Consider the following 288,358-nt stretch of genomic DNA (forward strand, 5'->3'; position numbering starts at 1 on the left):
TAATCAGCTCTAATGCGTCTTTTGGAGCAAAAATTAATAGAAGACTAGGTCTATAATACAATACAATACAATATAATATAATACAGCATAATACAATACAATACAATAGAATACAATACAATAGAATATCAGGTCTTATTTTCAGGGATACATGGTAATGCCAAGTAGAGCAGAAACTCTACCCCACCAAACTCTGCCTTAATTCCTGACCTACAGAATTATGAGGAAATTGAATTGTTATTGAAAGCACTAATTTGGGGGAGGGGGGAGGGTAATTTATTATGCAGCAATAGGTAAGCAAAACACTTGGGAACCAATTATTTTCTCTTGTATGACCTGTGGTCTTTCCCCTCTCTGATTTTCCTAACTGGACTGCTCATTCTGCTCTTGTACGCTTACTGAGAAATTTTTCCCTGAACCTCCAAGACAAAACTCTGGAAGAAGATAGAAGGAGATAGACTAATTGTCTTAGTGAATTATCTCACCCTATTGGGCAGCACCTTTTGTGCCAGTCTTATAGGTTATTGTCAATTTTAGTGGGTGGGCATTATTTTGCCAAGTTCCCAATTCTGGTCAAATTAATGTCTGATTCTGCGCAAAGAACCTGGTGCTCCTTTCCTGAGCGGGGCAGTTCCTAGGGATATGGAGTATGGTCGGCACTTAATCTGATTGTTCTGAAATTTTCATAATTAAATCCTCAGTCCTTTGAATTAACCAATTAACCTCATGTTAAAATGCAGACACCCTCTGCACACATGAAATTATTCATTAATTGTTTAAACTTTAACATATATGAGAGGTTTCCAATATGATCTAGCTTAATCTGAGCTTTAATGTTGGAAAAGAAAGAGAAGGAGTAAGATCTATGAATACTTGATAGAGTAGAGGCACTAAAAAGAAGTCAATGAGGACTTAAAGAAAAGATTAAAGATTTGTGAAAGATATTTCCTATTTTTGCCTAGACTTTGGCTTAATGGTAGAGTGTTGATAAAAGATAGTGTGGGGATAGAGTCCCAGGAACAGTTTCCAGGCTCTCGGCCTCACGTGGAAAGGTCCTGGCTCAGTTATTACATGGTCATCAGCTGTAATCGGATGGCCATCCGTTGTAGCTGGGTGGCCATCACCTGTTACCAGTTAGCCATTAGCCACTAATATAACTGCCATGGCTACTCTAGCAAGGTGGGTTGTTTGGCAGAGAAGCAGACAGCGGACTAGCAAGTGGGGTTAGCAAGCATGGATAACCGATTGCAGATCGTGTGGATCCTATTTCCTGTGTCTCGCCTGGCTGCCAGAGAGACTGGGGTGCAGGAAGAACCCCTGTCGGTGTACTGGCAGATGTTTACTTTTGTGTCTCGACCAGCCACCATCGAGAATATAGTTGTATGACTCCCCTGTCTATGGCTCCATGGGTGTTCCTTTTTGGCCTCACCATATCCTGCGTTCTTATGTGGGGAGCAGGACTGAGACCCTGCATGACAGATAGGATTTTTCTAGATATGTGGGATCACTTGAAAGATAGAGCAAAGGCACAATGTGTTGATTAAAACCATGTGACAGTAAAGCAGGAGGAAGACGCAACAAGAAGATACTTGAGGAATATAAACAAGAGGTTGGCACCAAGAAAAAGAGGAAGAGAGCAGAAATTTTGGGAAGCATAGAAAACATAAGGCTCTACAGAGGTTGTTTACTAGATATGTTTCTCTGGTAATCTCTAACACTTAAAAACTAGTATTTGCATAGTAGCATATGTAGATAGCTGTTATTCACTACTAGAATTTGATGGTCTGTATGCTTCCAGAGGCTTTCAGAGTTTTTGAAATGATACTCCCTTTATAATTTTTTGAGGAATTCCAATTTGAAATGTACATCATCTCAAATATCAGAGCTGTTTATATACTATGCAGATGATTCAGCATGTTGGGTGCAGAAAAGAAAGAGAAAATTACCCAAGTGATTACCCAAAAGTTAAAGTAGCCTCTTGCATCAATGAATTTCAAAATCTAGATAAAGCATACGCATTTCTCATGCAAGAGAAAATTTCATTTGTTCCCTCAAGTTTATATAAGATAAAAGATTTTAAAGAACAATCTTTCTAGTATTAATCAGACTAAACATCTTTATTTTAATCAAAGACTCAACAATCAGGAAACAAAGGACTTTAATTTTCAATGCTCTCTCTACAATATCTTTTATCCACTTTACTGTAAGTAGCAGTGTATCATAGCACTCAAAACTATAAAAACAAATTCAATGAAATAACTTTCAATATAAGTCTCACACTTATTAAGACAAGAACACAAGAATCTGATTTCTGTATGGTAAATCACCAGGAAAAAGTATGGGGACACCTGGAAAGACTCCACATACCAGAATGTGACCAAGTGTACGTTTTGGTGAGGGTGCTACAAAAAAGAAAAGGTCTCTAGTCATTTGAAAATGTCCCTCCTTCACTTAAACCCTTCAACAGGAGACTCCCATTAGGACAAATTCTAAATTCCTTCCCTTGATATCAGGTCTGCTTACTTTTCTGACTTCATCTCTATGTACTTTTCCCACCACAAGCTAGTTCTGCTGGTCTCTTTCTGTTTTTTGAAAAAGTAAATCTCTGCCTTGCCTTAGGCTTTTGGTTCTTGCTATTTTCTCAGGCTATATAGTGCTTCCCCTCAGCCCCACCTCCCCAGATCTTATGGCTGGTTCTTTTTCATCACTCAGGCCTTAGTTCCAGTGGAAACTCCCCAGAGAGGCGTTTTCTTTTCTAACCATCTGTGGTAGACAGAATTCTAAGATGGCCCCTCGAGATTCCTGGCCCTGGTGTATGTGTATTCCTTTTCCCCCGTTATTTAACCAAACACTAATCGAGCTCTTGCTTGTAAAAGAATTTTGAAGATGGAATCAAAGTCCCAAATCTGTTGACCTTAAAATAGAGATATTAACAGTGTAGATCTGACCTAATCATATGAGCCTTTTAAAAATAGATAATTTTCTCTGGCTATTAGGACAAATCAGAGATTCAAAGCATGAGAAAGATTTCTCATGCCATTGCTGACTTGAGACTTGAAGATGGAGGAAGGCAAAGAATGTGGGCAAACTATGGGAGGTGAGAGTAGCCCCGGCCAAGGAAACCGGGACCTCAGTCCTACAGCTGCAAGGAACTGACTTATGCCAATAACCGCAATGTGTTTGGAAGCATGAACAAAAAAGAGTCATGAACAAATAGTAGAAATGACAAGCGCAAGGGGCTACAGGCAGGCCTGACAAGCTCCGTGACTGAAAGCAACCACATAGGATGGTCTTATCATAAATTCCTAACTGGGCAAGTCATGGTGGATGGTCACGTTCCAGGCCTATAGCTTCCTTAGCAAAGGTCAGGATTTATCTTAAGTGAGTCCTGCCCACTGCTCTTATGCCTCTAGGATAACATACCTTTGAAATGTCAGAGTAATTTTCTTTTCTACACTGCTCGAAGGCACAACCTCAGGCACAAGAGCATGAGACCACAAAACTGATTGTTATCTTGTTGCCTGCATACCATCTCTATTTACTGTTAATGTTAAATGTTAACTATCCTGTACCCACCAGTATAAAACACGTATGGGCCTTTCTGTTCTGTTTTTTATTCAGTTCTAGATATTTCCCCACTTTGCTTTCTCCCACCTCCCTAACCTACCCCCAATAGATTTCACATAATCTTCCTTCTCCTTTGATTCTAAATGTATAAAACGAACTGCAAAACTACCATTCTCTGGAGAATTTTCTCAATCATTCAGATCTTACTCCTGGGCATTTCCTCAGTTTTTAGACTCAAATAAGCTCATAAAAGTTTTCTAGATTAGGATATTCCTTAATTCACAGAAGTATATTTTCCTGAAGAGCTTTCAGATGAGAATGAATCCCAGCCAAAACTTTGATTTCAGCTTTTGAGACCCTGAGCCAGGGAACCCAGTCCCACTGTGTCAGACTTCTGACCACCAGAGCGGAAAGATAATTAATTGGTGATGTTTATAGTAATTTGTTACACAGCAATAGAAAATTAATTCATCATCCTAATATAAAAGCATAATCTAAAAATGTCAGTCACTGCTTATACATTAGCCTGTTTTTCTCCCTTTATCATATATGAAATTCTATAAAATTCATGTATATTTTTTGCTCACTATCTAAGTGTTTCTCTCCTAATATTAGACTATAAGCTCAATAGGTGAATATAAATGGTGCTCAGACTTAATACTTGCTTAATAAACAGATAAATGTCTAAAATTAAAGGTTTTTCAACGAGATTTTGTTATCAAATCATTTTTATCAAAAAATTTGAATCAAATATTTTATCAAATATTTTTTATCAAAACACTATCCTGAAAAAACATTTTAATTTTGCCTTCCACTTATCAGGATTGTGGTAATTGTTCCTTAAAGACTTACAGATACTTCCATCATATACATTTCAATATATAATTAGGGTTTAGCAACATGAAACATACATAGAAATTAAATCTTACAATTCTAAAGGACTGAGATGATTATTTGGTCCATCCCCAAAGATGTCTTGAAAAAATGCTAGTCTTCATTGATGTGGAATGTCCTAACAAATATGCTAACAAATACGGTGTTTCCCTGAAAATAAAACCTAGCTGGACCATCAGCTCTAATGCATCTTTTGGAGCAAAAATTAATATAAGACCGGGTCTTATTTTAATATAAGACCCGGTCTTATATATTATAATATAATACAGGACATAATAATATAATATAATATAATATAATATAATATAATATAATATAATATATTATAATACAATACAATATAACATAATACCTGGTCTTATATAAGACTGGGTCTTAATTTTTGCTTCAATAGACATATTAGAGCTGATGGTCCAGCTAGATCTTATTTTCAGGGAAACACAGTAATTCCACAGACCTACAATAGAAATCACCAAGAAAAATGTCCTCATACTAAGAATGAAGCTTTTACGTTAATTTTTTTTATTAACAGCCTAAGTCAGATATCTTTGTTGATCCCTCCAGGTCCATTCCCCTTCCATCCTACTTTCTGCTAGAGGAAGTTGGTCTGTAACTCACTGCATCCTATATCCTCTAAGTTCTAGTGGGTTTATCTCAGTGCTCTCCAAGATAAATGATGTAATATAGGATAGAATAGGTTAAAATATTGTATCAATATATTTTTAAATTTTAATAATTTTCTAAACATTTTAAATTTTCTAGTAGCACATTTTATTTTCATTTTTTATTTATTAAATTTATTGGGTTGACATTGGTTAGTAAAATTATGTAGGTTTCAAGTGTATATTTCTATGATACATCATCTATATACTGCATTGTGTGTTCACCACCCAGAATCAGTTCTCCTTCCATCACCATATATTTGACCCCCCTTTCCCTCTTGTACTAGCCTGCCTCCCCTCTCCCCTCTGGTAACCACTAAACTATTGTCTGTGTCTTTGAGTTTTTGTTTCTTTGTTGCTTTCAGTTTCATATCCTACATATGAATGAAGTCATATTGTTCTTAACTTTTTCTGTCTGACTTATTTTGCTTAGCATGAAAATTTCAAGAACCATCCAAGTTGTTGCAAATGGCAGTGTTTCATACTTTCTAATGGCTGAGTAATAGTCCGTTGTATATATGTACCACCTCTTCTTTATCCAATTATCTATCGAAGGACACTTTGGTTGTTTCCATGTCTTGGCCGTAAATAATGCTGCATTGAACATAAGGGTACATATATCTTTATGGATAAAGGTTTTCAGATTTTTGAAGTAGATACCCAGGAGAGAGATTGCTGGGTCATATGTAATTCTATTCATAACTTGTTGAGGAGCCTCCATACATTTTTCCATAGTGGCTGTACCAATTTACATTCTCACCAGCAGTATATGAGTGTTCCTTTTTCTCCACAGTCTCTCCAGTACTTGTATTTTTCTTGTTGATGATAGCCATTTTAACAGGTGTGAGGTGATATTTCATTGTGGGTTTGATTTGCATTTCCCTAATAACTAGTGAAATTGAGCATTTTTTTCATATGTCTGTTGACCATTTGTATGTCTTCTTGGGAGAAGTGTCTGTTCAGGTCCTCTGCCCATTTTTTTAAATTAGATTGTTTTTTGTTGTTGTTGTTGTTGTTGAGTTGTATGAGTTCTTTATATATTTTGGATATTAACCCCTTATCAGAGGCATTGTTTACAAATATCTTCTCCCATTCAGTTGGTTGCTTCTTTGTTTTGTCAATGGTTTCTTTTGCTGTGCAGAAGCTTTTTAGTTTGATATAGCCCCACTCATTTATTTTTGCTTTTAATTCCCTTGCCTTTGAGTTCAAATTCATAAAATCCTCTCTGAACCCAAGGTCCATAAATTTAGTATATATGCTTTCTTATATGTAATTTATTGTTTCAGGTTTTATGTTTAGTTCTTTGATCTATTTTGAGTTAATTTTGGTATATGGTGACAGATGGCAGTCTAGTTTCATTCTTTTGCATGTGGCTTTCCAATTTTCCCAGCACCATTTATTGAAGAGGCTTTCTTGTCTCCATTGAATGTTTTTGGTTGCTTTGTTGAAAATTATCCGCCCATGTACATGTGGGGTTATTTCTGGGTTTTTTAGTCTATTTCATTGGTCTGTGTGTCTGTTTTTCTGCAAATATTATACTGTTTTGATTATTGTTGCTCTGTAATATCAGCTGAAGTCAGGCTTATACCGTATATACTTTTATACAAGTATAATACCGCCAACCTTGTTTGCTTGTTTTTGGTGTTGTTGTTGTTTTTTTTATTGTTTTGGCTATTTGGGATCTTTTTGATTCCACACAAATCTGATGATATTTTTGTTCCATTTCTTGAAAAAAATGCCATTGGGATTTTGATGGGTGTTTCATTAAAACTGTATATTGCTTTGGGTATAGTAACATATTTTAAAACTTAAAAAGAAACAGGTGAAATTAGTATTGATAATATATATTATTTACTTACAACCAATTACATGTATGGATGAATATATATTTAATAATATGTAAATATTTAATAATATGTGCCTTGAATATATATTAATATGATATTTTACATTTTTAATACTAAGTTTTCAAATTTTGGTGTGTGTTTTACACTTACAACTACATTCCAAGTGCTCAGTGGCCATCTGTGACTAGGCTACCATATGAAGCAGTGCAGCTTAGTCCATGGGAAGACCTAGCATTGGAGCACACAGAGGACGAAGAGTAAATTCGAGTTATTTATTCCTTGACTCCTTCTCTGTGGGGCCACTTCAGACTTCCCTTGTCCTTCAGACATAGCTTCTCTCAAGGTGCCCTACTCTCCACATTGCTCCCTTCTGGGTTCTGGTTACCATTCCTTCATCTTGCCCCTTCAAAATTAAGGATGATAATAGTCTTCTTTTTTGTGATTTCCATAAACCTTCTTCAAATATCTATAATATCTCTTTATTAAACTCTTCTCAAATTATCCTTATTTGAGTATGCCCTCTGTTTTCTGCAGGGACCCTTGCTGACTCATAGGGATTCTTCTCAAAGGTTTAAGGGCCATGTTTCTGGAAGTATTATTTCAGGAATAATCGATTCTGAATATGTACCTCTCAAATGATAGGATGGTATGCCTAAAAAGTACACTAACATGCAGAAAACTTAATTCAAATTTGATAAGGTAAATATTGCTTAGTGTAATTATAAAGGTGACTAACAGGGTTATACCTTCTGAATTCAATAACTATTGCTCAATAAAAAATTAGCATGATAGAAAAGTTGCTATGTTTTTAAAAGTTGAAACAATCTAAAAACTTTAAACATCAGTATTTCCCCATGTTCCAGGACTTCTATACACAGTATCCTAGCAAGAATAAAAATTTTGGAAGACCTGACAGGTCTGACATTTTATGGATCAAAATATCTTCTTTCAGAAGCATGTGGGAAAAAATTATAAATATTCACTTATGTAATATAGATATTAACTTTATTAGCTTTATATTGTTGATTTATAAGATTTATGTTGATTGAAAAGGACTCATAATAAGTTCCAAGAAGCAAATTATACATAAATAGTCTTCTAAGTGGTAAAGTTTTATTATATATTTATTATTATTATTATTATTATTATTATATATTTGGAGAAAAAAATCTTTGGCAGAAATTTTTAATAAGAAAACCTACTCTGTGCCCCTTTATGGAAGAAAAGAAGTTTACCAATTGTGTAGTGTAATCTCTCATGTTAGTTGTCTGTGGACAGTTTCTGAATACTCTTTTGGACCTATGGAAATAGATGTCTCTTTTATCACACACTATGATCATAATTTCAAATTTTTATGAAACAGAAAATTCAATTATGTAGTCTTCTCTAGAGAAATCTGGACATTTCAATAAAATATTTGCTATTGTAGATGTTCTCCTGGCCAAAGAAGTTGTTCTTGGGACAGATGGAACAGTCTATACTGAAAAGAAAAGTACTGGGGCTTCATAAATTGACCTTAGTCTAACATGAGGAGAACATTTTCTCCTCTCTCTATAGAATAAAGTGCTTATATATTTTCAGGGAACAATATAGTAGTAACCACACTATTGCAAATTGTGTTTGAAAGAAATTCCAGGAGGCATAGTGAAAACAGAAACACAAAATCAGTTTTCAAAGCTAAACTTTCATCTCACTGATGCCCGCCGATACCCTTCATGTTCAAAACATAAAGGGTATGTGTCCCTAGCACCATGACACTATTGATGCAGCCAATTTTCTTATGGCTAAACTTACACCTAGACATTGGTTAAAATAGAAGGGGAGTGGGGAGGTTACCTTCGCTGATGCATGAGTGGATTCATCTGAAGAAACTCAGATTTTAAGGACAATGACTTGTAAAACCACAAGCGGGTTACCCCAAACCTCGGCCACTTAGAATTGGCCACAGAAGCCTGGTTTTAAATAACAAACTCTGTCAAACAGTCAATTTGGTTTCATGCTTACCATCTTCTGCTTCTGCTCAAAGGGGAGAGATTAGTTTAGAATGTTAAGAGATGAATTTGATGAATAAATAGTCTCAGGAAGAGTATTTTCTTTTCTGGGAATGGGTCCATTGAATTACCCAAGATATTCTCAAAATTGTTAATGCAAATATCTCTTAGTCAATCATTAAGCAAAATTTCACCTGCACAATTCAGTGATCTAGATTTTTAGGTTACTCTTCCTCAGTAAAATGTGTTGAGAGTTATTGAGGGAAAAGAAATATTGTTATAAAGAAGGAAATTTCAGAAGACTCAGAAGCATTATAGATTGAAAAATAAGAAACAAATCAAAATATATAAATAGGTTAGCATCTTGATACAGGAAGACTACAATGGGAAGCCAAAGCAGGCATTATAACAGCAAAATGTTTTAAAATTTTGTAATGATAATGAGATTTCACAACTAGAAGGTAGCAAGATGGTGGTAGTATTGAATGGGGGGAATGCTACTTACTTTGAAACTTAAAAAAATTATCAATAGCATTTATTTTAAAATCATACAGACAGCCACTGAAAAATCTGGCTCATTTATTTCAAAGTTATCTTTCCTAAAAGTCTTCAATAAGAAAAATATTATTGGCATTATGTTACACAATTATTCCTCATGGTGGTGTGACACTTTGAATATTTTTGTGTAAATACCTAATTTTCAATCTTTGCTTTGCAATAGAATGTAGGTAATAGTATTTTAGCCAAATTCAGATGCAAACGGGTTGTCAAGAAATTTGATATTGTTGATTGATAGTTATTTTTGAAAATGTATATTTATATGAAAAAGGACTTCAGGTTCAAGAAATCTGTTTTTACAAATTCTTGGGTCTCTTGGGGACCCGAGTTTATAGTCAGTAATAATGTTAATATCAGAGAGTACAGTGCATTCTTTCCTTTGCAATGAAAACGCCAAGGGAGAGCTTTTTCTATAAGCAAACTGCTTAACTATTTGGAAAACCCACTGAAAAAATTAATGTGTGAAAGGTTTCACCTCTTCATTTTTGAGTTGCATGGATGTGAAGCCCAGCTTGTTTCCTCCTTTGAGTGCAAGCATCATTTAAAGCCACTTGTCTGGAAGAGAAATACACTTCCCTGTGGTAGCTTGGCCTCACTGTGTCAGCTGCTTCCCTCCACAAAATGAACTTAGATATCTTGAAGAAAAATTTGGGTTAGGTAACAATTTTCCTCATTTTGTATTTTTCTTGCCTTCTGAGGAAGTGGAATAAGTACGCAGCTTAAAAATAGGCCCTCTTTTCTTCACAGCTGATACATATTAGAGTTAGAAGACACATATTTCAATGACAGTGAAGCAAAGTGTTTAAAAGTATACAGTTTGGGGATTCCCTCCTCACCCCAGTTTGGCTCTTGTTTTCCTCCAAGGTATTAGCAGATAAAAGTTTTTCTTAAATCTTTTTTAGACTTGAGGATTTGAAGGGAGAGGAGACCAAGTTTATTACTTCCTTTCCTTTTTCATATCTGTTTTCTTACCTCGCTCTGCTTCAGAATGTTATGAAAACAACCAAGAAACAAGAACAAAGCTTATCATTCTATCCTTACATTTGTGTTTGCTTAAAGTATAGAGCTTCTAGTTCTTCCATACAGAACTGAATATTGCAGCAAAAATTCTATCACTTGCTTTATATCTTTCTGATATAAATTTTAGATTCTCAGTCACTTCCTATAATTCAATCATTATTTATAATTTTAGCATATTTCAAGACCAGTTTTAGAACACACACAATTAAATGCTTCAAGTTCTGTGTATATCTTAGATAGAATTAAATTTGTCTTTTTAAATAAGATGTTCAGGGAATTCTTATGTATTCTAAAGTCTGATAACAATTGCCATAGAGGTTGTTCCCACCATATTATGAGAGTAAAGGAAAAGTTGGATTTTTTTATTTTTGTTTTTGGTCACCTAATCTGCTACACACACACACCTGATTATTTGGAAATAATAATCCATTCTATGTGATGCATATGTAGTTAGGTTACAGGATAAACTAATACAATAAAGAGCCACAAAAATACAATGCTTTAGATAAAAACAGAGTTTATTTTTCATGTGTTGTCCTGGATAAGTAGGTGATTCCAATCCAGGAGGTCATTTAGGGATCCAAGTTACCTCTACCTTGTTGCTCTGCTTCCTCTAAAGCAGGGGTGTCCAAACTGCGGCCCGTGGGCCAACTGCGGCCCATGAACCATCGTTAATTGGCCCGCAGCAAATTCCAAAAATATATTTAGTTTACTTAAATAAACCAGGTGAGGCAATATGTTCTTCACCTCTAGTGAGTGGCACTGCTGTTTGTGTATTTTACCACATATGGCCTTTGGTAAAAAACGTTGAAAAAAGTTTGGACACCCCTGCTCTAAAGTGTTGGCCTCATCTGTATGGCCCATGGTCAACACTGGCTTATAGCATCATGTCTAGAATCCAGCCCACAGTAGGGGAAAAAGATGAAGTAGAGGACAATAAAATTTCTTTAAAAATGTGATCTACAAGTTGTATACTTTACTTTTACCTACTGGCTAAAATTAAAAGAATTTCAACAAACAGAAAACCAGCTTAGTTTATATGATATGCCAGAAGACAGCCAGAACACTTCTAATCCCAGTAGAAAATTCCTAACCTTTCTTCTTAATGTATGCCTATGTGACAGAATCAATGCTCATAAATTATTTTTAATCTTTCTATCAATAATTATTACAATTGTGGTCCTATTATCTTCCATCTTTTCATGAAAAATGCTTAACATATTCTCATCTTGGAAAAGAAAAAAGGAATTTTTACCAAATGTCTTCTCAAATTTTAATTCACAGCTAGAGAGTGAGCCAGAAATTTAGCCATTTCTTCTGTGAAATGCTAACTGGCTCAGCAAATGTATAAAAGTATACATGGATAGAATTTGCAAAGTGAAATTCAATACTAGACACTAAAGAAGAGTAAATAAAATGATGTGTATACAATAGTCATCCACGTTGTCCCCAATGATGACCCCCTAATCACAGTTACGTTTGGTCTCACTACAAACATTGGGTACAAATATAGGTACAACCAGTCACCTGACTCATTTTTCTTCTTTATTGCTTTTTGGGAATGAAATGGGAAAGACTTTTTGGGAATGAAATAAGAAAGACTTCTCGACTTGAGTCGAGAAGAGATAATCAAAACTCACTCTTCAAAATTCTCAAATCTGATCACATCCTTCCCCTGATTGAATGCATTCCATGACTTCCCATTACTCTTGGGTTCAAGACTCTCAGTTGGGAAGGCAATAAACCCAACATAAACCAGATTTCACCCCAGCCCCCACCAAAAATGTGGAAAATTTTTCATTTCACAGAATGAAAAATTTCAAGGATAGATTATCTTTAGGTTCAGCTAGATGAAGTGGCTCCAGTGATGTGGACAGGACTGGGGCTCATTCTCCACATCTGTCTGCTCTCATTTTGTCTATTTCACCTCCATTGTCAAGTAGGTTCTTCCTTTATGATAGGTGCTAGGAACTCTGGGCTTATATTCCACATTTGCAGCAAGCCCAACAGACAGAAAATGCCTCTTCCTCAGTCCTGAAACTGTCTCATTGCTTTTGAGTTGACTGGCCTTGACGTGAACATGTGATTCAGATGTCCAGAATCCATCACTAAAGTCAGAGGTGTGCAGTGTTCTGATTGCCCAGGTCTGTGTGGATGTTGACCTTCTCAAGCTGAGAGTGAAGTCAGATTCACCTAGTCACATGTAATGAAAGTGGGGAAGAGTGTAGTAGGAGAAAAAAAGGAAAAGTTGGATTTTTCCTTTGGAAAATCAGGGAGTAGACCTAAGAGAAATGGATTCTGGATAGGCCAGATCACACATATTTATTACAATTCACCTCTTGGCTGTACAATGTTCACATAGCTTTTTCTTATACTTAAAAATTTAACATTCCCCAAGCCTACATTAAGCAATAATATCATATGGAATAAAAAAACATATGTACCAGCATCACTCAAGTTTTATCCAATTACCGCATCCAACCTGAGTCCAGACTCTCTTGTTAATGTACATTCCTCATGGTTCATAAATCTACTGAAAAATGAAACATTTAACTATTTCCAACAAACATAACATACCTTTATGAGGAGGAAACAAAATAATTACCATAAAAACTACCTGAAAAAGGGGAAATGGGAGGCAGGATGGCATACAATATACTGTCTGAATATATGCTACCCTGTTGGACAGGAGCAGAGGGGTGGGTGTCTTGTCTTGGCTTTGGAGTGAATTTCTTGGGGAGCCCTTTTGTCTGCTCTTGAATCTAGCTCCTGGGGTGATTTCCCTTGTAGTTTGTCCTGCAAGGCCACAGCAGAGAAAGCCCCTGGGGCCTATGTGCTTTCTGTTTCTCATACTGGTTCTGTTAAAGTGGGTTTTACGGTTCTGAGGATTGCCTTGGGGGTTGGGCAATCACAACCCTGAGGTTATGGGCGTCAGTTTCTCTGGAAACCATACTTCCTTAAAAACTTACTAAACTGTACAGTCTGTTTTCAGTAAATTCAGTGAGTTATTATAATAACAGCAAAACGCAGTTAGTGGTTTTTGATACCTAAATCCTTGAATCTGGATGCCAAAGGGGTTGTTTCTGTCTTCTAACAATTGACTTTGATGTTCTGTCAGTGGATGGGTGGGGTTCCTGGTTTCAATCTTATTCTCCAATTTCATTCTACCCTCCCCACATTTGCTAGCACTGGATTTAGTTTGGAGCAGAAGGCTTGACTTTTCAAACTCCAAAGTTAAAACACTTCTGACTCTCAGCTGTCCGAGATTTCAGGATAAGGGCTAAAGGGCTGCTGTGAGTATTTCCCCTGATTCCAGAGGAATCCGGTTTAACTGTAGCTTGTCTCTTTCATAAAGGAACTTACTAAACCCCACAAGAAGGAACCAATGCATTCCTGATTTTTTTCCAAACACGTCCTCTAATCTCCAGTCTTAGTAGGCCCATGTTTTGAGCCCAAGATACCACAGACAGCAAGTTAATCAACTGTTGTGTTAATTTCTCAGCTAAAGAAAGAGAGGTCCTCATTTCCTCTTCCCTACCAGGATTCAGCTATTTCCACACTTTAGAGTCTGTTACTTACCACACTTCAGTTCTTGTGCCATAAAAAAAAAAAAAAAAAAAAAAAAAAAAAAAAAAAATCAGGACCCTTCCAGATCTAAGTGACTAAAGTATATTTAAACAGGCTTGCTTGGTAAGAGGAATTTACTGGTTCACAAAACTGAAAAGTTATGGAGATCTGTTCAATGACGTCAGTTGGACTCCCCTCTTCCTCTCTCAGCCCCAGTTCTCTCTGTATTGGCTACACTGGAGGAGAGACACTTCCTTTGAAAGTGTAGATGAAAAAAGGGGTTTTATGGAAAGTAACCTCACAGGGTGATCAAACCATAAATTTCCAGCTGGACAGGTCATGGCGGGTAGTCACATCCCAGACCTATAACTTCTTCCATGAAAGGTTTGAAGCCAGCCCTGTCCATTTTTCCTGTGCATACATCTTAACACACCTTGGAGATGCCGGAAGGAATACCCCTGGGAGAGGATATTAGCCTTCAGAGAGCATATACTCTTGGTAATTATCCTGAAATCCAATCCCCACCTTGCTGTCTCCAATCTTCCTTAAGTTGCCTCTTTCATTTCAAATACATAAAAGAAGCTGCAAAACTATGATTCTCCAGAGCATTGGAGATCTTGCTCCCCAGCATGTGATGTCAGGCTTAAATATACTCTTGTAAGAATTCTCTGCAAGTTTGGACATTTCTTATGTTGACAAAAAATCAAGCTTTTTCCTCTGATTGCCACAGCTTTAGGTTTATATCCCCTAGTGCTAGCAATCACGGTAGAAAGAGAATAATTGTCCTCAACACTCCCAGCAAAAGGCCCAGAGTTAGCCTTATTGGTTCTGATTTGCCTGGCTTTTGTTGTGTTTCCAGCTTAATAATTCGTGTGGAAAGAAGCAGAGGTTATTCTTGATTGGCCAAGGTTTGTTTAACATGTGCTGGCTCCTTAGCACAAAAGGTGGTCTAGCTTTCCCTGAGCCTCATGGTTTGAAGGTTGGTTCCCCAAGGATAAATCATAGTGTCATTACCTGACAAAAAAGAGAATGGTCTGAGCAGGTGAAATCAATAGATAATAGATAATAGAGTCACAAAAGTGACTCACGACTTCATGCGACCTACATGAACTCTACGTTCTGGCCCCTGTCCGCCTTTGCAGCCTCATCTGATGGCATTCTCCAGCCACACTGGCCTTATGCCACTTCCATTTCTGTTCCTGGATCTGCCATCTGCTGCAATGCCCTCAGCCTGGAACAAGACTCCTCCTCATGCCCTGTTCAATTGGTTCATTTCTACTCTTATTTCAAAGCTCACTTATCACTTCTTTAAGAAAGGCTTAAGTTGACTTCTACACTGAGTTTTAGCTTTCCTTTATCTTCCCCCTCCCCAGCTCCCAAACTTCTTCATAGTGTTTGTCACACTTGCAATTCAGTATTTAATTGTGTAATTACTTTTAGCTCTATGGGGACAACATTTCTCTGTCTAAAAGTAGTAGTCATTGAGTGAAGAAACAAAGTGCATGAAAAAGTGGGCAAACTGAAGGATTGTGTGGAACTGGAGATCATTGTTTTTCTCCCGTTAACCTCTATATTCCTGGATCTGCTTTTCTTCCGACTCTCCTTGATGCACCAATATCAATTTTTCCTAATGTTGTGTTCACTATTGTCTTAAAGAGAAGATATAGTTGCATAGCAACAAATGACATAGCAAAACTGATTTTTCATTACATGTTCTGGACGATATAGTTGCTCAGTGCAGAGTGCACAGTCTCTGAAATAGACAAGCCTGAGTTTTAGTGTTAGTTCAGCCATGTACTAGCTCTTTGATTGTAGAAATTTACTTATTCTCTCTGAGCCTTTACTTGTCTGTAAGTTGCAAGTAAGATCTACCTTATAGGGTTCTTGTAAGAATATAAAAATAATACATTCTTTATGCCCAGCACTCAGTAGGCAATCGATATTGGTATATATTCTTATGATTATTCTTGGATTACAGAACTGTCACTGTAGTAAGAAGCATGGGCTAGAAACCACAGCCATCACTGTACATCACCCAGATGGAGAATCTCTTGCCACCACCTAAAACCTTTATGTATGTATTACCTATAGCTCTCAACAATACACCCCTGTATTTTAAAGGAAGCTCTGACTTCTAGAGTTTTATGTCACATTATCGTCATCATCTCAGCCTTGTCCAAATCATCAGAATGTTATTCATAATACATTTCGCAGACTCCATTCCTCTGTCCCTCCAAAACAATGATAAAACTTGTGAAGATAGTTCAGAGGGCCCTCTAGAGAGGGAGAGGTGGAGGGAGGGCACAAAGAAATGACCTCCTTTAGCCTTTGTCACTCACTACTATACCCTACATAAACCATAAAAAAATGAAAAGAAAACATGCTCAAGTCTCTCCCACCTTAAAACAATTTTTTCTTCAACCCCACATCCCCCTGTCACTACTTTGCTATCTCCTTTCTCCTCTCTTTTGCTAAACTTCTTTAAATAGTCATCTGCACTCCCTATCTCCACATCCTCACTTCCTGTTTATCCTTAACCCTGGGCAATCTGGCTTCTGTCACCACTATTCTACTGAATCTCCCTTTGCCAAGGATTGCAATGAATGTACCACTGTTATATCCACAGGACGATTCTCCTTACTTGTCTCAGGTGACAGCTCAGTAGTATGTGGAACTACTAAGCAAGCCAGACCTCCTTGGTGACACTTGTCCTCAGTTGGCTCCCACACCACCACCCACCTCCAGTTTCCTCCTTTCAGGGCTACTTTTCTTTCTCTCACGCCTCAAGGGCGCTCCTTCTCTGTTTCTCTCCTGGAGCTCCACTTTCCTTCTCACTCAGAGCCTACAGTTATCTTCCTCAACTGCCATCTTTATGCAGATAACTCACAAATTTATAACTCCAGTCTGAATCTCTTTGCTAGGTTTCAGGCTCTGATGTCCAACTGCTGGCTGCACACCTCCACATGGATGGCCTTCCGGTGCCTCAGACTTCACCTTTTCCTCACTGATTCTGTTTTTCTCCCATAACTCCCAAACGCCTATTTCCAGGTCTTCCTCTCTTCCTGTTATTTCCATCTGTAGTGAAAATCACCACCAACCATCTCATTGGCCAGGTCAGAAACCTGGGTGGCATCTTTGAGTCCTGTCTAGCCCTGCATCAGAGCAGTTACTATGCTCCATTTCTTCAACTCTGTGAAACTATAGACCACTCCATTGTTCTCCTTCCTGGTGCCTAATCTCTAATGCAGACACTCTAATTTTTCCTACCTAAGTGACTTCCATCTCCTTACTGATGTCTTAGCCTATGCTATTATGTTCTCTTAATCCATTCTCATCACTACAACTATAGAGCTACTTTCAAAGTCCAAATCTGATCATTTTCTTCTCTTTTAAAACCCATTATTGATTTTGCATTGCACTTTGACCATGATCCAAATCGCTTGCCATGATTTACATGAATCCTCACGACCTGGACCCCAATCATGCTGCAGCCTGAGTATTCACACTCTCCCTCTGATGTTCTCCACAAGTCATTTGGAGTGTGTTTTATTTCTTCAAGCATGTCATCTGCTGTTGTGCCCCTGTTCTTCACGTACTGTTTTATCTCCACCAAGTACTCTTTTCTGACTTTCCACTTGGCCTGAATAATTCCTATTCATCCTTAAGATTGCAGCTTAAATGGTTGCTTTCATGAGAAGTTTTCTCTGAACCTGCAACTAGGAGTTCAGCATCCTTCCTATTGCACCCAGAATACTTTTCTTCACACATTTGACATGGATTTATCATTGCCCATTTACATGTTTTCCCCCATTTGACTCTAAGCTCTGTAAGGGCAGGGGACACATCTTGTTCACTATTACATCCCTGAATAAGAGAATTAAAAAGTATATTAATGTGAGAATAATGCAGTGAGCCATCACAACAAAGTGTAGTCGTAACATAGAATAAGGCAGAGAGAGCAGAGCATGGGAAATGCCACCACTAATGTGAAAACAGAATGAACAGACATGTCATTATTATAACACTCTTTTGAGGGATGTTCTATGACCGTATTTCCATCCACTTCTGATCCTTCTGAGTTTTGAGGCTTTCCCAAGCAGTCCCCATAATGTCACCATTTGACTTGGTTTAGTTATGGTCATGCATTGATTATACCGCCTCTCAAGAATGTGAAAACTAAAACACAAATGACACATATGATAAACTATGATAAATTAGAAATTCAGACTTGAAGAACCATTTATGCAATGGAAAAGGAGACTAACCATCCTTCATTTCTAAAGTTCTGTGAAAACATTTTTGAGAAGGTATCCTGACTGTGTGAGTTTTCATTTATCTCAAATCCTTTGGTAAGCTTCTCCCCAACCTCTGAATTCATAGCACAACATTTTAATGAGCAAAGATCTCAAAAGATCCCAATAAAAGAGTGGGCCTATAATTATTTCTCATGTCACCAAAACTATGCTTTTGAATTTTATGTGTTGCTACCAAAATCCACACCCTCCATATAGGCTGCCACACATGAAGTCTCTAAAAATGTAAAAGTAAAAATGTATGATATCAAGTAAAATAAATAGTCACCAAGAATTAACAATTCTACAATAAATTTATCTATGTAAGCTTTTCTTCTAAAGACATAGGATATATGGTAAAGTGTTATTGCTTGGCAAGAAGCCCTGTTAGAGAGCACTGTCATTTGCAAAAATTGTATAAAACTTGTCTTTTCATGAAATAGTTTAGGGCAAAAATTTTACTCATTCCAGATTGTGTGCATAAAGTTTCATTCTGAGTTTTGGTTTCATTAGAAAATCTGTGAGTTTGAAACTCTGACTGAACATAAATCTATCAAAACCCACCCTGTCCAGCCCTACTCACTAAAACAAAAATTGTTTCAATTAACTACAGATATTTAAATATATATTTGCTCTTTATGAAAATGTGAGTCTATGTCTTCTTGTCTAACAATTTTTCTTCTTTAAATTCTCTCTCTCTCTCTCTCTCTCTCTCTCTCTCTCTCTCTCTCTCTCTCTCTCTCTCTCACACACACACACACACACACACACACACACACACACACACACTCCTACCCAAACATCTTTTTTTTTTTTTTATGGCATGAGAAGGGAGAAATCAAGGAAGAGCTCCAATATTTTATCTTTCAAGACTTTGAGTAACTTGTTATTCTTCCCCTGAGAAATGTTTTTAGGGAATAGATTAACTTTCACCTCACATTTGGAATGAAAGAATTTCTACCATAGTGGATGGCCTACTTAAAATAATGAATAATCGAAACACACTTTTTCTAAATGTTTCTGTTACTGTAGCAGTTTCCTCTGTGTGAGCACAGGCAAAAAATGAAAAGGTGATCAGACTAAGATACAATGTCACAAGTTGATCGGAGCTTCTTTTCTGCCCTCAGGAAGGAATTAAAGTTGGTTTATTTGTTTCCCTTTGGTTTGTAAAAAGAACATTAAAGAAGGCTTAAGTCTGAGAATGTATCACCTGCTGTGTGACCCTGGGCAAGTTACTTAATCTCTCTGACATGTCCCCTCATGTGTTAAACACATGTTCTCTGGTGCTAAACAACTAAAATAAGTTGTGTCATAACTGTCTTACCTATTTTCAAGAGGACTGTTTATGCTAAATGAGATAATGCATATGAAAGTTTTTATTTTGTTGCTTTTTATTTTTGTAGGTTTTCAGTAGCAGAGTTTACACTACAATCCGAGACTGTGCCCTTTATTTATATCAGACTGAGTTTAACACTTCCAATAAGTATGTTTTAATTAGTTTCTCTTTTTAATTTTTTAAATATATCTCTTTTATGAGTTCATACTACTTTTACCTTTAACAGCAGCCCTCACCCATCAAAATTATTATTTTTACCCTTTCCTGAGTTTTAAATGTAGAGACTCTTCTTTCTTGTTCATGAGAAGGCAGTGACTATTGATGTTTTATGATTTAAAGAGATTCAGGAAAGCTTCCTTCATTAAAATAAGTATCATCACTTGGGTCACACCCACCTGACAATCCCCACCCCACCCCCAAGAAGCTAAACACACCCTTCTCCAATATGTTTCACTTCCTTCTTTCTCCCCACCTAGTCTTACTAGGGTCGGTGATCAAAGATTTCAGAGAAATAAAAATTAGGAGCCCCCCCCATGAAATGCTCCTTTAGGATTTGTTTTTGATGTTCTGATTTAATGTGTGTGTGTGTGTGTGTGTGTGTGTGTGTTTCTTTTCAACTTCTCCAACTTTTCTTTCAGGAACCCCTATTTTGTGGTCACTGCTTGGATATAATTTATTCTCTTGAGGATAAAAGTCATTGTCAAATGCAGAAAAATTGTTTGGCAATCAACCCATGTTCAATTTAGAGACCTGCCTAATTACTGACCAATCAAGGAGGTTTTCTGCCAAACAATATTAATATTGTGCTCTAAGATATAAAATGAGAAAACAAATTAAACAGAGATTGGTAGAGCAAGTTTTGCAGGAAGCTACTTGGCCTCTCACGCTCCCACAGGCTCTGAGTTGGCGCTGAGTCAGATCTCATTAGCTTTTCTCACACATCTCTAGAAAGTATGAAAACACAACAGAATATATGAAGAAAACTGGATGTCAAGTAATGGCTAGCCTGTTTCCTTTCTTATTGTTCTTTCTTTTCCCTACAGACTATTGATAAGAAAGGGATTAACTTAACTCTTGGGGGTCTAAGATTTGTGTATTCCCTATAGCTCTTCCTTTCAGGAAGAATTACACTAATAGTTAATATGATGCTCTATCATATACTCCTAAACGATCACATGGCCATTAGACTGGAAAAAGAAATAAGAATCAATTTGTCTAATTGTCTAAAGAATGGTTTAAAAATTTTAGAAAAATATGACACAACTCATAGTTGCCTCAAGAACAAAAATTCCGAAATGTTCTTCACAAATGGAACTCAGGCAGCTTTCAATATTTCTTTTTCCCCACCTCATCAGGGTATCAGCCCTATCATTTTATTTTACCCTTAATCTCTCCCTTTCACTACTGATAATCTGGGTCATTCTTGGACTGCTAATTATTTACCTCCTTCTCAGGGATATACATATACATATACAAATATATATACATATACACATATATATGTATACACATATATATGTGTATATATACGTATATATGTATATGTACGTATGTATATATATGTGTATATATACACATATACGTATATATGTATGTGTGTGTGTGTGTGTGTGTGTGTTTTGTTTGTTTTTTTCCTTACTTGTCAGAAGAGAAGGACTTAGAAGGACTTAATCAACCTGAAACACAGACAGGGAGTCACACACAGCTTTGCTAGATCTTTGGAAAGGTGTGAAGGCTCCCCCAGCCTAGAGAGATACATTTGCTCCACAAATGACAACACTGTGTGCCTATTAGGTGTATGTAAAACTTAATTGTTTTCATTGTATTTTAACCCATTAAGCTATACTTGTGATTTTTAAGCAGATTCGTACATCTGGTTGTGAATCTGTTGAAAAATACTGTTACTCCAGCCCCATCCCAGACCTCATTAATCAGTCTCCAAGAGGCTGGTGGGAGTAGAGGAGTGGAACTTAGTTATGCATATTTTCCAAAAGCTCCTCAGATGATTCCGATTTGTTTTCCCAGAGGAAAGATTTCATGCTACCCCCTTCTGAGGACTTGTTCCCCAAAGATTCACATGTCCTATTAATGCTTTCAGTAGGTGGCGATCTTTCCACCTGCCAGCTTCCCTGTTTGGCAGGAATGAACCCCTAAGTCATTCAAGGAAGTCGGGAGCAGATCAAGGGTGCTGCAATTCCCTTTCACCACACCCATTTGAAAACAGATAGCAGAGCTTATCTTTCTAAACCATTTGTTAGTGGGGTAAGACATATGTTAAAGTAGTTGGGGCAGGGGAGTGGTGGGGGTGTGGTATCACATTTATTACACAAATGTAATCATTGTTCCAAAGAGTTCAAGCATGACAACTTTTTAGCATAAAATTGGAAACTGAAGAGAAGGGGAGAAAGCAAATGGTGAGAAAAACCAAGTAGATATTTAGACAAAAGAGGTTTTTGGGTTTTGTTTGTTTGTTTTTATGTTATATGAAGAAGAGGTGAAAAATACTGATTTTATTGCTAAAACAAAACAAAACACCTAATTGTATGAAAACCTACCATGGTGTACACATAGATAGCTATACCTACTAAACGGGGAGATAGTACAGTGTACTTGCAAGGAGGTGAGCTTTAGAATCAAATAAACCTTGATTTAGACTTGGGTTCCAGCTTTTTAATCCCAACTTGGTTCCTCAATCCTTAATTCTCAATAAGATATTACTTACCTTATTTGGTTGTAATAAGCATTAAATTCAAAGAAGAAAGGGGGTAGAGTTATCACCCCAGTGTTTGGGATAGCCAGTATTTAACAGATAGTATTACCAATGGAGTACTAAGATATGTACTAACATATGTAGATGGTGAGTTGTTGTTTTTGTTTGTTTGTTTGGTAACAAAGAATATGCAGAATTATTCTGAGTTTTGAAGGGAAAATTCCTATATCAGTCAGTACTAATAATCATGAGAAAAATTTAGAGGAAGGTGAGCAGAAAAATATATGGGGATAATTTGGGTAAAATGAAAAAGGCCTGACCTTGAATTCACAAAACTTGCATTTGAGAGGTGCTCCTCTATTCACAGACTATATAATCCTGAGAAAGTCACTTAACCTCACTTTTCAAATGTATGAGATGGGAATTATTAAATGCTAATTTGAATATGGCATATGATTTTGACTATTAAACATAATAGTGTACACTTTATCATAAAAAATCCAATAGTGTACAAAAATGTTTTAAAAACCATAAAATCCTATATATAAGATGGTGCTAAGGTAATTGCTAATAGCTAAAATTTATTCTTCACTGATGCTCATCATTAAAGTTGAAACATTATGCTCTCAAAAGAAAATGACATAGTGAGTTACCAAATTTGAATAAGAAGAGCAGTTATAGTATTGTGAAGTTAGAATTTATAAGAAGAAACGATATTGATATTAGCAACATATTTACAATACTCCTGGAGGCATTTCTGTGATGTTTGTCCCACTAATGATCCTAATATTCTTTTTTATAATGGCTTTGGCAATATTTTAACAGGATTAAACTTGAATTTCACCTGATATTTCATTTTGCCCCCCCCCCCCATTAAATCAGTACACACTTTGGATTGCTCTTGATTTAAGTAAGATAGGATTAGAACATTTGTATCTATTTCTTTAAATTTTCCAAATCACAGAAAGAGAAATTAACAATATGAAGAAAGTTCAGAGAAAAAGTAAGCAGAAATCATAATAATAAAAGAGACTCTATCAAGACTGTTGTAATATTATGACCCCTGGCTTTAGACAATAATGATTTTATTGATAATAATTTATATCAATAAGTTAAAATGTGTCTAAATGTTTAATCTATTACTGATTTTTAAAATTAGCATTCTGTAATCCCTATGTTAAATATGTACCTTCGAATGATGTGCAGTAATGTCACCAGACCAAAGGAAACAAAAAAGCCCCTTCACAGCAATGACTGCTATGTTGTTTGAAGGTCAGTGTCTTTTAGGCATGCAGAGAATCTTCATCAGGTCATACTTCAGAAATATGTTTTCAGAGATGGGATGATTTAATGCTTTTATTAAACCACTATAATTACTTCAAAGCAGTATGTATCACAACTATTTCTCTTTGTTAAAGAGATCAATCCTTAAAACTTCCTGTGCTGCAGGTGGGGAGGAAATTAAGAATTACCTATTATTTTTTTGTTGTTGTTAGTACAAGAAATTTGCATTGTAAAGCAAGCTGCTGTTGTCAGCTCTTTAATGGACAGAGCAGACAGGAAGCTGTCTCCACTCTAAGAGGCTTAGAGACTGAGCAACTGAGTTAGACAGCAGGTGCCCAGGCCAATCAACTCAATTTTCTAACACAGAATAGCATGTCATGGAACTTGTTCTATTAGTCTTTTTTTCCCTGTTAAAGAAGCAAGGATTTCTTGTGTGGAAGCAGTGCTATTGGTAGTTTGGGGGGCGGGGGAGAAGGTAAGGAATTTGATAACAATTGACAGTTGTTAAGACAGTAAATTATCTTTTAAAAATAGATTATCCACACCTATAGGAAGAATCTCAAGAATGCACACAATTAATAAAAGCTGGCTCTGAATTACATATACAAATGTGCACTAATGTCCAGTAAACAACCGATTGTGTACACTATATCTTTTCCTTCCCAGAAATAGCAACTAAGAGTTTTTTTATAATCAACAAAATATCACTAAAATATTTTACATTTGGAAATCTTCAGAATTTTACTTTCTTTTGCTGTTGAAAAGTCATAAAAGCCAAGAGGAGTAATGTATTTTCTTTTAAATTAACAAATGTCATGGTGGTTAAGGGTGTGGTGGGGGTGCAGAGAAAGAAGTTGGCAAGGAAAGGTTTAGGGCCTGTTGCAAAACCAACTGCAAGCCAAGAATGATTCCAGATAGACAAGAACCACCTGTTACAACACAGAGAGAGAGACTTTAAAAATGAAATGAGAAGGAGGTAACCTTAAAGACCATTTTTCCAATTACCTTATAAGTAACCAAGGGAATGTACAGATGTTTATATGAGACATGTGACTACAATATTTGCCACATTATTTGAAGACGTTATATATTTTTAGTCAATCAAGAAAAACTCTTAGAAGTAGATGTTTTATGGTTGGTAATAGTGATAACTACCTGGGCACTTACCTAGTGTCTTATTTAATCCTCACAACAACCCTGTTGTTTTAGAGGGTGTTTAGTAGATGAGAAAACTTAACGGAGTTAAGTACCATGATCAAAGTCACACATTTAGTAAAGGACAGAGTCAAGATTAACTTAGGTCTGTTGGATTCCAAACCGCACGCTTTCAATAATTCTGCTGTACTGTGCACTACATAAATGTATGTCATAGTCCTTGGAAAACTTTACTTTTTGGACTTGAAAAGCAAATCCAAGGAATCTCCCAAACAGTTTAAAGTTCATTAGCAATTGCCAAGACTTTGATGACACACTAGTGTACAATTAGAAAAGATGGGAATTCATTTTCACCGAGTGAAATGCTTAGGGGAAAGTGAGCGGATTTTGCTTAGCCTACTCAAACTCAGAAACCTGAGTTAACTTTGTCTCAAAATGGAATAAACAATGTTTCGTTAGAACAAACTTTAAACATTCTTCTTAGTAACAATGTGACACATAGAGTTCCTTTTAACTTTTTCCTAAGAGAAAATATTCCAATTTCATAAAATTAGCGGAAGATTTTACTTCTAAAGAAATTACAGACACAGAAAAGAGGGATACACAACATAGCCTCTTTTGACTTAAGAGTAGTGTGATCACAGTGTAGTGGTCCCATAAAAGATGTGCTCAAAACATCTATTTCAAGTTTGAATGTCCGTAACATGAGAACTTGTTAAAGATAGAAGGCAAATCCCCAAAACGATCAGATATAATGATTCATATGGGCTTTGTTCTTTACCTTCAAATTAAAAAGAAAATAGAAAAAAGGAGCTGTAAAAGGAGGGGTAAAACTAATCGGCGATAGAAAACAAAACAAAACCCCCCTGTCAATGGACAGGCGTAGTTATGGAGTCCCACAAGTCAGGGAAAATCGGGTGTCCGTCATAGGGAATTTTGTTCCTTTGGGGTCGATTTCTTCGTTAATCTTATGGGTGGATTTTGTTTTTTCCATAGTAGAGACTCATATGGGAGAAAACTTAAGAATTTGAAGGTGCAGGCGTGTTTCTTACAACCGAATCTAGCGAGAAGTCGAGTCACTGATGAGAAATTCATCTTGGATTTGTGGGAATCCCTCTCCTTCCCAGCCCACGTGCCCAAAGTAAACAGAAGGTGGGCCGGGGAGGGGGGGAAGCGGGGCCTGGGTCAGTTTCCTAATCTGTCGAGTCTCTAACACTACAGACCCCTAACGCACTTAGGGCATGCCCTCAGCGAACTGGGGAGTGCTTTGGCTCCGCAAGACTAAAGTGACAGTGGGGAGAGGATGCCCAAACCGGGGCGGGGCAGGGGGACCGGACACCTACCCGGGGATGGGAGTGCGGGCCTTTGCAGCAGGAGGTAGGTGCGCGAGGGGCGTGCTCGGGGATGCCTGCAAGGAAGCGGGAACAAGGGCTAGTGTGAGGCGGAGGTGGGTGCGCGCGGGGGCGAGGGGTGCGCAGTTCCCTAGCAGCGGGTGGTGGAGTGCTGTACCAACACAAAGTTTAAAAGGTTAACCTGGGGTCTCGCATCCCGGTGCCAGGCACCCACGCCACCCCGGCCGCGCGCCTGAACCCGGGGTGGAGACCTGTCGGCAAGTCCCGGGGTGGTCCGGGTCGGGCCGCGGCGTCCGGGGGCTGGACCTTCCCCCGCGCCCGCCCCTGCCCCGCGCTCGGCCGGGCGCGCCGCTCCCCCCGCTCCTCCCGCTCCGCGGCGCCAGGGAAGCCCGGCTTGGACCGCGCGCCCCCGTGTCCGGCCCCGGGTGCCTCGGCCTTGGTGCGGGACGCCCCGGAGGGGGGCTGACTCCCGGGAGCCGGGGCGGAGGGGCCCCGGGCGGTGGCGGAGGCCGGGCGGAGGAGGAGGACAGCGGGGTGCGGGAGAAGGAGAGGCGGCAGGGGAGCAGAGCTCGGGCAGCCGCCGCCGCCCCACGAGCCAGCGCTGCGCGCCCAGGCCCGGCTCGCATGCGAGTCACGTCCGCCCCCTCGGCGCGGCCGCCCCGAGACGCCGGCCCCGCCGAGTGATGAGAACAGACGTCAAACTGCCTTATGAATATTGATGCGGAGGCTAGGCTGCTTTCGTAGAGAAGCAGAAGAAAGCAAGATGGCTGCCCTTTAGGATTTGTTAGAAAGGAGACCTGACTGCCACTGCTGGATCGCTGCGAGGCTGCGGGACGGGAACGAGGTCAGAGCGCGTCTCCTTTGCCGCGAAACTCCCTTTCCTCTCCCCCTCGCTTTCTCCCGGGCTCCCAGGGAGAGGGGAGCACACCCTGCAGTGTCACCCCGATACCGAGAGGGAAGAGGGAAGCTTCACAAATTACTGGAGCCTCTTCAACATGGCTGACAAATATAGTTTTAATTCTCCCCCCCAGCCCTCCTTACGCCTATAGTTCTGTGCTCTTTTCTTTCTCCTGCGATGATGGCTCGTGTCCTCCTGACCCGGAAAACTTACCTTTGTGACTCCGACCAGCCGGTTTCTCGGCCTTTTATCCTCTGGAAAGTGATTTTTCTTTGCTGCCCTTTCTAGGATAGTTCAGCTTTGGGGGGGCACTCCATTTCCCTCTAATCCCCCCACTCCCCTTCCTTCGTGTAAGTCAAAGGAGTCTCTGGTCTATCCTAACCCACCCTGGGAAGAACAGTGACGGGAGGTTTTTTGACCCTTTTCTGTGCTGTCGGTCTGGGTCTGGGTCTGGGTCTGCGTCCGCCCCTTCTACCCCCGTGTCCCCTTTTCGGGGGGCGTACTGAGCGAATGTCACGGGGAGTGGAACTGGAGTACACCGAGTGAGGTTTTGTTTTTCCCTTAAGTCCGCGCGTTTTGTTAGTGGTGCCGAGTGGGAGAGGAAAGAATAGTTGCTCTGGTCACCCAAACAAGACCAGAACCCACTTTCTGAAGATACATCAGCTCTGCGATGGGCCATGCCTTGCAGCCTGGGGAATGTTGTATAAGTGAATTTGTGGGCCAATCTGTGTCCTGGCTTTGTGCTTCTCCCGAATCCGCTCCTTTGGGCTCCCCGTAAGTGACAGGCAGACACAAAGGCAGGCGCAGGCCTGGGGAGGGGGTGGGCAGGAGGGGGAGCGGGGAGAGTTGCGAGACTGCAAGGTCAGGGGCGCCGAAAGAAATGAAACCCAATCCCAGCAAAGAAGCAGAGAAGTAGAGAGCAAATTTCTAACAGTCCCGTCCAAATTTCTCTTTCTCTCTTGGCTGCTTGGGTCTTTTATCTCTGCCTTTCTCTGTGTCTCTTTTCTCCCCCCACCACCCCACACAAATCTGATGAATCTTTTCACTGGGGCTGCTTGGCTAGTGTTATTAAGCTAACAGAGTTTATATGGAGAGTTTTCTACCTATGGTAAAATAAAGTGTGGCCTGGATAGACTCCTGGGAAGGTAGAATATGAAATACAGTGGCTATTGCTTTCATGACACACTTTTAGTTGCGTGGAGTGATTTCCCTCCTTCTTCATCTAGTGCTTAGGAACTGAAAGAAGGGCTGTTTTCCAGTTGTTTGCTTAAAATTTAGTTAACTGTTTTTATAAATTTTTATATTTGCCTGTCTGCGAAGTAGGATACATCTATGCATTTCAAATCTCAAATCACATATTTTAATTTTCCCTCTCTAATCAGAGATAATAATGGCAAGTCCAAATCCAAAAATATTCATCAAGAAATGATCCAGTGTAAGAGGAACCTTGTATCTTAGGGGAAGTTGCGATGTAGAGAGAAAAGATACTGGTTTTGTTTGGTTTAAGGCGGTGGGTATTGTTGCCTGGCTAATAAAATCATATTTGCATTTTAATGGAAAGTTGAAATACTGGATAGAAGTTATATTCTTTTACATGTTTGCAGGTGTGTTTTGCAATAGATTTGATGTAGAACATAAATTTCAACACAATAAATATTGCTCTTTTTAATGTTATTAAGTAAAGAAGAGTTAGTGAAGGATTGGAAAGTCAAGCTTAAGTTGTGTCATGTATATGATTAAAAGATGGACAGAAGGAAAAACACAATAATGAACAGTACCCCCATAAATCAGATTTCTGAAACCATTTGTCCTCAATAGTTCACTGTGTAACTTTCTATTTTGATCTCTGGAGAAACAGTTTACTTTAATCATTGATACTGGAGGTTATTTCACATGATTACAAGGGAGAAGTATTACTCATCTCTGTGGAATAGAAACAGCTCATCTGGTTAGTTATTTGTCATAAAATATTAAAGGAAAAAACACTTAGGAATTCAGCATAAATGCTTGGTATTCTCTGAGAAAACTATGGTTAATTATTTTAGCAATTCAGAATTAAAAATAAACAATTCCTATTGTGAACAGACTAGTATTTACCTACTTTTGGGGGGACGTTTTGAAATATTGTGGCATATGCTGTCTTCAAGTTATTCAACTAATAATAGATATAATATTTTCCACTTACATTGTTAATTAAAAATATATACATTGGTTAATAATTTTGGTTGTGACCATGAATTCTTATTCTTTACTATCATCAAGTTTAGACTCTTTTGTTACTTTATGAATCCTATTTGCATGGTGAAAATAGCTGCTAATTAATGTTGTATGAGGGCTTCAATGATTATAAGATGTGCAAATTATTCACCAATCTGAATAAAAGTACCACTTTTCCATTTATTAGCAAAGAAAACGTATTTGAATCAGTATGGAACAAAGAGTTGATAATAAAAGACAAACTTAGTTCTTCATTTACCATATTTGTCAGTTACTATCTGGATGCTCCAAAAATTTCATAGATAGAATTGTCTTGGTTAATTGAATGTTAGGGGAGTGACAGTGGACAACCACAAGATAGACAGTTTTTCTTGAACTACAATGTTGTTTCACTTATTATTGAACTAATGGTTAATGAGAAATAACTTGAAATGAGGAAAGTCCCCCCCACCTTTTTTTTAAGTTCACACATTTACCAATCTCTCTCTCTGTGTCTCCGTCTCTGTCTCTCTCGTTCCTTAATGCTTTAGCTAGATCTGGCATTGTGCTGGTCCATGCTAGGAGCCAGAGGGATTGATATGATTTTGATGCAATGGCCCATGGATCTAGACATTGGCGGGTCAATATCACTTCCAGAACTAGTGAAACATACCTGCTGAGGAGCTGTTGTGACAGACCTCCAAAGTCCTATTTGGGTACTGGACTTACATTAGGTAATAAAAACTGCAGTTCATGTTTTGGTTTCACTTGCTGAAGTTAGAATTTCTCTATCAATCCCTCCAAAGCCCCACCCATACACAATGTTGTAAGCCAAATGTCACTATTGAAATGTATTTCCTTACTTGCTGACCTCATTCAAAAGCCCTTCTTATGATTCACAGACACACCTAGGCAGAAACTTTATTTTCCATCCTGCCCCAAATCCATGTTGGTAAATTCTTAGAAGTTCTTATGAAATTACCTTGAAATAAATGTTTTCGAAAGCTATGGCTTTTTGACATTTTAGAATGTCTGATACTGAGAAATGTTAGCTCCGCTTTCTTATACTTGTTTCTACTACAAGTTCAGTTGTTGTTGTCATTGCTTAATAGAATGTCTTGCCTAGCCATCTCATATTACTAGAGGAAGTCTTCTTTGTTTTATAAACAATATATAGACTGTTTTACTAAAATTGTTTCTTATCATGAGGACAGGTTAAAACTTTGGACCAACTATCAGTGTTGGTTCATCAAAGTAACCTTTTTTCTCTCAACTATGATGCCACCATTCTTAAAAGTAGTAATAGCACCAAAGCCAGTAGCAGGAAACTCGCACAAGCCAACTTTACAATTGGAGCCTTAACTGTGGGAGACTCAGGTTGCCTAGTAGAGCTGGTGGTTATCTTGGAAACTGTGCTGAAGAACACAACCACAAGTGATTTTGCCAAATATACAGTATTTGCTTGGTCTAGATTTCCAGTTTCTATTTTGACTCACTGCCAAAGCTCAGTGAATTATTTCTGTGACATTATTATACTGTGACATTATTTAAGGAGGTTATCTAGTACATCTGTTGGTTTGGTGTGTACTAGGAAAGAAGAGTTCTAGAAGGGATAGGGTAAAAGTGAGTGCTTGAATCATTGTGACAGTAAGACAAAAAGAATTGCATCTGTCTACTTCTTTCCAGCATTATTCTGAATCTGCATTGTGCATTGCAGAAAATCACTGACTTAATAGAATAGATATATAATCTTTTCTCAATAAAATAGGTTTTGGTTGCCCTTTCTTAAATAGTAAAGCCTGTTAACTTTGATTTATGCTTTCTTCACTTGTCATGAAATGCAGTTACGTGTGCCAGGCTTCAAGAGGTAGAAATACATATTAGGTGGGTTTTCAATATTTTGTATAAAAATAAATTCAGCAATAATGTCAACCTATCTGCTGTCTTAAAACTCAATATTTTATACTTACTAAGGGTTGTTACTCAAATTGACTTGAAATCAAGCTCCAAGTATTTTGATAATTAAATTAAGAGATACATAAATTGGGATGAAGTGTTCTGGAAGGCCACTTTAGGACATAAAATGAACTGGTTTGTTTCACTGAAAATACCGTGTTTCTTTTAAATTAGACTTATATCTATTGATAGAGTATTAAATTGATTTCTGTGTATTTTTATTCCCTAGTAGAACCTAGTGGTGTCCTACTTAGTCAAGATTTAATGAGTGGGAGGAGAATGGGGGGTGATGTAAAGGAGATCAAAGGATACAAACTTCCAGTTGTAAGATGAATGAGTTCTGGTATGTAATGTGTAGCACAGTGACTATAGTTAACGATACTGTATTGTATATTTGAAACTTGCTAAGAGAGTAGATATTGAAAGTTCTCACTACTTACACAGATTGTAACTATGTGAGATAATGGATGTATTCATTAACTTTATCATAGTAATTATTTCCCAATATTACACATATCAAATCATTATATCGTGTACCTTAAACTTCCATGATGTTATATGTTAATTACATCTCAATGAAAGCTGGAGAAAAGATTTAATGAATGACATAGAACTAGTAAAAACGAATGCCATTTAATTAGAAAATGTGTAATCCATCCTCCCTTATAAGAGAAAAAATAATGTAAGAGTTTTCGGTGATGAAATTGCAGCAGTAGTAATGATGGTGCTTTTTCCTTAAATGTAACTTCTGCAGGCTACGGCATTTGTCTCACAAAAGTAATCAATTGTGAGCATACAGTTTAATGACTTATAGTAAATTAATACTGGGATCACATATTTTAATTAAAAATGTTATTGATGTATTTGTAGGTTTATATGCAGTTACATGAAATAATACAAAGTGGACATGTACATTCTGCCTAATTTCCCCCACCGGTAACATTGTGCAAAACTGTAGCATAATATCACAACCAGGATACTAACATTGACATAGTCTGCCTATCTTATTCAGATTTCCCCAGTTTAACTTGCCAATGGGTGGATGTATATATTAGTCTTATACCATTTCATCACATTATCATATGATCAGATATTTTTAAACCTTTTCTCCTGAAAACAGAGAAGTTTAACAGTTCTACTTAATCGTGTGATTGTGCTACCACGCCTTATTAAAATGTTCATCAGAATATATTTTTGTTTACTTAAATGTTTTTTTTTTCTTTTTTGTACAAAATGGCCTTTGTGTTCAAAATACTTTAAGTTGTCTTAATGTTTTATGATTAGGTACGTTATGTCATTTAATTCTCATCATAACTCTAGAGATAGAGTTATTATCCCCCTCTCAGGTGAGGAAACGGAAGCACGGTGAGGTTAAATAACTTGCCCAAGGTCGTACTGCCAGAGAGTGGCTTCACTAAGATTTGGATTTAGGCGTTAGGCGGCCTGTCTCTAGAGCACAGTCTTTTAGCCACTGTGCTAGCCTGCCTTACTACAATTAATAACAAAAGTATAGCTGTAACATAGGCTACATAGGGAAAATCATAAAAGGAGACTTCAAATGCATGCAATTGTTTGTGCAAGACTTGTATTCAAATATTCATAACAGCATTATTAATAATTGTCAAAAATTGGCATGACCTAAATGTCCATCAACTCATAAATGGATAAACTGTGGTATACTCATACAATGGAATATTATTCAGCAATAAAACAGAATGAAGTACTGATATATGCTACAATCTAGATGAACCTTGTTAGAAGTTAAGTAAGAAAAGGCCGTATATGATATGATTCCACTTAGATGAAATGTCCAGAGTAGGCAAATTTAAAGACATCAAAGGCAGAATAGTTATTACTAGGGGTTTGGGGTAAGGGAAAGGAGGACTGACCGCTAATTGATATGGAGTTTCTTTTAGGGGTGATGAAAATGTTCTGTAATTAGATAGCAATGGTTACACAACTCTAAAATAACTCAGAATTATACACTTTAAAACAGTGTATTTCATTGTATGTGAATCATATTTCAATAAAGTTGTAAAAAGTACATACCATTAACAAGATATTTGGCTTTCAGAAAATTATCTCACATCTCCTACAAAGAAATGTAGGTAATGTTTGAATTGAATTATAGGAGGCTAAGCATATGTCCCTAGAAAAATGGCACCAGTGAGTTTTATGTAGTTGCCTTTCTCATAGATGAGAAGAAGGATACTCAATTACACAAAAGTACAGCATTGTGTTTAGTGGTGGATGAGAGCCTTTAGGAGTTCTATGAGATGTTCTATGATGTTCTAGATGTTCTATGAGTTCTATGAGATGACGGGTGATAGGTTAGCTGACTTGGTGAACAGGTCTTAATGTATAATTGCAAGAAACTTTCTCTAATATATTCAATTACTTAGCCATTTTCTGATTTAATTCAGGAGATGTAACCCAAGTGTTAAAAGGAATGTCTATAAAAATTGCCATTCTTGGTTAAACTGCTGTGAAATGTGTAGTTTAATCTAGAAGTAAATATAATATAGTTTAATAAGGCCAACTCCTAGATGATTTTTTTTTTGCATTAAAATTTCTTGTCTATGTGAAAACAAAATGGTACTGGAGGATATATAGAGTAGGCTGTCTTCCAAATTTTAATTTTTAACTTTATATTTCCACTTTATATATCATCTATCAGTTTTTAAATTAAAATGACAAAACATCTCATTGGATTAAGCCTGTGTACACAATATCTGTGTACTGATATTGTAGTACATTATAGATGTAAAATAAGGTTGAGAAAGAAATGGTGCGGCAGTTTTTGTGATGCCAAGTCAAAGTGAGAAAAAGTAAGGGTCAGAATGTTGATGGCTCTCCATGTTTTGCTATGCATGGCCACAATCTTTACAAATACCAATAGAATTTTTAGAGATTTATTAATTGTAAAATGAGACCAGATTTTTAAGACTAGTACCGATGAAATTAGGACTAGTTTTGGACACACAGGGTGAATTACTTGGAGTTGGTTTATTTGAATTTCTAACTATGTAATTCTAGATACCAGACATTCTTCTTGTTGAGCAATGCTTATCGCATCCTCCTTCTTCTGATGAGAATGTTGGATTGCTGCTGATTGGATCCCATAGCTTGGGGCCATGACTGATAACTGGGGTGGGAGAGATTCAATGATCTGGAAGTATTCAGCTTTAATAGCATATATAAGTGTCCTTGCACTCAATATGAAAACGTCTTGGCTTCATCTAATTGCTGTGATTATTACTTTTTCAAAAAAGAGCTGTAGAAATGAACCAGAATACTTTTTAAGAGTATGATTATAGCACTGACTTGTAGGTTTGTTGTTTATTTTGTGACAAGCCCAAGTTAGACACTCATGTTAGAATCTTTAACTCATCAAGAAGTTGACAATGAGTGTTATGGAAGTAATAAGATAGAAAATAGGTCTGGTTCTCCTTATGGGAGAAATTAGTAACTTACTTGTATTTACCCATTTTTGTTTCTCTGAGCACTTTGTAAACCTCCTTAGCTGACAATGGATTTTTATACTAGTATGTGTATCTTCATACTACTCAAAATGTCTACTGGGTTTAAGTGTAGTACCCCATCTTTGCTTTTTTAATGCACTTCCAAACACTGTAATCGTGTTCAAACAAATTAGAAATATAGAAAATGGGATATTTTGATTTGTTGTTTATATTTTTAGCTTTGCTTTTTATAAATAATGCAGAAGATATACTGTATTCAAAAGAAAAACATAGGGCTGTGAATTTTTGCTGATGGATGTCTTTCATCAGAGGGCAGACTTGGCTATGGTCAGACATAGACAAAACAGACCTCCCATTAAGGTATGCCATACATGGTGTTGATAGTTGTTCATTTGCTGCTTTTCGTAGTTTGAGATTTGTCACAGCTGGTTCTGTGGATGCTGCAAAGTAATGATAATTTTAATTGCTATTGTCATGTCTCATTAGCTATTGCTAAAACCTGCCTTATTAAGTCACTTATTTTCTTGATAGAGTATTAAATCTGGTTTCTATGTCCAGATTAGACTTTAATGGAAACTATTCACCCAACTCTCAAGATGGGTTTTTATTATAATCTCCTCAAATTGGTATATATATTTTTGTCTTGCACAATGGGGTTAAATAATGATAGTGAAACCCAAAGCATATAACGTGGTCTATCTCTGAGTTATTCCTCCTATTTTCCTTCCCTGTCTGCATTAAGAAATAAGGGCACCCATTAAAATTACCTTAATTATTAGTTGTGCTGCTTCTAAGTAAAGCACCAGAACCTGAAAATAATACAACGATATCACACCCAGATTCCATCCCTAACATACTGTCTTGTTCCTATTAATTTATTTTTTAATCTGTTTGTTCTTCAGTACTTTTTCCATTTTTGTTTGAAGTCTCTTACTTTGAAGTTATAGAATTTTTATATTTGCCATTGGCTATAAAATTCTCTCAGCTCTTTCATAACCTTTCATGATTTTTGCATTAAAAGGATTACTTTTAGACACCCTGTAATTAGTTTGGAAGATGATTAGCTTTTTGTTTGTTTTACTTCATACTTCAGAACAGAACAAGAAATCATTTCTGCAAATAAAGTATCTGATTGTTCATAGAATTAGAGAGTATCTTAAGTGAATTCACTTATTAAAACATTAATTTGTGATATATAGATGATGTATTACAGAATTGTACACCTGAATCCTATGTAACTTTACTAACAATTGTCACCCCAATAAACTTTAATTTAAAAAACAAAGCAAAATATTAATTTACTTACATTCATATTTTAATGTACCAAACATAACAGATGAAAGGAAACATAGGTGGCTACTTTTCAAACATGAGGGAAGGACAGATCTTTCAAACCAAAAATACTCACTACATAAATTATTTTCGTAAAAAGAAAAGCAGGTACATTTTTGCAGGAAAGCACATTTTAAACTTTGTACTGTAGACTTAATCTGTATTCTAATCCAGCCACCTAAATGGTTATTTTTTTTCTCCTATGAAGGTATAATATTTATAATTGACATTAAGAGGAAGTTGTATTTAATTTTGGAACGTCAACCACATTGTTGCTTGGAGAAAAACCTTGTTTTCTACTAGCAGAAAACAAAGCTAGTAGCCATTTTGCTAATGACTTACCTTTTTAGTGGCTATGATTTGATTATGTGTTTCTACTGAAAATCATAACTGGAAAAGACATTTGGTGATTAACTTTGGGAACTAAATTGTCAGTATTTTGAAATTTAACCTGTTTACTCTTCAATGTGATTCTTATTTTAAGTAGGAAATTTTATGGACATTTTTATGGAGAAATGTTGAATATACAATTTAAAAAGAGTTCTATCAAGTGTATGAAATATGTAGGACGTGGCATTGTAAAATGAGTTAAAAGCCATGCTTGAGATTTTGTTGAAGTCAGAGTATTTTTAAAAACAAGCTTAATTTATTCCTAACAGTTTTGCTTTAATTTTTTTGCATTGTTATAATTTGTCATGCTTTAAATAACCCCGAAGTTTATGGGGAACTTTTCACATTTGGGGGGGGGAGCAAACAAAAAACTTAGTTGTTGACATTGTTATTTTTCTCTGTTATTGGTAAAAATTCAGTCTCCTTAAGGAATGGTTTGTTCACAAACCCATTGCAAACTACACAATGAATGTAGATAAGGGTGAAATTTAAAATAAGACAGGTAACATACTAAATTGTGCTGCTTTTCACTTGCAGTCATTGGATCCTTTTTGCTGAAAGCATCCTGTAATTGTATTTGTCTGTAGATTGTCACTTTGCAAACTATTTGCCTACTTAGTGTATCTCTAGTGGTGTGCAATCTTACCTGTCATAGTATTTCAGTTCACACTAAAGTAAATGAGCAAATAAAAATAAGGAGTCTTGGGGTGCGCTGAGGTAGAAAGTGCATTCAGAATGCATTGTTGAGATTACAACACATCCTACATTTAATTAAGTAGGCCAGTTAATTTTGATCCTCAGGTCAGGAGCTACTTGAAGAAGAAAAGAAATGCAATGGAGATTGGTCATTTCATCCAGTTCTTCTTTCCTCTATTTTTTTTGGGGGGTGGGTGGGAGGAGATAGGAGAGGGGAAGAAAAGAAAAAGGGAAAAAAAGAAAGAAAAGAAAAATAAATCACCTTTAGAGATAATTTCTTGACATGCATATGCTCCTTTTTAGAGCTAAAGAAATGAGAAGTTTCTCTTTGGAGCTTGTTGATGCTTTCTCACTTTCTGATTAAACGCTGGTCACATCGACATTTGACACGTGGGTGCGGTGAGCATGGCAGCACTACTTACAAACCCCATCCTAGGATTCCAGAGACTCTTATGTAACAGCTGAGAGACTACAGGGCTTTGTGTGTCTGTGGGCGGAGGTATCAAACAGTTTAATTCATAGTCTGGGAGCCCTTGTCTGGCTCTGATAGGGTCATGAACCAAAGATCAAGGTGTCTGGGTCAGGATTGACCTGCCCAATAGGCAGTTTTTCTACCAAAGCCTCAAAGGCTGTACCTTAATACCAGGTTAATTTTTTTTCTCCCCTCCTGCAGCAAACATAACCAGTGATGCCAATTGTGTGTGTGATTTTGTAAATGTGGGCAGATTGTGCCTTGGTTCTGGTTGTAATTTACAGTGCCACTGGGACTGAAGTGCACATCCTGCTGCAGTCTCACAAATGCCTTTTTAAAAAAGTGTATTTTCATATTTGTAAGCATCTTCAGAGGCAAGAAAAGTCATAATCTGACTTGCTGACTAGACACTCTGACCACAAAACATTCAAGACAATGATTATTTGATCATTCTCCGCCTCCAATCCTATACTTATCCCTTCCTCTCCCTCTCTCCTCCCCTTTCAATTCCGTTACCACACCTCTCTCAGTCCTCCTCCATTTTTAATTCTACATCAAGACTTGGGGTTAAAAAATTTTTTTTTTAGGTTTCTGTATTTAGGGAATTAATTGTTCTTTTTTTCCTAGGTTGATTTTAAGAGTTTTTCGTTTATATTTATCAATAAAAAGAAAGTCTTGAGTTTTTAAAAAAATAAGAGTTTAAATGTTGAATCCTGTGTATCTGTTATGTTTCCTGGTGCTTTTCATTGTAAATTGTAAGATGACTGTTTGGAATATTTAAAATATGAGTAAATTTTGAATTATTTTTGTATTGCATGTAAGGATCATTTTAGATGCACACCTTAATTGATTATCCAAACATAGAAACCTTTTTGCCTAAAAAAAAAAAAAAAGAATTGAAATTAGATCATCAAAAAATGAACTTGTAGTTAATTAAAAAGTTGGCTTATTTGAACTCTTCTGTCATAGAACATAATTATACTACCTTTCTAAAAAGAGGAAAGATCAGAATCTTTGAAATGTGGCACTATAAAGGAAAGAAATTTGTTTAACTTTTAAAAATAAAAGTTCTTTCCCAAGATATAAACCAAGCCACAAATCTTATTTTAAGTAACACTTGGTATAAGAGAAGTTTGGATCTGGAATAATTTAGAGATTATCTGTCCAAATGTATTATTTGTATTTGAGACTTAAAAATCAATTTTCTGTTTAATAGCTGAATCTGTTCTCCGTTGAAAGAAATTACCAAAAGACTGACTCATGTAACCAAGACAATGAAATCTAAGGATGGATATTTTTCATCTCTGTTGCTGAGTAAAACTTCCCTCTGGATTTGAAAAGATATAACTTATTTAATGTTTATCAGTTATAAGAAACTATACATTTCTAATACATTGAATTAAGATATGGTACAAATAGGTATAGGCTTAAAAAGATTCTTTTCATTTCCTTGTTTGCTTGCTTTTCATTGTTTTGGTCTGAAGATTATGTATTTATCTTAATCACCGAGGCCCAAATAGTCAAAGTTTGCATGAAATTACATATGAGTATACTTCCCTACTAAGAGCAGTGGCATGTCTGAACACTCTTAGGCTTTCATGAGAATCATCTTATCCTATAATTGGAACATTAATATTTTCTCCTCTTCTTATACCTTTGTTGGACAGTAATTATATATGATTATAAGCTGAAACGATTTAGAATTTGATAAAGGCTATAAGTTAATGCATTTCTGCTAAGAAAGGGATTTAAATATAATTTTCATTTGACTATAGTTTCCTTTGAAGTGGCAGGCATACAATAAAAATTGATTTATTCAATGGATGAGCTATCTTCATAAGGACAAGACTTAGTTCTCTGTATTGTCTCTGTATTGTAAAATACCAAAATGGTAGATAGAATGTGAAATATGCATACCAAGAAGCAACATGGTATTGTTTACCCTTTTCAATTACTAAGTTTATCCCTTTTCAGTTACAACTGAGTGTGTGTGTGTGAACAAGTGTGCATGCACACATGTGTATATTCTCACATATGTTTTGGACTTTTGATACATGAGTTAAATACTCTGGTAGAAATGGTTAATTAAACAAACCATAGTAAAAGTCTCATAGTAAAAGTATGAGTATGAAATGAAAAGATTCTGATGCCATGCGTTTTCCCAAATATCACAGTCTTGCACAAAATCCTTAGGGTCTTTTGTATAAACTGCTTTTATATGTTCCTTTTAGATGTGAGCTGTGGAATCAAATAGGGGCTCACACATAAAAACAAACAGTTGGCTTTAAGATGTTAAGTTGGCCCCAGGGAGTTCCCTCTTGCCTGGGAGTTCCAGGTCATCCCCTTGCCTTCCCTTGTGGTCAAGCACACCTGGTTTTAACGTTTACATACACTGTTCTGAATTCTGAACACCAGTGATGTAACAATGGGGGGGAGAAGGAGTGGTCTGTATTTCATAAACTGTTTGATGACCTGGATCATGAATACTGATACAGAATAAGGAAGCACTGATTGTAGTAAAATTTGACTGGGGGTGGGGTGGGGAGGACATGATAGATGCTTAAAAAAGGGTTTCCCCGAAATCCCCACATTGTTTATTTTAAACTATTTCCACCTGAAAGGAGCTTTCTACTTTGAACTTAACATAGTAGTAGTAGTAGCTTTTACCTGGGACCGGTGAGTAAGTGCTTTACTATCCAAGGACTGGAGGTGATGAAGCTCTTAGAACGCCGCTGTCTTTCATAATCCAGCTGACTCAGACTCTTTTAGAAATTGTGGCAACGTAACCGTCTCTAATAATGTTACTGTATACCTGCATGGAAACAGACAGTTGGAGTTAGAGCGGCCATTTTCTCTTGTTTCAAAAGTTTCTCACCCATTATTTCTGTTTTGTTTTTGAAAGTACGTCATTCCTACTGCACATAGAAATGCTTTCCAAAATCATTGAATATGTTTGTATGGAGCTACTTTGCAGGATTACCATTGTAATCTGTTTAAGAGTCTATATCTGCAACAATATGGGGGAAGAACCCCTCTTATCTGGCAGAATCATGATAAAGAGAGAGAAAAGGTAACTGATAATTTTGGAAAATATGTAATAATAAAATGGTGAGATTTTACTATATACAAGGAACTATGTTTTACATGGAAAAGTCCCTAAAATAGTAAGGAGAAAACCTGTAAAAAAATGAGACTATGAAGAGTTTTCAATGAATAAATGCTCTATCAAAAATTAAGACCATTTTAAAGATGTTTCAAACTCTTGCCTATTTGTAACAAATTATCAAAAAACTTTTATCCAAAAAAAAAAAATTATCCACCTTCCTTTGAACTTTTAAGGTTTGCTGTTTTAGTTAATTTTAGGACTGTGGTTTAATTGTGTGCACGTATGTTTGTGTTTGAGATTAGCTGTATAAACTAGAGATTTCCTAACTAATAAGATATTGCCACCTGGAGTCCCACCACCTGTACCTCAACATTTCAATAAATCATTAATCAGATTTGCAAAAATGTAGTTTATTTTCAAACATAGAATCAGATTGTTATTGGTTTTCTAGACTATGTTGCTTTTACATATGCGAAAATTGAGGCACAGGAAGGGAAAGACAGTTGCCTTGAATTTCATATTAGGATATTTATCATTCTAATAATAGCCAATATTGAATAAATTCTTGCATTGTGTTAAGCACCATGCTAGGCACTTTCCACAAATTATCTTATTTAATTCTCCACATCACCTTTTTTTTTCTTCCCATTTTATTGAGGAAGAAACTAGGACTTAGGGTTAAATAACTTCCCTGTACATTTTGAATTATCTTAGACATCTCCCCTATTTGCAAATTTATCACTAAACACTGTAGAATATTTTACTGTGTTCATTTGCCTTGCCCCTTTCCATTTCTGCTTCCTTTACCCTATCCTTATTTTTTTTATTTTTAGTAATAGTTATTTAATGATGGCAATATTTGTTTATAACTTAATAAATGCTCCATCCTGAGTAGACTTTTTTTTAAATTAAAATTTATTGGGGTGACAATTGTTAGTAAAGTTACACAGGTTTCAGGTGTACAATTCTGTAATACATTATCTACATCTCACATTTTGTCTTTACCACCCAGAGTCAGTTCTTCTTCCCACCCTATTCTTTTTTCACTTCCCTCCCTTGTGACTGTAATTTCTTGGTCTCCTTGGTGTTCTCACCTCTATGACCTTTTCCCCCCCATCCTCTTCCAATTATTTCTGCTTTTTTCACCATTTTTTTCCTCCAAAAGAATCTACATTGCCTCCTTATTTCTAAAGGATCAAAATCAACTCCTGAGCAGCTGATGCCCTCAAACAGTCTGGTCTGTGGGGTTAGGAAGATCTAGTTTTGCATCCTGACTTGATTTGTTACGAGCGGTGTATATTCTTACTCAATATGGTAGCTTTAACCTCTCTGAATCTGCTTCCCCATCTGTAAAATTGCAACAGCTAGTAAAACTTACCTCATATATTGCTGAGATGGTCAGATGAATTAACATAAATAAAACATCCAGCATATTACTTGGCAAAATTGCAGTGATTAAGTAAATACTGTTCATTCCTCTAGCATATGTTGAGCTTCCTATCTGTTAGGAAAGAAAAGATCCACCCTTGCCTTTGTGGAGTATATAGACTCAGAGGAAAGAATCAATACTGTGATTTAAAAAAAAAAAATCATAATGAAATGGAAATTGTAGAACTCACAAACTGGTCTTGTGAGGAATTTCCCAGTATGCTTCCAGCCATTTGCTCAAAGATGTGATAGGTGCCTCAGTTGCCTGAATGGCTCGAAGTACTAGAGTTGGCATAGCTTTCTCAACACTGGGGCCTGACAGAGACTTACACACGTCTAACAGCATAGTCTCTGAAGAATGCCCCTAGGGGGAAGAGAGGAAAGATTGTTTCCATCCCTTTTACCATTTTAATTAAGATACAAACTATGAGTCCATGGTTTTATCTGTTCATAGTCATCTTTTACTGTCTTTATTAGTGGGTACACTGAAAGGATACAAGCTTGTCATAGAAATACAAAATGATAGCATGCATGATTTAAAAACTAAGGATTATAGATGTTACACTTTCTTACTATGTTTCATATCCCATTTTTAGGAACAGGAACAGATACTTTGGCATACCTTGCTTAAAGATAGATGATAGTCTTGTTGTCATCCCAGGAGCTTCCCATGAGAATGAAAATTCCTTACATGGTGGTGTCATGGGATTTAGGGCCCATGTTACAGATGTTTTGGAGTGTCTTCCAATTAGTTAACAGTTTAAAATATATCAGCTATTTATGTGTCAGCAACTGTCTTCTTTCATCAAGATTGGAATTTCATTGAGAGCAGGATCACATGGTGTGTGTGTATGGAATCTGCTACAGTGATTAGCATGCAACCAAGTCCAGAGCAGACCCTCAACACACATGCGTACATAACTGAGACACTGGTTGTCATGGATAGGTTGGACATATTCTTGAGTACCATCCTAAGTCTGAACTATCATTTTTGGGAAATAAGGACCACAAAAAGAGAATGTGTAATTGATTGGTTGGTTTCTACAGGTGACTTTTCAAAAATGACAAGGACGTGGTAACAACAAAACCAAACAAATTTAAATAATACAATCAGAAGTATGTCTTCTTTTTCTCTTACATTAATACATTTAAATTTCAAAATTACCAATGTCAGACTATAGCTTTCTGACTTTCTACCATGTTAGATGTGAAAGTTGTTATTCTTCATTTCTATCTACTTTTTCTCCCCTGCCTTATGCCAACTTCTGAATTCTATACCATTATTTTATATTGCTCAGTTTATAATATTTACATTCTGTTCTGCATTTGTAGTTATTTCTCCTGTGCTTTGTTTGTTGCTCAATGCTAATCAATAAAAAAATAGCATTTACAATGTTGTGAGTATAATAAATAGAGCACATTATATCTAGTAGTGTGGTTGAACATGTAAGAGAAGGAAATAAAATGATCCCATGGTACCAAAACTTTGTTTGTTCCAAGGATAATATTTGAAGCTTCAGGGTAAAATGGATTCCATTTTTTAAAATTTCTTTAATTCCTGAAAATTGTGCCATATTTTAGTTTCTTTCATTTTGGACTTAACTTTTCCTGTGAGCTTTTAATTTTTGTTAAAAATTCTAATCTCCTTTGTTCTTTTTGATAGAAGAAACACATTTTTATCATATTGCAATGATTTTTCCAAATTTTTAATTATACTACTTGGTGAATGAAATATGCTTTTTTCCAAAAGTCCTTATTCTCTGTGCTCTCTAATTCTTCTAGGCTAAATTAGAGTTTCTTTTTATTATTCTCCTGGTTCAGCTCACTGTTACTTTAGTCTCGTGTTTTCCTTGGTATTTGATTTTCTTTTTTCTTTTTACTAGCATACCTCCCCAAGTCCCCCCCCCCCACCCCACACCCTGAAATGGTGTGTAGGAGAAAAACTGAGTGCTTGCATGTCCAAAATGCCTTAAATCATTCCTCAGAGTTACGTGATCAATAATTGTGTATATGATCCTGGGTTCAAAATAATTATCTCTCTGAACTCAGGAGACATTGGTAAATTGCTATGTTTCATCTCATTTTGCTTATGAGGTATGTGACACAAATTTGGTTCAATTTTTTGGATAACTTTTTTGTATTTAAATGCTTATGGGGTCTTTATCTTTTTCGCTCTGAAATTCCATCAGAAAATTAAAAGCTCACAGGAAAATCTAAATGCAAAGGTGTCTAGGCATAGCTCTTTTAACATGCATCCTTTTCAGCATTAAATTATCTGGTACAATCTGGAAACAAGTGCCTTTATTCCACTTTAAGAACTTTTCTTCTATTATACCTTTGATTATTTCTTCCCCTGTATTTTTTTCTTTTCTATCTTTGTGGAATTCATGTTAATTATACGTTAGACTTCCTCAATTTATTCTTCTTGTTTATTTAAATTCCCTCTCTCATTTGCTGTCTGTTGTCCCTCTATTTTATTTTCCCACTCGATGTTTTTTTTTATGTTAACAATTGAATTTAAAGTTCCAAAAAGTCTTATATCCCCTGATTGATTCTTTTTAATGGCAGCCTGTTTGGCAGCTCAAATTCTATGGAACAGGTTGAATTTTGTAGAAAAATTAGAGAAGCAGAGAGAAGCAAAGAGAGTTAAATTTTATCTCAACTGTCTCTAAGAAACAATACAACCAACCTTGAAAAATGTGTGCGCATGCACAATATATATGTACATAGATAATATATGTGTAGTTTCACTGGTACTTTATTCATACTTCTTTTAAAAATATCATTTAGCTAAAGTCCATTACCGGCTAATCTTCAAACCTTCGTGTATACTGTTTGCTAAGTCCTCACTATCCCCCATGATACATCAGTGTATAGTCCCTGGGCATAGTCAGTGACTGTGCTATTACCTTGTTTGTCTGAAAATAAGACCCAGACGGACAATCAACTCTAATGTGTCTTTTGGAGCAAAAATTAATATAGGACTCAGTCTTATATAAGACCGAGTCTTATGTTATAGTAAAATAAGATCAGGTCTTATATTAATTTTTGCTCCAAAAGGCGTATTAGAACTGATTGTCTGGCTGGGTCTTATTTTTGGAGAAACATGGTAGTCCCTGTTGGTTCTAACAGTACAAGTTCATCCTATGCAGATGTAAGGTTGACTATCTAATTTCTGGACCTTTGATGATACTTTGTGCATCTTCATATTGTTTACCTATTTTGCTCCTCAGTAACAGGTACTAGAAAGTAAGTCTAGGAGGTGAAACTTAAATTTCATTTTGCGCTCCTCAGCTATCTTTCAAAATAAATGCAGAATCCACAAGGACACAATCTTTTCTGAGAGCTTCAACTCTCTAACTTCAGGGAATGAAAGGAAGCCTAGAAACATCACATACACATAGAAAAAAAATGTCCAGTCCTTCAACAAAGTTTGTTCACTAACTTGGAAATATGTCCTGAATCTGATCATTTCCCACCATTCCAGCATTTCCACACCCTTTGAAGCCACCATCATGTGTCACTTCAATATTGCAATATGCCCCTAATACTGGGTCGCCCTGCTTCTGACTTTGCTGTCTCTCCCCTCATGGTCTTTTACCCAAACCCAGAAATTCAAGTCATCATTTAAAAATTAAGTCAGATCACGCCTTTTCTCTGCTTAAAACCATTGATGGATTCCCATTTAACCCAGAGTGAAAGCCAAATCCTTTCCATGGCATACAAGGCCTCAGGTGTCCTGGTTAATGTTTACATTTCTGATTCCATTTCTTGCCACTCTTCTCCCTCACTCAAATCTCCATGACTTTTCTGCTGTCTTGGCAACAAGATGAGAATCCCCTTTCCTCCATGTTTTCTCACTTGCTGTTTGCTCTTTCTGGAACATTCTTCAGATATCCACATGCTTTGCTTTCTTTCCTTCTGATCTCTCCTTGAGTGTTCCGGTTTCAGAGACACATGCCCTAACCATTTTATCTAATAGAACTGCCATTCTTTACCTTCTCTTGTTTTCTTTCAAAAGGTATATTGTCACCTGACAGAGTATTTGTTTTTTAATGCAAAAAAAAAAAAATTTATTGTCTGTTCCCCCAGTAAATGTGAGATCTTTGAGAACGGGGGCATTGTTGGGGTTGCTGACATACAGCCCCTTCTCAGCACAAAAACAATGGTATATAATTTTATTTTTACTGCTTTCTCTTTAAGGTTATCAGTGTTGTTTTCTCTCCTTATTTCTGCCTATCCAAAATTAAAGATAAATAAAATAGCCATTTGAGCACACATAGGTATAATTAGTCAGTCATATCCATATGGCACAGCTGCGACAGTATCCCCAGTATCCCAGCGTTTCTGGGGCCAACGAAACATTTGTAGCTAAAATATTATACATATTGGCAACTATACTCTTTTCTGATATTATTATAATTGGATAGTATTTCAGTTACATTGTGTGTTTAAAAGACTTTTGTCTTTTAAGGCTACTTCAAAATATAAACATGACTGGCAAAACTACTTTAAGTTTAAACAGTGGTTTATAAATAGACTTTTGGACTATAGCTTCTGGAAGATGAGCATTGCTTGTGTTCTGCTTTCTTTCAGTTGTGTGCCTACTGATTTCCTTCTAGGCTAGGAGAAAGAAATAGCACCATTTCCAATATCTTAGTAGCTATTATCATGATGAGATAATATCATTCCACTAGTTCCGTAGTTCTGAGTCCGAGTGTTCTTGGCACTTATTTTATAGTGAAAAATACTTATAGGCAGATAATTCTTCATATGTAACTTTTCCATTGGTTTTGAAATAACTTCTTTATTCATTTTAAGAGTGGCTAAAATGAAGCCATAGTATTTTGAATGCATTTTTCTTTTGGCTGCTATTATTTTTATTAAAAGCTCAAAATCCAGCAGAATTTGGATTTGATTTGCAAGCTCCATGATTGCAGCTCTATTTCTATTTTGTTCAAAGTGTTATCCCCAGTGTGTAGCTCAGTCCTGAAACATTTTAAGCCCACAATTGATATTTGTTGATTGTAGACCAGAACTTTTAGAGAATTATCATTCTAAAGATTTAGTAGCATAAAAGACCCATAATGATAATACTCTATTTGGTGCTAGTGAAATGAAGAGAAAATTGATGAGTTTTTTTTCTTTACTTCCTCCCCAAATATAGAGAATTTTCTGAAATCAGAGAATTGATTTATGATTTTTAATATCTTTTATTGATATATACAACAAACCATACAACAAGGTTTAAAAAGCCAGTAGTCCCTCATTGATCTTCTGTTCTTTACAAAGATTGGCAGAAAGATGATAATTTTTTTAAAAAATAAGAGATCAAAAATTTTTTCAAGTAAACTGTATAACTTAGTGAGGCATCTTCTGAAATCCTTAAATTCTGTAATGGTTCTACTAACGTGCGACTCTTGAACTAGAACTGCTTCTTGATAAAAGATGCTTGTTTTTAGTTTTTGCTGCCAGTGTTAGTTCTATCTTCCATTTACAGTGGAAAGTACAGTGTCGTACCTGGGATGTTGAAAAAGGTAAAGCAACATTCATACCTGGGAATACACCTACAGAAATAGACTAGACTCTTCCTTCCAGATTGTGTTGTTCATTTTCATATGCTTATCTTTACCTGTTGTGGAGTCTGTTTTCTAATCTTCCAAGGCTTATCTCCTTCATATGTCCATCGCATGCAATTCTCAGACAAGCCAAACCTGATTAGTAGATATTTGGTATTGCAAAAAAGAATTGTTGACTTAAAATGAAATCTTTGACTTTCCATGTGATGTTGGGCTAGGCACTTACTACACATTTCCTCGTCTATAAAATGAAGGACAAGATAACGTTTTTTTGACATTTCACTGAACTTCAAATCCAGCATAATGATATATATATATATATATATATATATATATATATATATATATATATATATATATATTATACACGACTACTTACAGCATAGAACAAATGTTAAATGAATATTTGTTTCATTGCATATTGTAAGCGACTTTGTTATTTCCTTTTAAGGAAAAAATACTATTACATTCAAATGCCTGTATAAACATTTCAGAACTATGAAGGTTAAATTCAGGATTTCTTATAGTTTGTCTTCATACTTTCTGCAATATTTCTTATAGTGTGAGTATATTAGTGGCTTTAAGAGGTGAAAGTTATTAACTCTTTTCCCACATTAACAATAGAATCTTTTAGTGAGGGAAAAAGTATTCATCAGAACTATTCTAATAGATGATATATTTTTGATAATAAAATTGATAGGGGCAATTAAGTTGTTTTTTTTTTCTGAGTTGCCTATGCTACTATATTTTTAATGTAATTATGATGCTTTTCTGACATAGCAGGAGCAAAGTTACTTTGGTCTTATTTCCATAAGCCATACTTTATTTATTCTTTGAAAGATGCAATCTGCCAAAACTCACACAAGAATAATTAGATAATCTGAATAGACCTATATCTATTAAATAAATTGACTCAATTAATAACCTTCCAAAGCAGAAAGCAACAGGTCCGTATGGGTTCACTGGTGAATTTTACTAAACATTTAAGGAAGAAATTATACCAGTTCTCTACAGTCTCAGAGACTAGAAGCAGAGGGAATACTTCTTAAGTTATTATGTGAGGCCATTACCCTAATGCCAAAATTAGACAAAGACCTTACAAGAAAACTGTACATCAATGTCTCTCATGAACATAGATGCAAAAATCCTCAACAAAATAGTCACAAGTCAAATCCCACAATGTATAAAAATAATTACATACTATGGCCAAATGGGATTTATGCCAGGTATTCAAGGCTGGTTCAACATTCAAAAATCAATTAATGTAATTGATCACCTTAACAGGCTACAGAAGGAAAAAACACATCATTTTCTCAATAGATACAGAAAAAGCATTCAAAAAATCCAACAACGTGCATGATAAAAAAAACTCAGCACACTAGGAATAGAGGGGAACTTCCTCAATTTGATAAAGAATGTCTATAAAAAACCTACAGCTAGATCACAGTTAATGGTAAGAAACTCAACACTTTCCCACTAAAATTAGGACAAAGGCAAGAATGTTCCCTTTCACTATTGCTTTTCAACATAGTACTGGAAGTCAAAGTAAGAGATTGGGAAGGAATAAATAAAGCTGTCTTTCTTCCTAGATGATATGATCTTCTATCGAGAAAATCTGAAATAATCAACAAAAACACTCCAGCAACTACTAAGCAATTACAACTAGTTGCAGGGTACAAGTTAATATATAAAAGTCATTCACTCTCCTATGTACAAACAATGTCAACTGGAATTTGAAATTCAAAACTCATTACCATTTACATTAGTATCCCCCCAAATTAGATACTTATGTATATATCTAACAAAATATGTTCAAGGTCTGTATGAGGAATACCATAATATTCTGATGCAAGATATCAAAGAACCAGGTGGAGTGATAGTCCATGTTCATGGATTGGAAGGCTCATTCAAATGAAAAACTTCTCTGCTAAAGTAAATGTCAAAAGAATGAGAACACAAGCTACAAACTGGGAGAAAATATTTGCAAAAGACAGATATGATAAAGGACTATTACTGAAAATATACAAAGAACTCTTCAAACTTTTAAAACAATAGAAAAATGAACAAAATGATTTAAAACATGGGCAAAAGACCTAAACAGACATTTTACCAAAGACATTTCACCAAAGAAAATAGATAACTACTAGGCATATGAAAAGACGTTCAACATCATATGTCATTTGGGAATTGCAAATTAAAACAACAGTGAGATTGCATGGCACACTTATTAGAATGGTCAAAATTCAAAACACGGACGACCCCAGGTGATGGTGAGGATGGGGAGCAACAAAAACTTCCTTCATTGCTGGTGGGAATGCAAAATGATACAGCCACTTTGGAAGATAGTTTGGTGGTTTCTTACAAAATTAAACTTACTTTAACCATGCAATCTAGCAATTGCACTCTTGGTATCTGAAGGAGCTGAAGAGTTATGTCCACACAAAAACCTGCACATGGATGTTTATAGCAGCTTTCTTTACAATTGCCAAAACTTGGTAGCAACTTAGATGCCCTTCAGTAGGTGAATGGATAAATAAAGTGGTCCATCCAGACAATGGAATATTATTCAGCACTAAAAAGAAATAAGCTACCAAGCCATGACAACACACAGAGGAACATTAAATGCATATTGCTAAGTGAAATAAGCCATTCTGTAAAAGCTACATACTGCTTGATTCCAATGGTATGGACATTCTGGAAAAGGAGCGGCTATGGCGACAGTACAATGATTAGTGGTTTCCAGAGATTAAAGGGTAGGAAGCGGTGAATAGGCAGAGTACAGAGGATTTTTGAGGCAGTGAAACTGTTGTGTAATATATAACAATGGTGGATACATGTCATTTTACATCTGTCAAAACTCATAGAATGTACAGCACCAAGAGTGACCCCTGATGTAAACTGTGGACTTTGGGTGACAGTGATGTGTCGGTGTAGATCCATCAGCTGTAACAAATGTACTACTCTGGTGGGAGATGCTGACAGTGGGGAAAGTGTGCATCTGTGTGGACAGGAGTATATGACAGCTCTCTGTACTTTGCTAAATTTTAGAATGAACCTAAATCTGTTCTCAGAAATAGTTTATTAAAAAATGTAAAACAACCTGAAAAACCGTTAAATTTGTAGAAAGAAAATACACTAGGCAATACAAGTATGTCTTCTCTTTCTTAAGGACAGTTATGGTGTTTCAATTTAAGTCTTCTTTTCACACTTGGCTTTCCAACATGAGGTTAAGGAAAATAACCCAATCTCCTTAAATGACCCACAACTTTATTTGCAATGAACAATTAGTGCCAGTGCTCATAGAAAGGCAGTTGGAGGAGGGGCTAGGAGATTTCCTGAAGGGAGTCAGTCAGTGGGTACAATCCAGTTGGGATTCCTTCAGTACCCGTAGTACATCAAAGACTGTAAGCCAAATTCATATACGCCTACAGACTCCATGCCTTTTCTCAGAGTGTTGAACGTGAAAAAGTCTTGTTTGGTTTTCTATGTGGATTTCCCCATCATCATGCCTCCAAAAAATGAAGTGTATATATCCTCTTCATTTAGGAAATGGCTGCTTATGACCGAAATTTATTTTTAGTTAGCTGTTATACTTACACGGTTTGTATCACCTCTGTCCTGCTTTCTGATACAGCATGACCTCATGCATGGCTCTGGAGATGCCTGTGTACACTAACCTGGCATAAACCTAGAGTGTTAAGTCTTTTTAGTGGTACTTGAAGGGAAGTGTGACATCCCACTGTAAGACTATCTACGGTGAGATTCTGTACAGGTCCTAGCGGGACCTGATTAAGTTTATCCCACTTTTAGGTTCTTTAATTTTACTCATCTTTCTCAAAAGCAAAGAGCTTGTTCTAGCATGCAGAGTATCTGGCTTTTAATGGAGCTGAAATAACATGCATATTACTAATGGTTATTCATTTGTTTCCCTTCACTTCTTTTACTGGCTCATTCTTGGAGGTTAGAACAGGTATGCCTTTCTGGTCAGCTGGCAATTGATCTTTCTTAGAAACGATATTTTCACATCCCCAAATATAAAGAGTTAGATGCTCCAGTTTTTCTTTAGTTTCTCATCCACTCAGAGACAGTGAAGAATCAAAATGTTTCATATTGATTTCCAAGACCTATGAACCCACATTAACTTGGCACCAAGGGCTTTTTTCCCTAGAGGTCCTCTCTAAAGGCAGAGTCATTGGTTCCTTTTTCTTTTTTTTTTTCCATACTCCACTTTGCTCAATGATGATTTAAAAATGATGATTTTATTCTTTCACTATCTAAAAATACTGCCTCAAATTCCAGAACTTCATTCATTAATGCATAGAGGAAAATACAAATTCTCACATGCCTGCTCTTTTCTGCTCTCATACACACATATAAAGTATATGCATACATGTTCTACAATTATTGAGCTCTTTTGTTTTAAAATGTCTAGTGTGTTTGTTTTACTAGGGAGCTAAATTCTGTTTATTTCAGAGTCTATTTTCTGCAGTCTGTAATATCACCCTCAAAAAAGCTTTCTGAAATATAAAAACCTCTATTATTTACCATTATCACAATGTACATTGCATATTCTAATTGATATTACCCATCTATCATTCTTTAAAACTCAAATTCTTATATTTATTCCTCCATGTTAAAGTTACTTTCCCTAAGTACCTCCTGTCGTAGTTTAATATTCATTCCTTGTTTGCCTCTATAAAAATAAGTTTAAAAATAAAGTCTCTGGTTCTATAAATTATGATGATGATGATGCTCATTTATAGTTCAACCTAGAATATTTTAAAGACCTGACAAAAGTTTTTATTATTCATCCCCCATCTCTAAAATGTGATCTATATGCTCTGTGGTCAAGTCTTAATGATTTCATTTTTTTGTACTGTGTGTGTATGTGTCTCTGTCTGTGTGGTTGTGGTTTGTAAACTCTCAATTTAGTTATAATTAATATGTTTTTAGAGGATTTATTTTTCCTGGAATTTCTTAATGATTTATACTCTGTTATGTGATGAAAAATGTGTGTCAAAGCAGTATAGCACAAATAGTGCTTTTGTCCTCGCATGTACTCTTCTGTTTTAGAAGAACTAGTAGTAGACAACCAACTCTTATTTTGGTTGCTACAGCACAGAGGTTGCTAGGTAACTTGAATCCCTTTCAACAAGGGGAGAATCAACAACAACAAATTCCTGTTCTCTTTAGATTTGTATATTTCACATAGAAGATCTAGTGAATGAAAAATGATTTAAAACATCAAAAAAAAAATGTACAGTTCTATATAGACCATCTCCTACATCTCTAACTTGGCATCAAATATTTTAAAAATTATTCTGCTCTTTCTTCATCATTATGATATGCTTGTTCATAAGAAATCAAATTGTAACTGGCAGCAGTTTTATACAGCATCTCCAGGAAACTTAATATATGATAACCCAGTGTAATAAGAAAATTATAATTTTATGAAAAATATATCAAAATTTTATTAAAATAGCTATTTAGATTTCTCATTCATTTATATGACTCTCTAGTCTTAAGTGTGATTGAATTTGCAGCTTTTTATACTAAATGTCTTCTTTATTTAGGAGGAAATATATGTAAGTTCTGAAATGCTGGCCATTACTTGAAGATTTAACTGCATATTTTTATTTTTAATTTAAAATTGTCATAAAGTATCCTCTATAATTTTCATGTTTAGTTTTGAAAAGTAAAAAAAAATCTTTTGTCTTTAATTTTTTTCTCCATCAAATTTTCCTCATAATGTTGCTTTCTACCTACTGCCAAAGTTAATAATTACGTTTTCTCCAGTAACAAGTGGTAGATTTGCAAAGACTTTTGACAATTGCTTACTGCCCTTTTTTATCCCTTATTTAAGAATCATACAAACAACCAGAACTAAAGTTCAGCAGGTGTATGTGAGTGTGGCTCTGCTGATGGTTACTGAAATATTTCCAAGGTAGCTGGAGAATTCTGCTGTCCTCAGCCACTGTGGTTCTCTCCTCATGACTCCCTGGACCTCTCCACAATCCTGTGACATAATCATTCACATGGCCTGTAGGTGGCCTCTAAGACCCTCCTCTAATAGTATGACAGCTGTTAATATTTCGATTAGCATTCATGTGTATGGCAAGACATTCATTATTTATTTGCCTTAAACTTGATGTTTACTAAACTGTTTTTAAGAATACCTTACTATAGGATCATCTTAATGACTCTTCCAATTTTGCAAAATGCATAATTTGTTTTTAACAATCCAGGTAATCATAATTCTATAGTTTTCCTGTATGTCCTGAGATCTTTTCAGTGTAATATTCCATTTTAAGGAGCAAGATAAAATTAGAATCTTTGGGAAATATGTGGAGTTTTCCTCTATTTATTGGAAATAAGATTTGATGAAACTTCCTTGTTGAAATTTTTAGAAGGCAAAATGTAGACAGTATTATAAGTGAAGTAATATTGCTTTGAAAAATAGTAAGAAATCAAATATTGGCAGTTTTATATATGGCATAAAATTTCATTTTACACCATTTGCCATCTCATCAGACGTTAGAATTTTTCTCATTGATCCTTTGGCATTTGTATTGATGTTATTAATGCAATGGCTTTACACCTTCACGCATGTAGTAGCACATACGACTTAACAGCATTCTTGCATGAAGATATTCTTTGGGCTGCTGAATAATTTATATGTAATTAATTGATTCAAAATGTATTCTTTTACTTCCCATCTGTCATAAAGAAATGGGAAGGTGGGGTTAATATACACGTAATAATTTTCCTAAAGGGTAGGGAAAATGAACTCATTTTTTAAATATCTAGGTTAATGTGACATAGATCAAGCAGTTTTTTAAAAAGCACTTACAGTCTACTAAGTTATCCATCCTAAATCTATTGCTATTATAAATGGATGTAACTGATGATTGAATCTGAATGAATGATGGTAGTATCCTCATTGCTCTGCAAAACCCTTTGCATCACTAATAGTATGAAATTACCAAATCTAAAAAAATAGTATATACATTATGAACATTTCTTTGGAATCAATAATGAACGTTGTGACTATCAGTTACAGTTACATATTACAATTTAAGGATTATTCATTATAAAGTTTTAATATTATATAAATGTATTTAAATTGGAATAATTCTACCAATATAATTTTGCTCATGTTTTTACATTTTATTTATTTGTGCAGTACCTCTTTTTCGTATATGTATTCATATATATATATATATGAACATATATATATATATGAAAAGATTCATATATATATATATATATGAATGATAGTATCTAAGTCACAGAAGCATAAATCCTTAAACATGGTTTGGAACAGAGATAATACAATTCAACATTTTGTAGACTTCTCTAGTCTTCAGTTTTCCTTATGTGATAGAGTCAAGATCATGAAGTTATGGAGTATTAGTGTCAGAATTAGAACCTGAGATGGATTTGTAATTTGGTCCTCTCTCCTACCTGCCTACTGCCTATAGGTTTGCTTATAGGTTTGTGAGAGTTCTGGTAGAGAAGTTTCTTCTGAGATTTAGCTCAAAATCTAGCTCCCAGTAGAATTATTGTCCTGCTGTGAACCGTATAAATACAATTGCCAGTACCTAAAGCTCCTTGTGGAGAAAAAGGAAATGACAGATGAACCATTAAAATCAGTGCACACACTTTTCTTTGTCTCTTTCTTCTCCTTTATCCCTTTCCTCTCCATTATTACATGGAATTTTTAGAGAAGATCCCCCAAATGCTTGGATGTTAGGTATAGCAATTCTAGAGAATTGTAGAGAATTATGTTTCCTGTTTTAGTGGATGAAAAATAAACTGTGTCCTCTACTAGCTTTTCAGAGTGAAGATATTGGGCACAACTCCATAGGTTTATAATAGCCCCGGCTCTGATCAAAGAAACCAAGTATTAGCAAGTGTAAGAGTGTCATAGAAATATTTGTATTTCAGGTGCAAGAATTTATATATCCTTTTTTCTGCTGGATTTACTCAACATTTTTTCTTCCAGTGTGGGTTTTCTGTCTTGATTTAAAAAAAAAAATACCTATTTCCACATAACATTTTGTTTTTTGTTTCTGGAATGTATATAAGATGATCTGATAACCTACAAATAATGTCATGAATCCATATGTGGACCTTTTCATTTCTGTGTCTTAGTTCTTAAATAATTTCTTTTTGCAATGGAAGTACTGTGCCAAGCAGTTTATAACTGCTGCCTAACATTTCAGCTTTGTTTGGCAATTTTAGTTCTATAAAGACTGTTGATTAGAAGAAACAATCTTGTTTAGTGTGTATTTGTTTTTATCTTAGTGGAATTTGTTCTGTAAACGCTTAGTTAATTTTTCCTTGGAGTCACCCCTTTATGTTAGGAAGTGCAGGGAGTAAATACATATGAGGACTTCCTTTAGTTTTCTTCGTAGAACTTTATCTACTGTAGTGATTTTTAAAAAAAGCATTAATGGAACAGCAACTGCTGCCAAGTAGCTGACATTCTGAAATAGTACTTCCCTTTGGGAACCATACAGTTGGGATCATTTACTTGCAGAAAGAGGGTGTGTGTGTGTGTGTGTGTGTGTGTGTGTGTGAGAGAGAGAGAGAGAGAGAGAGAGAGAGAGAGAGAGAGAGAGAGAGAGAGAGAGACAGAATCACTCACACAGACAGAGAGGAGGAGGGGGAGGAAAGAGACGGGGGAGGAAAACTTTTGTGGGCTTATCCTGCTGAGGTCAGTCACCTGCTGTTCCGTGAACTTCACTCTGACCCCATTTGAACTTGGAGGATGATCATGCTTGAGTGGGGAAGCAGCCGAGACAGCATTACAACAGAAGGAAACACCTATTGCTTGGAAGCTTTGAAGAGACAGGGGAGAGGAAGGACTAGATCCAGCAGGATAACAGTCCCCTGTTTGTAATGGAAGTATTTAATGACTTGGGATCATTGATGGATCCATGTGTGGCAAGGACAATGTATTTAAGGCCACAAAGATTTCCATCCATGATGCATGCGTAGCTCGTATTGATACATACATGTTTATAGATGGAGTGACTGATTTGTAGAGAAAAGTTGTGTTTATTTTTTGAGAGAAAATGTTTGCTTCTAGGGTTTGAAATATAGAATAACTTTCCTTTCACCAAAACAAAGTGTTTTCTTCATTGAATCTTCTACAAGCCAGTGGAGGCTGTGAGTCCTGGTGGATAAGAACACAGGTTCTGGAAGCCTGCCACCTACCAAGTGTGTGCAGAGACGTGACCAACAGTATTTTGAAGATTACATGACTAAGACACATTCAATAAATCTCACCTATGTTTATTTTTATTATTTTAAAATCTACATGCTGAAAAATACTGCAGAAAGTAGATATTATCATATTAAAACAGTGAATGGTTGATGAAGACAAAATATGCCAGAATAGGTTCCAATTTAGGGAAACAAAGAAAAACCTATCTTGGAACCACATTATCCTCAGAAAGACTGAAATTTTGATGGTGAAGTTTGTTTTATTCAATTAAAAATGTAGATATGTGTGTGGGAGTAAGAATGTTTAAATGTGCTCATAGGCTTTCATTCAAAGATCGATCCTTCCCACCCTCTTCCCTCCCTCTCTGGCTCTTATCCTGTCTTCAGTAATTACCCTTCATGTTTATTCTGTTTTACCTCCTAAGTGATTTTTTTCCCTTATAATCTAAGTATATCAGGTCAGAGGGAAAACTCAATGTGTAAGTTGACTGATAGCAGTTTTCATCTTCTTTGAGACTATTTCCCATAGTATCCTAAATAGAATCATTAAGTGTCTCTTTCCAAACAGCAGGTACCCGAGCATGTGAGTCATCACTGTATCAATTCCTGAATGTTATCACACTGGACACTTTCCAAAACTGAACAAAGCCAGGCTTGTTGACCACTGAGGAACTGTGTTCTAACAAGAGACCTGTGGTCTCTTACAGGTGTACGTTCTATTTGCTGAGATGGCCTCTTTGTATAAGGGGGTTGTTTGAGACATAGAAAACAGGAATTCCACATTTCTCCTTGATCATTTGCCAGCTTGGTTCCCAGCCAACCAGATAACTGCTTGTAGTGACACGCATTCCTCTAGGACTCCCGATCCTGTGCCAGCCCTTAGAGGGCAGTCTCACTAAGCTGCTCACACCATCCTGAGCCAAGGGTACTGCTGTCCGGAGTGTCTCAATGTGTGGATAAGAACCTAACACCAACTCAAGGGACTGAATAGCTGAAGTTCCAGTAAAGCGCTGAGTGTAAAGAATGTTCGTTTTACTATTTAAGCTGTTTTACTATTCTAAACAGAAAACAAGAAGGCAAGTCTATGGTTCTGTTGCTGCACCTTCCTCAATGTTTATGGTCCATAAATTGGTAAATCCAGCCTGAGGAATCTAAGCATATACAGACAATGACCTTCTTCTAGTTTTACCAAAGCTTCTTTGACCCTTTCTAAAAACAGGAGATATTTCAGTGTCTCCAAACCCGACCTCCTGAACTTCACCTGCCTGATAATTATTTATTTGGAATGTATAGCTTTCTCAAATATATCACATCCATAATTTATTTTGTCATTTCAGATTCCTTTCTAGAATTACCTATATCTCTGATTAATACCATCATTCTTCCAAGCTACCAAACTCAAAGCTTTATTACTAAATTGAGTCTTTTTTTCTCCCTACATCTAGAATGTTACTAAAATCCACTCATTTCTCAATCAGTAATGTTTCCCTGCTTGATTATTTTATTTTATTTCCTCTGCCACCCTTTCATTCTGACTCATCACTTTACAGCAACTACTACAATAAGCCAATACCTTGCATGTGAGAAGTCCTAACACCTAAATCTTCACACCCACTAGGATGGCTATAATAAAAAAGACAGACAATATTAAGTGTTGGTGAGGATGTGGAAAAATTAGTGCACTCATACATTACTCATGGGAATGTAAAATAGTACAGCTATTTTGCAAAATAGTTTGGCAATTTCTCAAAAGGAGAAACGGAATTACCATATGACCCAGCAATTCTAAGAATTCCAGTCCCAAGAGAATTGAAAACGTATGCTCACACCAAAACTTGTAAGTAATGAACACCATGTTCAAAGCATCATTAGTGAGAAGAGCGTAAAGGTGAAAGCCACTGAAGTGTCCATCAGCAAATGAATGGATAAATAAAATGTCGTATACTCTCTTAATGGAATACTATTCAACCTTAAAAAGGAAGGAAATTATGATACATGCTATAACAGGTATGAGTATTGAAGACATGCTGAATAAAATAGCCAATCACAAAAGGGCAAATATTGGATGATTCTGCCCATATGAGGTACATAGAATAGTCAAATTCATAGAAAAAGTAGAATTGTGTTCACCAGGTGTAGGGGAAAATGGCAACTTATTGTTTAACGGGTACAGAATTTCAATTTGAGAAGATGAAAAATTTCTGGAGATAGATGGTGGTGATGGTTGCACAACAATGTGAATGTACTTAATGCCATAGCACTGTATACTTAAAATATGGTTAGAATGGTAAACTTTATGTCGTATATATTTTACCACAATAAAAAATATTTATAAATGATTGTTCATGGCTGCATGATTTGTAATAGCCAAAAAGTAGAAGTAACTCAAATATTCATCATAAAGTGTGATAGAGCTATATAGTGGAATGTTACTCAGCCATATAAATGAAGAACTAGTACACGTTAAAATGTAAATGAACCTTGAAAACATTACATTAAGTAAAAGAAACCAGACACAAAAAGACACATTTTACATGATTGATTTATTTGAAATACCCAGAATAGGCAATACCATAGTGACAGAAAGTCAATTAGCTGGAAGGGGTGATGAATGAGAACTGTCTCCTGATGGGTACTGGATTTATCTGGGGGAGTGATGAAGTTGTTCTGGATTTAGACAGTGGTAATAATGGCACACCTTTTTGAATATACTGAAAACGACTGAATTGTATATTTCAAATGGATGAATTTCATGGTATGTGAATCATATATCAATTGTTTTAAAACCTAAATCTTTACACGTGACTTATATGATGTCATGTTTCTAAAGAAACAGCATGCTGCAGTCTCAACTTACTATTTCTAGCCATATAACTTTGAGAAAATTAAGTGACCTCTCTTTTTACTCTGTAAAATAGGGGAAAAAATAACTACATTACCAGCTGTTTGTGTTAAATGAGGTAACACATGTAGTGCATTCAGCACAGTGTCTGGCATTTACTAAGACCACAGTAAATTTACTAAGACCCCTTGGGATGCCAGCCTTCAACGGCGTCTAATACTATTCCAGATACTATTGCCAGGTATTCAGGAAAATGGCCCAATTCCGTTAGCCATTTGACCAATAGTCTTTATGTTTTGGCTCAAATCTGCCTCTCCAAATTCTTCCAGTGTTTCTTTATAGAAATGCTTTAGTCAGAATGGGCTTTTTAGTCTCCCTTAGTTTGCTGTATATATTCTTGCAGCTCTGCCTGCCTGAAAACAATGCTCTCTTCCTGTTACTGTCTCTCTCTCTGAATTTCACCCTGCTCCTAGAACTCAGCAGACTTTACTCATGCATTAAACTTTCTTCTTTATTTCATGGATGGTTGTCTCTCCTTTTTGTAGCACCCAAGATTTTCACTACATCTTGGACCAAATGAAGCCTTTCTTTGGTTATATTTTTAAAGTATGTCTCTTATGAGGTGATCTTTTTAAAGTACCTGTCCAATCTCTTTAGCTAAATTAAAGCCTCTGAGAACAAGGACCACATGTCAGTTATAATGCTTTACCTTTTGCATAGCGCTTAGCATATTCCCTTGATATGGTACATCTAGCATTCTGAGTAAGTGTTTGTTATTTATGAATTAAATTAGTGCTACATCTCAGCAAGTACAAGAGTTTAAATTAATGATTCTTAATCCTGGCTGCACCTTAGAATCACCTGAGGAATAAAGCTTCATGTTAGCTCAACAAATCAGATTCTCTGAGCAGAGGCCTCAGCTTCACACACAGGTGATACTATTACAACAAAGGCTGAGAGCCATTAGCATCACCAGATGAAGGAATATAAGCCAGTGGGTCCCAAACCTGAATGATTCTCACAATCCAGATGTGAAGAGTACCGATGCAGGCAGAGACGCTCTGGGCATTGCAAAGGGCTCTACAAATACTAGACAATGCATTTGTGAGTTTCACTGCTTTGAGAAAGATCCTTGAACCCTAATTTTTTTTTCAATAGTCAACAGTGTAGTGGAAATATGTAGTGGAAATATTATGAGCATCTTAAACCTTTTAAACTCTGCCTTCATGCCAGATGTACATGCCTTGTTCTTTTTTGCTAACTTAAAAGCATTCAAACTCTGTGTCTTTCCCAGGCTGGCCAACATTCAGCAGCAGACCCTCTCACGATTGTTCACTCGCCCTTGCTCCTTGAGTTACGCTTGGAAGCAGGAGATGGGCTCAGCAGCAGCCAGCAGGCCATGATCCAGGAGGAGCAGTGAGGGACAGAGCTGCTGGTAAGACTGTGGGGACAGCTGGTGCTTGGTTTGTGAGAAGTCTTTTTATTACCAATTTAATGGCCAATGTCTCTTCCAACCTTCAACTCTAATTTATTCCCTACTCTCTCAAATATCTTTATTATCTATGCTTTGGACACATGGCTTAGATTTTAAGATCTACGAATCCCCTAAAATTATGTGCCAACGTTTATATATATATACATATTTTTTTGTAGGGGGGAAAGATTTTCATCAGCTTCTTAATGTCTGTGAATTAAAAAAAGAGAGATATGACTAAGAACCATTCAAATATAGCATAAACATGGAGAAATGTGGTATCTATAACCGCTTGTCACAGTATTTCTCCCGTCCATTTTACCTCACTTATCACCATTTTGTCTCAATCTTGTTGAGGACCGAAAAAGTTATTTTTCTGGTTATTTGCTGAACTGAAAAGTGAGCACCTGTTGAGCTTAGGCAGCCAGGTTTGATGACAATTTGGTGAGACAGAGCTAGTGGCGAAGTAAAATATAGAATGACAGAACCCAGAAGAACCTATGTGATTTTTCACATGATTTTCTTGACAAGACAGACAGAGGTACTCACAGAGAGGAAGACACCAAATCCTTTTTACATGATGATCTTGTAGTTGATGTTAATAAAATCACTTTGTTCTGAATGCCACTGACCTCCTCACTAATGTCCCAACCTAAGGGGTATTTACTTACCAGATCATTATTACTTATGTGAATGTATAGAAGTAGGGAACTGATGCATTTTTACCCCCAAATATTCAAGATAAGACTAGAATGAATTCTGTATATAGTTTTGTCTGTAGTATAAGCCAGTGCAACTTACGGAGGCCTTATAAGAAAGAAAGTGGAGGTTAGGTAGAGGAAAGGAAGAATGAGTCTATGTTTTCTATTTGTATAATTCCTCTGGCAGGTAATTCAGCTTTGGTTTCCCTGAATCTTGTTTACGCATCCAGCCTTACAAATCTTCTGAAAAGCCTGCGTGGCTGTAATCTCTGCTCTCACTCCAGAAGCCTGAGGATATAAGTATGCACTCTGCCATTTGATACTTCTTAGAGACTGACCTGGTGCTGAGAAATCCTTTCCAGTGTGTCCTCAGTTAAACTCCCATGATTCCTGGATGTTGCCATTTTCGAGACATGGGCAAGTGTGTCTGCCTAGATTACCTCTCTGCCTTGAGAATTTTAAGTCCCTCTGTAAGGGACAGAGAACTCAGCACTGTAGTAACTCTCAGAATGAAAATTTTCCCCTTCATGTAAATGTTTTTAGAGTAATCATTGTCACTGAAAATAGACTTCCTCTTTCCCCTCTCATGCTGGAAAATCTTAGGTAATTATGAATAAAGCATTCTTTACTTTCCCCCTCCCCCCTTAGTGGATGCTTTGCCTCTCACGGTGAGGACGGTGGCTACTCATTCTGTACTTGGCCTTAACATGAGAACCGAGGCAAATTTTTAAAATGGAATTTTTATCTCTTTAGTGAACTCATAAGATTTTCTCTTCTTGGAGGTGAAGGGTGGGTAAGTAAAAAGTGCAAACGTTTAGGGAACAGTGTAAGATAAATTACTAACTAGAAAAGAGGACAGGAAATTAAAGTACTAGCTGTTTGTAAAAAAAGATTTTACAACAACTCCTAGAGGAGTTCTTTCCTCATATCCAAAAGAAAAAAGAAAAGAAAAATGTTATTTTGCATTTATTTTTTTACAGTTGGATAAGCTCAGTCTAGGACTTTTTTTCAGTTGTACATAAGCCTAGGGCTTATTTTTAGTAACCTTTATTACCTGTGTGTTCTTAGGAAAATTATTTAACCTCTTTAAGCCATTTTTTATTTGGCAAGAAGGAAAACAGTCATAGTTAACAGTAATGGGATCATATCTCATATGGATAATATGTGTATGGTTTGGCACATAGTAAGTTCTCAATTTTATATTAGCATTTGCTTGTTATCAATTACTATTATTAATGTTGCTCTGAGTTTTTTAAATAGTGAGTTCAATCAAAAAGTATTTCTTGAGCACCTATTAAATACCAGGGGCTCTTTAGGAACTGGTATACATTAATGAGCAAAATGGACAAAAGTCACTCTCCTTACTTATTTAGCTTAGAATCTAGAGTAGGAAACAAACAAAAATAAAAAAAATGTATAGTAGGTTCAATACCAAGAATTGCTAAACTTAAAATTCAAAGTAGGAAAAGGAAATTGAGGGCGTGTTGAGCTTGTAACTGAAGATGGAATAGTCTAGAAAGACTTTATGAGATGAGGAAAAATGTGAAAAGGGAATATAAACATAACCATAGAGTTACATGGGGGAAGAGCAGTCCAGGCAAAAAAAGAAAAGCCACAAAGCCCTCCCGCAGTGAAAGGTTTTCCACGGTGAGTCAAAGATAATCAGAGCATCTTATGCAACTTAAACATGTGCCACCAGTAAACATTTACCCATGTACCCAAGTAAGTGATATGGATAAGAACCTTGGAAGTTCAAGGAATGGCAAGGTTTGTCTAGACTAAAACAGTTAGAAGAAGTGGCAGGTTGTGGCCTAAACCTTAAAGGATAAAAAGAATGTAGATAGTTGGTAAAACGGTACAAACTTGAATTATAAGATGAATAAGGTCCGAGGATCTAATGTATATCTTGGTGACTATAATTAGTAACTCTGTATTTTATAATTGAAATTCGCTAAGAGAGTGGAACTTGAATGTTTTCACCACCTCCCCCTGCAGACATGTGAGGTAATACCCATCTGTTTGTTATTAAATGTCTCCTTCTTTTAATAAAATATAATTATCTAGAAAGTGAGTGGAAGAGTATTCAAAGGAGAAAATGTTTCTTTTTCTATTTACAGTAGCACTATGATTCTTTCTTCATACATTTTTTTACTCTCTCCATTACACACACCCCATTGTGATACAAGTCATGAGTGAAGTGTGTGAGATCAAAACCTTTGTTCCCTGTGGTGTCTTGTGTCTATTTTAAGGCCCAGAATGGTCTCATAGTCTTTATCTCCCAAGAGACTGAATTATGGAAGACTATGACATGCTCATGGGATTCTGCTGAGAAATTTGGCAATTCCTAAATACCCAAAATAGCACGATAGCATTTTGGGTCGTAATGCCTATCCCCATATGACACATGCTTTGAGTTTAGAACGAGTAAGTCGTGCTAAAATAGATTGAACCCGATGAAAGTTATTTGCACCATTCTTGTGTTTCAGTTTCCACATCAAAAGGTGAAGCATCAGTTGCCTCCATTGATCTCATAGGATATTTTAAGCTGAAATGAAAGTGTTGGTGAAAGCACTTTGTATTCTGTAAGAAAGTTCCAGTGCAAATAAAGGCACTAGAAATGTTTATCCATCTTTACAGAGGTTAATCTGACCTAACCTTTTCCTAAAAATGTGAAATTAGTGTGTATCTTGGCTTTTTTTAATGTTGAGATTAGGAGCACAAGCAGTGGGTTTCTGGCAGAATCTGTGAAGTTATAGTTAATGTAGTATATGTGTATAATACTTTTCTATTTCTCCAACCAAGGCACGTGTGGTCCTTGAACCTTGGGGTGGGGAGCTTGGAGGGACTTTACAAAAAATAACTTTGGCCGTTTTTTCAATATCTGGAATCTCCATCCATACCTGCATGTGTTCACACACATGTGCACACAGGCACACACAACATCCTCTCACACAGCTTATTCCCTGCTTTGTTGAGATTATTGAACTTGTTGAGCATGAACTTCTATCTTCCTTTCTCTCCCATGCCCCAAATCCAGCTTATCTATACATTACTCATTCATACCACTTTTTGGAATTTCCTTTTTCCATGAATTAATCATGCCCTTATGGTTCTCTCTCTTCTAGTCTTCCTTTTTTTTTTTTTTTTTTTTTTTTAATGGTCAATTTACTGTGCCCCAGTGTGCTCGTTCTTAATGCAAATCGAACCATGTACACTCCTTCTTAACACTCTTTGTTGGATACCCATTTTCAAACTTTGTTGAAGTAGTAGAAGCTCCTTCTCCCCACCCCACAAAGTTTTTACAATTAAGGTGGAGTGTATCTGATCATTGCAGAGGTAGATGCAATGTGAGGGTTCATAGGGCCATCTGCCTACACCTCTTTGCAGCCAGTGTGGCCATGAACAGCTATGTGAATCCGAAGAATTCAGTTGGAAAAACAACTGGCCTACAGGAAGTAGATCAAACTCTGTGCTTGAAACTCCTAGGAGGCTCCTGGTTACTCTTCAACCTCCTTGCCATTGTGTTGTCCCTCAGATTCTGTGATGTAATTTTTCCTAGGTCTCAAACAGAACATATTTCACATATTGAAGCCTTTGTATTTGCTGTTCCTCTCCTGGATAATTGCCCTTTTTCTTTAAAGACCCAGCTCAGGTTTCTCATCAGCAAAGCCTCATATTTGTGGCACTATTGTCCCTCAACAACACACTTACTGTAGTCATGGGTGCCTGTCTTCTCTGCAAACTCTGAAATCCCTGGGATAAAAGGTTGCGTCTTCTCTTCTTATATGTACTATCTACACAGAGTCTGGTTACATACTAGGCACTTAATCACACTCTTCAAATGAACGAATTCACTTTCTGATCTTTTGCATATCTTTCATTTTTCTTTGTCCCCTCTGGCTCCTTAAAATCGACACAGCACCTGCCCATGGAGGGGGGCATGTGGAAGAATTGTGGAGATGGGCAATTGGAACTTCAAGTGTCTAGACATGGTAGTTTCATATACAAAGTTACATTATTTCAGAGCATGAACCTCAGAGATGTTCAATTGTAACAAACACCTGTATAAGTAACATTTGCAACTTATCATTTTTCCCCCTAAGATAGTCTACCAAATTAAATTTATTACAGTTGCTATTTTAGGAGACTTTAGGGATGCATTCAGTGTTCTAATTCTAGTAGTATTGATAAACCTAGACGTTTCACTATAGCAAGAGAAATTTGAAAGCTGTTGTAGACATTTGATGTCTGTTGGGTGATTCTTTTGATGAATAAACATACTCAAGACCTCGTTTAGTGAGACAGGAATGAAGGAAATGAGGAAATGTTTTGAAAATTCCAGAAAATTTAGTTGATGATAGATTTTTATTATCTAGCCGTTCTTTTGTTTTGTTCTGTTTTCACTCTCAGGTAAGAGGAGGAAAGTGGTTGGTGTACTGTAGAATGTAGGTTCTTATGGGAGGCCATATGTTTTGTGTTACTGTCCAGGTGCTTTGGGATGTTATAAGGACATAACTGAGAATGTGTGCACGTTTGTGTGGCTAAATCAATATGTTGAATCTCTAGAGAGCATTTTGGGGAAGACTTCTGAGCTCCAGGTTCCCTAACCAAACAGTAAAGTGATTATTAAGACCTGTAGCTTTAGAGGAGGGAAAATAAACTTCCCACATCAAATGCAGAATTGAATACTTGGGCATTTTAAATGTATTTCTTGCAGAACAAAAAATATATACACTTTTGTTATAGATTTGTTAAAAGTATAGAACCAGATGGTCTCAAAAAGATTTTTTCCCCTTATTCAGTTTCATACATTTTTTTCTTTTTTTACGATAGGAGAGCAGTTTTATTTATTGATATAATTTGCATTTGTCATTCCTTTCCCCTTTTTTAAAAGTTATACTTTCTCAAGAGGGGGTGGGGGTACAGTTTTAGACATTTTAACAATTGGAATTACTATGATGACAAGATCTGAGTAAGTTTTAATTATAATAAGGAATACACAACTTCTGTGAGGCATCCCCAACTCCTTGAGAACAATTTAGCTCCTTTTTTATATTTCCAAAGCAAGTTATAATAATCTATTAGAAAACGAATCACACTCTTTATGATGTTTTAAGCATCTCTCTTCCTGAGGGACAGGAATCTAAAATCCTGCGTACATACTTGGCACTTAATGCATAGTATTCAAATGAATAATGGGCTCCTAAAAGTGTAGACACCATGTAGCATCAGGCATACAGTTGGTAAAGTGCTCTCAGTTATTCAGAATAATTTACTCATGGAGGGACGTTTAGTTATTTCTTTTTCTGTGCTCTGTAAAATTCAAATAACATAAGTTATAGGTTTCTTGGAAAATTGTAAGAGTATGTCTGTGGGAACACTTGAGCTCTGAGTAATTGCAGGATAACAATTTGGGAAGTTTATAGATTATATTCCAAAGGTATACGTTTATTTCGGCTTTATGCCTTTTTTGAGCTGATTTTAGCAATATATATTTCCCTCTATCCCGATTCAATCTATGTAGGTTTTCTAATTTATTGGTCTAAGTATATGCCATTTTGTTATTCTTTTAATAGTTTCTATGTCTGTAGATATAGCACGTCTGTCTACACTAGTTTATGGGGGTTTTGTATGTTTTTTATCGCCTTAGTGATATATTTTGTCCATATATTTTGTCCTTTTCAAATAACCTACTCTTGGATTTATTTATTAAGCCTACTATATATGTTTTTGTATTAATTCTTTTCATTTCTTTGCTTAACTTTATTTTGTTTTCCTAAATTATTGGAAATGATTATTTTATTTATTTTTATTCTAGTTTTTGTTGTCAATAAAAGAATTTTAAGACTCTGTTTATAATTTGGCTACAGCCCATGCGTTTTGAGATGTGCTGTATTCATTACCATTTATCAGAAATTCTTTTAAAGTTTTCATTTCTACTTTAAGCAAAAAGTTATTTAGAAAAAGAGAGAAAAAAATCTCTTGTTGACATAATTTTATTATTTGTAGTGTTCATTTTGTTTGGGGGGGCTTTGCTTCTTTTAGTTGTTTTATAGATTGCATGAGAAATTGTTACTTGGCTTTATTTTCCTTAACTTCTTAATTTTCTCCTGTATTACAGTCTGTTTTCTAACTTAATCATTCATCTGTTGTTTCAAAGAGTACCTATGAAAATTTTCTTTGGCAGGATAAAGGACATGAGTTTATTTCTAGAACATTAAGCAAATCATTTCTGAAAGTATGCTTTTCTACTGCTGAGTGATACATTTATTTTCCTCTTTTGGTTGAAGTTTTATGTGTTTTTTTTTTGTTTTTTGTTTGTTTGGTTTTTTTATAGGTATAGTTCTGGATTTGTTCCCCTTATTTATATCTTTGAAGGAAGACTGACTCACCTGCTACCATAAAAATGTGATAGAATCTTCTTAGGTTGTTGAAAACATTCCTTTAGTGGTATCTTTAGAACATTATCACTGTAAAACTTCTTCTGTTTGTTGAAAATATTGCATAAGAGATCAGATCCCCATTTGCCCCCACCCTGTCAACCATCCTATCTCTCTTTCACTTGTCACAGCCTCTAGTCCAGGTTCATACTTTGATTTTGTCTGATTTTCTTGTTTGGTGTTTCAGCCCACTTAGTTGGGGAAGAGCTCAATTCCGTATTGGGGGCCCCCTTCCCCAGTGAGTCCTACCAGTTAAGGAAACTGAGCACTCTTGTCAAGGTGAGCCCGCTCTGAATGAGAAACCCGGTTGGAGAAGAGTCCTGCCGCCCATAGCATCCTGTTTGGAGAGTTCGTGCATGTTTTCTTTTCCCAACACTGCTTCCTTTGACTGCTTCATGGTTAAATAAGACATGCCTGTTCCTCCAATGGCTCCTTCACCGTTAGCTTTTGCTGCTACAGTAGGAGGACAAGTTTTGGTTTGGAAGACAGCTTTTCTAGTTAGGGTGAGCCTGCCACAAGAGTATGTAGCTCAGAGAGAGAAATACCACAGCACTGCTGGGTTTCTGTTGTGTTTCTAGTTCCCTCTCGGCTAGAAGACAGGTCAGGAGGGCTCAATTACAAAGTCTCCCACTTGCCTGTTAGCCCAGCCCATGCCCTCCAAATAAGGGGTGTTGGGTCCAGCTTTTCTTCCTTTCTGCAGCATTCCACAGCTGGCACTGAAAGGGGTGTTGTGATTAGACTCTTAGTGATGCCCCTTGCTATGGATTCATCTACAGAAAATTCCTCAAACTTTCTGCCTCACTATTCCCTGGCATTTTAGTGCTGATGCGGGATATTTTCCAATTTTTTGTTTTTCACTGATTATTTAAATCATTTGCTTGTAAGAGGGCTTGGGTGTCTACTCTTATGTTACCACTTCTCTGCAAGGCCTCCAGCCCAATTTTGTTCACAAACACGATCAAAATTAGCTCCTTAAATGGATTTAATCTTGGATTCTGCTTTCGAGGAAATTCAAAATAGGAAGCAAGCTTTCAAGAGAGAATAAATTATCAGCCAGTCTCACAAGAAAAAAAGAAGCCAAATCTTATACAACAGGTTTTGGAGTATACTTTTCTTTACATTTCCAATTCAAGTTGAACTCTTCAAATGAAATTGAAGAGCTAAAATCTTTAGGTGATAAGGATTCTAAGCATTTATATTTATGTGACTCTATGAAGGCACTGGAAATTTTACATAAAATTTGCTAGGAAGAGGGAACCAATTGCTTTCATGAGATTCTTGACAGGATCTCAAAACTAAGGAGCTAATGCTGTGAATGTGTAAGAAAATTAAAGCAAAAATTCACCATTTTATGAGTTTCTGGTTTGGATAATAAACTTAATTCCATAAGAGATTGCTTTAGCACAAACATGAAAACTTTAAGCATGGAAATGCTCCTTAAAAGGAGAGAAGAAACTGAAACTGGAGGGCAGGAAACTGGATTTGTGATGATTTGAAGTGTATCCAGAATAACCAACAGATTTTAAGCAAGATACTGTATTGCATAGTTATTCTGGTATGCTGCAGAAGGAGGAGGGAGTTTTAAAAGACAAGTGGATATATATATATATATATATATATATATATATATATGTATATACTTACAAGAAGCGGAGTACAGCATTAGGAATAGAGATAGTGGAAATGTAATGGCTCTGTGCGATGTCAGAGGAGTAGTGGATGGGGGGAGGGAGTTTGACACAGTGAGAGGGATATAAATGATAAACGTCTAAGTATTACTTTGTCTTGTGCACCTGAAACTAACAATAATGAAAAAAAGACAAGTGGGAAGCACGTTCAGTTTGTTTTGGCTATGGCTTCAGCTTCACCGTCTGTATTAAGGGAACATAAGAAGAAACTGAAGTGATTGGTCATGACGGCAACTCTGGACTTTTGTGGTTTCAGAGACAAAAAGAGCCCAACTGTTTATTTCCCTCTTATCTTACTTAGCACAACCTTTTCGGCCGTGTAAGTCACGGTAGATACCTGTGTTATACAGTTAGGCCGTAGCAGAATAAATAAAGCTCACTTTTCAGATGTATCAGAATATTTTCATATATTCTTTTGTGTTGGTGGAAACTGGTAGAACAGTTTTCTACAAAAATTGAAGAAGTTGATTGTTCAATTTGTGAACAATCCACCTGTCCAGTACTGACCAGAACTCTCCAGCATATTCCCCCAAATTACATTTTGAGTCCTGTAGAATCAGTTTTCCAAACTGGGAAATTCTGGTTTTCTCATTTATTTTTGTCATATAATTATTTTATTTCTTGTCGTTAAGTGAAGTATAAGGGACAGAGAAATGATTTATTTTTATGTGCAACAATTAAAAAAAAACTAATTAGGTCATCTTTATTTTACCACCTAACTCTTTTATAGTTTTTGAATCTTTACAAGTCAGAAAAGTTGCTGAGCATGACCAACTTTGTTTACTATTTTATAGGATAAAAAAAAGAGTAAAGTAGGAGCATATAAAGGCACAGTGGTAAGAAGATAGTGTTTCCAATTTATCTCAAAGTTTGGGATTAATTTAGTATTAATTCTATTCTTTGATGTCTTCCTGTTTTTTTGACATGGTGACCTGCCATAACAAAGAGGAAACAGCAGGAAGCTTGGTACCAATTAAAACCAGTCTCTTTCCACCAAAGAATTGAACTGTCAGCAAATGTAATCTCAAATTCAAATAGTGATAAGTGTTTTAGAAAGAAACAGGAATAAAGGGACAAAGCTATTAAATTTCAACATCTGCTGGAAAATGATTAAAATGCATGCCAGTTTAATTAAGTTTGGAATTTAATAAGTTACAACCAGCACAGCAGAAATACAGATAGCTGCCTCATGCATGGTGTATGTTTGGGTGGTGCCTGCATCCAGCAAAACTGAATACACTGATCAATGTCTGCATGAGTGTTTTTCATACATTCACCTCTGGTGTTCATTCCAGTCATGAGTTATTCAATCAGAGTGATTAAGTTTGTAACAATATAACTCCAAGTTTGCATCTGATTGACAGTATTTGAAGTTTGAATTTCTTCTAGGATAAGTCAAATGTGATAACAGATTTCTGGAGCAGAATGAGTCTTCAAGCTTATCTGGGAGGAAATTTGAAATCTCTTATTTGAAATCTCTTCTTACTTCTTACCCTGACTGAGATACTCTGCATGATCCTGACTCAGAACCCACTGACTTTGGATCTTTACATTAAATTGTCAGCTGTACTGACTTCCAGGGTTAGAGGTCTAAGTACTCAGTGCCCATTGATTCAGGTCCAGGTCCATGATGCGCTTCCAACAACGTGCTTTTGGCTAAAATAGTACATAAGCCAGGTTGTTTTGTCACAATGGGAACCCAGCAGAAATCTAACAGGTTTCTCCCTTGTGTGTGTGTGTGTGTGTGTGCGTGTGTGTGTGTGTGTGTGTTAATGGAATTAAATATGTCATTTTACTCTTCTACAGTGAAGATATTTTATTAATACCATATTTCCCTGAAAATAAGACCTAACTGGAAAATAAGCCCTAGCATGATTTTTTAGGATGACATCCCCTGAACATAAGCATCTTTTGGGGCACAAATGAATATAAAACCTGGTCTTATTTTCGGGGAAACATGGTAGTAGATGTCCTTAAGAAAATTCAGAATTCTTAAACTTGTAGCCAGCTATGAAATAACTATTTTAAACAAAAACAGAAAATTCAGAGTTTATTTCTCATCCTCTGGGAACACCAATGCTAAGATTTTCCCCCTGTGGTTGGTATAAAATATTTAGTTACAGACATTTTAAAGACATTTCAGGTTTGTTCGTTTGATTATTTACAGTGGAACCTATCAAGGATAATTACCTCCATTCCATTTTTAGTCAACAGAAAAAATTTGAGTACCTGCTAGACTTTAAGATAGAGAGGGAAGGTAGATAAGACATGGAATTTTCCCCTAGGTAGTTCAGAAATAACTGAGTCAAAGAACAAACCTTTTTAGTGATAACAAGGGGAATCACCAAGGGAATTTATGGCTCCAAATTCCTATGTGAGGTCTTTGCACTTTTATCCAATATGCTTAAAAAAGAAACTGAATCGTTTATATTGTAGTCAAAGTAGTTTTTTCAGAATTTATTTTTTTGTGGATTGGGACCTGGGTTGAAAATAGACATCTATGGGAAGACTTTAAACTTGTTTTCTCTCAGTTGCTAATTCAATGATGAAGTGTACTTCTTCTAAGTAATATCTATACCTGATAGTATGAATTTTTGCTCTTATTTTAGTTAAATCTATTGGGGTCACATTGGTTAATAACATTATGTAAGTTTCAAGTCTACAGTATTATAACACATCATCTGTATAATGCATTGTGTGCTCTTTACCCAGTGTTTAGTCTCCTCCTTTCACCATATATTTGACCCTGTATTTTTGCTCTTTATAGAAATTTTGTTCCAGTTTTCAATGTACTTAAGTCATTAAAACAAATTTCTGTGTTAAGAGGCATAACTGCTAAATGCAGACCTTAAGATTCCTATAAACCAGTAAAAGAGAGAATATGTATACACATTCACTTATTCAACAAATATTTTTTGCCAGGTACTGAGTTAAATATTATGGTTATGACTATGAAACCAGTAGACAGCTCCTACGATGCAAAAAATTAAAGCCTTGTAGAAGATGCAGATAAGGAAACAGGCAGACACAGCATAGTGCGTTATGTGCTATGATGAGGAAGGAAAAATAGGTGTTCTGGGACATCCAGAAGAGCATCTAACCCTCTTTAGGAAAGTCATTTATGATTTCTTGGAGGAATTATTATGTGTACTAAGACCTGAATAGAATAAGTAAGAGTTAATTTGTCCAGAGTGGGAACAGTAAAAAGGAGAGTTATAGAGAAGATTTACAGTGAGAGGGACCACATGTGCAAAGGCACAGGGGCAAGAGAGAATGGTGCGTTAAGAGAATTATAAATTGTAAATATATCAATAAGAGGCTGGGGCAAATGAACATAACAGAAAAAGAGACAAGGCCTTAGGGTCATATTAAGGGGTATGTAAGGCTAAGAGGATTTACCGAAGGGTGGTGTTCTACCAAAGAGAAGAAATGGTGTTCAGCACTGGACTTTAGCATACAGAATAGTTAGAAGATGAACAAGCCTGGAGGCAAGAAGTCCATTTAATGGGCTGTTGTAGTAACCAGGAATGAGATGGTGATAGCAAGAGCCATAATAGTAAGAATGAGGATGTCTGGATAATTTATGGATTCCAGAGACCATGATAAGGTAGAACCAATAATACCTGGTATTTGATGGGACGTTTATAGGAGGAAAGAAAGAATTAAACATCCCAGGTTTTTTTCTTAAGTAAGTGGGCAGATGATACTACCCCTTACTCTGTTAGATAACATACAAGAGAGGACAAGTTTGGAATGAAAGACAAGGAATTCAGTTTGGGATGTACAGATAACTGGGAGACTATTGCAAATTCAAATTGGGAACTCAGCTGAGGACTAGAGGTAGAGATATGAGATTGATGTGCAATTTGTGCTCATGGGAGTTAAATAGTTATCTCTCTGTCCTCTGGCCATCTCTTGGGTCACCTTGCTGTCTTTAGTTACTCTTCTCAGACCTCTAAATTCTAGAGTTTTCTAGGATCCAATCTTAGGCCATCTTCTCTTTTAGGATGATCTCATCTAGTCCTATGGCTTTCAGTACCATTGATAGGCTGGCATAACTGAAGGTTATCTCCAGCTTAGACCTCTTTCTTAGTTCTTGACTTTTATACCTAACTCCCTGCCTAATGTACCCAGTTAAATGATAATATGCATTTCAGAATCTTTTTTTAAAAATTTTATTGGGGAATATTGGAAAATAGTGTGTTTCTCCAGGGCCCAGTCATTGTCCTTCAATCTAGTTTTGGAGGGCGCAGCTCAGCTCCAAGTCCAGTTGCCATTTTCAATCTTTGGTTGTAGGGGGCACAGCCCACCATCCCATGCAGGAATTGAACCGGCAAACTTGTTGTCGAACGCCCACGCTCTAACCAACTGAGTCATCCGGCCGCCCCAATATGCATTTCAAACTTAGCTTGTTCGAGACAGAACTCATATTTTTCCCATCAATCTTTTTACTTTCATTCACCTCATCTGAGCATATGGCATTATCTTCAACCTTGTGGCTCAAGCCAAAGCTGTAGGCATTTTCCTTGTTTGTTTCATTCACTCTCTCACATCCAATCCATTACCAAGTAGTTTTGTTTCTGCCTCCAAACTGTATCCTAAATCCATAAACCTCTCTGTATTTTTACTGCTGTCACCCTAATCCAGGATATCACGTTGTTCTTTTTGAATTACTGTGTTCTCCCAACTTGATGTATCTACCCTTAATGGCTTCAGTTTATTCTCCACAAACTACCAGAGTTATTTTTCAAAAGTCCAAATCAGATCATGCACCTATTGTACCTGTAATGCTCTGACGACTTTCTAGTGGATTTAAGTAGTAATCTAAGTACTTACCTCGACCTGGCCTTTGTATGCCTCTAACCTCATCTTAAAACCACACACTCACCTGGAACCAACCAGACCCATTTCTCTATTCCTCAGTCCAAGCTCCTTTATGTTTCAGTGCCTTTCTGTTGCCTACTGGAACATTCTTTCCTGAGCTCATTCTACCACTGGTTTTTCATTCAGTTCAGATAGATGTCAGCAACTCAGAGAGTCTTCCCTATCTTCTCTAAATAGTCCCATCTCATTCCTTCTATCCCATCATTCAGATTTATTTCCTTCGTAGCACTTACCAGTCTATAGTTGTCTCGTGTACTTGTTTCACTAAACAAACTTCATTAAAATTGCTTCATGTAAATTCCTTCATTAGAGGAATCCAGACTCTCTTTTTCACCTGTACATCCCTAGAACTCAGAGCGATAACTTGAATATAGCTCCCTGTTAAATTGAATGAATGAATGAATGAATGAATGAATGAATGCATGCATGCATGCATGCATGCCAGGAAGCTCTGGATTAGAAACCTGCAAAGGCACAGAGGCTGAAAATGCATGCCTCTTTAGGGAACAGAGAGTCGTTCCATTTGTCTTTCACATATTTAATACTTCGAGTAACCGCTTTCGTGTTAGTGTTGTCACTAGGTTAAAAACCCGAGTCTCCATCAGGGTCACACAGTAAGTGGAATGGTGAGGATGTCTTCAGTTAACAGATAAAGAAGAAAAAATCAGATGAAGGGAGATGCTTGAGATAATTTATAGAAAGAAGGCTTAAAACATAGACATCTTAAAATAACAAGAATCTCTTTGGTCAAGCATAGGAATGTGTAAAACCTTAGAGTGAGAAGCGTACAGACGTGATAGTAGTGAGGGTGTCATCTTGTGCAAGACTGTTTGCGATTGCCAGTACAAGCTTTAATGCATAATCACTCAACTTGATTAAAACTGGATAAAAATATTTAGTATACTTCTGTTAGATTTTACCTCTTCTGAATAAATTTGAAAAAGCAGAGAATCTTCCTAAGTTTTGCCTTTCTGACTTTAAGATCATCAAGTAAGCATACTGACAAATTTCTTTAGGTTATGTCAGTAGTTTATAGATACTGAGTTCTACTCCTAAAAAGAGTCACTGTAAGCTGTACATTTCTATGCCAGAGGAAGGGTGAAGGATTTGAGTCAAGATTTAAACTCAGAACATAATGCAGTTAAAAAGGAAATAGATGAGCAGATGCATTTGTAAAATAAAACTTCCATGGAGCCTTTAGGTGGGGGTGGGGTGGGGTAGAGAATGAATGCATTTTTTGTTTAATGGAAATTAGAAAATTGAGACTAATAACATTAATTCAGTTTTTAATGTATTTAAGCTGGAAAGAGCAGCACTAAAAGATACAGACAGCCCTTACAATTTCAGTTTCTAAAATTTGGGAAATCCTAACTTTTTGGCTCCAGTGATTTCGCCATCTCTTCATGCTGCATGTTGCCACAAAGAGAACATTTAAACATGAGAAAGATTTGCCTTGAATTGTAGGAAACTGAAAGGGGACCAGAATGCCAACTTAGTTCTGGAATTCTATCCCATAACCTCTTTCAGCAGAGCAGTGTTGAATTTTAATGCAATACCATAATTGGGTGGCCTGAGTAATATTTTAACTGTAAGTCAATACCTTTGAATAGAAATGTCTGACAATTCCGATTTCTGTTTTCTTCATATGTACTTAAAGCAATTTTCGCACTAGGATCCTAACCACCATTTTCTTCTACCCTTTGTTCTTCCCTCAAATAAAATTAATTTAGCTTCAGAGTATTTTATGACCTTAATTGCTAACCATGGGTTTAGAAGATAGTGTAAAACATTTCCACACTATGAATATTGGAGTTAGTGGACTTGGAGTTTGGTTAGCATTTTTGGGGGATGGAAGAGGACAGGTACAGTAGAAATTAATATTTTTAAAGCTAAAGACTACAACAAATGAATGTCCGTGTCTGTTTATTTCACTGTAATTCTTTGAAATAGGTGAGGGGGAGGAGAGTTCAAAGGAACTACTGTTTTGAATTTTAAGTCTTTTCATGGAAATGTTGGTATTTCTGGTTACTATAGTTCTGTAACTATTAAGAGTTAATCTGAATTTTTTCGTTGTAATTCAGTGCTTACTTTAACTGGTGGGCTTATCTTATGGTGCCGTATTTATAAGATGGCAGTTAAAATCAGAGTTCTTATACCTACTGAGAGAAGGAAACAAGAGAAAGCTACTTTTAGGGGAGTTGGTGGTGACATTTTAAGTATGCAATGTGTCTGACTTTTATTATGTATACCATATTCAAATATAACTGAAGTGTAAAATAATGATTTGACACACAAAAATTTATATGATAAACTTAAGGCAGAAAATTTATATGATAGTTTCTAATAGATTTTTTCTTTAGAAAATTCTATTTTTTTGTTCTATGAAAAATGCCATAAACTTGGATCATTCATTGATCTATTAATTTGAAGCTATTTTCAAACAAAAAAACATTCATTTTTTAGCAGGTTTAGTTATAGTCATGATACAGATGTATAGCTATGTGTGTTAGGCAAAACCGTTCACCACGTTAATTTTAAATGCTCCACTTGGTGTGACATGTAAATTTCTGACATTTCCTAAATAATGCTATGGTTATATGGAAATTACTTTGCAGGTAATTAGGTCTTATTTTAAATCCAAATGCTATTTTTAATGCAGACATATATGGAAGTATATTTTTGGTTTTTCTAAATGCTTAGGTTTAGTGAGTTTACAATCCTTTTTTAAAAAAATATTCTTTATTTTTCTTCTTGTCCTTCCTGGCATGTTCTGTGAGAATATACATCAGTGTGATGCTACATTATAAAGGAACAATTACCCGTATTACACCCCGAGAGCAGACTTTTCTCTTAACTTTAAAGACATAACTTCAATGGTGGTGTATTTAGTTCATACAAAAAAAACCAACAACAACAAAAAAAAAACCAGCATATTTTTTCTGTGTATTTGGGGAAAGTAAAGCCTTACATAGGATAATTTAACATAAAATTTCTGCTGGGAATCTGAATTTTCCTGTTTGTCTTTTTTTATATTTAAAATTATGCTTCAAGATTTTATATTGCATTTTACGCTAATGCTAAAGACTCTGTTCTAGCTAATACATAGCATATTTGGAAGGATTTAGAAAAAATGGGATTTTGTGGTCATGTTATCAAAAGTTTAATTCACTTCAATCCTGATAAAAGCTTTGATAGGAGAATTATTTCTTTTTAACATATGAGCATAACAGTATTTCTGGTATTTAGAAAATAATTATAGCAAGTTTCTATTTCTATTTTATTCAATATTACCCTTCATTAGAGTCTTATATTACTATAGTTTCTCAACTCTAATATGATTTTACTTCTATTATTTGTATTTAGTATATAAAAACTTAGACCTTATGCCAATCCTCATTACATTTTTATAATATGTAATCTGGTATTGAACAATTGCCATGTTTCCCCAAAAATAAGACCAGGTCGTATATTAATTTTTGCTCCAAAAGATGCATTAGGGTGTATTTTCAAGGGATGTCTTATTTTTTCATGTACAACAATCTACATTTATTCAAATACAGTCATGTCATCTTCTTCTGGAAGATTGTCATAACGTACTAAATGCATCTGTCTGGCTGACGATCTTAACTGGGGCTTATTTTCAGGGTAGGTCTTATTTTCCGGGAAACATAGAAGGGCCTTTCTTGATGTGGCAGGTGGGAATGTAGGGATCACAAAAGCTAGTTCATAAGCTTTAATCTTAAAACTAAGCACTCATTTGTCTCTTAAAACACTTGATATCCTCTGTAGGTTCTGCAGCTTTAAATAAAAGTCTTTTTTAAAAATATAAAGAAACCAATTCTACCCAAGGTTGATTGATATAAATAAGAGTTAAGTTCTTACAGCATCTCATCTAGGTTATAATGAAACGACAATGAGCAAAACTACATTATTCGAAGTCATGCTATATGTATATATGATGAAATTCACTCTTGGCATTACTTAATGACTGCTACTCTTCAAGTCATGAAGAAAAAAGGGGTTACTATTAATTATAGAAGTATGAGGACTGTTTCAAAACTCTTATTGCAGGTTGAGATTTTATAACCATTTCTGAATATTTTCACCAGGACAGATGAGATTTTGAGCTAAGGGAAAGAACCCTTTCTAAGGAAGAGTTTGAATGATTAGAACAGTTATGTAATTGGAAGAAATAAGATGAGGAAAACAGTTCAGGTTTTACATGTTTAATTTGAAGTTAAAGCAAGACTTGCATGTGTACATGTCCTTGGCTCTTGAAGATGGTCACAAAGCTCTCCCCAGCTAAGCTCTGAGTGGTGATAGGCATTTACATTCTCCCTAGACCACAAGTTCTTGTCAGTGCCTCAAGTTCCAGGTATATATAAAAATGACATAAAATTATCATATAGATCTGAATTAGGGTTTTCCAATGTATGCTATTCCAATGGATGCTGGTTTTGCAGGGTACTCTGTAAACAGTGATTCTGAACCTAGGCTATGTCTGAAATGCCACATCTCACAGTGTCTTTTTAGAGATCCTATCATCATTTGAAAGGCTTTGAGGACTTTCATTAGTGAAAGTTTAAAATTGATTTTTAACCTAGTTTTCCTTACTCATTCTCCCTCAGTTTGGCCCTTTCTTTTTTAAAATCCATATTAATATCCAATAGAACTGGTGTTTCATAGATCACATATGATGTGACTCTGTTCCAGTAGTGTGGGTGTGTATTTGTGTTCATGCACCTCTGCATACAGACTCATTTCTAGTTTATTAGCAATGTACTTTTAAAGAGACTTGATAATATCAAGAAGATACCACCTGGGGTAGACACCACTACCTAGGATCTGCTCCTTAATTTGAAAATCCAGAAACCCAATTTTTTCTTTCCCTCAGAGTTGATTTGATTGAGGGAAAGTGATTTGTTTTAATCAAACTAACAAGAGGTTGGTGTTTAAACAAATTTATACATGTATCAGTTCATAATCAGGAACTCAAATTTCTAGTGATCAAAATATTATTTATGTTCATTGTCCAAAGCACTTGTAAGAAGGGTACCAAATGTTTCTTGGAGGCAGAAGAGTCTGAAATGACATTTTATTATCTAGACTTCAGTGAAGGAAACTTCTTAGTCACCCATGCCACATAGAAGAATTAATTCGCCTACTGACTGCACTCATATCTGCCTGTTCAGTTTCTCTTCCCAGGAGAATATTGATAAGGAATGCCGGAACAGCTTCTCTGCCCAGAACTGACCAACTCCCATCTAGTCACACTTGGGCTCAGAAGTTGGATAAGCCTTCATTTCATATCTACCTCTGCCTCCTATCACCTATGCCAAGCTACTTGACTCTTTTAGCTTCTGTTTACTTATATGTAAATAAGGTGATAATTATACCTCCCGGACCAAAAGTAGCCTTTGTGATGACATTTCTCTGACACCCCAGTAGATATTTACCATTGCAATTTTAGAGAACTATAGCATTTTAGAACTCATAAAGACCTTAGATGTATTCTTGTTCATGTCCCTCATATTATGTTAAATATCTTTTTTCAGTTGTGATTTGCAGAGATTGTAACATGCTCAAATACTCATATCCAGAACTTTTTTTTTTCTGAATTCTGTTCTCCCATGTATATATCTTATCTTGCCAATTAAATAATTAAAAATCTGTAAAGATAGAGACCATATTTGATATTAATTCTGGATCCCATAGATTGTGTTCACAGAAATAAGAACCTTTTCTGAGGAAAGGAAAAAGACATTATAGTCGTTCTATTTCTATTTTGATACCATTTAAAATGTGTACTTTTGTGTGATCTAAAGTGTTTATCAGATGTTTTATCAGAACACAGAAGATAGATGATGAGAGTAATCTTCATAATGTATGAGAGAATGTGTTTCTGATGAATATGTGGTGATTTGAAGTCCTTTTAAAATATCTACGTAGTTGATATTTCTCATTTCCCTAATGCTTTACCCACTAGAGAATTTCTTTTACTTTTTTTTGTCTTCTGGATGGACTAAAATTATTTTGTTTATGTTATGAAATAATGTTGGCAGTTTTCTTTAGGACTGGCACATATTAAAATACCTTAAGTTGATAGCTCATTGATGGGTACTGGGTTTAATGGCATCTCCATTATTAATCTTTAAGTGGAATATTGATTTTACCTTCAAGAATAACTTTATAACACCCTGCAAAGTTAACTGAAACAGAAACATAATAATCACTAATTGTTCCAAAATAGGAAGAAGAAAAATGACTAGGTTGTCATGGTAACTGGAGCAAATTAGGACTAGATCAGTACGTAGATGGAGCTGTTCAAGGTTGCACAAAACCTTTAAGAAACACAGATGGCATGTCTCTTTTGAGGCAATGGTAGGGAACAAAACACTTTCCAGAAGGAGCAGGTTTCATGAATACAGCATAGTGCATACGTAATTACCAAAATGCCTGTGTTGCAAGGATCCCTTGCAATAAAGTTGTCTTCTACATCTTGATAGTTCCTTTTTCCATTCTTGATTTTAGGGATGAAGACATGGGACAGTGTATCCAAAATATAGAATTAACAAATTGATTAAAATCACCTTGGTGAATTGGATATTTATTATATGTAATTTGGCTCCAAGACTCTGTTCAGCTCTCCCTCTCTCAATGAGACTTACTCTGATTATAGTATTTATTAGCACAGCTTGCAACCCCTCCCTGGTACTCTTGAGCCCCCATTATTTCTTCGTTTTTCCATTAGCACTCAATATCTTCTTACTGTGTCATACAGTTTATTCCTTATTAGGTTTCTTGTTTATCTCCCCACTAGAATATCAGTCTGAGAGAGCAGAGATGTTTCTTTTGTTCAGTGATGTACTGTTTTTGGCTGCCATGGTGGCTAGCACATAGGATGCGTCTAATAATATTTGTTGAATAAGAGAATTAATACATTGACAGGTTATTTTTACAACAACTACTATCATTACATTAAAAATATTGAATGATTATGAGCCCTGTCAAAGTTACATAAAGCTCTTATATATTACTAGACATAATTTTATTGGATTCATGTAATGGTCTTATTGCAAAAACATTCTTCAACGTTTACAAATGAAAGCTTTTGTCCTATAATTGCCCCTCAAATATACTATGATAGTCTCCCTCTACTCCACTCTCCCTCTAGTATCTTCTTGACTAGATTCCATAATTTTTACAGCATCTTTTGGTTATTAGAACAATTTCATTCCAGTCTTTGAAACTCAGGCCTCGTTTTCTTAAAACTCCCAAGTCAAGCCTGATCCAATACTCCTCTCCTTCCCTCAGCAGGGGCTTAACCTCTGTCTCCAACATTTGGCCTTGAGAGCAGAAGAGTCTCACTCTGAATATCCGCCCCACCCTTTAAGCACTGGTCACTGGGAGTTTGGGCAGGACTCAGGAAGAAGGAAAAAACTTAGGGCTCCATATTTATTTGCCTAACCAAGGCTGCAGGACTTTGGGTGTTTCTGTTTTGGTAGCTGATATGGACTGGCCATTGGATACCCTCCATGGGCCAGGCATCCAGATACTAGCTCTCAGTTGGCACACGTGGGCTCTTCAGAGGGGCCTGCAATGGCTCTTACTGTGCAGCTACTTGATATGGGATGTCTATCTCCTGTTTATCTCTTCTATCACCACACCCAATTTAACTTTGCCTAGAGAATCCACTTTTTTATCTGCTGGGGTCTACTTGCCCACTGGACAGATTCTCAGATAGGTTATCAGCAAGATAAGCCCAAACAACTACAGTTTCTGCAGTACATTTTTTTTCTTTTAATTGAAAACGTCAAGCTTTGCATAGAGTATGTCCTGATAAGTCCATCCTAGAGAGTAACCTAGTAGGACGAGCCAGCTCACAATTTGCCATTGTAATGATGCTGTGGACTGAAAGTGACAAATCTGAATAATTTTTATAATTTATGAGAAATAATGCTTGTGACAAATTACATTTCTAATTATGTTTGATGATCTTTTTCCTCAGCACATATTAGTTTGATGACAGAGAGATCAGGTATAAGCCCAACTTTGAAAAATAATCCTAGGATTAACAGATATGTGGATAATTGAGACCTGATAAATGATCCTGCCCATCTTACCAGCTGGGAAACTGGTTGACTAGAGTTGCAAATTGTGAGCAGATTTATTTCTAAACTGTCAGTTGTTTCCACATCTTAAACTTACACTTCTGTCTGTAAGCTTTTTCTCCAGTTTTCAGTGAACATTCCTCCTGATTCTCCTCCCTGAAATAATCTATATGTTCTTAAATTTTATCTGTACTTTTATTTTAAGATAAGAAATAAATTTTAAAACTTAAAGCATTGGAATTAAATAGTATCTACTGGGGATTATAAAAAACCTGACGAGGCCTCCCTGCAACAGGCCGTAGTGCTACAATGTACATGCCTGTCGTGTGTGCGCAACTGCATGTGTAATTAATGCACTTCCAGAAATAATAATAACTTTTTCTGAGACTCTGACATGCCTGGGTTCTTGTTGGTTCTTTTCCAAAAGTATGAAATATATCTTCACAGATTCCTTAATAGTAAGATTGAAATTTCTTACGAGAAATATGAATGTTTTGCCATAAAACATTAATTCATTTCATGTTCTCCATACTTCATGCATATATGAAGCATTATATTCCAGACTTAGCATGTAGCTTGGATACACAGTTTTGCTGTTGAAAATAAATGTTTTGGATCGATCAGTTGTTTTCCTTTAACTTTTAACTTTAATGTCAAATTACTGTTAATATTAAATTAATAAAGAAGTTTTTAATTTTATAATGCCCTATAAAAAACTTTTTGCTTGCACCAGAGTGGGACTTAACAACCGTGCTGATATTATATATTAATTAAAAAGGAAGTCAAACTACATAGAGGGAATTTTATAGATACAGAAGATAGGGATTGAAACCAACATTTTAGAGCAATATTCATTGGGACATTCAATAGACAGTGCTGAGGCCCGTTGCCCATATCTTGAAATAAATGTATAATTGACACAAATTAAATCCCATTTTGTTAGGAAGAATCTAAAATAGTTTTGGAGAATAGTGCCATCTACGTAGGAGGTGTTGTCAAATATATCATCTTTATTCAACGTTTTCCATGTCAAGAACTAATTAATTCCTAGCACTTGAATTACCAATAGGGGCAAAGCCTGTCAGTGGAGGTGATAAAGACATACATAGTCATTTCCTAAGGTTGATTCTGGAACACTTGGTCTTTAGTAGATACAGTAATTAGTCTTTAGAATTTACTCCCAATAATTTGCATAATTCAATGAACAGGATTCATTTGATGATAGCAGAGTATTTTATATACTTTTCATATTAGAATATGCAGTCGAAGGTTTTTTATAGAAAAAAATGTGTTGCCTTATAATATACAGGTCTATAAACTGACTCTTCTGTCTCCTTGTAAAAAAGCTGACATGAGATTTAAATGAAGTGTATTTCTTTTTCTCAGAGCAGTAAGACACACCACTGAAATCAATAAATCAAAAATAAGAGCAAAAACAAAAACCCTCTTCACAAGTTTTGAGCATCATCTACAGCTTTGTGTGGTGAGAGATACAGCCCCCATTCTTCAGTGATTCAAAAAGACTCAAATGGTTTTGAGCTAAATTACAACCCTAAATGCATATTGGTGAAATGAGATGCTGATCCATTTGCACACTAATGTGCTATTTTTAAGTCATGCATCATAGCATCTTCAAAGAGGCCTGTCATAATTATGATGGATTAGACTGCAGAGTCAGTCCTAGATGCAGTAATTGTTTCACAGATGCTGCTGATGTGACTTGAATTCATAATAAATTACTGTCAAAGAGGCGGGAGAAGGAGCAAAATCAAATACCAAAGGAAAACTGCTGTGGCTAAAACCTGTTTTGGTCTTAGGCAACCTAAACGTTATCTGTACTAGTCAAAAGGCCAGTATTTTCACCTGAGGTAAACATGCTTCATAAATGTGTATCTCTGACATAGAGGTTGAAGGTTGACATACTTGGCATTTTTACTTAACATTCTCAATTTCCGTCTTAGTCTCTCTCCTCTCTTCCTTCTCTCCCTTCCTCCCTCCTTTCTAAACCCCTCCTTTTCCCCGACTCATAGCTTATGAAAAATTACTCTGGGGTCTTAGCTGAAATCATAGAGTGGTCATAACGTATTATTGCATGATCCTATTTATATTATATTACCTGGTTATAATTTGACCTTTAGAATTTCCAAAAAATATTGGTGGTATTTAGAGCTGATAGCACTACTCTTTTTGGTTCCTTAGATAGCCATAGCTTATGGGGAATCTTAAACTATTAGAGTAAAATGATAGATATAAATAATATTACTAGTAGGATCTAAATTATGACATTTTAAATTGTGACTTAATTAACATCTGTCATGTAGGTAAATAATTTCTAAAACTGGCTCTTTAGGCTGTAAAAAAAAAGTGCCAAAGCTGATTTTAGAATTTGAGTATTATATTTTGTCCATTCTTAAAGTTTGTTACTTTGTTGCCTTTTTGGTAAATCTATGAAGAAACCTCATGCTGTACCATTACCATGTAATCAAAAACCGTGTGTGTGTGTGTGTGTGTGTGTGTACACAATTTAAATGATGAGCAACTTATTATATTTTGATTAGCAAAGATAATTGTTAGACTAAAGCAGATAAACATATACCATGACTTTTCCAAGGTTAAGGGTTTAATAATCAGAAAAATTTCCATAAGTCACTTGTTGAATATCATTAGTTTATTGATTTATTTTTAATGCATTCCATTGAGTATTTTACATAGTCTCCTCTGTACTTGATGACAACTGGTACATATTTCTACTTAGGGTACTAGTTCTTCTGCGTCAGTGATGTTGATGGATATGTTTGATCAACATTCATTGTCATCCTTTTAAAACTAACTTTGATTTAGTGGGACATGTATTTCTCTCTTACTAAGGCAAGCGGGAATGAAGTTAAAATTTCATTAGATAGGTTTGAGTTGATGGTAGGTAGGCCCTGACATCTGGAAGCACTTTTCCCCTCTCCTGTGCCCCTGTGGCACTTGAACAGTCACATTCCCTTTTCTCAGCCACAGTCCAGAGCAGTGCAGGGCCTGTACACCTTTGAGTTAGCCCTACTCCTTAGCACTTGCACTGAATGGGCATTTAACTAATGCTTGACTTATGAACTATGAACTTCAGAAATGGCTAATGAGCATTGAACTCCAGTTCTCTCACTGATGTTAGTGGAGATAAATTGTCCTCAAATATTTTAGAGAAAAATCACCAACAACCCAGCATTGATTGAAAAGGTAATCAAGAAAGGTAGCAAGGAAGGGATCAGAATAACTCTGTGATAACTTCAAATTCCATTTACTAAAGGTTTACATCTTCCTTTTCATTTTCTCTTTCATCCTAAGCCTGAAGAAAAAAACCTTAAATATTGGCTAAGTGTGAATTTATTAACAAAATAAAAGCTACTCCCTGATTTGTGCACTTTTCTTAAAGAAGCAGGAAGAGCTTCTTGGGAGCTGCCAGACGAGCCCCTGTGGGAGCAATTATTTTGTTACCTAACCTTGAGCAAATTGCTCAGTTTTTACATCTGTAAAATGAGAGAATAGAATTAGATGCTTTATTATACTCTGAATGTTTTACATGTTAGGACCATCGTCACATATTATCACTCATTTTGAATGTGTTGTTTTAAAATTTCTTAGCCATCCGGAAGTTTAAAATACTGTTCAGTAATTCTATGAGCAAGATCTCTCTTTGTCCAGTACTATTCTGGAAACCATTAGGAAGACTACCAAAATAATGTGACACGCATTTGATCTCATTCTTTTGGCCAAAAGAAAGAAGGGAAAGGAAGGGGAGGAGAGGGAAATTATTTGTTAATATGTTGGTAGCTGTAACAGTAATGTGCTTAGAAACAGTTCATAACAGTTTGCAAGAGCAGATTGTGAAAATTTCAGTTATTTCATGAACTGGAGGTTGAAATCAGCCATGACCCATAAAAGCATTTCACCAGGAATATGTTTAAAGCTTGCTATTCATTTTTAAATTGCAACTAAATGTTATAACCTGAAGTATTTACACCATGAAAGGCATCCCTGGTAAAGTTAACCAGTCATCCTTTCCAAGTTTGCCAAAGGCTTTTTTGTTGACTCTCTTGCATATAAACTTCGTAACAGTTTTAAGAAAAACTTAGTGCCTTAATTCTGATTGGCCTGTGTCCTCCAGGTGAGTCATTATCCCTATTGTAAAATTGAGTCTCATTCTAAAATGAAAATTCTCTCTCTGGATTTTTATAGATACAATTTAATTCGGCATAAAGTATATTGAATTTTATTCAGCATAAATTACAGAATACAAAACTCCAATAGCTGGTATTACTTTATAAAGCATTTGAATATTCAGTTGTATAAGAGAATAGTATCCTGATTGGTACTGTACATTAAATCTTCTGTGACATAGGAAAAAATAAAGGGTATTTAATCTCAGTCTCAAAAATAATGAATTATGATAATTCAAAATATTTCTGGTAACAGTCACATATAAGCAGATGTGAATGAATAACAACTCTCAGTTCTTCATCTCTGAAGAGCAAAAACAATGTCACCCAAAAATCTCTACAGCAAAAATTTACATTCATTTGAAAAATAGTTTAACTTTGGAAGAAGTTTTCTTTTTTTCCCTACATTTGAAAAAATAACTATTCACTCTATTTTCACTGACTAATGGGTAAATATCTACAAAGACTACCTTGGAGATAGTCTCTGATAGTCTTTGGAGATTTGTCTTACACATAAATTATTGACTTTATGTAAGCTTGAAAAAACTTTATATGAATGACAGCATGAAAGCTTTTTAAATATTTCTACAAATGAGCAAAATGAACAGGTCTCATTTCTCTTTTTTTATTAAAAAGAAATACTTGTCCAAATAAGTATTTGCCAAATAAGTAGTTGCCAAAAGCACTAGGTGATTAAAAGAGTGCAAGTGGGTTTTAATATTACTGGATCATGTAATATTCCAGGGTATATACAGAAAAACTATGGTTCAGGACATACTGAAGTAAAAGAAAATATTTTTTTCCTCCCTCTTAAATGGCACTTTATTGGTTTAAATTTTCTGAATCAGATTCATAGGCTGATAACAAATAATCCTCAAATAACAAATTCTCCTCATCCTAAAATGGAAACATAATATATAATTTTCCTGCTCAACCTGAAAAAGTTAACCATTTAATGTTCCACATCCGATGGTTGTGCTCAATAAAGGAATTGCTGTCACAGACAGAACAGTACTGATAATTAGCTTAAAGGAATGCTTAAAAATGGCTATTGTGTTTAAAACTCCATATTGAAATAAATTTAATTTTAACTCACCTTTGTTTCTTCTTAAGAGCTATTATTATGCTCATAAAAGATTTGCAAGCTCCATCTATTGTAATTCTGCCCTTGACACTTTAAAAAATGTACAAATTATATGGAATACATCATCATAAAGAATGATGTATTAAATGCTTAAAATATGTGTAGAAAATTTAGTAAGATATAGTACATGGAACATGCAAGTTTTATGTAATATATAATATAAGTGTACCTGTGTGTACATGTAAATACTTTTTGATTTGTGTATGTGTGAACTGATTTTACAGTTGCAAAAAGAAAACATTTTTGTTGTAGTGTTTGGAAAGCTAATTGACTTAGTCTATGAAGGATTTATCTAGGCTTATTTCTGTGCTCCTTAATTTTTGAAAAGTAGTAATACCCCTGATTTTGGAGAATTATCTTAAATCAAAGACTACAAATTAATTTTCATGATTCTAGAACCTGGAGGTTTTGATTAAGGGTTATTGATTTTTTAATGTATTAGTTTAGCTCAGAGCTATCCAATAGAAATATAACATAAGTCACATATGGAATTTTAAATTCTCTAGTAGTCACATTAAAACAAGTAAAAAGAAACAAATGAAATTAATGTAATGATATATTTTCCTTTATATATCCAAAGTGGTATATTTCACATATAATAGTTTTTAAATTGAGTTATGTGATTTTTTTTGTCCACACTAAAGCCTTGAAAATCCAGTGTGTAAATTTTACTATATTTTCTAATCTTTTATGTCTTTTAGATTTTGTGTCATAGAGAACTTACCCAGTTATTAGATTACTTTTTTAAAGTTTTCTCAGACTGTTTTTAATTTAATTGGGTGGGGAGGGTAGTTATAGTCTATATTCAAATGTTAAATCCACCTAGAATTCATTTTGGTATAAGATGTAAAGGATAGATTCAACTTTATCATTTTTTGCAGAACACTACCCAGTTGTTCCAATATCATATTTATTTGAAATGTCATCATTACTTCAAACCATATTTCTATTTGTATCTATTTCTGGACATTCTGTTCAATCCCATTGGTCTTTTAACACTCTGTTATCGATTGATGGGCAAGAATGAACTGTTTTAAGTACAACAGCTTTTGTTGCTTTTTTTCTTCTTCTTCTTTTTTAATGTCTTTTAATTTGGATACTGCCCTGTCCAGGCCCCGTTGCAGTTCTTTTTCAGATTATTCCTGGCCACCCTATTTGTTTATTTTTCCCCATGAACTTTACAGTCAGCTTCTTCAATTCCTCAAAACATTCTGTTAGTATTTTTATTGAAAGTATAGTATTTTTATTGAAAGTATATTAAATGAATAGATTAACAACTGTCAAAGAACATATTATACGTTTCTACTTGTTTTGTCATTGTGATTGTATATTCTTTAGTATTGTTTTAAAATTTTATTCAACTATATCTTCCACTTTTCTTTTTAAGTGTATTTCTACTGTTTTAAAAATGTTTTTTTCTATTACAGTATTTTATTCCACAAAAGCTTTTGACTGGTTGTTGTTTTTATATATCAAAGCTATTGATTTTTTCTTTGGCTACTTTCCTGAATTCTCATCAGCTGTAACAGTTGTTCCATTGATTGCTTTAGTTGACCAGTATACAATCTTAATACCTGCAAATAATAATAATCTTACTTTTGCTTTCCAGTGTTTATATCTTATTTCTTTCTCTGTTTCATTTGTCTTGGTTAGTAAGCAGTGACTATTTTAATAGAGCTCTATTATAGTCCAAAGACAAAATAGTCTTGATTTTTTTCCTACTTACGTCCTTAAAATAAATGTAATGAGAAAAACTGTGAAAAAAATAAACCATAACTGTATTGTGAATGGGGCAGCATTCACTTTATATAATGGATTATTTATGTGTTTGTTTTTTTTTGTGCCCATTTCTTCCTGCTTTTTCTATCATTTGGACTTTGAGATCTCCATCAGTATTGGTCTCAAAAATGTTTGATGAATGAATGATCATAAGATGAGCAAATTTATATCAATCTAGTGAAACTGCTTGGATGCTGACTCTATATTAAGCACAACATGAACAGAGTAGAGTATTCTTAAGGAGTTCACAGTCCTGTAAGAGTAAAAACAATACAATTGAGTGTGATGTGATCAGTGTAAACCATATATAGGGTATAGAAGCAGCATAGAAATGGGAGTAATTAATTCTGTTGGAAAATCAAAGGAAGAATCCAAAGGGAGGTGCTCTCTGAGACAGTTATAGAGGGATGAATCACTGGACAAATAAGGGAACGAAGAAAGCATTCTGGGCAGACGACATCATGGAGGTCTGAAACGGCTTACCTGTTTGTGTATTTATGAGCTGATATCGTTGGAGTATAACCTATGGGAAGAAGTAGGAGGAAAGAAAAATAGAAACTGGCATACGAAAAACCATTTCTGTTAGGCAGGAATTCTCAATTGAAGTGGGAAGCCAGCTGCTGCGGAAGAAAATATAGAATCACCTAGAAAGTCATTTTATAAACTACACTTTTCACCCCTATCGCATTCCCTTGTATGTTAACATTAAAGGGAATGTGGTTTATCTTGCAGGTGTGTTTGGGTGAAAGAGTTTGAGAACTACTAATGCAAGCAATAGGGAGCCAGTAAAGTGTGTTAAGGAGAGTATGACATCAGATTTGCCTGTTGGAATCTTCCTTTGATAACAAGTTGAAGGAGCCTTGAGGACTGGGGAGAGAATAGGCAAGGCTGTTCTCTCCCCTTTCAAAAGCTGCTACAATCGATAATGAAGCAAAATAATGTAGATCTGGCTACCAAGTGTCAGTGAAGATAATCCAAGGAATATATAGGAAATGGAATTGGTGGGATTTAGGAAGGGATTTGTGATACAAAGTGCTAACAAAGACAGAAAGGAGATACTCTGTATTGTTTTTAGCATTTTGACACAAAAAGAAATTATTTAGGAAGGAAGTTGATACTATTTACTAATACAGTCTGAACTTCCCACATTAGCAGGTGATTTTGATCATCTTTGTTCTCCATGACCATAAATATTTGAGAGTTGCTGGGAAGACAAGAAAAGTCATTTCCTAAGTGGCTATTGATTGTCACTCTGAAACATAAAAATGAGTATCACAGTTTGCTATGTCTAGGAATTCCAATCCTGTTAATGGCATGATTATTCTCTAAGATGTATTATTAGTGTTAGACATATATTAATTTAATTTTTATTTCCATGTTCTTTAGAATTCATTGAGAGGGCAGCCTTGTGGATGGCCCCGAAGCAAGCCTGATGGAACAAGATAGAACCAACCATGTTGAGGGCAACAGACTAAGTCCATTCCTGACACCATCTCCTTCTCCCATTTGCCAGACAGAACCTCTGGCTATTAAGCTCCAAAATGGAAGCCCATTAACTGAGAGACCTTACCCAGAAGTAAATGGAGACACCAAGTGGCAATCTTTAAAAAGTTATTACGGAATACCCCATGTGAAAGGAAGCCAGAATAGCCGTGTGAGTCCAGACTTTATACAAGAAGGTAGAGGGTATTCCAAGTGTCTGCAAAATGGAGGAATAAAACGTACAGTTAGTGAACCTTCTCTCTCTGGGCTCCATCAGAACAAGAAATTGAAACATGACCAAAAGGCTAATGGAGAAACAAAGAACTTCGGGGAAAGCCAAGAAAGAAATCCAGTCAAAGGCAGCAGTCAACCAAATGTCTCCGATTTGAAGGATAAGAGAGAATCTGTGAGCTCTGCAGCCCCAGAAAATGCAGTTAAAGATTTCACCCGTTTTTCAACAAATAACTGCAGTGGGTCTGAGAATACAGAGCTTCAGATTCTGAATGAGCAGGAAGGGAAAAATGCTAATTACCATGAAAAGAACGATGTATTACTTCTTAAAAATAAGTCAGTGCTAATGCCTAATGGTGCTACAGTTTCTGCCTCTTCCATGGAAAACACACATGGTGAACTCCTGGAAAAAACACTGTCTCAATATTATCCAGATTGTGTTTCCATTGCGGTGCAGAAAACCACATCTCACATACATGCCATTAATAGTGAGGCTACTAATGAGTTGTCCTGTGAGATCACTCACCCATTGCATACCTCAGGGCAGATCAATTTCCTACAGACCTCGAACTCTGAGCTGCCTCCAGAGCCAAATGCAGTGGTGACTGAGGCCTGTGGTGCTGATAATGTCAGTGAACCAGCTGCAATGCTAGGTACCTGTCCCTTTCAGAAACCAGAACAACAAAAATCAGCTTTTGAGATAAGCCCATCTCCTGAAGACAACAGTAATATCCAAGGAACCACAAAGCTAGTATCTGGTAAAGAATTCTGTTCAAGTTCCAGCAGCCATTTGCAGGCTCCTGGTGGCAGCTCTGAACGGTATTTAAAACAAAATGAAATGAATGGTGCTCACTTCAAGCAAAGCTCAGTGTTCACTAAGGATTCCTTTCCTGCCACTATCATACCACCATCAACGCAATTGCTTCTTTCTCCCCCTCCTCATCTTGGGGAGGTTCCTCAACTTACTTCAGAAGGAAAAAGCACTCTGAATGATGGCGTTTTGGAAGAACACCATCACTACGCCAACCAAAGTAATTCAACTCTTTTAAGGGAAGTGAAAGTTGAGGGTCAACCCGAGGCACCACCATCCCAGAGTCCTAATCCATCTACACGGGTAGCCAATCCCTCTCTGATGCTTCCAGAAAGGCTTCAGAATAATTGTGCTAACAAGAATGACATACGGACTCCAGGAACAATGATTGTTCCATTGTGTTCTGAGAAAACAAGACAAATATCAGAACATCTCAAGCATAAGCCACCAATTTTTGGTAGCAGTGGAGTTCCACAGGACCACTGCCAGCAGTTGATGGGACACAAAGATCAAGAGATTCTGCAGGGTCAAGACAAGGAACAAACACGAGATCTTGTGCTCCCAACACAGCCCTATCTGATGCCAGGATGGATTGAATTGAAGGCCCCTCACTTCCATCAAGCAGAATCCCGTGTAAAATATAATGAGGCATCACTGCGGTCAATTCTGCAGTATCAGTCCAACTCCTCCCATCAAATGACCTCCAAACAAGACACTGGAAATTCCAACATGCCTGGGGGGCGCCCAGGGCAAGTCTGCGTCCCGAAAATAATGCCGCCAGAGCAGAGGCCACAAAGATACCAAGATGAGGTGAACCAAGAGCAGTCTCAAGGTACAGTGGACCAACATCTCCAGTTCCAAAAACCCTCACTCCAGGTGCACTTCTCCAAAACAGACCCTTTCCCCAAAGCTCAAACGCAGTCACTGTGCGCCCCTAGATTTCATTTTCAACAAAGACCAGATTCCCAAACGGAGAAACCCATGCCCTCAACATTAAAGCAACACTTGAATCCACAGTCTTCAGAGACTGAGCCATTCTCAAACTCACACGTTTTACAACATAAGCCTCATAAGCAGGCAGTACAAACACAAACATCCCAGAATTCACATCTCCCTCAAAACCAGCAGCAGCAGCAGCAACAACAGCAGCAGCAAAAATTACACATGAAGAATAAAGAACAGATGTCCCAGACTTTTTCTTATCCCCAAGGCAACAGTGATCAGCAAAGAGAAGGATCATTCTTTAGCCAGATTAAAGTGGAAGAATGCTTTCGTGTTGAAAATCAGTATTCAAAACCAAGTGAGTTTCATACTCATGATTCTCAAATGGGATTGGAACACATACAGAATATGAATAGTAGAAATTCCCCCTATGGTCAGATCTTGAAATCAAATGGAAGCAAAGCGCAGATTTCTTGTTCAAACAACGCACACCAAGTTCAAGAAAATACAGAACAGACTATAAATTCTGAACTTTTTACAGGAAACAAGACCCAAAACTTGCATCACATGCAATATTTTCCGAATAATGTGACCTCAAAGCAAGAGGCTCTTCACAGGTGCTTTCAGGAACAAGAACAGAAGCCTCAACAAGCTTCAGTTCTACAGGGATATAAAAGTAAAAACCAAGATATGTCTGGTCAACAAGCTACGCAACTCGCTCAGCAAAGGTACCTGGTGCAAAACCAAGCAAATGCTTTCCCTGTACCTGACCAGGGAGGAAGTCACATTCAGACGCCTCCCCAGAAGGACATTCAAAGGCATGCTGCTCTAAGGTGGCATCTCTTACAGAAGCAAGAACAGCAGCAAAACCAACAGCTCCAAACCGAGTCTTGCCATAATCAGATGCACAGGCCAATTAAGGTTGAACCTGGATCGAAGCCCCATGCCTGTATGCAGCCCATGTCAGAAAACAAAACCTGGAAAAAGATAACTAAGCAAGAGATTCCACCTCCAAGCTGTGATAATGTGCAGCAAAGGAGCATCCTTGAGACCATGGAGCAACATCTGAAACAGTTTCAGGTCAAATCGTTATTTGACCATAAGGCTCTTACTCTCAAATCACAGAAACAAGTAAAAGTTGAAATGTCAGGGCCAGTCACAGTTTTAACCAGACAAACCACTGCTGCAGAACTTGAAAGCTCCACCCCAGCTGTAGAGCAGCAAGCAACTCCTTCTTCAGAAAAGACACCAACCAAAAGAACAGCTGGTTCTGTTCTCAATAATTTTTTAGAGTCACCTTCCAAATTACTAGATACTCCTATAAAAAATTTATTGGATACACCTGTCAAGACTCAATATGATTTCCCATCATGCAGATGTGTAGGTAAGTGCCAGAAATGTCCCAGGACACATGGTGTTTATCCAGAATTAGCCAATTTATCTTCAGATATGGGATTTTTTCTTTCTTTCTTTTTTTTTTTTTTTTTTTTTTTTTTTTTTTTATCTTGAGTCTGGCAGCAATTTGTAGAGGCGCATAAAAATTTGAAGCTTACATTTCTCGTCTCTTTAAATTACAAATGCTTGTGCTGTGCAAAATAGAACTTCACTTATATTCAGTTCTTCAGAAAAAATTAAAACAATTGTGCATATTCATTTCCTCCTCTATTCGAACCCTTTAAAATATAAAGTTGTCTGTTTTAGGCTAATCAATATATTTAACTCTCTATAGATCATCTTCTGAAGAGACAGCCAGGCAGTAAAAACTATTAAACTATTAAAATGAGAAAATAATTGCCATATGCAAACTAATGTAGGAGCTTTTTATATTTTTTAATTCAGGATTGAATGTATTAATAGTTTTACAAGATTAATTTCTAGATAAAAGAGAAATTATTAGCTTCAGTCTCAAAGAACTGGGAAACTACATTGCTGAAGTTTTGAATACTCATGAAGTTGCCTTCTCTCCATTTATACGCTTGAAATATTGTTGTTTATATTCATTTTGATTCTATTTTTAAAGTTTTATCTTTTTGATAGAAAATATGGCATTTCCTTTTTTAAAACACTTTTTGTTAAAATTCAAGATACGTAATAGATCTGTTGGATAAGGGAAACATTTTGCTGATGAATGCAGATTTTATACATATGTACGTATGGAGATCTTAATTATAGCTACTCAGCTTGGATACAGAAGACATTGAAAAAAACAAATGTCAAAGTAACGTGGCTAATGGGCCACCCACCCCATGTTGCTCCTCTTACAATGGGACCCCACACATTTTATAGAAGAATGGAGGGAGGATGACTACTGCCCCTTTGTGAGTGGTTAGTATTATTAGGTTGCCTCACTGGGCTAAAGTGCCACACATGTCATAGTTACTATTAGGTAAGTTATAATTGCCTTCACTCCCTTCTCCTGTCACTCTAACCCTTCCTGCCCTCCCTTTTCATCTCTAATAGTTTTCAAGAGCCTCTTCCTTTTATCTGACCCTCTCTCCAGTATTTTCTCTCATCATAACTTGTTCTAAAGTACATACAAATATTGGTCTGGATTCAATGTTTTTATTTTCAAAACAGAGTAAATAAATGTTGTGGAGAAACAAGAAGAGAAAAAGGTATCTTGACAATAAACTGAGCAATATCCTGGGGGTGAGATAAGACAGAACTTTTATTTTTAACCTATTAACATCCAAGTAGCAAGCAGGATTCTAGTTAGTTGTAAAAAAATTTTTTTTCCAGTTTAAAAAATTGGATTGTAGTTGATATTACATATAATATATTATAATTCCCACACTGTTTTCTTGTTTAGTTCCACTTATTTGCTATAAAATAATTTCTTATCCCATATCTGAAATGTAATTTAACATATTTTTATCCAACAGCCAGCATGTACATATACTTAATTATTTTGCACATTTTCTAATAGATTAGTCCATCAATTTGCTCATTTTAAAGAAAAAAAATGTGTAAAGTCACATTAGGGCCCTTAATGTGCAGTTGGGGGATAAGCTTTGTGGATGTAGGCTTTATATTTAGTATAATTGAGGTCTATAATAATAATCTTCTATTATCTCAACAGAGCAAATTATTGAAAAAGATGAAGGTCCTTTTTATACCCATCTAGGAGCAGGTCCTAATGTGGCAGCTATTAGAGAAATCATGGAAGAAAGGTAATTAACGCAAAGGCACAGGGCAGATTAACGTTTATCCTTTTGTATATGTCAGAATTTTTCCAGCTTTCACATACAAAGCAGTAAACAATTGTAAATTGAGTAATTATTAGTAGGCTTAGCTATTCCAGGGTTGCCAACACTACACACTGTGCTATTCACCAGAGAGTCACAATATTTGACAGGACTAATAGTCTGCGAGCTGGCACAGGCTGCCCACTTTGAGATGGATGCCAGAAAACCCAGGCATGAACAAGAACCAGCCAGCCAGCCTGCCAGGCACAAGGGTGCTGGCAAAGAGGGGCCCCACTCTGGCTCCCACTTGCGGATAAAGTGTCAAAGAGGAAGAGAGGGGAAAGGTGGTATAAGAAAGGAACCGTTGACTTAAATTCATCTAGAGTTGTAAAGGAGTAGCTACCTCGAAGGAAGTTGTTCCTTAGTATGAGCAAAGGGGCAAGTGTAATATACTGACTGGAAATGGAGACAGATTCTATTTACAGCTGCATTTTCTTTTTCACTGTCAGTCACAGGTATGCCAGTATTTACCTGAATCTACACAGTTACTCCTGCATGTAGAAGACTCTTAAGAGCGAGAGATAATCAATGCAGAGAGAGGCTTTCATATAGGTGTCCACAGCACTTGAGCTGTTACTACGCTAGGGTGCCTTTTCTTTAAGAGGTAGGCAGTGTTATCATTCAAATACATTAGGAGACATTCTGGACAGCAAGGGCATGTTCCGCATAATTCTTGCCCCATTTCCAAATGATTCATTTCTAAATTAGCATGTAGAAATTCACTAAATAATCATCTAGTGCCTTTTTTTATTATTAGCAAGTAGTAAGTAGTGTCTTGTAATAAGGGAAAATATAAACCATTTCTAGAACTATCCTGTATTTTCAGAATTGCTGGATACTCGTTAAGTTTCCAGCCATCGTTTTAATAATGTGAGAGATTCTTTGAGGAACAGTTCTAACTAAAATCTGTTATGATTCCCTAAGTTTTAAAATAGCTAAATTTAGTAAAGGACAAAAATCAAGTAGTGTATATCTTAGAAGACTGAATTTAGTAAACTTAAAAAAGTTTTGTGCTTTGTGAAATCATGTATCAAAAATAAGCTTTCCCATTAATGTCACCCAATGTAGAATTTCAAAATGGTTCGTTACAATTATCAGTATATTTTGATACTGAAGTAAAACAAGACTTAAAGTGGATTATCCAATTTGCTTGACTTAGACTTGTTTTTATTTTTAAAAAATAAATTAAACCATTCATTTCTCAGGATGTGGTCATAACATAAAATTATGCACAAATGTTCAGTGTTTTGGATGTCTCTTAGATTCATTTGCTAATTTTATGTGTGTGTGTTTCTGTGGATTTCTTTAAGGTTTGGACAGAAGGGTAAAGCTATTAGGATTGAAAGAGTCATCTATACTGGTAAAGAAGGCAAAAGTTCTCAGGGATGTCCTATTGCCAAATGGGTAAGTGTGACCTGACAAAGCTTTTGGTCTTCAGTCTTGGGTATTTTGATTCATTAATCTAACCCTGAGAATTGGGTTAACCACATCAAAGAATCACTTATACCAGTTAAAGGAATATTGCTTACAACTATTTTATCATGTATTATGTCCTAAGATAAAGGTAGATTAGTTTTAAAATCATGTGCTAACCATATTTAATTGAAAGAATTTAATGGTGAGGAGGAGGTCCATTCAAAGTGCCTGCTAAACGTATAATTCTCCCTGGAATGTGAAGAAGTGGTTCTTAATCTTTTACCTACCTTCAGTTAATCTTTATATTATCATTTATGAAAACCTTGAACTTTATGAAAGAGACCTGCATATTTTCCATCTAGCTCTGGCTTTAATCCCGGGAGCATTGCCCCCACTGTACTGGGTGTATAGTAGTCTGCTAAACACTGAGCAGGAGCAGTCTTTCATGTCTCTCGGTTCTGACCCCATGCTAAATCCCAGCTTTGTAGATGGGCAGCAAAAGGCAAGTTGCAGGTGGTGGTAAATGGCACCCTAACTGTGACCCAGACATGAACAGAATATACATACATAAATTAATGCTCTCATCTGCTGCAAGTGACCCTTGTTTTGTTTTGGTTGGGGTGGGGGGCGTTGGGGTGGAATGGTGACCCGCACAGGTGGTGCGCAGAAGCTGCAGTGAGGAGAAGCTACTGTGTTTGGTGCGGGAGCGAGCTGGCCACACCTGTGAGGCTGCAGTGATTGTGATTCTCATCCTGGTGTGGGAAGGAATCCCACTATCTCTGGCTGACAAACTCTACTCGGAGCTCACTGAGACGCTGAGGAAATATGGCACCCTCACCAACCGTCGGTGTGCCCTGAATGAAGAGTAAGTGAAGCCAGGGCCTCTCCTCTCTTTCCACTCATAGGAAAGCCTGATCATGGTTGGAGGGAAGACAGTTGAACCTGCATTTTCACATTTAGAAAATGGGGACCGAAATGTGTTCTTCACAGTGATGCAGTGATAGGAGGTTGTATTTGCGAACATGGACAGTTTGAGGTGATTTCATTAACGAATGCTTTGTACCTTCATACAGTAGAGCCGTTTGTTAGGAGCAGCCTGCTGGAAGGCTGAATGTCTGTACCCACGTGAACTCAGTCAATACCATAAACTTGAAAACACGTGTGTGTCCACTCGCTACATGACAACTCTTGTGTGAGCCTCGTCGCCACATTAGTAGGTAGTGACAGCACTTCTAAGTTGCAGTATTTGAAACAGAAAGTAAGTTTGGTGAGAAACTTTAGGATTTCCATGTCAAGGACCTTCATATATATAGCAAACATGAAAAGCAAGGCCTGTGGAAGTTACATAGAACCAAACTGATCTTTTGGTTTTTTTAAGAAAAGCTAAACTGATTTTGACTTCTGTTTAATCTAGTTCATTATTTCCACGATTGAAATCAAAATTGCTTCCATTTTTACTACTACTGAATAAGCGAGAATTTAGTGGCTATGCATATGTATTACTTTCCAGGCATATAAATATTTGGAATAGAACAGCAGGGTTATGCCGTTACATATATTCAGTGCATCCAAGTGTTAGTATGTTTCTGTTTGTGGATTTTGTTTGTTTTTAACCCTCTCAATTTATAGGAAGTTTAAGTCTTCACTTGGAGAAAGCTTCGTTATTATTACTATTATTATTATTATTATTACTATTATTCCTCTGCTATGCTATTCTTGTATAACATTCAAACAATATAGGAAAATTCACCATGCTACACTGAAATCCTACAATACTTATTTTATTCACAGTTGGTTCTAAAATAATTTTAATTTTGCATTTCTTCCTTTCGTCTCCTTTCCTCTGTGTTCACTAAACTACAAAATAGTTTACTGAGCTTATGGAAATACTATGCTGCTCATTGCAACATCTCATTATTAACCAAATTTGTTCTTTTGCTGGCTATTACTCTAACTGGCATGGTTTTACTAACTTTATGTTAACATAGGTTCTTTTCTCTGGGTCATGAGGTAGTGTAAATCAACTATAAATAATCTTTTTAGAAAAGTTACTTTTTTAGGAAGTGTTACTTGGCTTTCTATAGTAGATGTAATCTAAAAATGTCATGGTATGTACCTCACTTCCATAAATTCACTTTTACAGATGATATGGTGGAAGGTAGAAGTTGCTGATTCATAACACATGACTCATAAACTTATGATGGACTGCTTTAGGTATAAAATAATATTCAGTTTACCCTAATGTCCCTTCTTCCTCCTTTAAAAATGTTCTCCTTTAACCAGAATGAAAATTGAAGTTAAGGCATGTTGCGCTCATGTTGGTAATAGTCTTTTTCTAAGAAATTCAGTATACTTCTGTGTTTTTTTGTTTGTTTGCTTTTGTTTTTTAACTATGACTTGTGCCAAGAACAGCGGATAATCTCACATTGGGGCTGCTGACTCAGTTTAAGGTTCAAGGGCCGTGTGAACCTCTTCACTGAGTCCTTACCAATCCCAGTGCCCACACGCACCATAGCCACCCACTGTGAGTCTCAGGAAAGAACTCTGAGAGCAGCTTTCAGTGGGAAAGTCAAAAATGGAGTTTTACATTTCCTTTGAGCCAAACCAGCTGTTTCTCCTTTAAAGATTTCCCTTTGAGATTTCCATTTTATGACTAAGCCTAACCAATATTTTTTTGGCAAGTAAGAGTTGTGGGAGTATATCTGTCATTATAAGAAAGTCAAAGCCAGAAATGCCTTCTGCCATGCTGGGTGATATTGAAGTTTTAAAGAAAGTTCATATAAAAATTTTCAAGCATTACGTAAATGGAGAAGTGTAGTATAACGAATCCCCATGGGCCCATCACACAGCTTCAGTATTTGTAAACATTTTACCAATACTGTTTCACTGACTTTTCCCCATACTTCCTACCCCACTCCATCCTCACAGGTACTGTATCATCTCACCTGTGGACACTTCAGTGTGTGTATCTAACAGATGAGGACTTTTGTTTTTTCTTTTTTTACAAAAACTTAGTCGCAGTGTCATTATCATTCATCTTTGAATTGACAATGATTCTTTAATATTGTTTGATGTTCAGATCATGTTCAAATTCCAATTGGATCCTTTTCCAAATAATAAGTGAGTGAATGAATGAAGGAAGGAATGAATGTAAAAAGATATTGAGAAGAGTCCATACTTTGCATTTGATTGAGGGCTTTGAGCAGAGTGGTCCCAGTTCATACCTGTCTAGCATAATTGTTACTCGAACTTTCTTTCGTTCTCAGAAGTGTCCCAGTTTGGAAGATAAGTTATATGATTCACAAACCTCTTTTATATATATATATATATATATATATATATATATATATATATATATATATATATATATATATATATATATATATAGTTCCTCCTCTCTTTTTTATGAATGTATTTGTTAAAGAGATTGTATCATTTGCTCTGTAAGATTTCCCACATTCTGAAATTGGCTGATTGCACAGTTGTTTTATTTAACTTGCTCCTCTATCCCCAGTGTCGTCTTCTGTACACTCGTAGTTAGAGACTTCAATAAGTTCCATATGTATACATGTATGTACATATTGGCAAAAATGCTTCATAAGTGGTGATGAAGTAATCCTAGTTCTTACCCGTGAAGAGGGACATACGTCTGCTTTGTTCCATTTCTAGTGATGGTAATAGTGTTCAGTTAGTTTAGGAGTTGTCAGCTTGATTCATCAATCATACAGTTTCCCAGAAAACTTTCACTTAATGGTGAAAGCATCCACTGATGATCATTGCTTGTTTCCATTATTTTGTTAAGAGTTTACAAATTGATAATCTTGTTTTTGATGTTGCATGAATTTAATTGTTACATACATTTAATTTATTTTGCTAGGTTTTCTATACTTACATAAGTTTGAATAAGTAGTCTAATTCTTAATTTTTGTCACAAGTCCAAAGGTTGAGAATGTTTTTAAAAATCTGTTATGTCCATGAATTTTTTTATTACAATTGCTCCACTGATTTGTCCTTTAACCATGAGCCAAATTCTGTGCCATGTTAAAATGAGGCTGCCCTGCCAATTCTAACAATATTTGAAAGCCCCCTAAAGAAATAAAAAAGCCTGTTGGTAGCCACTTCATGTAGGAAACCACTTTGAAGTCACTCCAACTTGTTTTGTAGATATATTTTTGAGACATAATCCATATACCGTAAAATTCACCCTTTTAAAGTATACAGTTCAGTGGTTTAGTATAGTCACAAAGTTGTACAACATTTTCATCACTCTCAAAAGAAAACCCCATACCCATTAGGCAGTCACTTCAAATTCTCCTCTCCCCTAAATGTCAACTACTAATCAACTTTCTGTCTCTATAGATGTACCTATTCTGGGCACTTCATATTAGTGGAATCATACAATATTTGGCCTTTCTGTCTGGTATCTTTTACTGTGCATAATGTTTTAAAGGTTCATCCACATCATAACATTAATCAGTACTTTATTTCTTTTTATGGCTGAATAGAGTCCGTTATATATATAGACCATATTTTCTTTATCCATTTTTCAGTTAAGGGACATTTGGATTGTTTCCACTTTTTGCTCATTATGAATAATGCTGCTATGAAAACCTGTGTAAAAGTTTTTGTATGGTCATACTCTTTCAGTTCGCTTTGGTACATACATAGGAGTGATATTGGTGGTCATATGGTAATTCTAATGTTTAACTTTTTGAGGAACTAACGGTTTTCCAAAGCAGCTTCACCATTTTTCAATGCTACCAGCAATATATGGAGGTTCCAGTGTTTTTCCATCCTCACCAAAACTAGTTATCATCTGTCTTTATTATTATAGCCCTCCCAGTGGTTGTGAAGTGTATCTCCTCATGGTTTGGATTTTCATTTCCCTAATGACTTATGATGTCAAGCATTATTTCATGTGCTTTTCACCATTCATATGTCTTTTTTGGAGAAATACCTACTTAAATCTTTGCTCATTTTTAAACTGTTTTTTGAGTTGTAAGAGTTATATTCTGGATACTAGAACATTATCAGCTACATGGTTTGCAGATAGTTTTTCTTACTCTGTAGGCTGTCTCTTCAGTTTCTTGACAATGTCCTCGAAGCACAAAAGTTTTCAGTTTTGATTAAATCAAACTTATCTGTTTGTTAAATTAATTGCTTGTACTTTTAGTGTCATATCTGAGAAAACATTGCCTAATTCAATGTCTTGAAGATTTACACCAACGTTTTTTTCTAAGTGTTATAGTTTTAGCTCTTAACCTTTAGTTCTTTTATCACTGTTAATTTTATGATATGACATGAGTCCACTTCATTCTTTAGCACGTAGCTATCTAGTTCTGTCAGTACTATCTGTTGAAGAGACTGTTTTCTCCTTCATTGAATGTTTTTTTCACCCTTGTTGAAAATTAATTGACAAAGATGTATGGGTTATTTTGATCTTACTTCTATTTGATTAATATACATATCTAGTCTTAAGCCAGTATTGATTACTGTAGTTTTGTAGTGAGTTTTGAAATTGAGACATTTTAAGTCTTCCAACTGTTTTTGTTTTATAAGACTGCTTTGGCTACTCTGAGTCCTTTTCGTGTCCCTATGAATTTTAGGATCAACTGTCAATTTCCCCATCTGGGATTTTGACAGGAATTCTGTTCAATCAGTAGACCAATTTGGGGAGTATTAACATCTTAACATTTTCTTCCAATTTATTAACACAGATGTTTTCACATTTATTTAGGTCTTTAATTTCTTTCAGTGATGTATGCTTTTCAGTGTACAAGTTCTGTACTTTTTAATTTTCTAAATATTTTATTCTTTTTTGATGCTATTTTAAATGAAATTATTTTGATTTCATTTTTGGATTGTTCATTGCCACTATACAGTCATACAGTTGATTTTTATATATTAACACAGTATCCTGCAAACTTACTGAACTAGTTTATTAGTGCTATTTTTTTGTAGATTCTTTTGAATTTACAGCATTTAAGATCATATCATCTACAAATAGAGATAGTTTAATTTCTTCCTTTCCAATCTTTATTTCTCTTGCCTAATTTCCCTGGTTAAAACCTACTACTAGATACTGAACAGAATTGGCAAGAGCAAAAATCTTTGTCTTGTTCCTGATTTTAGGGGGAAAACTTTCAGTTTTTCACCATTAAATATGATGTTACCTGTAGTTTTTGTTGTTGTTTTCTGTTGATGCTCTTTATGAGGTGGAGAAAGTTTCTTTCTGATCCTAGTTTGCTTGGTAATTTTTTATCATGAATGGGTGTTGGACTTTTCTCAAATGCTTTTTCTGCATCTAGTAAGATGATCATGAGGTTCTCATCCTTTTAGTTTGTTGATTTCTTTCTCTTTTTTTGTGTGTACATTGCATCACAATGCATTTCTGGGATAAATCTTAGTTGGCCATAATATATAATTTTTTATATGTTGGTGGATTCTCTTTGCTGGTATTGTATTGAGGATTTTTGCATCTATATTGATAAGGAATATTGGTCTGTAGTTTTCTTGTTATATTTTTCTTTTTGGTATCAGGGTAATGCTGGCTTTATAAAATGCATTAAGAAGTGTTCCCTCTTCTATTTTATGTAAGAATTTGTAAAAGATTTGGGCTAATTCTTTAAATGTTTGGTGGAATTCACCAGCAAAGTCATATACTCCTGGACTTATCTTTATGACGTTTTTGATTACTAATTCAATTTTTTAATTTGTTGTAGGTCTAGTCAGATTACCTATTTCTTTTTGAGGCAGTTTAAGTACTTTGTCTTTGTAGGAATTTGTCCATTTCGTGTAGGTATCTAAGTTGTTGATGATTTGATGATTGCTGCAGTATTCTCTTATAATGCTTTTTATAAGTTCAGTAGTATTGTCCTCTTCTTCATTCCTAATTTTAATAATTTGGGTCTTTTCTCTTTTTTTCTTAGTCTAGTTTTGTCACTTTCGTTGATTTTTTTTCAAAGAACTAACCTGATTTCTTTTATTTTTCTCTATTGTTTATCCTGTAATCTTTAGTATTTTCTTCATTCTGCTTGCTTTGGGTTTAGTTTGCTCTTTTCCTAAATTTCTTTTTTTTTTTTAGATGTTTAAAGCTATAAATTTCCCTCTAAGATTTCTACATTGCATTAAATTTTGACATGTTAACTTTTCATTTTCATTTCTCAAAAAATGTTCTCTACTTTTCCTTATTTTTTCTTTGACTCACTGATTATTTAGGAGTGTATTATTTCCACAAATTGATTAATTACCTAACTCTGCTTCTTGTCATCCATAATTTTATTCCACTGATAACAGAGAACATAGTTTGCATTATTTTGACTATTTTAAATTTAGCTGGACTTGTTTTATGATCTGATAAAGTCTATCCTGGAGACTGTTCTATGTACACTTGAGAAGACTGCTGTTCTTTGGTGGAGTGTTCTCTAGATGTCTATTAATTCTATTTGACTTACAGTGTTTTTCATCTCTTCTATTTTCTCCTTGATTTTCTGTGTACTTGTTCTAGCCATTATTGAAAGCAGGCTATTGAATTATCTATTTTTCCCTTTAATTCCGTCATTTTTTACTTCACATATTTTGGTGCTCTGTAGGTTCATATGTGTTTACAATTTTTACATTTTCTTGATGGATTGGCCCTTTTATTATTGTAAAATATACTTGTTTGTTGTACTTATTATCAAGACAATAATATTATCTTAAATTCTGTTTTGTCTGATACCAGTTTAGCTACTCCAATTTGGTCACTATTTGCACATCTCTTTCTCCATCCTTTTATTTTCAGCCTGTTTGCATCTTTGAAACTAAAGCATGTGTCTTGTAGGCAACATATAATTGGATTGTGTTTTTTAATCCATTTATTCAGTCTCTGCCTTTTAATTTTATTATTTAATCCATATACATAAAATGTCATTACAAATGAAGCTGGATTTATGTCTGTCGATTTACTGTTGTTTTCTATATGTCTCTTTTATTTATCTGTTCTTTGATTACTGCTTTATTTTTTATTCAATAGATATTTTCCAGTGTACCATTACAATTTCCTTATCATTTCATTTTTTGTAAGTTATATTTTTAGTGGTTGCCCTGGAGGTTTCAGGTAACATCTTAACTTATAACAACCTAATTTGGAGTAATACCAATTTAATTACAATAGTATACAGAAACTTTTTTTCCTACATAGCTCCATTCCCTCCTCTTCTGTTGTTCTATTATTGTTATACAAATTATGTTTTATACATTGTGTGTGCATTAACAGCTTTATAATTATTGCTTCATGCAGTTGCCTTTAAATTAAATAGAGGAAAAAGTTAAAAACAAAAAAACACATACATAAGGTTTGTTCGTTTACCTGTGTTTTTACTTTTACTGGTGTTCTTTGTTTTCATGTGGGTTCAAGTTACTGTCAGGAATAGTATCCTTCCTTTCATCCTGTAGGACTCCATTTAGTATTTCTTGTAGGGCAGGCCTAATAGCAATAAATGCTCTCACACTATTTATCAAGGAATTTCTTAACTTATGATTTATTGTTGAAGGGTAGTTTTACTAGATATAGAAATTCATAGTTGACAGTCTTTTACTTGCAGCACTTTAATATGTCATCCAGTGCCTTCTAGTCTCCATTGTTTCTGATGAGTTATTAGCTGTTGAAACATCAGCATATTGAAACTGTTGTACATGATGAGTTACTTTTCTTTCTTGCTGCTTTCAAGATTTTATCTTTCTCTTTGGCTTTTAACAACTTGATAATGATGCTTCTAGGTATAGAGAACTTTGTTTGCAGTTGGTTGAGCTTCTTGACTATGTGGATTAATGTTATTCATCAAATTTGGGAATTTGGGGTCCATTGTTTATTCAAATAGTCTTTCTGTTCCATACTGTCTTACTCTCCCTCCTTTATTTCAGGAATTCTCAGTGTGCATATGTTGGTATGCATAAATGAAAGCTATTGGTTTTCAAGGCTGTTGGGGACCATAGGAATAGGTCAAATTAAAACACCACAAGACTTACTCTTCTTATGGAAATTCCATTGCTTTTCTTGAATGAATGCTCCTGGAAAGCTGTGAGCCTTTTGTTAATTTCCAGATTTCTCAAAAGTTGATTCTGACAATATTTACCACTATTCTCATTGCTTTTATGGTGGAGAGAACGCTCAGAGATTCTTATTCTTCCATCTTTGCTGACATATGTAAAATGATAAAATTTCTAATTGTAACATTCTTTTTGTATTTATTAGTTGGAATTCTTTAAAGAACTTCTCATTACTAACTGTTAGGGTACCATTAAATATAGCATGTAAACAAATGACAGAATAAATTTCATGGTATATTTAGCTGTGAAACTTCCAAATAGTGATTTGGTGCTTTAGTAATCATACAAAAATGATTAACTAGTTCTCTCTTTTTGTTATCATTACTAACTCATGGACTTTAACTTATGTTCATTTTCATGAGAAATGATATTTAGAGATCAGAATCTGTGTCCAAATGTGCTCATTGCTACTGGATATTGCATTTGGGCATTTTTAGTGGGCACACATAGGAAGTAGTTATCTTTTAGAAAGAGAAAATTTGAGCTTTTTAGCTCAAATCATGAGTTCATGCCATCATTTCCTACATAGTTAAGATTACAGGATATTTTACTTATCTTTTACACTTCTCTTTTATCTTACACTGAAATTATTGTGCTTTCTTTGACGTTACAAGATCTCATGTCACAATATAGAGAGGTAATTTCAAAATAACATTATTACTACTAAAGACTGTTGATGTTCAATGAGGTCAGGAGAGCAATGCATGAACAAAATGAGAATTTCAACAGAGAAAATATTAAAATGTACCAAACAGAAATTACAAAACTGAAGAATAGATAAATAAATTGAAAATTTTACTGTAGGAGTTCCGCAGTAAAAAAAAAAGAAAGAAAAGAAAGAAAAGACTCACTGAAATTAAAAAAAAAAAAAAAAGCAGGGCACAGGGCAGTAGAATGTATCCAATCAGAGGAGAAAAACATGAAAAAGAGTGAAGACAACTGAAGGGATTTAGTGGACACCATGAGGACCATTAAAGGGGTCCTAGAAGAAGAGGAGAGAAAGGGACAGAAATCTATTCAAAAAAATAATATGTTGAGACAAACATGCCAAAACTTTTGGAATGCAGGAAAAGTAGTTCTAAGAAGAAACTATTATAAATACCTACATTTAGGGAAAAAAAGATCTCAAATAGCTTTACATCTCCAGGAACCTGATGAAGAACAATAAACTAAGCCCAAAGTTAGCAGAAGTAAGGAAATAACAAGGATCAGAGTGAAAAGAAATGAAATAGAGACCAAAAAGAAAATAGAAAAAAATGAATGCAACTAAGAGCTTTTTTAAATAATGGGGGAAAAAATAGAGAGAGGGGGAGGACTCAAATATTCACAATAATAAGTGTAAGACAAGACATTACAACTGATACCATGCCAATACAAAGGATCATAGAGAATATTATGAACAGTTATATACCAACAAATTGGAAGAAATTGATACATTTTTAGAAACATAAAACTTACCAAAACTGAATCATGATGAAATAGGAAATCTTAACAGACCAATTACTAGTAAGGATATTGAATCTATAATCAGAAACCTCATAAGAAAGAAAAGTTCAGAACCAGAGGGTTTGCTTCAATAGTGAATTCTACCAAACATTTAAAGGTGATTTAACAGTAGTCCTCCTCAAACTCTTCCAACAAATTGAAGAGCAGGGATGACTTACAAACTCATTTTACAAGGCCGGCCTTACCCTGATACCAAAATTTGATACCAAAATCATGGACACTACAAGAAAAGAAAATTACCAGCCAATAACCCGGATGAACATAGATGCAAAAGTCTTCAAGAAAATATTAATGAACCAAGTTCAATAATATATTGAAAGGATCATATACCGTGATTGACTGGGATGCAAGAATGGTTCAAAATACCCAATCAATCAATGCAATACTCCATATAACGAAATGAAGGATAAAAATCATATGATCATCTTAATAGATGCAGGAAAAGCATTTCACAAAGTTTAACATCCTTTCAAGAGAAAAACACAAAAAAAACTGATTATAAAAAGAATGTACTTCAACATAGTAAATATGAAAATGCCACAGCTAATATCATACTCAATGATCAAAAGCTGAAAGTTTTTTCTCTGAGATCAGGAACAAGACAAAAATGGCTCCATTCATCACTTTTATTCAACATACTACTGGAAATACTAGCCAGAGTAATCAGGCAAGAAAAGGAAATAAAAGGCACACAAATTAGAAAGGAAGAAGTAAAACCATCACTATTGGCAGATGACATGATATTATACTGGAGGTGCCAAAAAATGTACATGAGTGGACACTTTGGTCTGTGTTGCTCAAGCAGTTCACCATAAACAGAAGTTTCTAGATGCTGATGGTAACCATTTTGAGTGCCTCTTATAATTGCAGAAGTCAAACGTGACTTGTATTCATCTTTTGTAATTGGTATATGTTGAATATTACCATTTTAATAGTTTTCCTTTCTTAAAATTTATATACATTTTTTGGCACCATCTATATACAGAAAACCCTAAAAATTACCTTTTAAAAAACTTATAATAAACAAATTCAATGAAGTGTCAGGATACATCAATATACAAAAGTCAGTTGTGTTCCTATACACTAACAATGAATTAACAGAAAGAGTAATTAAGAAAGCAATCCATTTATAATATCATAAAATGAAATAAAATACCTAGGAATAAATTTAACTAAGGAGGTGAAAGATATGTGCACTGAAAACTCCTGCAGTGAACACTGTGCACGTGGGGTTTGGACGTAACTGAATGTAGTACTCCCTGGTCACCATATTTAAAGAGTTTCTGTTCTGTTTATGCTGAAAACTTAACTCTTGCAAAAAAAGCAAAAATAAAAAAGAGAGAGAGAGAGAGACATTAATGAAAAGGTACTGAAGAAGACACAAATAAATGGAAATATAGTCTGTGTTCATGGCTTGGAAAAATTAATATTCTTAAAATGCCCATACTATTTAAAGAAATCTATATATTCAGTGCAATCCCCATCCAGTTTTCAGTGGCATTTTTCACAGTAATAGGAAAAAATCATCCTGAAATTTGTGTGGAACTAAAAAGGACCCTGAATAGTCAAAGCAATCTTGAGAAGAAAGAACAAATCTGGAGTCATCACACTTCCTGAATACAAACTATATTACAGAGCTCTAATAATCAAACAGTATGGTGCTAGCCTCAAAAGACACATAGATCAACAGAACAGAATACAGAGCCCAGAAATAAGTTCATGCAAATATGGTCAACTAATATTGACAAAGGAGCCAAGACTATAGAGTGGGGGAAGGATAGTGCCTTCAATAAACGGTGATGGGAAATCTAGATATCACATGCAAAAGAATGAAATTGGACCCCTGTCTTATACTATACACAAAATTCAACTCAAAATGGATTATGGTTTTGAACATATGACCCAAAACTGTAAAACTCCTAGAAGTAAGCATAGGAGGTGTGGAGGGAGAAGAAACTTTCCTCCATCATTCTAGATTCTTCTATGTTGTCTAATAATTGAATTGACATGAGACAGATTAACAAGAGAAAATAACCAACTTAAACTCCACATACATGAGTCAGAGACAGAAAGGAAAAGTGTTAAATCACCTTGGGGCTTCAGAACACAGGAAGATGATTTGTACAACAGACCATAAGAGCAGATGTTCAGTAATTAGAAGTTTGCCCTGCTCTATGTATAAGTCATAAAAATTATTTCTGGTGATAACTCTTGTTATGGGCAAGTGCCCTAATTTAAATTCTTTAAGGGAGAGATAAAAATTTCTTGTGAGCCCACAAGATCTTTATTGCCTTTCAAAATAATTCACATGCCAAAGTTGCACATCTTGAGAAGTTCCGTTTTGAATCCCTTCAGGGATAAGTTTCTTGACATTGGTCTCGACAATGATTTTTGGATTTGACAACAAAAGCTAAGACAACAAAAGCCAATTAAACAAGTGTGACTACATCAAACTAAAAAGCATCTGCACAGTAAAGGAAACCGTCAACAAAATGAAAAGGCAACCTATGGAATGGGAGAAAATGTTTGCTAACCACATTTCCAATAAGAGATTAATATCCAAAATGTACAAGGCATTCATAGAACTCAATGGCAAAAAAACAAAAACCAATTTGGGCAAAGGACTTGAATAGAAATTTTTGTTTACAAGACATACAAATGGCCAATAGGTACATGAAAAGTGCACCTCATCACTAATCATCAGGGAAATGTAAATCAAAACCACAACGAAATATCACTTCATACTTGTTAAGATATCTATTATCAAGGAAAATAACAGATAACAAATGCTGGCAAGAATGTGGAGAAAAGGGAAACTCATACACTGTTGGTTAAAATGTAAACTGGTATAGGCACTATAGAAGAAAACAGTATGGAGATTCCTCTAAAAACTAAAAATAGAACTACCATGTAATCCAGCAATCCACTTCTGGGTATATGTCTGAAGGAAATAAAATCATTATCTTAATGAGATACCTGTACTCCAATGTTCATTGCAGCATTATTCAGAAAAACCGAAGTGTGGATACAACCTAAGTGGCCATTAACTGATAACGGGTAAAGAAGATGTATTTGTGTACGTGCGTGTGCGTACACATGCGTGCACGCACACACACACACACCATGTATATGCAAATACTATTCAGCCTTAAAAAAGGAAATCCTGATGTTTGTGACAACATGGGCAACCTGGAGGGCTTATGCTAACTGAAATAAGCTACAAAGAGAAAAACAAATACTGCATAGTGTCATTTATGTATGGAATCAAAACCAAAACAAATGTTGAACTCATAGAAACAAAGAGTAGAAAACTGGTTCCAAGAGGCTGAAGAGCAGGGGAACTAGGGAGAGGTTGATAAAAGGATACAATCTTTCAGTTATAAAACGAATAAGTGCTAAGGATCTGATGTATAACATGGTGAGTATCATTGATAAACTGTATGATATGTTTGAAATTTCCTAAGAGCGTAGATCTTAAATGTTCTTTCCACACACACAGAATGTTAAATATATGAAATAAAGGATGTGTTAACTCGATGGAGGAATCCTTTCATGAAGCATATATATATCAAACCATCACTTTGTATACTTTAAATATCTTTCAACTTTATTTGTTAATTATACCTCAGTAGAGCTGAAAAAAATACGTGCTGAATATAGTTCTTCTAGTGTGTTGTTTTATCATGTTTTGTTTTGGTTTTTTGCTTGTCTGCTATTGCTCTTAGGATATATTTGACTTGGCCTGTAAAGCTTCAATACTATATTATAGCTAAATACTAGAAAGCACTCAAATCCCCATCAATAGTAGAATGGTTAATTTGTGGCATGTTTACATGATGGAAAATTGTACTTACTGAATAAAGTACAACACATGCAACAATATGGATTGATATCTCAAACGTAATGTTGAACAAAAGAAGCAAGACACAATTAAGCTTATACTATACAATTCCATATACATATGTGTGCTTGTATATGTGTGTGTATCTGTATGTACATACACAGTTTGCCTATTTTTGTACTATATATTTAACACTAGTATTTTTAGTGTTTTTATACTAATAGGCAAAACTATATATATATACATATATAGGTATACATACACATACACACTATAGTATCGGTAGGTATATAGTATCCTATATGTAGTATAAAATAGACAAAGTTGTGTGTGGGTGTGTAACAAAATAGGCAAAACTAATCTCTTCTGATAGAGTTACTGTTAAGGGGACAATGCCTGGAAGGAAGACATTAAGAGGAAATTCTGGGGTGCAAGTATATGTTTTGTTTCTTTGTTGGGATGCTACTCAGGTATTTCATTTGTGAGTATTTGCAAGCTGTAAAATTATGTGTACTTTTCTATGCATTATATTACAAAAACTTTGCTTAAATTGTGTTTTAAAGTCAATTAAATAGTTATTTTCTGATAGTGATTATGGCACAACGTAATATAAGGTTAGATTAGACGTCATTGAAAACTGATTTGCACTCATTTATTACGTGTTGACACCCAGAATATGAAATTGGCGTCCTAGGTAAGGCTATCCATAGCTATAAACTTGGTTCTTTGATTTCTCAGGAGAACCTGTGCCTGTCAAGGGCTGGACCCAGACACCTGTGGTGCCTCCTTTTCTTTTGGTTGTTCGTGGAGCATGTATTACAATGGATGTAAGTTTGCCAGAAGCAAGATACCAAGAAAATTTAAGCTGCTTGGGGATGACCCAAAGGAGGTTTGTTTACTTCTTGATATGTAATCTCTTTATTTTCATTGATGAGATCATATGATGAGAATTGATGAGCTCAGGTGAAAAATATGACATGCCCCATTAAACACTCATTAACAAAGAATTTCATATTGGAGATGAATCAACAAAATTTTTGCTAAACTGTAGATACATTATAATAATTTATTAAGTTAGCATAATAACCATGTTATGCCAAAGTAATAGATACAATCTGAGCAACATAAACTCTTCTTACCTATGGGCCTTTTATATTTTTTCCTTATCTTTTATGTTAATTGCAGAGTTTTAAACAGCTGTTATTTCAGTATTAAAACTAAATGTTAACACTTCGGTGTTAAAACTTTCATCCTTTGAACCTGAATAATAGAAGTCATGTTCATGACTGACACTTCAGAAAAGAACATTTCTAGTCACATTTTCACACCATGAGATTGGATAGTTTAAGTTACTATAATGAATGCATTCCAGTAACTAAAACATATTTAGATCTTAAATGTATAATTAAAGTAATGAACATTGATTTCTCACTGAAGTCACTGTTTTTTGTCTGTTTGCCAAAAATATATATATTTCTCAAAATATAACTCACTGGTTGGTATCAAATTTAACAAGTTTGGGGTAGCATGTATTTTAGAGTATGCTAACCTGAATAATCAGAAAACCTCAGTATATTTGGCATTTAGATGTAAACAAATTTTTAGGGACTCTGTGAACCTTATAATTATCTTTCAAATTTTAAATGCAATTGAAATATAGTTATACTATGGATATTATGATATTGATATGTCCTTCTAAATGAAAAATTTGTAAACTATTATTTGTGACTATAATAATAAGTGGAAGTTTAATCAAGGGCAAAAACTCTTGAAATCATGATACAAAATTTTTTTCAAAGGATCATAATATTTTTAATAAACTCTATTACTTAAATGTGCTAGATGTCTTTTCATAAGAAAAAAAACATGAATGTCGAATAAGCTTAATAAACAGTAGCAATTTTGCATGCTGTCAACCACTTTAATTTTCCATACTGGAGACCTTTTTACCACTAATTCATAAATGTTTATCACTCTAGCCAGATTTCATGTAAACCAAATCCAGGGAATGGCTAGTAACATCCTCCCTCGGTAAGGTAGGAAAGCTCTGCTCAGAAGCCTCCTCTCCTAAAATGTGAACAAGTACATTTGTGCCAAGTGGTTACGTCTCCCAAGATTTTTAAAGAAATATCAATGTGAAATGAGAGTTTCTAAGTATGAATAGAACAACTGAATGTTATTACCTACAATTTTAAAAAGCAGATTACTTTGAAAAATCTGTTCTTTGTTGGGTGGAAGGGAGTAAGTGAACATTTCTCCTTTCAAGTAAACTTTGCGAAGTTCTTCAGATATACCACATTCTGGTTCTGAAAACTTGATCCACATTTGAATCTAGTAATTGTTAGTTGTTATATAAAGAGAACATTTCACATTTTGAAATGCTATTTTAATAGATATTTAAAAGTACAAAGATTAGAAATAGACAAATTAAACCAAACAAATCCTTTCAATACCTCATCTTGGGCAGCTATTGCACCTGATGCATATAATAATGAGAGAGGGCGGAGAGCATGTGACCTCTTTAAGACCATGTGGCCTCATTCTCCTAACTCTACTACCACATCAGCTTATATTTATAAAATACCAAATATCTACATGTAAAGTAGAAAGTTGATTAATCTTATGAAAATGCCAAAGTGCTAGATATTTAATAACAAAAACTGGTAATGCATGGCCTATATATAGAAATAGTCATGTTAAGATGCTTTAGTTTAGTTTGATAAGAAAGACACTATAGAGTTATTTGGATCCAAGATATGAGGGTGGGGTGCGGAATCTGATAGCTTCTCTCATATACAGAGAGAATGGATTTAGAATTTAATATGTAGAATTATTCATTTTATACAGGAAGAGAAACTGGAGTCTCATTTACAAAACTTGTCTACTCTTATGGCACCAACATACAAGAAACTTGCACCTGATGCATATAATAATCAGGTAAGTTTAAATAATTATTGACAGTGGAATTATTTACTTACTTATTGATGACCTACCTACCTACTTCCACAAATATTTTTGAAGCAAATATTTTCCTTTATTTTTCTAACTTTTCCTCTTTGTAATCGTTGAAGCCACTGGTCTTGTGTTTCTGGTATACAAAAATTACACCATAAAAAGAGCATATTTTTGGTCTTGTAATACGTAAATATTGTGAGCTTTTAAGGCTCACAATATCTACTAATCTTGCTCTCATACGAATAATTTTGTCTCTGTAAGCAGACACTGGTGATTAATTAAAATTATGTGGCCCAAGCTACAGGTTCTGACTACCTCATCACCGTTTTCATAGAAAGTCTACATACATGAAGTTATGGGTATACTACTTTGTAAATGTACACACATGTGTCCAGGTATGCCATGTTTTGCTAGATCTTTCCTTTTTTTTTTTCCTTTGGTCTTGCCTCCATGAACCAAGCAAAAACATTTTTCCTACTTTATGACTGTACCTCTTTAGAAAGCTATGTGATCTGTTCAGAAATGCTCATTAAGGAGGCAAAAGACTTTAAAGTCTTTCCTGTTTCAATAATATCTATCACAAAAGCATTAAATGAAAATCTGTTATAAACCAGGCACTGTGTTTAGCCACAGTGGACATGAAGATGAGCAATGTAGGCTTTCTGACTTTAAGGAATTTCTTCTTTACAGGAGACACAGACAAGTAAAATAGCAATTACAGAATAATATGAAAACAGCTAGGATAAAAGTGTGCACACATTTCTGAAAAAACAAAAAGTTTCTCCCTGAAAGGAGAGTACAGATGTAAGGTCAGAATGTCCTTGTAGGTCCTATAAAGATCTTTGAACTTTATCCTGGTAGGTAAGAAAGCTACCATTAGGGAGTGTTAAGTGTGTGTTGAGGGTGGGGGAGGGTGAAATGATGTAATTTTTTTAAAAGGCCACTCAACTAGCCAAATAAATGAAATACAACTTAGATTAGTGTAAGATTAATTTAGAACCTTAACATCTATGCCCAATGGTTGCAATAGCTTACTTTACTTCTATAATTTGAAGAGATGGCAGTAGTGATAGAGAAAAGGAAGTACGTAAGTATGTGAAATATTTGAGGTAGAACTTATAGAACTTAGTGACCAGTTGGATTTGAGGATGAACACAATAGAATTTGAGGGATCCACCAAATTTCTGGACTGGATAGGTGGTTCTATTAACTAGTATCAAGAGTCAGTGAGGAAACATGTTTGGGGGAGAGAAGCGGAAAATGATAAATTTCATTTTGGACATGCTAGATTTTACATAGAATATTTAGATGGAATAAATCTAAATTTATTCCATTTTCTCTAGATTGGAATAAATTCTGTAGATGGAATAAATCTAAATTTATTCCATTTTCTCTAGATTATGGAAAATCAAGAGAACAATCCACTATAGATTTGGGAGTTATCAAAAATGCAGGAAGTAGTTGAAGTTAAATACATAGGAGTGAATGCCATTTTTCAGAGTGGAGATGACAAAGAGAAGGGGCTAATGATACTGATGGGATTCTGGAACACAGCAACATTTTAGGGGTGAGTGGAGGAAGAGAAACCAGTGAAGTGCTAGGGGTAGGAGCAATGGAGCAGGAGAGGTTAAAGATTTAAGGGAAAGAGGGAGACAGATGGAGAAAAGCTGGAGGTGACGAGAAGGTATGGAGCAGAGTAAACAGCAGAAAGTGGTATGGGGAAGTATGAAGGGTAGTAGTACATTTGGCAAACATTTACTTAGCATTGAAGACTAATGGGATTAGATTAGTTTACATAGCAGGGCCAGATGGGATGGATCCTAATTAATGATTTAGCTACTCTTGTTTCCATTGTGGACTTTAACACTTTCCTAAACCTCAACTCTTTTTTTTTTTTTTTTAATGGAAGCAAATTTAATAATGATGGCCTGTTTATAAGTTGTTTTGTTTCACAACTTAGGTTTTTAGAAATGTATGTGACTGTCTATGAGAACTATTTTAAACAGTGTTAATAATAGTGGGATTAAAACTATTATTTTACAAACTTACCTATTTTAGTCAGTACCACAGAAAATAAATGAGGTTTTGGAACTATTAAAAAATAATTCTGGGTGAGGACACAATAAAAACCAAGCTATAAAAATGGTGTCTATGTTGCTAGATTCCAAGTTTGGCCATTTTCAGTTGAATGAATTGTTTTATAGGTACTAGTAATCAAATGGTTTTAACTGGGGAAAGGGAGAGAGTAACAAAGAATTAATATTCTTTTTACTTTTTTGATTGTCATTATAGACTGTCTCATACACACCTGATTTTCTAAGAATTTATATTCTACCCTATTACATTTTCTTTTGCATATTTTATGCATTTCCTCAAATTGGGGCACCCAAAATATGAAGGTAGTCAAAATTTTTAAGTTATAATAAGATGATGAGGCATAACCTGAGATGTGCTTCAATATTTATATATGCATAAATGAGTAGATGTCCTAATCAGTGGGCCTGAAGTTTCAGTTAAACAAGGTGAATAAGCTCTGGAGATCTGAACGTTTATACCTATAGTCAACAATAATGTATTGTACATTTAAAATTTTGTTAAAAGGGTGGAGCTCATGTTAGTGTTCTTATCACAATAAAATAAAATTTAAATACTACATACATTCATACATAAAAAAATAGATGTAATATCTATGTAAATTAAATCAATCAATGGCTGTGAATGGGTAAGGTGTTTTTTATTGCATGGCAGATACTATCGGTAATGTTCATCTATATGTCTTAATATGGTCTAGAGATCAAGAAAACAGCCATGTCATCTTTCCACCTAGTATATGGGAAGAACTTTTGAGGTTATGGATGCTGTCGAAACCTGCCATTTGATCTTTGCGTCCTCCAACTGAATATGTGATCTTTATTTCTTGGATCTGAATGTGCTTCCTTGCTTTCTTCCTTGATTTCTTAGTTATAGTCTTATTGCTAAAGTTAAGCTTCACTGGGTCTTCAGAGCATTTCTTCTGTCAACTCCACAGAATTAGAACGTAGGTTTTCTCAATTAAATATTCTTTTTTTATATCTACCCAGTAGATGTATATTTACTTTGTCTTTTCTATGGTTGTCTTACCATTACACTTTAGGCCTGAATTAGCAGGTTCAGATCTCAAAATCATATGCTTTCATCATATTATGTAGAAATGACATTTTAACTCCTGTCCAAGTACTATCCAGGCCTGATCCTGCTTAGCTTCTGAGATCAGACAAGATGGGGTGTATTCGGGGTTGTATGGCTATAGACTATAGAGATGATATTATAGACCAGTGCTATCCAAAGGAACTGTCTATGACAATGGAAATATTCTCTGTCTACAATGGTTAGTACAGTAGCTGCTAGCCACGTATGGTTATTGAACACTTGATATGTGGCTAGTGCAACTGAGTTAATGAATTTTAATTTTAATTAATTTACATTTAAATAGACACATGTGGCTAGTGGATACCCTATTGAACAGCACAGCTTTACATCATCTAAAAGCCATGCACTTGGATTGTCTTCCAGACATGGAGGTAGAGTTTTAGTAATTCATTTCACAAACCCCTGCATGGTATTCCTTATGATGTGGCGTAAGTCTGACTAATGACCAACTAGATTTTCTGTATATTTTTATTCAAGGAACAGAATGATGCTAACTATGCTACAGTCTATACTAAACAGTCACGAGCCACACACCTTCACTTTCCTTTGGCCAGAATCTTACAAGTTTCAATATACAAATATGCTATGTGAACGCACTGGTAAATAATATTCAAGCCATCAAATACATTATCATATTGTGAGTTCATCTTCTAGCCACAATGAATTAACATGAACTGGATTTACACATTAAAAAAAAAACACCAAATATATGAAACAATTATTTTTATACATAGAGCAAGAAGCAGCAGGAGAAAAAGGAAGTAAAAGGTGAACCTATGATTACCCCAACTTATTTCCTGAGGAGCACATTAGGCTCCAGGGCAAGGAGGAGAAACCTAAACAGACCCCAGGGTTGTCTCTGCATTAAGGAGACAAAGTGCAGAATTTGGGGAAGCAAGGTCACAGAATTCACAACTCAGAGTACCAAGGAGGAGAGAGCATCGTTGAGAAGAGCTCAAGATATCTGTAGAGGATTCTACTTGAATCTTCAGCTGAGTACTTACTAAACAGTGCATGCATAGGAAGACATTACCAAGGCTGTGGAAAGAACCACCAAAAGGAGCAGGCAGAACATTCTCTTGGTTTCATATAGGACCTGGAATAGTTTTTGTTAATACCATTCAGAAAGAAAAGACCTCCTACCATACAAGACAGCAAATAACATACTCAGAATTTTATGGCCTTCATAGAAGAAGTAGATTAGGCTATTTTGGTCCCATCTAAAGATGTTTAAAATCAAGACTGGAAAGGAGCAAACTGATTCCAAGTGACTTAACAACATCCCCAAACTAAAACTTAAAACCACAAAACAAGGTAAAAATTTTAATATCTAACATCCCATCATATATTACCAAAGATACAAAGAAACAAGAAAATACAACCCATAATGAAGAGGATGGGGAAGCAATCAATAGAAATAGTTCCAGAAATGACATAGATAATATGTAGATAAGGACATTAAAATAGCTATTTTACATATATTCCATTTGCTTAAGACAACAGAGGAAAGCATGAGCATGATAAAGAAACCTAAGAAGATATCAAAAAGACCCACATTAAACTTCTAGAGATGAAAAATATATGATGTCTGGATAAAAAATGCACTAAATGGAGTCAGTAGCATTTAGTAAAATGTAATACATAGCAGTACAAATGTTCTAATGGGAAATAAAGAGGAAAGACAAAACTGGTAAAAATTGAATAGATTAATGATCTATAATTGATTACACTAATTATTGCACTAATATATGTGTAATTAGACTCCCAGAAGGAGGTAGGGGACAGAAAGATATTTAAAGAAATAACAGCTAATTTTTCTTTTCCAAATTTGTTTTAAACTATAAGCCTTTGATCCCAGAAGCACATCAAGACCCTAATTGGGGGTAGAGGGAGATGGAAGAGAGAAGCATGAAGAAAACTACATAAAAGGTCCATTAAAATCAATTTGCTTGAGGTCAATAATAAAGAGAAAAATGTGAAAAACGGAGGAAGATAATAAACACAATGAGACTCCATGACAGAAAAATGTAAAAAAGAAGATAAAGGAGAAATATCTTTAAATACTGAAAGAAAAAATAAAACTATCAACCTAGAAAACCAGTAAAAACAACTCTCAAAAGTAAAGGAAAAACAAAGATTGTTTTTTTAGACAAAAGCCAAAATAATTGGGGATCACTTCATAAATTATATAAATGCCTAACCACTGCACTGCACACTTGAAACTAATATAAAATATTTAATGTCAGCTATAACTATAACCTATATATCTATAGCTATAGCTATTTATCTATCTATATATATATATATATAATTATGGGATGTAAAGTACAGCATAGGGAGCATGGGATTTTAATAGCTATGTATGGTATCAGATGAGTAGTAGACTTCTTGGGTTATCACTTTGTGATTGTGATGTATGTAAATTATCTAATCATTATCTTGTTTTGTATACCTGAAACTAATAACAAAGTGAAACTGTCAAAAAAAATTTTAAATAAAGATATGGACACACTGAAAAATAAAAAGCTAAAATAATAATTTACCACCAGAAGACTAACACTTGAAAAATGTTAAAGAAAACCCTCTGGTAGAAAGGAAATGATATCAGATATAAATCTGGATTGACAAAAAGGAATAAAAAATATAAATAGTAAACGTGTGAGTAAAAAGATTTTTTCCTTATTTTCAAATTTTCTTCAAAAGATAATTTGCTAATTAAAATAAATATATTTTCATTTTAAAAAACATCAAGGTACTTTGATGTTTATAACATGTAGAAGTAGCACAGAGGCTTTGGATTTGGAAGTCCAATAGTTTCCCCCTACCCTTATTTATGGGAGATTCATTCTAATACTCCCATAGGGTATCTGGAACAGTGGATAGTACAAAACCATATATGTACTGTGTTTTTTCCTATACATGCATACCTATGATAAAGTTTAATTTATAAATTATGCACTGTAAAAAATTAAGAATCGCTAATAAAATAGAACAATTATAACTATATACAATAATAAAAGTTATGTGAATGTGGTCTCTCTCTTTCTCTCAAAATAACTTACTGCCCTGTACTCACCTTTTTACTCAAAGAGAGCACTTTACACCTTCTCTTTGGCATATCCAAATTACCAACATCACTAGTCTTGTGTTTTGGGGTTGTTTATTAAGTAAAGTAAGTATTACTTTAATACAAACACTGGATACTATGACAGTTGATCTGAGAGGAAGACAACTACTAATAGACTGATGGGCAGATAGGGTAGCACATACAGCTGGAGATGCTGGACAAAGGGATGATTTACGTCCCGAGTGAGACTGAGAAGACTGGTGTGAGATTTCATCACACTATTCAGAATGGTGTGCGATTTAAATTTATGAATTGTTTATTTCTGGAATTTTTCATTTAATATTTTTGGACCATGGTCAACCGTGGTAACTGAAACTGCAGAAAGTGAAACTGTGGATAAGGGAGACTACTATATACTGTTGTAAGTTTCTTGTATATGGAGTGGTACAATATTACTTGAATGTAGATTGTGATAAGTTTAAGAGTACACTGTAAACCTTAAATCAAGCAGCCACTAAATTAAATTCAAATAAATAAAAAATATTAACCAGAAAGATACCTACAAAATCCCTAATTATCTATAAACTGAGCAATATATTTCTAAATGATCTATAGAGCAAAGAATAAATTACTAGAGAAATTAGAAAGTATTTCAAACTGAATGAATATTAAGACATGACATTGAAATTTGTGGGCTGCAACTGTAAAGCCTTGCTAAGAGAAACGGTTATAGCATTTAACACTTAAATTAGAAAATATAAAGGCTCAAATCAATGCTCTATGCTTCTACCCTAAGAAAAGGAGAGCAGTTTTAGCCCTAAAAGTTAACAGGAAGAAAAAAAAACTAAAGAAAAGAACAGCAATCAATGAACTAGAATACAGAGATGAGAATAAATAAGCGAAACCAAAAGTTGGAGTCAATTCAATTAAAAAAAAAAGACGTACAAATTGCCAATATCAAGACATCACTACAGATCCTACAGATATTAAAAAGAATAATAAAGACGTTATTAAAACTTTATGCCAATAAATTCAACAAATTAACTGAAATGAGCAAAGTCCCTTAAAAACCACTACCAAAGTTTAGTAAGAAAAAAATCAAATGCCATGAATAATTCTTTCTCTATTAAGAAATTGAATTTGTAGTTAAAACTTTCATGAAAAGAAAACTCCAAGCCCAGATAATTTCCCTTCCAAATTTGACCCATTAATTAAGGAAGAAATAATAACAATTCAGTGGAAAGTCTTCTAGAAAATAGGAAAGGAATAAACACATCCCAACTCATTTTATGAGGCTAGAAACATTCTGATACTAGAACCAGACAAAGGCATTAAAAAGAAGGAAAACTACAGTCCCACGTTCTTCGTAAATATTGATATGAAAGTTCTTAACATATTTTAGCAAGTGTCACCCCAGTAAACTTTAATTTAAAAAAATGGCAAATTAGATTTGACAGTGTTTGACAATGTTTGATAATATATCACTACGAAATGGAGTTCATTTCAGGAATACTTGGTTCATTTAACTTTCAAAAATCAATTAATATCATTCACCATATTAACTGATACAACAGGGAAAATATGATTATCTCAATAGATAGAGAAAAAACATTTGACAAAATTCAACATCCACAGAAGGAAACTTTCTCAGCCTGATAAAAGGCACAGAAGAAAAACCTAAAGCTAACATTATATTTAATGGTGAAAGACTGAGCACTTTACTGCTCAGATTAGAAACAAGGTAAGGACTTCATTTCTCACCACTTCTATTGAACATCTAACTGAAAATTTTAGACAGTGCAATAGTCCAGGAAAAGAAATAAAGAGAATACAGATTGGATGAGAAGAAATAAAACTGTGCTTATTTGCAGACAATATACTTGTCAACATAGAAAGTCCCAAAGAATCTACAAAAAAACCTCCAAGAATTAATAAGTGGTTTAGCAAAGTTGCAAAACACAAAAAGCAATTATATCTCTAATACTAGCAATGAACAATTAAAACCAAAATGGAAACCAATAGCAATTAAAATATCATCAAAAATATGAAGTTCTTAGGCATACATTTCACAAAAATGTAAGAACTGTACATTAAAAACTACAAAACATTGCTGAGAGAAATTATAGATTATGTTCATGGATCACAAAGACAATATTAAGATGCCAATTGTCCCCAAATTAATCAATGAATTTAATACATGACCTATCGAAATCTCACCAGGTATTTTGAAGAAATTGACAAGGTGATTATAAAATCTACAGTGTAACAGAATTGTACACCTGAAATCTATGTAAATTTACTAACAATTGTCACCCCAATAAAATTAATTTAAAAAAAAAAATCTACAGTGTAAGGGATATAAATGATGAACGTCTAAGTATTACCTTGTCTTGTACACCTGAAACTAATAATAAATAAATAAATAAATAAATAAAATCTAGAGAGAAATGCAAAGGATCTAGAGTGGCCAAATAATTTTTTAAAATAAGGGTATAATTTGAAGACTTATACTTCCTGATTTCAAGATTTACTAAAAATCTACATTTATTAGTAATCAAGACAGTTGGTATTGGTACACACACATACACACACACACACAGGCACACACGCAAACTATTATATACCAAAAATCAGAATAGAACATGGAGAAATAGATCCAACATGTATGGTAAATTAATTTTCAGCAAAGGCAATTCAATGGGGGGAAGGATAATCTTTTTATCCATTGGTATTTGAACAGTTGGAGAGGCATGTGGAAAAAAATTAAACTTGACCTCACACTATAAATAAAAATTAACTCAAAATGGATCCATTTATATAAAATTATAAAAACTGCAACTAATCAGTAGTTGCAGAAAGCAGATCAGTAGTTACCTGAAAACAAAGGAGAGGCATAAATTACAAAGGGTCATCAGGAAACTTGTGGACGTAAGGGATATGTAGTTTATTTTGATTGTGGCAATGTTTTCATGTATAGATATGTTGAAATTCAAAAGTACATTCTCAAATATATTCTGCTTAATGTATGTCAGTTATGCCCTTAACACTGTAAAAGAAAAACTTTACCATGTCAAGGTATTTGCTCTATTTTGTGTCATTCCATTGTGTTTTTGCATATAAAATATACAACATTTCTAAAAGTTCTTTTAGTATAAATCCTAAGGCGTCTTTTTTACCTGTTCAGTGCATCAGTCTTGGATTTTTTTTGTCAAATGTATGCCTAAGAATTTGAAATGCCTATGTACCTCCCCACTCACACACACACTTTTTTTTTCAGATTGAATATGAACACAGAGCACCAGAGTGCCGTCTGGGTCTGAAGGAAGGCCGTCCATTCTCAGGGGTCACTGCATGTTTGGACTTCTGTGCTCATGCACATAGAGACTTGCACAACATGCAGAATGGCAGCACAATGGTAAGTGGGGCTGAGGACAGACTAGCAGCACGACCGGCCGAAGACTGGAGGGCTGGAAGTTCACATTTAATTGGATTGTTTGGTTGTTTTGTAGTTAAGTTTATGAGTTCTTAATATATTTTGGATATTAGCCTGTTTTTTAATTGTATTATTTGGGGTTTTTATTTTGTTGTTGAGTTGTATGAGTTCTTTATATATTTTGGATATTGGCCTTATCGGAGGCATTATTTGCAAATATCTTCTATTCGGTTGGTTGCCTCTTTGTTGATGGTTTCTTTTGCTGTGCAGAAGCTTTTTAGTCTATTTGTTTTAGCTTTTACTTCCCTTGACTTTGAGGTTAAATTCATAAAATCCTCTCTAAAACCAAGATTTTTTGGGTTTTATTTTAATTTAAAAATCCTGTAAAAATGCAAAAACCATTCTTAGTTCCCTGGTTATTCAAAACAGGCTGTGAGGCAGATTGGCCACAGGCCGTAGTTTGCTGATTTCTAATCCAAGAGAACAAATACAAGACTTATATATCACCTGCAATACCTAAAATCATCACTAATTACGTGTTGAGCACCTGCTCATTATTAGGAGGCTCTGCTAGATTCTGGGAAGTAGAAGAAAAAGGTGAAGCTATAGTCCGTCCTGAAAATAAGCATGTTTCGTTCCAGCAAGGTGATGGAGAGTGAGCAGAGGATGAGGAAGGTGTTTTGTATGAAGGGCAATTTGCCTCTGATGGGTCACAGGTTCTGTTAGGTGAAATGGAAAGAAGCACTAGATAAAAATTGAATAGGGATAAATGTGCATGGGAAAAGGTGACCAGTACTCAGGAGACATGGATTTGGGAGACTTTTGTGTGTAGGAAGTGAACATTTTTAATACCTTCTTGTGTTAAACTTATTTATAAAGGTAAGTCTGTTATAATCACGACCACATTCCTTTCAAGAGTATCTTCCAATGATTTTATATTACCTTGGTTTTTAAATAACCATGGTCACATTTTCTCCACTAATTAAAAACATTACATACAAAAAGCTAGTGTTTTTAAACCAACAAATAACATTTCATCAAAATCAATATGATTGTGGCAAATAAAAGCTAAAAAGTACCATTAAATTATCAAAGCAACAGAAGTAGCTTTTTTTCCTTTTCAGAGTACCCCCTTGTATGTAGTGATAGCTCAGAAAAGAAATGAGATAGAAGAGAAACAGTAAGTTAGAGTTAATGGTACAGGGAGAGAGAAGGAAGATAGAAACACTGTTAAATTATACGTTCAATATATCACCCAAATCTTCAATTTTACATTATTTAGATTTCACTTTGATAACTTGTGGAAATTTTTGAAACATAGTGAAGGAGATTTAGGAGTCAGATGTGAGGAAAGACTTGAGATTTCTTCATGTACAATAGTCGGAGATGAGGCAAATGTGATATTACCCAAAACAGAGGGAGTCACTTGGTAGAAACAAAGTTTTAGCCTCTTTCTCCAGAGCCTTCACATCTATCACATCTATTCTTCAAGAGTGAAAATTCAAAGATTGCTTCATTTTGGTAGGAGTGTTGCTTCTTCCCTTAGAGTCAGAATACATGTGAAGAACAGAGTCACCATAGGCAACTCTGATACACACACACATAACACACAAGATCAATATGAACTTGGCTATCTCCCTATACCATTTTGATACGATCTTTATTAGTAATAGACAGTCATGGTTTTATTGTCACCGATCAGGTCCAGTAAGCCACCACAAATCTAAATACACACACACACACACACACACACACACACACACACACACACTTTTCTTTTGGACTGAAACTGAGGCTATAGTGTCTTATTTTCTCACCAGGTATGCACCCTCACTAGAGAAGACAATCGAGAAATTGGAGGCAAGCCTGAGGACGAGCAGCTCCATGTTCTGCCTCTCTACAAAGTCTCTGATGTGGATGAGTTTGGGAGTGTGGAAGCTCAGGAGGAGAAAACACGAAATGGTGCCATTCAGGTACTGACTTCTTTCCGACGGAAAGTCAGGATGTTAGCAGAGCCAGTCAAGACATGCCGACAGAGGAAACTAGAAGCCAAGAAAGCTGCAGCTGAAAAGCTTTCCTCTTTGGAGAACAGCGCAAATAAGAATGAAAAGGAAAAGTCAGCTTCATCTCGTACAAAACAGACTGAAAATGCAACCCAAGCTAAACAGTTGGCAGGTAAACTTAATGTGATGCATTGTAGACATATGCGTTATATGATACTTATGTTAAAAATGAGCATTGTTAATTTTGGAAGGTTACAATTAATTATGGTCTAAGAATCTTCTCTAAAGTAGCAAGGGCCCAGCTTTGCTCGATGATGGTAGGAGATATTGCACCATCAACCCCAGCTTGATGAGAAAGTTGGGGTTTTATTCTGTAATAAATGACAGCTTCATGAAAGGTGAGTGATGTGGCGAAATTAGTGTTCTGGCCGTGGCAGCTACGCCACATTCGAGGAGCTAGTAGTTTAGAGACAGATGCAATAAACCAAGAGTGACGTAATAAGAGCTTGAATTTTGGTGGTAACAATGAAGATATAGCAAAAATGATGAAGGGAATTCTTCCACAATGAATATCAATACACTGGTGACAAAACATTGGCGTGAAGGTGAAGAAAAATTTAAGGATGACTCCAAAGTTTTAAGCCTAGATCACATAAACAGAACGATTTATTGAAATAAGTTTGGAAGCAGGATTAAGCGGGGCGAGAGGCAGGAGACTTAAGATACCTTTCCTTAGCCACACTGAGTCTGAGGTTTAGGACGTGGATCACATGTAGTTCCTATAAAGCTTTTACCCATCAAAATAAATCACGTCTATAGTAGTGGCAATAGAGCATTATTTATCAATACTAAGTTGACATTTTCTTTCCAAAGCCCCTTGCGTTATGTCTATGGTTAACACTGTGAAAAGTCATATAGCAATGTAATGTCCATATCCTAATTTTAGAGATGGTATTGGCCTGGTCATTAACAAAAGAAAAATGTATATCTTTTTACCATGCTAAGCGAAATAAGTCAGACAGAAAAAGTCGAGCACCATATGACTTTACTCCTATGAAAACTGAGAGTTACAGCTATACAAGATGTCAGAGGGGTAGTAGATTGGGAGAGGGGAGTTATCACTTTGTGAAGGGTGTCAATGTCTAACTATTATATTGTTTCGTATACCTGAAACTAATAAAAAACTGAAAGCAATAAATAAACAAGACAAACAAAAAATCAGACACAAACAAAAGTATAGTGATTATCAGAGGATAAGGGGGGAGAGGGGTGGCAGAAGAAGGTAAAGGGGGTCAGATATATGGTGATGGAAGGAGAACTGACTGGGTGGTGAGCACGCAATGCAATATATAGATGATACATAAATGTAAACTTGAAACCCTTATAATTTTACTAACCAATGGTCACCCCAATAAATTTAATAAAGATTAAGAAAAAGTATATCTTTTAAATTTAGTGTACCAGTTTGCTTAGAACCAACTATCTTTGGTTCATAAGAGTGAAATTTTCCTGCTGATTCATTTCAAATTTTAAAGAAACTAATTTAAAATAATATGCTAAAGATACTTAATAAATGTTTATTGATTGGTTGACTCACACTAAGAGAAGTTAATACTACTCAGTCGCTGATATATACTTCCTGTTAGCTATAAAGCATAGTCCAATAGAACTTGGCCTCTGTAACTGGTTACTGCAGTAATCATTTCAATTGTCAGGACTACCATTGCAGCTCTGCTTGTTCTTATCTTAGATTATTTTTACATGAGGTCATGAACCAGAAGTATGACTTTTAAAAGTTTCACTTGCAAAACTGAAAGTTTCATCAAACTTTTAATGAAACTTCAACTGTGTAAATTTCTAGAAAGCGTGCTAATGAAATAGGGTTCTCATATAAGATGCTTTGAGTGTTTAAATGGCTATCATTTTTTTTTCTCATAGTATTGCTGACTCTTCCATAACAAATTTTATACTCCTTTAATTATTTAACCAATTTTATTGCATGGCAGGCAATGGAGGAGTAAAATAAGGCACGTTGCCTTCCCACCAGGAACTACTTTGCAGGAGGGTAAAGAGGAGATTAAAATGGATCATTACAATATATTATGAGTGCCGCTTTATCTGACTTATGTTTGAAGAGGGTTCTGCAAAAGCATTAGAAGAGGCGATCATAGAAGGCTTCCTCAAGGAGGGGATGACTATGCCAAGGAAGGGCAAGGAAATGGGTGGAGGAAGGAGGGCACTTCATGTGGGGAGTGTGACATGGTCAGAAGCACAGAAGCTCCAGAAAACATGGTGCTGTCAGTGGAATGGCCTTTGGATGTTTATTGCATCTTTCTTCAATTACCAGATTGTACTGTTATGAGGTCTGCCATTTTATTTCTAACACTTTAGACACACAAAAATTATGCCAGACAGTGATCAGAACCCTGACTTTGCTCTTGTCCTTGTCTGATTATTGCATAATGCTGGTGGTGGTTCTTAAATGCATTTAAGCATCCTTGCTAGCATTCATAAAATAATAATCAAGCATACGTGTCATTGCTCTTTCTTATCCTGTCCACAGAACTTCTGCGACATTCAGGACCAGTCACGCAGCAGTCCCAGCAGCCCCAGCCCCAATCACAAGCCCAACAACTACAGAAGCAACCTCCACAGCCGCAGCCATCCCAACCGCAGCCACCACAGCCGCAGCGACCCCAGCAGCCACCGCCACATCATCCCTTGACTAGTAACTCTCAGTCAGAGGCTGTCAACTCTTACTCTCCTTCTGGGTCCACCCATCCATATGCAAGACGGCCCAATCCAGTTAGTCCTTATCCGAGCTCTTCACACACTTCAGATATTTACGGAGGCACCAACCCTATGAACTTCTATTCCACCTCATCCCAAGCTGCAGGTTCATATTTGAATTCTTCTAATGCCATCAACCCTTACCCCAGGCTTTTAAATCAGAATAACCAATATCCATCATATCAGTGCAATGGAAATATATCAATGGACAACTGCTCCCCATATCTAGGCTCCTATTCTCCCCAGTCTCAGCCCATAGAGCTATATAGGTATCCAAACCAAGACCCCCTCTCCAAGCTAAATCTACCACCTATCCATACACTTTACCAGCCAAGGTTTGGAAATAGTCCGAGTTTTACTTCTAAGTACTTAGGTTATGGAAACCAAAATATACAGGGAGATGCCTTCAGCAGTTGTACTGTTAGGCCAAATATACACCATGTAGGGCCATTTCCTCCTTATTCCACTCATGAGATGGATGGTCACTTCATGGGAGCTGCCTCTAGATTACCACCCAATTTGAACAATCCAAACATAGACTGTAAAAATGGTGAACATCATCCATCTTCTCATATAATCCATAACTACACTGCAGCTTCAGGCATGTTCAACAGCTCTCTCCATGCCCTGCGCCTCCAAAACAAGGAGAATGACATGCTTTCCCACACAGCTAATGGGTTATCTAAGATGCTTCCAGGTCTTACCCATGATAGAACCGCTTCTGTCCCAGAAGGCGTACACAAATTACATGAGGCTAGCAGTCAGGAAAAGCAGCCATCTGCCGCCGAGGACAATGACGAGGTCTGGTCAGACAGCGAGCAGAGCTTTCTGGATCCTGACATTGGGGGAGTGGCCGTAGCTCCAACTCATGGGTCAATTCTTATTGAGTGTGCAAAGCGTGAGCTTCATGCCACCACCCCTTTAAAGAATCCCAACAGGAATCACCCCACTAGGATCTCACTTGTCTTTTACCAGCACAAGAGCATGAATGAGCCAAAACATGGCTTGGCGCTCTGGGAAGCTAAAATGGCTGAAAAAGCCCGTGAGAAAGAAGAAGAGTGTGAAAAGTATGGCCCGGACTATGTGCCTCAGAAAACCCATGGCAAAAAAGTGAAACGGGAGCCCACTGAGCCACATGAACCTTCCGAACCCACTTACCTGCGCTTCATCAAGTCCCTTGCTGAAAGGACCATGTCCGTGACCACAGACTCCACAGTAACGACATCTCCATATGCCTTCACTCGGGTCACAGGGCCTTACAACAGATACATATGATATCTCCCCCATGTTGGTTACCTCATTTGAAAAGACCACAACCAACCTGTCCATAGTGTAGTTCTCATGACATGGGCAGTGGGGAAAGGACACAGTCAGTATTGATGACAAATGTGGTAGGAGGAACCTCAGCTCACCAGCAAAAACAGAGGTCCCCTTACCATAGCACTTAATGTCCACTGACTCCTAAGTGATCACAGATGGCATCTAGGCAAAAGACCAAAGCATTCTGTGCAAAAAGAAGGTGGGGAAGAAAGTGTTCCACAATTTACATTTTTAAACACTGGTTCTATTATTGGACGAGATGATATGTAAATGTGACGTTTTCTTCCCCTGGCAACTCTACACATCTGTGACCACTTTTAATAATACCAACTTTGCATAGTCATGGAACACAAATCAACCAAGTACTGTAGTATTACAGTGGCAGAACTCTTAAAATACCATCTGGTGCTGAACATATGTACTGAAATACTGGAATTATGGCTTTTTAACATGCAGTTTTTACTGTAATCTTAATGTTAACTTGTATTTATCAAAATAGCTACAGGAAGAATAAATGAATAGAAAGCAAAACACTGAATTTGTTTGGATGTTCTAAGAAATGGTGCTAAGAAAATGGTGTCTTTAACAGTTGAAAATTTAATGCCTTTCTACCATCGAAATGCTATCCGTGTACTCCAGTGCTGTTGAATAACAGGGGTACCTTTTCATTGAAGTTTTTATCTTAATTACTTATTCTTACACAAGCTTAGTTTTTAAAATGTGGACATTGTAAAGGCCTCTGGATTTTGCTCATCCAGCAAAGTCCTTGTGGGACAAAAAACATACATGTACATAGACACACACACATATGTATATGTGCACATACATGTATATGTATAAATATGTTAAATGGTGTCTTAGAAGCACTTTGCCTACCTAAGCTTTGACAACTTGAACAATGCTAAGGTACTGAGATGTTTAAAAACAAAGTTTACTTTCATTTTAGAATGCAAAGCTGATTTTTTTAAGGAAAGGAAAGCTTTTAAAATATTTTTGCTTTTAGCCATGCATCTGCTGATGAGCAATGTGTCCATTTTTAATACAGCCAGTTAAATCCAAAAGGGGGCTTGCTGGATTCAAGGTAGTACATTAGTATACAAAACACGTTTTCTGGTGCTCATCTCACATGCTATACTGTAAACGTTTTATACAAAATTGTATGACAAGTTCATTGCTCAAATATGTAGAGTTTTAAGAATTTTCTATCAACTGCAGGTAATAATTAACTGCATGCTACAGACTAAACCAAGCTGTTCACTTACGCGAAGCGATTTCATGTATGTGCTCTTCAGTGAGCTGAATGGCAGTCTGCCTTTGTGTTGATAATTGTACATTGTGACATTGTCATTTCTTAGCTTAAGTGTCCTCTTTACCAGGAAGATTGAGCAGACTGATGCCTCCATAAGATAAATAAACAGGGTTAGTTCCATGTGAATCTGTTAATTAAAAAGAAAACAGGCAGCTGGTTTGCTGTGGTGGTTTTAAATCATTGATTTGTATAAAGAAGAAGTGAAAGAGATGTATAGAAAGTAAATTAAATTGTAAACAAAACTTTTTTAACGCAATGCTTTAGTATTTTAGTACTGTAAAAAACAAAAGGAAAATATATATATATGTGTATATATGTATGTATCTATATACACATATGTATATACATATATATATATATGGATTTGAAGCAGAATTCACATCATGATGGTGCTAGTCAGCCTGCTACAAATATATCATAATGTGAGCTAAGAATTCATTAAAGGTTTGAGTGATGTTCCTACTTGTCATATACCTCAACACTAGTTTGGCAATAGGATATTGAACTGAGAGTGAAAGCTTATAGCATTGTGTACCATCATTTTTTTCCAAGACTTTTTTTATTAAAAAAAGCATACCTTTTTTCAATACTTGATTTCTTAGCAAGTATAACTTGAACGTCAACCTTTTTGTTCTAAAAAATCAGGGATATTTCAGCTCATGTTCTTCTTATGCCAACATGTCACCTGTGTTTATGTAAAATTGTTATACGTTAATAAATATATTCTTTTTCAGGGATTTAACCCTTTTATTTTGAATCCCTCCTATTTTGCTTGTACATGTCCTTATGTAACTAAAACTAATTTTGTAAATCACTTGGCTCTTTTTAATTGTAAAGAAAAGCATTTTAAAAGTTTGGGGAATATTTTGACTGTTTCAAGCAGGAAAAAAATTACATGAAAATAGAATGCACTGAGTTGACAAAGGGAAAATTGTAAGGAAGGAGTTTGGCAAGTGGCTGTTGGCTAAAGTCTTTCAATTCTCTAAATAAAGATGTTTTGATTCTGTAATCAGAATAGGTACAGACCCATGAGGACTTCTCCAAACAGGCAAAACACTTAGAGATATTGTGTGCAATCAACTGTACAATTACATTTGGGTCTAAGTGCATTTTTGCTTACATTTAAAATACACTCTTAATCAAAGGAGGGCTGAGAGTTTTATTGGTCAAATCTTTGTCTTTTAAAAAGTTGTCTTTAGTTTTTGGCTGTGACCAGTTCACAAATATTTCAAAAGCATTTGTTTTGCATATGTCAAACCACATGATTTTAATATTTTGCATATGCCATATATTTACCCAAATATTTGGTCACTACATGCTCATTTATTATTGGTTTTGAGTCAGCCATCTCTATATGAATATTTGGTTTCTATATCACCCACTGTCACTTGTCAAACTGCTGGCCAACGAGGGCAGAAAGTGTAGTTTGGGGAGAGGTTAGGTGGGAAGGAGAAGAGGAAATTGAACAGCATATTGTAAATATCAGATCTATAATTGTAAATATCAAACCTGCCTCAGTTAGAATGAATGGAAAGCAGATCTACAGGTTGCTTATATAGGAATATCAGGTTGACTGTATAGCCATACTTGAAAATGCTTTTGAGTGGTGTCAACTTTACTTGAATGAATTTTTCATCTTGATTGACGCACAGTGGTGTACAGTTCACTTATAAAGCTAGTGGTCAACTTGTGTAGGGAAACTTTTGCAGTTTGACACTAAGATAACGAACTCTGTGTGCATTTTTCAACGCTTTTTAAAAAACTTAGTTTCATTTCATTTTCATGAGATGTTTGGTTTGTCTGTAAAATCTGAGGAGGGTTGTTATAAATATGTAAGTATTGTAATGTTATGAATGCAGGTTATTTGAAAGCGTTTATTATTATATCATTCCTGATAACGCTATGTGAGTGTTTTTAATAAAATTTATATTTATTTAATGCACTCTAAGTATTGTCTCGTTGAAGTTTCTGTTTACTGCCTAAATTACTGCCCTCTCAATGAGGCAAAAGGGAAAAGAATTTGCTTTTTAAAGATACTTTTTAGATAGAAATTCTTAATGTTAAACTATATCTAAAGTAATATCCACAAAACTAAGGCCAAAGTATTTCTTTGGTTGAATAGTCTAGATATTCAACTTTTTTTGTTTGTTTGTTTGTTTTGTTTTTTTTCCGGCTTACACTTTAGCCTATTCACTTTGCATGTGTAGCCAGGTTAAGTCAGGAATAGACTAATAGCATTTCTGCTGACCTTAAACTGACCGTCCCTTCTGCTGTGTCGTCTGTTAGAGCTACCAGTGACAGCAGCTACCCTGGGGGTGAGTTCATATTGCTGTGGTCTAAGGCCAGACTTGTTCTCAGATTCTCATCTTTGTCTTCAGAAGGAAGACTCCTCTTCCTGCCCATCCAAAAGGCAGACAGCGTTAGGCAAGAGGAGAAGGGAGAGATGGCCTGGGAGGCCCCAGACCAACGTGCATGCCCTCATCCATCCCACATAGCTTCAGGGAGCGGGAGCGGGAGCAGGAGGCTAGATTGTCCTCATCTCTGTCATGTGAATCATCCCTCATACAGTACCAGTGCCCAGCTGAAATACTTCCTAGAAACACAAGATACTAAACACAATTACTAGTTATAGTTTTGTGAGTTTTCCAGTCCCACGCTCACTCTACCACTTCCCAAATTGTCAGAAAAATAATGTTCATCATGCATAAAGTAAGAGTAGCCACTTTCCCATATTTCCCTCTTTGTTCAGCCTGGGCCAGGTTTGACTTAAGTAGTACTATCTGAGCCGAGGAAAGAACTACCATTTAGTAACCATTGAACTCATTGACTGGGTGATTCCTCCAGCACTCTCTTCAAAGCAATTGAAAGTAGCAGCCACATCACTGTTAAAAAAGCAGTGATCCAGTGATTTTTATTTATTTTTTAATCTCAACCCTCTAGGGACATTGTCAACCCTCATTTTACTGTCCATCCTCTGATAGAACCTTGGGAACCTTCCACTCTTCTCAGTTGCTAGTCTCCACTGCCCAGGGCAAGGGAATTTAAGATTCTGTGAACTCAAAAGCTTTTCCTACGAGAGTCCCATTTCAATCCCAACTAGCGGAGGCAGGTGATGCTAGAGTTCTATAAATGAAGGTGCTGCTGTGAGCTGCTGGTGGAAAGAAGCGACAGCTGGAAATGACCAGTGAGCCATCATTCACAAAGCTTTATAGGCCCCTTGCCTTCTCTGGAAATAATTGCCAAGAATGAACCTTTTCATGCAGGCAGACATGCACACAGCTGCCCTGTCACATACACAGTATCGCTGTTCCTTTCCTCAGTCTCTCCAGTTGGTTTATCGGAGAAACCCTCCAGCTTTGAGTAATTTGACTCCTGCCTAATTCTGCCCCATACTCGACCAGCTACGTCAGAACCAGACTCAGTGAGAAAAAGACCTTATTCATCAAGGCACCTATTCCTCAAGTTGCTGAGAATTTTAAATTGATTCTGTTGGTTTAAAAGGCCATCTGGAGGTAAGTATCCAGCAAAACAAGGGAACTCCAGGGAAACATCTTTTTTCTCCCTAAAATCAATGTGACGGGATTGTGCTTGTTCCATGAAAACACTTACTCTCTAACTTCAGTTACCGGGCTTACCAGTAAGGAGTTGGGATACTTTCTCCCTGCCCTTCCCTCCCCTGAGAAATACACTCTCTAGTTGTTAGAGTGGTGAGAAAACATTCACAAAAGATGCTTGGAAGAGAATTAACTGCAATTACAGATTAGTTCAGTTTTACCAGCACTCTTCCATTTCAAAGAACAAAGGTACTTTTGTTCCCATATATTTGAAGCCACCTGCCTACATTTCCCTCTCTCACCAGGCAATTTTTCACAAATCTCTTTACTTGTCTAGCCCAACATTCACTCTTAAAAGGAGCCACTCTTTTCCTTGCCTATGTACTTGACAAATGTTTTCTTTGGAGGCTTCCTTTTATGCTGTTTCAAAAGTAATTTACTCAATTTGACATTTTACTTTCTAATCAATTCTTAATTCAAACTGATATGAGATTTCTATTTGGGTGTTGAGTAAAATAGTAGTTATATAAAGACACTCCACTTCTTCCCTACTCCCACAAGAATTAATTCAGATTATCTAAATTCATAGAATTAAGGATTTATAGGTATATTCTCTGAGCACTTGCTTTTATTTCTTGCACAGAATAGCCACATGGATAGAAATGTGGGTGGGTGTTGTTGCTTTAAACTTGAGGTGGCCTCACCCTTCTCACCTGGGCAACTCTTGGTTTAGCTCTAAAGTACTAACAATGATAACAAGAAATAATAAATTTCACTGAGAAGATAAAAACTATAAGTACATATCCACCTGATGTCAGAGCAGCTAAATATATTAAACAAATACTAACAGATCTGAAGCAAGTAATAAACAATAATTCAATAATAGTAGAGGACTTCAGTACTCCATTTTCAACAATGGATAACTCATCCAGACAGAAAATCAACAAGGAAATGTTAGACTAGAACCAAACTTTACACCAAAGAAACCTAACAGACATATACAGAACAATGATCCAACAGCAGCAGAAAACACATTTTTCTCAAGTGCACACTGAACTTTCTTTAGGATAGATCACATGATAGGTCACAAAACAAATCTTAGCAAATTTAAGAAGATTGAAACAATAACAAGTATCTTTTCCAGCCACGATGATATGAAACTAGAAATTTGTAACAAGAGGAAGGCTGGAAAATACTATAAGATGGTATTAAAGCCATTAGATAAACATCACCTAAAAAGGAATGTAGATCAAAGAAAAAAGATGCCCAAGGACTGCGCCCTGGGCCATTCCAATATTCAGACTGAGAAGTAGGAAAGAATCCTGCAAAGAAAACAGAGAAAGAACAGTTAATGAAGCAGGTGGGAGTGTGAGTGCTGTGGAAGGGTTTTCTAGAAACAAGTGAGGAAAGAGCTTTAAGAAGAAAGGTCTTATCAATTGTGTTAAATGCTGCTGACCAATCAAAAAAGATCAGGCTTGAGAATGGACCACTGGATTCAGAAGCAAGGAGGTCATGGCTGACATTCATAGGAGTGGTTTTGATGGAATGGCCAAGGGCCAAATCCTGACAGAAGTGAGTTTAAGAAGTGGAGGAGAAGAATTTCAAACAGTGAGCATAGGGGTTCTTTCAAGGAGTTTTGCAGTGATGAAAGAAGACAAATGAGGCAGTATCTGGAGGATAGGTGGAGACGAGGAAAAGTCTTTTTAAGGTGGAATGTCACATGGTATCTCTGCAGATGGGAACGGTCCAGTAGAGAGGGAAAATTGATAATGCAGGAGAAAGAGTAAGAGGCATGATATACTGGAGGAGGGAAGAAGCTTCTATAAGTTAAAAAAAAGAGAAACTGAGGCATAGGGAAGTAAAGTAACTTGGCTGAGGTCACAAGGCAGTAAGGGGTAGTCTAGGCCTTCCTCCATTTCCCATAAGATTTTTCCCACACCATCACAGCTACAGGCCCCATAACAAAAGGTGGAAGAAAGGGCTACTTAAAAGCCCACTGATCTGATAAATTCCATTGTTGAATTAAGTAAATGCTATTTTATTACCATAAAAAATGAATCCCATTTCTAACTAAAGTGGGGTTTTTGCTTAAGCAGAGGCATGGTAGTTCTTTTATATACTCTTATGAAGCTCATTCATAATTCCCACAAAAACTGTGTGTAATAACAGTTCATGTCCCAAATGCTAAAAAGATAATTTGTAAATCACATGTCGGCAAATGCATCTCTTACCCCAAATAAGTACATGCTATTTTTAACCAGGAAGCTATGTACCATGTACATATGTATGATGGTACTATGTACATACATAGTACAAAGGCACAAGAGAATAAGAAATTAGGTGAATTTTTAATAAAGTCCTTCTATGAAGCAAGATTCAACTGGGAATTCAGTGTAAATGTGATGTGGTTGGTTTTTTCTTAGCCAACCAGCTAACCTAATAATTATTGTTAGATATTGTTATTGATGAAATTATCTAAGCTTTTTAAGTTTTGTTTACACATCTGATAAATGAGAGAAAACACATTTGCTGCAAAGTTGTTGTGGAGATTAAATAAAAGTATTTACATAAAACAGTGTGTAGCAAAATGCCGAGAATGCAGAAGAAGCACTCATTTGCAGCCTGAGCCCACTTCCTTCCTTCTTCATTTCCATTCAGGCAATGGGGCTAGCAGGAAGAAAACCAGAATTCTGGCCCTGCCTCCTCATCACTATCAATAGCTAAGCAATGATGTGCACAGTACCATCAAATTACAGAAAAGCCACACAGGCGTCTGCCTTTAATAATCTTAGCATGCAGTCAGGGTGGCGGGCTTCCAGAGTGGCCCCCCACCCCTGACCAGCTCCCTTCAGGGGCTTCTCGCTGCTCTCAGGATCAAGTTCAACTTCCTAACCAGGGATTACAGGGTGCTTCCTATTGGGCAGCTGCTTTGGGTTCTGGTCACATCTCTTAACATTCCTGGGCCCCTATCTTCAGTCCCATTTTACATTCTGGTCATATTGAACCCATTTTAGTTTGCCCACTGCAGCAACTCTTCACAGGAACATTCCCCAACTCCTCCTTTCCAGGTTAGTTTCCTCCTGCAGCCGCCCTGTGTCCCCTCTCACTCTACTCCTCAGGCTACAATGGCTTGTTTACCTCCTGAAGACAGGGGCTGGGGTCTCTGTGGGCCCTGGTTTTACTCCTCAACCACCACTCCCCACGTAATCCAGTGCCCAGCTTGTAAGGAGTTCAAATGAGACTGAATAATTGTTCCCTGAAATAAGTCGTTATGAAAGTATATTAATACAGTTTTGCATCGGTTTGGAGCACTATGGAGGCTGTTGCTGTTAAGAGACCTGGGAGTTCAAAAGACAGAGACATCACCAAGGGCTTTTTGAGTAGCAAGGAAGGGAAGAAACTCAAGAGTAAATCCTTGGACTTCGGGAGAAAAAAAAAAAAAAAAGACAAATTCCAAAATGAAAGAAAATCGTCAGAACCTACAAAATAATCCAGAGATGTGACCTACTCAGTTCATCAAAATACATTTTTGGATGCAAACTATGTTCAAGGCAGTTTGGAAGACAAAACATGACAGCACTGCTACCCTTAAGAGGTTGACGATGGGAGGTATGGAATGTGCTATAGTATAAAAAAATGAAAAACAAAAAAGAGTAAATAAGTGCCAAATATGTGATCAAAGAGGCCTTAGGGTTTTTCAAAGGCACAAGAAGGCACTAGGAGAGCTGCTCCCAGGGAAGGCCACGCAGAAGTGCTGACATCTGAGCTGGTCTATGAAGGATAGAGGTGTTTGGTTTGGCAAATGGATAGAGAAATACTGCCTGATGGGCCCTCCATTTTAGTACTCTGCCTCCACAAACTATAGGATGGGACCCTTTTCCTCTGAACAGCATTCTTTAATTACCAAAGGTAAAAGGGCTTGGAAGCAATGGGGTAAAGCAGACAAAATTTGGGGTTTAAATACAGGTGAGTTTGAGTCCAGCTCTGTGCATTTTGGCACAATTTCTTACTCTCTATTAAACGGCAATAGTAACATCTCAATGGTGGTCACGAGGACCATGGACTAAGCATGACAACGTGCCCAGCAAGATGGCTGGTGCACAATAAGCTTGGCTCTTCTAGACAATTCAGAGAGGCTGCAGAGAGTAAGAATTTGTACTTGACCACCTTAAAATCATTCTCTGAGACAACAGGAAATAGAACAGAAAAGGGAGAGCAGAGAGAAAGATCAGCAGAAGAAATAAGCAAAGGTCACAGTCATAAAACCCCCGAGAGTACATATATATTTTTGAAAGGAACAGAGAGCTAAAGGAAAGCATTGCACTGACAAAGAAGGTTGATGACACCAAGAGAGCTCATCCACAAGGCCGCAGGTATGGAATAAGACATTAGGAAAAGGGACTAGAAGACAGCGCATATACTCCCCCAAACTGGGGAAGTGAAGGACCTACACCAAGAGGTCAATGTTTGCTGAATCTGTAAAATCAGCAAATAAAGCCTTTTTGAACAACAACAAAAAAGTTGAAGGTAAAAGGAGAATGGATAATGAAGATGTGTCCTGCCTCACAAAGGACAAGCCATGGGTGAGACAACACAAGGTGAAGACACCCTTTGCTGGTGCTAAAGGGAGGTCTTTGTTCTTGCTCACCAATGTCTTCTACAAACAAATGTGAGAAGAGTCAAGTGAGCCTGTAGTCCTTAAGGCCTACAAAAATGGGGAAAGCGAAATGCTGGCCCAAGAAAAATCAAACAAGAAAAAATCTGCATCATTCTGAATGGTGTGTTAAAAACAACTGGGAAGTAAACACAGTAAATCCCAGGCTGGGAGAGTTTGCCTCTGGAGGAAAGCTCTGCAGACCCAGTTCACCACTTGACAGAGGAATCCAGTTCTCAACTGGGGCTGATTCAAACCAAGGACACCACTTCCCACCCAGAAATTGAGAACAGCTGGTGTGGGGCTGACCTATAGCATGGGCCTGTGACCCATGACTGTTGGGGCCCAAAGAAACAGGACATAGCTGGAGATAATTCTTGCCGTTTGATCCTGAGGCCCAAATCTGTGGTGCACAGGCTGAGGGCCAGGTCCTTTTGTGCTCTTCTCCTGGGCTCTGGGTCCCTGAATCAGCCTTGGTGATCAGAGGGCAAAGGACCCAAAAGGGTCAGCAAAGAGGCCCTGGGAAACCGTCCTGTCACACAGTGCACATACTAAAAGACAGCCATCTCCAAATTAGTACCAGCCCCATATTTCCCCCTAGTTTTCCCTAAATGCATATTCATTTAAAACAGTTTCTTAAAGGATTCCTTTGTGGGAATGGCAAATGAGAGCTGCAGTTAATAAAAGCATGGACATGGTTGACTACAGAGCCTGGATTCAAATAAGGGTTTCGTCATTTATGAGATTGTTGTTTACTAGCAGCTTGCTAGTTAACTTCTCTATATTTGAGTTTCTCTACCAAGAAAGTAGGGAGAATGATAGCTACACCTCAGGAACCCCTGAGGGCGTTAAGTAAGATCATTCATGAATATCACTTCCCAGCACAGTGCCTGTTACCACGTACTCAATACATGGTGGTTATTGAAGGCTATTATTCTATAAATCTGGTATTTCCCCAGGCATTGATTAATTTCAAACTAAACATTTTTAAAGTTTCCAAAGGTAACAAAGTTCAACTACAACTTTACTCAATAACATGTATGACTCTCACAAAATGTTGAACAACAAAAAAGGCCAATACAAAAAGAGAAAAGAGGACATGTATTATTTAATCTATAGGAAGAGTACATGTATTATTTAATCTATAGGAAGTTCAAAAACAGGCAAAATAAATCCATGCAGTTAGGAAGTCAGGGTAGTTGTTATGCTTCAGAGAGAAGATGGGGTTGATGGTGGGTATTGACTGGCAGAGGGCATAGTGTTTCTGTATTTGGGAGCTGGTTATATGGATGTGTTCATGTAGAAACTCGCTTACCTATATACTTAGGACAGGTGCCCTTTTCTGTATGCATGTTGTACTTCATTATAAAGTTCACTAAACAAAGTTTGAAAAAGATAACCAAGTCTTCATTTTCCCTTCATATATGATAAGAAAGTGGTTCCTCCCATTTTCTCATTCATTCTACAAACATTTGCTGAACACCTACGATGTGTCAGGCACCATTCTAGATGCAGGGGATACATCAGCATACAGGACAGAGATCCTGTTTTCAGCTACAAATGAATCTTCCATCTTCAGGGAGGTTCGGAGGGCCAGCATAGCAGAATGGGGAGAAGAGTTTTGGCTAAAACTCATGTTAATTTTATGAGGCAAATGGGCATGACAAAGGTCTTGCCTACTTTTTGAAGAATATTAATGTATTTTAAACCCTATCAGGTAAAGGCTAAAACTTCTCCCTTGGGATCTCATAAATAACACATGTGGATTGTGTGAGTAATGCCCTCAACAGTGTTCTCAGACCAGAGCTTAGAAGGGCTTTCTCCCAACTCCAAATATGGCTCTCCATAGCCTCTTTACTTTGCCTTCTACTGAGAGTTTCTAGTTACAGTCATGGCTTCAAACTCCAGAAATCTGGGGTGGTGTGTACGAGTCACTTCATGGGGGAGGGGATTCAGATAGTATGAATTTCCATCAATACTGCCCCAAAGCTACTCTAAAAGAAGTCATAAAATCTAAATTGAGGCCTGATGTCAACAAAATGTCAGACTAGAAATCTCTAAGCCCTCACGTCCACCACAGAAACATTAAACACACACACACACACACACACACACACACACACACACACACACACACTAAAATAACATAGGAACAGTGGGAAAAAAGCCAAAAGTCTACCAGCAACCGAAAGAATGATCAATCAAGAAAAGGCTGATTAAAAATGGTAATCAATTCTGGTGTTTTCCTTGCCACACCACTTCTTGGGCGAGGCAGTGTCTTGATCTGAAAAGGCAGTATCCCAGTTTCCAGTTCCCTCCCATAAACAAGAGGCATAGAGCAGACCTTATTTGCAACATTCAAATCTGTATGGGGTCTGCTTAAACATCTTCCTGTTTCATCTAACTTAGAGCTCAGGTAGGGAGAAGGTGTGGGAGCTGCTCATGAAAGCTGCAAGGAGGCTCAGACTAGTAGATGCTTAGGGCAGGAGATTACCGCTGGACACATACCACAGACCATCTAAGGCTCTGAGGGGAAGCTGTGGTGAGATACTTTGGAACAGTAAAACATTTAAAAGCAGCCTTGTTTGCGGGTGGGGGTGGGGTTGAAAAAGCCACATACAGGCCCAGACAAAACTCACACTCAGAAAAGACCCAGAAAGACCTTGAATTGTCAACTCAAGCTGACCCAAGGTCCTGAGCACACCCAGCTAATTCTGAAGCCCAGGACAGAGCCAGTCTACAAGGACTAAGATTGTTGTTTTGCTAAATGCCCAGTTTTCAACAAAAAAGTCACAAGATAGACAAAGAAACAGAAAAACATGGCCCATTCCAAAGAAGAAAATAAACTGCCAGAAAGCATCCCTAAATAAAGCACAGACATCAGATTTATTAGGCAAAGAATGTAAAACAACTACCTTCCTCAACAACAAAACAACATACAACCTGATTTAAAAATGGGTAAAGGACTTGAATAGAAGTTTTCCCAAAGAAGATATAGAATTGGCCAACAAGTACATGAAAAGATGCTCAACATCACTAATCAGTACAGGATTGCAAAGCAAACCGCAATAAGAAAGCAACTTCACACCCATCAGGATAGCAACAAGTCCTGGTGAGATGTAGAGAAACTGGAATTCTTGTGCATTGCTGGTGGGAATGTAAAATGGTGCAATGAAAGTGGAAAGGAGTATGGTGGTTCCTCAATAATAACTCAAACATACAATTACCATATAATCTAACAATTCCACTTCTGGGTACATACACAAAATAACTGAAAGTAGGGACTCAAACAGTGATATGTATACCCATGCTTATAGCAGCATTATTCATAACAGATGGAACAGCCTAAATGTTCACTGACAGATGAATGGTATTCTAGGTAGAATATTTGTGTCCCTCACCCCAAATTCATATGTTGAAATCCTAACCTCCAATGTGATGGGATTGTGGGGTGGGGCCATGGGAGATGATTAGGTTAAGAGGGTGGAGTCCTCATGAATAAAATAGGATCAGATAGGAAGAGACATGACAAGAGAGCTTGCTCCCTCTCCCTGCTCTCTGCCAAGTGAGGACAGAGTGAGAAGATGACCACCTGCAAACACAGAAGTGGACCTTCACCACACACAGGATCAGCTGGCACCTTGGTCTTGACTCCCAATATTCAACAAGTATGAGAAAAATGTTTCCTGTTTGGCCATCCAGTCTATGGTAATCCGTTATGGCAGCGCAAACTGACTGAGACAAATGGATAAACAAAATGTGGAATATATACATACAATAGAATACTGTTCAATGACAAAGAGGAATAAACCTCAGATACATGCTACAACATGGATGAACCCTGAGGACACTGCATTAAATGAAATAAGCCAGACACAAAATGTACGATTTCACTTATATGAGGTACCTAAAATAGTCAAATTCTTAGAGACAGGAAGTAGAATAGTGGTTTTCAGGATCGGGAGTAAGAAGTAATAGAGAGTTAGTGTTTAAAGGGTACAAAATTCCAGTTTGGGAAGGTGAAAAATTTCTGGAGATGAATGGTGGATACAGATGGTGGAGATGGTTGCACAACAGAGTGAATGTACTTAATGCCACTGAATTATACACATAAAAATTGTTAAAATGGTCAATTTTATGTCATGCAATCACAGACTGTCAGTGTATCTGTGCCCCTTCTAAACGTAATACATCCCAATGCACTTCCACCATTTTTCATTTATTTATACCTTCAACAAATATTTAGCAAACATGTGCCAGGCACTGTTCTAGACACCGGAAATATAATAGTTAAAAAAAAATTTTCTGCATCTTTAAAACACTTACATCACCATAGACAGGAACTCTCAAGCTACGAGTGCCTGAAATCAATCTCCACTGTGGTACAGAGCAGTTGGCTCTGCAAGGCCAAGCAGAGGTAGCATTTTCATGGTAAAGATTCAAAATCATGGCCCTCATTGCCAATTCAGTTGAGCACCTACAACACGCCAGTCTTTAAGGGAAGAACCACAAAAAGGGCTGGAAATAAGGGTAAATATGACTCAGTCCCAGCCCCTTTAGACTTCCTGCTAAGGATCGCTGCCGGTAGAGAGCATCATACTCAAGAAGTACTGAGGTGCTTATATATCAGATGACTGTCAGAGTATTTTTATGTCAAGGAACAGAACCTCACAACGATGATGCTCTCATCTCCCAGGTAGGCTGTGATATTACTTATGTATTTGCATCTTAGGAAATTCCCAAACTACAAACTTACTAAGGATACTAATAATCACTAACAGTTATAAGGAATTTTACTGTGGGCCAAATATTGATCTAAGTGCCTTACATGGATTAACTCTTTCAATCCTCATTAAGTACCACGTAAGGGAAGAACGGTTATCTCCATTTTATTGTTGAAAAAACTGAGATACAGAAGTGAAATAATTTTGTCAAGATCACAGAGCTAATAAATGCCTCTAGAGCCACGCAGAAAGTAAGGCAGATATGAGAAATTCTGTTTTATCTGGGCTTTGGCTGACCAGTCAGAATAGTAGGTCACCTTTGGCCTGGCTGCCCAGTTTTTAATAGAGTTCCCAGGTGACCACATGTCTATTAGCATCGTCTAGGCCTGTCAGCAGAGTTATGTGGACCATGGCTGCCCCATTAATGAACAGCTAAGGTGCACTGCTCATTATTTCTTTGTTCTCTGGCAAATGAGTCTGGGTCAGTGACAAAGGGTGAGTAAAAGACAAAAATGGCCGCAGGTCCAACAACACGGTGTAGGATGGCGAGCATACAGCACAGCACGGACAGAGGCTAGCCCCCTAACTGGGCCATGCCCTTCTCTGAAAAGCATCACTGGGAAACATTACACCATCCCTGATGTTACAGTACCAGGGAGCCTGCTCTATTCAGCACTTCCAGCTCTAAATGATAAAACACACACACACACACACACACACACACACAAAAATGACGTGGGTGTAGGTGGGTATGTGTCTGGTTCCACGTACACACCAGCTGCTGATGTCACAGAGCCTCGCCTACCTCTTGGTATATTAAACAGCGGTGACTCATTTGCTATCATGGTAACCATTCATACCCAGAACTTCAGAAGAGGGAAAACCCCCAGGGCTGCACAGAATGACACTCTGTACCTGAAGGACAGAAAGACATCCAGAAGCCACTCGCTGAATCTGACCATGAGAAAAGAGGCTGTTCCGCTTTTCTGAGTCACTATTAATGTGAGCCATCTGGAAACAGAAATAATGACTCAAGAGAGCACTACCTGTCCTGGAAATGGGGTCAGAGAGTGGAGGGAGGTGGAGGAAGGGCACCGGGCACGGGGTGCGGTGGGGGTGAGGCTGAAGGAGGGAGGAAGAAAGACATAAGCACCACGTTTCCACAGAGTTGATATTTTTCTCAAATATTTAATGATGACGACAGTATTCGCAGAAGGTGGAGATGCAAAAGTGGCAGAGTCCATCCACCTCAAGAGTTTCAGAGAGACTGAGCCCAGAAATGAAAGAACTTGACCTCCTAGTCTAGTGTACACATCATCTACATTGGAAAATCAGAGACAGGAAAGTTAACTGGGCTAGGCAAGAAAAATCCTTCACCTACTTTCTCTTCCATCTCATATACATACATTCAACAACCAATTATGGCTGCAGGATTCATGAGGGGAATGGAGAGGGAAGAAATGGGGGCGGGGAGAGGGAGGACTAATAGCTCCCTTTCTCCATTAGAAAGCCATTAGGAAGTTAAAAACTTCCTAGTGGGAAAAGGGAGCTATTCCTAATTCCTCCTCCTCTATCATACGTGCTACCCTGTTAGAAAATTTTTCTCAGTCTGACTTGGCTCGTAAAAAGTTGGAGAAACCACCTCTTATAAATATGTCACCTACAGTCTGCTTGAGACCCAGGGGAGAGACAAGTCTGCAGCCAGAGGACAAGAACCTGGTCCCAAAAGAAAAAACATGAGCTTCCCAGGCAGACAGACCTGGGTTCAAATTCTGGTTCTGCCATGTCTGGACTTGAACAAGTTACTTAACCTTGCTAAGCCTTAAAAACAAGAGTCGGAAAAACAGGAATAATGATTGCTATCTTGCAGATTAGTTAGCAGAATTAAACAAGATGATGTATGTGAAGTGCAACAATAGTAAAAGTAGTACTTTAGAATTTTCTTTTCCAAGGCCAAATAAAGCCTCCTTTGTCTTCCTTCTCCTGCCCTGTATTGCATCCCACCAAAGACCTATCAGAACCAAATAAAAGCTTTAGTCTAGACTGAATACATTCACATTTTGTGTGTGCATTTCTGGTTTGTTTATATTTCTCCCTACTAAGAAAAATAAAATGAAAAAGAGATTGGATGTGAACACACATCTCTTCCAATGCATAGGTTCAGCTTTTTTGGGTGGTTCTGCTTGTAGCCTCAGATGTCACCAGGAGTTCTCTCAGTAAGTGGACCAGACAGATAACTGAGGAATAGGCATTTATTTTCAGTTTGGAGTAACCCCTTCATACCTTAACTTGACTTTTCCCAAATGCATGTTTATGCTTACCTCCTGGTTCTCTGAAAAAGGTAGCATGGAGTCAGGGCTTGGAATGAAGAGAGGCAGAACCCCAATAACCTGTTTCCTGCTTCTGATGAGTTCATTCCATCGAGGGCTGGCTTGTAGGCATGCCACCAGGGCAGTCAAATCGGCCCCTATGTCAGAGGGCCCCATACATAGGGTTTAACATTCTTGCTCTCACTTTCTCGAAATTCTTAAAGTTTTTGTTTGATTTTTTTTTTTTTATTTAATTAAGTCCAATGGGCCCATGCAAAATGTGCTGGGAACTTGCAGCCTGGCTCATACCATCTCCCAAGGTTCTGTTGCCCTGGCCCTGCCCCACCTCCTCCTTGCCCCTCCATGTGACCACAGCTGCCCTCCAACCACTGTAGGGTGTGGCAGAGGGTTGGGGTCAGGCAAGGGCCTAGAGGAGAGGCTGAACACCACAGAGGCTGGTCCCACCTGGGGCTGGCAGCACCCTGGGGTGCCATGTGAACAGCTGGCCAGAGTTTGCATCTCAGCTGGGAAGTCCCTCACCTATTCATTCCTGATCCAATGCCCAATGTGCCTGTCCAGGCACAGAGTCATAAAGATGTTCAGGGGTTTTCCTGTGTTTTGTAAATTGGGGCACAGGTCCTTAGGAAGTGAGTATTCCTGGCTTAACTTTCCAGCCCCAGCCCCCAGTCATTGCACAGCAGGGAGTTCTGGCAGCTGGCGGGAAGTGGAACCACCCTGCATGGCAGGGCATGGCCCTGGGTCCTGGGAGGATTGGCACTTGCCCCTTGAATAACCCCGTGCCCTTGAAGGGATCCTCTCTTCCTACTTCCTACCTTCTTAAGTCTCATTTGTGTTTACATTCAGGACAGTATTAAGCACTCTGATAGGAGATGAGCCATGAAATTCACACTGTATAATTTCAGTGATTCTGCATATTGAATTAGATGCTCTGATATTTGCACTTTAAACTGGCATTACACGGTGTAAAAGGAAATGGTAAAATTCATGCTAATAATCAAAGATTTTAATTTTTTTTTAACTGAGAACATTAAATAGCAAACACTTTGCCGAGTCATGGAAGTTTATATGAACATTTAAATATCAGGAGATATTTAGCCGGTAAAATGAGTAGACTTAAAGATTGATTGATATGAGGAATAGAAAGAGGAAAGAATTAAGCGTGGTGCTCAGGTTTCTGACTTAAGTAACAGGGAGGACAGGGAAGCCACTTTTTCCTGCTTTTTGAACAAAAGGACTCCAAATTTTCATGTTACACTGGGCCCTACAAACTATGTAGCCATCATGATTAGATCAAACAAAGTACTGAAGTCCTTTTATAATAAGTGTATCATTCGTCCTAAGATCTCCTTAGTCAGAATGAATAATACTTTTTTGCACGCTTCAAAGCACCTCACTTAATCTCGGTATTTATTTCTGTATTTAAATTTTTCTTGTCCTTGCTAGATTGTACGTTCTCTAAGGGCGAGGACTATCCCATATCCATCTTTTGTTTAATTTGTCTTGAATCTAGTACAATGCTTCAGGAATGAAAGATGCTCAATTAACATTTGCTGTATGGCTGAAAAATCAGAGAAACAAGGAAATGTTTGATATGCCCGCAGGGAGCTTATCGTCTTGTTATAGAAATAAGAATACAGAAAAAAAGGTAGTTGCAGAATTTTCATGAGCAGCCCAGGTTTCTCTCCTGAGCTTCAGGCACATAGCTCCATGTGCTTTCTGGGTCAGCACAGTCATTCTGATGCTCAATGGACATTTCAAACTCAGCATGTCCTTTTTATCATCTGTATACAGCTTCGCCTCAACACCTGCTCTTCCTCCTCCTGAGGTTTATATCTTAGAAAACAGTTTCCCTATCCTCGCTGTTACTTACGTCAGAAATCTGAGCATCAAACTTAAGTCTTTCCTCTTCTTAGCCCTCATGTTAATCAACCTTTAAGTCCACTCATTTACTGGCTAACTATCTCCTGATAGTTACTTCTTATATCTCTCCATTTCCTTCACGTTGCCACAACCTCAGTTCAGGACACCATTATCGACTCCCCAGACTACAGTTGCCATTCAATCTCCCTATTTTTGTTTTTTGCTTTCCCCTAGTTCACATATGATATCTTGAAATATTTATTTGGCTGACAAGTTGATTTTGATATATTTCATTATATTGGTGAGCTGATAAAATAGTTCTAGTCAAGAACTATCTTAATAAAATTCCTCAGAACTGCCATGAGATCCATACCTGCTAAGATGGCCATAATAATAAACAATGTATTCAAAACCCAGAAAATAGCGTGAGAATTTGGAGGAACCAAAACCCTTGTGGATTTCTGGTAGGAATGTGAAATGGCACTGTGGAAAACAGTCTGGTGGTTCCTCAATAAATGAAACACAGAATTATCATATCACCTAGCAATTTTACTCTTAGGTATACACACCTGGAAGAAATGAAAACAGACTCAAAAGAATACTCATACACCAATATTCATTGTGATATGACTCACAATAACCAAAAGGTGGGAAGAATTCACATGTCCACCAATAGATGAATATATAGACAAATGTGAGACAGATAGATATATATAATGGAATATTTCTTAGCCATACAAAGGAATGAAGTTCTGATACATGTTACAATGTGGATGAACTTCAAAACATTATGCTAAGTGAAAAGAGAGAGTCACAAAAGGACAAATATTGTAGAATTCCACTTATATAAAATAACAGAACAGACTCATATACATAGAAAGTGGATTAGAGGTTACCAGGGGCTGGGGTGAGGGGAGTAGGGAGTTATTGCTTAATAGGTACAGACCTTCTCTTTTGGCTGATGAAATGTTTTGGACACATATACTGGCTATGGTTATATAATATTGTTAATACAATTAATACCACTGAACTGAAAATACAAGTTTTATGTTTTTTTACCACATTAAATACATTTTTTCTTAAAAATACATATTCGTGTATATATTAAAGCAAATATCCTTCTTTGTGTGGATTATCTAAAACTAAAATCACATTAGTAGAATAATTATTCTTGGCCTGTGTTTATGTGCTATAGTAACTTTCTTAGCTGTATCTATTTTAACACCAAACATTATTTTTCTGAATTTAGTTTTTTCATAAAATTACCTGAAATCTTTAATGTTGCAGTATTATAATTAACAAATTTGAACTTTTTTATACCTTTAACTAACTCTTTCCTGTAGTCCATAGTATTTTTTATTGGGAAAACATTATTTATACTGCCTGATAAGCCCAGGCCAAAATGGAATTTTACATATTGAAATCACAGGTATTTCAGCTCAAATATTTTCACAGGTAGTATATTTGTCACTCTTTAGAGTGCCTTTTTTTGAGACATGTTTTCACAAAATAAATTTGTCTCCTAACTTGCCTCTATTTATGATACTTTTGAATGTGTCACCAAATTTAGATACTGAAAATCATAATCTTTCTCCATCTCCTTCCATCCTGGTATATGGAATAGAAATGTATCCAGTTAAAAACAGAAGCTCCATTAAAAGATGCTTCCCACAAATAGAAATATTACACAACAAAATTTAAAACTTCAGAATGAAATATATAAACTACTCGAGTCCACATTATTGATTTCCATTCTTCTTTTGTTTTGGGGGTCAGAAATTTGAATGTCTTCCTTTCTCTTAGATTTTTTTCCCCTATAATTAAAATTTGCTAAAAACTTGGTTTTTTGGTGGTCCATTTTTTAAAACACTTGCATTTACAATTCCCATTTTAGACAAAATGCAATCAAAAGTTAAATTGTCTACAAAATGTTTTAGAACCACTGTCGGTCAATCAGGTTTATTTTCAAAAAGTCCTTCAAAGACTCAGACATTTCTAAAATCCAATTACTGATGAGCAGCAAAGAGAAAAAACATGAGTTATGCCATGAAAAGGTAGTTTTATATATTCAGTATCATCAGCATCATACAACTTTATATTACTATGGGAATATATAAAAATGTATTTAGTTGTTAAAAATTACAACTTATTTAGCTGCAGTTATGAAGTACGTGTGCACCACAATAAATCCAAGTACATTTCAGCTCCATAAGTTTTAGTATTAAAAAAATTTATACCTCATATCTGTGCTTCACCAAAATATGTTTATATTATCACAGAATAATTTGTTGGTCAAAGTTGTACTTCGTTTTAATCTAAATTTGCACTAGGGGTAACAATAATGCAATCAAATGAAATTCCAAAAGGTTTACTTTGATTCTATGAAATGGACCTTGGATTCAAAGCAGATTTTCATGAATTTGACCTCAAAGACAAGGGAGGTAAAAGCTGAAATAAATGAATGGGACTATATCACACTAAAAAGTTTCTGTACAGCAAAAGAAACTATCAACAAAACAAAGAGGCAACCAACCAAATGGGAGAAGACACTTTCAAACAACAGCTCTGATAACGGGCTAATATCCAAAATATATAAAGAACTCATACAACTCGACAACAAAAAATCAAACAATCCAATTAAAAAATGGGCAGAGGACCCGAACAGACACTTCTCCCAAGAAGACGTACAAACGGCCAACAGATACATGAAAAAATGCTCAACTTCACTAGCTTTAAGGAAATTCAAATAAAAACCACAATGAAACATCACCTTAACACCTGTTAGAATGGCTATCAACAAGACTGGTGGCTATCATAACAAGTGTTGGAGAGGCTGTGGAGTAAAAGGAAACTTCATACACTGTTGGTGGGAATGTAAATTCGTACAATCGCTATGGAAAACAGTATGCAGGTTCCTCAAAAAAATTAAGAACAGAATTACCATATGACCCAGCAATCCCTTTCCTGTTATCTACCCCCCAAAATCTAAAAACATTTATCTGTAAATATATATGTACCCCGATGTTCATTGAAGCATTATTTACGGTGGCCAAGACATGGAAACAACTAAAGTGTTCTTCGAAAGATTGGATAAAGAAGATGTGGTATATATTCACAGTGGTATATATACACAATACACTCTGCCATAAGAAAAGATGAAATATTGCCATTTGTGACAACATGGATGGATCTTGAGATCATGCTAAGTGAAATAAGTCAAAAAAGAAAAATCGAGAACCATATGACTTCACTCATATATGGTATATAAAACTGAAAGCAAAAAAGAAGATAAACAAACAAACAAACAAACAAAAACTCATAGACAGACAATAGTTTAGTGGTTACCAGAGGGTAAGGGGAGGGTGGTAGAAGAGGGTAAAGGAGGTCAAATATATGGTAGTGGAAGGAGTATTGACTCTGGGTGGTGAGTACACAATGTGATATATAGATGATGTATTATAGATTTGCACACTTGAAACCTATGTAACTTTACTATCCATTGTCACCTCAATAAATTTAATAAAAAAGAAAAGGACCATTGGAATGAACTTTTCTGTTTGAAGCATCATGAAAATACTAATACAAAACCAGCATCATTTGATTGAGATTGATTGAGAATGTTTCATTTGCTAATAGAGGCAACAGTTATCACTTCGTTTTTGTCTATGTACTACAAGACTTAGAATTGAAGATGAACAGAGCAGTCACTTGAGCTAATGAAAATTCATGTTTGTAGAGTGATAAGGAAATACACTTTCTGTATCCACACACATTAAATTGTTGTAGCCATGCAGTTTTCTTATAAGTACTAAATTTAAAATTAATGATTTTTAGAGATTTCTGTCTTCTGGTTTTCATTTGGTTAGTGATATTATTTTGTTTGATCATTTTATTGATCAATCAGCATCAACTTTCCCAAGAAACCATAATTCAGTACTAAATTTTCACTGAAAATGCTCTTTTGATCTTTTTTTGAACCCATGACTGCTGGAAGGGTTTCTTGTTCAATAAAAGGCCAACAAATAATAAAATCAAATAAATTGTTACAGATGCATAACACATAATTACAAACCACTGTAGGACTTCTCTCTTATGCACTAGAGCAAACCACCCAACTTCTATTTCCTGCTCATTATTTTATGTGCATTTAACCTTTATGGTCCTTTGTTTCCCATTTAATGTGATGGCTTCCTGCATCTCACAGGCTGGCACAGTGGGGTGGTACATCAGTAGAATAGTAGGCTTATACACTTCTCCCACCACTATTCAGGACCTAAAGTTCTTGGATATAGTTATCTGTTGGGCTGTTTTATCATGAATACCTTGCATGCTGACCTTGAAATGGAGGTGACTTTCAGCCTTAATCCCATGTTAAGGCGAGCATTCTTTTCACTGATATAGCTCAAACACTATAAGAAGAATCCATGGAGAAGCTAGAAGTATAAAGTGGAGTTCCTAATTTGTTACAAAATAAAAAATCTAAGACAGATGCTAAAATGTATAGAACACAATAGGCAAACCACACTATTTGGTTATCTAACAATCTTTTTCCACTGAAGCTAGTGTAATGTTTCTGAAATGCAAATTTGATCTCGTCCCTCCCCTGTGTCCTTCTCTTCAATGTCTCCTTATAAGACAATGTTCAAGCACCTTGGGATAGCCTACAACACCCTTCATAATATGCAATCCCCTCGTCTCTCACCATTCCCATCTGACATAATAAAGTCCACCTGCTTAGAATTAAGAGCATGGAAGAGGTATAAGGACGAGCACTAACTCAGTTTGCTAGTTCAGTAAGAGACTCTGCCGGAACTTTCTTATAATAGCTAAGATGCCTTCCCCTTCTCTCAGGTATCAGCCTAACTATCATGTCCACAGGGTAGACTTTTCTTTTTAAACCCTAAATCTGGGTGAGTTCTTCCTGTCTGCTCTTAATATGCCCTGTGCCTTCCTCCACCCCTCACCCCTGTAACATTTTCTGTACCCTGTTACAAGTATCTGTTTCCTTCTGAGTCCCCTGTTGAACTACAATAGGTATTGGGAAGCCACTGAAAAATTGTGAGCCAGAGTGTGTCACAATACAGATAACTGGATTAGTTTTGCTAAGGAACAAACTTTGGGAATCCTGAAGCTCAACATTTCCAACTTCTTTAATTTAGACTCAAAGCTGGACCTGCCTTCCTTTCTGACAGTCACAAACCCACAGAATCAGAACAAAACAGACAACTAATTTCTGGGGATATCCCTGAGATTCCTGGGATGTTGAAGCAGAACATCTTGATTTCAAAAATAAAATGCACCCAGTATTAGTGTTTTAGTAACTGGTGAGGGAATTTAAATCCTTCCAGTAATGGAGAATCTACCTCATTTTGGCAGTGTTATTCAGGCTAGTTTCTCAAATATAAATTTGAAAACTCTTGTTATATAAGTGTACACAAGAAATTCTCATCTATTTACTCCTTACTCTTGAGGCTAACTTACTCTGTCAGAAACACCTTTGTCAGTTGAATGGGAGTCAGTATAGATATACAGTCAGTCGGTCTCTCTCCCTCTCTCTCCTCAGCCAAACAATGTGACTGAGGAAGGAATTACTGACTTAGCACAAACCTGTCACCAACCATGTTATTAAATATAGTGCTGTAGTTATGACTGCCCCACTCCCTGTGCCTTCGTCCCTCCTCCTGCTGACCTGGATGCCTTTCGTTTTGAATTGAAGCACCCATTAAAGGAATCCAGAATGGCTCTTTCTCCATTAACACAAGCAACATTTTGTCAAATACTCTCTGGTTGGTTGCCTATATATACCTATCTTTCCAGTCATAACACAAAAGCACATGTGGCACATCAGCCCTTGTTAAGTACCAATGCACATGACAATTTGGGTGGAGTTCACTCCATCAATTAAAATGACAAAGGGGATAAAAATGGTAAATTTCATATAGTTTGGCAGTAAAATAACAGTAACATGTTATTTAAGTGACATGGCCAAAGAGTCTATCTTGAAAATATGCATCTGACAATTTCTTCTTCACTTTCCAAAGACGCAATCAATTTTGCTCATCCAGAGACATAGCTGATGATTGTCTTCCACAGTTTAGATTGACAATTTGTTCTTGAAGATACAAAGCTGACAGTATTTTACCAAGTCACATCAAAACTCATCACAGCTAAGATAATGTAGTCTAAATATTTTCCTACTTGTAAGATAGTAGTCTTTCATTCAAACTTTATTATTTTGTTATATTTCAATAGAAGAAAAATGAATCCAGAAAAGTTTGCTTTTGACCACAGAAACAATTCCTCATAGCTTGCTTGTGCATACCACCTTGTTTTCATCCATTATTTTCTATTCTCACTGTAAGGAAATTGGATGCTGGTTTATTTTAATGCAAAAGATGTGTTGATCTCATTATAGAAATCATTCCCATATATTATGGCAGAATCACCAGGAAAGCTTAATAATCTATTTCTTTGGGGTGGGATAAAAACATCCAGGACTTAGGTATTGAGGATATTTCTTTGGCCATGAAAACTCAAAATCTAAAAGATTAGCTACAACTTGAAAAATCGAATAGAAATCCAGTCATGTACACTACAGGCATACTCATCTCCTCACACTTCACTTTATCGTGCTTCAGATGTGTTTTTTACAAATTGAAAGCAAGACTTGCCATGAGCAAAAAGATTCATGTTATTGCAGTGATCTGGAACCAAACCCACAAAATCTCTGAGGTATGCCTGTATTAGATTTTGCCTATCAAATTTCCCAAGTCCTAAACCGACCAGTCCTCTGTAGGTTTGGAGGTTGGACTTATCAGCTGCCCATCTTTGACTCTGAGTCTCCTATCATTCCCACCTGAACCCAATTCAATTGACATTATTTCCCATGTTCTCCTCTTTCTATTGTGTTATTCCCAGAAAAAAGGAGAAGACTGGGGGAGCATAGGGGAGAACTAAATCTTTTCTAGAAAGAATAACATGGTTCCCTTTTATCATGCACTCATGCTCCTTCTACCTCATCCTTTAAACATGGAGCCTCTACAAACCAGAAAAATGTAGCAAATCAAAATAAGTCAATGCTCAATAGTTAAGACATTAGAAACTGTTCAGACAGCTCTGATAATTTTTTTCCCTTTTGTTTTAGGGGTTCAATTCTCTCTAATAACCATCATTACTTATGTCCTATGTTCACTTTCAGACCATATTTGATCCAAATCTCTTTACTAACCATGTTTAATTACAGCATGCACAAAGGAGCCAGATGCCCTTAAGAATGTAGCCTTTGTAGGAGGGCTTCTGACAAAGCTCCTCCGTTACACTCCACCAACCTTTCCGGCTCCCTTCTTAACCCATGTCTTCCCGTTCTCCTTCCTAGCGTCTTCCTAGGAAGACGTTTTGTTTTCAACAAACAAGTCTGCTTAACATGAACAAAGGAAATGAAGGGTTTCTAGCCCCTGCTTTTCTTTCTCAGATCATCTTCAGAAAATGACAGCTGCTCAGCATCTGTGGGAAACAGTTTTATTAAAGAATAGGAGGAGGTATAGATTCAATCTATTACACAGGGAAGTCAAAATTACAGAGAACTGCACTAGTGTTCCTGCTGCCCCAGACTGGGCAAGAATTGTGAGGCTCCTCACTCAGAGGAAACCAAAATTACTACCCTGAAGATCCTCTCACCAGGGTTGTCATTGGGCACCCTGTGGTACTGAGTTTTAGCCAGTGATAAATAGTCACCCTGCCATTGCATGTACAGAAAGCATCCTGGAGCTAAAGGTCTGGGTGACTGTTGAATCGATTTTTCATAATGTAATCAATAAATGCTTCATTATGACCCACCAAATCCTGCAGACATTACTAGGAGGTATGAATGATGCTTTGCATTAGGGTCTCATATCTCCATGAAAAAGCAACTGAAACTGTATGATTTCACCACTTATCAAAATCTTTAGACTAGGAAAAGAAAAAAACCTACCTCTATTCCCCAGTCAGCATATCCTTGCACTACAGGCCAATTTTGTTTAATCTCTCACATTGGCTTTTATTTTTGGAGGGGTGGTGTCCCACCATGCCAAATATATATCTCTTCAGAAACCTAATCTGATTTTGTTTTAAATTTAGGCTCTGTGAAACAATCAGGGATATAAAATTTTACTGCATTGTGGCTATTTCCATTTACAGCTTAAAAAGACAAATGAAACCCCACATTTCTCAGGATTTTAACTTTTTCTCACCTTCTCTGATGAGATCCCAAATCCTAATTCTAAATTTCTTAAGTGCTCACTAAGAAAACCTGAATCCCACCAAAAGACCACTGAGAAATGCTTGATGCGTTGAAAGTGTGATTTGTTTGTTATTCAAAATTATGAGCTTGAAAAGCATATGGACTGTGCCTAGAAACAGCAAAGCCCATTCTCTTGCTGGAGAAAAGGCTTTTATTATTCCTTCCTTCCTCTCTAGCCACAACTAAGTTGATCAACAGTAGACAGCTTTCAAAAGAGAACCAAGATATAAGCTGAGCACAGTGAGCCAGATTTCCTCTCAAGAATTTGAGCTATGAGATACAGGAATGAATTGATAATATGATCATATATACAAGAATCATAAGAAGGATCATGTAGAATTTTGCTGGAGCCACCATACTGAGCTGTGTGTTGATAAAGTCATTTAGGTCTGGGAAGAGATATTCAAAATCAGGAATATAAAGAACATGCAGACTTAAACGACAGGAAACACCTCACTTCTTTTTTCTAGTTTCTGCATGGCATTGCTCTACTTTGTTTTCTATTTTTAAATGTTTATGTTCTACTCTAACAGTGGGTTTTTATTCCTTAAAAGAAATAAGCCTTAAAAAATATGATAACAGGTCAAGGTTGCTGATTCACATATAAGTTCAAATTGTGTACTGATTGAGAATGAAAATACTATACAATAGAGAAGTAAAGAGAAAGCACTCCATGTGACCCAACAACCCCTCTTCTGGGTATCTACCAAAATATCTGAAAACATTTATCTGTAAAATGCATCCCTATGTTCACTGCATTATTCACAGTGGCCAAGACATGGAAACAACTGAAGTGTTCTTTGATAAATGATTGGATAAAGATGACTTGGTACATATTATATATACGATGGAATATTACTCAGCCATAAGAAAAATGACAGTCTGCCATTTGTGACACGATGGACGGATCTATAAACTATCATGCTAAGTGAAATTAGTCAGGCAGAAAAAGTCAAAAACAGTATGATTTCACAAATATGTGGGATATAAAACTGAAAGCAGCAAATGAACAAGACAAACAAACAAAGAAACAAAAACTCATAGACACAGGCAACAGTTTAGTGGTTACCAGAGGGTAAGGGGGGAGGGGGCTGGTAGATGAGGGTAAAGAGGGTCAAATATATGGTGACAGAAGGAGAACTGACTTGAGTGGTGAATATACAATGCAATATAGAGACGATGTATTATAGAATTGTACACTTGAAACCTATATAATTTTGCTAACCAATGTCATCTCAATAAATTTAATAAAAAAATTATTTTTAAATAAAAAGTATTCTTTCGCATAATGGGTGCTTCCATTTTTAACACAGTAGGGAACAAATAAACGTCTTCAGCAGTATTTCCACTCTCGTACTATCATCACCTCCAAGCAGTCTGGTGTTGTGTAACTTCTGGACCATAGAAATGATGTATTTGTGTCTGTATCTAAGGTCCTTTGGTTAACACTCATACTGAATTTTACTATTTGGAGCTATTGAATCTATTCCAATTATTCCAACATATTTTTCAAGAAAAAAAAAAAAAGCTTTTCTTTTTTTACATCATCCAGTTCATTTTCTCAGCCCTTGGGAATCTCACAAAGATGGCCTGATTTCTCAAAAATTTACCACCTCCTACTCTTATAGTAAAAGTGACATCAGAGAAAATTTTGGGTGTACTCAGCATGAAAAAATCCAGGAGGAAACATTATCAACCTTCAGAAAGCACTGGTTTTACATTTCACTGTCTTTTTCCCACCAACTAATGCACACACCTATGTTCATTCCCTTTGCAGCACACCTCAGTTTGCGGGTGAACCACCCCTACTTAAATGAGCCCACTCCTGCCTTGTGGCTTGGCATATCCTCTTTCACTTTTTCTCATCATGAGGCCCCTCCCTTCTTGTTTCATTTCTTTCTTTCCTGTACACCTCTTACGTTTTCCCCTTCTCCACCCCATCTCACATATATCCTCACTTGATCAACCTCTTCCATATTCTAAGATGTCCAGGAAAAAGAACTTGACTAGAGGGCAGTTCCAGCTCTGATGAACTGAATATTCAGTAAGTCTGATGAAGATTTAAAACAGATGACGTCCAACAGCCCTCCTACTTGTAAAGTTCTATAACTTCATAATTTTTTTTGATGGAAAAGACTTTAAAAATATTTCTCTCATTATGATGTCTTTGTGCTCCCAGTACTTAGTACAATACTGGGTAGTTGGAAGGTGCCTAATAAATGTCTGTTTGTTGAATGAGGGTTTCACCTGTCACTGATTTGTGGCATGAGTGTCAGTAACATTACATTTCCATGTACCAATGTAGTGAAATGGAAAATGTGCATTTTCCATAATTCCAGGTCAGAGATAGGCAGAATAACCTGAAAAGAACATTCCCCTAAAAAGGGAGTCAAACTGATAGGACAAGACTGTATTTTTCAGGGATCTGCAAGTTGTGGAAGGGTCTATTGTCAGAGGTACAGGCATTAGAAGATGACAGCACCTGACAAGTGAGGCAAGCAAACTGGTAGATGACTATGTGACGTGCTCACTCCTTACAATCCTTTTTTTTTTAATTGCTTACAGGGGAGAGCGCGAATGCAGTCCCCCACTACCACAAATTATGCAGTCGAGTTTCCCACATTTGGGGAAATCGCCAGTGTCAGCACATCCGGAGTGCAATGGATAAGCCTCGCCCTGGGAAAACCACCTTTGTGATCATGGTATCTCCCCTGCCAGGTAAGTATACAACCCTTCAAGTCTTCAATAATGGCACTAAATCCACAAAATCATAATTGATTAGATAGTTTCATGGAAATAAAATGAAATGGTGAAGGACTTCATATTGGGGGTGTAGGTTGGATTACAACAGTATGAATATGCTAGGATTGATGATGAGTAGGACTGACCATTAGAAAATAAGTGTGGGAAGTCACAGCACTTATGTGGTGAATTCTGTATGCATAAAAACTGGGATATCAAGAGTTTGATCCAAATTTACCTAAATCTTCAGGAAACAGGAGACCCAACTGACATCTGGGTTTCACATTTATTTCTTTGTCAATAAAAGTCCACAAATGTATCACTGGCCTACTATAAAATAAATGTGATGAATTATACGGGATTAATATATAAAAATTATATACTAATGTTAGGATGCTATAATTAGGCCAACCAACACCATTTATAATGGAAGCACTTTCTTTGAGTAAGGCAGAATTCCTAATGACAACTCATGAAAACAAACCTCCTATATGTACTGACTATAAAACAACCTCCCTTATCTTGATAAGTGAGACTGCATTTGTTTTTATACCTACCTCAAATCACTAAAATTAAAAAGAAATCATCTGTGCCTCTCTGCCTTTTAAAAATTTACTTTACCAATAGCATATAAATCAAAGCTGTCAATAAGAGGAAACCATAACTGAACTACCTAAAGTAGGTCAGCATTATTTTGAGGAGCAGAGAGATTGTAGCAAAAGATAGTCATTGATCTAATTACTGGGCAGTTTTCAGCCTGCTCAAGTTCATGTTCAAAATGAGATCTAATATATTCCATGTGGAATTAGTCCCATCTCCTAAATCTCCAACCACAGTTCATCAGGAGCTACTTATCATAATATCTAAGGTTATTCATCTCAGGATGCATTTGACTTGTCAGTGAAATCATTACTTGAAAGGGGACAATCATGTGCCCTACAATCATAAGAGGCTGGGAGGCGACAAGGCAGAAAATGAAAGAAAAATGGAGTTATGCTGAGGTGAGCTTCAAAAGGTACTCCTCTACCTCAAAATGAAAATTAGATTTTTTTCTTGAATATAAAAGATAACACATGTTTACTGTAGAAAGTTAAGCAATATCTAAAAGAACAAGGTGAAATGTCACCCCAAACATACCAGACAGAGATAAGCACTGTTGGTATAACTGGTGAACATTCTTTTAGACATTTCTTTATGTAAAAATGTAATTGTAAAATTATATAGAAATGAATTCATAATTCACGCAAGCTGCTTACCCCTTGCATTAGTCTTCTTGGCTGCTATAACAAAATAGCATATCCTAATTTCCTCATTTAACCTCCATTACCCCTTAAAGACGCTAGCTCCAAAAACAGTCACATAGAGGGTTATCGCTGCAACACATGAATTTTGGGGAAGCACGACTCAGTCCATAACTCCCCCATAAAAGTTTTAAAGTACTTAAATTCAAGTCAATAAATATAGATGTAAGTAATCATTCTAATGGTTTCCTAATAGTCCCTTGTACAGATGCACTATCATTTAAATAATCACACATTTATGTTATTTCTGGTTTTCTGATACTCTAAAAGATGCAGCAATGAAAACATATGTACATGCGTGTGCATCTACGTTTGCAACCTTTTCCAACAATCTCCTTAAAATAAATTCCAGATAAAGGGTCACCTTGTGGAAATGAGGCTTAGGGAACTGGCGCCAAAGCTGCTGTTCTAAATAGTGTTACTGCTGTGAGTAATGAGTTCTTTTGTCGCTGACCCAGACACCCATGAACTTGACAGCCTAACTTGTTGGCTTTGTCTATAAAGTAAACTCTCAGATGCTTCCCAGCTCTTAACACATTTGCACAATTTGCGATCGTCTCCATTATCCCTTGACAATCTAGAGTATTATCTATCTCCTCAAACCTCATCAGGTTCATAGTTTTTAAAACAATAGAACCTTGTTTTATTTTTTAAAATTTTATAGGCTTATTGGTCATTTCTATTGATTTTTTTTTTTAGGTAAATACCCATTTTTCTATTACACTTTTTTTGTACAAAATTGAAAGAGTTATTTGTATATTAGGAATATTGGCATTTTGTCTGTTAGATATTTATAGAATAGTTTCTTTCAACCTAAGTTGATGTTTTGTTTTTTTTCTAAAGTTAAATCCAAAAATCTTTTGCCTTACAGATGTTTGTCTTGGTGTCGTGCCCTCCCCTCTTCAAAATATGTGAATATTAACTTAATGCCTTTGCTGAAATTCAGGTGGGCCACAGATTAGCAGAAGATTAGCGTGCGTGCACGCACACTCACACACACACACACACACACACACACACACTGATTTATTCATTCAATTTGGGGAAAGTGAGGTAGCTGCATAAAGCAGAGGCAAATTCTTCGTATATCAGTGTATGAAGTACATCAGTGTAGCTTTCTTTTCTCACACCCCAATATGCTTGTGGTGGGGGACATACAGACTGATGACACTATCCTGTCCATGGTGAGGTTTCACTGTGCTATGTCACAATCCTTTTATACTTCGAACTTACTCCTCTATTCAGGCACTCACACAAACAATCTTTGGATTAATTCCATTGAAGGAATTGCTGATTTGTCCACATCTCCATCCCTTTTAATCTCCTTTTGCAGAATTAAGCTATTCTTTTACTTGTCCAGAAAATTTTAGATTCATCTTTGTAAGTTCTCCATCTCACTCACCACCCCTAATGCCACCAGGATTTTAACTACAATTGAGTTAAACGTACTATTTAAGGAGGCTGAGACAGTCTCTTCATAAACCCCACCCAATGCAACAACACGCAACCAGGAGGAAACTCAAAACCCCCAGCTTCTCCCAGAGAAGTGAAGAGTTTGGACCCCACAAAGACTTCACTCTGAGAGATGAGACCCCAGCACAACTAGCTTTGAAAGTCAATGGGGCTTGAGTCCACACGGTGCATGAGGCTATAACGAACTGTGAGCCTGTCCGAATTGACTAGCATGGACTCACTGTGACTATGTACACAGTTCACAGTAAAGAGGCATCAGACTGAAATGAATAGTGTTTCTGTGCAAGAAGCCTATTTTCTTATCTTAAAAGCTTTAGCCTGAAGGGCAGGCTTCTAATTTAACACACATGTAGGGGCAATTATAATACTCTACTGAGGCCACCGAGACTGGCAGCTGCTATCTACATGCCCTCCCTCTGCTTTGCCTCAGATTGCCTGGAAAGGAGATTGTGAACATGATTGGCACCTTGGCTTTTGTGGCTGCCACTCAGGGGATGCACTCCGTGGTCACCTGGATCTAGGGGCTAGCAGAGATGAGCACAGTAGCAAATGGGACAGTAGCAAAGGAAGAAAAGTAGTTCTTAACTGACTATGTGCCCTGGGCTCAGCGCAGAAGGAACAGACAGAAATGCTTATCTCCCAGCCTCTCCCCTGCAAGAAATGTATTTGCATACTTTAAAAGATGCTGCCTGAGGGTCCAGCTTCCAATCAGCCTGCATCTTAGTAATAACTAAGATTCTCCACTCTGAGATACTGATGTATCTTGACATACTATCAACTACTGGGAGACACTAGTCTCCTAGTAGTCTGCTTGGATGATCAAAAGTTTTGGGAGACAACCCAGAGCTAGGGCAGGGTTGAACAATCAGGTTCATCTCTTACACAAAACAACTTCTTTAGGGCTGGAAGAAGTGGCTGTTTAACAAACGCATAAAAACCAACACATTGAGTTAAAGAAAATGAGAAATAGAAGAATATGTTCCAAACAAAAGAACAAAACAAAACCCTAGAAAAAGACCTTAATGAAACAGAGATAAGTGATTTACTCGATAAATAGTTCAAACTAATGTTCATAAAGATGCTCACTGAGATCAAGACAATGTGCATGAACAAAGTGAGAATTTCAACAAAGAGACCTATACCATAACACATAAATTGTCAAAAGTTAAATACAAGAAGAGAATCTGAAAAGCAGTATGAGAAAAACAATTTGTTAGGTACAAGGGGACCTCCACAAGTAGCTCCATAAGACTATATATTTGTCAGCAGAAATTTTGCAAGCCAAATGGGAGCAGTGCAATATATTCAAAGTGCTGAAAAAAATACAGCCAACCGAAAATACTCTACTTGGCAAACTGTCCTTTAGAACTCAAGTAAAGAAAGAGTTTTCCAGACAAACAAAAGCTTAAGGAATGCATCACCACTGCACAAGAAATATTAAAGGGATTTCCTCAAGATGCAACAAAAGTGTGCTAATTAGTAACAGGAAAACATATGAAAGTGTAAATATCCAGTAAAGGTAAATACATAAATTCAGAATACTCTAATGTTGTAATGGTAGTGGATTGATTACTTATAAATCTAGTATGAAGATTAAAAGACAAAAGTAATAAAAATAATAATTTTTAATGGATACATAAGATAAAAAGGTATAATTGTGATATCAAAAACAAAATGTAGGAGAGGAGAGTAAAAATGTAGAGCTTTAAAATGTATTCAAACTTAAGCTTGTATCAATTTAAAACAGAAATGTTTTATGTAAACCTCATGGTACCACAAAGCAAAAACCTATAGCACATACACAAAAGATAAGGAGAAAGGAATCTAAGCATACCGCCATAGAAAACCAACAAATCACAAAGGAAGAGAGCAAGAGAAGAAAGGAACAAAGGAATTATAAGACAGACAGAGAACAATTAAAATGGCAATAAGTACATACCTATCAATAATTATTTTAAATGTAAATAGAGTAAATTCCCTAATCAAAACACAGAGTAGCTGAATGGATTAAAAAAACAAGATCCAACTATACATTGCCTACAAGATATTCACTTCAGCTTTAAGAACACAGACAGACTAAAAGTGAAGATATGGAAAAGATATTCCATGCAAATGGAAACCAAAGGAATGTTGGGTTACATATGCTTACATCAGACAAAATAGATTTTAAGACAAACACTGTTATAACACATAGGGTCATTATATAAAGGGGTCAATCCTCAATCCCACAAAGAAGATATAACAATGATAAATATTTTTAATAGGAACACCTAAATATGTAAAGCAAATATTAAAAGACCTAAAGAGAGAAATAAATAGCAATACAATATTATAGGGAACTTCAATAGTACACTTTCATCAATGGATAAGTCATACAGACAGAATATCAATAAGGAAACATTGGACTTAAATGACATGTTAGACCAGATGGACTTAAAAGACATTTGCAGAATATTCCCAAACCAGTAAAATATACACTCTTTTCAAGCGCACATGAAACATTCTCCAAGACAGATCATATATTAGGCCACAAAACAAGGCTTACTACAAAAAGTCTTCAAATAAAAAGATTGACACTATATCAAACATCTTTTCTAACCATAATGGTATATAACTAGAAATCATTTACAAGAAGAAAACTGGAAAATTCGCAAATATGTGGAGATTAAAAAAAAAATGCTCCAGATTCACCAATAGGTCGAAGAATAAATCAAAGGAGAAATCAAAAAAATATCTTGAGACAATTGAAAACAGAAATACACCAAAACCTATGGGATTCAGTAAAAGCAGTGCTAAGAGGGAATTTCTTAATAATAACCACCTACATTAAGAAAAAAGAAAAATCTCAAATAAATAACCCAACTTTATACCTCAAAGAACTAGAAAAAGAACAATGCCCAAAGTTAGAAGGAAGGAAATAGCAAATATGAGTGGAAGTAAATGAAATAGAGAAGAGAAAAACAATAGAAAAGATCAAAACTAAGAGCTATTATTTTGAAAAGATAAATAAAATTGAAAAACCTTTAGCTAGACTAAGAAAAAAAGAGTGAAAGAAAATAAATAAAATCAGAAAAGAAAGAGAAGTTAAAACGAAAACCACAGAAATACAAAGGATATGCAAGAGTACTACGAAAGGCTATACACCATCACAAATTAGACAACCTAGAAGAAATGGACAGATTCTTAGAAGCATACAACTTACTAAGACTGAATCATGAAGAAATAGAACCAATTACTAGTAAGGAGATTGAAGTATACATTCAATGCTATACAATGGCATCAAAAAGAATAAAATACTAAGAATAAATTTAACCAAGGAGAAAAAAGAGCCACACACTTAAAACTATTACATATGGATGAAAGAAATTAAAGACTAGAAAAATAAATGGAAAGATATCCATGCTCATGGATTGGAAAAATATTATTAAAATGTCCATACTAGGGGTGGCCAGATGGCTCAGTTGGTTAGAGCGCAAGCTCTTAACAAGGTTGCCAGTTCAATTGCCACATGAGCCAGTGAACTGTGTCCTCAACAACTAGATTGAAAACAATGGCGTGATCTTGGAGCTGAGCCACTGGTAGGTGGCTGGTTTGCTCAGTGGTTGGAGTGCGGCGCTCATAACACCAAGGTTGCTGGTTCAAGTCCCACATGGGCCAGTGAGCTGCGCTCTCCACAACTAGATTGAAAACAACAACTTGACTTGGAGCTGAGCTGCGCCCCCTACAACTAGACTGAAAACAAAAAATAACAACTTGATAGCCTGGAAAAGCACACTGGTCCCCAATATCATCCCCCCAAAAAAAAATTATGCCCATACTACCCAAAACATCTGCAGATTCAATACAATTCCTATCACAATTCCAATGGCATTTTTCTCAGCAATAGAAAAAGACAATTCTAAATTTGTATGAAAAAACAAAGTACCCCCCAAATAGCCAAGGCAATCTTGAGAAAGAAAAACAAAGCTGTAGGCATCACACTTCTTGATTTCAAATTATACAACAAAGTTATAGTAATCAAAACAGGATGGTATTAGCATAAAAACAAACACGTAGATCAATGGAACAGAACTGAGAGCCCCAAAATAAACCCAGACATATATGGTCAATTAATTTACAATAAAACAACCAAGAATATACAATGGGTAATGGTTAGTCTCTTCAATAAATGGTGTTGGGAAAACTGGGCAGCTACATACAAAAGAATAAAACTGGACCACTATCTTACACTAACTCATTTTCAGTTGACTTTTGTGTATAAATACTTGAACACAAGACCCAAAACCATAGAACCCCTAGAAGAAAGCATACCTGGTAAGCTACTTGACATCAGTTTTGGCAATGATTTTCTGATTTGACACGTAAAGCAAAAGTGAGACTACATTAAACTAAAAGTCTTCTGTATAGCAAAGGAAACCATCAACAAAATAAAAAGGCAGCCAACCGAATGGGAAAAAATATTTTCAAATCATATATCTGATAATAGGTTAATATTAAAAATATGTAAAGAACTCATACAACTCAATAACAACAACAACAACAACAATCCACTTAAAAAAATAGTAGATGTTCTGAAGACATTCAAATGGCCGATAGTTATATGAGATGTTCAATATCACCAAGCATCAGGGAAATGAAAATCAAAACCACACTGAGATATCACCTTACATCTGTTAGAATGACTACAATAAAAAGACAAGAAATAACAAGTATTGGCCAGGATGTGGAAACAAGGGAATTCTTGTGCACTGTTGGTGGAATGTAAATTGGTTCAGACACTATGAAAAACAGTGTGGAGGTCCCTCAAAAAAATTAAAAGTAGAACTACCATATGATTTATCCAAAGGAAATTAAATCACTATGTTGAAGAGATATATACACCATGGTGTTCATTGCAACATCATTTACAATAGCCAAGACATGGAAACAACCAAGGTGTACATCAATGGGTGAATGGATTAAAAAAAAAAAAAGTGAGATTATATACATATGTGCATACGTATATATTTCTTTAAGTACTTTAATGACTGCTGATTTTCGTATTATAAGTTCAACAGGAGTTCAACAGGAGTAGGGACCACTCACAAATTGGTAAACACAGCATGTCGTATGTGTTCAATAGGTTCTGGCTAAGTAAATGATAGATATCCTTTATTACGTTAGCAATCTTTAATAAAGACAAAAATATGTAGCTTAAATTTCATTATTTTGTAAAACTATCTAGGGATACTTAACTCAAGTGGCAAACAAGACCCAAATGCACAATCAGCTATGAAATAACATAGAAGTGAACAGCAATAACATAGAGTCATATTGCCTACGATCACCCACATCTCACCTCCATTTTATACTGACTGATTCCTCTGAGTCTCAGTTTACACATCTATAAAATGAAAACAATGATAGCATCTACTTCATAGAATTAGTATGAGGAGAAATCATAGCCAATAATTAGCACAGTGCCCAGCATAGGGCATTTTAATACATATCATCTACTAACAGAAGTTATTAAAGCAAGGGATAAGCACTCTTCTAATCAGTTTACATGTGTTGTTTTATTTTAAGTAATAAAAGTAGCAGATTTCAACTTCGTATCCATTCTCTTAAAAAAGAAAAACAAAGAAAATGTTTGAATTGTTTCAGAAGTCTATAAATTGGTAATAATAGAAGACTTACAAAATATAAGCTTCTCAAATATGTCTCTGGGACCAGCAGCATCAGTAGAACCATGAGTATTACTTTTGTATTGCTGCTATAACAAATTACCACAAATTTAATGATTAAAATAACAAATTTATTATCTCACAGTTTCTGTAGGTCAGATGTCGGCACAGCATGGCTCAGGCGCTTCTCTGCTTAGAGACTCTCAGGCCGAAATCAAGGTGTCATCAGGGCTGCACTTCTTTCTAGAAGCTCTGGAAATGAATCATCTTTCAAGCTCAATTAGATTGTTATAAGAATTCAGTTCCATGTGGGACCGAGGTCCCTGTTTCCTTGAACTATTTGGGGCTGTTCTCAGTTTCTAGAGGCCAACCACACCCTTGGATTGTAACCCCCTGCCTCCATCTTCAAAGCAAGCAAGGGCCCAGTAAACGTTTCTCAAGCTTCAACTCTCTGACCTCCCCTTCAACTTTTAAGGCCTCATAGGATTTCATTGGACCCACCCAGATAATTTATGGTCATCTCCTGTTTTCATCTTGATTAGTAACCTAAATTCGGTCTGCCAAATCCCTTCACAGCAGTTCCTAAACTAGCATTTGATTGAATAATCAGGGCACAGTGCGATTCCTAGTGAGATTTCTTTAGAATTCTGCCTATCACACCTGGGAACATTTAGAAATTCAAATTCTCAGGCCCTGTCCCAGATTTACTGAATCAGGACCCTCAGAAAGGAGGTCCAGCTATCTGTGTTTTAACAGGCCCTTCAGTTGATTATAACATAAGCACACTAACGTTTGAGAACTATTGAAACAAGTGGAAAGTATATGATTTGATTTCAAATCTTACAGTTTAGCCAAGAACACCTGTTCTCAATTTTAAAATGAGTCTCAGAGAAACTTATTTCAATAAATTATTTTATAATACATGATATATTAATTACATTATATCAACTCTTACTGATGCTAATTTTATTCACTGGTGAAAGGTCTCAATTTGAGTTTCAATGGATACAAATGAAAATTTTGTTTCCCCAAACAAAAAATTTTTTGTATGTACCTTCTTGAAAAACAGCCTAATTTAAGGGGGGAGAGTCCTTAATCCTGAAGGATAATGTATAAATAAGACTACATGAGGAATTCCTCACAGGAGCCCAGAAACCCCTTTATCTCTGGATAGTTAGGGGAACTGAGAAGGACTTTCCAGGCACCACTCATAACTTATTCATTATTTGCTTCCGTGATTTGCAATTTTTTTTTCTCATTTCTTCTGCCTTCTTCTGAAGTCTCAATTGTAACTTTCAAATGAAATGAGATTGATGCAGAAGAAATTGGGTACAAGGGCGAGAGGAGGAAAAGGCCAAAAGCTGGCTCTAGAAAACGAATCTTCCAGTTGGTCTCCCAATTGACCAGATTGTGTGTACATGCAATTTGTAAATGTAGGCCAGAGGGGAATTATTTCCTGACCAAAATGTGCTAAACAAACCCTTTTATACTATGTGACTGTATTAACTGCTCTAAAGACATTTTAAAATGAAAGAAACATAATGTGGCATAAAAAGCTCTTTGCAAATGAAATGGCAAAAGATTGACATAGCCGCTGTAGCCTATAATAGCTGCTGTAGCCTTACACTTACCTAAACTGTAATAACCCATCTTCACTTAAATTGGCCTATAGTCTGTAAAATATGGAGGTGTGCAATCATAGCTATCTATTAAACTTGACACATGAATCATTATAGAACGTTTCCTTGAATTTTATTTCATATACCTTGAAAACTCTACCAAAACCTCAGGGGACTTCAGGTATATAATCGACTTTTTTAAAACTCGTATGTTCTTACTGTAGGATCCAAGGTCCAGATCCAGCTAAAAAGCCATCACATTACCAGCCTTCTAGGTTCACAAATGTAGTTGAATTAGTCTACCATAATGGCTAGAGACTGGAGGTTTGTGCCCCCTCCCCAAATACCTATGTTAATCCCTAATGCCCAGTGTGACAATATGAGGAGGAGGAGGTGCCTTTGGGAGATGATTGGGTCGTGATGATAAATTTCCTGAATGGGATGAGCGCCCTCTAAAGGAGATCCCAAATGTGAGGACATTGAGAAGATGCTTGTCTATGATCCAGGAACAGGGCTCTCCTCAGCACTGAATCTGCCATGCCTTGGTCTTTCACTTCCCAGGCTCCAGAACTCTGAAAGAAATTTCTGTTGTTTATAAGCTACCCAGTCTGTGGTATTCTGTTATAGCAGCCTGAATGGTCTAAAACAATACAGGCATACTTGAGAGATACTGCGGCTTCAGTTCCAGACCACTGCAATAAAGCGAGTTGTAATCTTTGCTGGTGGTGGGTCTTGTAAAAAACACAACATCTGTGAAGCGCCATAAATCGGAGTGCAATAAAACAAAGTATGCCTGTAACATTTTGTTTTGTTGTTGTTGAAGCTTCTTAAATGCCCCAAACAACTCTCCACCACCAGCCCCAGAAGCTCCAGAAAGTGTTCACGTAAAACTCCAGGCAGAACCAACTTTCAGGGCAGGCACAGTGAGGACTGTGGGACCCAGGGCCCAGATATATTATGAAAATTGTTTAAAGATATGATGGAGGAGTGGGCTCCCTGCAATGTGTTTTTAAAAATATCCCCACTAACGCAAACTCATAGCTAAACTTTCCACTTGAAGGGGGACATTAGTTTAAAATTATATGAAATGGTCTTTTCTGATAATTTTTTCCTCTCTGCGTGTTTCTGAGACACAAAGTTACAATTCTATTTCAAGTTAAAAAAAAAAAAAAGGCTCAACCTCATTCCCCTGGCAATTAGACCTGGTTTATCACTCCCCCTCCGCACCTCACGCAGGCATTTACACAGGAGTGTTGCCTTAATGTGGCATGTCAGTAAATTGAGATTCTTAAAGTTAAGGGTTAATCAAAATAATTTAGCTGATAGCAGTTAACTCTCGGGAGAACTGGAGTCCTCATCAGAAGCTGGCTGCACATGAGAGGGGAATAAGAAAAATGGTAAAGCCACAGCTCTTTCAGTAGAAATCTCCAGTTCTCAGCTGGCACACAAGCTCAATTATCAGGTTTTAGCTTAATGGAAAGTCAAGGCTCCCCAAGCCCACTGGTGCTCCATGCATTTTATTGGCTCATTAAATGTAGGATTTTGTTTTCCAGCTGCAGCCAAATGTGATGTGCTTTCCAAACAGAAAGTATGATGAGAACGGGAATAGCTGACACATGTGCTTTTTTTTGGGTCTTCTCTATGCTTCGTCTCTTTCTAGCCACCGCCTATATGCCTTATTTCCATCACAGCATTCGTATAGAAATAAACAGCAAGAGGCTCCATGGCAGGTTCTTTTCATAAAGACTCAAACTGCAATCAGTTACTCACAAGGTATGGTTTCAGAGTGTGTGTGAGATGAAGTCACTCAGACATATTTCCTACCCGAAATGGCTCACAGAGTAAATAACAATGAGGAAAATAGAGCCAGAGGACTTAAATATTACTAAATAAACATCAATTAAGCAACCCGAAAGGTCTTAAAGTCAGAAATCATTGACGAACATGAGAGAAAACATTGGAAAGCTCCTTGATGAGATGAGGAAAAGTTGAGAAGAATTTTTGCCTCAATTACTCATCTTAATAAAGGATAAATTATTCTCTAGATTACTCTCATATATAACAAACCTTCAGCTCCATTTGGAATAGTGATCTGTTCTATGAATGCATAGGATTGGACTTGTAACAGTTTAAATAAGTCAATACAATGGAAGTGGGGAAGAGTGAGGAGAAGGTCATGGACATACATAATCCTAGCAGACCCCAGAGGTGCCTGCTCTCTGCACACTTCCAGATTCTTCCTTCCTCTTTCCAAATTAAGCAGCTTAGAAAATCTGAAGAAATCGATCAAAAAGCAATCCACTACACTGTTTACCACACACAAAATCCTACTAGATTACCTAAAAATAATAACAAGTATTAAAACAATACAACCAACACGAGTAAAGTTGTGGTAAAATTAAATGCATTCATATGGTACTGCTGGAATTCTAAAGTCATAAAACACTGAAGTGATAAAACCCTAACAGCAATCTGGTAATATATATTAAGAACCAAAAATATGATTTGAACCAAACTATGTTTAAGAACCCCAAATACCTTTTGACTCAGGGATTCCATCTCGAGGACTTTATCTGAAAATAAATATCTAAAAGAAAAAGTCATATAGTGAAATTTATGTTTAAAAAAATTACTGACCCCCTGTCAGGCCCCATGCTACATACTTACCCCACAAAGATGAATAAGAAATTGTCTTCAGTTACAAACTTCAACTCTATGGAGTAGGGGATGACAGGGACATAAATAATCACAATATGATGTAAAAAACACATCACCTGAGAGATATGCTAGGTCTCCGCAATAGAGAGAAGATACAAGAAGAAATAAAAGGGCATTTATTCCACACCTTATAAGTGCTGTGCTAGATTCTGAGAAGTAAGCCAGACAGATGATCCCCGCACTCGTCATGCCCATGGTGTTCTAATAGTTCCAGGTGAAAAGGCAGCATCCTCAATGGCCCACAAAGCATGAAGTAGCCCAGGATATTTGGGAAACTGAATGTAATGGCATTTCTGGAGCATAGAATCAGGTGTTAGGGTAGAAGGAGTGAAGAGAGAAGAGAGGCCAGGCTATGGGGAACTTTTATGCCCAAAAGAGGTGCTGAGACTTCACCCTGTACTTGGTGCAGCATTGCTGAGGGTTTGTAGAGGAAGGACAGAGTCAGACCTGCAGTTCACAAAGGTGAGTCTGTCACCACTGTGGAAAATGGGCGGGGACAGGGTGAGCAGCGAGATTGGAGTCTGTGAGACCAGATGAGAGTCTACTGTAATAGTCCAGATGAGAAATCCCAAAAGCTTGAACAAGGTTAGTAGCAGAGAGGATAGAAAGAAGAACAAGTCAGAAGACCCGGTACACAGGTCTTTGACATTCACAAATGATTTACCCTTGCAATCCCCAATCTCATGAATATGGCAGTGTCCACAGAAGTAGCTGGCTTTCTCCCAAATAACTTCATTTCCATTTAGAGATTCCTATTCTGTACCTGTCTAAATACCATAAAATTAAATAACTTTCAATTTTCATTAAATCTTTCTCTTCCACTTGAGCAGTCTTTGCACTCAAATTGGAATGGCCTTTGAAAACCTCTTTACAATGATCAAGTTGGTTCTGATGCTAATCCGAACCACTGAAAAATGTGACATTCCACTCTTAATCTATCTAAATGATGTTGTTGTTTTTTAAACTTTCTTTATCCATTCATCCATCAGTGGACACCCAAATTGCCTCCACATCTTGGACATTGTAAACAATGCTGTAATGAACATAGGGATGCACATCCCCTCTAAGTAGCATTTTGAGTTCCTTTGGGTAAATATGCAGAAATGGGATTACTGGGTCCTTCTTTGTCTGTTCTTATAGCCTTTGTTTAAAGTCTATTTTGTATGATAGAAGTATTGCTACTTCACCTTTTTTTTTATTCCGTTTCCATTTTCATGAAATACCTTTTTCTCATCCCTTTACTTTTAGTCTGGATGTGTCTTTCGAGCTGAAGTAAGTCTCTTGCAGGCAGCATAAATAAGGGTTTTGTTTTCTTATCCATTCAGCCTCTCTATCTTTAATCCATTTACATTTAAAGTAATTGTTGATCGATACATAGTTATTGCCATTTTATTTATTTATTTATTATTATTATTATTATTATTATTATTATTATTATTTTCATCTTAAAGAAGTTCCTCTATGATTCCTTGTAACTCTGGTTTGGTGGTGATGAACTCCTTTAGCTTTTTCTTGTCTGGGAAGTTCTTTATCTCTCCTTTGATTCTAAAAGCTTTGTTGGGTAGAGTAATCTTGATTGTAGGTCCTTGGCTTTTCATCACTTTGAATATTTCCTGCCCATCATTTCTGGCCTGCAAAGTTTCTGTGGAGAAATCAGCTGAAAGTCTTATGGGAGCCCTCTTGTAGATAACTGCTTTTCTCTTGCTTTTTTTAAGATTCTTTGTATTTAACCTTTGGCATTTTAATCATGATGTGTCTTGGTGTGGGCCTCTTTGTGTTCATCTTGTTTGGGACTCTTTGTTCTTCCTGGACTTGTACATCTGTTTCCTTCACCAGGTTAGGGAAGTTTTCTATCATTATTTCTTCAAATAGATTCTCATTCCCTTATTCTTCCCTTATTCTCTTCTCCTCCTGGTACCCCTATGATGTGAATGTTGGTTCCCTTGATGTTGTCCCAGAGGCCCCTTAAACACTCCTCATTTTTGTTTGGATTCTTTTTCTCTTTTTGCTGTTCTGATGATTGGATGTTTTCTGCTACCTTATATTCTAAATTGCTGATTTGATCCTCTGCTTCATCTAATCTACTGTTAATTCCCTGTAATGTATTTTTCATTTCTGTTATTGTATTTTTTTGACTTGTTCTTTTTTTATGTTTTCTATCTCTGTTTTATGTTTCCTATCTCTTTAAGTTCTCCCGGAGATCACTGAGCATCTTTATAACCAGTGTTTGAAATCTGTGTCTAGTAGATTGCTTATCTCCATTTTGCTTAAGTTCTTTTTCTGGAACTTTGTTCTGTTATTTATTTTGGGACATGTTTCTTTGTCTCCCCATTTTGGCTGCTTCCCTGTGTTTGTTTCTGTGTATTAGGTAGGGCTGTTATGCTTCCCAGTCTTAGTAGAGTGGCCTTATGTAGCAGGTGTCCTGTGGAGTCCACTGGGGCAGTCTCCCTGGTCACCTGAGCTGGGTTCTCCAGGTGTGTCCTTTGTGTGGTTTGTGTTGCCCTCCTGTTGTAGTTGAGCCTTGGTTCCTGACTGCACATCAGTGGAAATGTTTGACCATTGGGTTGATTGGTTATGAGGATTGGCCGTTATTACAGTGAAGGAGCTATTGTGCAGGGGCTGACCCAATGGAGCAGGATTTGCTTTAGCATGGCTCTGGTGCCTGTCCTGTCTGCCTGTTGGGTGTGTCATCCTTGGACGCAGCCGAGCTGATGCTCCAGCTGGGTCTGAAGCTGGCCACTGTGCATGCCATCCCCAGTCTCCTGGGAAGGGACCATCTGCAGGTCAAGTTTAGCTGCAGCCTACTGCCTGGGGCCACCTGGCATGAGCCATGAAGTAATCCGCAGATGGCCACTGCCCACACTGGGCTTGGAGGTGCCTTGAAAGGCCAAGCCACAAACCAAGGCCTGCTGTCCCTAGTGCCAGGTTTAGGGCTGCTCACCCAGAGGGTGAGCAGGGACATACGGAAGCCAGATGGTGCTTGTACGGGTTTTGTGAATGAGTCTTGACGTGGCTTCTTCTGTATGCCCTCAGTTGTAGATCTTCAGTTCAGCTAGACTTCAGGTGATTCTCAATAATGCTTTTTCTATAGCTTAGCTGTAATTTTGATGTGGTCATGGGAGGAGATAAGCACAACATTTACCTACTTCGCCATCTGGACTGGAAAATTGAAATGATTTTTTTAGACTGTTTTCTCTTTCTCTTCTTCTGTCATTAAAAATTAGTATTATGTTCTTTGTAAAATTCATATTTCATTAGAAATAAAGTTGTTTTTTTTTTTTTTCTGTTTTGTTTTGTTTTGGTTTTGTCACCACAAATGCTAGGACAAGTAGGGAACTACCAAGCTGAGTGTGAAGGCAGAAAGGTTTTTTGGAGACAACAGGTCACAATGACTCACTTCTGCATATTACCTTACAACACTCCACATTAAATTGTGCCTCAGGATGAAAATAAAATTGTGTTTGTGAAGCAATTGGTACAGTTCCTGGTATAGAGGAAGCATTCAAAAAGTGTTAGTAAGACAATGTAAAGTCATGTAACTAATTATTTTTTTAGTTAATGAATATGAACCTTCTATCTCAGGCCAAAACAATTTTAAATACAATTTCAATATGCCTACAAATATACAAAACTAAGGGCTATACAGGTATCAAAACACATATGCTAAAAACTATATGTAGTAGTGCATAAGGATTCTCAAGATCACTGCTAAGTGGAAATAGAGCAAGTTGAATATATTCCTGTGTTATTTCCAGGATGACGTAGTTATATTGCTTGACAACAGTTTTGGCATCATTTTCTGGCCACAGAGGTTCTCATGTTGAGAGTGGCTAAGTATATTGTACAGTCATTTCTCAGTTGCTGTTGAGGTGTTTTTAGGTTCAGACTCTATAAACATATATGTACTCCCAGAGTGTTGTTTTTGTTTCTTATTTTTTAATCTTTAAAGAGTTTACATGTCTGTAAGACATCATTTAATGCCACTGGGATTCATGCAAATCGATGCTTTTACCTCTGGTATAAAAATACCTTTTATATTATCACCTACAATGAAAAAAGGTGAGTGGGTCATCTCTCTGAGGGGCTGCTTCAACAGAAGGAAAGCATCAGAACAATGCTGCCAATATTTAAAAGCCAAGTTTGAAACTTTCCCTGGTAAGATAATAATTTGGGGATAAGAATTCTTTGAGATGCAAATGAACATAACTAAGAGTTGTGAGGCTAAGGCCTTACTACTAAAAGTATGCTCTTTAACCATCACTGGCAGCATAACCTGGGAGCTTGTTGGAAGCAGAGAATCTCAGGCCCTATCCAATAGCAGCTGAATCAGAATCTGCATTTTAACAAGATTGCACATTAATGTTTGAGGAAAACTGATCTTAAATCAGTGGCTTGTTTGGACACTGTCATTAAAATTTTTTCATGAAAAACAACAACAATTTACTCATTGTTTTCTATACATTCTTTATTATTCACATTACTACAATATGGCTATTCAATTTTATACTTGAATATATACCTTGAGCACTGTTTTTCTTATGGAAAATCCACTTGTTTGTATTTTTTTAAATGGCCTACTTTTAGGAAACTAACCATCACTTAAATTGAAAGAGAAAAATACTATAAGTAGTGGACTTTAAAAGTAGCTCCAAAATAGTGAAAACCACAAAGTCAAAAGACTTACTAAGAGGCAGAATTGACATGACTGAGTAAAACTGGATATGGAGGCAAATGGAAGAGGATTTGCCAAGAGTCACTCCTGGATTTCTGGCTTTGGCAAGTAGATGGAGGCTGGAACCCTTTTACCAATGGAAGAGGTATGGTTTGGGAAGGAGAAACTATGAGTTCAATTTTTGGACATGCTGATGCTTTTGGACTTTCTAGCAAAAGATAGATAAAAGGCAGCTGGATACACAGGTCAGGCTCAGAGGAGGAATTTCAGTGGGTAAAATAGTGAGTCACTTATACAAGGCCCAGAGCAGCCTCCTCCAGCATCAGAATCAAGGTCTGGTACCTTTACTTTACCTCTATCTAACTCGAGTCATTTAACAACCAGGGTACCTCTGATGTCCTCCGGAACGTCTATGCAATCTCTAACATGTCAGTGAGATATGATATATCCACCAGGAGACCATATTCTCTTACTCCCCAGCAGTGGAAGGCCCTCTAAGTCCAGCTTATCAAGGCCATCTGGGGCAACTTCAGAAAGTCTGCATCAGAGTGGGTGAATCCAGGCAGGACAAATGTAGGTTCCTGTTGTTAATCTAAACCTGGTGGAAGACTAAACTTCTCCCCCAAATTCTGCAGCCTAAAACCAGAGGCTCTCATAGCCAATCCACTGACATGTACAAGATGTATGTTTCTCTTCATAATTTGTGCGTGATGGTTTTCTAGGAGACATTTCCTGCATTGGTAACCTGCAATGACAACTGTACTCTTGCTTTTAAAATAAATACTGAACTTAGACTAAAGTAAAACTTAGCCCTGAAGGGTACATTCTGGAAAGCTGCAAGTAAGAAAAGAAGGAAACATATTAGGTAATGTCTCTCATGAGTATATGAAAGCATTAAAAAGTCATTCAGAAGTTAACTTCTGCTTATATATACATATATGCTATCTCTATCTCTATCTCTGTCATCTGTCTATCATCTCTCTATCTATCTATCTATGTATCTATGTATCTATGTATCTATCTATCTATCATCTGTCTATATTTGGTTTTAAGACCTGATATTCCAGCAAGTGAAGGCATTTCATTAATTTGGTACAAAAATAAATTCAAATCATCTCAGAGAGAAACTACTCAGTGTGTTTGGGTTTTCAAACTTTTCAAAAAGTTACCTAGTAAACAATATCAATTATAGAACTTGTTTATTGGGATATTTTTTATTTCATAGACACAACTGCTGCAGGTGCAGAAGAAACAGTGAGGAAACTGCACTCATACCTACTTCATAATGTTTCTTTAATTAAAGGAGATATTTAAATTCTAAGAATAGACAACCCAAGTTAAGCAGGAATGAAACAGCATATCTTGGGAAGTAGGCTTGTGTTTTAGCTGAGCTTGGCTATTTGGGGGAATGACTGCTTCTTTCTGCTTGAGGGGTAGTTTCTCAGAGGCAGAGAATAAGTACTTGGGAAGAATATTACTATTTCCATACTTAAACAAGGAGCTTTCATTTGGGCCCAATGTCTTGACTCTCTGATACTCTATAATCCCATTAAAATCATTGCAGGAGGAGAAAGCAATTTAACAAAAATGTTGGTCAATAGCCACATATCTTTTACATAAACTCAAGGAAAATAGTCAAATAATTTTGTTATTCTGCTAGGTAGCTTGTTAAATACTTATCTACATATTTACCTGTAGTCAGTAAGCATATGTGGGAAGCACAAACCAGACCACAGAGACGGGAGGTGTGAAGTGAGTATTCACCAGCCTGAAGGAAGTTGACCACAGTTAACATCAGCTGCTGAGACAGCTCTTTCTCATAGTGGCCACTTGGGTCAAGAAAGACATTTTTCATAGATATCACATGACTAATGTTATTATGGGCTTCCTTCTCTGATGACAGGTGCCACAAAATATGATTTCAAAGATTAAGTGGATGAGATTTTTATGGCCCTTGTCTATCAGCTGTGTTATTTCACAGACTCCATTTATTGAGCTACATGTCAGGCACTATTCTAGATACTCCACATCCATTTTCTTATTTCATTTTCTTACTGTCTCTAGCAAGTCAAATTTTAGTTATAGAGACAGCTATCATTTCCTCCTTACTCCGATATTATCATCACATTCCAGGAAGGGGATGACCTTCAAATGACAAGAGCCTGACCCACCAGGGGACTGTTGAGTAGAGAAAAGGTGGACACTTGACGTCAGGTAAACTGTGCCAATCAAACTTAAATCTGTAGGTATTTGCAGTTGGATATAGATAAACCAGATTGGTCTCTGTTGACGACTACAACTAATAAATATTCTAATGGAGAAGTCCTGTTTGGATCCATTTGGAAGGCCTCAGAGAGAATGAATAATGATGCAGAAAAAGACCATTTGGCATTTTAAGAGAGACTGACTGAATCAGAAGTCACATTGGTGCCCAACGGTGTTTCAATTCCTGATTCACTTGCTTATGAGGCCTGCCACACTTCCTGTCCCGGGGGCTCATAAAACATCTTTCCAAATGTATTTCCTTTTTTCTCAAATTACCTTGAGTAAATTTCATTCAATACAGCACACTGGTCTCTAAGAGAGTATTCTTATCCCCATTTTGTTGATGAGGAAACAGACTCAGAGAATTTAAGTGAGTTGCTCAAGATCATGCAGATAGTAAAAAGTGGAATTCAAGACCAAGTCTATATGACTCCAAAGTTTGTGCTTTCACCAGATTTATTTAGATCTAAAAATTTCCACATACATTGTCAATTGCTAACAACATCTAAATCTACTAAGCTACAGCCTGCTATTTTCAGAACGTATTGCTTTGTCCTCTTAAAACTTAATATGCAAAACAAATGCTCATTGGAAACAGACAAGCATAGACTGTCCATATTTTCCTCCACATCATTAAGTCGAGGGAAGTGAAACCTCCTATTTTCTAGCTGAGTTGACCTTCTTTCAAGGAGCCAAATCTAATTGCTTTTACAGAACACATATATCTCCAGTAAGTTAGACCCATCTCCTCCCAAGGAAAAATTTCATTTTCTTCTGGTTAATTTTCTATGCACAATTTATCATCACTAGACCATCCTTATTGTTTATCTTCATGAACTGCTTTCCAGAAGAAATTGACATATATTTTTTCTCTTTCTAACTAGCCACGAACCCAGAGTTACTCATATAACGTCTGAACAGCCCAACTTTAGAGTTAAGCTATTATCCTTCCTCTATGGAGAAAAAAAGTTCCCTCATGTGATCCTATTACCCTTTCTGCACTATCTTGGCTCTCGTCCTGGGATGTGAGGCCTTACCACTCTATCACCCCATACAACTGCTTGGCTCATGAGAATCTGGACTTAGGCCACTCTTTGACTCAGTGATTATGTGCAAGGTTTAAGTTAAGATGTTTTTGTTGTAGTTGAACCAAAAAAACCATCACTCGCTATAAATACATCAATTTTGGTTACTTTAGATTTGTTAAACTCATAACATTATACAATCAACAAGAATTTTACAAAAATCATACATATGCCTACCACTCTAACAAATCACCTTCCATAGTTTTTCTGTATTCTTTTGTGTTCTATTTATATACGTGTATACTTTTAACCTAGTTTTAGTCATAACAGATGCAACTCTGTATTAGCTTCCCTTCACCTAACTTTTCAGGCAGCACTTTTCTGTACTGCTAATATTTTAAATTATCATTTGTGTGGCCACATCTACCCATGTTAGATGTTAAACTTTTAATGTTTCCTGTTACTTTTTTAAACAATTCTAAATCTGGTGACTAGCCTGTTAGGAGACAAATTCACCTTCAACTGCCTTACCATGGAGTGCTGACAAACACTGGTCACATGCAAACAAAAACGAACCTGGTGGCAGATGTATCAGTTTTTTATTTGCCTGGTGGCAGGTAAATATGTGCCCATCATTTCCTTGGCAATTATCCAGGCAGAAGATGTTAGAAGATTTCTTCATACTTAACTTAGTGTCCAAAAGCAACAGATAAAGTAACTGGGGATTGTAGCAATGACACCTTTTGTCTTGAGGGCTGTCATGCAGGGTGTCATGTGGGGTCTCTGGTCCCGCTCCCGGCACAAGAACACAGGATAAGGTGAGGCCAAAAAGGAACACTCACGGAGCCATGGATAAGGGAATCATACCACTGTATTCTTGCTGGCAGCTGGGTTGGAGACACAGGAAGCAGGATCTACACAGTCTGCAACCCACTGTCCTAACTGCAATCTGCGCTTACCAGCCACCATCTTCTTGCTATCCCCATTTTCTGCTAGTGTAACCACAGTAGTTATATTAGTGGCCAATGACTCACTGGTTATAGCTGACGGCCAACTAGCCACAGCTGACGGCCATCCAATTACAGTTGACGGCCGTTTACTACCTGGGTGAGCACCTTTCCATGTGAAGGCGAGAGCCTGGAAACTGCACTCCTGGCTCTGTTCCCACAAGGGCAGTACAGTCAGCAGAGGAAATGCAGTTCCAACTGGAACTGGGGTGTTCTTTAAGCACTTAAAAGTTGTGTACTTCTGTCTTCTGTCCCTATAGGTCTCAGATGTGTTACAGAGAAATCTAGGATGGCGTTTTCTCCCTTCTGACCACAGCTGAGACTTGGTAGGGCTTGAGGTGTCTTGGTCCTTTTAATTGACATCTTTTATTTTATTTTTCATGTAGACCCCCCTCCATCAGTACTTCTAGAAGATCTGTGTACCTCTTTTGGCTAGTGACAAAGTCACAGTGATTTAGGCCTAGAGAAATGTAAATCTGGTCAAGTAAAAAGTCCTACTATTTATTTATCCAGAAACACACACACACACACACACACACACACACACACACACACACACACACACACACCAGTAAGTATGTTCTTCATTAAACACAGATACATGGAACAACACAGTAGCCAGAAAAACAAAAGGGGGATAAATAAGGGGTATCCTGTTTCTTAATGTGCTTATGCTGACTGTCCCTCAGCCTTACCCTTGTAAGGCAATTCACTCTAAAATCTGTGTTTAAAAATCTAAACAATTTGCTACTTTGTTACTCAGTTGCCAAAAGCCTCAAAGTAAATTTACCTGCTCTAACTCTTTCTTGATTCTCAGAGAAGTCTGTCTTTGATGGGTTTCATTCTTCTGAGTCACACTCCTTGCTGTGAAAGCCTCCTTTCCAGTCTTCCTGAAGCAGCCTGGAATACCCCTCCTTTCCTGCTTTGTATGGTGGCCACAAGGATGTCACTCTTAGCCATTTTTGAGTTGGTTCCTAAGCTCAAGACTAAGTGACTCAGCCTGAATCAGTAACCTTGCCATTAAAGGTCAGACTGTTTGGAACCATAACCAATGCGGATTTAATGCAGTCAATCTATTTACTACAGTCGTTCTAAATTAAATACAGACATACTCAATATGTATGCTAAGAAGACATATAAAGGAGGGAACACTATTTTCCAAGCGTCAAAACAGTTTTAATTATTTTACAGATAGTCTGTTGAGAATGGTAGATATCTTCAAGTTTACTTATGGTAACTCCAAAAAATGAAATCTTATTAAAGACTTTAGTTAAAATGAAAAGCTAAGTTCAGTGGGCTTTCCTCTGACCTCATTCTCCTGGACCAATCTGTGTAGTGTTTGATGGGCTGTCCAGCCACCCATCTGTTCCTGACCTGGCTGCCATGACAGTCACCGCACGGGGCTCGTTTTGCTCACATTCCTTGCCCTGTACCTTTCCTGTTCTCTTGACAGTTTCTTCCTGTTTCCTCAGGGGTCCACTCACTCGATTATCACCTACATGTGGCTTCTTGGTGCTAGTTGGGAGTTGCAAGTAATAGAAACATAACCTGAACCAGCATAAAAATTGAAAAGATACTTAAGGATTTGAGGCAAGAATGAAGCTAAGCTGCAAGGACACCTGGGATCAGGGACTCAAAACATGTGGCCTTTTTTTTTTTTTTATTTTTTTTTTACCTATTTTGTTTTCTTTTGCTGTGTGTCCATTTCATTTTCCTGTGGGCAGACTGAATTCATCTCTTTTGTTACAGAGAGCAGGAGGACGGGAAGACGGGGTTACAATGTTTTGGTCTCAATTCCAAATCTCTAAGGATATTGATTGGCTCTATTTAGGCTTAGGTCTTGAATAAATCAATTTGGACTGGCGGTACAGTCAGGGGAAAGGGTCAGGTGCTCACCTTGGATTGAATCACCTTGGATTAAGTCATCACAAGAACATGGTATCTCTAATCATCCCCTCCAGACTTAAACTCCCACCTGAGCACATGAAGAATTGTTGGATATTGTCACATGCCGCCACCGCAAAGTTAACAAGTCTGAAAATGACCTCATCATTTCCCACCTAAACAATATGCCAGCCTCGCCCCTACCTTTAGTCTTTGTGAATGAATTGTACCAACATTCTCCCAGAATAGTTAGCCAAAACCTGGAATCTTCCTGTCTCATCTTTCTCTCTCCTGTATGTGCCGTCAGGTAGCTGTAACATAGTGATAGTCAATATTTAGTGGACATTTATATACATTGTTGCCCTTAATTCTCAAAACAAACCCACGAGGTAGATACTCGTGGTAGTTATCTACTGGAGGTAGATAAGCCATTTTACAGATAAAGGAGACTGAAGCTCAAAATAATCAAATAACTTGCCCAACACACACAGCTACCAGGTAATGGCACTAGGAAGCACATCAAGTCTGTTAGAGTTCAGAACCAAAGCTTTTAACAGCCATGCCATACTACCTCATTGCTTCTGAAACATGTTTACTTAATACCTTCATATTATATGCTGCAAATCCCTCTGCAATCACCTCTGCACCCACACAACAGCCCCACTGCTGCCGTTTCCCTACAGCTGTCTGGAGTTCTGAAACTCGCCTGGGAACCTGAAGTCAAGTATGAGAAACCTAGACTTTTGGCAGTTCCAGCGTTACATTCCCTGACAGTTGTTAGGTTAATATCTCTAAGAGTTGTTCAAAGTTATTTTCTTTTTTTAAAAAAGCAGTTAAATGTATCAGCTTGTTCTAGTTCCCCTTTAAATCTTTCATTCCTCTGTGTCTTTTATGTTTTTCACGATTCACCAGACACCTACGAAAATCCCCAAGCACAAAATGCATTATTTAGATGGCCATAACTCCTGATTGTTGGCTTATGTTATGGATATCATCCTTTTTTTGACTGGCAGTCCCTTACTTTAAGACTCCTATTATTATTTTTAGAAAAATTTCCCCATAATGTGCCTCAATACTTTTCCAGAACAATAGTTTTCTGGAAATCCAACTCCAGCAAACCTCAGAAGTCCTTTACCAGGGTCCATTTCCCCTTGGAATATGGCAGTATTGATCTCCCTTCACACACAACCTTCAGCTAGCTTATGTTGAATTTCCGCTAGTTATGGTTAGCAGCTGGGGTAGGCAGACTTTAAAATGGTATCCAGAGATCCTTGCTTCCTGGTACCCACGCCTGTGTTTAATCCCTTCCCTTGAAGTACAAGCTGAACCTAGTGACTTGCTTCCAACCAACAGGATATAGCATGGTGATGTGCTGTCACTCCCATGATTAGGTTCAAGAAGATTGTGACTGCTGTCTTACTGGGAGACTATTATCTTCTTGGCTTGTGCACTGTGACGAAGCAAGCTGCCATGTTGGAGAGGCTACTATGGTCATGAGGGACAGAGAGTGGTCTCCGGCCCACAGCCAGCAAGAAACTGAATTCTCCTAACAACCATGTTAGGAGAGCCTGGAGATGAATCCTTCCCTAGTCGATCCTGTAGATGACCCTGAAGTAGAGGGTCCCATTAAACGCTGCTTGGATTCCTGACCCATGGAAACTGTGAGGTAATATGTGTTGTTTTTTAATCTGCTAAATTTGTGATAATTTGTTATGTAGAACTAGGTTAATAAAGTAACTAAATTCAAAAAGTCAAGTTTTTCCCTATCATAGTAGTCATGTATTTGACTTTTTGGAAGAAGTTATCTTAATAACTGTTTAACTTTTATGTGAGTTAGGCAATAGTGTATTTTTGAGCATCATTAAAGTGTTTCCAGTTGATGGCTCCGAATATCCTATGCTGGGAACAGAGGAAGAGACAAATACAAAACCGAGACTGCTTTCCCCTCAATCCTCCATTATTTGGGAAGTGGGAGCAAGTACATTTCCCACATAATTATGTGGGATACCTCAGTTTAAAAGGTAATTTCATGGTCATTGTCTTGTGTGCGTCTTTCAATGTGACTTCTTGCCAAGGTCACTCAGCTAACATTCTTTTGACCTCCAGTTTTTTGACATAATATTCCTTTGCTAAAACACTGCACACTAACAATTTCAATTTCAAAACGTAAAACGAGAGCATATTAGTTTAAAAGATTAATGAGGACAGTAAGGAAAATCGCTTTATGATCTGCAATGACTCCATCATTAATCCCAAAGTGAATGCAAATCAGGCTGCCAAATAATCTATTAATGATCAGTTGTAGTGAAGAAATTAAAATCATCAACCCCTTCTTATGATGTTGTCCTAACTTTGGCATTAATGACCATTTCTCTATGACAGTAAAAAGCAAAAGGGGCACCCACTACCTGATAATAATATTATATTTCCTTATATGTGAAGTTGTACTCCTGTTTTCACAAATTACAGGAAGATAATTATTGTTTGTGAGTTATTTTCTCAGGAACAAAATTTTTACACTGATCATGTCATCAATGGTTTATGTCTTACATAAAGCACTTGCCAAGTTTCTGTTTGTGGAGAAAATAAAGACTCATTTTCTCCCTTTTTTCTCCAAGAGTCATCACCTTAAACAATACATATGGGAGAGCACACAAAAACAGTCAGGTATAATTGTCACTTAGATGATCCTCCCGAGGGGAGGGAATGGGGTTAAAAAGCCAAATGCCATCAGCTTGCAAAAAAGTGTCTTCCTCTCTCCAAAAAATAAGTACCAACTTAACTTGAAGTTGCATTTTAAAACCAGATACTATTTTAGTGCATGTAGTTATCAGCAGATAATTCTTTGTCGCAGTCCTTTCAAGTGTCCAGCCAGGAGGCCAACTCTTAACACTCCTCACATAATATGTTCCTTGTAATAAATTGCTGAAAGCTTTCATGGGATGGAGAGTTGGTTAGAAAGCATGGATCTGTGCCACAGAGTCTTCAGCCAACATCAATTGCAGCCTCCAGGCCACCTGTTTTCTCTAGAATTCTGTCTGTTTTAAATCTTTCATTCAGTGCACACCGGACAAAAGCACTAAGGAGTGACAAACCTGATTTGTTGCACTTTTTGTTTTACATCATGGGAAAACATCCACTCAAACAGATGCCAGATTAAGACAATGTTTTTAATAGGATTATTGATTTATGTTCCTCTTGTTTGTTCAAAGTACTAACACATCATGAAAAATTTAAGATTGATCCACAGATTCCTTGTCCAATGTCAGGGTTAAGGGGACACCAGTCACAGATCATACCCATCTCTTGCATGTTCTCAGCACGGGATACTGGGAGCCGCAGACAGGGAACATAGCAGAGATGAGCAAAAAGCTTATCATTGGACTTATATACAAAAATTAAACACAATTGGGCCCAAAAAAAGATGCTTTAAAGTCAATCACAAGTACTATTTTACATTTTAAAATGTTAAGCCAGACACCAAACATTGTATTCCTGGACTTCCATTTGATCTTTAATTCATAGTCACATTTACAAGAAGTATTACGAGGTCCCACAGTAGTAAAAATCAAATTATGGCTTCAGAGCCTACCAAGAAGGTCATATTACAGAAAAGAAATTTCCATATAAAATATATTAGTTTGTATTATAACCATGAACATTTTAAATAGCTGTTAGTTTGGAAAATTTACAGCAAAGAATGGCAAAATGATATATATATTCATTTCCACAGTCACAACATAATTATTTTTAAATGTATACTGTACACAGAGGCAAATAAATTATTTTCTACTTTAAAGGTGGCAAATTACATAGAAAAGCATGACAAAAGAAAAAAAGCAAAAAACAAAACAACAGTCTTGGATTCAGATGACCTAGTTTCCTGTCAGTCTCCCCTCTTTACTATCTTGTGGTTTCAGACAGTTCACCTCTCTGGAATTTACTTGCCTCATCTTACCTGCAAGATTCTTTCCAGTTCAAGTGTTTTATATTCTAAATCCTCTTTCAGATTCAGAAAAGCAACTTACAGTCTATATCTATTATGCCTTTAGCAGTTTCTGAATTACATAAAATCTATTTGTAAGTGGTTAAATATATTCTAGAGAAAATATTAATACTATTGTATATTACATTTATAGTACTTGTTGTATAGAGGCTGGGGTGGGTATTGGTAAAAATCAAATCATGGTTTGAGAGCCTACAAAGAACATCTAAAATCTTCACGAATAAATTAGTTTTAAATTGTTCTTAAAAAACTAAAGAACAATTCCACTCCTGGGTATTTATGTGAAGAAATCCAAAACACTAATTTGAAAAGATATATGCATACCTCTGTTCATTTTGGCATTATTTACAATAGCCACCATATGGACGCAACCTAAGTGTTCATCAATGGACAAAAGGATAAAGAAGGAGAGATACATGAATACAGTGGAATATTACTTGGCCATAAAAAAATAAAATCTTACCATTTGTGACATGTATGGACCTAGAGACTATTATGCTAAGTGAAATAAGTCAGACAGAGAAAGACAAATACCATATGATCTCATTTATATGTGGAAACTTAAGAACAAAATAAACAAAAAAACAAAGCAGAAACAGATACAGAGAACAAACTGGATGCCAGATGAGAGGGGCATTAAGGAGCTGGGTGAAAAAAGAAAAGGGATTAAGAAATACAAATTGGCAATTACAAAATAGTTATGGGGATATAAAGTACAGCATAGGGAATATAGTCAATAATATGATAATAACTAAGTAGAGTGTCAGGTGGGTACTAGACTAATCAGGGGCATTACTTTATAAATTATATAAATGTCTAACCACTGTACTGCACACCTGAAACTAATATAAAATAATATTGAATGTCAACTGTAATTAAAAACAACAACAACAAAACCCCTAATGCTCTACCATTAAAAAAAGAAGAAAGAATTTCTCCCCTGGTTTTCCACAAAACTTAATCAGTTTTCCCTTCTATCATAGGTATTTTTAATTAGAACTTTAATAAGACTTTGATTCTTATTTTCCTAGCTTACACTTATTTACAGTTCTTACATGTTCTAGCTATTATCTTAAAATAAAATTAAATGTAATATAGTTAATACTAAAATTTTTTAACAATAAAATTAATTATAAAAAAAGAAAACACAAAGAAAAGGAGAAACCAGAGGAGTGGCATTTGATATTGTGGCAAGAAAAGGAAAAGTGAAATTTTCTGTAAGACAAGTACAACAGATAGTCTTTAAAACAATTTTTCATGAGAGTTTATTAACTGAACTATTTATATTAGATCCACATGGATTACGTTTTTCTCATTTCTCAATACATATTATATTAATTTGTTCTACAACCCTTTCAACATTATTTGGGTCTTCTATCACAGTGCTTATTGTGATATTTCTAATCTGAAAATCAAAATATGTTACTTCTACTTTCAAATTTGGGGGGTCAAGTTTCAAACATGGAAGTTATTATCAATAATTACACCAAAATCCATGCAAGAAGCTACTCTGGGACAAGAATTTTGGCCTCTGAACCCTGAGCCTATTTTTCTTTTTAAGTATTTCATGTTTATTTTTTAAATTAAAAAATGGGCAGAGGACCTGAATAGACATTTCTCCATACGCATGGCCAAGAGACACATGAAAAGATGCTCAACATCACTAAACATTAAGGAAATGCAAAATAAAACCACAATGAGAAATCACCTCACACCTATCAGAATGGCTATCATCAATAAATCTCAACAAATAACAAGTACTTGGAAGGATGTGGAGAAAACGGAACCCTCATGCACTATTGGTGGGATTGTAAATTAGTGCAGCCACTACAGAAAACCGTATGGAGATTCTTCAAAAATTAAAAATAGAGCTGCCATACGATCCAGCCAGATCAGTTCTGGGTACTTTTCTGAAGAAAACAAAGACTCAAATCTGAAAAGATGTAGGCACCCCTACGTTCATTGCAGCATTACTAGTAATAGTCAAGATATGGGAGCAAGATAGATGTGTATCAATAGATGAATGGATAAAGAAGATGTAGTACACACACGTACACACACGCACACACACACACACACACACACACACACTGAAATATTATTCAGCAATAAAAAAAGACAAAATCTTGCCATTGCGACAACATGGATGGACCTAGAGAGTGTTATACTAAGTGAAATAAGTCAGTAAGAGAAAGACAAATACCATATGATCTCACTTATATGTGGAATCTGAAAAAATAAAATAAATAAACAAAATGAAACAGACCCATAAACAGCGAATGAGCTGATGGTTGCCACAAGGGAGAGGGTCGGAGAATGGGAAGAAAATTATAAAATAATAAAAAAAGTAAAAAATCAATACTAAGTGAGCATTATGTAATTAATACTGGTGGAATAGCACATGAGAAGCTTTGTACTCTAAGACTACTAATTACTTTAGGGCTCAACAATGTAGATTTCATTCCATCCTCTTCATTTTCTATATTTTAAAACTCTTTAAATATATATAAAAGATTCATCACAATATGAAATCTGTTTAAAACTACAAAAAACAGCTGTATGTGACATGAATTTTTTTCACACAGAAATTCTTGAATTGTTATCTAAATACTACAACTGTCACTGTTTTCACAGAATACATTTCCTAAATATAGGACAATTAATCAAATGATGGGTGCTCTCATTGTGCAAATGTATGGAAAAGGAAAATGAGACCAACTACATAAACAAAAATTGGGTCTTTGAGCCCTGAGCTATTTTTAAGTATTTCATGTTTATTGTGCCTCAAACTCCACAAAAAAGCAGCAGTAAGCATGTGATGGTCAGTCTTAGTATTTGCACAATTAAGTATTGTTTTTATGTGAGTTAAACTTTTCCCTGGGGCATTAAAAGATTCCTGTGTAAAAACTCTCAAAACGCCTTAAATACTAGTAATAGAGGCATTCCAGAGAATCTTACTTTCTGCATGTCATTTATTCAATTTGGCAGGTGGGGATGGGTAACACTAACCACTTTGTTTCAGAAAGTATTAAATACTCTAAGTGTATGGAAGGCATAAAAATTGAAGTATCTTTTTTTTTATATACTGAAAAAAAAAGCTGGGTATCTACTATATTCATTTGGGGGCTCCATAGCAAAATAGATAATAATTTAGAAAGGCCGTCAAGAAAAATCTCAATGATGAACAGAATTTTAAAAGAATTATGCAACTTGAAAAAAATAGATTTAATACTTATCTTTTTACCTTTATATTTATGAGTAATCAGGCCTACACACATTAAAAATAAAATAAATTAAAAGCCCCCGTATTAGGTTAAATGTTAAACCTCTAACCTCTAAACCTCTAACCTCTAAACCTCTAAACCTTTTCGGGATCCCCAAAAAGAATAAATTCTTGTATTTCAAAGATCTTACCTGGGCTTTTGGAACAGAGCAGAAAGATACGCTTCAAAATGGTTTCGACTGCAGTAACAGAAGTTCAGGCACAGGAGGCCTGCGATTTCCAGGAATCTACTGATCCTCTAAACCTGACTAAATATAAGTAAAATGGAAAGAATATCTGTCTTCCTCACAGGATGCTGCGTCAATTTAATACAATCAACGTGAATTGTTAATGTGTAAAACACTAATACCAAAACTGTCAGGACACAATCATTGCTTATAACCCAGGAGTAGAGACACTAGGGAATCTACCGTGAGCCAGCATGACCTAAACGCCGTTAACAGTGCTCAACATCAACAGAGCTCTTCTCTTACACAGGCCAGAATGATTGATTTCCACGTGAAGGACTGGGCTCCACCAACCTGTCCTTCAGGCTTCAGTGCATCCTATAAAACAATCTATTTTAGAATTGAGGAAAGACTAGAGTTTAATCTTTGGGGAAAAGCTATGACAGTATTCTTGTTCATACCACACAAAAGACGCTGTATACAGTTAATAATCAGTTTGTATCATAGTTCCTTTACATCAAGAGAATGGAAGAGTGATACTCTTGTTACCTCTTGTATTAGGGAGGATTGCATCTAGCTGCACCTAAGAGAAATCTCAATGTAAGAGCATCTTTTTTTCTATGTAATAACAAGTCCGGAGGTGCTATCGCTGCCTTGTCTTAGTATGGTGGTGACGTATGTTCACATGGCTTCTCAAAGGACTCAGGCAATAGAAAGCTTCGGTTTTGTCAGTTCCACCCAGCAGCTTAGAAAACACAAAAAACAAAGTGCAGGATGGGGGAAGATGTCACAGAAAAGGCCAGAGCTGAGATGGGCTTTGAGGATAAGAACGAGCTCAAGAAGGAACACGATACAGTGGAAACGGCAACAGGTAATCACGGACACATGTTTCACTTGTGTCCACACCACTCACTGGAAGCTCGCAGTAATGCGCTGCTCAGAGGGCCCTGGGCTGTGTCCTGGCCGTGTTGTTGTTGGTTTAGACCAGAAGGACCAGTGAAGTCTCCTTGCTGATTTCACTGTGGGCTCAGCTGGTTTTGTCTGTCTGTGGATAACAATACTCCTGAGGCATGAGATTCTGGTCTGAGTCTTAGCATTCCTGTTCTATCCCCAAGTGGGGAGAAACCTTGTTTTAGGACGGTAAGCGCTGGTCTTGCCAACTGCCTACTTCTAGTCGAGGACCACAAGTGTGTTATCAGCCATGCAGTTTTAGCGGCTTTAATTGGATAAGACTCATTGTTTGGCACTTTTTCATGATTTCTTTAAAAACTGTACCTCACTATGGTCACCATTTTCAATTTAGAGTATTCACTTTAAAAAATTATCTTTGTTTACATTTTTAATGTTTTGCAGAGAACAGGAAGTAACATACATAATATGAATAACCCTATAGCTAATCCTACCGGAAACAAGGAAATTTAGCATATTTCACCCTCTGATTCTCCCAGTTAACTAAGCATAAATATTTTCAGGGTCCATGTCTAGATTTTTTTCTTTGAATGTAGACTACAGTCTTTAAACTTGGCTCCAGTCTTCAGGATCCAAATGTTGCACCTAAAACTAAGATCATATAAATTAATAAAAAACATTAAGATTCAGTAGAAAAAGACAATAAAAATAAACAGGACATTCACAAAAGATAGTATCACTAGTAAATATGTAGAAAAAATTGAAACCTATTATTAATGATAATAATACAGTGACAACAATAAAATATCCTATCCTACGAAGGATAGATAGGAAAGGAGCAACTAAAAATCTCATCTATTGCTGGTGGCAATGTAACTTGGAATAATCCTTATGAAAATCTATTTGACCGTAAAATGTTCTTATTCTTTGATTCCACTTTCGGGAATTTATATGAAGAAAATCATCTCAAAGACAGGAAAAACTGCACATTTATTGGATTACTGTAGAAATCTCGTAAGGGATCTTCCCGTTTCCATCCTTGCCCTACACTGTCTGCAACGCCTCATCCCCCAGCACAATCTATTTTCAACACAGGAATGACCCACACTTCTGCTCAAATCCTCACATTGTCCTATTAAAGTCCTATATGACATCCTTGCTACCTGTGGGATCTCATGTTTCTCTTCCCCGACTCCTTTCTCTCCAGCCAGGGGGCCTCCTTACTGTTCCTCTCACAAGTGGGCCACACTCCTGCCTTGGGGGCTTTGTTCTTGGAGTTTCCTCTGCCTCAGAGCTCTTCCCCAGACCCTAGTGGGCCCACTCCTGCTTCCCTTCAACCTTTGCTTGGCTGTCATCGTCCCAATAAGCCCTGCCCTGACCTTCTCAATTCAAAATTTCAAATTTCAATTCATACACCTACCCCTGAACACAAGGGGACTGGTCATGCCCCTTACACTGCTCTTTCTCTTCTCCGTATTATATCAACTACTTACTATGTTTATGATCTGTCTCCCCACACAAAATGCAAGGTCCACGTAGGCAGGGACTTCTGTGTTTTGCAGTGATGTATCCTAAAAACTTGGAATGGTACCTGGCACACGCAGCAGGTCCTCAAATAACGTTGTGTTCAAAGTTGTCTCATAACGTTGATAGGATGTCATAGGAACTCTTGTTTATATCAATTAGCCTAGGGTTAGATTAGTTTTGTTATACATCGTTTCACTTAAGAATTACAACCTGTTGATGACATGGAGGACTTAGTACTTATGTAAATAGTCAATAAGGAATTGCTACACATATTTTAAAATAGCATTAATGAAGAAGCTTATCTAAAAACAAAGTTGGCTGATTAAAATCATTGTAAGAGAATGTGTTCTGGACTGACATAATCATACTTAAAAAGGGGGGAAGAGCCCTATGTATTAGGTCTTCTGAATAAAGAAGCATTTAACGCTTTGCTCTCAGGGTGCACCAGGACACCTTTAGTCTTTTTTTCTTTTTTTAAGATTTTTTTTATTGGGGAAGGGGAACAGGACTTTATTGGGGAACAGTGTGCACTTCCAAGACTTTTATTTTCAAGTCAAGTTGTTGTCCTTTCAATCTTAGTTGTGGAAGGTGCTGTTCAGCTTCAAGTTGTTGTCCTTTCAGTCTTAGTTGTGGAGGGCGCAGCTCAGCTCCAGGTCCAGTTGCCACTTCTAGTTGCAGGGGGCACAGACCACCATCCCCTGTGGCAGTCGAACTGGCAATGTTTGGTTGAAAGGACATGCTCCAACCAACTGAGCCATCTGGGAGGCAGCTCAGCTCAAGGTGCCGTGTTCAATCTTAGTTGCAGGGGGCCGAGCCCACCGTCCCTTGCGGGATTCGAGGAGTTGAACTGGCAACCTTGTGGTTTGAGAGCCCACTGGGAATCGAACCGGTAGCCTTCAGGTTAGGAGCACAGAGCTCCAACCGCCTGAGCCACCGGGCCGGGCCCGCCCCCGACACCTTTAGTCTTGGTATTCAGGATATGACTGACAGACCCATCATTGGATCTGACAGGAAGAGGCTCACCAGACATGGCTTTTCTCTCCTCATGCTCAGCAGACTAATATGTCACATGCCACAAGCCCACTTATCTATGCTTTGGTAATTCAGCTTATGGTTTACAACTATTGCAATAATTGTTATTCTCTATTTTCTTTATTGCTGTAAGTTTTCTTTTCACAATTAAAGAATCAATATATGAATAAAATTGAAACCAATAAATTCTTCCCTTACATTCTTTGATGTCTCTCAAAAGAGGTTCACACATTCTCAAATAGATTTCAAGTGGACATTGCTATTTCACTTGGGCTAATCACACTCTCTGTGCCTATTCCATCTGTAAAACAGGCATGCTCTGAGTTTTGCCTACATTAAAAGGGGCTGTGCGTGGGAAGCAGCATGCATAAGGCAGTGGGAAAGCCAAAGGATTTAAAGCCATATCATTGTGAGTTCTAACTCTAGCTCTGAAACTTACTAGCTATGTGACCTTGGGCAAGTTACAGAACGCCTCAGAGCCTCAATATGAAGTGGGCAATATCTACCCTATATAGGGTATATGCATGCACATAAGGCATTTGAAAGAGTGCCTGACATAGAGTAGATACTCAAGAAATGGTAACTATTATCCTAACAGTGCTTTGTATACCACAAAGCATATTATGTAAATGTAATGCATTGATGATGATAATAGAAAGAAAAGGGGAGAAAAATATATGAATAGAATTGGCAAGTATTGGGAGTGTGAAAGTACAAAAAAGAACATGGAGAGGAGTGAGCAGCATGGCACGGCTGGAGAATGGGACTCCTGAAGAAATCAGTCTGATTTTTATTCTCGAGAAAATGGAAAGCCACTGAAGACATTTTGAGTAAAATATGGCAAGGCAAGACCTATGCTTTAGGAAAATAACTGTTTAGAAATGTGGAAGATCGTGTGGAGAGAGAAAAGACAGAAGCAGGACAACCACTTAGTTAAAAGGCAAGAGGGTATGAAACTGAGCTGGAGCAGTGAAGATGAGGCAGAGGGGCTGGATCTGAGGGGTGTAGAGAGGCACGGAGAAGAGAAGAGGCTGTTACAGGAGTCCAAGTGAAAAAGGCAGAAATCAGCATAGAATGGCTGTGAAAGAATGAAGATGACAAAGACATGGACAGTCAGGATTAAAGACAGAAGAAAGGGTCAGTATGACTTCAAGGGTTTGAGTGGGTAATTAAGAGAATATTAATTTCATTGTTCAAGATAAAAGGAAGATAATGTCAGTTTTGGACTGGAAGAGTCAAAGGCATTTGAAGAGATGCCCAATAGGCAGGCCCCAGGGGAGGGACCTGGGCATCTTATGTAGATTTGGGGAGTCATCACCATAGAGAAGAGAACTGTTACTAAGAGGACTGAATGAGAAAGAGCTTAGGACCTCCAAAATCAAAAATTACAGGAAAGACCCTTAATAAATGTAAACACATTTACAAAAGACTAAAAAGAGGACAGAAGTTGGCTAAATGAAGCCTCCACCAACAATGGAATTGAAAAAGTATAATAAGGTATGAAAATGAAAACAGTAATATCTACAAAAATCTTAAAAATGTCATTAACATACTCAATTTGTAATTTTTACATTAACCTATAGAAATAAACACTAATAAAATCATTGGGCTCCTACAGGCATAGAAATCTGAACTGATCAAAAATCAATGCTTCTGAATGTCAGCTAAATTTAATATATATATACGTATGTATATATATACATATATGTGTGTGTGTATATATATATATGTATATATATATAGTCACAGGATGTGGAGCACAGCATAGGGAATAGAGTCAGTGGAATTGTAATAGCTGTATATGATGTCAGAGGGGTAGGAGATTGGGGGAGAAGGGTTATCACTTTGTGAGGGGTATACATGTCTAACTATTACACTGTTTTGTACACCTGAACTGATGAAAAAATATTTTAAATAAAATGTTTAAAAATAAAATTATAAATTCTAAAAAAACAAAAACAAAACTCAATGCTTCTAAATTTGTTATAAAATTAAGTGAAATTTTTTCATATCAATAAATATTTGGAGGAGACTAATGCGAGAATTCCAGTGTTTATTTACATAGTGCATATCTCAAAGAGTTTGAAAAAAGTTTCAACAGAAAGTCAGCAAATTCTCATAAATCTTCCCGTTGCTAGCATTTGCAAGAGATGGAGTCTGGAAGTCCTTCAGAGATTGGAATCTTGATAGCAGAGCTTCAAATGTTCCCATCACTTGCCAAGAAAGTGCCACACTTGCTCTGTGTTTAAAATGGAGAAAGAAGGGTGTTAGGGAAGAGGTAAAGAGGGAGAGAGGAAGGAAGGAAGAATAAGAAATTTAATTTAGACTCTTAGGAAGTATTTAGGCAGATAAAAACAATCAAGAAGCTTACTGTAACACATTTCTCTATTTAAAACTACTTCCATTAAAACTCTTGAGTTCTCTCATTTAGATCAAGCCTTACACAAAACTACATTAAAAATTCTAGAGCCTTTCCACTTTATTTCCTATTCTTTCCAAGTCATTTTAGTCTCTATTGAATAATATAGAAGATAGTATCCTAACCACAGCACAAAAGGTCTAGGAAAATCCTTTACTGTAAAATTTGACTACATGTCAAATATCCAAAATGGGATAGTATCACAAAAAAACAATTGGTTAGTTTCCCATATAAGGAATGGAGCTTGCTTTCCCATGAAATCATGTCTGGATTTGCTCCTTTTTAAACATCCTAGAACTGGACTCAAAGTAAACAGTTTTCGTGTTTCCTCCAAATTTGCAAGTTCAATTTTTTTCTAATGCTGTACATCAAAGCGAAAAGGCCAAAAGTCTTGCAATATATTGAAAGACAAATGATACATGCACATGCTTGTATTTTGAAGTTTTTACCACAGAACATTATTACTTGTTTCTCAAAACAGCTTCAAATAGTAGTAATAAGTAATGATATTTTTAATCCTACTACAAATTTTAATTTTTAAGATCTTCAGTCAAAATGAATGATTCATTAAAATGATGAGAGATAATAAAGAAGATCTCCTAAATCAGGTATTTCAAGTTTTTAAAAATTTATCAGAACTAGCTGGAATCTTTCTTCTTCACCAAAAAGCTCATTACAAAATCAAACCATTTTCTGGCCTAAAATTAATAAATGTGTTCTTTCTCATTTTCTGAAATTAGGAAATATGTATTTCATGTGAAAAATTTGATGACTATTTAAAAAAGTATTTCACTGACCTTATATAACTTAATCTATTGTATTTGTTTCATTTCCACTAACTGTAAATGAATAAATTTACATATCTAGCTCCTGAAGAACCAAATTATACCCTACCTTCTTCATTACTTTCTTCGTTTGGTGAAGATGATACCTGAAAGATAAAAAAAGAGTCTCTGTTATAATAAATACATAATACATATTTATAATATATAATAAATTTAGATGTTGAAACAATATCCAAAAAACTTTTTTTTCATAAAATTATAGAAAAAACTTTACACACAATGGTTCTTTAACCTAAAAAAAAAGTATTCCCTGTTGCCTTTATTTTCATTACTCATTCTTTCAGATAAATGAACAACAGGCTTAGAGTCAAGTAAAAAAAAAAGCATGCTTTAAAATATCTTGTATGATTAACCCATGGGAACCACTGAGAATGAGGAGGGGTTTTCTGTCAGCTGCTTCTTTGGCTGAGGTCTTAAGAACAAGTCAAACACACATATTCATAAATATGTGCACGCACACATAGACAGATACAGACACACACACACACACACACACACACACACACATTATATAATTTACTTAGCTGTCTTCTAGAGCTTTTAAGTTAATTTTTGTTTATTTCGATGACTGGGCCAAGATTATTAGAGTGGATGTAATATAATCTGTGGTGAACACGTTTGAAGGAAAGGTTTTTCTTAAGATATAAGATTTTTTTCTAAGAATACATTTTTAAAAGTTAAAAAAAAACCCAACACAAAACATTTTATTGGAAGAATCATATTCTATAGACAAGAATGCACAAAGCCAAAGAATACTTGGAATAAACATCTACGTAACCACTACTCAAGTTGAGAAACAGAACATGACAGGCTCTTCCCTAATTGTAACCTCATTTCCCCAGGGGATAACCACTACCCTGATTTTATAATACACTTTTCAGATTTCAAATTTCATAATCAACTTCTAATTCTCTGAATTTGCTCACCCTCAATAGGGAATATCTGCCTCTAACATTTGAGGTCTGGGGCGAAAGTAGAAATGGAAGACCACATACCACACATCTAAATATTTAAAACTCATAAATCAAGCTAACAAAGTGATAACTAGAATATAGAGTATATTCCATCCTATCTTGTAAGTATATATTTGTAATGACTTGGAAGCTCTCGTTTAGCATTCTGGATAACTCAGAGACTGCCTGAAGAAGGCAGATTGGCACATGGCCCTCATCCTGCCCGCCTCCTCCTCCCCCAGGCGCCATTCTGTATGGGGAGGCCTCCCCTGCACAAAGGTGGAAATTCCAACCCACATCCACGCACCCTCTATCTGCAAAGCAGCAGGCCCCTACAGGCCCCCGCAGAAGTAATGGTGAACACACAGTCTACGTCGCAATGAGCATGGACTTGGGGAGATGCCCATGCAGGCCCCGGAAACGGACCTGCAGCTGTCTGGGCAGAGAATCCCAGCGTCTTGAGTAGCCAGAAGGTAGTCTCGAATGGGGGCCTGGACTCTTGGAAAATACACAACCTTAGTCCCTTTGTCTTATCCTGTGGGGAGGGACATGACTGGATGAGGGCCAAGTAGGACTCTCTAAAAAGCAGGACTCAAAGCAGGGTCCTTCTTGATTAGGTCTAAAGGGCAATACTGAATAAGAACAACCCAGTAGGAAAAAAATAAATTTCAGCAATATTAAAATATTCCCTATAATAGTTAAAGTGTCACCTTGGAGGGTGTTTTTGGCTGAGATTAACATTTGAAATGGTGAACTCTGGGTAAAGCAGATTGCCCTCCACAATGTCGGTGGGCCTCATCCAATCAGTTGAAGGCCTGAATAGACTAAAAAGACCAGCCTCCCCAAATAAGAGGGAATTCTCCAGCAAAATGATTTTGGACTTCACCTGCACCATCGGTTCTCCCAGGCCTCTTGCCTGCTGGCCCACTCTGCAGATTTTGGACTCCTCAAGCCTCCATCATCTCTCTCTCTTTCTCATCACACACACACACACACACACACACACACCCACACACACACACACACACACACTCACTCACGCTACTGATTTTTTTTCTCTGGAGAGACTTGACTAATACATTCCCCTGAAACAAATGGTTTAACGTTATTTCTTCTTCTACTCTTTGGAAAAAAAAGGCTAACCAAGTATGCTTTGTTTTCTTTGCTGTCGTAGAAAAGAATGATCTAACAATGTAAATAAACAAGACATCTGTACAAATTTTATGTAAAACATCCTTGAGCTTTTCCAAGTACTTTGGAAACAAGAAAAATTCGATTCGGCTCCATAGTACAGATAAAATGCTTAATTTAACTGAGGACGGTAGAACTTAAATAAATGTGGGTGTAAAAGTAATACTGCAGCATAAAAATTATACTCGTTGAGATTTGATGACTCTGGTTTTCTAAATAGACTATAAAAGAGAGTAACTTGCTTATTCTGTGAAATTGTTATGCTCTTTAAATTGTGCAGGACACACATTACAAAGTTTGTTGGAAAGTTAGCTGTTTAGATTTCCTGTTTAAAATCAGCAGATGCTTCTTGCTAGAGCTGTCAAATATTTCAAAAGAAGAAAATGTATGGTATATAAAATAGAATAACTGAGCCGCTTCTCATTAAAAAGTACTACAGAAATGAACAAATTACCCTTGCTTAAACATTTATCATTACATTTTATTTTAAAATTAATTTCCAGAATGTTTTTTTTTTTCTTAAAATGTATTTCTTGGTTGGTAAAATATAGTCAGAATGTATAAAGCCTTATATAAAAGAAAATAACCATCATGGGTAAATCTAACACTTCGAGATAGTAAACTACTTAAGTTTAGAGGTAATTTACTATTTTTTTTTACATTGTTACATATTAACATATGCCAAAAGACAAACCATCATTTAAATTTGAAAACAACTCAAGTTCCTAACACACACCAGCTATTTGACTCTTCACCTACTGTCAATGGCTTCCTGACTATTAAACCTAATAATAAACATCACAGTTGCTTATAGAAACTGTAAGAGCAAAAGAAATGCACAGAGTAGCATCTGAAAGTGCCCCGATTCCAATTTTCACTCTCAGGAGTCACCACTGTTATATTTTCCTCGTAAGAAACTAAGAAAGGATTTTCAGGAACTTTTCCTATTTCTTGGTAGGTGAAGACTGTGGGCACCCTCTACTCATCTAAGATCAATTCTCCATGAAGCAGTGAGTATTATTTCACACCCTCATTCTAAAAATGCTATGTCCTCTTCTTTTTCCCACTCTCAAAATACTTCTCACGAGTATTCATATTTTTAATATTTAAGAAAAAATCTAGTGCTCTCAAAGTATTCTTTGTCTATCAACCAAAGAAAGCTTACTCTGACCTCTGTCCCTATCCATGCATAAACTATATTTTAAATTAATATGAACCATTAATACAACTGCTCTGTACTTAGTATCTCTCCTTCAAATAACCCCATCAGCTTCCTACAAGACATTTTCTTATTTATCCATAAAGAAAACATAAAAAGCATTTTAAGTTGATGTAAGTTTAATCTACTTCCTCAAGAATTTATGTAATTCGCTAGTAGGTAACAAAATAATTTTGATTTTCATTTCCTTTATCCACGTTTGAGTGGCGATGCAGAGTGACAGCATTTAAGAGGCAAAAAGGGAAAGGAGGGAGATTAAGTTCACTAGAATCTGATCCTAATTTATCAGAAGACATTAAGCATTATTATAATGAATTGTCATAAAGATGTTTATACTCAGAATCACAAATGAGACAAATCTGTATGGCATAAATACCGTAGTGTGATAAATATCATTAGAAAATTACATCCACAGAACAGCTCTGCTCTAGAGGGAAACAGCCTGCTCTGATGGAGAGATAGCTTTGATTGGCGTGCCCACAGGGGAGTCTCCTGCCAGGCAGTCGAATGGTCCAAGCCACCTTTGGATAAAGGGTGATAAGAGCGTGTCCCAGCCAGACTGACTTCAGAACTTAGTTCTGAGTTGGCTTGATTTCAATAACCAGAAGCCATGGACTGTCATCTCTTTCTGGGACGTGCAAGGAAATTGTTATTGTCATGTCACCAACAGCTCTAAGCAGAGAGCAAGCATACGCCCACAGGAAACCATTTGAGAAGCACGCTGTTAAAAGTCCTATCCAACAACTATAATGAACTGTAACACTATTCTTCTGGTCATCATGTTTTGTACTTGAAACTATTTTTTAGCATTCGTTGTTGGTATTTTCCTACTAGAGCACAGAACCTTTAAGTGTACACTTCTAAGCTAGCTGTCTTATTGATTCATCTTTGTCGTGGGCCTCAGGAAAAATGAAACATGGCCTTGGGGTGAAATTTTTTTAAGTGCTATTGTTTCTAAATGGTAACAATGTCTCAGACTCACAGGAGAGGCTCAAGTTGATGGATTCACCTAAAGTCCTTCACATGGATTCATCTCTATGTCTATGTAAACACCAATGTGCATTTATGAGATTAAAGGTCAAGTTTAGGGATGAAACAGATGGCCACCTTATATACTGATGTTACCTGCCACTAAGGTTCACTCTGTGGCCCTGAGCTCCTGAATGCACTGCTCTTTATAATTCAGCTAAGAAGTTCTGACATCACATAGAAAACGGCCACCTAAAATTCAGACTACACTACACATCTTATTACTGAAGAAATAAGATCTGACAAATGCAGTCCGAATACATTTTTAACTAAAGTTGAAATTTCCTCTTCTCCTTCCAAGCACTGCTCACTGTGCATTACGTGCCATCGTCACTGCCATCTTTGACTTTGTGTGCTTCTGGTTTGCCGGAGACTGTTTTTTAATGGAAATCTGACCCCACAAAGGCAAAAGCAAGTCAGACGAATGCTGTGGAGACTTTTTCGCAAGGTATTCTATGTTCTCAGTTTTAGATATCTTTAACCTTTTAGAACCTTTTCTATCACTATTGTGAGCTAAAGGTTCATGGTGTCATGGGACTGGGTCCCTGCAACTGAGCGGGAGTGTGGTGACTTACTCTCCTTGGACTGAGCCCAGATTCTAAGATCTTTAAATCCCAGAAGCTGTCGGGCTGTGTAGGGTCTGAGGCAAGTCTGGGAATATTCTTTGGCAATGACTGGTTTTCTTCCTCAGTCCTACATGCACTGAGTTTGTGTATGAAACCTCACAGACTTTAAGTTTTTATTTTGTTTTGTTTTTAGTAAAGGGACTAGTTACCAAATATTAGAGAACCTTACAAATTACCTAATTCAAACTTTCCCCACTTCACATGATGCTTAAAGGTTTTCCACTTCTTCAGAGGGCAGAATACAAGGAAAATGCTTAAACAGAAGCATGTGGTAGAAATTTTGAGGAAAAAACTCCCAGATGGGAAAAATGGTAAAGTATTAAAATACGATATTAGGCTGTGGAAACTAACTTAACTCTCTTTCCCGCTCCCCTTCTTCCTGTTTAAATTTCTGAAAACAGCGCTAATTCTCACAGAATAATTTAAATAAGGCTGACTTTCCCACTATCCAACAATAGAACGGGCAATCTCAGGAAGGAGTGATAGCTAAAGAAGAGGCTGGAGTAGAAGGGATTTCTTTCTGTGGTCAACTCAACGCAACAACACTAATAACAATGACAATAAAACCCAACATTTATTGAATACTTTCTAGCTGCCCCACATTTTACCTGGATTATCTCATTTGATTCTCCACAACAGCCTCATAAGGAAGATAATATTATTATTAGCTCCATTTTAAAAATAAGGAAACCAAAGCATAAATAAGTAAATAATTTGTCTCATGTTATAAGTAAAAGAGCTGGAATTTGGACCTAGACAGTTTGACACCAGAAGAAACCTTTTTTGTTTAAAAAAATTAAAAAAAAGCTTTATTAGACTAACACTGACATGAAATAAAGTGCACATAAATTTTGATATATATACCCCGTGAAACCATTATCATGCTCAAGATAATAAACATATTACCACCATCCCCAAGTTTCCTAAGTCCCTTAAAAGCAATTGTAAATTCCTTCCTGGCCCTCTCCCAAACCATCCAACCAACAATCTGCCTTGTGTCAATATACATTAGCGTTTGCATTTCCTAAAATTATATATAGTACATGGTATGCTACAATATATCTGCCTTTTCTCACTCAACTTTTTATTTTAATTCAGCCATGTTGTAGCATGCACCAATAATTTATTTATTTTTATTGAGGAGTAGTATTCCCTCATAAAAATATACCACTATTTGTTCATCCATTCATCTGTTGATGGACATCTGGGTTGTTCCCTATTTTTGTCTTTTATAAATAAAGCTGCTATAAACATTTGTGTACAAGTCTTTGTATGGACATATACATCCATTTCTCCGGGGAAATATCTAAGAGCGGAACAGGTACATCATGGTGATAGGTATATGTTTAACTTTTCAAGAAAATGCAAATTGTTTTCCAAAGTGGTTGTACTATTTTGCATTCCAACCAGCAGGGTATGAGACTACCAGCTCTTCCACGTTCTTGCTAACAATTGGTATGGCCAATCTTTTAAATTTTCCGCTATTCTAAAAAGTGCATATAGGAATGTCATTGTGGTTTTCAATTTGCATTTCCCTAATGACCGGTAAAGCTGAACATCATTTCATGTGTTTTCAGTGTATCTTCTTCGGCAAAGTGACCATTCAATATATATATATATATATATATATATATGTATTTTTTTTTGGTGGGGTGGGGGGATGTTTTGTTTTCTTATTATTCAATTGTGAGAGTTCTTTTTCTATTCTGGATACAACTCACCTTATCAAGTATATGATTTTGAAATATTTTCTTGAAGTATCTGGCTTCTTTCTATAAAGAGTGACTTTTATAGAACAGAAATTTTTAATTTTGAGGAACTCTAATTAATCATTTTTACAAACAGATTGGGCTTTGTCATATCCAAGCAATCCTGCCTAACTAACCCAAGTTCAAAATAGGCTTCTAGAGGTTTGTTTTAAACTGTGGTGTAGGATAAGCTTTAGACTATTATCATATATAGTGCAAGGTGTGGAATGAAGTGCTTTTTCTCCCTGTATGGAATAATCAATTATTCAAAGACTATTTCTTGAAAAATTATCATTTCGAAAATCAATTGTCCATGTATATATGTGACATACATATATATATGTATATGTAGGTCTATTTCTAGATTTTGTTTCATTTATCTCTGTTTAGTTTTATACCATTACTACTCTTTCAATTCTTTTAGTTTTATAAAATGTGTTTAAATCAGAAACAGTTACTATTCCAATTTTGTTCTTTACAGAATTGTTTAGTCTATTGTGGGACCTTAGTATTTACATGAGTTTGTTAATTTCCATCTACAAAACAATGCATTAGAATTTGATTGACATTGCACTGAATCCACAGATCAACTTGAAGAGAACTGACCTAACAATATTGAGTCTTCCAACCCATAAACATGATATATCTTCCCATTTATTTAGTTTTATTGCTTACAGGGTACAGGTTCTTCACATTTCCCCCCCAGTTTTATCCCTAAGTGTTTCATATTTTTGATGCCATTATAAATATTTATTTTTAGTTTCCAAATGTTTGCTGTTAGAATATAAAAATGTTTGTTGTATACTGATCTTGTATCCTGCAAACTTGCTAAAAATCACTTATTCTAGTAGCTTTTTGGTAAATCTTGTTGGATATTCTACATAGGCATGCATGTTATCTTCTGTTACAACTTTCCCTTCTCTTAAATGCCTTATTGTACTGGCTAGAATCTTCAATAAAATGCTGAATAAATGTAGTGGGAGCCAACTAGGCCTAGAGTTGTGCTTATGGAAAGGTTCTGAAGTACAAGTTTAATTTGTGTATGACTATTTCTCCTTTAGTGAGCTTTGGTAGTCTATGTATTCCAAGAAATCTGTTCATTTCATCCAAGTTGTAAAATTTATTGGTATAAAGTTTTTTCACAATGTTTCCCTATTGTTGTAGTATCTATAGAATCAGCAGTGATGTCATTTAACTCACTCCTGACATTGAATATTTGTCTTTTCTTTCTTCTTTCCTGATCATTCTGGCTAAAGATTTATCAATTTTATTGGTCTTCTCAAAGAACTAGCTTTTGGTTTCATTCATTTTTTTCTACTGATTTTCTGAGCACACAAATTTTTAAAATTATGAAATACTTCAAACTTACAGAAAATATAGACTATTATAACACATACCTACTCTCTAGATTTTTTAAAGTTCATGTTATTTCATAAACTTTACAACCAAAGTCTCTTTTTCTACCTACTCATCAAAATTAAAATCTTTTTTCCCTCCCTTCTCAAAAGTAATGTCTCTTATCCATTATACTGCTGACACTGGTGTTTATTGTTCTTATTTGTTTCTGAAATGTGAATACCATATCTCTTTGTATTCATTAAAAATATATGGTACTACTGCATTGGGTGGTTTAAAATTTACAAAAAAGTGCACATTACATCCTACTACAACCATGTTTTCACCCACTATTGCACTTTCAGATTTTACCCATGTAGAGTCATGCAGTTCTAATTCATATCTTTTACGTGTGGCACAGTATTCCACTGTATAAATATGCTAGTTTACCTACTCAGTTTTTTAATTGATAAGACATTTATTGAGTATCCAGTTTTCCCATGTCTGATCATACAAACACAAGTATTAGAACCTTTACAGAATGTATATATAGTTATTATTATATAGTATACAGTATAGTATTATTATACAGTTATATAGTATTAGAACCTTTACAGAATGTATATATAGTTATTTCTATAACTATAGAAACTATAGTTATATTCTATAACTATATATTCTATAACTATATAACTATAGAAACTATAACTGAGTTGTAAGCATCGTCAAGTTTCCTAGAAATTAACTGCTCTTCAAAGTAGTGGTACCAATTTAAACTCCCATCAAGTATATCAACGAGTATGAGAGGTCTCCTTTCCCCACCTGCTTAAAAACACTTGGTATATGAGACTTCTAAACGTTTGCCAACTGATAATATGAAACTGTATCGTGTCTTAGGTTGATCTCATGGATTAATGGTGAGATAGAGTTTACTGGCCATTCAAGTATACCCTCTGGTGAGCTGTCCATATTATTTGCCCATTTTTTCCCTACTGGGTTATCTTTTTCTTGTAGAATTGAAAAAGTTGTTAATCCTTTTGTCGTTTATATGTAAATATCTTCTCCCAATCAATGGCTCATCTTTTAACTTATGGTGTCTTTAGCTGTTTACAGATTTCTTTTTTTAAAACTTTAAATTTATCAATTTTTTCTAAGTTATGCCTGACCCTTTACTATTCCGTGTAAATTTTAGGCTCATTCTGTCAAGTTCAATGAAAACCGGATAGCGATTCTGATTAAAAACAGACTGACTTCATTAATTAATATGGGAAAAATTAATAATTAAGTGTTATTTTAAACTGTTATAAGTTTATTAGGGTTTTCTATTTATTCTTGACTTAATATTGGTAATTTATATTTTAAACAAAATTGTTAATCTGTGTTTAGGTACTTCCAAAAACATCTCCTAGTATTACCTTCTGATTATTTAAATACCTATGTATATAATTATGTTTTCATTTTAATTCTTGATACTTTTATTTGTGCCTTCTCTATTTCATTGTTCTTCCTTTAACAGGTTTGTCTATGTTATTAGTCTTAAAAAATCCAGCTTTTGGCTGAGCCTCTCAACAACATCTTTAATTAAGAAAATGGCCTCCCATTTGTGTGGGGGGGAAAAAATCCAGCTTTTGTTTGAATCGATTCTTGCTTGCCATTATTTGTTTTCTATTTCATCAAATATTTGCTCTTCTCTTTATAATTTTCTTCCTTATAATGTAAAAAGGTAGGGAAAAGAACAGAGTAATTGTTGAGTTGAATGTTTAGCCCCTACATTTTCTTTCTTCACTACTGCTATCTACGTTTAATTTCTTTCAGAAACTATTTTTGCTGCATTGCACAAGTTTTGACATATAGTGATTTAGTTGTCATTCAATCTACAATACTTTATAACTTATTATAATTTGTTATTTGAGGCATGACTTATTTAGAAGTGTTTTTAGTCTCCAAACACATGGATTTGGCATTTTTTCTTTTATTATTTTCACAACTGATTATTATAACTTTATTATATTGTAGACAGAGACTGTGATCCGCATGACATACACTCTGGCATTTTTTTGCAAGTCTCTTTGTGGCCTAACATATACTCAATTTTTGGATGTGTCCACATATACTAGAAAAAAAACTATGTATTCTCTAATTACATGTATCTATTAGATTAAGCTTGTAAATTTTATTTAAATCTTCTCAACATAATTCAAAGTAACGTTTATGTAAAGGACCCTAAAAGCATTTTAAACCCCAGTAGTGGCTTCTCTGCATCTTCCCGTACCTCCTTACAGTCCCTTCTCAGCAGGCAGCTAGAGTGTCTTGTTAAAATCTAAGTCAGATCATATCACTCTTTTGTTCAAAATCCTCCAACGGTTCTGGATCTCATTCAGAACGAGAAACAAAATTGTTAAAATAGTCTTTGCAGACTATATTACAGGGTCTTTCATAATAATTGCCCTACATTTCCACACCCCAGATCCAAACATTTCTGATTTCATCTCCTTCTTTCTCCCCTAGACTCTCACTACTCTACCAGTCAGATTCCACCGCGGTTCCGTGGGTATTTCTAGAACACGTCAGGCATTCTCTTGCCTCACAGCCTTTGGGACTGTGGCCTGGAATGCTCTTCCTTCAGACAGTCACTTGGCTCATTCCCTTACCTTCTAAGAATCTTGACTCATGGCAGTCCTTCTCTCCTCAGCGAGGTTGTTTCTGACTACCTTTTGAAAATAATTACAACTCCCATCTCACTCCTGGCACTTTATCCCCTCTCCCCTGCTCATTTTTCATCGTAGCATTTATCACCTTCTGTGATACTATGTATTTTATGCGTGTATTTAATTATTATCTAGCTCCCCAACTATAATATTAGCTATACAAGGGCAGAGGTTTTTCTATCTTTTCTTTAACACTTCATCTCCAGCACCTAGACCCTTACCACATTGAGTAGGCACTAACTAAATAGCTGATAAATTAGTGGGGGGAAATAGTCACAGCAGCCATAGCGAGCAAACAATTTTGTTGTTCCTGAAGTAAAGATCTAAATTCATGAGTTTCCTATCTCATATTTATTTTAAACAAACTTAATTTATCAATGGGATTTCTAGACTAAGATCACTCCTGAATACACTTTATATGGCAATATTATCTGATTATCTGAATAATCTTTTTTAATGGTCTCCAAATCAAGCATTAATTTGCTAATAAATTCAGTTGTCTCCAGGCAGCAATATCACTAAGATATGTAAAAAAACCCAAGGATATCTTCTTAGCTAGGTAAAAGAAAGCTTGTGAGATAGCCAAACTAAATGGAAAAAAAGAGGAGTACTATTTGTTTTTTTGAGCCAAAATGCACTGGTACCTGCAGCCAGTTGCAATTTAGCCACTGAATGGTGGATAACTCATAAGAACAGAACAGTATAGAGGAGAGTAAATGCATACAAACAACAATAAATTGGTGATAAGAAAAACACTATCAAGTGAAATTAAATGATGAATGTACTTAGTAAATAAAATTTAAAAATTCAACTGAAAGGTTTTAAGGGTTTTGACTTAAATTTCCTGGATTAAAAAAATAGATTTTAATGTTATTTTTAACTTTTTGCTTCCCAAAAGACTTTATACAGGTCATTGCTAGATTTTTCAGAATTTCCGCTAGACTTCCTCATGACATTAAGATTAAAGAATGCCTTGGACATTTCCCTTACCGATTCAACTAATGATCTTGCTTCCTCTTGAGTACAATGGAAAGGACTATCGCATACCTGCACGTTTGTGCTGCAAATGAACAGAGCATGTTATTATTACACAGGATAAAAAAGGAGCAATGACCAAAAAAGAAAAACAACTCTACTGCAACGAGTATGATTACAGCTAATGAAAGAACCTGAATGAATATAATTTAGGACAACTGAGATTCTTATATTCTTTTAGGCAAGGTTAAAAACATAAATTGCTCCACAGCACTGCACTCTACAAAAAAAATAAATAAATGATAGTGTACAATCTAAATAATCTCCTGCTACATTTAAAACATTATACCCAAACTACACATCACCTTTACTGAAGAAAAGAAAAAAAAAATTTGACCCACAGAATGATGACTGCAAGGAAGAATTTTCTTCTAAGTGAGGTGATAAACATTGTAATTGGCTACTGGAAGATGCTGTGGAATCTATTCCTTAGACAGATATGGAAGATTAAGCTAAGAGTGGTTGATGAGAGAACACCATATGAATATGAAAACTCAGTTTTCTTAGAAGTAAGGAAGTTCAGTATGCATAAGACAGCAGCTCCTTCCATGATCGATAAAGGCTCTGTAAAGTCAAAAGCCTTCCACACAATGGGGAATGGCACGGTATCTCCGCAAGCATGGGTGGCAACCCATGACGCATTTCCTACTTCACAGATGAAAGCAGAGGCATCATTCCTCTCAAACATATTAAGTCTGATTTTTAAAAATTTCATCAAAGAAATCAGCAGATTAAAATGGATACAGAAAGAAGTGGTCAGAAGAGAGTTAAAGACCGATAAATTTTTTAAAACACAGGGGAAAGGTGATTAGCAGATTCCTAACAGAGCGCGCGCGTGCACACACACACACACACACACACACACACACACACTTGCCCTCAAGTGGATCTACGGTATATATGAAATCAAACTTATTTTCACAATGGCTTTGTGAATGTATTGGGATATATAGGATATGAAGATCTGTCTATTTATCTTTTTAACTGCATCTGTCTACAATCAGATGTTGGGTATGTAGCAATTATCATAACTCGTCATTTTGCTTTCTATCCAGACTCAAAACATGGGATTTATTTTCATTCTTGACATGAATAAAACTGATGAAAGTTGGCAATATCATCTTCAAACTATTTTGTATTGTCTTCTCTACATCCCATGTTTAAGTAAACTAAAAATTGAAAAAGATAAGGCCATCTGTACAAGGGACACTTGTCTCTTTAGGGAAACCACTTCATAGATGGTGTAGCTGCCTGACCACTGCAGTACACACCTGAAGCTGAAGCTGATTAATACTGAATGTCAACTCTAATTTAATATAGGATGTGGAGTACAGTATAGGGAATAGAGTCAATGGAATTGTAACAGCTATATACAATGTCAGAGAGGTAGGAGATTGGGGGAAAAGGGTTATCACTTCGTGAGGGGTGTAAATGTCTATTACATTGTTTTGTACACCTGAAACTAAAAAAAAAAAAAATCTTGCATGATATGCTAACCTAAAGGTGAACGAGTACAAAGTCCCTTGTTACTATTACTGCAATAGGCACTCACATTAGCATTTTATTAGCTAAAAACAGTGCCAACTTCCTCACTGACATCCTTTTATTAGTTTAAAAAAAAGTGTCCAATTTGGGTTACAATACACTTTCCTCGGGATTTAATGAAATGATTTTTACTTTGAATGTTTGAAGCTACAACAAAAGGCATGTTATCAAGAACATTTTTATTTTCTCTGAATTGGACCTTATGTAAAAATAATTAACACTATTTCATATGTATTTATTGATTCAAAAATTATTATAATATCTATTAGGGACATTTCTAGATGCTGGGGATACAATATGGAACCACAAAGCCCCCACGGAACTTATAATATTTACGGTTCATTTTAGCTCTCAAACCTGACAATGGCCTACAAGAGGAGTAGGTAGCAGAAAATATCACTTAAAGGAAAGATGACTACGCTGATGGTGTCTACTACAAGTGAGATTAAATATAAGGACTAAAAAGAATGTGCTGCTTTCCATTTTAAAAGGAGATACCAAATATTTTGTTCTAAATTTATACACTTTATAGGGCCCATACACAGGCTTGCAGACCAAAGTAAACAAACATGACATTAGAACAAAAGAGCAATACCAAAAATGCTGTGTACAACAAATCCAAGTTGCATTTGAAAACAATAAAAAAGAATATTAATAGAGACATAATAGTGCACAATAGCTGATCAAATCAAAATAGAAATAGAAAATTACCTGCAAATAATAAACAGAAACATAAAAGATGAAATTTACAGCCAGCAATATGGAACTTTAGTAAAGAGAAATTATCCTTTTTCCAGAGAATCTCAATTCAGACAAAGGCCCACACTCATGAGACAGTGTCCAGGAGGTAGATTTGCCAAGGTTTTTCACTCTACAGCAAAGTGATCAAGGAAAGAGGAGAGAGAAAATTTAAACAGATAAGAATGACAATGATTTTGGGTCATCGTCTCCTGAGTTTGTAGAAGAAAAGTGACACTGAAGTAAATCTACACAAAGTTAAAAGAACTGGAGTTATCTGTATATAGATCAAATACACCTGCCTCTAGAAAAGTAAAAGAAAAAAAAACAATTTCAAGACCTAAACAATTTGGATATATATTCATTCAGTTAGCATATTTAAACTACCTGCCATGTGTCAAGTCCTGTCACTAAGTGTTAAGGTACAAACTCAGTGAAGAGCATAAAATAATAAACCACTCAAGTTTGTGTACAACTTGAGTGGTTGTGTACAACTCAAGGTGTGTACAACTACTATGTAAGAGACAGGTGAGAATACAGTTAATTCTATCCAGAAAAAAATGAAAATTCTTTGCAGAGGTGACATCTAAATTGCTTCTTGAAGAATGAACAGACATTCATGGAAGAAAGACAGTGAGATAGGAGGTGGCAGAACATGAGGCTGGCAAAGTAGGTATGGACACATTTTTTCATATAAAGAGCTGGGTTATATACCATAAGTGAGGGGAACCATATGAAGTTTTTAAGCATGAAAATGATACTACATTTATCTTTCTCAAAGACAATTCTGATAGTAGTGTATAGAACATATTAAACAGGAGAGGAGTTACAATATAAAACAATTTATGAGTACAGAAATGATAAGTTAAAGCAGTTTTACAACTAGAAGGACATTCAAGACTCAATCAAAACTTGAAAAATTTGGAAGACCAATGGATCAGAATAAGTGATTATTACTGAAGTAAAATAAACTGGTAAAATGAATAGTAGATTTCAGATTTCTTTAAAATAGATAAATAAACTGTGGCTGAAGAGAGGGTGAAAGGAGTTGAAGCATAAACCCAAATGGCAAAAATCTATATTTGTCCTACAAAAGAGCTTAAAGTTATATTAGGTAAGAATAGAAATAATGAAATTCTCTCTTATAAAAGAATATGTAGCTTTCAGGGTCAATATTAAACAGTGGAAAAAAAGAATAAAAATAAAACACTCTGAAAAGGATAATTAATCAAAATATCAATTAAAAAATTTAGTAAATGCAGTGCTCCTGGAAATAGAATAGTCACCACTGGATTAAAAAACAACAACAACAAATATTTGTTGGCTTTAAAATATCATTCAACAATTTATTCCAATTGGTATTTATTAAGTAGCTATTACATGTCAGATAAGAAACATAAAGATGATTAGGGCTTCATCTGCTTTCAAGGAACTTATATTCCAGAGGAGACATATCCATAAAGCAAGTACAGCAGTCCCCCTTATCCACCATGGATACGTTCCAAGACCCCCAGTGGATACCTGAAACCACGGATAGTAACAAACCCTCTACACACTATGTTTTTGCCTATACATACATACATATGATAAAATTGAATTTACAAATTCAGTACAGTAAGAGATTAATAACAATAACTAATAATTAAATAGAGCAATTAATAACAACATACTCTAATAAAAGTTAGATGAATGTGGTCTTTCTCTTTCTGATAATCGATTTGATAACTGAGACAGCTACTAAGTGACTAATGGGTGGGGAGCGTATATAGTATAGATATGTTGGACAAAGGGATAACTCACGTCCTGGACTTGACAGAGCAGGACAGCGTGAGATTTCATCACACTACTAAGAACAGTGCTCAACGTAAAGCTTATAAATTGTTTATTTCTGGAATTTTCCATTTAATATTTCAGACCACAGTTGACTGCAGGTAACTGAAATCACAGAAAGCAAAACTGCAGATGGGGGGAGGGGGTTCTGTAGTTAATAGCTGTGGTAGATGAAACGAGAGGACACAGAGGGGCAACACAGAGTGCACTGGCACCTTAGCTGGCACAGGGCTCCTATGAGGGAATATTTCCTGGAGAAAATGAAGTCAAAATTAAGTCTTAAAAGGTAAGGAAGTCACTTCACAAAATGAGAAGACAATCATGGCAAAGGAAACAGAATGAGTAACAGCCTAGAGGTCAGTAACACCATGGTGTTTGTGAGGAGTGACACATGATTCTAAGTTGTTAGAACATGAAATAGGCAAGAAGTGATGGAAAATGAGACTAGACAGGTAGCAGGGGCCAAATCTTGGAAGGCCTTGTTTGCTCTTCTAGAAGTTTGGATTTGATGGTTCTCACACAGAGGGTCATTAGAAGCACCTAGGGAGCTTTTAAAACATATAGAGTACATTGATCAAGCATCTACATCAGTATTACCTTGTCTTGTGCACCTGAAACTAACAACAACAACAAAAAATATAGAGGCTTAGACCATACTCCTTAGAGATCCTGATTCACTAGGTTTAAAGAAGGGGACAATGCATTTGAATTTTCTAACAGTTTCTTTAGGTAATTCAGATGCACTGTGTGTTGTTTGAGAGAACCACTGTGATAATATAGCCCTAAACTGAACTAAGTGAAGAAGCAGGTTAAACTGGAAGGGGGACACAGTTTGCTAGAGCAATAACAATACATTTTTAAGGAACTAAGGAAAATAAGTAATTCATTCGGTAAAGACAAGGAAATACAAACTTAATTACTCTGAATATATTTTACAAACAATGATAAAAATAATGGAAAAATGAATTAAAATTCTAAAGATTTTGACTTTAAATTATCTAGATGCATATCATTTATATCCAGAGATTTATACTGTGATAATTTTTAAGCTGAAAATTTTTAATTTTGTTGTATTCTCTAAAATGGTAGAGGCAGAATATAGCTGCTAAGAGAGAAGCTTTGGAATCTGTCTTAAATTCTGGCTCCACCATCAGTGTGACCTTAGGTCACTTAATCTCAGTGCGTTCTCAATTTCCTCATGTGTAAAATGGAGATAATGATACATATCTTACAGGGTTCTTACGAGTATTAATTAGATAACACATATAAAACACTTAGAACCTGGAAGACAGTATAGAGTTCAATAAATGTCAATTCTTATTAATGAAATCCTTATCATTACCAAGAGTACTAGAGCAAAATGACACCAGAGCTTAGAAATAAGGTTACCTTCGGAGTAAAGATAATTAGAATCAACACAGAAGTAATGATATAAAGCTGTAGAAAAACTATCCACAGAGATTATCTTCAGCTGTGTAGCTGAGGAGACCTGGGAAACACACAATCCCACCAAGAACTACAGAAGTTTTCAGAATTATGACTAAGAAGGAGATAAGTAAGATACCTCTTAAGACAATTAGAGATCTCTTCTTTTTTAGCTCATCACATTAATATCTGACCATGAAGAATAACTCAGTCTACTGGTTACTAGGATAATCAGGAGTAGAAGACTAATTATATTCCGTTTCTTTGTTAATAAATTGTACTATTTAAATTAGAAATAACTGCCTAAATTTTAGGACTATATTGAAGAAAAGAGAGTTGTTTGCATAAGAGGTAAGAAAACAGAACTTCAAAGAGTTGAAGTGTTACTTTAGCTAGCATGAGAAATAGAATGTGAAGCTAAAATGCCCAAGCGTTTGTGTCATAAGCAAGATGAGTCTTTTGATGACTCGGATAAAATATTCCTTGAGACTATTTCTTTACTCCATCAGACTACTTCATTCTAATGACTTCTCTGATGTCTCTCTTGTTTCCAGACTTTACGCTCCCAAAGAGCAGGGACTCTTATTTAAATTGCATTCACAGCAGTAATCCTGTATCAGGACAGGACCTGAAGTAGACCCTCAATCAGTATTTGCTCAGAGTGAACAGCTTCCTAAATTTCTTATGATTCATAGAAAGGAACGATGAAGTTGGGTAGTATCTCCTCTCCAGAATGACCATGTACTTTTGCTTCCTACATTTAGGCTTACCAAGAGTCAGCTGTTTTTGTTTCCAAACCTGCTTATGTCAGTTGTCCTTGTTACTATAGTTTCATAATGTAAGCAGTAATTATGCTTGTAAATGAAGGGAGTGTGGAAAGAGAACTGTTTCTATGAACACTAAGTAGGATCTAAAGCTACTGAGGCTGTAAACATTGTCAAGGCTCTAAAAAGCCACAAAAAGATGAATCACTCTAAAAACTTGATGTCAAGTCAGGTATGGGTAAGCAACCATAAAAGGTTAGAAAAAAGAACACTAAAAATATGTAAGAGTATTTAATTGTAAGTAGTTTACGGATTACAGGATCTGATCTTTATTTTCGATTATGTATATTATGTTAGAATATATAATCTATATAGAAAAGGTCTCAACCTTATATCAAGGGACTTGTGAATGTTTTAAAGTAAAATAAAATGATTGAGTTATATATCAACATTGTTTGATCCAGATCTTGTTGGACAAGCAGGCTTTCACTGTTCTTATTAAGAAATGACACGGTAGTTATAAGTAAATAAAATAGCCATATGTTTACATGTTGAAGAATTGCTGTTTTTCACTCTATCTTTGCACATACCATAATATATTATTATAACATTATTATTTTAAACGCCCTCACTAAACTATAAATACCTTGAGAAATGGGACCGTGTCAATCACTAGCCTCATGGTGCCAGCACTTGGGAATGCCTTCCAAACAGGTGCTCCATAAGTATTTGCTAAGTGGGGAAAAAAACTGCAATTCTCTTTTGAAAAAAAAATCAGATCTGAGTAGTAGTATATGGCTGTTCAGTACCAATTAATAATAAAATAACATTATGTAGAAAAAACAAATTCTTACCAATTTATAGCCCCTCCATCACACTTCTTCATAAGCAATGCTTTCCAACATTCATGAGTAGATTTAATAACCTCAAGAGCAAAAGCCTGGTTCCAAACCAAAAAAAGACAGGAATAACACCATTACTAGTAACATAGGATACTAACATTAAATGTACTCTGACAATCAACTGTTAAGAACATGAGTTCTGGAATCAGGCAAACCTGAGTATAAATTCTGACACCCTTATTTACCAGCTCTTTGACTTTGGGCAAGTGACTTCATCTCACTAAATCTTAATTTCTTCATCTATAAAATGGAATGCAGTGGGGATAATCTGAATCAAGGGTTGGCAAACCAGGACCTGTGGGCCAGACCCAGCCTGCCACCTGTTTTTGTAAATAAAGTTTAACTGAACACAGTCATGCCCATTCATCTGTGCCTGCCTTATGGTTGCTTTAGTGTTACAATGACAGAATTGAGTAGTTGTGACAGATCGTATGACCTACAAAGTCTAAAATATTTACTATCTGGTCCTTTACAGAAAAAAGTTTGCCAACTACTGATTCAAATCACACAGTTATTAAAAGAATGAATGAGATGTTGTATGTAAAGTGTTTAGACTAGTTCCTAGCTTGTGAGCAAGCATTCATCTTTTAATTTCATTGTCATCGAAACTGCAGTCTAACTGCATAATCTTATTTTAGACTATCCACTGTCCAAAGGTAGCAAACCTCTTTCCCATTTTCAAAATTTCCTTCGTATGAATTCATGTGGTATCTAAAAATGCAACATCAACAACAGATACACCTCTTGCTAGATGTATAATCTAGCAATACCATCTAAGGAAAGCTTGCTTTATTATTCCAAACTAGAAAATTCTTTATATATTTTCCCAAAATGTTTCTAATTTTCCTTAAGGAGAGTCCCTATGTATTAACGAATTCATACTAGCTGCTTTCTCCCTTAGTGACAACTAAACAAATTATAATAAGAAATTAAGAAAATAGAGAATCTTGGGGGAACCATTCCTAACCACTTCCAGTTTAGCACTGCCCCTTTCCTCAAATCAATTTTTGCTCAAACCCTTAAAAAGAAAAAACAATTTTTTTTTTGTAATAATAATGGGAAATTTACTTCTAAAAAGTTGGCTCAGGTCTGCTATTGTGTCAGATAAAGGAGAATGGCTTAATTCTAAATGAGGTTGTGCTGGGGTCTCAAGATATGGGACAATAAGTCCATTTATTATCTTAACAATACAAGGGAAGATTTTAAGCTAAATTGCTCAGATAATTGCAATTATTTAGAATTAATTCCAGAACTAGCTTAAAGGAGTAGGCAGGAAAAATCTATATTATAGCGCAGAGGCCATCTTTTCAACCATGCTCAAGAGGCACAACTTAATTTTCCTGAGTTAGGCATTATATTTTAAACAGCATGATAAAAAGCAAATAATAAAATGATTATTTTTCTGAAGTGAGGTTATATAAATGACCTAGTCTTCATGTAGAAAAGAATTCATGTTTGTCAAAATGAAATAAAAAAACAAAACACCTTTTACAAATTCTTAAATTGGCCGTCTTACCCTGACTGGGGCAATAAAGGGCCACATAAGTTCTATATATATGTTTGAAATTCATATTATTTCAAATATAAAATATATCGTATTTCTTTGAGGAAAAAGATTTTTTAAAAATTATAAAATTTCAACGTCTCATATTTAAAAGAGAATCCAATCTAATAGTTTTATTTACATTTAATAATTCTACACACAGCCCTCAAGAGCTTCAGGGTTTTTAATGTGCCTTTTAAAAAAATGCTTTGTCTGGCAATAAATTTCTTTTTTTTTTTTTAGGAGGTGAGGGGTGCAGGGTCGTCACCCCTGGCTGGTAATAAATTCTTGTAAAGCAAAATACTTAGTGTAAATTTTAACTTTTCATTCACATGGTTGACTTACTTACAAAACATATTTTACTTATTACTACCCTTAAATGCTGGTTTATAATGTGTAATTTATATAGTGGTAATAACTTTCAAAAACTATTTCATGTTTTAGACTAACTCTTTGGCCTATTTTCTCCATTTGTGTCTTATTAGAGACACTTTATGGTAACTTTATGGTATTCTAATAGAAAAATCCTATGACAGTAAGATAATTCAAATGCTTTCTTAAATTGGCAGTTTAATTCAGTCATGGTAGAACGAGCACACTGGAAATAAGCCCCTATGGGTTTACACTAATAGTAGGTAGCTGTCTCCTTTCCAGAACAGTAAATAGGTTTTTTTCATACGGAATTTGAAGAATTTAGACTCATCATGGAAATTCTTCATTTTCTGAGGTAAAAGAGATATGGAGAGATCAACCGATGGATATATTTATTAGCCTTATTGATTCAGTAAGAGGATCTGAGAAAAATTTTTAATTAAAATGATAAAAAGTCCTTCATTATGAAGTCAGTAAAAAACATTTGTTATCATGCTATATATAAATATTCATATAAGGAACCCCAACATGAAAAAGTGTTGTACAGTTATCCCGAGGTACATTTATTTAAAATAAAGATTATCATCTTTACCTTGCTTTTGAATTCTCCATTAAAAGCAAACTGGTTTTCTGGTTTTCCATCTGGCACCTTATACAATCTAAACCAATTAAGCGTAGCTTCCAAATAACCTGGCTTGTACTTCTTAACATCATCAATATCTGTAAATGAAGAAACAAAAAGACTCTTCATTAAAAATCAAAATTCCTATTAGTGGGACAGCATTGGACCGAGAGAGGCAGAGAACATGGGTTCTGGTCCAACTCTGCTAACCAGCGGCACAACCATCGATATGTGTCCTAGCACCTCTGGACATCTGCTTTTGCATATGTAAAATATTACTCCCTAGTTCTACTCTCATGAGCACCTTCCGGCACTGTATTAGTACAGAAGATAGGTAGAAGATGGCAACCAAGTTCTTCTTCTTCATGGAGCTCAGAGATCTAATTAAAGGAAAAGGACGAATAGACAAACCACAATGAAGTGAGAAGATTAAGTGAGATGTACTTAAGGCCTATGTGAGCAATGGAGGGCTTTGAATAGGAGAAGTTACAACATCAGGATAAGTGTGCTAGAAATATTAAGCTAAAAGAACACTGATTATAGAATGAAGAGGGCAGTGCCCAGAAGAGAACATACTAAAGTTGAATGAGAAGGGTTTTATGCACGTACATACCAAATATTTAGTAAAGTTTCTCATTCATTTTGTGTAAGACACTGTTCTAAGTGGGAAAATAGAACAGTAAACAAAACGAGTCCCTGCTCTCATGGCTTACACAGTAGAAAAGACAGGCAACAGATAAACACATACTACATTAAGTGGTGAAAAGAGCTATAAATAAAGCAGAGTACGAAAGAGAATGCAGACAGCGCAATTTTAAAGAGTGATGATACCTGTATGGTTCAGTATTTAATTTCAAAATCTGTAATGATTTACACGATTTATTTTTAAGTTCTACTACCACATAAACAGCTTAACTATTACATTTTGAGGACATTCATTTAAATATAATTGGAAACATTACTGAATTAATAACAGTCCCCATCCCCAAAAAGGTCCCTGAGGAATTTCCAATAGATATCAATTCAAAAAGTATGAGAAATAACTAGATAAAACTAGAAGTCTTTACTCTCCACCACACTGTGGCTTAACATTTAATTTAGCACAACCTTTATGCACAGTATATTATGGCAAATGACATACAGACTTGGTAGCACTTGAAAAACCAGAAAGTTATACATAAAAACAGGAGAAGACAACTATACATAGAGATAATTGAAAGATCATATAGTTTCAGACTTGTTCCTCCAAGTCTTGTGGAATTCCTCTCTCACCAGGCATGACAAGAAAAGGTAATACACATTTTGCAGGCATGGGTTAAACAGACAGGAATTATCCATTTGCTTTTTATGCTTGTCTTTTGCCTGTTATATAATGATTTAGAAAGAGTTACATATGCCTCTGGAGGCCAGATGTTTTACAAAGTAACATGAGTGTGGGAAGGCAGACACCATAGGATCGGCAGAGACCAAGGCAAACAAAAGATTGAGTATGCTGCCTAAAGGCACTCGAATTAAAAATTTAAAAATATGTAAATAGGCCACACATCTATCTAAAGTAATTCTGGAGCAAACAAGCAGAAACATTACAACTAACTAAGGGGAAAAGAAAAACTTGAAACTGAACCCAGGCTACACTTGCTCTATTAATCAGTCAATACATATTTATTGAGTAAATGATGGAAGATGTTTACCATAGTAAATTATTTTTTTTATTATTACACATCATATTCTAGGTCATAGAGGTCTTTGTCATGCCCCAAATAGTATATTTCATAAATATTTCACCTAATACATGTTGTTTCCTCTTTAAATTCTGATAATTTTCTTCTGCTTATCTTATTAAAAGAGCTTTCTAAGGTAAGTTTTCTATGACTCATTTTCTTACATTCTTTCTCTATTTTTGCAAAAAAAAAGTCTCTGTAAATTAACTAATACTGAGTTCCTCCAACTCACTGTTTTCTTATTCAGAGGAAAGAAAAAATATTTTAGTCCACTGAAGGTAAGCAACCAGAAAAGCACTTTAATCAATGTCCAAAATAAGTAAGTTTCTCTAACTTAATCTGATTTATGACTTCATCATTGTAGCTCACTCAATCTGCCATTTTCTATCTCATGTATAAACTTTTTTTGATTACTGCTTTTTAATTCATTGATTTCAAATAAGAAAAGGAAGAGCTAAGTTATCCAATATCTCAGCTTAGGAGGCTTTTTTTATCAGAACTTATGAAGAGAACCTGTTAAGCAAAGATATCAATAAAAAAACAAACAAAAACATAATAATACCAATAAGAAGTGGAACTCTCCACATATAATATAAACTTTTCCATTCTCAATTAATTATATCCTGGCGAAAAAAAAGCTGCATTTTCACAAAAAGGCAAAGCCAAAATTTTAAATAAGCAATTAAAAAAAAATTTTTAAACCTCAATAACAAATGCCTCAAGCCAAATCTTATATGCAGTACCAAGAGTTCAATGACTTACTCATCTGAAAATAGATAATTCCACCTAAAATCTATAAACTGATTTACAGTTTACAAAAGATTTTTATAAAAATAACCTCATTTGTTCCTCATAAACCTCCTGAGAGTTAAGAAGAATAAGCACATTCATGTGAAACATAAGAAAACTACAGATAAGAAAATATAGAAGATTTGCCAAAATTGATCTAACTCATTGATGGTAAACCTAGTACAGTAATCTCCCCTTATCTGTGTAGGATATGGTTTTCAAGACCCCTCAGGGGATGATTAAAATCTCTGATAATACCAAACCCTATATACGTATATACTATGCTTTTTCTTATACATACAGATCTATGATAAACTTTAAATTATAAATTAGGCACAGTAAGAGATTAATAATAACTAATGATCAAATAGAACAATCACAACAATATACAGTAATAAAAGTTATGTCATGGTCTCTCTCAAAGGATCTAATAACCAAGCTGGTAACTGAGAGCAGGTAGCATATGTACAGCGTGGAGATGCTGGACACTGGGATGATTCACTTCCTGGGCAGGATGGAGTGGGACAGCATGAGATTTTACATGCTATTCAGAACAGAGCACAATTTAACACTTAGAAATTGCTGATTTCTGGAATTTTCCATTTAACACAGAGACTGCCAAAGAAATGTATGCACATTTTAAGAAAGGAAAACTGTATTAAAATTGTAATACTCAATGTATAACGGTAACAAAAGATGAATACAAGTCACATTGACCTGCAATTACAAGAGGTGCTCAAAGTGGTTACCATCAGCGTCCAGACACTTCTGATTATGGTGAACTACTGCTTGAGCAATGTTGACCAAAGTGTCCACTTGCATACATTTTTTTGGCACACCCAGTATTTTTGGACTGCAATTGACATTGGGAAACTGAAACTGTGGAAAGCAAAGCTGCGGATAAGAAGGAAATACTACATTATATAAATATAAGTCTCCTAATTCCACAAATTCTGCTTTTTCTTCTACATTGCACAGTAATACTGTCACAGGTTTTATTTACATTAAGAGAATATTAAGTGTAGATATATTTTTATTTTAGTTTTATTATGGTAAAATATATATAACAAAATGTACTATTTTTAAGTGCATAATTCAGTGGCACTAAGTAGATCTGCAATGTTGTGTACCCATCACTATTATCCATATCCAGAATTTCTCATTGGATATATTTTTTCACAACGTTATTTTAAGAAAAGCAGCAATTCTATGGTAGTCATTTATTCCAAATCTTGAGAATTAACTTTATATTAAAGTTTCTATTATAATCACATACTGTGTTGCTGTGAAAATAAGACCTAGCTGGATAATCAGCTCTAATGTGTCTTTTGGAGCAAAAATTAATATAAGACCCGGTTTTATATGATATTATATGATATTATATAAAGATCTGATCTTATATTATAGTAAAATAAGACCAGGTAGTATATCATATCATATATCATATCATATCATATCATATCATATCATATCATATCATATTAATTATATAAGACCCAGTCTTATAGTAAAATAAGACTGGGTCTTATATTAATTTTTGCTCCAAAAGACACATTAGAGCTGATTGTCTGGCTAGGTCTTATTTTTGGGGAAACAACAGTAGTTTATTTTCAAGATGAACTAATCCAACAACAAAAGTTAGAATAATCTAGAAAAGCTCTTTTATGTAAACAAACTAAACTTATTTCCACTTATTTTTAATTACAAATCAAACTCCTTTAATCAAGAACTACTTGATCAAGTCCCCAGACGATTAACAACAACTTCTTTAAAATATTCTGATTGATGTCCACAACAGTCTGTATACTGAGTCTGGTAGACAATTCTACAATAAAACTCACACTTTGCTTTCACCAGGTAAGTTCCAGCTTTAGCAAGCATCAGGTATGTTTATTTCCAAAGCATTTATGCCAACTGCATCTGTAGTTATAATTATGAGATTTAATAAAATATTATATGAGGCAGTGCTTTTATCAGGACAAAAAAGAGATTGTGTTTCTATAAAATTAATTTGTACGTTTTGAAGGCATTCTTATATAGAGAATATATAAGCTTGCTAAAAATATCTGCTGTCAAATTAGGATGGGGTAAGAAAACAGTTAAAGATGACAAAAAGACAAAAAATTTACAATTATGCATGTAGATTGCTCTGCAAGTGAGGTAGAAAGAGGATGTTAAATATGAGAGGTCAGGGACAACCTCGGATAAAATGTATTTTAGTCAATTCTTGGATGAAGTGTGGGAGCAACTCATTCAAATATTTAAAAGAGTCATCTTGGGAGGAAGATGTTAAGTGCCAATATTCTGAAGTATAAAGCATAAAATATTTGACGAAAACAGTAAGAAAGCCCTGTGTTTAGAGCAGAGTGAAGAAAGAGCATGTAGATGAGATTAAAGAAGCAGCCATAGGCCAGTCACATAGTCCTCTAAGGGCCACACCAAAGACTCCACCTTTTACTTTGAAATGGGAAAGCCTTAGAGGGTTCTGGGCAGAACAGCACATGTTTCAGGAAGATCTCTCTATCTGCTGTGTAGGGAAAGACTGTATAGAGGAAGAAGTGGAAGCAGGAAACTCCAGTAAGAGGCTACTTAGAGGATCCACACAGGTAACATGAGAGCTTAGACAACTGTAGTTGTATGGAGATGGTGACAAATGGTCAATTTTGGATATCTGTAGAAAGTAGAACTGAGAGGAATTGTCAATGGGAAAAAAAAGTAAAAACCAATAAAGATCAGACTTACATAAAACTTAAAAGTATCAAAGCGTTAAAAAGGACTAGTCTGAAACATTAGGTAAAAACTGTCACCTAAGTATGTATCACCCTAGTTTTTAAAAAAAAGCTTCATATAAGGTATCATAACTTCTGACAAATAGTGTATAGCCATGGTTTACTTTATTACAGGGCTGTTTTTAACCTTGAAACTTTAACTGACAAAGATTATATTGGGTCTCCTTAAGAGAATATTTATATTAAAATTATAGATACAAGATTCATAAATAATCATAGTTCTAAATAAATCCATTGGAAATTTTATAAATTTATTTATTAAATGCTAGCTAAAAAAGTAAAACAGAAAGTAATGATGTAACATAATAACAAATTTTCAAGTTCAATTTGATTATTCCAAGTTCAGAATTTTCCATTTATTAACTAATTTTGATTTAGAAACTTACAAATGCAAAAAAACGATCTAAACTATTTTAGTCAAAACCTATGATTATATCTCTGTAGACATGAGAGGGTCATAACACTTTCCATTTTTTTTAAAGCAATGTTTATGACTTATCTTTTTCCTTAATCAGGGCTATTGCATACCTTTTATGTAATCAAGTTATTTTAAAAAACCTAACCTAACCTAATGTCACAAATTGTGACCTACTAAGGAAAAAGAAAAAAAGAAGCGGTTTGTGACTTAAGTTTCGTTCTATTCTTTTTATATCAAAAATATCCTTTCATACCAGGGGGAGTTTCTAATCATGTGTGTTTGCCAAGGCTTCAATTTATCCAGATTTCAGAATTAAACACACTTTAAGACAATACTCTATTTATGCCAAATAAACAAATAGTAATGATGTAAATGAGGTGAAAGTTGAGTTGATTAGATTCATTTTATACAGACAGTCTATGAACAACACGAGAAAGGAGAGAGGAGAGAGGAGAGAGAAAGAGAGAGACAGAGAGAGAAAGAGAAAAAGAGAGAGAGAGAAATATGTAAAGTATGAGATCTTTTTGATTTAGACATGTTTAAGTACCAATGAACTTTAAAAATGATTATGTACTAAAAACAAACATTAAGAAATTTGAGTCATGAGAATATTAGGACAACATATTCAGTAAGCACAATACAGTAAATCTAAAGATCAACAATAAAAATTTTAAATAACTCTTTAACCCACCAAAAAACACTGTACCCAGTCCCCCAACTATATATATGATTTAAAAAATTAAAAACAAAAAAAGAAAAAAAAACCATACGCTTACTTAATAAATAAATTTTTGGGGTCTAAAAGAAAAATCAAAACTCTTGCTGAAAATATTCAGAAAATAACGACAATAAGAACTTCAAAAAGTTTATAAGAAATAAGGTAAACAAGGAAAAACATCCTGTTTGGAATTGAACAGCACTATGTTCAAATTCCAATTCTGGCACTCATGTTGTGTCACCTTGAGAAAATACTTTGTTTCTTGAAATATAAAATGAAGAAAAAGGAATTAAGGTTATTGTGAGAATTAAATAATATATGAAAATCACCTACTAAAAATAAGGGATAATGCTTAACAAGTACTACTTATCAGCCCTCCAATCCCCTAAAACCTCGTCCACAGAATGCAAAGTTATACTCAGAGGCAAACCAATAGCCTTACATGCTTTATTTCTCAAAAATAAATCAACAAATAAACAAATATGAATTCATGATTTAGAAAATTATTTAAAATATTTTCATTAATTTGACAGTTATTTTTAATGTGTAGAAGTCTACTGAAAAATCAATGTAGCTATACATAGATATAAACAATGTAAACAAGCACTAAAAACATTTAAGAAGCATATGGACATACATACACACATACACATTCACAACCTTTTTCTATAAACATACTTCTTTTTTCCTTATGGGAAAGATTAAGACTCACATGAATTTGAAATTAATATCCTATTTAATGAGACATATTTACATTTATTTCTAATATTATTACAATTTAGTTCTTATAAAGATTTATTTTTTAAATTTCCAGCGTGTTTTAGTTAAATTTAAATAACCATTTTTTAAACATTTGGCACAGAAGAAATACATAAATAAAATTACTTTTATGTCTGAAATGAGACTTTCACTCAGTTAAAGTATATTAAGCAAATTATCAGCAATTAAAAACAATGCTAAACTTTCCAAAGCATGTGCTTTACAGAAAACAGAAATCTCTGACGAAGATGAGGCACTGAATTCATGTTTCAATCCATTCCCTCAGGTTAACCCACAGTAAGATAGACAACATATAAAAAGAGACGACCAAAAATACTCAGAAAGATAAGCATCCTGCCGACACAGTAAGGAACAAAAACGGTTACCAGGTAAAAGCAGGACAACCATATGAGTTAGTGTACATCCTGGAATATTTCTGAGACTCCTAATCAAGACAAAAAGCAGTCAACAGAAATCAATCCTGAGATAACCCTTGCAAAGAAGAATTTTAAAGTACTTAATATGAATATGCTCAAGAACTTTCAGGAAAATACAGTCACAATGCATTAATATGTGGAAATCTCAGTCAAGGAATAGAAACTATACAACTATCAAAAAAAGAAAAACATGAGGGGGTATGTGAAATGAAAAATCAGATAGGTTTAATCAGAACTTGGATACAGCAGGAAAAAAATTAGGAATGTAGAAGACAGATCAATAAAAAGTATCTAGTCTAAGAACAGTAAGAAAGAAAAACTGAAAAGACATGAAGAGAATTTCACTGACCTGTGAGAAAATAAAAACTGGTCTAAAATATTTGTATTATGAGTCTCAGAATGAAGGCAAGAGAAAATAAGATGAAGAAAAATGTGAAAAAGTAATGGCAAACAATTCAGCAAATGTTAAGAAAACATGAACTAATGGATCCACAAAGTTCAGTATACCTAAGGAGGATAAATATAAAGGAAAGGACAACTTGGCATATCACAAAAACATTTCTGAAATCCAAGAATAAGAAGAAAGTCTTTAAAAACAATCTGAGAAGGCCAACACATTATTAGGTAACAATACATTGACAGTTGACTTCTCATCAGAAGCAATGGAGGCCAAAAGAAAATGGAACATCTTTACAAAAATTCCCGTAACTCAAAATTCTGTATTCAGTGAAACTATACTTTCAAAACAAAGGCAGAAAAAGATAATTTCATACTGATGAAAATTGGGAGAATTCATCACTAGCAGATATGCACTACAAAAAATGTTAAACTCTTCAAGTTGAGGTAAATGAACCCAGGTGAAACTACAGATCTTCAGGAAATAATGAAATGTATGAGCATGAAAATGGCAACTATAAAAGAATGTGTGTGTGTGTGTGTGTGTGTGTGTGTGTGTGTGTGTTATTTCTCCTCTTAATTTCATTAAAAGACACTTGATTGTTTAAGATAATCTGAAACAAAAGCACAAAGAATGGATGGAGTTTCTGGGAGCAACTGGATCTCTCATGCAACCACCGGTAGAAATCCAAAATAGTATAGACACTTCGGTAAATAGTTGGACAGTTTCTTATGGTGTTAAGCATATAGTTATCATTTGACCCAGTAACCTGACTCTTAGCTATTAAACCAAGAGCAATAAAAACATGTTCACACAAAGACTTGTATTTGAATGTTCATAGCAGCAGCTTTGTTCACACTAGCCCAAATTTGGAAACCCAAACTTCCATCAACAGATGGATGAATAAGTTGATGTATCTAAACATTAAAACACTATTCAGCAATAAAATGGAAGAAAATACATAATATACATGAATCTCTAAAGCATTACGGAAGAGAAAAAAGTCATATACGGAAGACTACATGTCTTTGGCAATGTACAAATGACCGTATGTTTTATTATGAGGCTACAGTAATTAAAATAACGTGACACTGGCATTGGAATAGATCAATGACACCAAACAGAATCCAGAAACAGACTATTTGTATATATTATATATTTGTATATATATTATATATTTGTATAAAAATATATTATTTATATATATATAAGTTGTATTATACTTATATATATACTTATATACTTATGTATATAATATATATATACACTTATATTATATAAGTATAATATGTTATTTATACTTATATCCAGCAAAGATATCCTTTAGATATAAAGGAGGAATAAAGACATTTCCAGACAAACAGAAGCTGAGGGAATTTTCTAATACACGACCTGAACTACAAGAAATATTAAAGGAGGCTATTCGACCACCATCAACAGGGATAATTTGTGGCAACATAAAAAGGGGGAGAGTAAAGGCCTGAACCGGAATATGGGAATGGAGAAAGTAAGCGTGCTGAAGAAAGTGGAATACTCTAAACATCAAACTTTCTTTTACATAAATTTAAGGATAACCATTCAGAAAAAAATCCAGAATTGAAATGTATACTGTAATAAAAGAAGAAACAGAGGGAAACAACATAGAATACCACCACACAGAAATAATAGACAACAACAAAAAGGCAAAGAAACAATGGAGACACAGCCTTATCAGAAAACTAAAGATAGAATGACAGGAAATCCTCATGTATCAATAATCACCCTAAATGTAAATGGACTGAACTCACCAATAAAAAGGCACAGAGTAGCAGATTGGATCAAAAAACTAAACCCAACCATCTGCTGTCTCCAAGAGACACATCTAGCTACAAGGACAAGCATAGACTCAAAGTGAAAGGGTGGAAATTGACACTCCAAGCAAATGGTACCCAGAGAAAATCAGGTGTAGCCATAATGATATCAGATAAAAGAGACTTCAGGGTGAAAAAGATAACAAGAGACAAAGATGGACATTTCATAATGGTAAAGGGGACTATACAACAAGAAGACATAACAGTCATCAATATTTATGCCCCCAATCAGGGAGCACCGAAATATACCAAGCAACTACTAACAGAACTAAAGGGAGCAATTGACCAAAACACAATTATACTAGGGGACTTAAATACATCATTGATAGCTATGGATATATCATCCAAACAGAAAATAAATAACGAAATAGCAGCCCTAAATGACACATTAGATGAAATGGACATAACTGACATATATAAAGTACTTCATCCTAAAACATCACACTATACATTCTTTTCTAGTGTGCATGGAACATTCTCAAGGATAGACCATACATTGGGACATAAAATCAGCCTCAGCAAATTTAAGAAGATTGAAATCATACCAAGTATATTCTCTGATCACAAGGCTTTGAAATAGGGTATCAACTGCGAAAAGAAAGCAGGAAAAAACATAAAGGAGATTATGTTAATCTACATGGAGATTAAACAACATACTTTTAAAGAATGACTGGGTCAAAGAAGAAATTAGAGGAGAGATCAAAAGATACATAGAAACAAATGACAATGAAAATACATCCTACCAAAATTTTTGGGATGTAGCGAAAGCAGTTTTAAGAGGAAAATTTATATCATTACAGGCCTATCTCAAGAAACAAGAAAAATCCCAAATAAATAACCTCATGTTACACCTTAAAGAACTATAAAAAGAAGAACACGTGAAACCCAAGGTCAGCAGAAGAAAGGAAATAACAAAAATCAGAGCAGAACTAAATGAAATACAGAACAAAAAGACAATAGAAAAAATTAATGTGACAAAGAGCTGGTTCTTTGAAAAGATTAACAAAATAGACAAACCCTTGGTTAGACTCACTAAGATAAGTAGAGAAAAGACACTAATTAACAAAATCAGAAATGAAAAAGGGGAAGTTATAACGGACACCACAGAAATACAAAGGATCATGCAAGAATACTTTGAAGGACTATATGACACCAAATTTAATAACCTGGAAGGAATGCACAAGTTCTTAGAAACATATAGCCTTCCAAGGTTGAACCATGAAGAACTGGAAAATCTAAACAGACCGATCACCAGTAACGAAATTGAATCAGGCATCCAAAACCTTCCCAAAAGCAAAAGTCCGGGACCAGATGGTTTCACTAGTGAATTCTACCAAACCTTTAAACAGGATTTAATACCAATCCTGATCAAACTCTTCCAAAAAATTGAAGAAGAGACAGTACTCTCTAACTCATTTTATGGGGCCAACATTACCCTGATACCAAAACCTGGTAAGGACAACACAAAAAAAGAAAACTACAGACCAATATCTCTGATGAATACTGATGCAAAAATCCTAAACAAAATTCTAGCAAATTGAATACAACAATGCATTAAAAAGATTATTCATCACAACCAAGTGGGATTCATCCCCGGGATACAAGGATGGTTCAACATCCGCAAATCCATCAATGTGATACATCACATAAACAAAATAAAGGACAAAAATCATCTGATTATATCAATTGATGCAGAAAAAGCATTTGACAAGATACAACATCCATTTATGATTAAAACACTGAATAAAATTGGTATAGAAGGAAAATACCTGAACATAATAAAGGCCATATATGACAAGCCCTCAGCTAATCTCATAATTAATGGTGAAAAACTGAAGCCCTTTGCTCTACGTTCAGGAACACGACAGGGCTGTCCCCTATCACCTCTGCTTTTCAACATAGTGCTGGAGGTCCTTGTCAGAGCAATCAGGCAAGAGAAAGAAATAAAAGGCATACAAATTGGTAATGAAGAAGTTAAATTATCACTCTTTGCAGATGACATGATGCTATATATAGAAAACCCTAAAGACTCCACCAAAAAGCTGTTAGAAACAATCAACGAATACAGTAAAGTTGCTGGCTACAAAATCAATGTACAAAAGTCCATTGCATTCCTATATACTAACATGAAATCTCAGAAAAAGAAATACAAAAAACAATTCCCTTTGCAATTGCACCAAAAAGAATAAAATACCTAGGAATAAACTTAACCAAGGATGTGAAGGATTTATATGCTGAAAACTATAAAACATTTTTGAAAGAAATTGAAGAAGACACAAAGAAATGGAAAGACACTCCGTGCTCATGGCTTGGAAGAATCAACATACTTAAAATGGCCATATTACCCAAAACAACATATAAATTTAATGCAATCCACATCAAAATCCCAATGGCATTTTTTAAAGAAATAGAACAAAAAAATCATCAGATTTGTTTGGAACCACAAAAGACCCCGAATAGCCAAAGCAATCTTAAGAAAAAAGAACAATACTGGAAGTATTGCACTTCCTGACTTTAGCTTGTACTACAGGGCTACAATAATCAAAACAGCATGGTATTGGCAGAAAAACAGACACATGGATCAATGGAATAGAATTGAGAACCCAGAAATAAAACCACATAAATATGGACAGAAAATTTTTGACAAAGAAGCTAAAAACATACAATGGAGGAAAGACAGCCTCTTCAATAAATGGTGCTGAGAGAATTGGATAGCCATGTGCAAAAGAATGAAACTGGACTGCTATCTGTCACCATGTACCAAAATTAATTCAAAATGATCAAAGACTTAAGCATAAGACCTGGCACAATAAACTGCATGGAAGAAAACATAGGTACTAAACTTATGGACCTTGGGTTCAAAGAGCATTTTATGAATTTGACTCCAAAGGCAATGGAAGTAAAAGCTAAAATAAACGAACGGGACTATATGAAACTTAAAAGCTTCTGCACAGCAAAAGAAACCATCGACAAAATAAAGAGGCAACCAACTGAATGGGAGAAGATTTTTGAAAACAGTGCTTACGATAAAGGGCTAATATCCAAAATATACAAGGAACTCATGAAGCTCAACAACAAAAAAACAAACCACCCAATTGAAATTGGGTAGAGGACCTGAAGAGACAGTTCTCCAAAGAGGACATACAAATGGCAAACAGACATGAAAAAATGCTCAACATCACTAATCATCAGAGAAATGCAAATAAAAACTACAATGAGATATCACCTAACCCCAGTCAGAATGGCTATCATCAACAAGACAAATAACAACAAGTGTTGGAGAGGCTGTGGAGAAAAAGGAACACTCATACACTGTTGGTGGGAATGCAGACTGGTGCAGCGGTTATGGAAGGCAGTGTGGAGGTTCCTCAAGAAATTACGATAGAATTACCATATGACCCAGCAATTCCTCTCCTGGGTATCTACCCAAAAAATTTGAAAACATTTATACATAAAGACACGCGTGCTCCAATGTTCACTGCAGCTTTGTTTACGGTGGCCAAGACATGGAAACAACCAAAATGTCCTTCGATAGATGAACAGATAAAGAAGTTGTGGTATATATACACAATGGAATACTATTTGGCGGTAAGAAAAGATGATATAGGAACACTTGTGACAACATGGATGGATCTTGAGAGTATAATGCTAAGCGAAATAAGTCAGACAGAAAAAGCAGAGAACCCTATGATTTCACTGATATGTGGTATATAAACCAAAAACAACAAAAGAACAAGATAAACAAATGAGAAACGAAAACTCTTAGACACAGACAATAGTTTAGTGGTTACCAGAGGGTAAGGCGGTGGGGGAGGGAGATGAGGGTAAAGGGGATCAAATATATGGTGATGGAAGGAGAACTGACTCTGGGTGGTGAACACTCAATGGGATTTATAGATGATGTAATACGGAATTGTACACCTGAAATCTATGTAATTTCACTAACAATTGTCAGTGCAATAAATTAAATAAATAAAAATTAAAAAAAATAGTGGGGAGAGAACACATCTTTCTGTTAAACGGTAATGGAAAAATTGTATACATGGAAAAAATAAAATAAATTCTACATGGATTAAAGACACAATTATTTTTTTTTAAAAAAGTATAAAAGAAAAAGGAAATAAAGAAAAACATCTTTCTGACAATGAGGTAAGATATCCTTAAATAAGAATCAAAATGCTAAAGTCATATAGAAAAATGACTGATAAAAAGGAATACATCAAAAATAAAAATATCTGTAAGCCAAAAGGCAACAGTTTTTCTACAGTTAGGGAGAAAATATTTGAAATTCAAATATTAAATATCCAAAATATCCAAGTAACTCCTATATATCAAAAGAATATGTCAACTCAAAAGAAAAATGGGAACAATAAGTATAGGCAATTCACAGAAAGGAAGGTACAAATAGCCAATAAATATATGAAAAAGATGTTCCATCCCAGCAGTGAGCAGAAAAATGCAAAATTAAAGCAAGATACCATTTTCATCTATCAGACTAGCAAAAAAATGAAATAATGCTCAGTAATAGTACGTCACTGACGCTTTAAAACGTGTAAATTAGATATTATTTATTTTCTTTATGTAAATTAGGAAATTGTGGCTCCACTAAGTTAAGTAAATTGCTCAAGGTCTGGAAGGGAATGGCATAAATATATTGGTTTTAAATATGGGGCAGCAGGTGTGTGTATGGGGGGGATATAATCAAATGTGATTAGGTGATTAGATCTCCTAACTGAATGCATAGCAAAATTGTTATCAATTATTCTAGATCCAAGATTAGAATATCCAACCAGCAAAGAAAGATAGGTAGATTAATGGAATATTTCTCAACTTGGAGGAACATACCAGAATCAGCCAGGGAGTTTTACCAAACTATATACATTCCCATCTCTAACTTCCCACCCACATTCCCAAATTGAGAACCACCTGCACTTCCACAAATAAAATCTAAAGAAAAAAAAAATTAAAATGACACTTTTACCTAGATTGTTTCCACCAAACCATAACATGAAGGGAAAGCATATAATCAGCTGAGGACTTTTTGTTATTTTTAAATAAAACCATAAATGTAATGCCATATCTCTTTGCATGCATTATTTAAAAGAAAACAAAAAAAGACACCAGGAAAAAGACTCATACTTGAAATTTTATCCAAAGAGGGTAAAAAAATAAATAAAAAAGGAGTTTCCATTCTATGGATTTTACCAAAGGAAGTGACGCAAATGTACAAAGCTTTCCTTCCGATACTTTGGGTGCTGATCTCCCAGAGCTAATCAAGTGCACACTGACCTCTAAACAAAATCTGTGGGAAGCAAGAACATATGTTTTTAATGACATTTTATAAACATTCACAAGAAACAACAGTTTCTTTACAGAACACTCACTATATTTTCTGCATCACAAATAGAGATTGCAGTTCAGTGAATTCTTTTAATAGTTTGTGCTTATTCAGAATCTCTAAAAGATTTTCGTGTTTCCCACCCTGTTCTACATATCTATGTTTCAGAATACACAGAGTAATTAACAGTATCCTTCACTGTAGTTGCCTTTCCTTCTCCATTCTCCTCTCCCACAAATTCTACTCTCATCAACACCTGTACTAAAATATATGTATTTTTCATGAAAAATAATGGAAATTAATACACTTCAAAATAAGTGATATCAAACAAGGTAATTCTACATAGAGGTCTATTTGTGTTGTATTCAAAAAGCCTCTCAGAAGAGACTGGGTAAACTTTTTCCAAAAATATACATGTTCATCACCATTTCGTGAGAAATTTTACATGACCAATAAAAGAAAACCGTCAGGATGTCTTGTACATAATAGAAATTCAAATTTCTTTCTAATCTTATTTTAATATGAAGCATATAACAAAGTGGCTAAAAGATCAGGCTTTGGGTCAGACAGACCTCCACTGAAGTTCCAGCTCCATCATTTAAAAGCTACAATAAATACCTAAAAATGTGCCAATGTCGCCAGGAAGCCATCTCATGATCCTTTAAATTGGGTTTCCTTCATCACTAACTCTGAAGAAAATCTAGGTCTTTCTACTTTAGAAGAAGACAAGCTGAAAATAATGATCTAAAAATATTTTCTTAGAACCAAAATTCAGAGATGGGAGAAAAACCCTTGGGAATATTTACTGATTAGAGGATCAACTTTAGAGAAGAAACTAAAGCTTCAAGAGGTTATATGACTTTTCCAAGATTACATTAAACAAACACAAGAAGATTTTAGCATTTAGGTCTCCCTCCTCTTCGCCACATCATAGAAATATGACTGACTGAGACCTAAAAGCTAACTGAAAGGGGTCATGGTTCAAAATAGAGGCAAAAGATACCCAGAAATTTATTTCTATTCTTAATTATAGTACATTTTACTTAATTTGTCCCTGTTCCTCAACTGCCTCCTCCCACACCCCAATCCTACACACCCAGACCTATTAAGACATAACTTAAGGAAATCAAAGGAATGAGGATCAAAACAGCCATCTTTTTACTGGGACCTCTAATCATAATTATTCCACTGAAGCCTAAATTATTTAAGAGCAAATGGCTAGTACTCCCCAAAAGCAACATGGTCCCAGGCAACAAATACATCCAACTACCCCAGTATTTTTCAGGGGGGCAGTGTGATGCAATGCTGAAGAGCTTGGTCTCTGGAGTCCAACTGGATTCCAATGGCTCTCTGCATAACTTTAGAGAAGTTACTAACTAACACCCCCCCACCAGTGCCTCGGTTTCCTGATTTGAAAGGGGGCAAAAAGGGAACACTAGCACAACTTTCTTGAGCTTGTATAAATATTAAACGGCTATTCCAAAGAACTATTCAGCATAGTTCCTTGGTATACAGTAATTCTCCCCGAAATGTTAGAGCTTTTAGGATGATAATGATGACATGCTAGTCCCTTTCTACACCAAACAGTACATGCACAAGAAAGCAAACTGAACTCCATTCTTTCTAGTTACAAAGGTTAACATGAATATTTTCCCTTAAGATTATTATGTATTCCCTATTTTTTCCCTTAAATGACAGCATTAAATTTTGTTTTAGGAAGTAGGGAAATCAAACACCATATTAAATTCTTTATTTTTTAAATAACTACAAGAACCCTAGCAGTGTTCACTTAGCAAATGAAAATTTAAGCCAAATAGATTGTTTCCACATGTATATTCCTGTCTTGCAAGACAACAGAGGCCCCATATCCATAGTTTCACTTTCTGCAGTTTCAGTTACCCTGGTCAACCACGGTCCAAAAATATTACAATGGAAAATTCCAGAAATAAACAATTCAGAAATGTAAATTGCTCGCTATGCTGAGTAGCGTGATAAAATGTCCTGCCATCTTAATCCATCCCATGAATCATCCCTTTGTCTATCACATCCAGGCTGTAGACGACCCCTGCCTGTTAGGCACTTAGTACCTGTCTCAGTTATCAGATTGATTGTCCTCAGTTATCAGATTGATAGCCCCAAAGTGTAAGAGTAGTGATGCCGGCAATTCGGATATACCAAAGAGTAGCAACAAAGTCCTTCCTTTAAGTGAAAAAGTAAACAGTCTCGATTTAATAAGAAAGAAAAAAAAATCGTATGCTGAGGTTGTTAAGATCTATGGTAAGAACGAATCTTTTATCCATGAAATTGTGAAGAAGGAAAAATAAATCCATGCTACTTTTGCTATTGCACCTCAAACTGCTCAAGTTACAGCCACAATGCATGATAAGTGTTTGGTTAAGATGGAAAAGGCATTAAATTTGTGGCTGGGAGACATGAGCAGAAAATGTATTCCAACGGATGGCAACATGTTACACCAGAAAGCGTTTGAGCCTACATGAAGACTTCAGCAAGGAATCTTCTGAATGAATGACTATATTCACATAACTTTTATTACAGAATATTGTTATAATTTTTCTATTCTATTATTAGTTATTGTTGTTAATCTCTTACTGTGCCTATAAATGAAAGTTTATCATAGGTATGTTTGTATAGGAACAAACAGTATTCATAGGGTTCAGTACTATCCATGGTTTCAGGCATTCAATGGGGATCTTGGAACATAAGATAAGAGGGACTACTATATAGGAAATACATATAAATTCTTATAATTTTAGGACAAATACAATGCTGGCTTGTGAAGAAGTCTCCACTGCCTCATTTAAAATAAATCCCTTATTATTTATGTAATTTATTCATCCCAGAATGTATCTATATCAGTATAGCTGTTCTGATTTCAATTTTTAATTTTTAAATCACTGCACAGATAATAGTTATTATAAGACAATAGACAATAGTTTTCATTCATTTAAAGACCAATCAAAAGAAATCTTTATTGCTCTAAAAGTTGAGGTAGCTTCTAAGCCTAACTTACCGTCTCACCTGACATAACATCCTTAGGCATCACGGGCAGTTCTGAAGAGGCTCTAATATCTGTTTGGTGACTATGTGAAGCTCTACATTACAGAAGGTGGTTAATTATTATAAAATCTTCTTTAAAAGCTCTGAACTTGGTTCTGTCATAACCAAGTGCGACTATTCCCCAAGGCATTCTCGAGTAACAACTGAGGTGTCCTAGGAGTCGTACTCACTCTTTCACATTACGGTCCTGTTTAGAGCATTAGGGTCTAGAACCTAATCACAGTGCATTAAATGGTCTTAGCACTCTCCAAGTTTTAATGAGCCAGCCAGTGTGACCAATTTTCTATCCGGGAGTACAAGACATTTGTTTCCAAATGTTACTTAGGCTTCCCCCCTCACACCCCTCCAGATTTTCACAGTGGTGATTCCAGTTTCAGAAGGCAAAACTTAAAGACTTAAACATAATGTGGTCCAGTTTCAGAAGGCAAAACTTAAAGACTTAAACATAATGTGGAAATTACAGAAATACAGCCAGCAACCAGTTTCTTTCTAATTGAACTATGTTCTCTGATGCAATTGCTAATTTTAGTTCAGTCACGTCAAAGTTAAAAACTATAAATATTTTAACAGGATATTATAGTCTACCAAAGCCTGTACATATGTTTATTTAGATCAAAGACATTATTTCATAACAAATAAAACAACCATAAAACTTCCTTGCCGAATCATAACTTAAATATGGCAAATATGTGTATACACATACACACACACACACACACACACACACACACACACACACACACACAGAAGAATATCCTGTCTATAAATTAAAACAGACTTCTTTGTTCTCAAAAAAGAAAAAAAATAGGTACTGACCATGTCAAAAAACAGCTATTTCTTAAGGTAGTGGAGCTCAGTAGGAGGGATTTATTTTTTAAATGTCTAAATGACAATAAAATTGTATAGGAAATAGTAAATTTCTTTACACGTTTCCATATTACACATGAAAACTACAAAATTAAAAAAAAATTTCCAGAGAGCTATCCTTTGGTACATGTTTTTAATCCTTCCTCCTGTTGATCTAACATGCCAAGAAGTACAGATAACATGTTTAAACTGCTATAAAATCACTTACTCCTTTATGATAGAAATTTAAATTTATGCACAGTAATTTAAAGTTACTGCATTAAGTATTTTTAAATTATTTAAGTAAAAGGAGACCCCCCCCATCCCCAACAAAAAGATATTCAGACATATATGGACTCAGAGAATCAATCTCCATGCATTTTCTGTAAAAAATTTTGGAAAAAGTACACCAGCCAACAATGAAAAAGGAAAACAAAGAGGACATGAAAGAATCTAAGAAAGTATAGACCTAATAACCAAGGAGGGCAATGAAAAGAAACCCAGAATGATGGTTATGCAGAGGGCTCAGAACAGCCTGCCCAAAACCGACCATTCAATATATGGGATGATAAACTAGGTGAATAATGTTCACATAAATACTATAAAGGCTATTTATTAGTTTTCAATTTTCAGATTCACAAGACAACACATGAAAAACAGTTATAGGTAAAGAACAGAACTTAAACATTGTAAATTTTGATGCAGTAGAACTAAGAGTGTAGCTGAGAGAAGCTGGGTGGTAAGGGACAGAGAAAGAGAGAAGTACAGAAACCTCAATGGCCAATTCTACCCTGGGCAGCCAACAGCTATTGTTTAAAATGAATGTAGCAACAACTATAACTCAAAGTGTAGTACTTAGAATTAGTAAGATAACAGAAGAAACATGGTTACAAAATTAATGCATAAGAATTTAATTCCTAATCAATGAAAGCAGAAATTTGAGTCAACAGAGGAAAGACATAAATTAAGAAACAGAGGTATAAGCACATTGTTTACAGAAGACAAGCAACCACTCAAAAGAACTAAAAAACTTATGGGGAAGAAGATATGAGAAGTACTCCTGGGGGTGAATAGTGGGAAGGAGAACTTTACTTTTCATTTTATATACCTCTTTTATACTTCTGAATTTTTATTTCCAAGTATATTATTTTTTTATAATAAAAAAAATACCATCCAAAATCCTGTGTTTGTAATTTTAGAAGGTAAATGTGGGTGGGAGACATAATAAAAATTTTTAAAGTTACTTGACCTAACATTAAATATAGTTGATTAATGTTCAAAAATACATAGTAGAAAATAGCACCAAACTTTTAGTATCTATTAGCTAATATTTATTCAATCACATGAAATCAAATTGTAATTTTTTCTTATTACAATAAAATCATATTGTTTATAAGAGGCATAATCATGAAGTTGGTTCCTTTATTTCTGAGGCCTCCTCACCCCTGCCAAGGTTCTATTTTAACATCATATAAAATAAGCCATGTGCTTACAATACTTAAGCTCCTCCTGAATTATAAGTTAGATACCTTCAAAATATGAATTGAATATTATGATACAACAGAAAGCTACTAAATATTGTAGTCAAATCATATGAACTGCTTTTTCTTAAATAAACTTAAAATTTTCTTTGCAAATTCAGGAAGTTTCAACCCCTGCAATTACTGAGCATCCCTCAAGTCTCAGCCCCTCCAACTCGCCTCTGTATCAGGTGCTACTGAAAACCAAGTAACACAGCATGCTAAGTAGTGAACCAAAAAAGGTAAGATAGGAATCATTTCTGTCTATTAAAATTTACTTAAGCAGCAAGAAACTGTCTGTTATCTGAAATAGCTGAGAGAACAGCTGGGTGATGTTTGAGAGATGCAATAAATAAAAATTAAAATGAGTTTAAGTTAAAAATAAAAGCCGCTACATAGGGTCACCTAAGTATTCTATGATTTACTATTTAACATATATATATACATACATACATACATATATATATATATATATATATATATATATATATACTACAATTTCTTCAGTCTTTCAACTTGTGCCTACATCTACTTTTTCCTTAGGCCACTGTAAAATAAGCGAGAAGACAGAATTCAGTAAAAATATGCTGAATATATTATAATAATGTGACGGTAACAGGAAAGAGAAATAAAAAGAAAACACAACTCTTAAAACTACAGAACTTATTCTACAAAATCTGGATATATAAGAGTAATTATGGTACTACCCAGTGTGAACAATATGCAAATATCGTTAAAGGAAATTTCTACCCTCTAACATACCTTACTCATTCTGGAAATTTACACAAAACACAATGTCAACATACCATTTTACAGCAAAATATGTCAATGAAACTCATCTCTTAATTCTACGATTTTAAAAATGTATGAAGAATTGTATTTTTCATAATGAACATAATACATACAGTTGCCTTTTAGTGGAATGAAAATCCTGTATTCCTTTAAAAATAATTTCTTGTTTTAATTATTCTAGTCTGATAATTTCATCTCAACCTAAATAAGCTTCAATATTTCTGCATGTCCTGTTTTCAATATTTCTGCATGTTTTTTTGTACAAGCACACACAAAAGGAATTTAGAAGATGACTAAATGCAGTCACCGTCACTGGGTACAAAGAGAAATAAAGTGAAAAAAGAGCTAAAATTTTTCATTTTAAGCTTTAGGCCACTCAAAAAGGAGTAAGATACTTTGCGTATGTAATCTGATTTCAATACCTCTAGCTACGAATACTATAAATGACTACAATCAAGTATGACTTGTACTGCAGATGGATAATGGACTTTATAATCTAATAGAAATGAGTTCAAATCATGGTTCTAATATTTACCAGGTGTGCAAACTTGGACACGTTATTTAAATCCTTTAGAGCAGCCTCTAAATGAATAATAATGATAATATGTACTAGACAGGTACCAGTGCCTGGCATATGCTAGAAAGTTTAAAATGTTAAATCCTATTTCCAACATTATTAAGCTAACAACTAGTTTATTCCGCCTGAAGACTAGTTTCATTCCGTCTCTCAGATCTCCAGTTTTAAGGGGCATCCCTTAGTAGTTTCATTACTTTAGCGTGCCACTTCAAAAATGATTTGTTTTGGCTGGCTATTGCACCATTTTATTATCAGTTCTCATTTGAGGAACAGTTAATATTAAACTGGAAATTTACTTACTTCTTATATATGCAGGTGTAAGAAATATGATAATAAAGAAACTCAGGGTAAAATAATGAAACAAGAAATATATATGATTTATGAACTTAAGACTCATATTTTAACTGTAGTTCCATGTTTTAGTTTTGACCCTAAGGTTACAAGTACTTCATCCTAACAGACTGCTTCCTTTCTCAATTATATGCAAGAATAACATAAAATCCCTCTTGCTGTTCCACGTGCAAGTAAAGGCTTTAAATGCACATAAATTAAGAGAGGTTAAACATAGTGTTAATGAGTTTCAGTCAATTCAGAAATGATACCGTTTCCAGCTGAGTTAAGAGTTAGAAGTAACCTGGATCTTGAATAAGGATGAAACTGAAAGGAAAAAGGCTAGAAAAATATGGGGGAAAACCTGGTTAACTAATAATAATAGTGGCCATACATTCAACACTTGCATGTAACAGCCAGACGCTTTAAGTAAATCATCTCTATTCTGTCAACAACCTCACAAGTAGGTGCAATTATCTACATTTATAGATGAGCAAACTGAAAAATCAGAAAGGTTAAATAATCTTTCCCAAGTCACCACGTAGAAAGCAATACAGCCAGAACTCAAATTGAACTCTGACTCCAAAGAAAGTCACCTCTTCATCACACCAGACAATTTCTGGAACTTAAATTTCAGGGATATCAAAATTTTGTCAGAGGGCACTTATCTTTCCCTTCATTTGTATAAGAGAACAAAAACTGGGTGTAGAAACAGTTTATGTTCTGGATGAACACTCCTTCCTTAGTTTTTTCCATTACTCAAATGAACAAAAGAGAGATTTACCGAATAAAAGGAAGGAAAAGAAGGAAGGAGGAGGGGGAAGGGAACTCATAGAACGTATTTTTTCAGTTTGAAGTATCATTTGTCTGTCTACATCCTTTTCTTTCTCTTGTTCCTCCTAGCAATATGACACAACTCAGACATAATCATACTGGAATGCCCTTTAAGTTCCATGGAGAGAAAATAAATAAAAAACAAAACATACATTTAACTGCCGAATATATATAGTATTTTACATTAGTCCCTTTTAAATTCTAAGAATTCCAATAACCCACTGATTTACTTCTATTTCTGGAAAGTTACAGACTTACCATGAAACTTTGAGGCTTCAGGATCATTCACACTGATAGCAATTAATTTCCAATCTGTTTCCCCCTGATCAATCAGAGCCAAAACTCCAAGGATCTTCACACGAATAACCTCTCCACGAGAAAGAACCTTTAAAGAGCAAAGACATTCAGCATTTGCAAGGCTTTGGAGAAGTTTACTCACATATCATAAAAAATCCATATAAAAGATGAAAAGCATTATAGACTGAAATTTAAAAAAGGTTTAATAATTTAAAATAGTGCAAAAACAGTTATAAAGCCTTTTATGATACCTCTTTTAAAATTAAGTATCTTGATAACTTTTTGGATGTTGAAGGTATTTATAGATCTTGAAATTTAATGTACTAGGCCTAGAAACTCACACTAAACAGAAAATAAACCCATGCATATCATTACGTAATACAAACCTGGCTTCTGCTGCTTGGGGATAAAAAGAGACCTGAGAGTCCTTTTAAATGGTGTCATAGCACCTTTTTGTGAAAACTCATTATTCAGTTACTAGTGAAAAGTAAATTTGTAACATATTACAATATAGAAGGTATTAAGATAAAAAATGACAATGAGAGAATTATTAATATGTTAAAGATATAGACAAAACAGGTTTCATAAAAGGTTTTAGGAAGATTTAAGAGAAACAGAAACAGCATGCTGTAAAAACTGATGGTCCATGTGCTAAAAAAAAGTTATTTCAGTGGTTCTTTGAAGTTGCCTATGCCAAGTTTATATGCATGCAGTCTTCCTATATCCTTTTATTTTTAAGGTTTGGTCATCCATAGAATTTCACTGCAAGTTGAAATTTGAACACATGCTTCAGAATACATTCCGTCATGATTCAAAGTGCAGCTTCACATTTGGAAAGCGAGATATGAAAAAGAAACTCACTTCTGTATCTAGAAATTATTTGAGACCAAAAAAACAGACTTAAACCATGAACATTTGCAAAATAAATCCAAAGTCTTAATATAAATCTGCAGGAAGTTGTAATCAGTTTACACAAGAGATTAGTAAGATTGTATAAATTGCACTGAATCTCACTTTTAGGAGAATGTGCACAATTATCTTAACTGGACTCTCACATGTTTAGGTTCAATTAAGTACTGAGCACCATATTAGACACTATGTATATACAATAAAAAGAAAGGATCCCTGTTCTCAAAGGTTTACAATCTTGTTAGGGACACTTAACATACCTCATGCCAGGAGATCCCTTATAAAACAAAAATGTTCAAATTCAAAGTTATCACATAATCACAATGAAAGGCTGGCTATGTTGGTTAACTCAACGATAAACTAGATGACTACTTCTCAACCAGACACAGTTTTGCCCTCTAGAAGATATGTGGCAATGTCTGGAGATATTCTGGGCTGGCAAACTGGGGAGGTATTACTAGCACCTGGTGGGGTGCTGCGCAGGACAGTGCCTTGTCACAGAATTACCCATCCAAACAGCAATAGTGCCAAAGCTGAGAGGCGAGTCCTCCAGCAGATTTTGGTGGCAGGGGTATCTATCAGAAAACCTGGCAGTCACATATAGTTTTAAAAAGCACATTCTAACTTGTTTTATTTTTATTCACAAAAATTAACTTTGAAATTTCATACATCACAAGAGCAAGGGCAGATCTGAGACTTTTATGGCTACTGGGGCAAGCAGGAAGTATGTCTGGGGATTATCAAGCTTCATCAGAATCATACATGCTCTTTGATCTCATTAGGCAACAGAAAGGGATTAGACAAACCATTGCCTTGTTATATGACCTTTACAAACTGGAAAGGAAACTCAATCAACCCAAAAACTCTAAATAAAATGCTTAGGAACAAACAGTAAAATTCTTATGAATCCCTCACAATTCCATTCATTCTAAATCAATTCAACAATTAATGCTAATTTATAGCACTAGACACCAAACGAATGCTAAATAACCCCTCAAGGAATTTACCCTTGAAAATGTCTATATCTGTGGTTCTAAGTCTATTATCAACTTTCAGAACTCTGCTCTTTTCACTTTACCCATTTACAATGTGGTGTTAAAGAGGCTTTCTACCACCATGTTCCTTACAGATGATTTAAGGACTCTTGCATAGCCAGGCACGAAAGGAACACAGTCCCAACCAAGACCTATTCTTTAGATGGCGATTAAGTACTGACTTCTTGTCTACTAAATATTACCAAGGTCTTAATAACTAAAGGGATAAATTGCTCTGGCTGTAAGATGAAACCTATTTTCCCAATTCCATTATAAAACTATCAGTCTACCCTTCCAAGGAAATTAATTCACAAAGCATATTCCATTACTAATTCTTTGGGAATCATATAATTCATCATGTTGGAAAAATTAGTTGAAATTCTTAAATAAAAACACATGTATGCTTCAAAATTTTAGGCAGATTCACAGTAGGGTTATTAATCAACTTTTCTAGATATTATGGAAAGATTTCAAAAGATAGGATTTTTAAGTCACAAATAGCTATGTGGGATTGAATTTTTCCTACCATTCCCAGAGGTAACCTTAGGCAAATTACTTCCCACATTTAGGACTTGGTTTCTCAACAGTAAAATGGAGATTATATCACTTATTCCTTGAAGCAAAAAGCAAAGAAAACAACAGGTACATGAACTAGAATTTAAGAGGTCTTCCACAGATACTAGTATTTTTTCTCTCTGGGTTCTAAATGTACTTAGCTCACACCTGTCAATTCAGGCGCCTGGTATATACCAAAGAATATATAGTGGAGTATAACAAAAGTTCTGTGCTGATTCAGAATTTGAAGAATTCTGAGGTAAAACTTCAACTGGACCCAATTAATACAAGAAAAAACATGGAAAACAAAACTGTTTAACGCCTATCACCCTATGTATTAGGTCTGTATTGTAGTTTAACAAATTACTACAAACCTAACGTCTTAAAATAGTGTAAATTTATTATCGCACAGTTCCTGTGGCCAGGAGTCCAGGCAAACATGGCTAGATTCTCTGCTTCCAGCCTGACAAGGCCAAAACCAAGGTGCTGACCAGGCTGGGCTTTGAGCTGAAGGTTCTAAGGAAGACCACTTAAATTCAGTTCTTCGCAGTTGTAGGACTGAAGTTCCCATTAACTTGCCAGATGTCAACAGCTCTCTGCAACTAGAAGCCTACTACACCCCTTTTCATATGCCTTCCCTTCCTCATCTTCAATCAGCAACGGTCTATCAGTATTTCTCACACGTCGAACCTCTGACTTCTTCTACCACCAGCCAGAACAAGCTCCTTATTTTTATTTTTAAGGGCTCATGTGATTACATTGGATCTGCGTGGGCCGTCCAGATAAATTTCCTACTTTAAAGTAAACTGTGCTCTATAAAATAATATAATCAAGATAATGATATTATACTCACAGATTCCAGAGATTAGGGCAGATGTCTTTGAGGGGCAATTTTAGGAATTCTGCCTACCATATCGTTATCCCAAAAGCAATTAAAAACGAAAAGCTATGTTCAGGAAAACCTTTAACTATATCAACTCTATAACAGAAAATAAACTGGAAAAAAAGTGCCCAACAAAATAAAAATGTTTATATATTTATCCAAAGAGGAAAAAAACAAAGATAAAAACATGACTCACTGGGAAAGCAGGATTGCGAGGGAAGCTTGATGCTTGCTTTTACTAAACTAAACTAAAAACTAAAGTTTTCTTGAACAATAAATATTGCTGAGAAAAAAGAAACCCTACAAATTGAAGGAATTTGGGGCAAACATCAAAACAAAACCAGGCAAAAATAAGAAATCTGTTTCAACGAAAGGAAAAAAAAAAGCATTTTAGTGATTACTGAGTTTATAGTAGCCAGACTTACAAAATGGTAAATTCTAAACTAAACTATCAATAGTTTATTTACTGGCAACTATAGTACCTAAATTTTTTATTTCTTCTTTTATATGACTTTTAATTTTTTCATCATTCTATGGTGTATATCCTTTGCTTTGTAGCTCTCAGTCTATAAAAATTTCTCCTACACCTTACAATGTTACAGTCAACATTCAACCAGAAGTATATTCATTTGACCATTTATAATTAATACATTTCCACAAAGAAAGACAATAATTAATGTTTTTTCAATAATGTACCAAACACCTAATATGTACCTAGCTTTTTATGTAAAATGTAACAGTATGCTTGCAAGATTAATTATATATTATTATATAATAATTCGTTATCATATAATTAACAAATACGTATTAGTTGTATAAATAAAATATCTTATATTTGAAACCTTTAATTTAAACTGCATATTTAGTAACTTTAACAGGTTTATTTAAAAATCTCTATATCAAGCTTTCATAGAGTGATTATTTTTTCAATAGCAAGTTAGTATTACACTAGGTCAAATCAATTTATTGAGTACATACATTTTATTGAGTACATACATACATCAATTTATTGAGTACATTTATTGAGTACAATTTATTGAGTACATACGTTTTCAACTATTTCTTCCAATCACCAATCTCATTAACTGTATGCTCACTGACGAACTTTTAAGTAAAATTTAAAAATTTTAAGTGAAAGTAAGATATTTCTATTTAATCTTGTCTCTCACACTTAATATCTGTGTAAGGATTTAAATTAAAATAATAATTTACACTTAATATAAACTGAATGTCCCCAGGGATTACACCCTCAGAATAAGAGTTTTCTAATATATAAACCTATCCATCAATGTAATGTTAGTGACTTTTACTTATGAAATAAAACATGCAAAAGTGACTAAAGCACCTAAGATAGGTCTGGAACACAGGAGTTTCTCATTAAATACGTATATTCTTCCTTCCTTCTTATCTATTCATTTTAGACATATTTTAGTATGTACCCCTCTGGAGAGAAAATGTCCAAAAGATAAATTTCTACACTGGCTTAAATGTAAGAGAAAGCTAACATTTAGACCATATTTCTGCTAGAGAGATATAAGAATTATAGTCTCACATATGTACTCTAGAAGGTTTGTCCCTATCTGTGTGTAAAACCAGAAATATTTGTTGGATGGGAATCTCCCCTGCAGGAAAGAGTAAGAGAGAGAGAAGGAAAAGACGAGGGGAGTGGGGGAGAAGATGGGGAGAAGAGTAGAAGAAAGAAAAAAAGAAGTAGAAGAACAGGAGAAAAAGCCAAAGAAGGAAGAGAAAGTCAAAGAGGATTACGAAGAAGAGGAGGAAAATAAGAGGAGGAATAAAAAAGGAGAATGAAGAAGAAAAGTAGGAAAGAAAAAAGAGAGTAACAAAATATTATGATAAATAAACAAAGTGACAAAGAATCAGAGGAAACTATTTGCTAAACAATAATCTAGAAGCCTAAAATTTCTATTGTGAGTTACCAGGGATAAGTGATTTAATCTTAAATAGAAGAATATAATTCAAGTAAAAATTCAGTTTGGCATTTCTTCAATTAAGCATATCCTATGTGCCAGGCACTAAGTTAAAAACTACCAATGGTGAGTCCTATCCTCACAGAGCTAACTTCCATCTCATAGAGGAGACAATGAAACAAACAACAGGCCATTTACTACTAAGAAAGCACATGACAAAGAGCAAGTATCTTAGCCTGGGGAGAGTCTGGGGGGGCTAAAGGAAGACTTCGAAGAGGAAGTGATATTTTAGCTGAGATCTAAAGGATGAGCAAGGGGGAGGTGAAGAGAAAAAAAGGGGGAAGTAAAATAAAGTGAAGGAGGAAGAAGGTTCCATTCTACGTAGAAGGACTAGCTTGTGCGAAGGGCTGGACATGAGGGACAGCAGATGCATTACAGGAACTGAAAGATCAGTGCAGCTGGAGGGTAGTGTGTAAACGAGGAGTGCCAAGAGAGGAAGCCAGAAAAAGCAGGGCGCAAGTACAAACAGAGTAAAGCAGGAAAAGAGTCTGGAATAAATGATGGGGGAAAATAAGACTCAGCAAGGAAACTGGTCAGTAGCAGCAATAATTCAAGTGAGATAAAATAGAGGACTAGACAAAGCTAGCTGCGGTGAGAATGGAAAGAAATAGATTTAAAGGCTATTTAGAATATAGAATTAGCATTTCATGATTAACGGGACGAAGAAAAGCAAAGGATGATCAAAGATGACCCCTCAGTGTTGGGCTTAAGAATCTGGGGTAGGGAGGGGAAAAGGAGACATTATTCACTGAACCTGAGAGAAGTAAACAGCAGAAGAGGAAGAAAGAATGAACTCAGTTTTGGACACAAGGAGTCTGAGGTGCCTGGGAGACATCCAAGTGCAGAAGTAGGCAGTTGAGTATATAGGTCTGACCTAGAGACATTAATTTGAGAGCAAAACTAGAAACACTTAGGATTGGATCACCAACGGAGTTTCCACATGAGGAGGAGGAGTTAGACAAGGGCAAGACCCTCAAGCTAACCAATCCTTAAGGAGCAGGCAGGACAAAATAGCTTGCAAAAGAAACCAAAAAGGAACCAGAATTAGAGAATATCCAAGATATTATAATACAATCCAAGTCAAGTGAAGACACTGTCTCAAGAAGGAAGACAAAGGTAAACAGTATAAAATGATTAAAGTAAATTCAAGTCAGACAAGAACTATGAAATAGGCCTGTTCGATCTGGCTTTAAAAAAAAAAGTTACCAAGGACCTTAGTGAGAACCTTGTCAATAAAATAATGGCAGATGGAAACAATTTTCAATAGGCTGAAGATCAAGGGGGAAGTAGGAGATGGAGATAAGTGTTGAAAACTCTTTTTACATGCCTGCATGTGAAGAGGAAGAAGGGACATATGGAAGGAAACCAATGAAGAAAAAGAAGTTATAAATACAAAATAGAAAAGGGTTCGGAAAACACTGTCACTCAGAGGCAAGAAGGGATAGGATGTACAGCACAGGTGGAAGTACTGGTCTTGGACAAAAAAAAAGACAACTGTCTTAGCAACAAAAGGAAAGGGAGAAATAATGTTTGCAGGCGCAGGTAGTTTGGTAGTCTAAGGGGAAAAGGTGAGGGAGCTCTCACCTGCTGGTTTCTCTCAGCTAGACAAGATTAAAGAAAACAGTCTGCTGGGAGTGAGAACAAATTGAAAGGAGCTGAAAGTAGAGAATGGCAACTATTAACAATAAATGCGGTAGAAGATAGAAAGAACTGACCAGAGACACATTGAACTCTATGGGTAGCAGCGACCTATGAAAAGTTTGGCTTTTTCCTAGTAGGACTTGGCAACCTGGAAGCACGCTCCCCAAAAAGAGAGTACCCAGTGGCTTTCATCAGTCTTGAATTTCTTGTCTGGATAATAGGCAAGGAAGCTGAAGACAGGACTTAGCAAAACTTTCTATAACAGGTCAGACAGTAAAGACTTCAGACTTTGCGGACTGTAGGGTCTCTGCTGCCACTCCTCAGCTTTGCTATGCTACAAAAGCAGCCACAGACAATACATAAATGAACGGGCATACTGATAACAACAGGTGGTAAGCTAGACTTGACCCACCACGGGCTGAAGTTTACCAATCCCTGTCTTAACAGAAGTAAAAATACAAAAAGGGACTGAAATCAGAAGGATTAACAGGCTAGAACTTTGAAGAGTTGAAAAACTGATGCCTTCCAAAGAAAACTGAAATTTTATGACATGAATACACTAGCACATGTTAGAATAACAGCCTACAAAACAAACCTTTGAGCCTATTTCACAGACATCAATAGGATCATCATCTCCACAGCAGTCTGTGCTCTTGTCTTTTCGATGGGGATCTTCCCAAGTCTAAAAAAGGGGCGAAGAAATACAGGTTAATACTCACTATAATGTATCTTAATCTTTCCACAATCATGATGTTTTACAGATAGCCATAATGCAAAGGAAAATTCTCAGAAATTGTATAGGCTCAATGTCAACAGTGACAGTACATCCTTAAGTATCATAATTATTAAAACATTTATACTATTTCCTCCTTCTGTCTCTCATTTGTCTGTATAATCATATCTGAAAGTGGGTGATATTTCTAAACTGTACTCTTCTCCCATATTCTTCTTCCAAGTTTAGTCAGTCTAAATTCATGTTCACTTTTAGAGTTTCAGTTCAGCTGTTCCCACTGTCTCTGGCCTTGTGTCCACTGAGTGCCTAAACTGCTGGTTCCATCATCATTCATTGCTTCCTTTGACAATGTAACAAACAGCACTGGGTCTGGCTTTACATGTTTAAAAACAAACTTCCTGTTCTTTAAAAGACTTCTACTAAAAGAAATCTAGTTTTCCCTTCATAAACTAAAGAACAAGACAGTGTCTACCACAGAAAATAAAACCTCTATTTTTGTCTCACTTCATTCCATTTAGAAAACCCTCTACCTTGGCCATCAAATCTCAAGACTTTGACAAAAACATGAAAAGATGTCAACTCTTTAGTTTACTGAAAAGATTATACTCCCACCTAACACCTACAAAATATACCCATAGGCACTTTTATAAATGAATAAAGCAGCGTAACAGAAATTTGTTACCCAATTTAAATATCCCCAAGGCATTATCCTTCCCCAAAAGTCTCATAATTGGACGTCATAGGAATGGCGGCAGCGAGGTGGTCTTCTTGAGTTCTCCTCCGGAATTTACCACAAATTGAACATCTATAACCCATCAAAGGACTTTCTGCTCATCACACAGAACAGCTAAATGACTCTTATGAGGATTACTTGAAGGTGGGAAAACCGGGGGAGCCGGGGAAGAGGGAAGGGAGCGGAGTGGAGACGCCGCCGCATCCGCGGCTGCCTGGATGGAAGTTGGGGCCCCAGGACACAGAACAGAGATCACAAGAGCCAGGAGGTGGCTCCTTCTCTGTGTCCCACAGCTGATCTCTCCTGCTAAGAGAGCAGTGTATCCAGCATTTCAGGGGGCAACCTCAGCTGAGATCTCCAGCTGGGCCCTCAGTCAGACAAAAAAGACAAAAGGCAAACTCCATACCTGGGCCTCTACCCCCATTCACCCACAGCAATCCTACCCCCACCCTTCCAGAGTCTCAAGCTGGTCCCTGAACTGAAGAGTAGTGTCAGATTACAGAGGAGCTGTAGTGCTCAGGACCTAGAAAAAGCCTCTTTACAGCTGTGACCTAGGGAAGAGGCTGGGAAGAGTGTGACACTACTGGGCTGGGAGACGGAAGACACCTCCTTTTCTAGCCCCCACCTATTCTGGGCTGCAGTGCAGGACACACACAGAGGTCAACAGCATGTGGCAGAGGCAGCTCTGGGCTTTCAGCAGCTCAGAAATCTCACACCCTTCATACCCCGCTACGGAAGAATTGCCCTAAGACTCAGGAGACCTGGGCACAGGGAATAAATCAACCTCCCACTGGCTAGCTGTGGTGCTTCAGAGCGCATTATGTGCAGGCAAGAACAGAAACTGCACTGACTTTGTAAAAACTACCATCCACACCCCATAGCCCCACTCAGCTAGAACTGCAGTCCCAGGGTCACTCTGAATACCAGGTGGCCAGCTCTGCCTGCACAAGACACAGAGGAGTCTTTGTACAACAGAGGACAACCTGGAGATTGTTTGGTGGGCTTAAGCCAAGACTGGCGCTGCTTTTTTTCCCCTTTTTTGTGTTTTTGATATTTTTGCCTGTGTTGAGTTTGGGTTATCGGTTGTTTTTACATGTGAGTGTATCTGGTTTTTTCTTTGGTTTTGTTGCTGCTGTTGTGTTTGTTGATTTGCTTTGTTCTGAAATTGCCCTGCACCAGGGCCCAGCCCAAGAGGCACAAGATTCAACACACCGTGAGGCCAACTCTAGACCAAACCAGAGTATTACTGGGTTTGACCTACAAGTGATACACCCAGAGGAAATTATCTACAGGCACAAGAGCCCATAGGGGCCAAGCCTCATCTGAGGGGTCAACCCTCACACAGCAGCAACACCCACTGTGGGCATAGCCAATTCTCACAGCTAGTCAGCCTAGGAATGAATCCCATCTACTGACAAGCCAAAACCAATTAAAGCTCAACGTGAACAGGACAATGTATACAACACAAGGGTCACCTGTGGAGCACATGTACAGGAGAATAGGGAAGTGGTGTAAGCCAAATAATAAGGACACATACTACATAAGATCACCCTGCAAAGACCATGAACCCTAGGGGATCTACATAATACATCGAAGCAAACAGAGAGTCAGCCAGAATGGGGAACAAAGAAACATGTCCCAAATAAAAGAACAGAAGAAACCTCCAGAATTGGAACCAAATGAAATAGAGGTAACCAACCTATCAGAGACAGAATTCAGAACACTGATGCTAAGAATGTTTAAGAAGCTTAGTGACGACATAAAGAAGGATAGAGAAATCATAATGAACAACCAGTTAGAACTAAAGAATACAATAACTGAAATAAAGAACACACTTGAAGGAATTACCAGCAGGTTAAATGAGGCAGAGGACAGAATCAGCGATTTAGAAGGCAAGTTAGCAGAGATCACTCAAGCAGAACAAAAAGGAAAAAGAATGAAAAACTATGAAGATGGTTTAAGAGACCTCTGGGATAACATCAAGCGCAACAACATGCGCATCATAGGAACACCAGAAAGTGAAGAGAGGGAGCAAGGGATCGGGAACATATTTGAAGTGATAATGACTGAAAACTTCCCTAACCTGGTGAAGGAAACCGACATACAAGCTCAGGAAGTGCAGAGAGTTCCAACCAGGATAAACCCAAACAGGTCCACACCAAGACACATTATAGTTAAAATGTCAAAGATTAAAGACAAAGAGAGAATCCTAAAAGCAGCAAGAGAAAGACAGTGGGTTACATACAAGGGAACACTTATAAGACTATCAAATGACTTTTCTAAAGAAACTTTGCAGGCCAGAAGGGAGTGATAGGAGGTATTCAAAGTGATGGAAAACAAAGGCCTACAACTTAGATTGCTCTATACAGCAAGGCTTTCATTTAAAACTGAAGGCGAGATAAAGAGCTTTCCAGAAAAGAATAAACTAAAGGAATTCATTACCACCAAGCCAGCAATGCAGGAAATGTTAAAAGGGCTTCTGTAAACAGAAGAAAGATGAAAACAATCTAACTAATGAAGACCATAAATACAAATAACAAAATGGCAATAACTATGTACCTATCAATAATCACTTTAAATGTAAATGGATTAAACGCTCCAATCAAAAGACATAGGGTGGCTGAGTGGATAAGAAAGCAAGACCCTTGTATATGCTGGATACAACAAACTCACCTCAGATCAAAAGACACATACAGGAAGAAAGTAAGATATTTCATGCAAATGGAAATGAGAAAAAAAGCTGGAGTTGCAATACTTACATCTAACAAAATAAACTTTAAAATGAAGAACATATTAAAAGACAAAGATGGGCACTATATAATAATAAAGGGGTCGATCCGACAAGAGGACATAACCCTAGTAAACACCTATGCACCCAACATAGGAACATCTAAATATATAAAACAGATATTGACTGACATAAAGACAGAGATCAACAGTAACACTATCATAGTAGGGGACTTCAACACACCTCTCACAACAAGGGACAGGTCTTGTAGAGGGAAAATAAATATGGAAACAGCGGTCTTAACTGACACATCGGACCAGTTGGATTTAGTCAGTATTTTCAGAGCACTGCACCCCAAAGCCGCAGAATACATGTTCTTCTCAAGTGCACATGGAACATTTTCCAAGATACACCACGTTAGACCACAAAACAAGTCTCAATAAATTTTAAAAAACTGAAATCATACAGTGTCTTCTCTGACCACAGTGCTATGAAATTAGAAATCAACTAGGGGATAAAAACTAGAAGACACACAAATACATGGAGGCTGAATAACATGTTACTAAATAACGAATGGGTCAACAATGAGATCAGGGAAGAAATCAAAAGGTATCTCGAGACAAACGAAAATGAAAACACGATGACCCAAAATCTATGGGATGCAGCGAAGGCATCCCATAAGAGAGAAATTCATAGCAATGCAGGCCTACCTAAAGAAACAAGAAAAATCACAAATCAACAGGTTATCCTTAAACTTAAGGGACCTGGAAGAAGAAGTACAGCAAAAGGAGCACAAGGAAGAAGATAAAGATCAGAGCAGAAATAAATGAAATAGAGACAAAAAAAAAAAATACAAAAGATCAATGAATCCAAGAGTTGCTTCTTAGAGAAGATAAACAAAATCGACAAACCTTTAGCCAGACTTATCAAAAAACAGAGGGGACCCAAATTAATAAAATCAGAAATAAAGGGAGAAGTGACAACAGACACCAGAGAAATACAAAAAATTAACAAATTACTATGAGCAACTATACCCCAACAAATTAGACAATTTGGAAGAAATGGATACTTTTCTAGAAGCATACAACTTTCCAAGGCTAACTCAAGAAGAAATGGAAAACCTGAATAGACTGATTAGTACCAGGGAAATTGAATCAGTAATCAACAATCTACCAACAAACAAAAAGCCCTGGACCAGATGGCTTTACAGGTGAATTTTATGAAACATTCAAAAAAAGAATTACCACCTATTCTCCTCAAACTATTCAAAAAAATCCAGAAGGAGGGAAGGCTCCCAATCACTTTTTATGATGCCACTGTCACCCTGATCCCTAAATCAGACAAAGACATTACAAAAAAGAAAACTACAGACCGATATCCCTAATGAACACCGATGCAAAAATCCTCAACAAAATATTAGCGAACAGAATTCAGCAATACATTAAAAAGATCATACACCATGATCAAGTGGGATTCACTCCTGGTATGCAAGGGTGGTTCAACACCCACAAATCAATTAGTGTGATATACCACATTAACAACATGAAAAACAAAATCATATGATCATATCAATAGATGCAGAAAAAGCATTTGACAAAATCCAGCAGTCATTTATGATTAAAAACTCTTAAGAAAGTGGGAATAGAGGGACCATATCTCAACATAAAAAGGCCATATATGATAAACCACAGCTAACATCATACTCAATGGGGAAAAGCTAAAACCATTTCCCTTAAGATCAGGAACAAGGCAAGGTTGCCCACTTTCTCCACTTCTATTCAACATAGTTCTGGAAGTTCTGGCCACAGCAATCAGACAAAAAAGAGAAATAAAAGGCATCAGAATTGGTAAGGAGGAAGTAAAATTGTCATTATATGCAGGTGACATGATACTATATTTAGAGAACCCCAAAGACTCCACCAAAAAACTATTAGAACTGATATTACTAATTAAATATAAGAGGAATAAACATAATTGTTAACCTTACATACTGGATATAGGTGAGAAACATTTTTTAAGTGACACACACACACACACACACACACACAATCACACTCACACATTCATATACTCCATGAGGAATGTACCATTATTAACCCCATTTTACAAAGGAGCAAACTGAAGCACACAGAGTTTAAATTTGTCCAAGGTCAGTTTCCAAATAGGGGCAATGGAATTAGAACTCATACTATTAAATCATTATGTTATGATGCCCCAATTTTGATAACAATAGCAGTTGAATTGCAACTCTTCTCAGATATAACCTTATTCTATTTCATGGGCTTTTCTTTTAAATAAATACCTTTTCTTACTCTCAGAATCTCCTAAGTGTATTTTCCTGTGGATGTTCTCTTCTTTCTGATTGTTCCCCTTACTGCTTCTTGTTTTCTATTACCTATCAGCAGACATCCATTCACACAGAAAATATTTACTGAGTACCCACTCCAGGCCAGGAGTTAGGAACAGAGATACATAGAACATAGTTAATACCCTGAAGAATATCACGGTAAAAATGGTATAGCATTTGCAACTAATGCTATAACATTAATTTTAATGTGCTGGGATGGGATTGAGGTGTAACTGGAATCAGAAAACCTAGAAGCAGAATCAAAAAATACCTGAGAGGTTCCTCCATCCTAAAGCAGGTATGAGTATATGTTGTTACAACTTCTTTTGTAAACAATTTAGGAATACTTAGTAAAGTAAAATAGATGCGTAACTCACAATTTAGGAATTTGATTCACAGGTATAGACTTAGAAGTATATACCTACTATATATACTATGCATACAGAAAAATTTTAGCATGGAGACAAGAAAAGCATAAAAAATTAAAAACAACTTATCAACGGGAATATAATGTTAAACTTGTACAAAGAATGGCTCTAAAGCTATAAAAATAAACAAGAGTACACAGATCAAGCCTAAAAAAAATCTTACTCCTCCTCCTGCAAGCATTTGACATCATTCCCTTATAATCTGTAAACAGTAACAAATATGTTTGTAATCACCATGCTCTGGTCCTTAAGTCTCGGAAACACAACTGACTTGTACAGAGCTGTACATAGGTGCTCCTTGAGAATTACTTCATGATTAATCAGGATTCTTGTCACCTTTGACTAAAGGGCATAAGATCTCCTCAGCCACTACCTGTACTTAACCAGCTTCAATTTGGAGCAAAAGCCTCTAACAGTTGTTCTACTATTAGCAGCAAATATGAGCAGCAAGTGTCATCATCATTGAGATAATATGACTGAGAAATCACCAGAGGGCTAAACACTTCACTTTGATCATCTCATTCAATATTCACAATAGCCTTGCAGGATAGGTGGTATGATGACACAGATGAACAAAAGGGCCTAGTAAAATTTAGTCGCTGGTCCCTGGTTCTAAAACTACTAAGTGGTACTAAATGATACCTGGGGTCAACGAACCAAATTTATAAGAAAGTTCAAAATAATAAATACAACAATATTACACTAAGACTGAAGAAATCTTGGATTTTAGTGATTCGACTCCTTTAATATTATCCAGATGGGTCTTCTAAATATTCACTCAGAAAGATTGGAGAAAGATAAAGATGATTTTTGCCCAGGCCAAATTCAAACTCTGAGGAAGGCATTATTGCTCGTGCAAGAGACGTTAATAAGGTTAAACAGTCTAGACAACAGAAGGTCTGAAATAATGATGGCACCCTGATTGATCAAAAAGCTAAGTAGGGAGACTGCTACTTAAACAGTATTGTGCTGCTTAAATGTTCTCCCAAGCACTGTTGGCTTGCTAACTGCTTTGAACAAATTCCCTGCTGTTACAAGACAAATCCTAAGACAACAGCAAAACTCAATACCCACATATGCCTATGAAACAAATGCAACACACACAATGCATTCATTAACTCATTCATTCCACAGATATTTATTGATTACCTACTCTGTGCCAGGCACTAAGCTGAGCAGTTGGAAGACATCAGTGAACAAAACAGACAAAATCCCTGCCCTCATGAAGTCTCCAGTCTAGCTGGAAGAAATTAACAATAAATATGAATAAATACATTATATAACATGCAAAAAGTCGGAAAAGGGAAAAAGAGAAAGTATGGAAGGCGGAATGAGAGTATAGCAGGCAGGGTTAAAATTGTAAAGGGTATTCCGAGCAGACATCATGAAGGTGACTCCTGTGCAAACATGTAAAGAGGATGCCATGTTCATAGCTGGGGAAAAGAGGGTTTCACTCTGGAGGACACAGTGAGTGCAGGCCTGAGGCAGGTGCGTGCCTTGAGTATCAGAGGAATTGTGAGGGGGCCACTGTGGGAGTGACGGAACAGAAGGAGGGGGACGAGGGGAAGTGGGAGATGAGATCGAAAACATAAATAGGACCAAGGGCTTGCTTTCATTTTAGCAGGCTCTTTCGGTCTTAGTATCGACAATGAAGCGAGCTATCCTTTCCCATAAACAACTGGCCTAATTTCAACTTTTTATTAATATTAATCAATTTAGGTTATTATTATTATTTTTTTTGGTAAATAACTTCTATGCAATCTATAGTGTATGCATTTGCTGAAGACTAACACACATTCACACACACGCTACAAGATTAGTTTGGGTTTAAAAAGACAGTAAAGATCTCTAAAAACAGAAGGGAGTTTGTTTTTGTTTTGTTTGGTGATTTACTTCTTTTTTATATTATGTTCTACATGAGTGAAATCATAGTTTTTGTCCTTTTCTGTCTGAGGTACTATATTTCACTTAGCATAATACCATCGAGATATTGTCACAAATGGCAATATCTAACTTTTGTGACTGAATAATATTCTATTGTATGTGTGTGTATATATATATGGATATGTATGTATGTGGATGTATGTGCACACACACACACATACACCACATCTTTATCCATTCATCCATCAAAGGACACTTATGTTGCTTCTATATCTTGGCTACTATAAATAATGCTGCAATGAACACAAGGGTACACATCTTTTCAAATTAGTGTTGTCATATTCTTGGAATACCCTGAAGAAGAATGTGTGGATATGGTAGTGCTAGTCTTAATTTTTTGAGAAACTGCCATAATGTTTTCCATAGTGGCTGCACCAATTTACATTCCCACCAACAGGGCACAAGAGTTCCCTTTTCTCCACACCCTCTCCGGCATTTATTTCTTGTCATTTTGATAATAGTCCTTCTAATGGGTGTGAAGTGGTATCTCCTTGTGGTTACCAGAGGCAGGAGGGGTGGAGGAAGGGTGAAATGGGTCAAGGGGGTCAAACAGATGGGTAACGGATAGAACTAGACTTTTGGTGACAAGCATGCTATAGTGTATACAGATACCAAATTATAATTTTGTACACCTGAAACTTATATAATGTTATTAAACAATGTTACCTCAATAAAAAATAAACTAAAATAAAATCAAAGCATCAATATAAAAAAAAGGCAGAGAGAATACAGGTCTATTTCTTCTTCCTCACTTCCATTCTAGTCACACTGGCCTCCGTTCTGTTCCTCACAACCACCCCAGGACTTTTACACTTGCTGTTTCTTGTTGAATTCCCTAGACATCCATACTACTTGTTCCCTCCCTTCCTTTAGGTCTTCATTCAAATAACACCTTCTCACTGAGGCCTTCTCTCTGTCTAAATTGCAACATCCCAACATGCCCTAGCCCCATTTCCTTCTTTATTTTTCTCTAACATACCACCAACATTTTATTATGATTTTTTTTATTTTTCTGTCTGTCTCTGCCCAGGATAAAAGTCCCAGAGAATTTTTGTCACTTTTATTACTACTTCATCTCCACTACTTAAAATATTGTCTGACAAACTTATCAGACACTCAAAAAAATTGTACTGAATGAATGAATGAATGAATGAATGAACAGCTCTGTGAAGGCATGGTGTGGAAATGACAATAGAAAATTAGAAACACTGAAGAAGTCATAGTGGTGGAATAAAGTAAGAAAGGACAAATGTAAAATGAGGCTGGAGAACTTAACAGAGGCCAGATGATGCAGGGTTGAAAGGCCATATTAAGAATGTTATATTTATCCTTTTAGCAATAAGAAACCATTAAAAGGTTCTCATTAGCAAAACATTAGCAGATTTATGTTTTCAAAATATTACTTAAATATTTAAAATATTATTTTGGCTGCTGGATGGAGTGTGAGAATTTGGTAGGTAGCAGTGACAAAGGGTGCATTAAGAGACTGCTGCAGTTTAATACTGTTGTAATTAAACAGGAACTACTGCACCTAACAGAATAATGTAACAGCAGGTAAGAGCATCTGGAAATGTCAAACACATCCAGAGAAGTACAAAAATTCATCAGGATTGTAAATAAACCACAAAAGCTTAGAATTAGTAGATGAGTTAGAAGCACCTATTATGCTCCACTGTAACCACTTGTTTAGTTGTCGATCACTCCATGAGACTACAAATCCCTTTGGAGAAAAGACAGTATAATAATAAAAGTATCAGCAGTAACAATAATGTGATCACTACCCATTAGTCACTATTCGAAGATGAATGTGCAATAACTCAATCAACCTCAACACAACCATACACGATAGGTACTTTATCATCTCTATTTTACAGATGAAGAAAGCGAGGCAAAGAAAGACAAAGTAACTTGCCCAAGGTTATATTACTAGAAAGTGGCAATCTAGTTCCAAAATCCACATTCTTAGTCACTTATTATGCTTCTTGGATCTTATATTTATATTTCATTTTTCTTTAAACATCCAACACCTAATACACTGCATAGCACCCAGATCTTTAATAAATATTTAATGAAATAAACAAATACATAAACTTTAGTTTATCTTCTGCTTACTCTAAATGTCTCTGTTTTTGTCTGGCTGTCTCTAATTCAATGGTTTATTTGGCCTTCCCCTCATCCATATGACTTCTCCTACAGACAGTATCCCCTTCACTTAACAAATATTTTTTAACCCTTTCCCTGCCAAGTCAAGCAGAATGTCTACTTAGACACCTGAGGAGCAGAAAACCTGCCTCCACAGTTTCAAGAGACATTCTCATTCTTAGCACAATCATTTTAGAAGTACTTGTTTTGAAGAATGTATCCATGTGGGTGGCCTAACTGCATCAAAGACAGCCTTACTCTTTAGAAAACAATTTTTTTTTCTTTTCCTGTGAATATTTATTCTACAGGAATAGAATAAATGGACAGCTGTTTTCCTGACTTGGATAAAGCAAGACCCCTTTACTCACATATTTCCCCAAAAGCATCTTAGAATTTCATGTAAAATGTTAAAATTAACCAAAAAAAATAAAAATACAAAAATTAAATATCCAGATAGAGGGATGGTCTGACGGCTTTATAAACATAAAGGCAGATGCTTTTCTATGTCCCCAAAACTTAGACTTTTCATTCTGCATATTCTGAATTTTACTCACTGAATAATCTGGAAGTAGTTATCACTTTCCAGGAGTGAGGAAACACAAGAGGAAAACAAAAAGGGATAAGAGAAAAAGCAAACAGTAAGTGTCATTCTCTAATACATTCTCTAATAGATAATGCTTTATCATTATTTAGCTCTTGCTTTCACTGCTTTCCACTGAAAAACTATAAATTCATAGTAGTAAATAATTAAGTCCCCTAACTGAATTCACAATGAGTTCTGGAAAAAAGTTAAAAATTTAAAAGATTCATCTGTTAAACTTAAAAAGTAAAATTCATGCTATCATATATGAATGTTTCTAAAAGCATTACTTGTCGTATTCAAAGAAGTGACTGAAGAGCAGATAAAACATTTTTCACTCATCCTTAATAGCCAAGCCCAGAAAAAGAAATGTGTTCAAAATGCCAAATGTGAGTGTTCTATATGCCTATCTCCAAGAACTTGAGTACAGACATAAATATAGTTTGAAAAAATAATTTATTGATAGAATAAAACTCCACGTTAAAAAATTTTTAATTTACAAATCTCTCAAACTGACATGTCCTAAGAACCAATTTAAATTCAAGTAGTTCACAGGATTTACAAGGCAATTTTTTCAGAAGACAGGAAAGTTTTACCATTATAACAAAAATGTTACCTGAGGGAGGGCACCGTAATTCCATATATAACCCTTGTGAGGAAAGATATTCGCCACATAGCGTAGCTTGCCATTCTTTATGTCTGGTTTAATGGGATTCAATGGCTCCTCCGTGGCAATCTAAGCAGATCATGGAAAAAAAGGGGGCAGGGGGATAAGAAATGAATAATCTTATCTTCAAATAGTGTTTTTAAGATCTGCTATTCTCAAACTAAATATTTGTATTCTAATTTACTGATCAAAGATACTTTAAAATAAATTAAGACAGCTCTTATTTGTAATTTACAATACTGTGTAAGAAAAAACCGTCTGGAAAGGAAACATCAGATCATATATTTAGGCACTCAATTATTTATGCAGTCATTTTTCTAACACAAATAATAAAATGACTGAAATGGGAAGAAGACAAAGATTAATCATCCTGCTTTTTGTTAATAATCTCAGGCTTTTTACCATCAATCTTATGATAATAAAGATAATGCAAAAATTTTCACCAAGTGATTTCATTTCTAAGTTACCTTTCTATCAAGCATATCCAAATTGTCATGCAAAAAGAAAAAAAGCAAAACAAAAAACTACCCTATAAACAAAAAATAACTGAAGCCATGTTTGAATGAATAAATGCTGTTTAGATTAGGTAAAAATTTCACAGATTCTTTGCCTTATATCTAAGGTAGAGTATCCAGCAAGATTATATTATTATCTGAAGCAAGACCAAAAGAAGAATCTAATGTCTTTACATTTTCCTATTAAAATATTAACCAAAAAAATACTATGATGGCCTGGTGAAATTACTGATGATTTTCCAAATAGAAATTCTGAAAAATATACACCTACATAAAAATCCTTAATTTAAATACTTGAAATAATACTTGCCACCACATCCAAAGTGTAGGAGGTTTAAATAACTAAACATAGTGCCATAAATTAAGTTCTACTCAGAACTCTAAGGGGTCTTACCTAACTGCATATGGAACCATAAAATTCTGAAAAGCAAAAGTAAAGTTCTTGATAGGTTCATGTCTCATGGAAAAGATTTTTTAAAAATTTAAATTTTTTTTAAAAATTTAAAGAGTTAGCTAGGGGACAGCAGATGCTCGGAAATAGTGCTCATAAATCAAGAGTTGGCCAGGAAAATGCTTTCATTCCTGGTATAGTAAAATCTAAAGGAAAATTAAGTCCTTAGAAACCAAAATTGCCATAAGTAAATATGTTTCAGTTGTGTCTATGAAAAAAATACATGTCATAATCTATTTAAGTAAACCTTGAAAATATTTGTCATTTTCAAAGACGGGGGAATCAAGTAAAATTAAACATGTATATAACAAACTAGAGAGGCAAAAATGGAAAATACTCTCTTTAAAGTATAAATTCACTTTGAATATTTTGCTTTTTTGAAATTATACTCAAAGTAAGTTCACAACAATGTTTTCAATATAAACAAGTTTGTTAAGCATCCTAAATTCACATTAGGAAAAATAACTTGAAACAAAGTTTTTATATCATTATTATAATTTCCATTTTATAAATAGAATATATCCATACCTCCATTTTAGCATTTGTCCACCGAGGTATCTCGACAACCATATTAAATAAATTCTGCAGTTAAAAGAAACAAAAATAGAAAAAATTAAAAATTTTTTACCTATTCTTTATTTTTTCACTTATCTTCTGTATGAGTGTAATGCAGGGACTCTGGTCCAGCTCCCTGCACAAGAACACAGACTATGGTGAAGCCAAAAAGGAACAACAACAGAGCCATGGATAGGGGAGTCATAACACAATATTCTCGCTGGTGGCTGATTTGGAGACACAGGAAGCAGGAGCCACATGATGCGCAATCCACCATCTGCTTCTCTGCCAACCAACCCACCCCTTGCTAACTGCAATCTGCACTTGCTACCTCAGCCAAAGCAGTTATATCAGTGGCTAATGGCTCACTGGTAACAGGTGACGGTCAACTAGTTACAGCTGATGACCATCTACTACCCGAGCCAGAACCTTTCCACATGAGGCCGAGAGCCTGGAAACTACTCTCTGGGACACTGTCCCCACACTCCACCCCTACAGGGTCTCGCCTCACAATCTACGCGTCAAGCGTCTTCCACAAAGGGCCCTGTGTCAGGAACCCAGCTAACGAGAAAAAGTTTCAGTCCAGTTCAAGCAATGTCCCGGGAGGTGTCCCTCGATGTCCACCTACTTTCTGGGCACAACCAGGGTTTCTCAGACACTGCCAGTCACTCTGGGCACATCCAGACTTCCTGGACAGAGCCAGGGTTCTCAGGGCACCGTGCTGGAACAATAATGGCTCACAGCCAAGGTGCTTACATATTCTTGCCAGCAGCTGGTCGATACACAGGAAGTAAACATCCGCCTGCACCCCAACAAGGGGTCTTCCTGCACCCCAGTCTCGCTGACGGCCGGGCTAGACACAGGAAGTAAACATCTGCCAGTTCCACTATATGGTGGTATGTTCCCAAGCAAATAGTCAAGCGGTCCATCAAATCAGGGATGGAAGGCAACTCCCCATAGTTCATATTCATTTGCCAGGGCTGTGTGTTGGTCTCACAACGTGTGTCCTCCCCACAGGGCAAGGGCTCCAAGTCCTCCCCAACCTGGGGGTGAGGGACGACCTCGACGTCACCCGCATCTTCCTCCGAGGACTCAGCATGCGTTTCCTCCTGGGACCACAAGTCCCGCATCTGGGCTGCCTCAGCAAAAACTTCCCAGCCCACAGGGCCATAACGACCTTCACCTTCTCCAGCCTATGCTGGTCAGAGAACCGTCCACGTCTTCCCACCCCTCCACTGGAGTCCAGCTCTCTGTCAGCTGCATAGCTTTCTCTATGCCTTGTCCTCTCACCCCTCCACAGGGGCCCAGATCTTGAGAACAGTGGCCACCGGGCACCACACACTGCGTGAGGGCCACATGTGCTCCTGCCCAGAGTCAGAACCATTCCCACTTGGCTGGAATCCTGCTCGCCGAGTGGGTGGTGGCCCCGGTGCAAGATGTCCACAACTCTAGGAGCCAACGGCAGCAGTAGTCTACTAAAAAGCAGGCGATGTCTGCTAAGGCCAACAGGTCGGCGTGCCATCCGCAGGCTCGAGAGGACCACCAAGTCACTGAGGGGTCACGTTTCTCCCAGGCAGATCGCACTTCCTACTCCCGGCACTGCTTCTCACAGGCTTCCTGAGACTGAGTGTTCATATGCACAAACTGCTTCACCGCCCTTTGGAGAGCTTTGGCCGGCACCATACCCTGCTCGTTGCGCCATGTGTAATGCAGGCACTGGTCCCGCTCCCCACATAAGAACGCAGGATATGGTGAGGCCAAAAAGGAACACCAACAAAGCCATGGATAGGGGAGTCATACCACTGTATTCTCGCTGGCGGCTGGGTGAGACACAGGAAGTAGAATCCACACGATGCACAATCCGCTGTCCGCTTCTCTGCCAACCAACACACCCCTTGCTAACTGCAATCCGCGCTTGCTAGCTCAGTCATGGCAGTTATATCAGTGGCCAATGGCTAACTGGTTATAGCTAATGGCCAACTAGTCACAGCTGACGGCCATTTACTACCCGAGCCAGCACCTTTCCACGTGAGGCCGGGAGCCTGGAAACTGCTCTCTGGGACTCTGTCCCCACAACGAAAATGCTTTAGGTTTTTTCCCACAAAAAAAAAAAAAATAAAAAATATTTAGAGTCTGCATCATATGTCTGCTTATGCCTTAAATTTCTTCTGAAAAGTTAGAGAACTTGTCTAAAACACAGCAGAATTTAAGCCATCATGTCACTACAGTGCAATGTTAAAAGTTGCTACGTATCTGGAAATACCTTTTTAGTGTAGTGACAGAACTAGAATGGAGTCAGGAAACTCGTTTCAATTTTTATTTTCAAACTAAAATGGGAGAGACGGGGTCCAACATGTGAGCTGAATGTCTCACCTGTCCAATCTGTCAAGTATGATAATCTCTGTCCTCCTCATTAAACAAGTGTGGGGACAGAGTCCCAGAGGGCAGTTTCCAGGCTGCCCTGGGAAAATGTGGATGGCAGATTGCGGATCGTGTGGATCCTACTTCCTGTATCTCACCCAGCCACTAGCGAGACTGGGGTGCAGGAGACCCTTTGTTGGGATACTGGCAGATGTTTGCTTTTGTGTCTCAACCAGCCACCATTGAGAATATAGTGGTATGACTCACCTATCCATGGCTCCTTTTTGGTTGTTCCTTTTTGGCCTCACCATGTCCTGCGTTCTGGTGAGGGGAGCGGGACCAGAGATCCTACATGACAACAGCGTTGTTATGAAGATCAATTATGTAATTTAAATGAAAACACACAGAAAATTATACAGTACATTTTGAGAATTATAAAACAATATTTAAATCCAAATTATTATGATCATAATGCATGTAAAATTGAGGATATCAGTATAGGTAGTTTACAAAGAGTTTAGACACAGCTTTCTAAACTTAGCTTGCATACTTCATGATTTCTGGTTCCCTAAAATTACAAAAGGACCATTGCTTCTATTTATCCTTTCTGAACTTTGAAGAATGATTAAAACAATGGTGAGTAAAATTAATTTCCTACAGTAATTAGGAATGTAAATGTATATAATTTCCTAGTTTGGGCCTTATAAGAGAAAGTCTTAAGGTTAAAGTTGACTTGCATGCCATCTTGATATCGGTAACTAACAACTAGGCAAAGCAATGGTTAAAACAGTGCTACCCCAAGTGCAGTCATAGACCAGGGCTAATCAGCAAGCTGACTGTTATTGGTTCATTTAGAAACATTTATAGTAATTTTTATGTTTGCTGACCCTACTGTGTTTCCCCAAAAATAAGACCTAGCCGGATCATCAGCTCTCATGTGTATTTTGGAACAAAAATTAATATACTAAGACCTGGTCTTATTTAATAAAATTAATAATATAAGACCGGGTATTATATTATATTACTATTTGTTCCAAAAGACGCATTAGAGTTGATTGCCCAGTTAGGTCTTATTTTCAGGGAAACACGGTAGTAAGAATTACACTTTTCTAATAATTCATTTTGATTGTATTTTTTAAGTATCAGTTCAAAATAGATTAGAAATAAACCAAAACAAAATTAGTCCTTCACCACAGATTATTTGAGAATCAGTGATTAAATATACCTTTTCTCAATCATTGCACACATGAAAATCACCTAGAGAGCTTTAACCAATTACACAAGAAAAAGGATTCCAAAAGTCCCACCTCCCACATCTTTGAATTCAGTTGTTCTGGGGTGGAGACAAGGCACTGTTTGTTTTTAAAGCTCTCAAAGTAATTTTAATATGCAGCCAGAGTTGAGAATCTCTGGTTTGAAGCACAGCTAAACAATATGTGGGGCTTTCTTAAGTGAAACATTAATGGCTATTAATTCAAAGAATGCCATTTACGCAATTAAATATAGATATAAATTGAGCCACAAAAGTACTAATGTTTTTTTAAGTTTTTCTAGATAAAATTAAAGTTTACCAATGACAGAACCACGTACTCATAATGAGATAAAGAACAAAGCCCAGAATGAATTCTCAACAATTGCTCTTTAGAAGTATGTCTCATACCTATCCTAGCAACCTTATACACAGTCCTGTTGTTATGTTTCATTTTCTATGCGCTTTTATGAGGTACCCCAGCACCTGTTTAAATATGTCTGAAGAGCTGTTAAAAAAAAAAAAAAACTGAGTAAATGGCAGATGTTCACATAATTTATTCATCCCTGAAAGCCTGACTCTAAGAGAACAAATGCATGCAGATGCATACTCAGAGGTGACAGAGAAGACCAAGCTAGTGACAATTGTTTTACACAATGACACCTACCAAAACCACTCACGGAGACTTGAATTAGGTCAAAAGTACCACAGATGAGTTTTAAATTTTAAGTCTGCAAACCACACCCTCTCATCATTTGTTCTGGATCTCTAAGAGTGTATATCCAGTCTTCTTTTCTTCTCCCCAACAAAAATGTGTATGAGCTCTATTTTTCTAAAGCCCATGTCAGTCTGATTATCTTAACATTAGTGTTAATTATAAACCAATAATGGTGTGCTGAAATTTATCAGAAAATCGCAAAGATACAAGGGGACACGTTTCAATTCAGAAAGTTACGTATGGGCCAGGGATATTTAACTTCTCTTTCAGTTCTTTTCTATCTCTCTATTTTCCCCTTCTATTCTTATTGTAGAAATTAAAAAGAAAAACTAATAAGATATGAAAAAGCAATCAGTAAATTTCATATACTTGGGGGGACAATTGAAGGATATCACCCTTCTTTCCTTTTTCTAACGTAATATCAAATAAACTGGATTCGACACTAAAAGCAAAGGCAAGAAAAGCAAAAATAAACCAATGGACCTACATCAAACTAAAAAGCTTCTGCACAGCAAAGGAAACCAACAACAACATGAAAAGGCCAGCTACTGAAAGGGAAAAAATGTTAGCAAATCATATATATGATAAGGGATTAATATCCAAAATATATAAAGAACTCGTAGAACTCAATAGCAAAAACAAACAAACAAAAAAACCACCAAACAATCATGATAAAAAAAAAAATGGGCAAAGGAATTGAATAGACAGTTTTCTAAAGAAGACATACAGATGGCCAGCAGATACATGAAAAAATGTTCAACGTCACTAATCATAAGGGAAAAGCAAATGAAAACCACAATGAGACATCACCTCACACGTGTTAGAATGGCTATCATCAAAAAGACAAGAAATAACAAGTATTGGCAAGGATGTGGAGAAAAGGGAAGCCCTGTGTACACTGTTGATGAGAATGGAAATTAATGCAGCCATTATGGAAAATTGTATGGAGGTCAAAAAATTAAAAACAGAACTATTATATTATCCAACAATTCCACTTCTGGGTGTATGTCCAAAGAAAGTACAAACAGGATACTGAAGACTATTTGCATTGCCATGCTTACTGCAGCATTCTTCACAATGGCCAGGAAACAACCTATGTGTCCACCAATGGATGAATGGATAAAAAAGACATGGTAGATGTACACACTGGAATATTATTCAACCAGGAGAAAGAAGGAAATCCTGCCATTTGTGACAAACTGGATGGGCTGTTAGGGCATCATGCTCACTGAAATATGCAAGACAGAGAAAGGCAAATACTGCATGGGATATCACTTACATATGGCATCTTGAACAAGAAAAACCAGCCAAACTCATAGAAACAGAGAGTGGAAAAGTGGTTGCCAGGGGGTGGGAGATGGGGCAAATGGAAGAGAATTTTTTTTTTTAATCAAAAAAACTCCAATCAGGCAGTCTCTGACATATAAACTATGTTCTCACAATTAAATTTTGAGTTGGCTGTATGTATGGACTCAGAATCACACATTTTTCCTACTGAGACAACTGTTTACAGGACACTACACAAAGTCTCTAAGAACCTATAAAGCCTTGAGCCCCTGAATGACTATTCACCCAACATCCAGGGCACTGATTCTCAAACTTCAGTGTGTATAGGATGTCCTGGAACACTAATTTAAACACGCAGACTAACCAGTCCCCATCGAGCAGAGATTTAAACTGATTTAGTAGACATGGAATGGGGCCAGAAATCCGAAATTTTAACAAGTGCTCTACGTGGTTCCATTGTATACGGTTTAAGGACCATTTGACAAACACCAGTTTAGGAAAATACAAGATGGATGGCAGGCAAAGGTTGTAGGAATTAAACAGCCCCCACGACTAGGTTTGGAGGTGAATCCAAAATCTGGGGTCATAAATTTCTGTTGGAGTAGAGAATAGATAAAACTTAGGTTGGAAAGAGAAAAGAAGGTGGAGCTGCCTGGCATCAGCAAGATAAAATGGCACTGAGCCCCCCTGACTAGGTTTGGAGGTGAATGCAAAAGCTGGGGTCATAAGTTTCTGTTGGAGTAAAGAATAGATGAAATTGAGGTTGGAAAGAGAAAAGAAGGTGGAAAAGCTACCTGGCATCAGCGAGATAAAATGGCATAGATCGACAGCAAGAGATGGAATGACAGACATCAATCAAACATTCTGGTCCTAAGTCAAGAACTAGTAAAGGTTTGACAGATATTTGGAAGATATATTTAGAACATATTTATTTTTAGCATACAGTTGGTGTAACTATTTTTTTCTTCTCCTCTACCTTTAAAAGACTTGTTCCTGGATTCTAAAAGAGCCTCTCAAACCATCTTTTCCCCCTTGTAATAAAAAGATGATAAACTGACCAATTTTCATAAAATGCCTTTACTTTAGACCACCTACCAGGATAACTTGCTACTAAAATCTGGGTTCATTTCCTGATTCTTTCTGGTTTTTCTCTCATAAAATGAAATGGTAAGGAGGTACCCAGAATAGTCAGATTCATAAACAGAAAGAATAGTGGTTACCAGAGGTTGGGCAGAGGGAGGAAAGGAGAGTTAGTTACTGTTTATGTGTATAGAGTTTATATGTGGGAAGATGAAAAAGTTCTAGAGATGGATGGTGCTGGTTGTTTCACAACATGTGAATGTACTTAATGCCACTGAACTGTACAATTTAAAAAGTGTACAATAAATAAAACGGTAAATTTTGTTATATATATGATACACATATATATCATACCTGTATCATATATATATATTTTTTTTTTACCACACAAAAAATAGTGAAATATATTGTAATATCATCCCTGTCTGCCTTAAAGCAATACTAGAAGAAAAAAAACATCAGAATGCACACGTAAGTCTTGCGGGGGAAAAAATTTAGAAGCACTTTACAAATACAAACTATCATCAAGGTCTTTAACAGACAACATAAGTGATTCACAAAAATAAAAACCTTTAGATATACCTCATATTCATCATTTCGTGCTCTCTTTGTAGGAATGCCATTTTCCTATAAAAGAAAATATGGTATTTATGATTGTAGTATTTCATGAAAATACAGCTGCACCACAAAGCAATGAAAAGGATGCTTACTGCATAAACATTTCACTCCAGAGCTGACCTGACGCAACAGAGAACTACCAAAGGCCCAGTTCATTTTTCTCTCTCAGTATTCGCATCCTCAGTGCAAGAGCACCAAAATGTTTCATAAAATAAATTATCAGAAAAGCTAAATCTCTTTCAAGTATATTTTCTTAGTTTTTATAAAATAAGCAAAGGCTCTGTTCAGTCTTTAAGGAGAGACTGGCAGCTTCCAGTGATTGTGCTTAAAACAGTCATTTCATTATCGAAATGAAACTCCAGGGAGCGTGACTAACAAGCCATGAAAGTACTCAGCTGCACCTCCAGCCTGTGAGTCCCGCCAAGGTGTGATTACTCTGCCTCCATCAGGCACTTTTAAATTAAAACAAAGTATGTGGTGGGTTGGGAAGAAAAATTATGCCATTCACAAATGCCCACACATCATATGTAATTTTTACACACCAAAATGACTAATGAAGGACACAAACAGAAAAATGATTATTCCAAGGCAGCTCTGAAATATTATTACTATTCCTAAAACACCACATCCCAAAGTTCTGGGTGCAATAGTTCTAACTAGTCATTCCAGTCAAGAGCAAGGAAAGCCTATTTATACCACCACTGTGTGTACCAATCTCTCCACTTGCCTAGAATTCTCTGGTCTATCGTTTTATATTTTGTCCTGCCTATTCTCAATTTTGCCTAACTCTAGGCAAAATATTATGCCCACTGGGCTATTTCTAGCCCACTCTTCGTTTTACACCTCCACTCCTACCTACTACATGTTTCCCAATAATATTATTAGTTATTAGATACACAGATTTTGCCATGTTGTACCCCACAAGAAGCAGCACCCCTTCTTTCATTACCCTGTGCTAGTTGTACAGCACTTAAAATTCTCTGATTGACTTGTTTTCTGGTTGTCTGTCTCCTCCGAGTGGGAAGTATATCTATCTTACTCACCCCTGCAACCCTAGTGTGTGGAATACTGTCTTGCTTACAGTAAGCATGCAATGATTCTTTACTGAATGAATAAATTAATGAGAAAAGGAATAAATGAATGCATGCACTTTTGGCCAAAAGCAAAGATTGGTGCTGGGAGACAAAGTATTTAGGCTGGATAGTTCACTGGCCAAAACAAAACATATGGCTACATGGACACACAGTCTCTCTCTCTCTCTCTCTCTCTCTCTGCTTCTCTCTCTCTCTCTCTCTCTCTCTCTCTCTCTCTCTCTCTCTCTCTCTCTCTGTTTCTGTCTCTGTCTCTCTCTGTCTCTGTCTCTCTCTCTCAAACAAAACATACACAGTAAAATGAAGTTGTTTCTGCCCTCTCTTTGGTTTCTTTCTCTCTCCAGATTATATGACCCTTTGTCCTGCAGCTGAACACTTCTTAGAAGTAATGAACCTGAAGGATTACATAAGAGCAGTTATGCAGTTAAGACTACAGGCTACAGACTTAGAGCACCTAAGTTCAAATTCCACCTCCACAACAGACTAGATTTGTGACCATGGGCAAGACACTTAAGCTCATTAACAAAATAACGGTAATAGTAGCCCTAGACATAAAGATAATGCAAGGCAAGCACTGAGCGTAGTGCTTCTCTAAGCACTGTGAGCACTCACTAAATCTTTGCTATTACTCTCCCTATCACCATGGTTACTGACAGTCCGGTCTGCTGCAAGGCGGGAAGGCAGCACAAATCCTACTTCGGCATTCCATAACCTTAGTATGATGCCTTACCTTCCGCCTCTAAGGCAATACCAAGGTCAAACCCGCTTGGATCTGAAGCAGCTTCCCACTTCTTCACTGGCCTCTGCCCCTACACTGACCTGGAAAACCCAACCCCATTAACCAGCCACGTACAATCTCGACCTGGAAGGTAGTCCTGGTTATTCAATAACCAGAGGTTCCTTGATAAATGTGGTAATGTAAGAAACCAATTAACTACTCGGATTTTAAGGAAAGCATTTCCAGCATAGTGGTAACTACCATCCACTACCAATCGCGAGCCATCTTGCGAGCTACCTGAACGCGCCAATGATCCTGAACCACTCAGCTCCACCTTTAGAGAGGATCTCCCACGCCTGCAGGACTTACATCCTTCCCACCCTTATATCTGCCAAGAAATTTCAGTTTTTAAGAGAATAGCTATTCAAAGACTACCATTTCTGAACTTGAGTTTTCTAACATCTATTTCACAGAGTGTTAAAGAGCATGAGGTTTGTGATCACAAATGCTAGTTCAAAAGCTGGCTCCGGCACATAGCAGCAGGTGTATGCTCTTATTAGACAAGTCAATACAATGCCTTCAGCTTTGATGCCCTTGGAGATAATAATAGCAACTCATAAGGATTAAATCAAATGACAAATGTTCACATAGTGGCTAGCAAATAGAAAATACGCCACAAATGTTAACTATATTGTTAGTATTATTATTATTTAAAGTAAGCCCATTGTTAACCTCTTAACCTTAAATCTTTATTTCCTACTAAATTCCAAGTTTTATGGACCACTACCACTCCTTTCTCCCTCTAATTCAGGAAGGAGGCTTACAATCCTGTTATAACGCCATTATCCTTCTTGACTTCTGACCAAATTCTTTCAAGATGCTTCCAAAAAGCATTTCATGGTGATACTAGAAATATGTGTTTTTATCCCGCAAACAAGTTAAAACAATACCTCTATAGAATCCACCTTCAGAGGAATATCATGAAAAGGGGAAATGTAGTGACCAGCTTCATTCTCTGCAAAGGAAGAAAACAAAACAAAAAAACAGGATTAAAGCAATGAACTATCCAGTTCTTTAAAGCAATTATACCTTTATCCATTTTAAAACAATTTTTTTAAGTATTTTCAAAATTAACTTTAACTCCCAATCTAAAATTTGCTCCAACCTGGTGACCAAAGAGAAAACATACCAAATAAACCATATTTGGGTTGCTAAAATCATCACTTATCCCTGTGGCTTAAAACACCCAAAGCAGAAGATGTCTAAAACAAACTAGAACCCCAAATATGAAAAATCTCACTTTTGAAAGGAGAGTCTTTAATGAGGAAATTGGATTAAAATTAATGTCAACTTCCCTAAGAGAAACCTAACAACAGAACTCCCAATTTCCACCTACAATCCATATAAACAAAGGACTAAAGGTCCTACCCAAAGAAAACAACTTGTTTCCACTCAAAGTGATAAGGAAATTAATAATATTAAGTAAGTTTTTAAAAAGTTTAGTAACAGAAACTATCTTACTTTCATTACATACTGAAATGCATATTTTAAATACTTACAGTGACTCAATATGCACTTTTATTGGAATGTATCTGTTTTCAAAAGGTGGGCTTAATACAGTCATATACATTTTTCACTTTGTAATTTCCTAAGTCAGGGTATGTTTTATTTCTGGCCTGCTACCTCTTTGGCATAATTTTTCAAATTTAGACGTTAGAAATATTTTAACAAATAAAACAAGGATTGGCTGACACCCCAATAGCTATGAGTATACCTGGTAACCAAATCTTGCTTTCTAAATACTATTCTCCAATAAGAAAGAACTATGGGTTCTTGAAGAGGGGGCTGATTCTAAGGTTGGGGCAAAGATTATACAAGATGAGCCTGCAGCAGTACCAGAAATCAACCAAGTGCTCAAAACACAGACGGTTAGAGGTATGTCAGAGATAAACAGGAGCCAACCTGAAAGAGCTCCCAGAGGCCAAAGCTGAACAATCTGAACAACCAAACAAACAATGAAGTATTGGATTATAATCCAAAGTATAAAATAACTATGTATATAAGTCCACACTAATACAAAAAAAATTTATTTGAATAACTAAGGATAAATCTTCCATACAGAAAAACTCCAAGCAATGTATGTAGATGTCTCCCCCTCTAAGAAGTAAAGCTTACCCGGCCCCCTCCGTCCCTGTTGAGTGTGACTGGATTTAGTGACTGGCTTCCAAAGAGTAAATTATGAAAAGGGAAAAAACATTACAGCGGAGAAATGTGACAAACAGTAACCTTAACCAAGTACAAGGTTAACCCACTGATGATGTCATGTTGATAGCACGTGCCTCCTGATAAGCAGTGATGAGAAGTGTACTTCACTTCTGTTGTGATCTTCCCAAAAACCCATAACGCCAGTCTTCATCATAAGAAATTCAACAGACAAACCCAAACTGAGGGGCATTCTACAAAATACCTAACCAGTACTCTTAGAGGTCTCAAGGTCATAAAAAAAAAAAAAAGAATAAAAAGAGAGACTGACAAATTGTCACACACTAGAGGAGACTAAGGAAATACAATGACTGAATGCAATGTGGAATTTTGAATTGGATCTTGGACCAGAAAAACACCATTAGTGGAAAAATGAGTGATAGCCTAATAAAATGCGGTGTTTGGTTAATAGTATGTACCAATATTCTTAATTTTTACAAACATACAATGGTAATGAAAGATGTTGCATTGAGAAAAACTTGGTAAGGGATATACTGGAATTCTGTACTATCTTTGCAACTTTGCCAAATCTAAAATTATTCCAAGATGAAGGTTGTTTTAAACAAACAAACTAACAGAAAAACAAGCCCTGGCTTCAGTCCAGTAAAATTAGAAGCATATAACTTAATGACCCTCACCGTACCAAAATCTTACTCCCTCCTCTCATGCTGTGTGGTTTTCCTTAGCACTTATCACTATACTGAAGTTCCAGAAAGAAGGAGTTTTTGTTTTTGTTTGTTCTGTTAGCTCTCTACTGGATCGCCAACAGCCAGAACAATACCCAGCACTTAGTAGGCATTCAATAAATAAGCGCTAAGCAATCATCTTTATTACTATTTCATTGTCCCCTCCAAACTGTTAAGGCAATGTTTCTTTCTCCACCCTAGCAACTCCTGTGCACAAGGCAGGAAAAAGATGAGAAAGTCTGTAAAACTCTTGCTATGATCTATAAAGCTGTTCATCACGTAAAAAGGATGCACCTTAAAAAAACACACACAACTTCTCTTTTGCATATCACATCGAATTTCAAATTCTCTCTGCCTGACTTTTAAGTCACCTATAAGCAAAATTAAGAATACAAGAAAAAACGTAATTAATTTTTAAAAAGAACACTAGAAACAAAATTATCAGTTTGTTGCATAATTATTTACTTTTCTATAAATAAGCAATATATTTAAGTGGGTCACATTTACATACTTTCCTTTAAAGTAAAATGTAGTGGGAGCTGAAAATGGTACAGCCACTTTGGAAAACAGTGTGGCAGTTCCTTATAAACTTAAACCTATGACATAGAAATCCTATTAAGTACTTGACCAGGAGAAATGAAAACTATGTTCACAAACAGCTCTAAGCAAATCTTTACAACGCCTTTATTAAAAAAAATCACCCAAAACTGAAAATAACCCAAATGTCCAACTGGTAAATAAACTCTATTACACCTATACAGTACTGTTTTACTCAATAATATATTAGTCCACAATAAAAAGGAATGAACTATTGATATACACAACAAAACGGATAAATCTGAAAAGCATTATACCAAGTGAAAGAGGCGAGACACAAACAATGACATTCTGGAAAAGGCAAAACTATACGGATAAAAAACAAATCAGTGGTTGCCAGGGGTTAAGGACAGAGGGTGGAATTGCCTTTTCAGAGTGACCACAAGGAAATTTTTTTGGAATGATGAACTTTTCTGTACCTTGACTGTGACGGTGTTTAAATGAATCTGTATTTCCATGAAAACTCTGAATTGTTCACAAAAAGAGTGAATTTTACTGTATGTGATTTTAAGAACTATAGAGCAAAACAGGAGGCTAAGAAAAATATATATTAACATAAATGGAAGATCGTGTTCCAAAGAGCAACCATCAACCTGTGATTCTTTTACTTGCCTCAAGTCACAAAGATAAGGTAGAACTTTGAAGAAAAGAAAAATCCAGTGCTTTAGCTGGTTACTTCAGTTGTTACCTGTGGGATGGAAATTAACAAACATCTCAGCTCTAAGATTCGAGATGCTGCCCAAACGAACTACATTCATAATTAAAATTAAGTATAGGACAAATGAAAGAATAGCCGTGCTACCTTTTTAATTAAGAGTAAATGATATCTCTAGCACATTGATCTGTTGTTAAATTTCCCTTAAAGCTGCAATGCTCCTGTTAACTTGGGACAAATCTCCAACTTGTAAGGTGTAAACTGAATGCCTGTTGCTCAAGGCTAGGGAAAACACAGGACATCTGAGCGGTGATTGCTAAAAGCTAAAGGTCTGTGAGAAGTGCTCTGTAAATTGGGATTTAAATAGCATTATATTCAAATAGTGAGGTAATAGTAAGGCAATTTTTAATTGCCGTTTTGGAAAGTAAAGAAAGTATAAATGAGCGAATGGTCTGACTCAGATAACCATAGCTACTAAAAGCCACTTGGATCATGAGAATATAAATGATAATGCAATAATGAAGAAAACATATTTCTGAAAATATAAAAATATGGCCTTAGATCTCAGACAGTAACAATGCTTTTTGATGGGGAATATACCAATCAATTCACACAGGAGCAATGAATACAGAGTCCAAGAGCCTGATTTCTATCTAGTTACTGAGCTTGATAAAGTCACTCAATTTTTCAGAATCTTATTTATTCTATTTTTTTTCAACTAAGAAATACGCGATTTAGCATGTAAAAGGCAAGGTACTAGATGCTGGGATATAAAAGTGCTAAATAGTGAGCTATGCCCACAGCTAAGACAGGGCACGTGATCCATCAGCAGCAACACCAGCCAGTAAGCTTAAGACACAGGAGTCCTCTGGGCACAATTGGAGAGCTAATCACTGACCGAAGGCACAAAGGAAGAATCAGAACCTTCCATTAAATGTTTTCTAGGGTCAGTGCTATTAGTATGCTATTATGCTCCATTTAAAGTATTAAGATTCTGCAATAGTGGATTTAAAGATATGCCTTATGTATCCTGATCCTCTATAAAATGAAAGGGTAATCCATATTTTACAGAGAAACGTGGTATATGCAGCAAGCGCTGTTGCAATGTATGCCACTTTTTAAAGATAATAGAAGTGAAGCACACATTAGAGATAACCCTTTCTCAGAGGCTCAGAATAACTTAGTGATAAATCTTAGGTTAGAATTTCATTATCTGAAGCTCTGACTGGTCATTTCTTTAGAGTTGAAACCAAGTTGTTGCCAATTTACTTTTAAAAATCTCTATTTTGCTGTTGTTTAAACAAAACAATGCATGTGCACCGTTAAAAAAATAAAAATCCCCACTTTTCCCCAACAGTTCCACTATCAGAGCAACCCATTTCCATCTTTAATAGGTCTAGCCATTATCTTCATTTCTCTAAAAACATTTATGATTTATTTTATCACTTTTAGAAATTACCTACTGATTCCAATAAGGTAACTTTAGTTCATTTGACCCCAATCTATTCCTATTAAATTCTCCACTAGCTAATCTACACTTTATAGATTTGTTCTTTGTTCCACCAAACATATACAGTATTTCTTGACTCTACTAACCAGACTTTTACTGTTCTTTCCTCATTCTTCTACTTTTTGTCTCCTGCACTTTTATATTTTCATTTCAAGGCTTAATAAAATGTTCTATAATCACATAGAATTTTCTATGCTTCTCCTGTTGGTACACAGTTGACCCTTGAACAAAACGGGCTGGAACTGCGTGGGTCCACTTATACGCAGATTTTTTAAATAAAAACTGTAAATGTATTTTCTCTTCCTTGTGATTGTTTTCTCAAGTTTACTTTATTGTAAGAATACAGTATATAACACATATAACATACAAAATATGTGTTCATCTACTGTTTACGTTACCAGTAAGGCTTCCGGTCAACAGTAGGTTATCAGTAGTTAAGTTCGCAGGGAGTCAGAAGTTATACACAGATTTTCGATTGCACAGAGGGTCTGCACTCCTAACCCTGTCTTGTTCAAGGGGCAACTATATTTCCAAAATTTTTCTACAGATTATAAAAAGCTGGAGCGCTTGTTAAACAGATCTCTGGACCCCCATTTCATTCATGCTAGTTAATCAGAATCTTAAGGAGAAAAATATGCATATGTATATTTTTAGTGTGCAAACTCAAATAATTCTTACACTCAGGCAAGTTTGAGAAGCACTGCCTATGGGCTGATTTTTAGCCGAGTAGAAAGTTAAAATTAAATTTCCTTTCTTGTTTAGCTTGTATTTTGACTTGTACTTCTAATTATCTTTCTTCCATTGTGAGTCATAATCATATCTATAAATTATTCGAATGCCTCACAGACACCATCAAAATTATGAACCCTCTCTTTATCCAAACAGCTCCCTTTGGAACTCTACCCTCCTGCTTCAATCTGGCCGGAATGCTTGCTTGGCATCCTAAGAATATGCTTCTTTGGTCTTTAGTTTAGATCTACTGGTTTGGGGACCCCGTGCAATCATCTTTTTTGGTCTACTTACTTGTTTTTGCAGAAGTATATCCCTAACTTATGTTCTGTAAGTAAGGTTGCATATGAGGTACATTTCCTAAGTCCTTAAAGGCCCAAAATGTCATCCATCCTTCAATCTTCACACTAGATTAATGGTTGTGTGGGCAGAGAATTCTAAGAAATTATTTTCTTTCAGAATTTTGAAGGCATTACTCCAATCAAGCATTCAAGCCTTGAGCATTCAGTGTCGCTGGTAAGTCTCAGATACCAGTTTAGTTCTCATTCCTTTTCAAGTGACCTGTTCTCCCTTCCTCCCTGTCTCCCCCCACACCCCACCCCCAGGACTTTTAGGATTTTCTTCACTAGTTTTGATCTTATGAGATGGCACAGTTGTGTCTGGGACTCAGAACACTTGGGTCCTTAAATTCTTAGGTCTCTGCTATTATCCCTTTGATAATTTCTTCTCCATTGTGTTGGTTCCTTCCTTCTGGAACTCATATTAGTCAAGTGATGGATTTCCTAGATTGAATCTCCATGTCTCCTTTCTATGTATTTTTTTTTTCTTTTCTGACATTTTATTTAAATCTTCTGGTAGATTTCTTTACCTTATATTCTAATTTTTCTGTTTTAATTTTCTAGGACTACCAAGAGAGATTACCAGAAACTTGGTGGCTTGAAACAACAGAACACCATTCAACCCACTACACCTTCTACTGAGTTCTTTGTATTAACAATTATACTTTAATTTCCAAGAGTTCTTGTTCTTTGATTGCACTTTTTTTTCATTTTAATGGATGCAATAGCTTCTAAAATCTCAAAGAACGTCCATTTAACTTTTTAAAATTCAAGTTCTCTCCTTTCTACTTTCTTTTTTCCCCATTTAATTTATAAGGTCTCCATAAATTCACCCATGCAGTAAATATTCACTGAAAACAAATACTATACCAAGCACTGTCTTAGGTACTAGGTATACAAATGTCCTGTTCTTAGGGAACTTACGTCCTGGGGGCGGGGGAAGGGTTAGAGAAGCAATGAATATGAGTATGTTTTTACTGTATCGGGTACAATAAGCACCATAAAGGAAAACTAAGCAGGGCAAGAAACGAGGGAATAATGGCAGGGGATACTATTTTAAATGTAGAAAGGCCAGGGAATCTCTCTCTCTCTCTGCTGGGAACCATTCAGCACAGAGCTGCATGAGGTGAGGAAGTGGGTCAAGTGGACACCTAGGGAGGAGCGTGCAGGCACAGGAAGCACAGGGCTGCTGAGGCGAGAACACACACAGCACGTGTGAGAAGCAGCCAGGAGGTCAGGGTGACTGGAGCACAAGAATCAAAGCGAGGAGTGGTGAGGGATGAATTCACAGAGGAAGCTCCATATAGGTCACACAGGGCCTCTGGGAAATACGTAAAATTTACTCTGACTGAAATGGAAAGCCACTGGGGTTTTGAGCAGACTCTGGGCATGATCTGACTTAGATTTTTAAAGGATCAAGGTGACTAATGTGGGGAAAGCAGACTACAGGGGGACAGGGGTGGAAGCAGGGTAAAGGATCAGGAGGCTACCGGTCATGTGAAAGATGACGGTGACATGGAACAAGTGGCAGGGGTTGAAGCGGAGAGAAATAATCGTCTTCCGGGTACATTTAAGAACAGAGCAGAGGGAAGAGACTAATGAACCAGACGGGGTAAGAGTTAAGACAAGCAACAAGAAGATTCCTAGGTTATTGGTTATACATGTAGAAAGAGTTGGGCAGAGGTGGGGGAATCAGGGTCTCTGGTTTGCACACGTTAACTTCGAGATGTTTTGTAGGCATTTAAGTAGGAATTCAGAGTGGAAAGTCGGATGTATAAATTTTGAGTTCAAGAAGACTGGAGCTTAATATTACAAATCTGGGAAGCATACATGTTATCTGAAGCTATGGGACTTGATGGGATCACCTAGAGCAGTAGCAAGTCAGCAAACTCCGGCTTCCGGGCCAAATCCAGCCCACCGCCTGTTTTATTTTTGTAAATACAGTTAGTAGGAACACAGCCATAGCCATGCGTGGTATCTCTGGTTGCTCTGTACTACAATAACAGAGCCGAGCAGCAGTGATAGAGACTGTAGGGCTTTATTGGAAAAGTTTGCCAACCCCTGCTTGAGAGAGAACAGACAGAAAAGTGTGCCAAGGGCTGAGCCCTGGAGCGTGGTTAGAGTTCAGACATACAGAGGGATCCGGCAGGGGAGACTGCCGAAGGGGAAGCTGTCGAAGTAGGATAACTAAGAGACAGTGTTGCCCCAGAGAAAAAAAAGGAAAAGAAAAGGGGTTTTAAAGGAGAGAAAGTGATCAACTGTGAAAAGTACTATTGAGGACACGTAAGAACTCAAAATTGATCATGAAATTTGTCGCCTGGAGGTCAGCTTGTGGCCTTGACAAAAGCAGTCTGGTAGAGCTGCAGTGATGAAAGCCTGACTGAAGGTGATCCTTGACTAATTGGTTTGTCTTTAGGAGTAAGAGACTAGAAACACTTATTGGAAAAACTGATGTGTTCAAGGAGAGGCTTGCTGCAGAGTCAGCTTCCTGTGGACATGCAGGTAGGAAGCTGGCTGTTACACTGGGGAGTTTCTAAGTGCCAGAATGCAGACAGGTCTGTTGGGGGAGAAACATCATCAGGTTGCCTGACTTCTCCCCCAAACACTTTTTTCAGCTGCTACAGAAGGAACTAGCCCTTTCCCCCAGCCCCAGGCCTGCATGGTAAACGTGTGTGCTGTTCCATAACAGAACTTCAATTAATCCCCGAGTTAAGGTCCACGTCACTCTCACCTTCTCTCTCCTACAACATCAACATGTCCACAACAACCTAAGGTTTGCAAAGCATTTCAGCATCTTAGCACGTATGCTTAAGCTGTGACGCCCTCCATGCTGCTTCACCGAAAACCAAACCTCCATCTGGTTTTCATTTTATAAAGTTTATGAAATTTCCACCTCTGATGGCTCCTTATTTTTTGTTTTAGGGTTATCTTTTTTATTCACTTACTATCACTTTGATAAGATATTTATTAGGAGGGAGATAAGATAAATAATTGTAGTCTCCCTGCCACCTGGTCTAGGCCACTCTTATAAAAAGCAGGCTGCATGCCTAGGCATAACCTAATGAATTTAGCAAGCCCATCAACATACACTGGATATTGCCAAACAGTATCAAAACTCTCCCTTCAACTGGACTGAGATGAGATTATTCTATCATTTTTAAGTTATCTGTATGTTCTTCTCTCTTATTAGCAAGTGAGAAAATTGAAGAGAATAAGAAATCTTATGTGATTTTATGTATATACACCAAATAGCTTCATGAATGCCAAGTACCAACATACTACTACATACTATTACTGAAATCATTTACAATGATTCCTACTGGAAACTGGCAAGGCAAAAAAAAAACACAAATAAATATAATTTTCCATATTCACACAATAACCATTATGTTCTATTGTGTCAATTCAACTTCTATGATATGGGCCAACTTACAAAAAAAGGTTATAAGAATCAAACAAATATTTTGTGGATTATTCACAGGCAAATTTCTCAGGTCCAAATGTATGGTACATTCAATGACAGTTTCCACCTATTACTTAAATGATGTATTTAAAAAAGGAGACAGCAGTTTCAAGTATATGCTTACTGTAAAGGATAAAACAAATTCATTCTTAAAGAACTGCATAATTCCTCCTCATGCTAAATAAAAGCAATTATCCATAGCACTGTTTCTCTAAGTGAACCAGTCACCTACCCATAGAAACAAAAATCCAAATTATGAGAAGCAGTTTCTCCCCATCCTTTAAGAAGTTTAAAAATCTAAAACAGTGAATTTTCAAGTAAGTAACAGAACAAAATAAGCAAAAATGTTCAGGTTATCAAAGAAATATTGACATGCAGTCTTTGGTCCCGTATAAATAAGTCTAACTGCATTATGATTTCACAAGTAATTTAAACCTGCAGGGCAGTATCCATTAAAACTCTGAGACCTAGGAATTAATAAATTCAAAATATTCAGTTTTATCCCCATCCCACTATTTCCACCCTTCCCAGAATATAACAATAAGAATTTTGGTCTCGTGTCTTAAAGTCAAAAGGGAAAAAGAAATAACATATATTAAATATCTACCATGTGTGAGACACTAATAATCTTTACACACAGTCTCATTTAACTGCCCCAGCAATTCTGAAAAATTATTAGTGCTATCCTGATTTTCCAGGTGGAGAAACTCAGCTAAGGGATGCCAAATGACACCCAAGATGGTGGAGCCAGGCCTACATCCTAAGTGTTCTGATTATTAGACTAGAACTGTTCCCATCACACACTGGCTTCTGGAAGTTTCAGAAATCTTCTCATTCAGCACTTCCCAAACTAAATTCCATGAAACTCTAAGAATCACTAAGATGTTAAAAAATATTGTGAGAAACAGGGGTGCTGGGGCTCAAAAGCCCCAAAGGTAACTCTCAGGTAACTTTGGGACAAGTTACCTTAGAATTTCCCAGGAATTTAATAGGCACGTGGTGACTCTCCAAGGCGGCAATAAAATGGGAAGTGTTCTGCTAATTCATTAAACCATGAAGTCCTTTTTTTTTTTTAAAGAAAACCTAGTAACATCCCATGGGATACTTGTGCTCAACTCAGCACAGTTTGGAAAATGGTTATCTAGTCCAATCTCTTCTTTCCATGGTTTAATACAACGAGGTCCAGAGAGGTTAACTGTCACTCAAGGCCACAGAGAAGTTACCGACAGGGCTGGCACCAAGGAGGCTGATGATTCCACCAAGATGCTCTTGTTCCTGTATCATCTTGTCTTCCCACTTCAATACTGTTGCTACAAAGTTCAACACCGATTAAAAGAGGGAAAAAACACACAAAAACTTCTACATCAATCATTTATTCTGATTCTTCTGAATGGCAGTAGAGAGAAAGCATTTACAGAGATGAAGGTCAAAAATGACCAACCTTCCACTGCACTAGTATTTCACATATATATTGGTATATATTTGGAAATGCTGAACACTTTTCAGCCAAGTAGGGCTAAACCCCTGTTTTTCTTCGAAGTGAGAGAGAATTTCACCCTAGTACTGCATGCAGACTCTGCCAGAGTTAAAAATACCAAGACAGACCATCTTTATAACGAGCCATTTGTTCACTGTTTTTCCCTTAGGCCCTTACCCTAAAGGGGCTGGCTTCCTATTACTGTATCCTACCCCTTCCAGCAAGCAGTAAACCGGCCTGGGCCAAGGATGCCATCTGGCGTTTACTTCAGGAAGTGTTTAACCCAACACACCTGCCAATTATTCTCTCATTACCTCGCCCCTCTTCAAAACCACACTCTCCTTTCTTCCAATTCTTGCCCATTTACCTCAGTAGAATCTTTTTTTCTTCTTGCCTGCTGTTTATCCCAGCTGAGTGGGGAAAAAATACTTTATCTGTGGCATTCTACTTACAGAAAAATCATGAATCTGAAATACACTTGTAGCTAAAGAAACAAGCCACCGTGAGGCCAATCAATATAATACAATACGGCCTCAGAGACCCTATCTCAATGGAGATTGTTAGAGTATCTATTATTCATCCAAAGCCTTCAAAGAATAGCAGCGCTGAGAAAGACCTTGAAGATCAATGCTAGGCTAACTGCTTCATTTTACAGCTGAAGAAACAGGCCCAGTGAGAAAGACATGAGGCTATCACCTGCCCAACAGCACAGTGAGTTCATGGCAGAGCCAGGATTAAGGCCTAGAACTCTCCCTTCTAAAGCCAGTAACTTGTCACCTACACCATATGCTCCAGGCTCCTCGGGAGTGCTTTTCTCTCAACCAACATTCAAGCAAAGTATTTTTCAGTGGTTTCATATTTTCCTTAATTAATTGTGTTTACATTATGAATCTCATGATAGCAGGGCCCATAATTAAATTCCCTCAATGCCTCCCACGCCTAACAGTGCCAAGCAGACTTCATAAATACTTAACATTTTTTTGTCTAATATTAATTACTGTTCTTAGTGCAAATGTAGAGTACTTTCACCCTATCTTGCATTGGACATGCTTTTATCTGCTTAAAAACCTAACTGCCATTTTACAACACTGTTTCTACGGAAAACTGTTACCAATAATCATCATATTGTAACCTTTTGGAACACAACCCATTCAGAAATGTGGGACTTCTTGTCAAGGGTTCCTGTGTACCTGATCAGTCTTAACCAACAAGTAAGAAAAACAGGTAGTAGTATGGAGTAAAAAAAGCAACCAATTTTGAAGAAAATGGTAATTTTAGTACCCGTCGCATTATAATCACAAAACTTGAAGCAAGCTCAGTTTTCTCTCCCACAAAATACTCCTCGACCTTAAGTTCAGGTCAGATACATGTAAACATGTTATAAAGTACAGATGTCAATAATGATGGCATGTACTATTAACAGTAGTAATTTATATTCTAGGTCCTCTGCCTAATCACTTTACATCCCCTATGCCATGTAATTCTTACAGCCCTATTTTACAGATGAGAAAAACCAAGGCTCTGGAAGTTAAGAAACTTGTCGGAAGTCACAGCTAAGACTTGAAGAATCCAGGATTCAAGCTTCGATCTGAAAGCTTCCAGAATTGCTGCTCCTAACAGGTGGGGGATAACGCAAGGCCGCCTTTATAGAAAAAAAAAAGCAAGTACCCCCCTCGGGGTTCTTTAGTCATTGAATCACGAAGGCAACTCAACCAACCTCGCTATTCTCAGGTTATAGCTAACTCCACAGGGAAATAGCTGGTGCAGAGAGTAACTGAGACCTGAGTCTTTTCCGGCGTTAGTGGGCCACGTCTTAGTGTCCTAAAAGTCCTTCAGCCTCTAGGTTTGCTCAATTGGGGGAGATTGGGGAGTGGAGGGAGGGGCTACCCTGGAGCCAGGGAGGCGCTTGTTCGTGGCTCGCGTTCAAGGAGTAAACTTAGGAGTGTGCATTCACGATCCTGGGAGGTCCTTCAGCACAGCCCTCTTGACAAAGAAGCACCGCCGGACTAGACGTCTCCCAAGTTCTGCCCGCGTCTTTCCTGCAGCAGCCCTCACGCGGAGGAGCTCGGTTGCGCGCACCGAGAGGGCGGGCTGGAGGGCGGGCTCTGCGCCTCCGCGACCGTCAATCAGTTACCGGAACCCGGCACCGCCGCCGGGGTTCGGCCAAGGCGTGCAGGGCCGCCGCGGAGTGACCCCGCGGCTCCGGGAGGGCGGCTGGCCGCGCCCAGTGCGACAAGGCCGCCACCTGCCGCCCTGCGTCTGGGCTCCGCCTCCGGGGACTGAGGCCCATGGTCCCCTCGCAGGCATCTCTCAGGGCTCGGCTGGCGCGGGATGGTGGCCTGGACCGCGCGGCCACCGGGACGGGCCCGAAGCGGAAAGGGAGGGAGGCCGCGCGGGCAGCACAGGTCCCCCCCGAACCTCCTCCGCCGCCGCGCGGCCGGGCCCCGCGAGCTACTTACTGAAGAAGAGGCGGTACCCCGGCGAGTGGGGCTGGCCGCGCCCCTCCGTGCGGTACAGGCTCATGGCACGCCACAGCCCGTGCCCTGCGCTCACTCCACCTGGCAGGCGGACGGCCACCCGGGAGCCCGCGCGCCTGCCCCAGCCCGTACGCAGCAGCGGCAGCAGCGCGAGCATGGCGTCCAGCGCTGTGCGGCTCCGCGCGGCCTGGTGCCCGGGCCCGGCCCGGCCGCGCGCCGGCGCCCCCTGTCGCCCGGAGTTGTCACTCGCAGCTCGGGACTCGATCTAGATCCCCGCC

At 36.2% G+C, this 288,358-nt stretch overlaps 2 protein-coding genes across 7 annotated transcripts in view; one reads left to right on the top strand and one right to left on the bottom strand.

The window, feature by feature from the left end:
* The first annotated feature begins 26,952 nt into the window (after positions 1-26,952).
* TET2 (tet methylcytosine dioxygenase 2) lies at positions 26,953-134,836 on the top strand. 3 transcript variants are annotated; one of them, XM_081062345.1, is made up of 11 exons: positions 26,953-27,079; positions 61,138-61,278; positions 91,653-95,116; positions 96,812-96,902; positions 98,288-98,381; positions 99,050-99,258; positions 113,569-113,719; positions 115,678-115,767; positions 125,319-125,456; positions 127,295-127,649; positions 130,041-134,836. In XM_081062345.1, the coding sequence occupies exons 3-11, from the start codon at positions 91,699-91,701 to the stop codon at positions 131,540-131,542; spliced, it is 6,048 nt and encodes a 2,015-aa protein (XP_080918471.1). In that variant the 5' UTR covers positions 26,953-27,079; positions 61,138-61,278; positions 91,653-91,698; the 3' UTR covers positions 131,543-134,836. The 3 variants fall into 3 exon arrangements, 2 of the variants coding, with proteins under 2 accessions (XP_080918471.1, XP_080918472.1); XR_013994158.1 differs by lacking the exons at positions 96,812-96,902; positions 130,041-134,836 and having other exon boundaries at positions 127,295-127,569; XM_081062346.1 differs by lacking the exons at positions 96,812-96,902; positions 99,050-99,258; positions 113,569-113,719; ... (2 more) ...; positions 127,295-127,649; positions 130,041-134,836 and having other exon boundaries at positions 98,288-98,512.
* A 62,792-nt stretch (positions 134,837-197,628) lies between these two features.
* PPA2 (inorganic pyrophosphatase 2) overlaps positions 197,629-288,358 on the bottom strand; it is a 90,854-nt gene continuing 124 nt past the window's right edge. Inside the window, exons 1-12 of one of the 4 annotated variants that reach the window (XR_013993137.1) lie at positions 288,063-288,289; positions 274,837-274,901; positions 272,042-272,086; positions 264,738-264,791; positions 263,193-263,312; positions 251,537-251,623; positions 243,893-244,019; positions 220,412-220,539; positions 217,857-217,942; positions 210,656-213,116; positions 198,906-198,942; positions 197,629-197,831 (exon numbers count right to left, since the gene is read on the bottom strand). Coding sequence is in view for 3 of the 4 variants with exons in the window: in XM_081045066.1 (XP_080901192.1) it covers positions 197,803-197,831; positions 198,906-198,942; positions 210,656-210,725; positions 217,857-217,942; positions 220,412-220,539; positions 243,893-244,019; positions 251,537-251,623; positions 263,193-263,312; positions 264,738-264,791; positions 272,042-272,086; positions 274,837-274,901; positions 288,063-288,237 (1,023 nt within the window). In the remaining variant the exon portion in view is untranslated. Of the gene's footprint in view, positions 197,832-198,905; positions 198,943-210,655; positions 213,117-217,856; positions 217,943-220,411; positions 220,540-243,892; positions 244,020-251,536; positions 251,624-263,192; positions 263,313-264,737; positions 264,792-272,041; positions 272,087-274,836; positions 274,902-288,062 lie in introns of those variants that run through there. The other 3 variants (XM_081045066.1, XM_081045067.1, XM_081045068.1) reach the window with 3 other exon arrangements.

Source organism: Rhinolophus hipposideros (assembly GCF_964194185.1).
Source record: "Rhinolophus hipposideros genome assembly, chromosome: 1".
NCBI classification, from domain to species: domain Eukaryota; kingdom Metazoa; phylum Chordata; class Mammalia; order Chiroptera; family Rhinolophidae; genus Rhinolophus; species Rhinolophus hipposideros.

What these genes read in the sequence shown, in the direction of transcription:
- TET2 (XM_081062345.1), top strand. Translation starts at nt 91,699, where the DNA reads ATGGAACAAGATAGAACCAACCATGTTGAGGGCAACAGACTAAGTCCA. An exon ending in CTGATGCATATAATAATCAG is followed by an intron (nt 115,768 to 125,318) that starts GTAAGTTTAAAT and finishes TTTTTTTTTCAG; the next exon opens with ATTGAATATGAACACAGAGC. An exon ending in CCAAGCTAAACAGTTGGCAG is followed by an intron (nt 127,650 to 130,040) that starts GTAAACTTAATG and finishes TCCTGTCCACAG; the next exon opens with AACTTCTGCGACATTCAGGA.